We start from the raw sequence: 288,358 nt of genomic DNA on the forward strand, positions 1-288,358 counted from the left end.
GTGTTTGCCCATTTCCATGGTGTAAATACTCCCGCCGTGGCCGATTTAAGGATACCCACGTGAGGTCACTGAACACGGATCGGGAAGAGATGCACAAGAGGACTCCAGTCTGTAGCATTTTCACAACACAGATACAATGGACACAAAGAACCTCAACAGTATACGTAACAGTGAAACGGGACTAGGAAGTGATGAGTTTGAGTATTTATTACCTTTATTTTTAATGTAATTTATTTAATTGTAAGTTTATGTAATTTAACTTTTAATAATGGCTGTGTTTAACAAATGACTTGCAAGATTCCTATAAATTTCTCATAAGCCAGTACAGGATGACTCTGGCTCGCCACTGTCTGTAAGCCACCCAAACTAATTTGGGGTTTAAGTGGGGTATGAAGGATTAATAAAACAGCATACTTGTGGGAATTCCTCTTCTGATAGGATGATGGATTGCTCCTTCCTGAGAAGACCAGATCCTGGATTAATTGTGACACACACTATTTAAAGTACTGCTGAATTATTTACAACAGCCAAGACACAGAAATAACCTAAGTGTCCACTGGTGGTTGACTGGATAAATAAGACATGGAATATGTACACCGTGGAATACTATTCAGGCATAAAAAAGAAGGCGATCCTGCCATTTGCAACGACATGGATGGACCTCCAGGGCATTATGCTAAGTGAAATAAGTCAGACAGAGAAAGACAAATACTGTATGATCTCACTTATATGTGGAATCCAAAAAAACCCAAAGTAATAGAAACAGAGATTATATTTGTGGTTGCAAGAGGCAGGGGAATTGTTGGTCAAAAGGTACAAATTTCCAGTTATAAGACAAGTAAGTCCTGGGGATGTGACGTACAGTGTGATGACTACAGGTTATACGTCATTTACAGCAGCAAAATTTATAATAAATTTGTGTAATATATATGCTTTTTTTTTTCCCAAGAAAGTTGAGCTTAAAAGTTCTCATGACAAGGAAAAGTATCTTTGTACCTAGGTGAGGTGATCAATGTTAACTAAACTTACTGTGGTGGTCCTTTTGCACCACATACATATGTCAAACATTACGTTGTACACCTAAAACTAATACAATCTTATATGTCGATTATATCTCACATCTCGATAAAACTGGGAAGAAAGTTAAATTATTGCTGAGCTCAAATGAACATATGGGGAACCACTCAGGTTCAAGGGGCAAAACAATAGGAGCAGTGAGGTGCCAGTCCGTGGCATAGTGGTTAAGTTCAAGTGCTCCCATTTGGTGGCCCAGGGTTCGCATCCCTGGTGTGAACCTATGCACTTCTCATCAAGCCACGCTGTGGCGGTGTCCCGCCTACAAAAGAGAGGAAGACTGGCACAGATGTTCACGTAGGGCCAATCTTCCTCACCAAAAAAAAAAAAAAAAAAAAAGGAGCAGTGAGCTAAAACCAGGTCAATAAACAATAAATGGAAAACAAAACCAAAAATAACCCAAAAAACAAACAATGGTTGGCCCTGCAGGTCATGGTCACTGCTTCCACCAGCACGGGGACCGAGACAGAGCTGGACCGTGCAAAGAAAGGGAGCGAACCTCAGCCTCCAGCGGTGAGGACAGAAAAATGATTCACCCCCCAGCAGAGGAAGGCTCCCCAGAATTTGGATTATCTCCATCGTGACCCCAGGTGGAAAAGGTGGATAACAGTATGTTCATCTGGAAACATGCATCCACAGGCCTTATCTGACCCTGCTGTGGAGGTCACATTTACAGCCCTCGTGCAACCCAGCTTTAGCATAAAAATTCAAACATTCGCTGGGGGCAGCGGCCCGGGTCTCCAAGGCCGCAGGGACCCCCGGCCCTCGCCCCTCGTCCTGAGTAAGACCCAGAGCCAGGGACACACACGCCAAGGCCACCTGGAGACCAGGCCCAACCAGGCTCTGAGCTGCCGGTGGAGAAGACTGCTATCCCGGCAGGCTTCCTGGAGGAGGCATCCTGGAGGAGGGAGAAGGGAAGACGAAACCAGCACTCGCTCTGGGCAGAGCTTAGTACTATCATTGGCTCCTCTTTCTCCTTTCCACGGTGATTGTCTTCTGACCAATGTGTGTAGGACCCCCTTCCCCAATCCAGTGCCACTTGGGCTGCAACCCTCCTCTCCTCTAGAACAGCCTGTGGCTCCTAGCAGCCGGCACACTCACTGCCAAAGCCCTCGAGTCCCGCACTGGTGCCCTGCCACCTGTGCCTCTTTCACAGCCCTCCACGGCTGCTCAGGGTGACCTGCTCCCCGAACTAATTTGCAGCTCACAGCATCCTCCCTCCTTCTGAAAAACAGACCCAACTCAGCATGTAAGGTCTCCAGACTCCCTTCCTCATTTTCCCCTCTGCCCTTGCTCCCCAAGTGCCAACAGCCTGTGAGGGCACGGTGCTCACACGGGTAAATGCCCACCACCCAACTCTTACAGGGCAGAGGGACCCGCCCTAGTGCACCCGGTGTTCCGGAGAGACTGGTCTCCTCTCCGTCCTTATTCCCTCCCGCTCCCCCTTCAGATCTGTGAAAGTAAAAAAAAAGTAAAACGAAGTAGTGCCAGGTTGGCAGCAGCATGACACAATGCCCAAGAAAGCACAATTCTCTGGAGGAACAAATTAAGTTCAATCAAATATTATCCCTCCATTAAAAATTAACAAATAAAGAGGGAAATAAATGAACATGGGTGGAATCAGGAGAAACAACACACCACAGAATACATCCCGAAGGGCTCCAGCTACCGGAACCACTGGGGACAAAATGACCCCGTAAAAAATGTTTAAAGGAAAAGATGGAATTAGAAAAGGAGAAAGAAACACAGCACCAGGAAGATTTGAAAAATGACTCATATGAGAATCTTAGAATGGAAATATTATTAAAATTAAAAACAATATTATTAAATATTATTATTATTAAAATTAAAATATTATTAAATATTATTAAAATTAAAAACAATAAGCTGGCCAAACAGAAGATTAGATACATTGAGAAAAGAAGCCACAATCGGGGAGAAGACAGAGCCAAGGAAATTACCCGCCATTAAGCACATAGAGGCATGAAACAGAAAAAAATGAAAGCAAAGAGAGAGGGAAGATAGAATGAGACGGTCTAACATGTGTCCAATTCGAAAGGAAATAATAGAGAAAATGTAAGGACATAGCCGCTGAGATGCTGTAAAATTCATGAGACAATACACAGATAAGAAGCGCATAGATAAATGAAGAGAAATCTCCATCTAGACATACTGTAGTAAAACCACAAAACAAGAAAGACAGAGATGATCCCAAAAGCAGCCAGAGAAGAAGGACATCTTGGTTACAAGTCATGACGATTAGACCAATAGCCAACTTGCCTAGAACTACATAGGAAGCCAGGAGAGGGCTGGAAAATCTCTGCTGAGACAAAATAACCACCAGCCTAGAAGGACCTCACCAGTAAACTGTCAAGAAAACAGGAGAAATGACCAGACAGACGGAGATGACCACCAAAAGGACCTGCACTCGAGGAAGGACAACCTAAGAAGAAAAGATGAGTCTGGAAAGGCCTGTGAGTAAAGAAATTGGTAAACAGGGAAGTACGTATGAACACTAATTGTGTAAAATCATAACAATTTCTAATTTTTAGGGTAAAAAATGGCATTAAGACATTCAACAATAGCTTAGAAGTAAGGGTAGGGGGATCTGAGTTAAGGAGGTCCAATGTCCTCACATTGACAGGAAAGGAATTAAGATACGATTAAATTTGTACTTTGGTAAGTTAAGCATACATGTTAAAGTTTCAAGGACAAATACTAAAAAAAAGGTAGAAATTGAGGGTACAACTTCCCAGCCAGGAAAGAGGGGGAAATGGAATAAGAAAAGCAAGCAAGCAAGCAAAGAAAGACAACCCATTCAAAAAAAGGTAAGAAAGGAGAGAAAAAGGAGCTGTGTTTAAATGGTGAAATTAAGGAGTCACCAGGAGGACGGCGCTGACTGGGGCATCTGAAGCAGGGTGTCCCTTCCCTCCCGCACCTCGTGAGCACCCACCCTTCTGCCCACCCCCCCAGCCAGGCTGGCTCCAAGCTGAGCGCCCCCAGGCAGGTGAGAGCCAAGGGCGGGCAGCCAGGGGGCCTGGGCTCTAGACGCTGCTTCCCAGAGAGGAGGGAGCCTCTGCCCTTTGGCTTCCACATCGCCGCCTTTCAGGATCTCCTGAGCAGCTCTGGCTCAGTCCGATTCCCTCTGCCAGATGCCTTGCAAAGTCTTTGTCTGGTGGCCATGCAGTCAAGTGAAATGTATGTTCACAGCTGGGGCTCCCGCCCCACCTAAGGTTGGATGGAGTGGATGCGCCTGGAGAGAGCCAGCAGCCCCACGCTCATCCCTGTCCCGCCATTTGTTGCTGTGCAAACTCGGCCCCTGGGCATCATCTCTGCGTAATTGTCCTCATCTGTGCCAGTGAGGAGGATGGACCAGACAATCGTCCAGGTCCTCCATCGCTCTAATATCCCTTGGTTATGCTCTTCCTTAAATGCGCATCAGAGACATTCAGTTGTGAGCTTGACTTTCTAATAATATTGAACTCTCCTCTCTGTGCATAGCCCTCATAATCTGCTTACATAACATGTTCCTTTGCTCACAAAACACGACAGCAATAGTTCCTCTGACGGCCTTGTATTCAGTTACTGCCCTTCTTAATATCATTTTTCTAGGACCTCAAGTGAGGAGAGATTTAAAAAATTAAAAATTAAAAAAGTGTAAAACCCTCAGTGACTCGGTTTCACTTTGAAATGTCTCCTTTTGCCTTTTCTCCTGTGTTCAGGTGCATCAGGCCTGTCTAGTTGGCTCGGATCTTAAGTCCTCCACTCAGGGACCTAATGGACCTTTATCCACCTGGATTTAGAAGCCAGCCCCTCCTGACAGCGCACTAGTAAGCGTTCCAAATGACCTTTCAGTATCAAAATTAAATAGTCGTTGTCCACCACCATCCAGCTTGATTTACGTGATGCTTTTGACGTGATTAATCATAGCGTCGCTCCGCTAACCATCCTCATTAAACTTTCAAGGTTCCGGACTCCAGTCTCTGGCATGTTTCATCCTGTCCACACCTTCACCTCAGACAGGATGAGTGCCCGTCATGCTCAAGCAGAGGGCACCCCAAAGCCTAATGCTCCCAGTTATTCTCCTTGCTTGTTATCTCTCAGGCTCAAATCCGTCCACCTGTTTCACCAGAACAAGAGGGGAGCAATGGAGCAGCATCATCCTTGACTGAGCGCTCAGCTCCTTGCCCAGCCGTCCTCCTTGTGTGGGAGCATTGCACTCAGGTGGATGGTCCAGATGCATCCTGGGTTTCTCCTCCAAATCTGCAAGAGCATTCTCTCTCTAAAGGTCTTGGGGGTGTTCATGGAATTCTCACCACATTCTAACCACTGGCCTGTGTAATCTCAGTCAAACCACTCATGCTCTATGCACCCGGGACCATCCAGATAACCCTTGCCACTTGGCATTTCTGGTGATACTGCCAGGAGGGTTGGTATTCAGCTGGTTGGCACCAGTAAGTCCTAATGAGCGATTTACAATCTACGGCCATCCTCACTGTCCTGTGCCTATGACACACCAGCTGTGAAATGTATTACATATGACCTGGAGGTGGATGCCACTCAGTTTATAAATGAGGAGACCGAGGCTCTGAGTTGCGTGGGAAGAGGGGTAGGATGCAAGGTGTCCATTTTGCTGGTGCAGACCATGGCAGGGGTGGGTGGTCCTGGAGTCAGAGGGGAGCAGCAACTTCCTGGTCAGGTCAAGACAGCAGCTGCTGGCAGCCGTGTCCTAAAATGTGGTCTGGAGGGCTGTTCTGGAAGCCTGTAGACAACTTAGACAAAATGGACACGTTTCTAGAAAGACACAAACTACTGAAACTGACTCAAGAAGAAATAGAAAATCTGAATAGACCTAGAATAAGCAAAGAGATTGAACTTGTAGTTTTAAAACTATCTGTAAGAAAAGTCCTGATCTAGGTGGCTTCACTGGTGACTTCTACCTAACATTTAAAGAATGATTACTACCCATTCTTCACAAACTTTTCTGAAAAACACAAGAGGCAACAGTTCTCACCTTATTCTATGAGGCCACTATTACCCTGATACCATACCAGACAAAAACATCAAAAGAAAAGAAAGCTACAGATCAATGACTCCTGTATACATAGATGCAAAACTCCTCAACAAAATACTAGCAGATAGAATCCAACAATATAGAAAAAGTATCCACCGTGACTAAGTGAGATCTGTCCCAAGAATGCAAGATTGTTTCAACATCTGAAAAAAAGCCAATAAGTGTAATACACTATATCAAAAAACACATGATTATCCCAATAGACATAGAAAAACCACTTGACAAAATTCCACACTCTGTCATGATAAAAAAAAAACCTACATTTTTTAAAAGTCAGCAAACTAAGAACAGAAGGAAACACTTCAACCTATTAAAAGGGTATCTACGAAAAAAAACATAACTAGCATCTTATTAACAGTGAAAAACTGAATGCTTTCCCCCTAAGATCAAATGCAAAACAAAGATGTCTGCTTTTTTGATTCCAACATTGTATAAGAGGTTGTAGCTAGAGCAATTAGGCAAGAAAAAGAAAAAAAAAGGCATTCAGATCAGAAAAGAAGAAACAAAATATCTCTATTTGCAAATGGCATGACCTTGTATATAAGAGATCCTAAGAAATGCACTAAAAAACTATTATAACTGATAAACAAGTTCAGCAAGGTTATAAGATACAAGATAAATATGCAAAAATCAATTGTACATCTATACAGTAGTAATGAAAACACTAAAAGTGAAATTTAAAAAACAATCTCATTTATAATTCAAAAAGAATAACATATTTAGGTTAAATTTAACAAAAAAGTGCAAAGCTTACACTCTGAAAACTACAAAACTGTTGAAAGAAATTAAGACCTAAATAAATGGAAAGAAATACAATATTGTTAAGATGGCAACACTTCCCAAATTAATCTATAGATTCAACATGATCCCTATCAAAATCCCAGCTGGCTTCTTTGCAGAAATTGACAAGCTGATCCTAAAAATTTATTTGAAATTTTTTTCAAATAATTATTTCGAAAATTTTGTTGAATTTATATGAAAACTCAAGGGACCCAGAATAGCCAAAATTAGCTTGAAAGATACAAAGTTGGAAGACTCACACTTCTCAGTTTCAAAAATTACCACAGAGCTACAGTGATTAAGACACTGTAGTACTGGAATAACGGTAGACACGTAGAGACATGGGATAGAATTGAGAGTCCAGAAGCAGACCCTTTATGGTCAGTTGATTTTCGACAAGGGTGCCAGGGCAATTCAGTAGAGAAAGAATATCTTTTCAGCAAGTGGTACTGAGATAACTGGATATCCTCATGCAAAAGGAGGAGGTTGGACCCCTACCTCACACCATAGATAAAAATGAACTCAAAATAGATCAAGACCTAAATGTAAAAACTAAAACTATAAATCTCTTAGAAGAGAACACAGGCGTAAATCTTTGTGACTTTGGATTAGGCAATAGTTTCTTAGGTATAATACCAAAAGCACAGGCAACAAAAGAAGAAAAAAGATAAATTGGACATCACTGGATTATTAATGGGCAGGACTTTGCTGACCTTGATGAGAGCAATTTTGAGGAAAGGAAGGGGAGAGAGGTATGATGGGTTGTATATGGAAGTGGCAATGTGCACAGGGAGAATGTGAGAGATATGCAGGGGATGAATCAGAAAGACTTGATGAGAGGTAAGATCTTTTCTTGTGGTACAAAAAAGAATGAAAAGTCAAATATGGCATATATAGCTAATTAACAAAATTTCTTTGTCTTCCGAATTGGTTTGCCAAGTGTGCAACCTGTCTACTGCCATCGAAAGAGAGAAAAGCACTTCAGTAATCAGTGCATACTGTGAAAAATACATATATATCTCCCAGTTTGGTTTATGCACACACACACGTGCATGGAAATAAGACGGAAAGTACACAAAAAAATTTTACAAGGTTTCTTCCCGATTGGATGATAATATTCATGTTCTTTATATTTTCAATCAGGGAAAAGAAAAAACTTTAAAAGAAAATAAATTCAAAGGAGCATTGTTTAAATTTTGTAATATACAATGGGAATAGAAAAAGGTTAGCTTTTCTTCCCCTATCATCTTCGCTCACTCACCACCTGCCTAAGTGCTTCCTTGGCTGAGAATTTGCAGGTCAGTCAAATCTCCTTATACAAAGCCACTTGTATAGTCTTGGTTCAGGAAAATTTAACCCTCAGACACAAAGTAAGAAGGATGTTGGCCCACATGCTTCCCGGGGAGACAGGGTTGTGTGAGGGCTGAGAGCAAACCCAGACTTCTTGACCAGGCTCTGCCCCTTTGCTGTCCGTGGAACAGAACAGGCATAATCTTCCTAACTGCCGTTTCCTCGGGTGAAATGTGCTCGTTTTAGAGGGATCTTTTGATGATCAAACGAGCTACTGTCTGCAGATGGGTTTGCATAGTGCACACGTGGAAAGTTGGCTGCTATCACCATTTATTAGCGTTACCTGCATGAGATTAGGAGTCTGACAGCTTTCAAAGGCAGCAAAACCCTCTGGATGTTAGAATACGTACCCAGCGACAAAGTACCAGAATTTAGACTTTTAACAATATCCTGTGCCTGACCTTACCTGATCCGCAGAAGACTAATCGAGCTTTTGAATGTCACCTCCAGGCTGCCCTCCCCCGGACGTCCACATGCCTTTAATCTTCCAACGTAACGGGGGACTTGGTGATCAAAGTCACGAAGGAGGCTAGGGAGCTGAAATCCCAGGAGAATGACAGCCTCTAAGACGACTTAGGACTTTACACTTTGCTATTTAAAAAACTGCTCAACCTTAAAAAATTCAAGCAATCCAAAGAAACAGAAAAAGAAATGCGACTTTTAATATTCACAAGGCAGCTCATAAAACCGTGGCCTGTAGACCTGTAAACCCCATGCCGAATGAGATGGTGGGGGAGCTCCCCATCTAAATGACAAACGCAGGGTAGACTGAGGCGCGACCAGAAGATGTCTCAGGGAAAAGCAAGTCCAGCTCCCTCCTTTTTAGGAAAGGCCGGAGGCATCCTCAGCCCCTGACCCACACCCCTCTCTGCACCATGGCTTCTCTTCCATCCTTGGCCCACACTGATGAGCAGCAGTGGGTTTGTGGTGTGGTCAGACCTCAGCCACAAGGCTCTCCACACAGGAAGCCTGCCCTCAAGGATGCCTGGCTCCTCAGACTCCTAAAGGCGGCAATTTCCAGAAGACGTCAAGAGCGGGGAAGGTGGCAGGGGAGAAGCCCACAGCATGCCCTCCAGTTTTCCATCAGCCAGGCTCGTCAACTAAAAAGCAGAGAAGCGAGTCCCACAGCAAGGGTCAAGGACAGGAAAGAGACTCGGGCTTGCCTGCCCCAAACTTGCCCCAGAACAAAACTCTGCTCTCCGTTCAAGGGCCTCTACGGGGGGGCTGCAAGCTACTCTTCCCATCTTACTCCAAAGGAGTCTCCTCCTGAATGAATTTACTGGAAGTTCCCCCCAAAACTTAGCATCCCCATACTCCCCCCTGCCCCGAAGCGCCATTGCTGGAGGAGACTGTTAAGACCCCTCCTCAGCACCAAGCACAGAGAAGGGGCTTCCTAATGAACCAATGAATGGACGAAAGAACAAACAAAGGAAAACTCACCCCGTGTTCCACTTCCTCAGCTCAAGAGACCACCAACCCCTTCAAAAGAGAGACCTCTCCTCTTAATCACAGTTGTAGCCCAGGGGCAGCTCAGACAGTACACTGAGGCGCCAGGGAGAAGAGCTTCAAAAATGGGAGGCATGTGTGTCATCGACACTCAGTACAGCTGACTTGATTCCTTCTGTTTTTTCCCTTCCTTTTCAATAATGAAATAAACGCCAGTCCCAGCAAACGGCGAATCTCTAGTCTTAACAGGCGCTCAGATGTTACTAATTTACTTTGCTGATACCTAATCCAAAGGGGGATTTTATTCCAGTGGTTTAGTCGTGCCTTCCAGTTATTATTCCGTTTGGAAATGGCCCTTCACACATATGGGTGTAAAGCTCTACCAAAGGTATTTGGAGCCTGTGTATGTGTGTTTGACTTCATTATCTTAAGCCTGCAAAGTGGGAGAATCCATGTGGGTGACTGCTTTGTGGTGGTGTTCCATTTCTAGGACGATATGAACCCTAGTGAGGGCTGGTGGGGAGGATGAAGGGTGAAATGTTGAAATATCAGAATACAGGCTTATGGCTTCCCAGAAAAGATCTTGTTTGAGCCAAAAGTCTCTAATTGCAGAGAGAATAGCCCTATTCAGAGTTTAACAGACAGCTCATCTTCAGTACCAGAACCTATATTCGCCAGTGCCTGAATGAGCATGATTTTTTGAGAAAAGAAAGCCAGAAATCCGTCTTAGCCCAGCCCTGCGATGTAGGGCACACTCTATACCGTAGGGAAACTGCAACAAAAACCTCGGTGACTTCAGAGACGAGCACTGAACCCCCAAGAGGGGCCAGGCCAGGAAGAGAGCAGCCTCATCCATCATGACTTCCCAGGCTGCCTCCGGTCAAGTCAGTGTGACGATTGTGCCGTCACAGTTTCTTGAGCCTCTGTAGGAGCTGAGATAACCCACAGGGAGCGTAGATAAAACTTGGTTTTAAAAATAGTATTTAATTGCATGACCCGGGCATCAGGAAGGGTTTGTAGACAGAGGGGAGAAGGGATCAGAGAAAAGAGGCAGACTTATGGAGTGTGGACTGTCTACCAGGTAGCATGGCTCCCCATGGAGACCCTTCTAAGCCATCGGGAGACCTGACAAGGCCACTCCAGGTGTCCTCCCGTGCTGCCTTACCCAACGGCGCCCTCCCAGCCAGCTCTGTACTTACTTAGGCTCCTATCTCTGGCTTTCCAGAGCTCAGTACACACCTGCCCTTGATGGAGATCAGGGAGTCAGACTTGTTAATGGCAAACAGCAGGGAGTGGTGGCGACCCGAGGAGAGCCTTAATGAGAAGCAGGCTCTGAGAGGCAGCAGGAACACAAGGAGGCTACCTAGCAAGAGCACAACCAGACCGCGGTCCCAGCCCCCTGTGGCCAGAATGCGGCCATGGGCTGCCAGACGACGTGTTGGTTCAGGCCTACCTCGACTGCGGAGGCCACCTGAGAAAGCCTACCTCTCCCTGTGTCTTTGTGTCTGTGGCTCTGCTCAGGTAAGTCCTGGCACATGCTCGTGTCCTGGCTGCCCAGAAGTCTTCGCAGCATGTGGTTGACCCCTCTGCTGCACCTAATTTGGGGTTGTCCCCCAATAGGAAGGGGGTTTGGATACGGGGCAGCAAAAGAAACAATCTCAACACCCACTCCTCAAGGTCCGGGAACCTGATGTCTTATGTGCCAGCCTGAAGCTGTTACTGGCCACAAACATAGGTTCCCTACCCACCACACAAGACGGGCTGAATGAAAACTGGAGCGCCAGGCTTACGGCAAGGAAAGGGTTTTCATTTTGGATGATATCACCTGGGAGACCAGAGTGAGCCCTCAAATTCGCCTCATCTCCCCGAAAGATTGGAGGCAAGGGGTTTTTAAAGGTTGCAAGGAATGTGTCTGCTTGTGGGGGTGGCGACAGGGAGTCAGTGGCCTTGCTGGTCGGAGCTCTCCCACTAGCCTGTGTTTGGCCTTGGGAGGCTGCTCACAGGAAGGAGGAGGATGATAAGGGAATTTGCAGGTGGACGACCTTGGCTGTTTGTCTCCATGGCAGATAGTGGATTCTGGAGCCAGGAAGCCAGGGAGTAAGCAGAGAATGAATGCTTTAGTTTTAACCCCATATATGCTGGGTTTACTGTAGGGGAATGGGTACTATGGCTGGTGTCAAAGCCAGAAGTCCTTGGCACCATGGCACAGTCACACAGTCTTAATCTCAACAGTGATCTCTGGTTGAACTACAGTATCATTGACTGAAGGGGACATGGAGACCATCTAGTCCAACAGCCTGGACAAGGAAACTGAGGCTTCCAGGGATCAAGCCCCTACCTGCCACCTGACTCCTGAGAGGTAGGGTCCAAATTCACTGCATCTCAGGGGGAGTGTGCACCGTCTGGCTTCAACTTACACGGTCACTGGCTGTGAATCAGTCTGAATTTGAATGTGTTAAAACATGATGGTTTTACTCTCCTCAAAATAGAAACCCAGTTTCTCTCCTGACATTTTCCATCCACCATTTTCCTTACTGAGCTTTTTCTTACGCTTCTGCTAGGAAAGTCTCTTGCTGAAACAATTCTGCCTGTTCTACTCCCGAAGAATATGCCAAAACTGCCTGGGCTGAAATGATTATTATTAGCCTAAATCCAGAGCTATTCTGTGACTGGTTCTGAAAAAAGGAAAAGAAAGATCTGGTATTATTCCAACGATTTGTTAGGAACAAGTGTTCAAGAAGGTAGGAATAAGACAAAATGACATTTCCATTTACAAATCCTTTGAACATCATAAGACCCAGCCAGTGATGTCTGTCTTGATCTGCCTAGTGACAGAACCCTTATTTTATTTAATCAGTTCAAGAAACATGAATTAGCTGCATTTCATTAGTGCTTAAAATGCCATTAAGTCTAGGGCATTCAGCAGTGAATGGTTGTGTTTGTGTGGTATAAAATGGAACATCTATTTTAATTGTGATTAATGCTCTCAAACTAGTCAACTAATGTCTTTAAGTATCACTGGGAGGGGGCAGACACAAAGGACGTTACAATGAGCTCATCAGACACAGAGGGATATGCTGTCATTGATTGATTTCATGACTCACTATTTCACATTTAACATCTCTCAGTCAATGGCAGTGCTTTTTCTGTCTTAGTAATACACAGAATAATGATATACTTTACAATAGATGCCGTCTTAGACTCAATATAACTTTGTCTGGCAAGCTACTTGTCCATATGAAATTATTGGGTGATTTACAATTTGGGGGGAAAATGGAATGTAGCTATTTCCTTACACAGATCTTCCTCGACTTACAATGGGGTCACATCCCCATAAACCCATCAGAATTTGAAAATATCGTAAGCTGAAAATGCACTTAATACATCTAACCTACCAAACATCATAGCTTAGCTGAGCCTACCTTAAATGTGCTCAGAACACTTACATTAGCCTACGGTTGGGCAAAATCGTGTAACACAAAGCCTATTGTATAGTACAGTGTTGAATAGCTCCTGTAATTTATTGAATGCTGTACTGAAAGTGAAAAATAGAGTGGTTGGATGGGTACAGAGTGGTTGTAAGTGTATGGTTGTTCACCCTTGTGGTCACGTAAAACTGTGGCTCATGACACTGCCCAGCATCACGAGAGAGTATCATACTGCATATCGCTAGCCCAGGGAAAGATCAGTGCTGGCTGTGTCTCTTGAGAGTCACATGGCTTCTTAACTTTTGCTTTTACCGTTCTTCCTCCTTCTTCTCTCTGCTTAGGATCTTCTCGTCTTCGTACCCATGCCCTCTCCAGCACCAGCGTCGCCCACCTGCTAGGTTCAAGCATCCAACAGTAACCACTTCAGTACATTGAGATCAACTGTTCTCGGACTTTTTGGTCTCAGAACTCCTTCTTACTCTTAAAAATTGTTGGGGAACCCAAAGATCTTTTGTTGACATAGGTTATATCTACTGATATTTACCATGTTCAAAATTAAAACAGAAAAAAATTAAATATTTATTTATTCATTTAAAGGTAGTGATAATAAACCAATTACATGTTAACCTATATATTTTTTTTATTTTGTTGAGGTCATAATAGGTTATAACATTGTGAAATTTCAGTTGTACATTATTATTTGTTTGTCACTATATCTATGTGCCCCTTTACCCCTTTCGCCCACCACTCACCGTCTCTCCTCTGATAACCACTAATCTATTCTCTTTCTCCATATGTTTGTTTATCTTCCACATATGAGTGAAATCAAACAGTGTTTGTCTTTTCCTGTCTGGCTTACTTCATTTAACATAATACCCTCAGGGTCCATCCATGCTGTTGCAAATCGGACAATTTTGTCTTTTTTTATGGCTCAGCAGTATTCCATTGTGTATATATACCACATCTTCTTTATCAATCATCAGTTGATGGACACTTGGGTTGCTTCCATATCCTGGCTATTGGGAACAATGCAGCAATGAACCTAGGGGTGCATGAGTCTCTTTGAGTCGTTGATTTCAAGTTCTTTGGATAAACACCCAGTAGTGGGATAGCTGGGTTGTATGGTATTTCTATTTTTAGTTTTTGGAGAAATCTCCATACTCTTTCCCAAAGTGGCTGCACCAGTTTGCATTCCCACCAACAGTGGATGAGGGTTCCCCTTTCTGCACAATCTGTCCAATATTTGTTGTTTTTTATTTTGGTGATAATACCCATTCTAACAGGTGTAAGGTGATATCTCATTGTAGTTTTGATTTGCATTTCCCTGATAATTAGTGATGTTGAACAACTTTTCATGTGCCTGTTGGCCATCTGTATGTCTTCTTTGGAAAAATGTCTGTTCATATCCTCTGCCCATTTTTTGCTCAGGTTGTTCGGTGTTTTTTTGTGGTTGAGTTGTGGGAGTTCTTTGTATATTTTGCAGATTAGCCCCTTTTTAGATACATGATTTGCAAATATTTTCTTGCAGTTGGTGGGTTGTCTTTTCAATTTGTTGCTGGTTTCCTTTGCCTTGTGAAAGCTCTTTAGTCTGATGAAGACCCATTTGTTTAGTTTTTTCTTTTGTTTCCCTTGCCTGAGTAGACATGGTATTCTAAAAGATGTTTATAAAGACCAACGTCAAAGAGTGTACTGACTATATTTTCTTTGGGGGGTTTTATGGTTTCACATCTTACCTTCAAGTCTTTAATCCATTTTGAGTTAATTTTTGTGTGTGGTCTAAGATAATAGTCTAATTTCAATCTTTTGCACTAACACCATTTATTGAAGAGAATTTCCTTTCTCATTGTATGTTCTTATCTCCTTTGTCAAAGATTAGCTCTCTGTAGACGTACAGGTTTATTTCTGGGCTTTCAATTCTGTTCCATTGATCTGTGTGTCTGTTTTCATACCAGTACCATGCTGTTTTGATCACTATAGCTTTGTAGCATATTTTGAAGTCAGGGATGTGATGCCTTCAGCTTTCTTCTTTTTTCTTAGGATTGCCTTAATTATTCATGGTCTTTTGTTGCCCCCTATGAGTTTTAGGATTCTTTGTTTTATTTCAGTGAAGAATGTCATTGAGACTCTGACTGAGATTGTGTTGAGTCTGTAGACAGTGTTAAGTAGTCTGGACATTTTAACTGTATTTATTCTTCTAATCCATGTCCATGGAATATCTTTCCATTTCTTTATGTCATCATCGATTTCTTTCAGTAATGTCTTATAGTTTTCATTGTATAGGTCTTTCACCTCCTTGGTTAAATTTATTCCTGTATATTTTATTCTTTTTGTCAAGATTGTAAATAGGATTGTATGATTGACTTCTTATTCTGTTAGTTCATTATTAGAGTATGGAAATGCAACTGATTTTTGTAAGCTTATTTTGTACCCTGTGACTTCGTTGTAGTTGTTGATTATTTCTAGTAGTTTTCCGATGGATTCTTTAGGGTATTCTATATATAGGATCATGTCACCTCCAAACAGCAAAAATTTCACTTCTTCCTTCCCAATTTGGATACTTTTATCTCTTTCTCTTGCCTAATTGCTCTGGCCAAAACCTCCAGTGCTGTGTTGAATAAGAGTGGTGAGAGTGGGCATCCCTGTCTTGTTCCTGTTCTCAGAGGGATGGCTCTCAGTTTTTCACCCATTGAATATGATGTTGGCTCTGGGTTTGTCATATATGGCCTTTATTATGTTGAGGTACTTTCCTTCTATATCCACTTTACTGAGAGTTTTTTATCATAAATGGATGTTGCATATTGTCAAATGCTTATTCTGTATCGAGATGATTATGTGGTTTTAATTCCTCATTTTGTTAATGTGGTGTATCACCATGATTGATTTGCAGATGTGGAACCATCCCTGCATCCCTGGTATAATCCCATTTGATCATGCTGTATAATCTTTTTAATGTATTGCTGTATTCAGTTTGCAATATTTTGTTGAGGATTTTTGCATCCATGTTCATCAGCGATATTGGCCTGTAATTTCCCTTCTTTGTGTTGTCCTTGTCTGGCTTTGGGATCGGGGTAATCTTGGCCTCATAAAATGTGTTAGGGAGTATTATTCCTTCTTCTTCAATTTTTAGAAGAGTTCGAGAAAGATAGGTATTAAATCTTCTTTGAATGTTTGGTAGAATTCTCCAGAGAAGCCATCTGGCCCCAGACTTTTGTTTTTGGAAGGTTTTTGATTACCGTTTCAATCTCTTTACTTGTGATTGGTTTATTCAGATTCTCTGTTTCTTTTTTCTTCAGTTTTGGGAGGTTGTATGAGTTTAAGAATTTACCCATTTCTTCCGGATTGTCCAATTTGTTGGCATATAGTTTTCAATAGTATTTTCTTATATTCCTTTGTATTTCTGTGGTATCCGTTATTTCTCCTCTTTCATTTCTAATTTTATTTATTTGAGCCTTCTGTTTTTCTCAGTGAGTCTGGCTAAGGGTTTGTCAGTTTTGTTTATCTTCTGAAAGAAACAGCTCTTAGTTTCATTGATCCTTTCTACTGTTGTTTTGGTTTCAAATCCATTTATTTCTGCTCTAATTTTTATTATTTCCCTCCTTCTGCTGAATTTGGACTTTGTTTGCTCTTCTTTTTCTAATTCTGTTAGGTGAAGTTTAAGATAGCTTATTTGAGATTTCTCTTGTTTGTTAAGGTGGGCTTGTATTGCTATGAATTTCCCTCTTAGAACTGCTTTTGCTGCATCCCATATGAGTAGTATTTTCATTTTCATTTGTCTCCAGATGTTTTTTTATTTGTTTTTAAAATTTCTTCAATGATCCATTGGTTGTTTAGTAGCATGTTGTTTACTCTCCACATATCTGTCATTTTCCCAGCTTTTTTCTTGTAGTTGATTTCCAGTTTCACAGCATTATGGTCAGAAAAGATGCTTGAGATGATTTCAATCTTCTTAAATTTATTGAGGCTAGCCTTGTTTCCCAACATATGGTCTATCTTAGAAAATGTTCCATGTGCACTTGAGAAGAATGTGTACTCTACTGATCTTGGATGGAGTGGTCTCTATATATCTATTAAGTCCATCTTGTCTAGTTTTTCATTTAATTCTACTATTTCTTTGTTAACTTTCTGTCTGGATGATCTATCCATTGATGTAAGTGGTATGTTGAGGTCCCCTACTATTGTTGTGTTGCTGTTAATATCTCCTTTTAGGTCTGTTAATAGTTGCTTTATGTACATTGATGCTCTTGCGTTGTGTGCATATATATTTATCAGTGTTATATCCTCTTGGTGGAGTGTCCTTTTATCATTACATACTGCCCCTCTTTGTCTCTCATTGCATTTTTTATCTTGAAGTCTACTTTGTCTGATATAAGTATTGCAACACCTGCTTTCTTTTGTTTGCCATTTGCTTGGAGTATCATCTTCCATCCCTTCACTCTGAGCCTGTGTTTGTCTTTAGAACTGAGATGTGTTTCCTGGAGGCAGCATATTATTGGGTCTTGTTTTTTAATCTATCCAGCCACTCTGTCTTTTGATAGGAGAATTCAATCCATTTACATTTAGAGTGATTATTGATATATGAGGGCTTAATACTGCCATTTTATCACTTGTTTTCCAGTTGTTCTGTATTTCCCTTGTTTCTCATCCCATGTATTTCTTACTGCCAATTCGGTTTGGTGGTTCTCTCTGATGGTTTTCTCAGTTTTCTCTTTATTTATCATTTGTGTCTTTGTTCTGATTTTTTGTTTAGTGTTTACTATGAGGTTTGTTAAAAGATCTTGTAGATAGTCCGTTGTCTGATAGCCTCTTATTTTCTTAGTCTAAGCAGGTTCCATCCTTTTCCCCTTGTAAGTTACTGTTGTCACAACTTATTCTGTTTTGTGTTGTGAGTTTATGGTTAAAATGAAGTGATTATTATTATTTTTGATGTTTTCCCTTCACCTTATCTTTAATTTTACAATTAAGTATTTGCTAACCTGTTCTGATAGAGAGCTGCAATATTGTGACTGTGTCTGTTTACTTATCTCCTTGCTCATGGCTTTGTAAATCCTTTTTTTTTTTTTTCAGGTATGAGGGCCTTCTTGATCATTTATTATAGAGGTATTCTTGTGGCAATAAGCTCCTCAGCTTTTGTTTATCTGGGAAAGTTTTTATTTCTCCCTCATATCTGAAGGATTGCTTTGCTGGATAGAGTACTCCTGACTGAAAGTTTTGTCTTTCAGAATTTTGAATGTATCATTCCACTCTCTCCCAGCCTATAAGGTTTCTGCTGAGAAACCCACTGAAAACCTGATAGGGGTTCCTTTGTAGGTTATTTTCTTCTGCCTTGCTGCCCTTAATATTTTTTCTTTATCATTGACTTTTGTCAGTTTTACTAATATATGCCTTGAAAAATGTCTTTTTACATTGGTGTAATTAGGAGTTCCATTAACTTCTTTTATTTGTAATTGCAGTTCCTTCCCCAAGTTTTGGAAGTTCTCAGCTATTATTTCTTTGAACAAGCTCTCTGCTCCTTTCTCCCTCTGGATTATCTATGATCCTTATGTTGCATTTCCTAATTGAGTCAGATATTTCTCAGAGAATTTCTTCATTTCTTTTTAGACTCAGTTCTCTCTACTCCTCAGTCTGAAGCATTTCTATGTTTCTGTCCTCTAAATTGCTAATTCTGTCCTCCATAGTATCAGCTCTGTTATTTTAGGGATCCAAAATTCCTTTACCTCATTCATTGTGTTTTTCATCTCCACTATTGCTGATTGGTTTTTCTTCAATCTCTTCTGTGAAAAATTCTCTCTGTTCATTAATTTTATTCCTGATTTCATTGGACTGTCCTTCTGAGTTTTCCTGTAACTTGTTGAGTTTTTTTATGACTGCTATTTTGAATTCTCTGTCATTTAGATTGTAAATTTCTGTGCCTTCAGGATTGGTTTCTGGGTGCTTGTAATTTTCCTTCTGGTCTGGAGTATTAATATACCTTTTCATGCTGTTTGATGGGGTGGATTTCTGCCTTCGCGTGGTGGTAGTATCTTGTCACAGATTCCACCTGCTGCCACTGTGGTGAGGGGCAGAAGCTGTGTATTCTGAGCCCATCACAATCCCTGGCAGCTGTGTCTGTCCCTTTGGAAGCTATGCCAACAGAACTCGTCTGCATTTGCCCATTGGCCACCTCTGCTTTACAAACACTAAGTGAAGGCTGTCTGGTGGGGGTCCCTTGCTTGGCCAACCAGTCAAGCTGGCTCACCAGGCAGGGGGAGGGGCACCTTCTTTTGTGACCATCATCCAAGGTGCGCTTGCTATCTGCCCTCCTAGGCTGCCTGGCTTGGTGAACACGCCCTCACACTTGCTTACCCTCCTGAGTGTGGAGCTTCCCCACAGGCTGGGAGGCAACTCAGAGAGATACGGTATGCCCACAGAGGACTTCTCCCTCCCCCCTTCTCTCAGAGCCACATGTGGTCCCACACCCTAGGTCGCTGCCATTGTGGGAGGTACAAGAGAACCCCCTTACCTCCTTTCACTACCTCCTGGGGGGTCCAGCACCCCCACCTTCACATGTATGGCTGCGTGGATCTCTCAGACCTCTTTTGGGTTGTGTGAATGCCCTCTGATGGCTTATGAGTGTCCTCTTGTTGTATCTTAGGGTGGAGAGTCTAAGGGAAGTGTTCACTCCACCATGATGCTGATGCCACTCCTTAACCTAAATATTTTTATAAAAACTAACTATTTTCCAAAACAAACAAAAAATCATTTAAGGAGTAAAACAGTTTTAAATCTTTGCAAATCTCTTTACTATCTGGCTTCCTAAAAGATGGCTGGGATTTCTGCTTCCAAACAAGATGGAGTAATCAGAAATCAGACTTCTCCAGCTTGAAACATCTAAGAAACTGGAAAAAATATATAAAATAACAGTTCTCAAGACATTAGGCAACAAAGGTCAGTGATCTCTGAGAGACAGAAAACAAGTGAGATGAAACCCACAATTGCCCAAGCCTATTTCCTTGAGAGAGTTTTCAGGAAACAGTGCCAGGAGGGGAACCAGGTGAAATTCTGTGGTCTTCCTGAGTTGAGGAGATGGAGATGGAATGTGGGTAAGCCAACCTGGATAGAGTATGCATGGCAGAACACCAAAAATGAGAGAGCTTCAGAGAGCTCAGAATGCACCCTGCAAGCACTCAGGTAAGAACTGATCAGAGAATGCATATAAGGAAACTACCCTAAGTTAATGAAAGAGTCATCTGAAAAGAGTGGGAAGTGCACATGAGATTGATATTGTCTCTGTTCCCACCAGCCAGGATGGAAAATTTCATAATTCATGAGGCAATGTTCAAAAGAGTATGCTTCAGTTATGGGGAAAAATTAAGCTGAAACTAAACTTAAACACTGTTCTGGCCCTGCTTTTAAAAGCTTAAAAAGCAAGACCCATGCAAAAAATCAAACTCTTCCCAAGTAATTTAATCACTTCCCAGAACAAAGTTCAAAAATATTTATAGGACTACAAAAATATCCAGCACCCAATGAGGTAAACTTCACAGTGTCTGGCATCCAATAAATAATTACCAGGCATACGAAGGAGGAAAACATAACCTAAAATGAGAAGGAAAATCAATAATTAAAACTGAATCAGAAATGATACAGATAATAGAATTAGTAGAAAAGAAATTAAAACAGTTATTATAACTGTATTCCATATGTTCAAGGAACAAGGTGAAATATTAAACATGTTAATTAGAGACATGGATTTACAAAGAAGACCCAACTTGAAATTTTAGAGAAGAAAACTACAAGATCTCTGATGGAAAACACACTGGGGATTAATAGCAGATTAGACACTGAAGAAGAAAAGATTAGTAAACTTGAAGATATCACAATTGAAACCATACAAAATGAAACAGAGAGAGAGACAAAAGGCTGAAAAAAATGGACAGAGCATCAGTGATATGTGGGGAAGCTCTGAGCAGCCTAATATATGCATATTTGGATCCCTGAAGCAGATGAATGACAGGAAAAAAATTTTAAGAAATAATGGCCAAGATTTTAATGAAACCAAATTTGATGAAACCTATAAACCCATAGATCCAAGAATCTCAATGAATTCCAAGCACAGAAACTATGAAGAAAACTACACTAAGTCATTTCATAATCAAATTGCTTAAAACTAGTTGTAAAGAGAAAATCTTAAAAGCAGTCAGAAAACAGACACATCATACATAGAGGTAAAAAGATAAAGATGATGGTGAATTTCTTGTCATGAACAATGCAAGGCAAAAGACAAATGGAAGTGGACAAATGGAAGTGGTAGGTAGTACCAACCTACTGGTCTTTATTCCATGAAAATATCTTTCAAAAACTAAGGCAAGCAGCCAACCCAGTGGCATAGTGGTTAAGTTCACGTACTCTGCTTCAGCAGCCCAGGGTTCATGAGTTCGGATCCTGGTTGCAGACCTACACACTGCTCATCAAGGCATGCCATGGTGGTATCCCACATACAAAATAGAGGAAGATTGGCACAGATGTTAGCTCAGCAACAAGCTTCCTCAAGCAAAAAGAGGAAGATTGGCAACAGATGTTAGGTCAAGGCCAATCTTCCCCACCAAAAACAAAACAAAACAAAATGGCAAAATAAAGACTTTTTCAGATATACAAAAGCTGAAAGAATTTTAGTGTAGCAGCAGATCTATACTAAAAGAAATATTAAAGGAAGTCCTTCAAGCAAAAGGAAAAGGGCAATAGATAGAAATCTAGATCTACACAAAGGGATAAAGCAGACCAGACTGGTAATTATGTCAATTAATATAAAGATTTATTTTTATTGTTTAAATACCTTTAAAAGATAACCAACTACTAAAAGTAAAAACAATTACAGTGCATCGTGGGATTTATAACATATGTAGAAGCAAAACGTATGACAACAATGGCACAAATTCTCAGAGGGAAGAAATGGAAGTATGCTATTGTAAAGTTTTTTTTTTTACTATATGTGAAGTGATATAACATCAATTGAAAGTAGGATGTGGGAAGTTTAAGGCGTATACTACAAACCGAAAAGCAACCACTGAAACACACAAAGAAAACAAATAGCCATAGCTAATAAGCCAACAAAAATGATAAAAAGGAATCATTTAAAAAATGCTCAATCCAAAAGCAGGCAGAGAAAAGATAAAAGGGAACAAGGAACTGACGAGACAAATAGAAACCAAATAGCAACATGGTAGACTTCAACCCAGCCATATGAATAATCACATTTTATGTAAATGGTCTAAACATTCCAATTAAAAGACTGAGATTAGGAGACTGGATGAAGAAGCAAGACCCAACTATATCCTGCTACAAAAAACTCACTTTAAATAGGAAGACACAAGTTGGCTAAGAGCAAAACAAAGGAAAAATATATACCATAATAACACCAATCAAAAGAAAGCTGAAGGGGTTACATTAATAATAGACAAAGTAGATCTCAGAGCAGAGGAGATTACCAGAGATAAAGAAGGTCATTTCATCATGGCAAAAGGATCAACTTACCAAGAGTTAATAGCCAAACATTTAGGGAAGAAATCACACAATTCAACATAAGACTCCTCTAGGAAAAAATAAAGAGGAGGCAATACTTCCCAACCTGTTTTATGAGACCAGAATGCCAAAACCAGAAAAGAGATAATGAGAGAAGAAAACTATGATCCACAATCTCTCGGGAACATAGTTACGGAAATTTTTGGCAAAGTGTAAGCAAACTGGATCTATCAATACAAACAAAGGGATAACCAAGTGGAGTTTATCCCAAGAAGGCAAGCTTGGTTTTAACATTCAAAATTCGAACACCGTATTTCACCATATTAATGAACTAGGAAAGAACAGGTACATGATTATCTCAACAAATGCAGAAAAAATATTTGACAAAGTCCAACATCAATTCCTGATGAAAACTCAGCAAACAAGAAATAGATGGGAACTCCTCAGCCTGATAAAGCAGATCCATAAAATCTTACAGAGAGCATCATACTTTATGATTAAAAAAAAAAAAAAAACAATGCTTTCCCCCTAATGTCAGAAACAAAGAAGGAAGGCTTCTCTTACCACTTCTATTCGACATTCTACTGGAGCTTGTAACCAGCACAATAAGGCAATAAGAAGAAACAAAAGGCACACTGATCAAAAAGGAAGAGCTAAAATGGTCTTTATTCACAACATGATTGTGTCATGGAAAATCCGAAGGAATCAAAACAAAAAAAAAGCTTTTAGAACTTTTTAAAATTTTTTTTGAGGAAGATTAGCCCTGAGCTAACATCTACTGCCAATCCTCCTCTTTTTGCTGAGGAAGACTAGCCCTGAGCTAACATCCCATCTTCCTCTACTCTGTATGTGGGTTGCCTGCCACAGCATGGCTTGACAAGTGGTGCCATGTCTGCAACCAGGGTCTGAACTGGCAAACCCCAGGCCACTAAAGCAGAACGTGTGCACTTAACCACCGGGCCAGCCCCAGCTTTTAGAACTATTAAGCAAGTTTGGCCAAGTTGCAGAATACAAGACCAATATACAAAAATCAGTTGTATTTTTATGTATTAGCAACAAACAATCAGAAATTGAAAATTTTAAATACCATTTACAATAGCATCCAACAATGAAATACTTAAGGATAAGTCTAACAAAAAATATGCAAGGCCTGTACACTGAAAACTATAAAACATTGCTGAGAGAAATTCAAGGTGACCTGTTTAAATGGAGGGATATACTGTGTTCACGGATTGAACAACTCAACATTGTGCAGATGCCGATTCTCCCCAAATTGATCTACAGATTCAATGCAGTCCTACTCAAAATCCCAACAGGGTTTTTTGTAGAAATTGACAGGTTGATATTAAAATTTATATGGAAATGCAAAGGACTTAGCCAAAACAACTGTGGAAAAGAACAAATTTGGAGGACTTTCACCACCTCAGTTCAAGACTTATAACCTACAGTAATCGGGAGAGTACGGTATTGGCATTAAGACAAAGAGAGCAATGGAACAGAATACAGAGTACAGAACAAACTCACTCATATATGGATAACTAATTTCTGACAAAGGTGTAAAGGCAATTCAGTAGAGAAAGGGTAGTCTTTTCAAAAATAGTGCTGGAGTAAGATATTCATATTTAAAAAATGAACTGTGATCAATACCTTGCACTATATACAAAAAATAACTCAAAATGCACGATAGACCTAAATGTAAAACCCAAGACTAAACTATCTAGAAGAAAACACAGGACAAAATCCTTGTGACCTTGGGTTAGGCAAAGATTTCTTAGGTAGAAAACCACAAGTACAGTATACAAAAGAACAAAGAGATAATTTGAATTTCATTGGAATCAAGAACTTCTCTCCAAAAACTTTTTTTAAAAACTGTTAAGAGAATGAAAAGAAGCCCCAGACTGGGAGAAAATCTTTGCAAAGCATACACTCTGATAAAGGACTTGTGTCCAGAATATATAAAGAGGTCTCAAAACACAACGATAAGAAAACAACCCAATTTTTTAAATGGACAAAAGATTAAAACAGATGCTTCACCAAAGCAGGTATGTGAATGGCAAATAAGCACAAGAAAAGACATTCAAATTTTAAAAAGACAGACAATAAATACACGTCGGCGAGGACATGGAGAAAGTGAAATCCTTATACATTGTTGGTGGGAATGTAAAATGGTGCAGTTTAGCAGTTTCTCAAAATGAAAAACATAGAGTCACCATATGACCCAGCCATTCTCCTCCGATGTATATAGCAAAGAGAAATTAAAACATATATCTATACAAAAAAATTGAAACATATATCCGTAGAAAATAAGAAATATACAAATATTCATAGTAGCAATATTTACGACATTCAAATAATAGAAACAACCTAAATATCCATTAACTGATGAATAGATAAAGTGTACTATATCTATACATGGACTATTATTAGCAATAAAAAGTACTGATAAATACTACAACATGGATGAACTTTGGATACATTATGTTAAGCCAAAGAAGCCAGTCACCAAAAGACCACATACAGTATGATTCCATTTATGTGACATGCCCAAAATAGGAAAATTCATAGAGACAAAAAGTAGATTAGTAGTTGCGTGGGGCTGAGGTGGGGTTTAGGGAAGAAAGACTGAGGAATGATTGCTAATGTGCATGGGATTTCTTTTCTGGGATGTTGAAATGTTCTAAAATTAGTTTGTGGTAACACTTGCACAACTCTGAATACACTAAAATCCACTGAACTGTATCCTTTAAATGGATGAATTTTATGATGTGAAATATATCTCAGTAAAGCTATAAAAATATGAAAGAAAAAATGCTCAACATCATTAGTCATTAGGGAAATGAAAATCAAAACCACAATGAGATAAACCACACACCTGTTAAAACGTCAAAGATTAAAGGACCCGCCATTGAAAGCATTGGTGGGCGTGGAGAGCAGCTGGAACTCCCACACACTGCCAGTGGGAATATACAATGGTATAACTATTTTGGAAAACAGTTTGGCACTTCCCTAAAAAGTAAACATACACCTACCCTACTACCCAGTCATTTCACTCCTAAGTATTTATTGAGAGAAATGTATTTATCAAGTGTAATATGGACCAATGGATTTTAACGTCACAGGGTGGACTCTGAAACCATACCATATACATCTTATACTGTGACATTAAGATGCATTGGTCCGTATTACACTCTGACGGATCTCTGATCCATACATGATTTTAACCTTGCAGACCCTTGAAAGAGTCTTGGGGACCCCCAGAGGTCCCTGCACCACACTTTGACAACTGCTGACTTAGATTATTCAATTTTTAAAAAGAATTATCAACTGAGATGTAGGCAACTCTTGCGGCTGAGCTGACCATAAGGGATCCGTGACAAAGTGAGGAGGGCAGGCTGCCTGCTGATGTAAAGACTAGACTTGGCGGGTAGTTTGGATCAGGTCAATTTCTGCAACAACCTGCTTCTCCTTCCTCTTTAAATATCCTCTTGAAACAAAGTTTCTAAAAGACCTGCTGTGCCTGTGTATCAAGGAAAGAGCACTAAACAGTCAACTGACACATTCTGTCTGAGGCAGAAACAGCATTACTGTACTTAGAAGTGCTGTCAGCATGTAACAAGGGTCAACAGGGTCTCTGGTATGAGAAGTGTGCCAAAAAAAACCAAATAAATAAAAAATAGGAAACAGTGATACACTATTTAGGGCACAAAACTTTAAGAAGTCAACATAGCAGATACATTCATGCTAGCCTCTTTAATCGTGTTCCCACTGACAATGTCGTCATCATTGTCTAAATGTTTTTGATAATGTAGACCAATGTTTTAATAATGATAGTGCTGGCTCCCCAAGAATAACTTGGTGGGGGTGGGGGTTAAAAAAGTCCTCCTTCTCTCAGAATCTCTGGGGGTGGGACAAAGCTGTCAGTATTTGTGTGTATGTGTGTGTTCACATTACTCTAACAGGCAGCTAGAGTTGAGTCCATCATGAAGACATCACTCTCATCGTAAACCTTCTGGTCTCCCTCTGCTGCTGCCCTTTATGTCCCGTCAATGAGTACCTATGTTCAAACACCTACACTACAAGCATTGGGACGTATAAAAATGGTAAGACACAGACTTTGTTTTGAAGAGCATCTTATAAGCTATCTACACAGATGTCATGTACCATTACCGAGGCAGAACTACACTAGTTTACATTATATGCCTTCCTAACCTTTTAGTAAGATGCTTAAAGAGGATAGAAAAGTCAGTTGTAAACAGAAGGTCAAACTAAACAATGCACAAAGAGCCAAGTGCAGATTCTGTCACTACCTGGCAAATGGCATTCAGGGTCTAGTACCTGGTGAGGACTGGAGCATGGAGGGAAGAATAAAGCGGAAATCAGTCAAGGATCCCACCTCCCAATCCTGGGATTCATCTATTCAGAAGGAGGCGAGCCCAAAGAAAATAAGAGAGGAGTTGCCACCAAGAGCTACATCTTAGATACGGGTGGAAGATCAACGGGAGAAGAAACTTCCGTTCCCAGAGTTTTAAAATAAGGGCCTGCCAATGAGATGAGGTCTGATTAACTCCCTGGTCAGACGGTAAAATGACTGAATTAAGACAAATTGATTTCAAGGAAGTAGGAAAACCTGAAACTGATGAGGGTCTCGCCTTAACACCAAGGCTCTGTTTAAAGGTGTGATTGCTTAATCCCACCAACCTGAAACAAAGGAAAGCTCACTTGGGAACAGCAAAAAGCCTAGTTTGTTACAGAGATGGGCCGTGGCAAGAAGGAAAAGTGTCCGTTCTAAATTACCTGTCCCGCGGAAAACAGGTTCCCTCAAATTAGACCTCATTGAAATGCACTTCCGGTAGGATAACGGAGCAGCCTAATTTCTCCACAAGAAAACTTTTCCATTTCCTTTTAGAAACTAGAGGCTCGTAAATTAAATATTTACACTAGGAAATTACATCACAGTCTGCTCTCCGAGAATAAACGAATTCTGAATCCTACTGCTCATTAGCAGTACAGAAAGAAAACGTGAAGAAAACAAGTGTCAGAACGCTAGAGCTGAGTGGGAACAGAGCAGGTAGCTCCCATTCCATCCCGTCTTTATTCCTAGAGAGAGCTAAATGGCTACCACAGGTCACCTAGGAAATCGGTCTAAAGGCAAAGACACAGACCTACATTCCTGATGCTCAGAGCAGGACCTTCCTTCTATGCCATGTCTGTTTGATTGAGATAAAAAATACACCAATGTAGATGAGAAAATATTTTCAAGAGCACTCACTAAGTGACAAAAGCATACAAAGGCGCATACTGTTGAGGAGGACCCAACGCATGACCTCAGCCAGCACTTGTTCCCCAGCAGGTGAACCCCACAACCGCCTAACGCTTTTGTAGGGCTGGGGCAGCCACGACGTCTGTGAACATTCTGTGTTGAATAGACACTTGATGTGTGTGTGAGACTGGCCCAGATCTCATGATGCAATTCCAGCTACTCTCTGTCGCTTAAATCCTGGGCTTGATGAAGAACAGCTCATGAGGGTCTGTGCTGAAGCTGTCACATGCTTAGGGACAAACGGAAGCCTTCCATTTTCTTCATTTCCATATTGAGTAAGTAACGCAAGTGCTTTCTCCCAAAGCCTTATTTTTTTTCTTCCTTTAACAATTTAGATTTCTTTCTTTAGACAGCTTCAGTTTCTCCAGGTCATTTTCCAGTTGGATAGTTCCTTTAATTTACTGAGATCACTCTGAATCCTTGCCTGTCATCCAAAAGGGATGCTAATAAAAATAAGAATGCTGGTGGTTGATAGTTACTGTGAGATGACTACACGCCAGCCACTGAAGTCAGCACTTTCTCTAAGTGGCAGGATACCCTGGGATATTTGCTGCTGGAAGTGACTCACAAGAATGATCGATGTCTTTCCCACCACTATTCCAAGGAGAGCCACGCAGTCCTACTTTCACACAATTCTGATTCCTCCCCTCCATGGGTATTATTGCCTTTGAGCTTCTGGGCTGAAAACAGAAGTTGCCCAGTCCTGGGAGACACCTCCTCAGCCAGGCTTTGGCCTGGGAGTCTGGTGGATTGAGAGCAGCTGGTGAAAACTGAGCAGGCAGGAGTTGCTGGGAGACGGGCTCATGCCCCAGACAGGTTGAGGATGTGTCCAGCGGAGCATGGCTGTGTGGTCTGCGTGGAAGGAGATGAGCACTGAGATCTGAGGCTTTGAGGGAGCGGTGGGAATCTTGAGGCTGAGCCTGGGGTCACAGGACAGGACCTGTGCGGGAGCATCTCTGAGCTGGCTGGAGCATCCAAGGCCAACAGACACGGGAGGTGTGGGCCAGGCCACATGCCAGGATGGACGAATAGCTACCGCCAGAGCATAAGGACCAGACTGCGTCTGTGTTTCCCAGGCACTTTGCTGAAACCCCCGGGTTGTTGTGTCAATCCAGGGAGGAGAGGCTCCTCCAAACGTAACCGACTGAATTCTTGACAGCCTTTTGAGTCGGTGCTCAATCCCAGATTGAGTTTGATTGAGGGCAAACAAACTGATGCTTGGCTGCACAGGAGGGGTGTGGAGCAAGTCCTTACAGACACCTTCCCTAATTTCATGTTCACCAGAGCCACATGCGGCTCCAGTGTTAGCAGCTCTCCACCTCATCTAACAGATGAGGACCAGGGAGGTCAAGTAATTTGCACAACAAGGTCGCACACGTGGCAAAGAAGGCCGACTCTGCCTGATTCCAGAACCCATGGCGCTTGTCACAGTGAAGATGACTTAGGTGATTCTGTAATTAAAAAAACAGATTTCACTTTGGAAATAATTATAAATCAACTCCACCATCCAATCATGGAGAAAGAAACTGATGTCAATTTAATTATATATATTCTTGGATACAAATTTGCGCCATGTCAGGTTTTTCTAATTACATAAAAATTCTAGCATAGTGTCCTTAACATGTACAAAAAAATTTTTTTATTAAGATTATGATAGTTTCAGCCTTGTGAAATTTCAGTTGTACATTATTGTTAGTCGTGTTGTTGGTACACCACTTCACCCTTTGTGCTCTGCCCGCCCCCCCACCTTTCCCCTGGTAACCACCGATCAGTTCTCCTTGTCTATATGTTAACTTCCACCTATGAGTGGAGTCATATAGAGTTCGTCTTTCTCTGTCTGGCTTATTTCACTTAACATAACACCCTCAAGGTCCATCCATGTTGTTCTGAATGGGACGATTTTGTCCTTTTTTATGGCTGAGTAATATTCCATTGTGTATATATACCATATCTTCTTTATCCAATCATCAGTTGCTGGGCACTTAGGTTGGTTCCACATCTTGGCTATTGTAAATAATGCTGCAATGAACATAGGGGTGCATGGGATTCTTGGAATTGCTGATTTCAGGTTCTTAGGATAGATACCCAGTAGTGGGATGGCTGTGTCATAAGGTATTTCTATTTTTAACTTTTTGAGAAATCTCCATACTGTTTTCCATAGTGGCTGCACTAGTTTGCATTCCCACCAACAGTGTATGAGGGTTCCTTTTTCTCCACAACCTCTCCAACATTTGTCACTCTTGGTTTTGGATATTTTTGCCATTCCAATGGGTGTAAGGTGATATCTCAGTGTAGTTTTGATTTGCATTTCCCTGATGATTAGTGATGATGAGCATCTTTTCGTGTGTCTATTGGCCATACTTATATCTTCTTTGGAGAAATATCTGTTCATGTCCCCTGCCCATTTTTTGATCTGGTTGTTTGATTTTTTGTTGTTGAGCTGTGTGAGTTCTTTATGTATTATGGAGATTAACCCTTTGTTGGATAAGTAACTTGTAAATATTTTTTCCCAATTAGTGGGCTGTTTTTTTGTTTCAATCCTGTTTTCCCTTGCCTTGAAGAAGCTCTTTAGTCTGAGGAAGTCCCATTTGTTTATTCTTTCTATTGTTTCCCTCGTCTGAGGAGTTATGGTGTCCAAAAAGATTCTTTTGAAACTGATGTCAAAGAGTGTACTGCCTATATTCTCTTCTAGAAGACTTATTGTTTCAGGCCTAATCTTTAGGTCTTTGATCCATTTTGAGTTTATTTATGTGAATGGTGAAAAAGAATGGTCAGTTTTCATTCTTTTACATGTGGCTGTCCAGTTTTCCCAGCACCATTTGTTGAAGAGACTTTCCTTCCTCCATTGTAGGCCCTCAGCTCCTTTGTCGAAGATTAGCTGTCCATAGATGTGTGGTTTTATTTCTGGGCTTTCAATTCTGTTCCATTGATCTGTGGACCTGTTTTTGTACCATTACTATGCTGTTTTGATTACTGTAGCTTTGTAGTATGTTTTGAAGTCAGGGATTGTGATGCCTCCAGCTTTGTTCTTCTTACTCAGGATTGCTTTAGCAATTTTGGGACTTTTGTTGCCCCATATGAATTTTAGGATTCTCTGTTCAATTTTTGTAAAGAATGTCATTGGGATTCTGATTGGGATAGTGTTGAATCTGTAGATTGCTTTAGGTAGCATGGACATTTTAACTATGTTTATTCTTCTAATCCATGTGCATGAAATGTCTTTCCATCTCTTTACGTCATCATCAATTTCTTTCAAGAAAGCCTTGTAGTTTTCGTTGGTATAGATCTTTCACTTCCTTGGTTAAATTTATCCCAAGGTATTTTATTCTTTTCATTGCGATTGTGAATGGGATTTAGTTCTTGAGTTCTTTTTCTGTTAGTTCGTTGTTAGTGTATAGAAATGCTACTGATTAATGTATGTTGATTTTATACCCTGCAACTTTGCTGTAGCTGTTGATTGTTTCTAATAGTTTTCCTATGGATTCTTTGGGACTTTCTATATATAAGACATGTCGTCTGCAAACAGCGAGAGTTTTACTTCTTCATTGCCTATTTGGATTCCTTTTATTTCTTTTTCCTGCCAAATTGCTCTGGCCAAAACCTCCAGTTCTATGTTGAATAGGAGTGGTGAAAATGGGCACCCTTGTCTTGTTCCTGTTCTCAGAGGGATGGCTTTCAGTTTTTGTCCATTGAGTATGATGTTGGCTGTGGGTTTGTCATATATGGCCTTTATTATGTTGAGGTACTTTCCTTCTATACCCATTTTATTGAGGGTTTTTATCATAAATGGATGTTGGATCTTGTCGAATGCTTTCTCTGCATCTATTGGGATGATCATGTGGTTTTTGTTTCTCATTTTGTTAATGTAGCGTATCACGTTGATTGACTTGCGGATGTTGAACCATCCCTGTGTCCCTGGTATAAATCCCACTTGATCATGGTGTATAATCTTTTTGATGTATTGCTGTATTTGGTTTGCCAGAATTTTGTTGAGGATTTTTGCATCTATATTCATCAGTGATATTGGCCTGTAGTTTTCCTTCTTAGTGTTGTCCTTGTCAGGTTTGGGGATCAGAGTGATGTTGGCTTCATAGAATGTGTTAGGGAGTGCTCCATCGTCCTCAATTTTCAGGAATAGTTTGAGAAGGATAGGTATTAAATCTTCTTTGAATGTTTGGTAGAATTCTCCAGAGAAGCTGTCGGGTCCTGGACTCTTATTTTGGGGGAGGTTTTTGATTACTGTTTCTATTTCTTTACTTGTGATTGGTCTATTCAGATTCTCTATTTCTTCCCGATTCATTCTGGGGAGGTTGTAAGAGTCTAGGAATTTATCCATTTCTTCTAGGTTGTTCAATTTGTTGGCATATAGTTTTTCACAGTATTGTCTTATGATGCCTTGTATTTCTTTGGTATCTGTTGTGACTTCTCCTCTCTCATTCCTAATTTTATTTATTTGAGACTTCTCTCTTCTTTTCCTGGTGAGTCTGGCTAAGGGTTTGTCAGTTTTGTTAATTTTTTCGAAGAACCAACTCTTTGTTTCATTGATCCTTTCTACTGTCTTTTTTGTTTCAATATCGTTTATTTCTGCTCTAATTTTTATTATTTCCCTCCTTCTACCGACTTTGGGCTTTGTTTGTTCTTCTTTTTCTAATTCTGTTAGGTGTTGTTTGAGGTTGCTTATGTGAGATTTTTCTTGTTTATTGAGGTGAGCCTGTATTGCAATGAATTTCCCTCTTAGGACTGCTTTTGCTGTGTCCCAAATGAGTTGGTATGGCTTGTTTTCATTTTCATTTGTCTCCAGATAATATTTGATTTCTTCTTTAATTTCCTCAATAATCCATTGTTTGTTCAGTAGCATGTTGTTTAGTCTCCACGTTTTTGCCCCTTTCTCAGCTTTATTCTTGTAGTTGATTTCTAGTTTCATAGCATTATGATCAGAAAAGATGCTTGATATTATTTCAACCCTCTTGAATTTATTGATGCTTGCTTTCTGTCCCAAGATATGGTCTATCCTTGAGAATGTTCCATGCACACTTGAGAAGAATGCATAACCTGCTTTTTTGAATGAAGTGTTCTATATATATCTATTAAGTCCATCTAATCTAATTTTTCATTTAATTCTATAATTTCCTTGTTGATTTTCTGTCTGGATGATCTATCCATTGGTGTTAATGGTGTGTTGAGGTCCCCTACCATTATTGTATTGTTTTTGATGTCTCCTTTTTAGTGCTGTTAAGAGTTGCTTTACAAATTTTGGTGCTCCTGTGTTGGGTGCGTATATATTTATAAGTGTTATGTCATCTTGGTGGAGTGTCCCTTTTATCATTATATACCATCCCTCTTTGTCTTTCTTTATCTGTTTTGCTTTGAAGTCTACTTTGTCTGATATTGGTATAGCGACACCTGCTTTCTTTTGTTCATTATTAGCTTGGAGTATTGTCTTCCATCCCTTCACTCTGAGTCTGTGTTTGTCTTTGGGGCTGAGGTGTGTTTCCTGGAAGCAGCATATTGTTGGGTCTTGTTCTTTGATCCATCCTGCCACTCTGTGTCTTTTGATTGGAGAGTTCAACCATTTACATTTAGAGTGATTATTGAAATGTGGGGGCCTACTGCTGCCATTTTATCACTTATTTTCCAATTCTCTTGCATTTCCTTTGTTTCTCAACCCATGATTTTTGGATTACTACTTCAGGTATGTAAATTTCTGCATTGAGTTTCTTCTTATTTGTAATTTGTGTCTTTATTCTTGTTATTTGTTTAGTGGTTACTAGGTGGTTTGTATAAAACATCTCATAGATGAGATAGTCCATTTTCTGATAGCCTCTTATTTCCTTGAATTAAAATGTTCCATCCCTTTTCTCTTCCCCTTCTAGGTTGTTATTGTCAGATTTTTTTCCTCTTCTTTCTTGTGTTGTGAGCTTGTGGTTAAAATGACAGGGTTATATTTATTCTTGGTGTTTCTCTTCCTTTTATCTTTAATGTTTTATTTAGCTTTTGCTACCTGTTCTGATGGAGAGCTGCTACTTTCTGTTGTTGTCCTTCTACTTATCTCCTTTGCTCTTGGTTTTGTAACCCCTTTCCTTTTTTTGATTTTTCATGTATGAGGGTTTTCCTGAGCATTTCTTGAAGAGGAGGTTTTGTGGCAATGAACTCCCTTAACTTCTGTTTATCTGGGAAAGTTTTTATTTCTCCATCGTATGTGAAGGATATTTTTGCTGGGTAGAGTATTTCTTGGTTGCAGGTTTTTGTCCTTCAGAGTTTTTAATAGATCATTCCACTCTCTTCTAGCCTGTAAAGTTTATGCTGAGAAATCTGCTGATAGCCTTATGGGGGTTCCTTTGTAGGTTATTTTCTTCTGCCTGGCTGCCCTTAGTATTTTCTCTTTGTTGTTGGCTTTTGCTAGCTTCACTACTATATGCCTTGGGGTTGGTCTTCTTGCATTGATAAAGTTTGTAGATCTATTGGCTTCTGTCACATGAAGTTCCATCTCTCTCCCCAGGTTTGGGAAGTTCTCAGCCATTATTTCTTTGAACAGGCTTTCTGCCCCCTTCTCCTTCTCTTCTCCCTCTGGGATACCTATAATCCTTATGTTGCACCTCCTAATTGAGTCAGATAATTCTCAGAGAGTTTCTTCATTTCTTTTTAGTTTTATTTCTCTCTCCTCCTCTGCCTGCAGCATTTCTATATTCCTATCTTCCAAATTGCTAATTCTGTCCTCCATATTATCAGCCCTTCTGTTCAGAGAGTCCAGATTTTTCTTAATCTCCTCCATTGTGTTCTTCATTTCCAGTATTTCTGTTTGGTTCTTCTTTATAGTATCAAACTCTTTTGTGACATAGCTCCTGAACTCATTGAGGGTCTATCTGTATTCTCTTTTAACTCATTGAGTTTTTTAATAATGGCTGTTTTTGAAGTCATTGTCATTTAGGTTATATATTTCATTGTCTTTGGGATTGTTTTCTGGGTATTTGTCATTTCCCTTCTGTTCTGGAGATTTAATATATTTTTTCATACTGCTTGATGGTGTGGATTTGTGCCTCCGCATAGAGATAGAGTTTAGTCGCTGCTTCCACTTGTTTCTACTGCTGTGGCAGGGGAGCAGCTGTTTAGACTCCACCGACCAGGAACCCTATCAGCTTTCACTAACTGGACCTAGGCCCCTCCTCGTAGTCACAGTGGTCCTGTGGGGTCCCCCTTCAGCTGTGGGGGCAGTCGCAAAGGGGCTTCAGGCTGCTGGTGCCTCTGTTGCAGACCACCTAGACATGCTCCCTCCTTAGGGTCTGCAGCAGTGTTATGGGCTTTCCCAGTGGCCGGGAGCAGGATCACCTATATTTGCAGCTCTGTCACTGTCGGAGCCCACAAAATCTCACTTGTCCACTATAGGTCACAGCAGAGCTATGGGCATCTTCTGCATTATGTGGTTAGCTCACCTAGCTATGCTACTTTTGTCCCTGGGTCTTCCAGCCTTGTGATTGCTGGGCAGGGCCTCTCTACTGGTGCTGTGCAGAGGCTATTGCTGAGGCTGCTGTGAGGCTGTAGAGTTTCCCCCTGGGCTGCGGAGCCGGGCTGTTGGAACTCCATCCAGCCCCAGACCACTACCACAGGATCTCCGGGTGCCCCTTGCCCCATCTGGGGGACAGCTGGAGTCCGTGTGTCCGGCAGCAGCTGGCGGGCTGCTGCCCTGCCCGGAGTCCTCCTCTTCGGGACCCTCCTGGCATTCTGAATGCTGGGCTGGGCCTCTCCGCTAATGGCAAGTAGAGGCTTTCCCTGCTGCTGGTGCAGGACCCTGGAGTTTCCCCTGGGCCATGGAGCCAGGTCGCTGGAACTCCACCCAGCCCCAGTCCTCTCCCCCAGGATCTCTGGGAGCCCCTTGCCCTGTCTGGGGGACAGCTGGAGTCCGTGAGTCCTGTGGCAGCTGGCTGGCTGCTGCCCTGCCCGGGATTCTCCTCTTTGGGACCCTCCCAGCATTCTGAATGCTGAGTGGAGCCTCTCTGCTAATGGCAAGTTGAGGCTTTCCCTGCTGCCAGAGCAGGACCCTGGAGTTTCCCCCTGGGCCACGGAGCCGGCCGCTGGAACTCCACCCGGCCCCAGTCCTCTCCTAGGAGATCTCTGGGAGCCCCTTTCCCCATCTGGGCAACAGCTGGAGTTTGTGAGACCGGCGGCGGCAGCTGGCGGGCTGCTGCCCCATTCAGGATTCTCTTTGGGAGCCTCCCGGCGTTGTGGATCTGTGCGGGGCCTCTCTGCTAATGTTGAGTAGAGGCTTTCCCTGCTGCCACCAGTGTGGGACCCTGGAGTTTCCCCCTGGGCTTAGGTGTAATCATGGGGGGCTTAGGTAGGGCTGTAGTCACCTGTTTCCACCATCGCTCCTCTGGTGTGCACACACTCCTGCCCTTGGTGCGTGGCGATGTTACAGGGGAGTCCGCTGGAAGAAAGCCGCTTGCAGGTACTAGGCTGTTTGGGGCTCGGGGTCTGAGAGTTTTCACCTATCTCCACCTCCTCCCGGGGTGAAGTCCGTCCACCTTCCGATGTATAGCAGCACGGGTCTCTCAGGTGTCCTGAGATGCTATATGGATATCCTTTGTTAAGCGATGAATGTCCAATTAGTTTAGATTCGAGGGGGGAGAGACAAAGAAGACTACTCACACCGCCATCTTGGTGATGTCCCCATGTACAAAAATTTTAAGTTAAAAAATTAATTCTCGGGCCTGGCCTGGTGGCGCAGCAGTTAAGTTCACATGTTCTGCTTTGGTGGCCTGGGGTTTGCCCATTTTGGATCCTGGGTGCAGACCTACACACCGCTTATCAAGCCATGCTGTGGCAGGCATCCCACATATAAAGTAGAGGAAGATGGGCACAGATGTTACCTGAGGGACAATCTTCCTCAAAAAGAAATAATAATAATAATTCTCCGACTGGAGATGTTCACTAAGTGTCCTCGTGAAGAATGTGACATCTCAATTAAGTATTCGCCAAGCAACTACACCATGCCAGCGCTGGATGAGACAGTTGTAATCTTCAAGGATAAAATTCAAATTCTTTGGCTTCACAAAGTCCTCTCCCAGCATTATCTTCCACCCCTTGCCTCCACGCGTCATTTTCTCCCGCCATACGAGACTGCTTGCATGTGACACTTACACTGGCAAATCCTTGACAGCATGCAGCCTCCCCAAACTGTAATTTGTTTGCATGACTGCATCCCCTCCTAGCCTCCATGTTAAACGAAGGGAGGGACTATATTTTCATTTCTATATCGCGACACTTAGCTCAGTACCAAGTAATATTCAAAAACAATGTGTGGAATGGATGAGAGAAAAACTGAATAAAATCGAAATTTTAAAAGTACTCGGTTTGTTCCCCATACTTCCCAGACTAACCTCTTACCCTAACGCCCTCCCCCAGACAACAGAATTCACGTTAGGAGAAGCTTTCAACACCGCTCACCTGACCCCGCAGTGCTGGCTGAGACCAAGAGGAAGAGTATCAACGGAAGGCAGGAAAGCTGCCTGCTGGAAGCCTGCGTTTCCAGGCAACAAGAAGTCAATGCAGCTGCAAACACCGGGTTCATACCCCAAGGGATGCGAATGGGTCATAGCCTTTGTTGACAAGTTTACTTTGCCTTAAAGCACAACTCTTAGGACCAGGGTTGGAAAAGCCAGAAATTCCCATCTACAAATAATTGATCAAAACTTGTATGAGAATTTGACTAAGACCACACCAAACTCCTGAAAACCTGCCGAAGGAGATTGTTTGATGACAGATGAGTAAATTTAGCAGTAAGAGATGGATTTAGCTTTAAAAGACAAAAAAGAAAACAGGAACTAATTTAAATTTCAGATCACTGTTGAATACCCAGAATTGAGGAACGTCATAAAAAGGAGGGAACAAGCAAAACCCTTAGCACTGAGGTTGCTAACGATTTTGTACACACAGGAGGCCTAAAGATGCTGGAAGGGGAGACAGCAGAGATAGCCAGGTACTACGCTTAAATAGACACCAGTAGAAAGACACACGGGAGAGCCGATTGGAGAAGAAAACGGGCTTAATAAGATTAAACAGCCGGCCAAATGTGTGAGGTCAGTTCAGGTTGAGAGTCATCCTCTCGTTACTTCAGGTGAGAAGTTTACCATAGGGATGAATGGGGACATCCAGCCTCCCGATTCGGGACACAGATGAAGTTACCAGAAGCCTGAGTCCAGCTCTCAGGAACTAACAGCACGGCCTGACGAGCTCTCACTGTGTCTCTGCCTCTGCCAGTTTGGGGGAAGTTTCTGTTAGTTTCTTCTCCCTTCTCCACTATCACTGCCTCCTGTCTACTTTACGGCTTTGCTTATTTCATGGCTTCTTTTAGGTCTCTGCTTGTCTAGCGCCTCTCCGTGCTTACACGGGTCCTGCCTCACACCTGCAGTGACAGAGACCCTGACGGGGTCAGCAGGTCACCTTCCAGGATGGAGTGCCTCTACTGGGCGAGCTCCCGTGCCAGCTGGTCTCACAGGTCACTCACAGGCTCATAAAATGCCCGGCTGTTGTAGGGCGGGCCACCAATCACTGACCCATTCAGCTGTGGCCGAGAGAGAAAAGGATAGAGTCCAACAAAGCTTGAGGAACAGGAAGCAGCAACGGTCCGCTTTGCTCAGACAGACAAGGGCTGACAGTGCGGGCAGCCCTCACGGTGCCGTCAAGCATACCATGCTTCCATCCAGCCTACAAACCTTAAGTAGTGCTCTCAGACTAGATTCAAGGACCTCTCGTTGAAATTTAGATGGTTTATAACAAAAATCGGAGAAGGAGACGATTAAAGATGGCAGCAGGAGAAAACTGACGGCATATCCCATGTAGGAGGCAGGAACAGAATCCAGCTCCCCGAGGCGAGCTGGCCTCAGAGAGCAGAAGCTCCTCCACGGAGCTGAAGAAGGGCGAAGGGGACAGCATGCACACGTGAGTCTTGTCTTCTCAGTCAAGTTAGAGAAAAAATGCCACTGGTTATAGGACGAGAGGGATTAGGAGCCTGAGGATATAAAAGACGGTTGGGAGAGCCATTGTAGGGAATGAATAAATGGACAAGAGATTGATCAAAAAACAAAAACATTGCCAAACAGAGGACTCAGAGGTTCCAGTGGTATCTTGTTAAGTGCAATGTGTAGAAAGTCAAGATGTTCACCAACAACTCAAACCGTGGACAGTGGGCAGACAACTTAAGGTTGAGGGTTGAAACCAGGCAGAAGATTAAAAGACTCGAAGGTCTTATTAGTGAGGCAGCCACAGAGGAAAGAGACAGAGACCCAATACCGAAAAGGCACGAATGGAATATGCACCTGACAATTTAGCAAAATTGTTCATGATTGGATATAATACGTAGGCTTACAAAAGAATGAGAAAACTTCCCGTCACATTCTAGCATGGCTGCTTATGAAGAAAAGGAACTAAATGTCACCTCCTTGTAAAAATTCCTCATGGATGATAACTTATAGGAAGCATGATTCTTAATTACGTCTCTCATCCGGGAGGGATGCATATGACATCTTATGTAATACGAGTGGTTTAGCTTGGACATTTTTAACTGTCCTAGGCCATTACTTATTTGAAGGAGGTGGGGAACCGGTCTTTCTGCACAACCAGTAACCTGTCAGTTCCCGGGCCAGGTGTTTTACGTATGTTATCTCAGTAATCCTCCTAACAGCCCTGAAGATAGGCATCGCTGTCAGTAATACACAGCTGAGAAGACCAACGCTCACAGCGTTGGAGTGATTTGCCCCAGATTGTAAAACAAGTCTGACTCCAGAGCATATGTTATTGCCAACAGGCCACGCTGCCGAGCTGAGTAGGGAGATGTCAAATGGATTCTGACTTTCCTATTGCCAAGGCTTATTAGTTTACGTATGACCTCACGACAAATATGGACAGATAACTGATCAATATCTTTATCCTCTCCAGAATATTTTCCTATGATTAAGTATTTTGGTTAGTCAAGAGGTACGGAGACTATTACAGAACGTACCTTCAAAGGGAATAAAGGAGAGTGTGGGTTCTATCATTGACTAACGAGTTCTACAACCTTGGGCGAGCCTCTTTTGTTGCCTGTTTTTTTTTTATCTGGTAAAATGAAGACTTTGAACTAAGTGGTGTCAAAGGTCCTATTTGACTCTATCCATCCATCCATCCACTCATTCATTCATTCAGTAAATAGAGTGAGATTTCTCCATGTATCAGGCATCGACTTATGTGCTGGGAATACAGTGGTGAATGCAATTAAAGTCTCATGGAATTTACATTCTATAAAATTCCTGATCTTAAGACAGTAATTCTCAAGGTGGCGAGCAGTGACGAGTGGGACAAATTTTACAAATTGCTTGGGGCACGCTTTTTTTGAAAGTATACCCATACAACCTCCTAGACAGCAGGCTGCTCCCCAGGGAGTAAGCACTGTGGCAAGCCAGAGCTGACAAGCATTTATGGCATCCTGCATATAGGCTTGGCAGAAAAAAGGTTGAGAACTAGTGTTCTGGGTGAAGTGGCAAATTCAAGAGGTGCCAGTCATTATTGCTCTATTTTGAAATCTGAAGGGAGATTCATTCCAAAGGCCAATTCTAAGCTTAAAGTAACTTCAAAGTGTACTTAAATTAATAGTCACCGAGTAATTTAAGACATATGAACACTTGTACCAATCAGACGATAGAAATATTAGAATGCTTACCCATCTTATTGTTAACCATAATCTCGTGCTGAATTCATGTGGGAAAATCATTTGATTAAAACCACTGCTATCCCTCTGACAATGAGTCTTAATACCCCAGGCTAAAGCCAGTTATCTGTATTTAAATACAGACAAAGAAGCAAACAAATATTAATGATGTCATAGTATTTTGGTGATGAAAGACTTGTGTACATAGTATTATTCTTTAACGTTCTGAGAATCATAACAAATCTGAAATGTTAGGAAGGTTTTTTTTCAGTTTTTCTTTATTGTGGTCATAATAGTTTATAACATTGTGAAATTTCAGCTGTACGTTAGTATTTGTCAGACACCATATAAGTGCGCCCCTTCACCCCTTGTGTTCACCCTCCACACTCCTTCCCCCCGGTAACCACTAAATTGTTCTCTTTGCCCATAAGTTTGTTTATCTTCCACATGAGTGAAACCATACAGTGTTCGTCTTTTTCTGTCTGGCTTATCTCACTTAACATAATACCCTCAAGGTCCATCCATGTTGTTGCAAATGGGACGATTTTGTCTTTATGGCTGAGTAGTATTCCACTGAATGTCTATATGCCACATCTTCTTTATCCAATCATCAGGCGATGGGCACTTGGGTTGCTTCTGCATCTTGGCCATTGTGAATAATGCTGAAATGAACACGGGGTGCCTAAGTCTCTTTGAATTGTTGGTTTCAAGTTCTTTGAGTAAATATCCAGTAATGAGATAGCTGGGTCATATGGTATTTCTATTTTTAATTTTTTGAGAAATCTCCATACTGTTTTCCACAGTGGCTGCACTAGTTTGCATTCCCACCAGCAGTGTATGAGGGTTCCCTTCTCTCCACAACCTCTCCGACATTTGTTATTTTTTTGTCTTGGTGATTATAGCCATTCTAATGGGCATAAGGTGATATCTTTGAGTAGTTTTGATTTGCATTTCCCTCATGATCAGTAATGTTGATCATTTTTTCATATGCATATTGGCCATCTGTATATCTTCTTTGGAAAAATGTCTGTTCATATCCTCTGCCCACTTTTTAATTGGGTTGTTTTTTTTTGTAGTTCATTTGTGTGTGTTCTTCATATATTATGGAGATTAACCCCTTATCAGATACATGATTTGTAAATATTTTCTCTGATTTGGTGGGTTGTTTTTTCATTTTGATCTTGGTTTCTTTTGCCTTCCAGAAGCTCTTCAGTCTAATGGAGTCCCACTTGTTTATTTTTTGTTTCCCTTGTCTGAGTAGACATGGCATTCAAAAAGATCCTTTTATGTCTGATGTCAAAGAACGTACTGCCTATCTTTTCTTCCAGAAGGTTTATGGTTTCAGGTCTTATCTTTAAGTCTTTGGTCCATTTTGAGTCTATTTTTGTGTATGGAGAAAGATAATGATCTACTTTCATTCTTTTTCATGTGGCTGTCTAGGTTTCCCAGTAACATTTATTGAAGACGCTTTCTTTTCTCCATTATATGTCCTTGGCTCCTTTGTTGAAGATTAGCTGTCCGTAGATGTGTGGTTTTATTTCTGGGCTTTCAATTCTGTTCCTTTGATCTGTGTGCCTGTTTTTGTACCAATACCATGCTGCTTTGATTACTATAGATTTGTAATATATTTTGAAGTCAGAGATTGCAATGCCACCAGCTTTGTTCTTGTTCTCAGAATTGCTTTGGCTATTCAGGGTCTGTTGTGGCCCCATATGAATTTTAAGAATCTTTATTTTATTTCAGTGAAGAATGTCATTGGGATTCTGATTGGGAATGCATTGAATCTGTAGATTGCTTTTAGTAGTAGGGACATTTTAACTACGTTTGTTCTTCCAATCCATGTGCATGGAATATCTTTCCATATCTTTATGTCACTATTGATTTCTTTCAGTAATGTCTTACAGTTTTCCTTGTATAAGTCCTTCATCTCCTTGGTTAAATTTATTCCTAGATATTTTATTGTTTGTTATCTCCCCAAACACCCTGTACATAGCTGTATATCTTAGTTGCAGGTCCTTCTAGTTGTGGGATGTGGGATGCCGCCTCAATGTGGCCTGAAGAGTGGTGCCATGTCTGCGCCCAGGATCCGAACCCTGGGCTGCAGTGGAGTGAGTGAACTTAACTACTCAGTCATGGAGCCGGCCCCGGGATTGTATTCTTGAGTTCTTGTTCTGTTAGTTCGTTATGAGAGTATAGAAATGCCACTGAATTTTGTAAGTTGACTTTGTACCCTGAAACTTTGCTGTAGCTGTTGATTATTTGTAATTGTTTTCCAATGTGTTCTTTAGGGTTTTCTATATATAAAATCATGTTGTCTGCAAACAGTGAGAGTTTCACTTCTTCAGAACCTATTTGTATTTCTTTTATTTCTTTTTCTTGCCTAATTGCTCAGGCCAAAACTTCTAGTACTATGTTGAATAAGAGTGGTGAGAGCAGGCATCCTTGTCTTGTTCCTGTTCTCAGAGGGATGGCGTTCAGTTTTTCCCATTGAGCATGATGTTGGCTGTGGGTTTGTCATCTGTGGCCTTTATCACGTTGAGGTACTTTGTTTCTATACCCATTTTATTGAGAGTTTTTAGCATGAATGGATGTTGGATATTGTCAAATGCTTTCTCTGCATCTATGGAGATTATCAGGTGGTTTTTCCCCCTCATTTTGTTAATGTGGTGTATCATATTGATTGATTTGTGGATGTTGAACCATCCCTGGTATGAACACCCCTGGTATGAATCCCACTTGATCATGGTGTATGATTTTTTTTCCTAAAGATTTGCACCTGAGGTAACAACTGTTGCCAATCTTTTTTTTTTCCTGCTTTTTCTCCCCCAACCCCTCCAGTACCTAGTTGTATATTTTAGTTATGGGTCCTTCTAGTTGTGGCATGGGGACGCCACCTTAGCATGGCCTGATGAGTAGTGCCATGTCCGCGCCCAGGATCAAAGCCAGCAAAACCCTGGGCTACCAAAGCAGAGCACACGAACTTAACCACTCAGCTACGGGGCGAGCCCCTGATCTTTTTAATATGTTACTGTATTCGGTTTGCCAATATTTTGTTGAGGAATTTTGCATCCATGTTCATCATTGACACTGCTCTGTAATTTTCCTTCTTTGTGTTGTCCTTGTCTGGCTTTGGGATCAGGGTGATGTTGCCTTATAGAATTTCCGTCTTCCTCAATTTTTTGGAATAGTTTGAGAAGAATGGGTAATAAATCTTCTTTGAAGGTTTATTAGAATTCTCCTGAGATGACATTTGGGCCTGGACTTTTATTTGGGGGGAGGTTTTTGATAACTGTTTCTCTCTCTTTTCTTGTGATTCTTCTACTCAGACTCTCTATTTCTTTTTGATTCAGTTTTGGAAGGTTGTAAGAGTCTAAGAATTTATCCATTTCTTCTAAATTGTCCAGTTTGTTGGCATATAGTTTTTCATAATATTCTCTTATAATCTTTTGTATTTCTGTGGTATCTGTTATAGTTTCTCCTCTTTCATTTCTAATTTTATTTATTTGAGTCTTCTCTTTTTTCCTGAGTCTGGCTAAGGGTTTGTCAATTTCATTTATCTTCTCAAAGAACCAACTTCTTGTTTCATTGATCCTTTCTACACTATTTCAATTCCATTTATTTCTGCTCTAATTTTTATTATTTCCCTCCTTCTGCTGAATTTTGGCTTTGTTTGCTCTTCTTTTTCTAATTCTTTTGGGTGGTAGTTTAAGATTATTTATTTGAGCTTTTTCTTGTTTGTCAACTGGGCCTATCTTGCTATGAATTTCCCTCTTAGGCCCACTTTTGCTGTATCCCATATGAGTCGGTGTGGTGTGTCTTCATTCTCATTCGTCTCCAAATACTTTTTTATTTCTCCCTTTATTTCTTTGATGACCCATTGGTTGTTCAGTCTCCACATTTTTGTTCTGTTCCCAGCTTTTTTCCTGTAGTTGACTTCTAGTTTCACAAAATTATGGTCAGAAGAGATAGTAGATATGATTTCAATCTTCTTAAATTTATTGAGGTTTGCCTTGTTTCCCAATATATGGTCTATCCTTGAGAATGTGCCATGTGTGCTTGAGAAGAACATATATTCTGCTGTTTTTGGATGGAGTGCTCTCTATATATCTATTAAGTTCATGTAGTCTAGTTTTTCATTTAATTCCACTATCTCCTTGTTGAATTTTTGTCTGGATGATCTGTCCATTGAAGTAAGAGGGGTGTTGAGGTCTCCCACTATTATTGTGTTTTTGCTAATATCTCCTTTTAGGTTTGTTAATAGCTGCTTTATGTACTTTGGTGCTCCTGTGTTGAGTGCCTAGATATTATTAATAAGTGTTAATAAGTGTTGTGTCTTCTTGCTGGAGAGTCCCTTTTATCATTGTATACTGACCCTTTATGTCTCTCTTTACCTGTTTTATCTTGAAGTTTAGTTTGTCTGCTATAAGTATGGCAACACCTGCTTTCTTTTGTTTGCCATTAGCTTGGAGTATCACCGTCCATACCTTCACTCTGAGCCTATGTTTGTCTTTAGAGCTGAGATGTGTTTCCTGGAGGCAGCATATTGTTGGGTCTGGTTCTTTAATCCATCCAGCCACTCTGTGTCTTTTGATTGGAGAATTCAATCCATTTAGATTTAGAGTGATTATTGATATATGAGGGCTTAATACTGCCATCTTATCTCATGTTTTCTGGTTCTTCTGCATTTCCTTTGTTTCTTGTCCTGTGTATTTCAGACTATCAATTCAGTTAGGTAGTTTTCTATGTTGGTTTTCTTCATTTTCTCCTTGTTTATCATCTATGTCTCTGTTCTAATTATTTGTTTAGTGGTTACCGTTAGGTTTGTATAAAAAATCTTGTAGATGAGATAGCCCACTTTCCTCTTACCCTTCTAAGTTATTTTTGTCATATCTTATTCCATCTTGTATTGTGAGTTTGTGGCGAAGATGATGAGATTATTTTTATTTTGGTGTTTTCCTTTTCTTTATCCTTCACGTAAAAGTTAAATGTTTACCAACCTGACCTGAGAGAGAGTTGCCATTTTCTGATTACTGCCTCACTATTCATCTCCTTGCTCAGGGCTTTGTAGCCCCTTTCTTAATTTTTTTTTCTTCTCAGGTATGCAGGTCTTCTTGAGGATTTCGTGCGTGTGTGTATGGGGTGGGGGGCGTCTCATGGTGATGAACTCCCTTAGCTGCCATTTATCTGGGAAAGTTTTCATTTCTCCATCATATCTGAAGGGTATTTTCACTGGATAGAATATTCTTGGCTGAAAGTTTTTCTCTTTCAGGATTTTGAATACATCATTCCACTCTCTCCTAGCCTGTAAGGTTTCTGCTGAGAAATCCACTGAAAGCCTGATAGGGGTTCCTTTGTAAGTTTTCTTCTGCCTTGCTGCCCTTAATGTTTTTTCTTTGTCATTGACTTTTCCCAGTTTTTCTACTATATGCCTTGCTGTAGGTCTTTTTAAACGTTGACCTAGTTGGGAGTTCTGGTAGCTTCTTTCCTGTGGATTTCCACCTCCTTCCCCAGGTTTGGGAAGTGCTCTGCTAATATTTGTTTGAACAAGCTTTCTGCTCCATTCTCCTTCTCTTCCCCTCTGGAATACCTATAATCCTTATGTTGCATTTCCTAATTGAGTTGGATATTTCTCTGAGAGCATCTTCATTTCTTTTTAGTCTTAGTTCTCTCTTCTCCTCCCACTGAAGCATTTCTATAGTACTGGCCTCTAAATTGCTAATTCAGGCCTCCACACTGCCAGCTCTGTTGTTTACAGAATCTAGATTTTTAAAAACCTCATCCACTGTGCTTTTCATCTCCAACAATTGATTGGTTCTTCTTTATGGTTTCCATCTCCTTTGTGAAGAAACTCCTGAAATCGTTAATTTGTCTGTTTTCTTGTAACTTGTTTTTTTTTTTTTACAACAGCTATTTTGAATTCTTTGTCATTTAGGTTATGGATTTCTGTGTCTTCAAGGTTGGTTTCTGGGTCCTTGTCATTTTCCTTCTGGTCTGGAGATTTAATATACTTTCTCATACTGCTTAATGGTGTGGATTTTTGGCTCCGCATGGTGTTATCTGGTTGCTGCTGCCACGTGCCTACACTGGGTGGGGCTCAGGAGCTGTGAATTCCGGCCCAGCATGATCAGGGCCTCCCAAGCTCCGGCCAATGACTGCTTTTCTCAGGGTGAGATGCTCTGGCTGATGGCAGATCTGGAGCCTTGGGCAGGGGGAAGGCTGCTCTTCTCTCCCTGTGTTTCTCCCATCTCTGCTCCTCTCCCACCTCTGCTCCTCTCCCTGTGTGGAGCTCTGGGCTATCGCAGGACTGGAGCGAGAGGTGGGGGAAGGGGCACTTTCTTACAGCTGCGTGCCTCCCCCAACTGCTGCCTCTCTCCATGTGGACTTCCGGGTGCTCATGGGGCTCCACCAGCTGCCACCTCTCTCTCTGCGCCATGCCCTGGGCGATTGTGGGGCTGGAGCACTGGGTGGGGACGTGTTGGGAAGTTTTAAAAAAATTTATTTCCATTCCCCTCAAATCTAACAGTTACAACTAAAGTTTATGCTATAGTAAACAAAAAATTACCATGGAAATGTATACGACTTGAAAATTCTTAAAAAACACCTCCAGTTTAACACTGTCAGTCATAGAATGTTTTATTTTAAAATTGCTGTTCAAACTTTCAAATACAACACATGTGGCAAAGAAACCACAGTTAACACACCACATCTGCCACAATTCTACCTCTGTACTGCTGTTTCTATATTACGTCATATGTTACAATTCTTTCCACTTCTTACATTCATGGTACTCTTAAAGGCAGCAACGTCAATTTTTCTCCTTTGAAGACAATTCCATTTATGTTCTGAAACCGTTTAAAATGACCAGTTTTTCCTATTAGTATTCTGCTGCCCACATTAGTGACATAATTCAACATATTATTAATAAGGTGTTGAGAGGTACACTGTACTCAATAAATCAACTCCCAACTCTAAGTTAAAATGAACTTCAATCCAAAACAAGCATTTTCCTAAATCAGTATACTCAGCTACTTTTCTCAAAAATATTTCCATTCTGAATAAGTATTTTTGTGTGTGTGAGATACAATAATTTCTCTTTTATTCCTAACAGAACTCATGCTGTACTTTTTTCTCAAAATATATTTGATATATTCTGTGCAAAATGTTAAGTTCTGTATAGGTATGTACCTTATTTTGAAAAAGTTTATAAAATATAATTCTTAAAAACAACCTCAACATTAGACAATAGAGGAAGAAGAAACATCAGACAAAGCCTAATTTTTCACATGAGAAAATAAGTATGTTCTTAAAGCTCCAGTAATACATTCCTTGAAAAAACTCAGAATGCACTTTGGTCATTATGAAACATATTAGAACACAGGCAAACAAAACAAAATGCTTTTGCCGTTTTCTACAGAAAGAAAATACACTACACGATGAGTCTGAATGAGGATGGTCAAGAGGAATGGTGAGAGCAAAGCGGCACCAGGATGGGGCTCTGTTCTCTACACATTCCTGACCCGAAGATTATGACTCGGGGATTACAACTGCACCAGTCAAATAAATCATTTACGATTCATTATTTTAAATTCCCTAAAACACGGTAAAAAATGTGAGGATATTCAACATGGTATATCTTGCACCAAGAAAATTCTAGATTGTTTCAAATAAATTCTTTGTTTTAGAAACTAGACACCTGGTTAAAAAAAAAAAACTCCAAAAACATTTCATGTTTCATGTAATTCCTAAAATATTCTTGATTGTACAAATATAACAACTTAAAATCAAGGCCCAATGTAAGACACCATCATATTCGCCCTATTTACCTAATATGCCAACACGATAAGTTCTCATTTGGAGACTTGGCAAATTATTTCGGGGGAAGGGGGTTAACTTTCCAGATTAAAAGCATCTAAAATAGCCCTTCTATAATGGGGGGGGGGGGTGTGGATGGTACCAGGTTAAGCTTAGAGGACAAAATTTGCAAGCTGAAGCTGTCTTTCCTGAAAATTGGGATACTGTTTTATAACTAGCAATCAGAGGAGTCCTTTATCGGTTTGTAACCTTATTCTTAAGGTGTTCATCTGTGTGGTATGAACAGCATACACCAGAGTGTACCATGGGGAGAAGATTATTCCACTTGAGTAAACGTAACGTACTCTAGTAATGTCAATAGGCACTTCCCTTGTGAGAGGAGTGGAAACCTCACTCAGAAGGATACCGTATCATGCCCTAGCACACTAGAACATCGCCCATAGAAAGATACGCATTAAAAGTAACAGTTTTAAAAAGTGCACATTTTGAGCATGCACAGCTGGAGCTGTGCAAACAGCCCAGTGTTTCAAATAAATACAATTATTACTAGTTAATTTTTATCAAAATATCTTACAGTATGGGAACCATTTACAATTATTGCTCTACTAAGAGTTTCTCCATCCAAGAGCACTTGTTGACCTGTATGGGACACTCTCTACATTAATACTGAAGGGTGCCTCAACTGCAGCTTAATCAGTGTCGATCCTGGCATTGTTCCGAGACAACTCCAGAGAAACCCTGACTGAATCTTGATTCACCGAAGAAAACGCTCTGTGTGTTCAGCTGAGTCCAACGCAATATTCCAAAGTTAAAGGAGTTTTCCTCAAGTAAGGCAAGTTCACGGCATTGATGGAGAAACAGTGTTTAGCAATGGCTTCTATTGTCACGATTGGTTACTTTGTCGATGATTTATGAGCAATTACCAGGATCTCAAGTATCTTGATATCAGTTTTATCACCCTTTCAACAACTAAGTACATCAATGCTACGAATAAAATATAAAGACTAAAATAAATGTAAAAAACAGTGAACAAGTAAAATAAATATAAGGATTGCACAAGACAGTCTGATGTAAACACTTCCGCTTCCCGGCTGAGCTCCTGGAGCAGAGTGAGTGACGGCTCTCAGGCAGCGTGGCTGGTACTCTTGTTCCGGAAAAGATGCCACATCTTCTTTTCTCTGAGTTGTCATGATTTAATCTTCCACAGCTAGTGAAAAAGTAAGAGACGCAGTGACCATTAGGGCCAGTTTTTTATATCGCCACTTGCTAAATTTTGTCACATACTATTTTCATCTGAATTTCATTCATAAACGATTGTAGATTCTACCATTTCAAATTCCTTTATCCACTTATTTTTCAAGAATTCATCTTAAACAAATAAAAACGTGAAAATCAGATTTCTCTTACTTTCTTTTACTGGGAAGTGACAATATACATATACTACTTGTTTAATATGAATATTCTAGTATGTATTCACTAACAGCTGTGCATATGTTAGAGGATGTATGCCTTGCTATATAGATAATTAATATAACTTTTGGCAAAAAAAAGAAATAGGGATCTTCTTTTTCTCTCATCTAAATTAGCTTCAGATTATATGAGTAAAAATAGATGCCTCCATTTATCCCACACAAGAGAGTCCTATTTGTAATGAATCCTGTTCCAGGTTAGGAGTTCCATCAGAACTATAAACCAGGAATATTTATCACTCTTTGAAATTACATGTGAAGTTATTTTCACTACTTTTATACAATATAATCAAAATGACTCTGTTCCTGTGCATGTGAGGTCTGAAAAGAATGCTAGGGTAAAATGAAAGTCACAAAAATGCGATGGGACACCAAGGAATAAAAGCCACCTGCCAGTCCTTACCTTTAAATTGAAGCCAAGCAGGTCACTGATGACGCCGGACACGGCCGACAGGATGACGACCTGCGTGATGTTGTAGAGCAGGGGGTTCATCGTGAGCCCGTACAGTCTGAAGGGGCTGTCCAGCTCCTGGCAGGAGAGGGGACACGAGCTCAGACTCACCAGCAACGGTCAGCGACACTAACTCAGGGCAGTACATAATGAGCGGTTTTAAAAACACCTTCAAAAACGGTTACAAATTAGGCGTAGTTTTAGAAAGGATAAACTTGGTTAAACTTGAAATAAGTAATTATAGTTTTAATTTTTTTAGGAGAGAGTGACTTCCTTTAAAAGAACTCTGTAAGCTAAATTTGTAACTCCAACTTCTGTCCCAAATGAAAGACTAGTCAAGTGCTGGTCTAGTAGCTACAAGGAGGTTCGAGTAGACTGTTCAGTGTAAGAGAAGACACTAAAAGAGAACAGTATCTTTTTGCAGAAGAATTCGAAATGTAATTAGCCAAATTTTCTGCCAATATTAATACATATGTAAAAATTCCCCTTTGAGACAGTTTTCAAATACACGGATTAATTAATTGATTGATTCAAACATTTAAAGTTGTTATTATATGCCAGGCCTTGTGCTAGGCTCTGGGAAGTTACGATTCAGGCTGAAGGACCTTACAGTCTGATAGACATGCAAATAAAGAACCCACTATAAAAGGCAGCAGGCCACAGAGGAAGGTGCTCCTGAAACTCAGAGGGTGGGGAGAGCAGGTATTCCCTAAGACACACGAGAACATGGCACCTGTGAACCGCTACGGATCGCTCAGCATTGTTAGGACCCAAGCGCAAGGGAAGAAATGCTAGGAACTCACAAAACCAGCTGCTTAGGTAAGGGTCATTCCTCAGGCAGACTGCACTGGCAGACTGGCAGTGAGGGACGGAGTCAGGGGAGGGGCATGTGAGAAGGACCAGCGGGCCAGCCATGAGGAAGAGGGAGTGGAGAGCAGTGAGACTGGAAGCAGCGACGTATCAGAAGCTCAAGCGAGAGACAAGGAGGGTCTGACTCAGGGCGTACTGATAGGGAAGAGGGATGAACGGGAAGATAGCTGAGCGGTTGCATCAACGGGTTCGAGAATTTCCTGGCTGTGAAGAGTGAGAGAGAAGGAGCAATCTATCTTAAGTCCCAGGTTTCTGACAGGAGACTATGTGTGATGAGCAAGGATCACACTGTTGTGCTTTGTACTCTAGTTATTTCTGTATTTCTCTCTACTCTGCGACTGAAGCTGCTCGTCAGTCTCAGGGTTACTGCCTCGTCCTGTCCAGCACGGTGCCCACACTCTGAGGACACTCACCACACATGCATCGAGCAAATCCACCACCTCTTCCCAACCCTTTCACCGCCTGATACACAGTGAGGCGCAGTCTGTACCCATTTAATACTTTCTAGTTGACTGAAGAATTAACCACAACACTGAGACACAACTGACTTCATGCCATTCTCTGAAGACTTAGAAATGACTCTAAGAATTATACTCAATTTGCTATAGAAACTGAGATTTAAAAAAACATTTTCCTTTTAAGAAAGAAAAGCATTACTAAAACCGCAAAATAGTGGTAAAAATATTTTATTAAATTACCTCCAAAGGGTTATTATTATGAGATCCGATGAACTGAAATTATATTCTTTTCAACTGTTACCAAAAATGATTTAAGAATGTAAACGTTTGTTGGTGAGGTACATTTATTCCAATGATTACATATTGCCACTTTTTAAGTTACCTCAGGCCAAGCAGAAGACTGCTCTGAGAAATACAAAATGAAAAGATTTCCAAAGTAACATCAAATCTTTTTTGAAATCAATTTTAAGTTCTAGGAGGCAAAAATTTCCAATGATGCATCTAACCTCTGCAGTACTCTAAGATACTAAAATCTCAAAACTGAAATGATTTGGATTACTTTTATTAGCGTTGCAATGAGAAGTAAAGTGTAAACTGCGTGAACGTGCTCAAATATAATTTGGAAACAGTTCAGATAATTTAGAAAACCAAATACAAGATGGGCTCCACGAACAGAAGACTAAGATGCAGCGTGAGGACAGTGCGTTCTCCACCCGTCCGTTTCAATTCTGTTTTTACCTTTAGCAGTTTAGTAGCCAGTTTTAAAACATTATTCACTAGTGTCAGTTCCTCTTTCTTGTTGGGTTTCTTCTCCATTTTCAAGTAGAGGTTTATCTTTCATAAGAAAAAAATGGTAAATAATTAAAAATACTTAAAATTATAACAAACACTCATTTTTAAAAGGAATTGAAAGATAGTCTCTAAAATATTAATGGTTGTTCTCTGGTTATTGAGATTATAGGTGATATTAATATTCTTCTTTGTACTTTACTGTATATTCCAAATTTCCTGCCATAAGCTTCTAGAATTCAATAATAAAGAAAGTAATAACTGCTATTTAAGCTTTCCAGATGTAACTAAAAGCCGAAACAAGAAAGGAAACCGGAGGGCGTCACTGACAAGGTGAAGCGCTTCCGTCCCGGAGCCACACCGGCCGACAAGGCACCGTAGCAGAGAGGGGACCAGTTCGCTTGCCAGCCCCTCTCCCTTTCCCTGAGACTGAGCTCGTTTGACAGGGCTACTGATCTTCCAAAATCAAAATACTCAACAAGTTCACTGGCAATAAGTTTCTTCCAATAATTCCTAGGAAATGGCAAGGAAAATATTAAACAAATTCATACAAAATAACGTTAACCATCAAAATGACTACGCTTTATCCTTTCTAGTGAATACAAATTCATGCTTATTCAAATAGGGCTCAGCTACACTGCAAAGCAAGCACATCCCACTAATGGCCTAAAATCCAGCATTTCTATAAATGGAGCTTCCTTCTTCTCAAGTGAAGGTGGGACATAAAAACAGAAGATGAGAGTTCAAACCTGCATCAAGGCAGAAACACTGAAGGGAGGCTGCGTCCCACCAAATTATAAAACAAATGGTCTTAATCTAATAATATAGGGCCCTGAGGAACTTGAAGTAAACAAAAACGTTTAGTTTAATGTGTAGATTACAGACACTAATTTATAACATAATAAACATGCATGCTCACCTGTTCAGTGAGTAATATTGAGGTATTGCTATATTTTTTACTGGTTTCTGACCCGAGGGTAACAAATCTTAGGAGAAAAAGTGTTAACGAGATGCACCAGATGACCAGCTCCCAATTGTAGTGACAGTCAAGGAAGATCTCATGCACGTGAAGCAGCTAAAAGTGTACGAAAAGGGAACAAGAAGCAACGGGATTCGAACAACCTCTTTTTAAAAGAAAATAACACTCTACCTCATTCATTTGATCACGAATGTAGTATTACATTTAAAAAACATTCCACGTTACTATGAAACATGTCAAGCACATAAAAAGTACAGAGTTCAGTGTAACCAAAATCCATGGGGCCTCGACCCACTCTTGTCAGATCTTATTATCTGTAAGATTTCTTTCAGATTTTTGAAAAACAAAGGGTTACAGATTCAGATTAAACCCCTTTACGCTTTTCTTGACCACCATTCCCTTCTTCCCCACCCCCCTCCATAAGGGTAATGAATTTTCTGTTTATCTCCTCCATGCAGTTTTTATAATTTAGCTACATATGCATCCTTATACTGTTACTTATATATATTTCACAATTACATAAATGTTATCACACTGCCCGTATCATTCTTCAGTTTGCTTTTTATTCCACTGAACTTTGTTTTCCACCCTCAACCGTGTTGGTGCACTAAGCTCTGACCATCCATTCCACCTCCTACGAGGAATTACAGTAACGGACCCGACCACAGTGTGCCGGCCGACTCTCCCAACTCACGTTGGTTTTGTTGCCAACTTTCCTACTACAGACGACGCTGCAATAAACACCCTTTGATGTGTCTCCTTGTGCACATCCGGGACTCTCTCCAGGAGTTAGTATCTAGGAGTGAAATCGCTGGGTCCTTGGATGTTCTCATATTCAACCTTATTAGATATGACAACTTTCCCTCTAAAAACAGCTGTACCGATTTACACTCTCAGCAGTGTAGCCAAGTTCCCTTTGAGCTCTTTTTGTCCACACTTGGTAGTACCCACCTTCCGAGTTCCTGCAATATGGTGGGTGTAAACTGCTCTCTCGTTGTTTCACTTGCACTTTTCCTGACTACTTAGGGGGATGAACGCGCTTCATACGCTTGGTGCTCACTCACTTTCCTCTCCTGTAAATTACCTTCTCATATCCTATATGCACTTTCTTCTACGAGGCTGTCTGTTTTTCATACTGATCGTAGAAATTGTTTATATAGTCTGAGTAACAATGCTATTTAAGCCATTTATTTTGCCAATATCTTTTCCAAGACTCTGTTTTGTCATTTTTGGTGTCTCTTGTGGTACTTAAAATTTTAAAGGAGGGCCGGAGAAGAATATATGAGAGACTGCATGTGTCAGGCAAAAGTCTAAAATATTTACTATCCAGCTCTTTACAGAGGAAGTTCCCTGATCTCTGGCTTACAGAAATAAAATTGATGTTTTCTTGCTGAGGAACATTCGCCCTGAGCTAACATCTGTTGCCAATCTTCCTCTTTGTGTATGTGAGCCACTGCCCCAGCACAGCCACTGACAGACGAGTGGTGTAGGTCTGTGCCCAGAGCCAAATCCAGGCCGCCAAAGCAGAACACGCCAAACTTAACCACTAGGCCACTGGGGCTGGCCCCAAAATTAATTTTTTATTGTTGATTTTGTATCTATTTTTGTTGATCATGATCTTCTAAAAGACCTATCATATTTTTAATAATTTGTCTGTAAAGTCACTGGGGTGTTCTATGTGGATAATCACATAGTCTATGGTTTTGTTTTTTCCTTTCCAATCTTTAACCCATTTCTTTCTTTTTCCCCATCTTCACGGGTTAGTACCCGCCATCAAAATGCTGACTAGAAGCAGCAGAGAGGGCAGCCGTCTGACTCCTGACTTTGAAGCACACCCCCTAAGGTAACGCATGTCACACGGACGACGTGGGCTCTGACTTTCGACACACACAGTGCAGCAGACGGAGCACGGTGCTTCCCAGGCACCAGATCTCGACTCTCCGCTGAAATTTATGCCTTGTTTTCCGCATCTGTTGAGATGATCAGAGGTTTTCTCTTCCTTTAATCAACTGGAGGAGCTCAAACTAGATTAACGGGTTCTGTAAAGCTGAAGATGTGTGTGTTCCAGGGATAAATGACCTCAGTCGTGGAATACTTACTGTCATGCACCTGCTGGCTGCTTGTTCCTAGTGTTCTGCGTCTACGTTAATGAGGGAAATTAGCTCACAGCTTCCCATTTTCATGTGTCTCTGTGGCATTGCTATCAAGGTTACGTCAGCCACATAAAATGAACTGGGGGATATTCCCTCTTTTTCTATTCTTTAGATCTTTCGTGTAGGACGAGGATTTCCTGTTTACTTGAATATTTGGCAAAATTCACCTGTAAATGCACATGGGTCCCGAGGATTTTTGTCAGTGGCAGATTTTTAAACTATGAATCAATACCACTTTATGGTTACAGGTCTCCTCAGGTTTCAGTTAATTTTGAGTCAGTTTTAATAAATTATGCCTTTCTAGAAAATTGTCCACCTAAAGCTTTCAACTTTAATGACATAAAGTAATTTATACTAGTATTCTTAAAAAAAAATTCTCAACTGTACCAGCCCTTTACAGTTTAATACTATGCTTTTCCTTTTTACACATTTGCTATTTGTATGTTGTAAAATTTCCGACCGTGTGAGTTTTTTGCTGCTGTCATTGATTTCTGCATTACAGCCAGAGCAAGAGGTCTGTACGCTACCAGCTGAGAGCCACTCTGCGGCCTGGTCCACGGCAAAGCTTTATAAACTGTCCTTGTGCCTGAAAAGAATACATTCTCCAATCTCAGAACAAACTTTTAACTATCTTGTTTAGATACGTGTACTTACTATATATTCTTTTGTCTGCGTCATCTACCAATTACTGAAAGAAATGTGTTGAAATCTCCCAACGTGGTATTTTGTCAATTTCTCACTACAGTGCTATTGATTTTGGCCATATATTTGAAGTTATATGATTACTTTGGAATTGTTCTATCTTCTTGAAAAATTATTCTTTCAACTTTTGTCAGGCTTCTCCTTATCCCCAGCAATTCTTCTTGGATTACTATTTCATCTGATATTAATGGAAATTCACCAGCTTTCTGTTGGCTAGTATTTGCCTACAACATCTGTTTCTATCCTTTTACGTTCAAAAGCTTTCAATGTTACCCATGTTTCATGTGTCTTTTGTTGATAGCAATAGATAGATCTTATGTTCGTGAGAGAGACAACTACTGCAGGATGCACTTCAGCAACATTGAAATCAAACCCTAAGAAAAGACTGAGATGCAATAAGAAACTGTGAGTAAAAGAAAATCTGTCTTTTCCTTTTGGCTGCTTTTAAGATTTTTCTCTGTTTTTGGTGTGCTACAGTTTCTCTACAATGTGTCTAAGTGTGGATTTATTTTTATTGCTGCTTCTTGTTCTTGCCGTGCTTCCTAAATCTGAAGACTAATGTCTTTCATCAGTTCAGACAAACTCCTAGCCTCATCTCTCCAAATCCTGCTCTCCCTCTTCCTGCCGTCTGGAATTCCTATGAGCTACGTGTTGGGTCCCCCATCTGTCTCAACCTCCTTCCCACACTTCCATCTCTCTTTCTGTCCTATGTTCCGGATAATTTCTTCCATCTCCCAGTTCACTATCTTTGGCAGTCTTCAATCTGCTATTTGTTGTTTGTTGTGTTCTTAATGTCAATGACTATATTTTTCATTTCTTTGAAGTGCTGTTTGTGTTTTTCCCAAATCTATCTGTTCTTTTTTCAGTGTTACCCATGTCTTTAATCATTCTAAACAAGTTGTCTTACAGTCTCTCTCTGATCACTCTCTCATCTGCAGTAGCTGGAGACCTGGTCCTGCAGTTTGTCGATCTGCCGACTCGTTCATGTTGAGATATCTCCTCAAGTGTTTTGAAACCTGAAGTGGCTTCATCTGTGAAAATCCTGGGAGGCCTCGGCTGAAGTCAAATTCCACCAGAACAGTCTTGGTTTTGCTTCTGCCAGGTACCGGGAGCCTAAGATCACTTTTTATATTAACCCTTGACAGAAGGGGTACAGGACAAGGTCTGTAACGTACATTTGAACCCTGACCCTGTGATGAGGGCAGACCCACAGTCACACACCCTAGCAGAGTCCAGGCAGAGTCAGACACGCTTCCCTACGTCTTCCTGTGCTGGTGGGCAGACCGTCTTTCTTATTCCTCCGTTTCACTGAGACTGAAGGCCTTGGAGGGCCCCGGCCTTACAGTATACGCACGCATAAGGAGGGCTGCAGGCCAAGGCCCTGGGTCTCGGCTCACGTGGGCACAAAATCTCAAATCTCCAGGATACTAAGTCTGACAACGTCCGTCACGTGCTTATCCTGGGGCTGCCACGACATTAACACACACACTTAATTGCTCTGTTTTTCAGTTTTATCTTCATTTTTGGCCTCCTACTGTCTTATAAACTCAGATATGTATGTGATATGTATATAAAAATGTTCATATATATATATTAAAAAGTTGTTTTTTCTTTTTTGAGAGCATTGTATGGTATTTTAAAGCAGAAGAATTTTCAGGTAATCTAGTATGTCATATTGCTTGAAATAGAAGTTTAAGTTTTATAGTATAGAATATATTCTGAGATGCTTTTCCGCTTCCTAATTTTGGTCAATGAGAATTCTTTTTTCGAACATGAGGCAGTCAAGTCACAGTTACAACTCAGATATAAAATAGAATATTAAATATGCAAAGTATATGAATATTAAATATGAAAGCAGAAATTCATTGAAAACAGTCCGAAACAATTTCATAACTCTAGTCACTCATAAGTTTGTTTTTGGAAATAAAGATAACCAGGTGAATTGTAGACAAAAACTAATTAATAGACATCTGAGAATATGCTAGCCACTGTTTGTGGCATAGAGATGAATAAGATAATTTATTCTTCTGAAAGAAAATAAACTGCAAAAAGTCAGTTTCAAAACTTGTGTAACTAGGCTTACTTATATTATTACTTTGATTGTTTATTATTAGAAAGCATTCTGAAGCCGCATGTTTATAGATACGATTATCTAATTTCCACACAGAACAAGTGAGCTCACCTGGGCACAACAGATAAACACAACCGAGATGGTCAACAAGAAAGCAGATGACACTATGACGTCGACCGATCGCTGAGGACCTCGACGCTGGGGAAAAAGAGAAAACACTGTTAAATATCTTAGCAGCTAAGTCCACGCTTTCAATTAACGTGTTGATCCATCACTGCAGGTTGGTCATAGCTTACAATGTTGAAAATACACCTAATTTGTCAGATGAATTTTAATTATAAAGTATTACTATTTCCTCAGGATTTGCAACACAGTGAAAACGGTAAATACATAGCATAGAATTCCTAGCATAACTTCCAAATACTTCATTTTGTCAAACACTAATCACTTATTCAACAAACGTTTCTTGAGCACCGGCTCAGAGTGAGGCGCTGTGCTAGGTGCTGGAAATACCGCAGAGGGAAGAGCAGAGTGGTCCCTGCCTTCACAGGAACTCGTACGGGGTCAGACCTCAAGCTCTTGATCACAGACATATGCGATAAGCTGTGATGAGCGCCATGAAGCAAAGGTACAGGATGCTCTGAGAAGACTGGTAGGGAGTTTGGTGTAAAAGTCACTTCCTTAGGGAAATCTTCCTGGGTCCACACTCCTAACTCCCAAATACAGGATTGTGTAGGCCCGGGAAGATCTCCCTAAGGAAGTGATTTTCACACCAAACTAAGGTGCAGGGGGAGGAAGGCACAGGGCAGTGCTGTTGGCAGAAGGAAGAGAACGTGCAAGGGCATAAAGCAGCAACAACCACAGTGCATTCAGAGACCTGAAGGGGTCCAGTGTGGCTGGAATGTAGGGAGCAAAGGGTTTCAAAGTGAGACAAGAGATGCAGGCTGCCTGCAGGAGCCAGGTCACGAAGGGCATCCTAAGTCCTGATAAGATTCTGTTCTTTACACCAAGAGCAAGGGAGAACCTCCAAAAAGGTTTTAAGAATTATGTGGTCAAACTACATTTCTAAAAGATCTCTGGCGGCAGACTGAAGAAAGTACTGGAAGGCTAGTTAAGAGGCAACTGCAGTAGCCCAATGCATAAGACGACTGATGGTTCAATTAGGGCGGTGGAAATGGAAACCAAGAGAAGTAAATGGATTCAGGATCCATTTTGGAAGCAGAAAGGTGGGAAGTAGTGATAAACTGGATGTTGCCAACGCAAGAGAGGGAAGTAAACACCAAGGATAATTCTCAGGTCTGGGGTTACGTGTTCCCTCACTGACGTGTAAGTTGCCCAGGGCAGGAACTTTTATTTCATCAACAGCGGATGGCACATGGTCAACATTAAATAAATGTTTACCGAATAAAATAATCAATGTGCCAAAGATTGCAATACCTACTCCGGGTTGAGGATGAGGGGAAATTTGGAGTGGCTTCTGACTAAGACACACAACAAAGATCAGATCCCTCCCTCCACACTACAGAACGTCACAGTGAGAAAAAATAATCTACGCCAACCTGCAGCATTTCTCAATGGACACGAAGTTAGCTGAATTTAACAAGTTAAATAAATAAATAGAATAATGAATTTTTTAAACAAAAGGGTAGACAAACACAGTCATCGTCACTTAACAACGGGATACCCTCTGAGAAACGCGTTGTTAGGTGATTTCGTCGTTGTGCAAACGTCACCGAGCGTCCTTGTACACAAACCTAGACGGATGTCCCACTACACACCCGGGCTGTGTGGCACTAACCTCTGGGACCACCGTCGCACATTCGGTCTGTCATTGACTGAAATGTCGGTACGTGGCGGGTGACTAGTGCTAGCGTTTTTTCACTTCTTTCATTGTTACTTCAAAATAAAAAGCAGGAAAGACCTAGGTATGCCAGAGGGTGTTTGGGCTTTGGTCAACTCGACTGAGATGGGATGAGTCAGGATGTAACGGAGTTGAGGGCTACTTAATGCCACGAAGACAGAACCCGCAGATGAAGGCTCTTCCTAAAACTAAGTCAGATACTTCCCACTTCCCTCCTGAGTTTTTCATCTTACTTCCACAATTAGGAAAGTTACTTAAAAAGATTAAAAGAAAAGAAAGGCATGAAAAGAATGGCTCAGAATTACAAGCTAATATTTTTAAATAGTAGCAGGCCACCGCAGTGAGGCGACTCACTGATCAGATTACTTTTTAAATTCTTTTTGAAGCAGTGGGCTCCCTCTGCTGGCTTGTGAGAACCATCCTAGATAGAAATAAAACCTTTACTTTAGCTTTTGAATGAGCACAAGTTGGTGAGATTTATGAACAAAGGTCAATTTAAGACACTCTGATCTTCACTCTCCTACCTAAGATGCACTTAAGCCTTTTAGACTTCAGGGGTCTAGTGTAAAGGACCAGCTGGACACCTACGTTGCATTTCTGCAAATGGATCCAAAAGAACACAGCACGGTCGCAGTGCACCAGCACGTGAGTGCAGATGTGACTGTGCATCTAGACACACGTGCATTGACAAAGAAGCTGCAGCACGGGAGGGAGCAAGCGCAGGGAGAATGCCATCATCAGCGCCATTCTACCTTAAGATAGGACCGGAGCGACAGCCACATCTTTATGTTCTGTACTTTCTTCAGCCGGAAATGAGGAACCTCCGATTTTCGAGCCCTCCTTGCTGACGTTAAATGTCCAAAGAGTTTCGCAAAAAGTAATCGCTAAAAAAGATTAAGACAAGGATTAATTTCTGAGTAGATTACCACAGACAATCAAAAATCCACAGAATTTAGATGGTTGTGGTTTTACCTGGTTAAGTATTACAAAAACGAAACAGGAAAATAATTAGCAGGTCAAAACGATTTAATGAGATACTAAAATACTTCAGGAATACTTGGAATATTATGAAAAAGATAAAATATTCTCTATTCAGAAGTCTATCTTGTACCCACCTGTTTATAAGTTCTTTCTGCTACACAGAGCAAGAAAAAGAAAATCCACACAAGAGACACACGAACCACAAAACTTATGATGACCATAGAAAGAACTACGACGTCTTCATTAGAACCGAATGCAATCATGTAAAGCTCGGAAGCCGAATGAGCCGTGAGTTGTTCCAAGTCTGTAGCTTGGGAGAGTCGGAAAACAAACGGAGTTAAACCCAGGATGAGCGAGATTGCATTTCCAAAAATCTGGTATCCTATTCCTGGTACGTGGCTGTTCACCTTCATGGAGAGAGGGGAAAAGAACAAACTTACACAAATCGTATCTACAGTACAATGAGTTCCTATTAAGCATTATTTTATTTATAGCGATATGAAATTATTCTGTTAAAATATAGTTTTAATACATGAATAATAAAATTTAAATTTCCAGTTTGAGAGCCTGTTACGTGTAAAATACAAGTTATTATTTCTTCAGTTTTTAAAGACAGTTCGTCATCAGATCTCTAAGTCACTAAGCAGATGCAAAAGGAAAGTTATTTCAGTCTTACTCAGATCTTTTCAAAAGCAAAATATTCACAAATACTGCAATATTAAATCCACCTAAATCCAGTTCATTAAAGGAAAAATCTAGAATTATACTTACTTGATAAACTTGTAATTTGTGTTTTTCTTTAAAGAGCTCAGTATACAAACGGATGTCCCCTTAAACTCTAAAACCATTTTAGAAGAGAGAGTATGCTAAAGGGGATATAAAACTAAGCAAGAGAAGGGGGAAAAGGGTCAAGGAAGCATAAAAAAGGAAATTGGAGGGGCAGGCTCTGTGGCCTAGTGGTTAAGTTCAGTGCACTCCGCTTTGGTGACCTGGGTTTGCAAGTTCGGATCCTGGGTGTGGACCTACAGCACTTGTCAGCCAGGCTGTGGTGGTGTCACACAAACAAAATAGAGGAAGATTGGCACTGGCGTTAGCTCAGGGACAATCTTCTTCAAGCAAAAGGAGGAAGATTGGCAACAGATGTTGGTTCAGGGCAAATCTTCCTCACCAAAAAAAATTAATTAATTAAAAAAAGAAGGAGGGCTGGCCCAGTGGCGCAGCAGTTAAGTGCGCACGTTCTGCTTCTCAGTGGCCCGGGGTTTGCTGGTTCGGATCCAGGGTGTGGACATGGCACCGCTTGGCAAGCCACGCTGTGGTAGGCGTCCCACATATAAAGTAGAGGAAGATGGGCACGATTTTAGCTCAGGGCCAGTCTTCTTCAGAAAAAAAAATATTAAAAAAAGGAAATTGGAAATAATGTGAAAACATAAGATTAGTAGAACTGGGAGGGATCTCAAACATCATCTAGCTAACTTGCTAATGTCATATTGTACATCATGTAAACGGTCTGCTAGGTCACAGAAGTGAAGGCACAGCACACCAACCAGATCCGAGAACCCAGACACTCCTCGTCCACAGGTCCTCATTGCTCACACCGAGATATGCGATAGGAAGCAGATCATTTTCTGGATCCAGTTATTTTAGATCCTGTCTTACATAAAGTGTGCACAACAGTTCTGGCATAATAACGCACAAGCAATTTAGAACTACGAGTTAAATCGTGCCTCGGTGTCCAGAGGAATCAGGCAAAACTTAACAAGTAGTAATGATCTGATAAGAACAATTTAACACACACTGAAATTGAAATCCACAGCATTTGTGCCCTACTTCTTCAAACTACTCAAGATTTTACCACCGGCTGCATTACTTCCACATATTTCAGCGGGCAAGCAAGTATGAATGCAAAGTTTCTATTTTGTATTCAAACAAATGCTAGTTTGAATTTTTTAAAAGTTTCGGGTACTAGTAAATAAATGAACCAGGAGGACTGATGCAGAAAACAATGAGTCGTCACCAACACTTGTATGTGTCTAGCAGCTTCTCAATTCGGTCCACTGAAAGCAAAAGAAAGGATAACGTACCAAAGAAAACTTTAGATTCTAGCATGTGCTCTTGGTCAGAAGAGTCAAACACTAGCAAACGAGAGTGGGGTGGTCTGGAGACAGACCGCTGCTTACCTCACAGGCGGAGCCAAATACAAATAAGAATTTTTTCAGCTTGAAGAAATGAGCTAAGTTATAAATATAACATTCCTGTAATTATTTAATACATTACTAATCTTATCCTTGAACTAAAAGAATAAAATTTACACACTCACTCTGTTCATTATCATGCCACTGATTTCAAGGACAGACATGTCTGCTTTCTTGCAGTCGTTGCCTTCCCACACTATCGCACTTATTTTTTCTAATCCAGGGTGGGAACTGTGGAGCCAGGGCAAATGACTCTGAAAAATAAACAGAAATTGGTGAGTACATTTATCACATTTCATAAATAAAACATATTCATGTGTATATAAAATTGTGTGTGTACACATATCTCTACACACAATTTTTAACTACACTAGAAAATAGAAATTGGTGATGCACTTACCAAACATTTTATAAACAGAATATATATATCTACATCTATGCACAGCTATATCTGTATCTATACACAATTTCAGTGACACTAAAATTCTTAAAGTTAGTTAGCTTATATACTGAACAGATGGCATAAAAAATTATACAGCTATAAAAATGTGTAAGTTCAGAACTTTCTATAACAGACATTAGGCAACCTATTGCTCAAAAGTATCTAAAATGCATGAGCAAAAGCACTTAGTTGTCAATCTGTCTACACAGCTACTAATATATAATGTTCAGAGACGATGAGTATCACATCGCTCACAATGCTGATTGTCCATTCAACACACGAGAACACGACACTCAGATCCGGCCTGCTCTGAAAGACTGAACAGTGACACGACCTCATCCTGACGGACTCTTCCTCACACACCTGCCCTTAGTATGTGATTCAGTTACTTTTCTGATATTTCAATCTAGTATTTCTCCAAAGGATCAATTTAACTTGCTTTCCTCGGAGCAGATATTGCAAACGGAAGCACACAGGACTAGAAGTACTCTCCCAGCAGAATAAAGTCTCTCAGTGGAACAAGGAAGAGAAAAAGGTAAAAAGAAAAACTGAAAGCCTTAATACAAAGGATCAGATGCTTAAGTTTGTTTGGGTCTTTTAGTTTGTTTTAGATCTATAGTTAAAGAAATAAAACTTCAAAACAGGATAGCTGTGGGTTAAGATAGCAACAAAATTAATGAAACACTAAAGGTTAGACCCCGAATGGGATGAATACGCTCATTACATAAACATACAGAATAGGATGAATATTACAGTATTTCTAACATTTCTAAAACATATTTCATTAAAATAATTTCTAACAATGGACAAAAGAATATACTCCAGTTATATTTATTCTTTGGAGGACAAAAATGTGATTAAAATATGGTAAAGATGTTTCTGTAAACTTAAGGAATACAGAATTCTCCTCTAGGGGGAGTAAAGTTGCATTGATTCATTTTGATTAAAGGTATGAAATAGTTCAATGATATGTAAGAAAACAGATGGGAAATTATTATTCTGAGCTCATACATTAATTTTCTTTCTGTAAAGTTATATATGCCATGTTTACTATTAACAGAATAAAAACTGACAAACAATTATGGGCAAACCATAATGCCAACAGCCATGCTACTGCAAAGCTTTTTTCCATTTAGTTATTTGCCTATGAAGAGGTTTCCCCTAAAAACTTATCTTTTCCAAAAATATGGAATTGCAATGTACACTAACTGTCATGGTGTATATATCACTACTGGGGAGCCTCAGGAACTGGGAGGTATTAAGTATTAACCAGCCACTTAATTCTTCAAATGACGTTTCATAATTTATCCCCAAACTAAATATTCTAGTTTGGAACAGAAATAATTTGCACCAAAATATGTATCAAAGTTTCCCTGAAAATTTAATAATTATGAAACATAACGAGACTGAAAAGCCAGGAACAAGTGCAAGGAGCTGAATGGAAGAGTACCAAGCCTGAGGGGTGAAACAGAACCGCTGATTGCGAGGCTCCTTTTCTTTAACTCTCAGTCTGCAAGAGTGAGTGATAGGGCTTCTGGATCCCCACACACGTCAGGACCAGGAGGTCCATCCACAGACGGAAAAGCAACAAGTCCTTCACGCTCCTTCCAAAAGCACTCACTTTGCCCAGCTACCTAACTAGCATTTGGTACCATTTTCCCATTTCTAGAAAGCCAAAAGGCAAGAGAAGGGAGCAACTAGAAACTGGTCAATTTAAAAAGAAGTAACTAAAAGGATCATACCTGTGTATGTGTGTGTGTTTGGCAAACGTATTCTGAAAAACCGCCTTGTTGAAATGTGTGCCTACAGTGGCTGGGGAGCAGCGTCATAAGAACGAGTTTACAAGGGCTCAGGGAAACATCAGAGCAAAGAATCTGATTCTATAATTCTTTACATAGGTTCTTCTTAGTATGTTTTCCAAACTAAAATTTGGAACCCTGTTAATGATTGTTTTTTATCCTCATCCAAAATCTGAATTCCTTTGCTCCTTGTTTGTTCCAAAGTGCCTGAAAACCTTAACTGGCGGCATGTTTTATTTCAAATAAAGTCACCACGACAACCACTTTCCCGGAGTTTCCACCTGTGGGAACTGCAGCCATTAAAATCTGGCGTTACCTACTGAAAAATGAATTTCACTTGAATATGGCTTTATATTTTATTATATATTCAGCCATGACTAGAGGAGAAAAAATTTCTCCTGCAGAAATGATTCAGTTAGCGTTTATAAAGAAACTAAAACAAACAATAAAACAAAACCACGAATTTGGGAACATCCCAAGTGGAACACAGATTCAGTGCTCGAGAGGATAGATTTTCAGTCCTTATGTGCAGAAAAGGGTCCTCCAAACCTCATACAGACCTGAGTCAAACAAGAAAAAAACTCGTAGCTTTTCATTACAGGGAGCTAATTTCCATTACAGAGCTACTAGTAAAACCGAAAACATAGCTTATTTTTTAGAAGGCGGAGAATAAGCAATGTGTGTAAAATCAAGCCTTTGATCCCAAAGCAAAACCAACGTAAGCTAGGATACTAAATTTAGATATGCAGAGTAGAACATTAAAAAAATTTATCTTACCGAAAAAGGAGCAGACTGCTATATACACTCAGGGCCAATTTCTTCCGTATAGCATTCATTAAAAACATTTTTTTTAATCATTTAAGAAAGGCCTAATTGGCTTGTTTTGAAAAAATTTTATTTTGCTTCCTTCATTCACTCAGCTAATGTTGGTTCAACACCTACTATGTGCCAAGCACCCCGTGATACAACAACGGGCAAAAGAACACAGGGTCCCCTCCCACGCCGCTCTCGGTGTCACTGGGATGTTCCTAAACCTCAGGTCGGTTACCACCCTCGGTGACTCAGGGGGACACGCAGGTGAGTCACCCACACCCTGTTCTCATGGACTGCTCACTGTTTTCCACTTGTTAAATTCCAGGGACCTTCAGCTACACCCTGGACCTTGTCACCACCCTGAACTGCTCTACTTCTGAAACAAGCCTTGAACCACGACCTCCCATCTTCCCGGGCCTCTCAAGCCTTCAATTCCAAAAGGCTTGCTTCCCTGAGCACACCTCCTTCAACCTGTCGGCTCCTTCTTGCTTTCATTTACCACTCAGTCTAACACATCTAGACTCCTACCACATCCATCATCTCAATCAGCGCATCAGCCCCTCTTCTGCCCCTCACATAGCAGGTCTTAACTGAGCACCCATGCTGTGTGACTTTGGCTGCATTATTTGACTCCGAGCCTCAGTTTTCTCATCTATAAAAAACACTAAACAACACTGTCGTAGGCTGTGAGGGTTACATGAGAAAACGCACCTAGACTACTTGGCACAGTGCCTAGCATACAGCAAGTGCTTACTAAATGTCTGCTATTACTATGATTATTACAACTACATTCCAGAGACTATCACACAACGGTGTGGCAACTACGAATTCACGGTTTCAGATTCCAGCTAGAGGTGCGACAATATGGCAGTGCAACTCTTGATTCACTGGCTTGAATACACGCATACACACACTCTCTCTCCACCATCTCCATTTGTCACAAAGGCTAACTTCAACCTCCACTGTCATCCACAAGTCCCCTATGCCACCGCCTCACTCCTCACGGCAGAGCCCCCTGGCCTCCTGCTCTCCAGACTAGAGACCACCAGGCAGTGACTCTCCCGTCATCTTCACGCATTCTTCCTCCTCCTTCTATCTCAGCAGATGGCGTGTCCCTCTTCCTGTGGAAGGCTAGGCTTCCTGATTATGCTTCCCCTCCAGTATCCTAAGGAACCTCATCTGACAACTCTTTCTCCTGTACCTCTGCAATTCTTCCCTACTGGTTTTCTCCTTTGTACACAGGTGCTCAAATAGCTCACATCTTGTGGGGTGGGGACCAAAATACTCATTCGACTGCAGTTTCCACATCTAACTGATATTTCACTTTCTCCACACCTTCACGGCCATGATTCTTAAACCTCATTCCTCATTCTCACTCCTCATGGCCCTGGAGCAAAGCTTCCTTCCCGACACTTTTCCTGTAGTTGAAGCCAAAATTCATGGATACCTTTTTTAATTGAAACACTTCAATCAGATAGAGAATAAATAATACTCGGCTTTATCAGATTTTAACTTTCTCCTCTATTTGCTGCAGATATTTTAACAAAAAAATATTACAGGCAAAATTGAAACCCACTTTGTGCCCTTCCCTGCTCTTGTCCCCTTCTATTCCCCAGATCTATTATCCTAAATGTGGTGTTTATTATCACCTTGCATGTTTTTATACTCATGTTTTATATTCTTACTGTATATGCTTTTATCCATTCATAATACATAATATAGCCTTGCATGTTTTAAAACTTTACATAAATGGTATATTTTATATATAATTCTGCAAATTCTTTCATTCAAAATTACATTCACAAGATTATTCGTTTTGATATATGTAGCTCCGAGCTCCTTCAATTTCACTGCTGTATATTGTTTTCTCATATGCCATGATTCATTAATTCTGCTATTGTTGGCTATCACATTATTTTCACTATTACACACAATACAATGAACATTTTTAAATACGTCTCCTTGTGCCCACCTTCCCAAGTTTCCCTGGAGTGAGATGAGAGTCCTGGGTTAGGAGGACCTGCGATTTCACCACGTGATGACGCACTGCTCCCCAGAGGAGCTGCACGGGCTTCTGCTAACATCGGCACTGAGCAAGACCTCTTCCTTCTTCACACCCTCGCCAACACTGAAGGCTGTCAGATTTTTACATTTCTGACAATCTGGCCAATACGAAGTGCATCCCATTGCTCTAATGTACCTTTCCCTGATTACTAACGAGGCTGACCATTGTACCTGGACATTAGACATCTGGGTGAGTTGCCTGGTCACATCTTTTGTCCATTTTTCTACTGAGTCATTTGTCGTTTACTCATTCACCTGTACGAGTTCTTTATGGGCTCTGTATAGTCCTACTGTGATAGTTAACGTGCTGCAAATATCTTCTTCTGGTCCGTGGCTGGTCTTTTAACAATGTTTATGGCTTAACTTGTAGCGCAAAGTTTTAAATTTTAAGACATTCAAATTTATCAATCGCCTCATTTTCAATGTTTGTGCTTTTTGTATCTTGTTTAACAAATTCTTCTCTTACCTAAAGTAATGCAGATTTTTCTTCTATATTTTATTCTAAATATTTTAAAGTTTTGCTTCTTCACATTTAGGAACTATCTGGAATAAATTTTTGCATATAGATAATCGTTTGATCCACAACCAGATACTGAACAGCCCATCCTTTGCCCACTGACTTGTAATGCACTTAGGTCATACATTAGGGATGTATCTGTTTCTGGGTTTTGTACTCTGTCCCATTGGTCTACTTGTTTACACACTGCCTTAGTCTGTTTGGGCTGCTATGACAACATGCCAGACTGGATGGCTTGTGAACAACAGAAGTCTAGTTCTGACAGTTCTGCAGGCTGCGGAGTCCACAATCAAAGTGCTGGCATATCTGGTGTCTGGTGAGAGCCCAGGTCCCGGTCCTTGTTTTTGCTGTAACCTCTCATGGCAGAAGGGGCAAGGGAGCTCTCTGGGGCCTCTTTCCAGGGCACTAATCCTGCTCGTGAGGGCTCCCCCCTCACGACGTAATCACCTCCAAAAAGCCCCACCTCCAAATACCATCGCACTGAGGATGAGGTTTCAACACACAAATTGCGGGGAGCGGGTGGGGGGGGGGGGCACAAACGTTCGGTCTGTAGCATACCCCTACACTGCACTATCTTGATTATTACACCCTTACATTTTTATACCCAGAAGGGAAAGTCCTCCTGTCGTTCTTCAAGATTGTTTTTGCTATTCTTGACACTTTGCTCTTTAACGTGGACTTTTAAATCAGTCTAGTCCAACCCAAACCAGTCGAACAAACCAACAAACGTGCTGGTAAGATTCTGATAGAAAAAGCAGTGATAACGGGCATCTCTGTCTTGCTCCTGCCTTTAACAGAAATGCTCCTAAAACTTCCTCATGAAACATGACAGGTCTTTAGAAGGCTCTTTGATAGCCACCCTTCATCAGATTAAGAAAGTTCCCTTCTATCTCTAGCTTTCCCAGCGTTTACTTGTTGGTTTTATGATTAGGATTTGATAAGGAATAGGATAAGAGAGAGAAGGGGAGAAAGAGTGAGGATTTTAAACGGCCACCAGGTTCTGACTGGTGAATGGATGGATAGAGATGTCGTTCACCAGGTTTTGAATGCCATGAGAAAGCAGATTTATGACGGAAGATGGGGTGTTTGGTACATTTGAGGTACTGGTGGGATATTCAAATGAAAGTATTTATGGACTTGTGCTGTCCAATCTGGTGCTTTCTCACGTGTGGCTACTGAGCGCCTGAAACATGGCTAGTCCAAATGAGACATGCCGTAAGTGTTCACAGCAGATTTTGAAGACTTGGTATAAAAAATGTAAAATATTTCATTAGTATTTTTCATATTAGTTATATGTTAAAGTGATAATATTTTGGATACACTGGGTTAAATAAAACATACTGAAATTAATTTTACCTTTTTAAATGTTTTTAATGAGGCTCCTAGAAAATTTAAAATTACATATGTGACATTATATTCCCGCTAGACAGCATCACTATAGGCACTTGGAGATGCAAATCTGATATTCATGAGATGTAGATTTGTGAATTATAATCTTAGGTGGCGTTAAGGCCACAGGTGTAGATAATCTGACCATGAAGTATGCTGACTGAGAAAAGGACTAACGCATCCAAAACACAATTTGACCTTCAAAACTCCATTTACCAACAACTCCTCAGGAACATATGTTTGCAAGGTGAGAGACACAACCACAATATCAGTACTGAGATTCTGTGTCCCAAGGAAGCCAGACCACAGCTCACATAAAAAAAAAAATTACAGGAATATTATTTTAATTGAATGCAAGCTTTTTCTTCACCTCGGTAAAATGTGTACATACATTCGAAGGAGCTGGACTGACAGCCCCACATAACCCAACTCTGTAAACCAACCTGATGAAAAGGGTCGTCTCTATATTCTTTTTTCACACATGGATTAATCTGAGGATTTTCCACATCTGTCTCACTGGTACAAGATGATCGGCATTCTGCACAATGTAACAAGTCTTCCCATAAGACATCTTCCGTTTCAGATTCTGGCCTTGTGCTCTCAGAATCCTGTCTGGAACTTGAACAGCGAGAGCTGCAACTAGTACCCGATTTAGGGGCATCCTGAAATCAAGATATTCTTTGACATTAATACAATTTATGTACCCTTTCCAACTCAAAGGATTTTATCAGAACCATATATTGCTACTTTTTGCTTAAACAACAAAAACACTGTCAAATGACAGTGAAATAGATAACAAAACATTAAAAATACATACTAGTTTTTAGGGAGTAACAAAATTTCCTCATATCAAAATTTGATTTCACAGCTGAGCTCAAGTGCTATTTCGCATGCAAAGGGTGTGCCCATTTTCTCTTCAATTTTATACGAAGTCCAGAATCCAGGCGGAGACCAGCTTAAGTTCATATGGGCCACACAGGCAGGGAACATTAACTCATTTTAAGTGACATGTTTAATGGAGTTATTTTCTCACTCTAGTCTTTTTTAGCAACCAGAGAGTTCGTGTATATATTGTTTTTGTTTTGCAAACAGAAGTTCAATAAATTGACATAAAATTAACAAATAATCTATATCAGGAAGATAATAGCCAACTTATGTTTTTGAGACAATAAATTGTATAAAAGTGAAAAACTAAAAGGCCCAAGTTAAATAATTTCTAATCAATTTACTCTTTTCCTAGGAGTTTTTTAATGTACAAAATAAACACTTCTGAGCAAAATTTTGATTTAAATTAATTCAAACTAGCTTTTACTGAGTAAAGAATGATAAGAGCCAGCCTTATGGCCAAGTGTGCTGAGACTTTTGGACTTGTTTTTAGCTCTCCTCTGTCACTAAGATTTGTCAGTTCTACCTCTAAATGCTTTATATTTATCCCCTTCTCTTCCCCGCCCTATCCCCGAAGGTCAGACTTCAGCACTCAACCTTGTTCGCTTCAAGAGGCTCCAGCTGACCCCACCGGAACGGCCTCCCCTCTCTCCAGATCACCTTTCCTAAAGCGCAGCTGTGCTTTCGCTCCTCGACCAAACTCCCCTGCGGCTGCCCGCTGCCCTGCCGGGTGAAGTCCACTCGCCTCACACGTGCTGCTTTCGGACCTTGTTCTCCGTCTCCACACCACAGCCTCCTCCTCCAGACACCGGGCCACGCCCCTAGACGCGGCTGCTTCTCTGCCACTCCAGCCTGCTTGCGTCCCCGTGTCTCATTGTTAACCCTGCTCTCCCTTAAAGCCGACTCGACAGTGTCAGGGGCACCATCGCCGCCCCTCTCTAGCTGGCTTACCTTGTTGCTGGGCCTTACTTTAGTCGTCTACCAAAGGGGAATAAAACTACCCGCCTTAAAGAGATATTGAAAATTAAGTGAGCACTGTCCCTTTAATATAAACCCAGCACAAGGCGGGGGCTCGACAAACGTTAACGTCTTCTATTTTTAGAGCGATCACTCTGTCCCTGAAGTGAGTTATTCTATTTATATTCATTTGACAGTAACTTTGCACTGCCATTCAGCATCTATAATATTCTCTGTGTTAATTAAATGTTCAGGTGTTTCACATTCTCAAATACACTAAGTCCACAGAAGACAGAAATCAAATACTACTTTTTTTGTGCTATCTTCTTAGCACAGGTAACAAAATATCGTGAATGAAAGAGACATATTATCGATCATTAATTTATTGATGTTAGAATGGGGTACCACAAACGTATATTTAGTGTAGTTAGAGTATTTTTGGGAGGAGGGTTGTTTGTTTGAGGGAGAATTAAAGAGTTTTTGACAGAGTTGAGCAGGAAAATGAATAAAGAAATAAAAAGAGAAAAGAAATACGGAAAGAAATAAAGGTTAAAAATCAGTCCACTTCGGTTTATAAAAAGCACTCCACAAATATTTCAGATTTGCTAATGTCAACAGAACACGATGCACAAGCAGTTTTCATCACAACAGTTGTCATTAGATAGCAAGGCACAGAATTAAGCAATCAGTAATTGCTAATTTAAAATTTCTGATACAGCCAGCTTATTATCTACCACTAGTTTCTAATGCAGACTTGCCAATCAGATACAGAAATAAGTGACGGGATTAAAGGCTTGAAGACTGTTTCACTGAAACTAATGGGTGATTTCAGGGATAAGGAAACACCTATAACTCTTTATAAATGTGTTTTGCCAAATACTGATTAATAAATGGGATATTTTACAAATGTGATATCTAAAAATTATTGCCTGTAATTGCTTACATGTCAAACAGAATTTTACTTGCAATATTTAGGTGATTAATCGCCACTTCGAATTTACTAGGAATTGCTGAATAAAGCCTAAAGATAGGAAATTTTTGAATTGAAGAAAATAGCTCAAGTTAATATTGGTTTGCTGTGCTCGTTTCAAATCTTTAGACAGAGAGCTAAAACTAAGCATATAATCAAATTAAGAGAAGAAGGGTTATTTATTTGAAGGGAATAAGCATTTACAGCATAAACGCTTTGTTGCAGGCAGTTACGCATAATTTATTTAATCCTAACAATTGGAGGAGGCTGGTCAGCTTCTCTCCCCACTGTTCACATGTAGAAACTGAGACTCAGAGAAGTCAAATAATTCTTCCAAAGTCACTGAAGTAGTGTGACTCCAAGTCCACGGTTTCTTCATCACGCTCCCTATCAAATGCTGCCTTCATTAGCGGAAAAGCTAATCCACAATAGGGAATAAAAACTGAAAGGTCCTTGCAGAGTTAAACAAAGCAGGAGAGAGTGGGAACAAGACAAATGCTTAAAAGAAGCTCTCAACCCCCAGGCTACCCCCACAGGCCAGATAATCAAGTAATTCCACCACCACCTTCCCAACGGGAGAGGGGAAAAAGCCGACCAGACACAGTGACGAGCAGGCGAAGGAAGAACCCGGAGCGGGGGTGGGCTGAGGGGTGAGAGGCAGGGAGGTTACGAGAAAGTCTACACACTGAACGACAAGATCGCACCTCACCCCCACCCACCTCGGTAGCTGGCAGAACAGCTCCAGCCCCTCGCCACCAGAAGACGGGATGATGCTTCCTGAAAAACTACATGCCCCAAAAAGCATGTCTATCCATATTGACATCTGGGAGGCTGGTAACAAACGGCTGGGTCGCTGACCAGTGACCTTGCAGGGGAGCCCACCAGTGCCCCATGTACGGTGCTTCCCCAAACGATTTCTCTGTGCCTCACCCTTAAAGAAAAAGCACCAACAGTAATTCGAAGAGTAGGGTAATATATGCATAAAGATGCAAAACAACACTACAAACTTCCTGTCTCAATTTTACTTATTCAAAGGAGGTTTTGTTTTGCTTTTTTTTAAATACCTTTCAAAGTTGGGTTGAATTGAGAGTCAAAATTTTTTGGAACTGAAATGCAGTTTTTAAAATATCTTCTCACCTAAAGTTCCTCACTTTACAGATGAAGAATCTGAAGACTTGATTTTATTTTTATGTAATCTTTTACACCATTAAAAATGATTTAAAACAATCAATGCCTATTAGCTAATTATCAACCTTAGCTTGAAATCTTAGAAGATTTTAAGCAATACATCTATTTAAAAACCAAGATTAGTAGAATAATGTTTTGCCTCTCAAGAATCTCAGAAGTTCAAAATACAGGTGCAAATAAAGAAGAGTAAAGATTACAGGGTGAGAAAAGTACATCTAAAGCCAAATAACTTAAAATATAGGCGAGTGGAGACCTGCTACAGGAGGTCCCAAGTCCCTTCCAGGACCAGCTGACCTCTAAGTGCGTGAAGAGTACGACTGAACTTCACCAGCACGGTTAACTGGCTAGGAACAGGCGGCTGCGCATCAGATGATGTGGGCGAGGACATCACGAAGAGACACACTGCATTCACGTCTGCCTGACTGCAGCCACGGGGGGAAGAAACAGCCAGTCACCAGAAAGACCCACGGGGAGACACGATGACAGAGAAGAGGACAAGCAACAAGCAACTCTGATGATCTTACAGCCCTCAAGGTATTCACAGGGCAGCACAGCATAATATTTGACTTCTCAAAAGTGTAACCCTAAATCATCAAGAAAAAAAATTCTCACAGTCCAAAACAAGTAAAAGGTAATGCTTATCAAAAAGTGACATAAGGAGCAATTCATTCGCCTTGAAGCGAGATAATGAAATGTTCTGTCCTTAGAATAAAAACTGAAAATACAACAGAATGGAATTCTTTTTCTATTTACATAGTTTCAAGAGAGGTGATAAAGTTGGAAAGAGTTTAGAGAAAAACAAATTATTAAAGAAAACAGAGTCAAAGAAGAAAAAAGAATTGAATCTTACAGTATGGGCAACTTCACTGGTGACAGCAACATGAAAGATTTCACTTGGAATACTAACTTTGTTATAGTCAAGAGGTCATAAAGCCTTTCAAACTGTGGAAAAGACTAACACAAGAGCTCACAGACTGACTCTCCAGGACGGTCTTCTCTAGATGTAAACGGAATGTAAGAGTCTTTAGAGATAAGGCACAAAATGAGTACAAATGGAGAGCTATTTATCGTGGGCAACACACAAATCTAAAACTACTACTCTATGTAAGATATTAGTACTGATGGGAAATATCGTTATTTCCATAATTATATTCAGTTGTTGAAATAAGCTGTAAATTAGTAACATACAAAACAGTTATGCGTGTATAGATGTAAGGCCAAAGCATGTACCTCATTAGGGTGCTGTTTCTTATAATGGTGTGACTTTCTGTTCCGGAAAACACTCTCGGAAGGCCTGTCCACGTGGCGGCGTAGTGGGTATCCTGTGTCAGGACCTTCCTCACTGGAGACTTCATCAGAGACGTTTGCTATTGTCCTTTGGCTGTCCTAAGTTGGGATACACAAAGAGCAGTACTGGTAATTTCTGACTGACCTCGCAGCTTTAAAACCACAACATTTTAAGTTATACATACATGTATACACACACCTTCAAATACCTTCAAGAACCTTAACGTAACTGATTAGTACTACCTGACTTTTTGAAAAAATTGACTTAAATCAGTGACTATATTGTTATTTTAGTTTTAAGAGTAATTCAACAGCCATTTGTCAAATATCGTCCTATAATGTTTCTGTTCACAAAAGGATTTGAAATAGCTTACAAAATAAAGAAATAGAAAATAGGATAAAAGCAGAACAGAGACCATTTAGAAGAAGCTGAGAGACCTGAGATTAACTAATTGTACTATTTTCACAAACTGATAATACCGTCAATTCTAAGACCACTGCTGATTAACAATGGCTTATGAGGCTGGAGGCGAATGGTAGTTGATCGTGTGCAGACAGACAGCATTACGATGTATCAATTCGTAAGAGACATCCACATTTCAGAAACCCTGACACTGACAAGCTCCCGGGTACGAGTGTTACTGACACTTTCACGTTCCTCTCATGTCACTTTGGCAGGTGATACACACCTGAAATGTGACTGAAAGCCGTATTACTGAAAACTTACTTGTTGAGTGATGACAGTGATGTGAGGTCCACCTTACCAGACAGTTAAATGCTTTAAAAATCTAAAATCAGAGGACGTGACCGTATTTCATGCAGCCCATGCTACTTATTGTACAGCTACCGAAAATACACGTACTGTCATGTACTAACACATACTTCACTCAAAACTAGAGAATCCCCTTTTCTCTATCTTCCTCAACACAAATGTTGATGCTTACATTCCTAAACGTAAGACAGGTAACATCTTTTAATTTGACCATATTTTTTTACTGTAATAGCTTTTAAAGAATAAATTATTTAACCAAAGAAATTCAGTGAAACAAAGAGAGAGAAGATATGACATTAGGCTTTCTTACAATAAACCCAGGGTTTCTCTATTGTCCTGGAAAAGTAAGCAAACAATTGCTATCCATAACAAATATGTCCTCAACAAGAATTTTTTTCAAATTCAAAACAAATGTACTGACACCAAAGGTAACGAAGGTAGGAAAAACAAGGTAATATTTTCTTATAAAGAATGTGAACAGAAAACCAGGTTCCTAGTTCAGTTTCTAGAATAATTTAGATGTTGCATTTAAAACAAATTCTTACACACACGTGGAAAAGGGGGAAGGGAAGGGAAGGTTTAACAAACATCAACTACAGATTACAAAGTGCTTTAACATTCTGGAAAAATTGGAGCCAACCACCAATTCAGAAGATGCCAAGTTATACTGGTAATCAAGTTGACTGACATTCCTTTAGCTGACTGCCAGCTTCATTAGCGTGATCTGTAAAGGCTCACAGAATAAAGTCTGGAGAACATGCATGGTTCAAGGGCAACTACCATGTCTAAGTCACTTCCCATCAGCTAATGAGAAATCACACCAGCCAACGATGTAGGAGCTCACGCTTACCTTGCTGGGAGTGTTCCGCAGAGCCCCTGTGCTCCAGGCTGTCTCTTCTGGCCGAAGAGTTTCACACTGAGGCTCATGGCTCTGCACTCCATCCTCACCGCTTTTAACAGTCTTTTTCCCATCCAGGGATACATAGCCATTGTCAGTCTCAGTGGATTTATCAATTGAATTCTTCGCTTTCTTTGACCTATAAAGAAAATATGCAGAAGCATGTTATGTGGACTTAGCTTATGTTGGACAGGTCACTGACGGAATCTATCATCTGTTAATAATTAAATCTGGTAGTTATCTCTCGAAATTTTAATGGCCATCTTATTTTTACAATAAATAATTTAGAAATGTAATAGCTATCATATAAAATAAACATGTAAATCAATGTCCTAGTTCAGCTCATTTTGTGAGTTTTGAGGTCTTGCAAACAGCACTTCGAAGAGACATGCCCTAATTTACCATGCCATTCTTGGTCAAAATCACCTGGTCTTTGAGCAAAATCTAGGACCAAAATGTTGCCCATTTTATTATAGTTTAATAATATATTTTTAAAGCTTTATTTTAAAAAACTATCTCAGTACTTATCAGGTTAAGTTGTAATTAGTGGTTTAACTTAGTTTTAATATTTTCCTTTACCCAAATACTTTACTGTTAGTCTATATACATAAATATCTCTGGTAAATTCATTTTAATATACAATGGAGACATAGGACCTTTGGTAACATAAAAATACATGGAAAAAAGGGAAAACTTTATACAAGCTTCTAAACAATGGAAGAAGTAGAAAAGAAGAACACAAAGAAAATAAAGAAGTAACATCTTTCACCCACTGAAATACTCTGGAAAAAACATTAGCAATCATGTAGCTTATAAAGACCTAAAAGGCTACAATTGAGGTTCTTCATTTATAAGAATTAAATTTTTCTCAATACATAAAATGCAACATGGGAATAACAGACAAGACATTTGTGATTACTCAGCAAATGCCTGAGGAGTCTTCTTCAGAGACCACAGCGGGTGAGAGCACGGCTACGCAAAAGAAATGCTTAGTAGAAATAGGATGTAAGTCCCACACAAAATTAAAACATGCTCACAGCAGACTCAGTCTATCATAAAACATTATTAAAAGGCAATTATATTTAAATAAATCCCCTTGAATTTTCTCTAGAGTATCAGTTTTGCAAGGAAAAAAAAAGTTAAACTAGTATATTCCCTTCACGTAAGGTCAAAACACGGAAGTTTTAAAAAAATGCACAAAAAAGTTATCTTTAAAGTTACTTAGTTTTACTGAAATATTTTTAGAACCGCACAGGACCTTAAAGTCTCCTATTCTAAACGCTCACCTTGGAAACAAGGACTCAGAAACGTGAAGAGGTCTAAGTGACTTATTTCAGGTCACACAGCCGGGCACAGGCAAAGCTGGCACAAGAACACAGCCTGACTAGAGGTTAGTTATACTCCCCACAGTACCTCCCACTGCCCACTTCTTTGGGAAACTGCCTATTAGGATTTCTTCTTAACATACTCATCAAAGCCTGGAAAGTTTCTGTCTTACACAAACAGGCCTCTCTCCTTCCTGACCTTCTCCTGCAAGACTACGAAAGGGGAAAGACAGACCAGACTTCCCACGTGCGCTACAGAGCTCCAACGCCTTCTAGTCGTTCAGCTCACATCTCCACAGGGTCGCGGGGCTCAGAACCCCGTCTTCTGAGCCTTTTGTTTCTCTATGACCCTAAGAGGCATGGAGAGACAACGGAATGAGCTGCAGAACAAAGATCATTCAAGAATGCCAGAGGAAAGGAGGATAATGGATTACAGCAGAGGAGAAAGGGCACAAACAGAAAATAAAAGGCGCAGAGAAAACCTGTGACCTTCTCTGCTTGGGGAGGAAAGTGACAGAAACACCAGTAATTGATCATTCCCTTCACTCTCCCTCAACACTGTGCAACAGGCAGATGTAGGAAAAGACCAAGGGAGAAGAAGTCACTCGATATCCTGAAAATGTGAGACCCTCAAAGACAGAGGAGGAGTGTGCTGGAGAGACATTTCTGAAGGGTCACTGAAATTACACGGGGCTGGAAGGGGAGGGGAGAAAAAGAGGTGAATGAGGTGAAGGAAGACTGGAAAGTTGGCAGAACCATTAATCACACAGGACATGCAAGAGAGGAAATTTATTTGGGAAGAAACATGGAAACGTTGGACCTGAAGTGCCCAGGAACATCCTGGGAAAGACCAGTAGGCAGCTGAAAACACAGGCCTGGAGGCCAGGAGTCAAGTAGAAAAAGTGACTGAGAACCTGCAGAGTGAACCAGAACCCCTGCGGGGAGGAGATAAGGGCCTGGAGAGAAGGGCTCTGAGTCAGCAACAACGGCTGCTTTAAGGCGTTTTCTCAGGGGAACGTATTCTTTCCTCCCCAGGACAGGGTAAAGACTGTGTTCAGCAGGGCAGAGGGACTAGCAGGCCCACTCCACGTGATGCCCTTCAGCTATCTCCCACTTCCTCCCTTCCTTATCTCTGCCTCCTTCCCAGCTTCTCTGGGCTGTTTCCCTCCCCACTGTCTCCTGAGAGCACCTGTGACACCATCAGGAGACATGAACAGTAAGTTGCTAAGCTATAGTAGCTATCTGATGTTTCTCATCAACTAAATGCAGGTCAGCTGCAAACCAAGCTGAACCGACGAAGAAAATACTAAATGTAAGCACCACCCTCAGAGTTGACAAAGTAGCTCAAAATACAAACTGAGGCAGCTTGGCAGGGGCTGGTAATAACAGCAGTGGCAAGAGTGTTGCTGGAGTGGGACAGGAGGGGCAGCCCAGCGGCAGCCAAAAATGGCGGCCCATTCAAAGACAATTTTGGAGCAGGGTGCCAGGTGCAGCCCAGCAGGGTTGGGAGACAGGCGACATACAGAAGATTCATTGAATAAGTAAGTATATTTCAGTGATAGAGAAGGAAGATATAAATAGGGAGAGGAGAAAAGATAAATGAACTTTGTGGTATTGTATTTGAATTGGAGCTATCACTGCAAATCCATGGTTTATAATATATCTCAATTGATATAGAAATAAATACAAATGTAAAGAGATAAACACACATGCACATTTTCTAGCTCTGCCCATTGAGAACGCAGCGGGGGAGCAAAAGCCCAGCAGCAATTAGCACATCTAGCACTCAGATCTTGGTTTCTATACACCACACTCCTTGAAGAAATGGCTGAGGCCAGGGCTGAGGCAGAGAAGTACAAGTTGAACGTGAAACAGAAAGCAAGGAGGTGCTCCAAGAGTGACAGGGAACAAGACGTCACCAAGATTTTAGAACTCAGTTTAGATCTTCTAAAACTGACATTTTTCTTAAGATTTTTTTGCACCTAATATTGAAACAGTCTCATTCAGATGCTGGCAAAGCAGTCACAAAATGAGACAGTTGAAAACAGTGCGTCTTTAAAAACCTTAGATTATAGTTGTCACAATTAAAGGGAACAAATCCAAATGGATTTATCCATTATAATATCAATGACTGGTAGTTGGGTCATGCTACAGACCAAAAGGAGGAAAACTGAAGCCTGAATCTCACTTGATGACAGGCATGTTGTAGAATTCCAAAGGCGCCCACCTACTACCTTAGAGGGGTTCTAAATGCTACGTAACGCAGGATCAGCTCTGGACACCCAAACAACTCACTAACCCCCCAAAAGGAAAACGTATCCACTATGCTACTTACAACTGCTTATCAGAAAGCCTTGAGAAATGTCTAAGAAACTGACTTTGCAGTGATAAAACTACCACAACCTACTGTTAGAAAGGAGAGCTATTAAAAAGAAAAAAAGACTAACAGAGGGAGACAGAATCCAACCCAAGCTAAGAACCAAACCAAACCTCTACCTTCTCTGGAGGAGGAACAGGTAGCTGCAATAGTCAGGGAATCAACTCCATGCCATGTTACAGAAACTATTAAAACTTTGGAAAATGTCCCCCCCAAATTACAATCAATGCAAACACGCCCAGGATATAACTGCTTAATTGTATAACGCATGATAAACTTTATCAGAAGAGGACAAGCACAAACTGATGAAACAATGATATTAGTAGAGGATTTAACAAAAGTGACTGAAAACAGTAATTTGCAGTGTCATTAACTTAGCGCTTTCATCAGTTATACTCAGTACTTTGATGACAGCTTTTTAACTTTTTTCAAATTTATTAAATATATATGTAAACTGGTAACATAACCCTTAAATGTCTGAAAAACTATTCAAAATAATAGCACAAGATTAAGTTAGGTTTAATTATTTTTGAAGTTTTCTATAATTATATTTCCCTATTTGGTAAATCTTTATTGTGGTACAAGCTATAAAAAAAGCCCAATGTACAAAAATAAAATTTCATACCATAGTATACGTTTTATTTTTCTAAATAACAATGCCTTTATGTTTTTAGATAATTGAGGCAGGGATTAAAGAAAAAAAAGTGATACAACTCACGTGGGCTATTAATAAAGCCAATTTGACCTACAGTGCTGATAAAAACAAAATAAGCAATTTAACAGAAGTACGACAGTACTTGAGATATCACAAAAGAAACCAAAACCAAGAAATCCTAACTCAATATACTTGATGACATATATTCATTCTCATACAGATGTATTTACACATATCTCAAATGAACTTGATGGTCTATTTGTTCATTATCTACATAGTATTATAATTTATCAAAACAAAATCCGTAACAGGGCTGTCATATTTAAAGTCACTAATATTCAACACCTGAGCCGAAGCGCCAGAAAAGGGACAGTGCATCTCTGTGCCATATAAAGCCTTGAATAAATACAAACCCTGATAAAAAGAAAGCAGCGTGCCAGAGATCTCTGAAGACAGCGCCAACGCCGTAAGAGGTGTTTGTGCCGTGGCTCGGAACTGCTCCCTCCTGTGTGTTGTCGCTGGTACTAGAACCATCACCTTCTCTGTGCACTTCCAAATGGGCCGCTTTTCTTAACTTCCTTTGTGAGAAGAGATCAAGAGCGGAAGGTAGCTTTAAAATTTTAACGACCACTTTCTCGGTAGTATGTTCAAGATTTTGGTAAACATAAACACAGGAACTTTAATACATAATGAAATTCAGATTTACTGGATGAAAGTTAATCCAAATATCAAGGTACGCATTCCAGCCCATTTCTGTAAACATTAAAGTGCTGTTCCTTGCTCACACTGACAGGCAGTGGGCACTAGGCTGTAAGGATCGCACTGCACAGGCATTTACAAAAGCATTTCTTCCCTATGTGAATGCCACTTATCTGCAGACAAAGAAACAAGAAAATTTAGATCAGAGAGACTTAGAATCTAACTGACCAGCAACGCTATTTGTTTAATGTAGGTATTATCTTTTCAAAACAAAAAGGGCTTAAATCTCACCATTCCCCAAACTGCAAATGACACGATCTCTTACGAACGATATTCAAAAGAGGAAGTGCTCCAAAAGATGCTAAAAGCAGAACTTCAATGGGCTGAGTGGCCAGTGAGACTGGCCAGGCTTACTCAATCAAGGGGCAATATTAAACAGCTTCAGACAGCGTTTAATAAATACAATTTAGCTGAAATTTCTTCTTGGCTCTTGGTTTTGCCAAAGCATCTCATAAGTACAAGATTTTGTAAACAGCAGGAGTTATCAGCAACTCCAGCTAACCGATATTCTCTACATTGATATTAGGTACCTGAGAACCGAGCTTTAAGAAAGAAAACAAAGACAAATACAGACATGTGGTCTGAAAATGGTCTGGAAGCAAATACAGAAACGAAACCACTTGGTAGCTCTTGGTTCTGAGGCTCACTGCTTTATTTGAAAGAGCAACTTTACAAGATAACCTTTTATTCTAGTCAAGAACAATCACGGATTCAAATTACAGAAATCTATGAAGATATTCCCTTTAAACAGCGAGTACCTCCTTCTTTTACCCCCTGTACTCAGAGGGGGTTTGGGGGTTCTTGTGGAGACAATCTGGCAGTGCACAGTTCCCAGGAGCAGCATGAGCCATACGGGCCCGATCACTTCCGTCAGAGGGATGCTATGCGGGCTAGAAGCGGAACAGAATAACACTATTGCGGCAACTACAAAAAGGGAAAGAAAAGACGTTTAATTATAGACCTGACAGTCACTTCTTCAAAAACTTTTCTAACGTTGCTTCTTGCCAGATTATTTTTCTAAATTTAAAGGAGTTTAAAACGTTACCCTAGACAAGCTCTTTCAGACTATTTTATTGTTTGCTGTCAGCTAACTGGGCTATTCAGTAATAAACTCTTGGAACAAGATAACACCCAACATAGTCTCTAAAGTGCAGACCTTAACACTGCAAAGAAAACTAGACGCGTACGAATCCGAGGGCATTCCTGGAAAGATCACAATCGGAAGAAGGGCATTAACCTGAGGGCACTTAGTCTGTGTCATACAAACAGGGAAGTCTACAATAAGTGCATAATGAGGCTATGAAGAGCCAGGGTGGTGGTCTAGCGGTTAAGATTCGCCTCTCTCCACCACGGCCTGGGTTCGTTTCCTGGTCAGGAAACCACACCACCTGTCTGCTGGTTGTCATATGTGGCAGCTGCATGTGGGGCTGTGATGCTGAAAGCTCTGCCACCAGTATGTCAAATACCAGCACGGTCACCATGGTGCACAGGTGTCAGTGGAGCTGCCAGACTAAGACAGACTAGGAGGAAGCACCTGGCCACCCCCTTCCAAAACTATGAACAGCAGTGGAGCAGGTCTGATGCAGCACCAGAAGGTGAGAGGATGGCACAGAAAGACTAGGCAGGTGTACACTATCTGCTGCACACCGGGATGCTGGGAGTCGGAATCTGACTCGACGGCACTAACAACCAAAGGCTATAAAGGGCTTCTTTTCAACAGAGGTCGATCTCCTCAGAATGAAGAACATAAACCTCCTCGGGCATATCTTTAGGGAAACCACTCAACACCCATCAATGCTAAACCACATGAAGAAGAACTCTTGTTTTTGCCTGCTCAGCATCCTTCAGACTTTCTAGACATAAACCCTCTTTATCTTTTGCAGATCGGCCTCCTTTTCTGTCAATCAAATGGTCTTATTTCTCCCACGTCAGGGATGGACACGTAATGCAGGCTTGCCAGTCTTAATTCTTGGCACAGGAATTAACAAAAGATGGGTATATGAGCTCCACAAGGTCATCAGAATCTTTTTCAAGGACTAATACAGGTGCTTGAAGGTAGCCTTTCTCCTAGTTCATAAAAACTAAAGACTATAGAAATATGAAATTGCCAGGGGCCACCTCAGCCACCATGCAGAAAGAGCCTCCCTAAGAATGAGCCCAGAAAAAGGAGAGCGAGGCAACAGCATCAAAGTAAGGACACCGTCTGAGCCCCCAGGCCCAGCGACGCTTGAACCCAGGGCCCAGGAGGACCACGTTCTGTGTCGGAACAACTGGAGAACTGGAACGTCAGGAGATCTCTGTTCCTTTTGTTAGGTGTGATGATCGTAACAGGGCTGTGTAATGCGCATAGGTTGAAGAGACGCACATTGATGCATTCAGGGGTAAAATGTCATGATGCATGTAACTTCCTTTAACAAAACAGATTAAGTAAATATCCCCAAACATTGCGAATTATTTAATCTACGAGATGGGCATACTGGCGCTTGGGGTGACTGTGTAACTGACCATCTAAACCAGGACTCTCGAGAGTGAAGGGAGAGTGAATACAAGCACCTGGACAACACAAGGAAACCTGGACAGCGCGACAGTCCCCAGCCAACTGGAGCATATGGTCACCCTGATTATTGCACTAATAGATCTAGTTTCCTGTTTTTTTGAAAACTTTTATAGTAAGCAGTAAAAACAAAAAAAGAAAAGCCACTTTTTGCAAAAGCTAGTTTGCATTTGGTTTCCGCCACCTGCAACTGAAAGAATCCTGGCCCACCGTACCAAGACTGAAGCTTGAAACACCACTTTACCTCCTAAGATGTTTAAGTATCACAAAAACAAATTTCAGCGTCATATTCTCCTGAGTGATAAAATAAAGGTCTCAAAAAAACACCAATTTTTGCAAATGCCAATCATCTTTAGGAATTACCCTGGAGCTTAACTTCAATTCTCCAGTGGTTTTATTACAGAGTCTGGAATTTTGAAAAGTACAGAATTTCTGTTGTTTTTCTTATGAGCGCCAATGTGATCGTTATCAAGTTCCTTAACTTTCTGAGCCCTGGTGTACTCCTCTGAACCATAACCCAGTGTACAGGGACTGTAGGTTTTCAGGGAGGCAACACATGCGAGAACACTTTGAAAAGTGCCTCACATCCAGCAAACATGCACCTAACACTGGCAAATGGGGCTTTTACTTGCTATCATTAACTTAGCTATCCTCAAAAAGGAGGGGGATGCAAATGCTACGTAAGAGGTTCAAAGCGTCAGGCACACAGAAGAACACCTTCAAGAATTTTGGATTTAATATAACCTCTCACTGGCATTTATCTGTTCTCTTTCAGCCCTATGACCGCCATTCTCTGTAATGCTGGGGTTGGGAAGCTACGAACTGTTTTCTATCTTAACAGGAAGTTGTTATATTCTGTGAAAATTCTGCTGATGGAAAGCATCAGCAAAAGGGGGGAGCCACTTGATTCCTCTCGCTTTCCCTTCTTTCTCCCGGCTGGTCTCTCACAGTGGCCGTGCCCATTCCACGCCCCAGCTCCTGAGGCCGTGGTTCTGGTGTCCACGGTTCTGCTATCGTCTCGTCCCATGTTCCCCCTCGAGCAACTGGTTAGACGATACAAGGAGGAAACGTTCGCTTCTCTTACATAATGCTAAGTTCTACTTCTTGATCATTTAATGAAGTCCTGTAAACTCGACAGTACTGTTGGAGATTTCTGCTAGACGGTACTTCTAGAGATTTCTCTAAGAGATCAACTAAGATAAAACGTTCTTCATCGGGCACAAGCAGTCCCCAGGCAGGACTTCGTGTGCTGGCCAAGCAGAACTCTAGGGATAAGCATCAGAAACATAAAGCAGTAGAGGTGCACTTCTAGGTCTGCCCACCTTTCTTTCTTTCTTTTTTTCCCTTAGAACTTTGGTGCATGTCTTGTTTTCTTCTTCTTCTTCTTCTTCTTCTTCTCCCCAAAGCCCCCAAGTATGTAGTCGTATATTCTAGTTCTGAGTGCCTCTGGTTGTGCTATGTGGGATACTGCCTCAACGTGGCCTGATGAGCGGTGCCCTGTTCACGCTCAGGATCCAAACCGGCAAAACCCTGGGGCGCCGAAGCAGAATGTGCGCAAACTTAACCACTCGGCCACGGGGCTGGGCCCAGGTCTGTCCATCTTTAAGATTTAGTGGCAGGTGTTAGGCCTTGGGAGTAGAAAGACAAATAAGGCATGGTCTCTGCTCCCTGCCCTCCTCAGTTTAGAGGAAAAGGGGGACATATAGAAACAATTCAAACACCTGTAATGGACTGCACTGTGCCCTCAGGTCCACACAGCAAAGCCTAACAGCCAACGTGGCTCCATTTACAGACAGGCCCTCTGAGCATGTAATAAAGGCTGAATGAGGGAGTGGCTGGCCCTTATCTAACAGCACGTGTCTTATGAAAAGAAGAAGAGACACCAGAGATCTCTCTTGGCTCACACACAGGGGAAGGGCCACGTGAGAACACAGCGGGAAGGCGGCCACCTACAAGCCAGGAAGAGAAACCTCACCAGACACCAGCCCTGCCAGCACTTGCTCTCAGACTTCCAGCCTCCAGAGCCGGGAAAAGTCAAGTGCTGCTGTTTAAGCCCCGAGCCTGAGGGGTTTCGCTGCGGCAGCCCGAGCAGACTAACGGAACACCTCTGGTGGGGCTGTGACACGCGTGGGAAGATGGGGAACCACGGCGGGAGCTTGAGAGGATTCTCAACGAGCACGACGTCTGACGCCTCACCTAACTGAGACAACAAAGGGGAGGGGACCAGGCAGACAAAAGGGAGGAGGCCACCCAGGCAGAGACCGCGCGTGCAAAGGCACGGGCAAAAAAACACGAATGTCTATGAGACAGCACAGAGCCAACTCAGTCTGGTTAAAGCTGGGGAGAGAGTCAACAAGGCACCGACCGAAAACTTGGTTTTTATCCTAAAGGCAAAGATAACTCGGGAGAGATTTAGACCTTGAGTGGCTGGGTTGGATTTGTGATTTGAAAATGGACAGAAAGTAGAAGACGTAAGGGCTCTCGGCAGAAATCTGGGTGAGAAACAACACAAGCACGGAGCAGGGATGGAGCTGGGAATACACAGCTGACATACTGACAGGCATGCAATTGAAGTAAAAACCTGTATGGAGTTGTGTAAAACCAAACATGAGCGCACGTGAGTCTTTCTGCCTTTTGGGAGACGAGGTGGAACAGAGTGAGGACGTGACCCGGGGCACTGCCCGTCCTCTGCACGCGAGGAGACGGAGGCACAGGGCGTCTGAAGGCACCAGCAGACTGCCCAGGGCCATCAGGGTCAGACCATGCCCATCTGTGTGACTTGGAGCAGGTTAAGTCACTTCTTTAACTATGCTTTATCAGGAGAACGTTCGGTGCTCTTCACCTATGAACACCTGCAATGTTAAACTTTGCTTCTGAACCAGGAAATCTCTCTTTTCCACTCCTGAGCTAACCTGTGCTCCCTATTTAACTGAGGCAGCCAGTGAGTGAGTTTTAGACACAGTAAGTGAACTTCTAGTTACGCTGGAAACTTTGCCTTCAAATAGTGGAAAGCAACAACATTAAAAAACCACAGTGCACAGTGGTTACAATCAATGGTACTGATTAATTATTACTCTAATAAGCAGTTGCAATTTCAGACCACTTGAGAATAAAGCTTTCTCCTTTAGGTAAACTAGAAAGCATTAGAAGATAACCATACTTAGAGTCAGCCCTCTTATATCCTTTTAGGGGCAAAGCAAACACAAGAAAATAACTCAATAACAACTAGGATAACTATACCTAGAAAACAGTTAATAAAAAAAATACATGCAGAAGAACTATCATATAATGGCATTACTTAAAAACAACAATAAAGCTCAACTTCTTGACAGCAGTTATAAACTGCATATGAAAATCCCTGGAAACGTTATTACACTTAATTTCAGGCATTCTAGGAACTTAAAAGAAAATAACTCAATATGTCAGAAAAACTTCACAAACAAGTATGTTCACCTCAGCAGTAATTATAACAGCAAAAGACAGCAAAAAGCTTAAATGCCCAACATTGCTGTAGGCTAGAACAATTTCCAACAGTTTAAAATTATATTTATAAAGACTCTGATACTTGTTATAACACAAGGCAAAAAAAAGAATACAATTATTTACATAGAATAATCTCAACTATATAAAAATGTTACAAAGTAAAGTGAAAGGCAAGATTGTGGGTAGTTTTTTTTTTCTTAGTTTTTTCCTATATTTTCCAAATTTTCTGCAATGAACATATATCATTTCTTTAATCAGAAACACACACACGTTCTCTATTAACAACAATCACAAAATCTTCACAGTTCACAGCCTTTTATAAAATGTGCCCTAGCTTAAAAGAAACCACTTTACCTAAATAAAAGTCTGTAGTTTTTAGTATATATTACTTAAAAGATATTATCTTTTTACTTAGAGTTTAATGTAACATATTTAAATAATCATTCAGGATTATAATCCTGTTTCTAAAAAAGTAAGACACTAAAAACACGGACAGGGGACCAAACGAACTAGAGAATTGGAATGTTGCTCTATTAGCAGGATGCAGAGGGAGCACCTCCCCCCAGAGCCCGGCAATGTCGAGTGTCAAACACGCACACGTGCACTGCTGTCAGAACGCGGCTGCAAGGGCAGCCACAGTCGCCCAGCACGTGGCTCTGCAGCAGCCTGCTCAGAGCAGAACGGGGCTCTCCCGCGCCTGGGGACTTGTGAGTGAGCCGTCAAGCCCTTCAGGGCTGAGTCTGTAAGCTGGGCAGGACAACAGTCCCCCTACTCCACCGGGCTGTTGTCAGAATTAAACCAGACTCTGTGAAGAGCACTTAGAACAGGGCACAGTGGATAGGATTTCAAAACAGAACGAGGACAGTCTCAGATCACTGGAGAAAAAATCAACTGTGGCTTAGGCAGGAAACATGAACTTGTGGACGTGCTATTAGAAAAATGCTGGCGTGGTATGCATGTGTAGGGGGCGCATTTTGAAGGGACTTTCCAATTCTTAAAAATCCTCTCAATTTGTATTTTTCTTTAGCATCCACAGATTCAAATTTTCATAAAACTATATTGGAAAATAACTGTTTTGTTTTCTCAAACGTTTTTAATACCAAACTAGTTGTGTCTTTATGTGTCTTATTTCTAAATGAAACATCACAACAAATATATATTTTGATCCTCAACAGTACTTAGCATACATTTTAAAAAAGCCTTAGAACCCTAAAAATATAATATCTTGCAAGTTAAAAGCAAAATGCGTTTCTATCACTTAATTATACCTTGAAGAAGATAAAGGACAAGAAGCCAGAAAAAGATGACTTTTGACGTTACTTGTAACCACCACCGGAAGAAAAAGGGAAAAAACACAACTCGGACGATGCCCTTTCTGGTCAGAGAAGTCCAAGGACTTTCAGGTTTTGCCTTAGCAAACGCAGACCCTGAAAAAAGTAAAAGAGAGTGACAGAGGATATTCATTATTCTTTAATTTCCTTGGGAAAAAATGTCAACATTTGAAGAACAACAAAACACGTATAAATTTATTTTGTACTATGCTATGAGCAAGAAAGGTCCAATTTTTGGTAGGGGACACTTTCAAAACATTCTTCATGCTATCATAATAACTCAGGGACTTCGGAAAAAAACTATTTTTAACTGAAATTACGGTAGAATTTTTCCCACATATTTTATCAATATAAGACAATGTTCAAATGTCAGTTCCAGTTGGTAATTAAAAACTACCACTTTAACTTTTGTAATCGAGCCTTATGGTTTGCTGTGCAAACACAGGCTGCTCTTCTTCAATAGTTATCACTTCTTCGAATGATCATTAGTGGAAGAAAAGACTAGTCAATGGCATCTAAACGCTTCCGTTCTCTTTTCTTGTTCATAGTGTTACTGCCTTCATTTCTGCTCACACTGCTTTCATTTCTACAAAAATATATATCTAACCCATTTTGAATTCTGCTTCCTCGAGATCAATTTCTAATTGCATTAAGCATTTATTTACTCAAATCTCACCTCTTACGAGATCAACATCTATGAGGTCTGGTTTCACATGTGCTGTTTTCTTCGGTTTGTTCCGTAAACCCTAATAATATATTAAAAGTAGTACTGATAAGAGACCAGATCTTAAAAGTCCTCATCGCGAGAAAAAAACATTTGTAACAATGTATGGGGACAGACGCTAACTGGACTTAGAGCGGTGATCATTTCTCAATGTACACAAATACTGAATCATAATGTTGTATATCTGAAACTAACATGTCAATTGTATCTCAATAAAAAAGAGAAGTATTGAAATTCTCTATGTATATATTTTAATCCAGAATAGCAGAGAAGAATCAACTTCTAAAGATTTCAACTAAAAAAAAATTTTAAGTAATATACTGGACAAAGATGCAACACATTATATATTTGCTACAAACGGAACATAACTGTAGTATTGTAGTAAATTTTATTCCTCTCCAAAAGGACAAATTTAGGGATGTGTGTAACATGCGAGGCTTGTTCACTAACTTGTAAAGCAAAGACTATCGCTACCAGTCAGTTTGAACGTAGCGCCTAAGACGGCCCAGGAGACTGCGCGGCCAGACCGGCACAGGAGAGTGGAGGCTGCAGGAGGAGCAGAGCCTTGAGGGGCCCTCGGGCATGATGCTGGGGTGTGGCTGCAGGAAGCATGGGCACAGAGCTGAGGGCAGACAGGGATGCAGACTGCTCAGCAGAGGCCAGCACGGAAGGGGGTATCAGCTGAGATCCAGAGAGGACGATGCACACCTCAGGGCTACCACTATGCTCACACGCCAACCACTAACCAGACCCCAGTGCCACCTAGCCACCTCAGGAATCAGACGCCATGCCCAGGGGGAGGGAGGGGAAAGCAGGAATCGAGAATGGAGTTAGTTCACACCTGGAATTACTGACACTAAGACTAAGTTTCTGCCGTCAGTGTACAGAGTGGGAGCTGGGGTGGCGATCAAAATCACTGAAAAAAACTATGGAAAAATAAAGTACACTTTGTAACTTAAGACTAGGATGTAAAGGATTGGAAGAGCTCAGGCTAAACTCTTCGGGAGCCAAGTCCTGAGAGATGACAGTGTTTAGATGATTTGTTTATTATTCATTCAATTAACCGAGTAGCTGTGCAGTAAATCCTTCATTTGGTCCTATTCCAAGTAACAACGACCCCTTAAAGTAAAAGTTCGATCAAGCACTGTTTGCATCTAAAATGAAGAGGAGAGCATTTGAGCTCACAATTAACTGAGATGTTTAAACCCAAAATGTACCCTGAAATCAAATTGCAATTAAACTTTGAACCCTTCAAAGAGAATGTCCATCTGAAGCTGCAAACCGCCCAGAGATACAAAAACAAAAGAGAAAGAAAGGGTGAGGGTTGAGGATGCAGCCGGTCCGGCTGTTCAGAGTTTCTCTCGGTGTGCGAGAGCAGCTGGGCTTCTTCAGGAACACCCACCTCTGCTGGGGCCAACAGAAATAAAACCGACCTTTTCAGCCGTAGCTGCAATACAGTAACACAAGGGTTCGCACGGAGCGGCTGACAAAAGTGCCGAGACTAGGGGCTCGCAGGGACCCGAGTCGCTGTGTTCCCCTCAGAGCGACGGTCAGTGTGTGCTCATTCAGAGGGCATCCTAACATTTTTACCAAGATCGTCTTAAGGACTTAAAGGCTTTATAAGGCGGACGGTAAATCATCCTGATTTACGCAATTATGTTGTTTTTCAACATGCTCATTCTCCATGACCCTTTTTATATATGGTTCACTTTCTGTTTTATATTTCATTAAAACATTTGTTTCAAGCTCCATTATAGAGTCACAGAATAACTGCCAGTTTTGATAAAACTTTCCCTTCAACGTAGCCTGGTAGAATATTCAGAGGGTTTAAGAAAAAGAAAAATTTCACTGATAAATCTAACATTAATGATTTCATTCACAAAAATAAGAGATATTTAGCATCAAGCCGTAAGCATTCATAAAATCTGATTTTAATTAAGTAGGTATTTTAAGTTGGAAAACTGTAAATTTGGCTTACAGTAACCCACATTCACACAGAAAGCACAGCTTTCAGTGCTAATTATAATCACGGAACTTCAAAAAGCTTAAGTGAACAAAATATGGAAAATAAGTTAGTTTCTAAAAAAAGATTTTAAAAACTACTGATTTCACTAGAAAGTGGAAGCAGTCAAGTACTATGAATACAATTAATTTCCAAGAATCCAAATAATATATTCTTTACTGAATATACATTTCAACTCCTAAAGTACATTCCTAAAGTGGAAGGATACAAATGGTATGAAGTTTTGAATTTCTTTTAAGTCTCTAAATAGACAACGTTGAGCCGAAAAGCTTGAAAGGGCTGTTTAAATTCGGAAGGCATTTCTGTTCAAGGATCCAGACGTGCCGGGCACAGAACTACCAGAACACTGAGACTCCATCAAGGGTCGCAACCATCAGCTTCACTTTCTGAAAATCCTTTTAGTTTCCCCCATCCCGCTTTTCCTCTATCATGACTTTTTAAATATCATAGTTCTTTTTGTTGAAGCTTTAAATCTCTAGTAGGGTAAAATGGGGAAACTACCCTTTAACTTTTAAATTTGGGTCAAGGTGATCAGAAAATGAGTTTCCAGTTATAATTTCTAAAATGCTTAAGAAAAAATAATTTGCAACTTACAAAGGACTTTATGCTTTAGCAATATGGTCTTTAAAAAGTAAACACTTCCAAGAAATACAGTTTCATGGCTTCCTTTGATTTCTTTGGTTGCTGCTCACTGCTCTGACAGATAATGAGAGAACTGATTGCACACAATATATTTGGTCCGGTGTTCTCTAAATAAGAGGTACAGTGGTTTCGGTTTTTTAAATCAAATATTAACATTAATATGGCACATTATGCACTTCTCTACTCTCCTTAGAATAGACACAAAATTATTTTATACTATAAATAATTTGCCTCCACTAAAATATTCAGAAAAAATGGAACGTGCTTTTAAGCTTGTCAACAAACTGACTCTTTTAATTCAAAATAACAAAAGTAGTTTTAATACTGTTTTTAATTCTCTATTTACAATTACAAAGACAGACACAATTCAGAAACAAGTTATGGGTCTTAGCCTTCCGTGAGTTCATCCTGTCAGCTCACCAAAGAACATAATATAACCCTTCTTCCTTACTCTAACCTCCACTCTACTTTGGTGGCCCAGGGTTCACGGGTTCAGATCCTGGGTGCGGACCTACCCACCGCTCATCAAGCCACGCTGTGGGGGCGTCCCACATACAAACTAGAGGAAGCTCCACAGAGATCTTAGCTCAGCGACAACCTTCCTCATCAAAAAACATTTTTTTTTTTAAATTGAGGAAATTACATAAGTAATGTAGTTAATTTGTGATGAGTGGCTTAAAACTAAAAAATTATTCATATTTTTTTTTTTGTGGTTTTTAAATTTCAAAAAACATCCAAATGTGCCAACTGGTAACACAGCGTCTTGGGGTACTTACTATGCCCTGTCCGACAAGTTTAAGACTGTCAAAGAGAATGAAAGATCTTAAGGCGTCTTACTAGACCTCTCTGTTGCTCTCTATTCGCTTGACTATTCCAACCCTTCATGACACTCTCGCCAGACCACGGTCTAACGGCTCTCTTCTCTTTCCTCCCGCATTTTCATCTCTTCCTTGACCTATCCATTAAATGTTGACGTTGCCCAGTGTTCTGCTCTCAGCCTTCTTCTCTCATCGTTCAGTGTGAATCTTCTCACTCCTGCAGCTACACCTCCACAATGTGTATAACACATAATCTAGATCACACACATGTATACGTGTCTATATACACACTCTACACACTGAGGACTCCCAAATCTCTCTGCCAAGGACCGCCTGGGTGTCTCTAGATCAGAATCCCACATCTGCTCCTCTTCTAGCATCGCCCGTCTCACTTAGTGCTGTGTGAACGACTTGTTAAAACAGAAATTCAATCAGGTAACTTTTTCTGCTTAAAACCCTTCAGTGTCACCCCCACTGGTTTCCAAATTATGTCCAGACTCCTGGGGAAGGCAGCCAAGGCCCGTCACTATCTGACTTCCACTTTCCTTTCCAGTTTAACTCCTAACCACCCTAATCTCCTTCCTCCATCCAACCTACGACCAGCCAAGCTCCTAGAGGACGCCTGAGTCAGCCACCTGCCTTCCTTTCTGTATATTTCAGACGCTCTTCATTCTGCCAGCAATGTTTTCCTCATTCTCCCAGTGTCTCTCAGACTCAGCTCATGAGTCGCTTCCTCCCTGAAGTCTTTCCTAACCTCCCCAGGGCAGCGTCCCTCTGTGTTCCCCAAGGGAGACTGACACAGCTCTCTCTCAACTGAGTTTATCTCATCCGTAATTATGTACCTCATCTACAAAATTATAATCTATTTCATCTTTTTGTCTCCATGATTTAATCCTATATCTAACACATAGTACGTGCTTACTGCAACTTTGTTAACTATGTTAATTCTTCACGAAAATAGTTTAAAGATCAAAATGACAAGTGGCAAAGAATCTTGCTCTTTATTACAGATGACTGTCTAAACACTGAGGATTTTTTGACACATTTTTAAGTAACTAGACATTGGTTTTCCATCTAATAAAACAGAAAATGTCAAGCAACTAAAGTAACATTCTCTGGGCCCAGATTAAATTTAGCTCGTGCAGAAACACACTGATTAGTATTATCTATGCAAATGAAAAATAGAAATCTTATTACCAAAAGGGAGTGGTTGCTGAGACAGAACAAATTTAGTTAAAAAATAGTCTTCATGCTATCAAGGAAGCCTATGAGAATGTCTTATCAGCACAGGGGATCACATGTTCAAGAACAAACTACCCACTACAGAAACATTTTAATTAATGCTTTACTTCCTAAATTGTTTTTAAAAATGACCAACTTTTCAGCGACTCTGTTTGCGCCCATGTCATTCCGTTAGTGGCACCAGAAAGTGGATCCCCATTAGGCAGGGCAGGCACGGGACCACTTAAGCGGGAAAATCCTGAGACACTTACCAGTTTAAGAAACTGTACAGAGCAATGACAGCATCAAAAGGGAGGAAAAGCAAACTAGAAGTATAAGGCGACAAGTGAAAGGGGAAAAGAGCTGACAAAAAATAACCATTAGAAATTAAATTTTAAAAGAACAGAAAGATGCTAAAAAGCAAAAAGAAAAAAAAATCATCAGAGGTAAAGACAAATCACCATCATAAAAGAGTTTACCCCTTTATTTAGAAGTTTAGATAAAGTAATATTAACTTATACCTTAAAAGTATATGGAAAGATATTAAGTAAAATGTAGTTAATAACCAATTTACAGAATTACTGTTTCAGAATATACAAAATGAAATACACTTGTTACCTTGATTTCTCTTTGTTCAACAGATTTTTCCCATATTTGTTGATCATATGCTCCAATCTATAAAAATACATAAAAGACAATACTCCATTAAATGACCATTGTTGGTACCCGTCCAATAGGAATAACTCTGCTCACATTACAAGCAACTCAGAGTTCACTCAGCACAGATTCCATTCGGCTCCTTCTCAGACTCCTGTGATAATGCTGCACTGCGGTGGTTCTCGAAATGTGGCTTCAGCACCAGCAGTTTTAGCATCACCTGGGCTCTTGTTAGAAACGCAAACTCTCTGGCCTTGCCCCAGAGTTACCGAATCAGAAATGTGGGGGTGGCATCTAACAATCTGTGTTTTAAAAATCCTTCTAGGCGAGTCTGATACACTACTAAAGTTTGAAAACCAGTGGCCTAAGGAATCCTTATTTTAAATAAACACAATTGCTGCAGCTCTGGTATATTCAAGAAAAAACTCCTAAGTGATAAATCCTTTATGGAGTTATTTTTAAAGAAAAAAACCACGAATATTCTACAGAATTAAAAATTCATAAACGTGTAGACCACCATTACCATTGGATTAAGGCTTAAATTGAAAAATAAAGTCATGAAAGTGATTGAAGAGAAAGGGGAAGCATCAAGAGACAGAATTCCTTGTGGGCTCCACGCCCACTTCTCTTGATGCTGGAAAGCTCTCAGAGCTGTATCGTCACCCGGGCAGAAAAGCAAACCATCCTTCCTGTTCTCCCCCAAGTTCTTTGCTGTCACTTCCTGTTGTCTCCAGTTCCCACTTAATTCCCTATATCCAACAGGACACTGAAACGGCCAATAGCCTACAATTTCAACTGAGGATTTTCATTATTAGCACTAACTGAAAACTAAAATCCTGAGAAATTAAAATTACTCCAGATAATACAATTTCGAGACTAGAGGCAGATATTACAGGAAATTCAGGGAAAAGTATCTTCTGATTAACATCAGCCTATCCAAAAGTCTTTTATCTACATATTATTTTTAAGGTAATTAATTAATTAATTTAACCTGAAAAAAACGAGTTTACTTGGGAATAGACAGAGGACTTGCAATTTGGGATGTGCAGGCTATGGCGACGATAGGCAAATCTAGAGAAACGAAAGGAAGGTCTCGCTTTTATGGAGAAAAAGGGAGAGTAAGGAGAGGATATAATAAAAGAAGAGTCCACTGGAGGAGACTGGAGTCCAGAGTGCAAAGGTCTCTCGTTGGCTGCACTACTGAGGTCTCTCATTTGCTTGGCTGCTACGTCTCTGATGGGCTGGGCTGCTAAGGTCTCCCACTGGCTGGGCTGCTACGGTCTCTCGTTGGCTGGGTCACTACGATCTCTCATTGGCTGGGTCACTACGATCTCTCATTGGCTGGGTCGCTACGATCTCTCATTGGCTGGGTCGCTACGATCTCTCATTGGCTGGGTCGCTACGGTCTCTCATTGGCTGGGTCGCTACGGTCTCTCATTGGCTGGGTTGCTATGGTCTCTCGTTGGCTGGGCTGTTGCCTGTAGTAGGGCAGCAAACACCCTTCCTGTTGGACATGCAAGCATATGTCTCTTCCTATTTGGAGTAACTGACGCTATACAACACAGCCTGAGGGCTGCTCCTACAAGCCTTCCTGACTCCAATTTAGTAGAGGTTTCTTCTATTAATTTCACAATATATATTCCAAAATCTAGATTAGGTGTCCTTCCTTTATTTTTGAAATTGAACTCTAGTTGACATACAATATTTTATTAGTTTCGCCTGTACAACATAGTGATTCAACATTTATATACATTACAGAATGACCACCACAGCAAGTCTAGCAACCATCTGTCATTGTAGAAAGTTATTATGATATCACTGACTACACTCCCTATGCTGTACATTACATGCCCACGATTTATTAATTTTATAACTGGAAGCTTGTACCTCTTAATCCCCTTCACCTATTTTGCCCACCCCAACCCCTCTCCACTCTGGTAACCACCAGTTAGCTTCTTGTATCTATGAGTCTGTTTCGGCTTTGTTTGTCTTTTAGATTCCACATATAAGTGAAATCATACAGTATTTGTCCTTCTCCAACTTATTTCACCTAGCAATAATAACCTCTAGGTGCATCCATGTTGTTGCAAATGGCAAGATTTCATTCTTTGTTATGGCTAACATTCCATCATATATACATACCACGTCTTCTCGATACTGTCATCTATCGATGGACACACAGGGTGCTTCTGTGTCTTGGCTACTGTAAATAATGCTGCAATGAACATAGGAGTGCATATATCTTTTTCAATTAGTGTTTTTGTTTTCTTCAAAAACTACTCATAAGTGGAATTGCTAGATCATATGGTAATTGTATTTTTAATTTTCTGAAGAACCTCCATATTGTTTTCCGTACTGGCTGCACCATTTTACATTCCCACCAACAGTGTACGAGGGTTCCCTTTTCTCCACATGCTTGCCAACCTTGTTATTTGTTGTCTTTTTGATAATAGCCATTCTGGTAGGTGTGAGGTGATATCTCACTGTGGTTTTGATTTGCACTTCCCTGATTATTAGTGTCGAGCATCTTTTCATGTGTCTGTTGGCCATCTGTATGTCTTCTTTGGAAAGACGTTTATTCACGTCCTCTGCCAATTTTCTAATTAGATTTTTTGTTTTTGGAAATTGAGTTATATGAGTACTTTACATATTTTGGATATTAACCCCTTATTAGATATATCATTTACAAATATCTTCTCCCTTTCAGTAGGCTGCCTTTTCGTCTTGTTGATGGTTTTTCTTGCTGGGCAAAAGCTTTCTAGTTTGATGTAGTCCCATTTGTTTATTTTTGCTTTTGCTGCTTTTGCCTGAGGAGACAGACCCATAAAAACATTGCTAAGATGGATGTCAAGGAGCTGACTGCCTCTGTTTTCTTCTAGGAGTTTTATGGCGTCAGGTCTTAAGTCTTCAAAACATTTTGAGTTTATTTTTGTATATGGTATAAAAAAGTCATCTAGTTTAATTCTTTTGCATGTAGCTGTCTAGTTTTCCCAACATCACTTACTGAAGAGCCTATCTTTTCCCCATTGTATATTCTTGCCTTCTTTGCCACAGATTATTTGACCATAAAAGTCTGGGTTTATTTCTGGGCTCTCTATTCTGTTCCACTGATCGATGTGTTTATTTTTGTGCTAGTACCATACAGATTTGATTACTATTGCTTTGTAGTATAGTTTGATATTAAGGAGCACGATACTTCCCGCTTTGTTCTTTCTCAAGACTGCTCTGGCTGTTAGGGATCTTTTCTGGTTCCACACAAATTTCAGGATGAACTGTTCTAGTTCTGTGTAAAATGCCACTGGTATTTTGATAGGGATTGCTCTGAATCCGTAGACTGCTTTGGGTAGTGTGGACATTTTAACAATATTAATTCTTCTAATCCATGAATATGGTATATTTCTTCATTTGCATCATCTTCAATTTCTTTCATCAGTGTCTTACGGTTTTCAGAGTACATGTCTTTTACCTCCTTGGTTAAATTTATTCCTAGGTATCTTATTCTTTTTGATGCAATTGTAAATGAGGTTGTTTTCTTAATTTCTCTTTCTGATTTTTATTAGTGTACAGAAACAACAGATTTCTGTATATTGATTTTGTATCCTGCAACTTTACTGAATTCATTTATTAGTTCTAATATTTTTCTTTCTATTTTTCGGAGTCTTTAGGGTTTTCTATATATAGTATCATGTTGCCTGTGAATAGTTACAGTTTTACTCCTTTCTTTCTAATTTGGCTGCGTTTTCTCCTTCTCCTGTCTGAGTGCTGTGGCTAGGACTTCCAATACTAGGCTGAATAAAAGTGGCGAGAGTAGGCATCCCTGTCTTATTCCTGATCTTACAGGAAATGCCTTCAGCTTTTCACCATTGAGTATGATGTTAGCTGTGTGTTTGTCATATATGGCCTTTATAATGTTGAGGTATGTTCCCTCTATACCCACTTTGTTAGAGTTTGTATCATGAATGGATGCTGAATTTTGTTGAATGCTTTTTCTACATCTATTGAAATATCATGACTTTTACCCTTCGTTTTTGTCAATGTGGTGTATCATGTTGATTGACTTGTGGATACTGAACCATCCTTGCATCCCTGTGATGAATCCCACTTAATCATGGTGTTTGATCCTTTTAATGTATTGTTGAATTCAGTTTGCCTGTATTTCGTTGAGGATTTTTGTGCAACAGGGACACTGGCCTGGAATTTCCTTTTTTTGTAGTGTCTCTATCTGGTTTTGGTGTCAGAGTAATGCTGGTCTTGTGGAATGAGTTTAGAAGCATTCCTTCCTCTTCAACTTTTTGGAATAGTTTGAGAACGACAGGTATTAACTCTTCTTTAAATGTTTGGTATAATTCACCAGTGAAGCTGTCTGGTCCTGTACTTTTGTTTGTTGGGAGTTTTTTGATTACTGATTCAATTTCATTACTAGCAATTAGTCCGTTCAGATTTCCTATTTCTTCCTGATTCAGTCTTGGATGATTGTATGTTTCTAGGAATGTATTCACGTCTTCCAGGTTGTCCAATTTTTTGGCATATAATTGTTCATAGTAATCTCTTATGATCCTTTGTATTTCTGTGGTATTGGTTATAACATCTCTCTCCTCTTTCATTTCTAATTTTATTTGGGCCCTCTCCTCTTTTTTTGATGAGTCTGGCTAAAAGTTTATCAATTTTTTTTTATCTCTTCAGAGAACCACTCTTAGTTTGAATGATCTTTTCTATTGTTTTTTCAGTCTCTATTTCATTTATTTCCACTCTGATCTTCATTATTCCCTTCCTTCTACTAACTTTGCAGTTTGTTTGTTCTTCTTTTTCTAGTTCTTTTAGATGTAAGGTTAGATTGTTTGAGATTTTTCTTGTTTCCTGAGGTAGGCGCATTTCACCATGAATTTCCCCTTACAACTGCTTTTGCTGCATCCCATAGATTTTGGAACACTGTGTTTCCATTTTCATTTGTCTCAAGGTATTTTTTGATTTCATCTTTGATTTCTTCATTGACTCACTGGTTGCTGAGTAGCATGTTGTTTAGCCTGCGTGTATTGTGTTTTTTCCAGTTTTCTTCTTGTAATAAGCTTCTAGTTTCATAATGTTGTGGCCAGAAAAGATGCTTGATATGATTTCAGTCTTCTTAAATTTATTGAGACATGTTTTGTGGCCTAACGTGACCTATCGTAGCAGATGTTCCATGTGCACTTGAAAAGAATGTGCAGTCTGCTGTTTTTGGAGGGAGTGTTCTATATATATCTATTAAGTCCACCTGATCTAATCTGTCAGTTAAGGCCTGTTTCCCTGTTCATCTTCTGTCTGGATGATCTATCCACTGATGTAAGTGGGATGTTAAAGTTCCCTACTCTTACTGTACTACTGTCAATTCATCCCTTTATGTCTGTTTGTATTTGCTTTATGTGTTTGGCTGCTCCTATGCTGGATGCATAGATATTTACAAGTGTTGCATCCTCTTCTTGGACTGATCCTTTTATTATTAGGTATGTCCTTCTTTGCCTCTTATTACAGTCTTTGTTTTAAAGTGTATCTTGCCTGATACAGGTATTAGTACTCCAGCTTTCTCTTTGTTTCCATTCGCATGGAATGTCTTTTGCCATCCCTTCACTTTCAGTCTGTGTGTGTCTTTAGATATAAAGTGAGTCTCTCGTAGGCAGCTTTTATAGGGGCCTTGTTGTTTTAATCCACTTGGTCACCCGATGTCTTCTGATTGGAGCATTTAGTCCATTTAAAGTACCCACTGACAGGCACGTACCTACTGCCGTTGTGTTAACTTTTGCTTTCGCAGTTCTTCTCTGTTCCTTTCTTCTCGTGCTCTCTTCCCTTGTGATTTGCTGACCCTCTCTGGTGTCATGTTTGAACTGTGCTCTCTATACTTTTTGTGTGTCTATACAGGCGTTTGGTTTGTGGTTACCGTGAGGTTCATACACAACTACTTATGCATTCAGCAGTCTATCTTAAGTTGATGGTCACTTAAGTTTGCGTGTGTTCTAAAAGCACTATACTTTTACTCCCCCTCCCCAACGTTTTGTTTTAGATGTCATATTTTACATCTTTTTAAAAATTTTGTGCAACCCCATATTTTACATCTTTTTTTTATTTTGTGTATCCTTTAACAAATTATTGTAGATACAGATGATTTTACTACTCTTGTCTTTTAACCTTCAGACTTGCTCTATAGATGACTGATCCACTATCTTTACTGTATGGTTTTGCTATTACCAGTGAGACTTTTTCTTTCATAATTCTTATTCCTCGTTTTGGCCTTTCTTTTTCCATTTAACATTTCATGTAAGGCTGGTTTAGCGGCAGTGAACGCCTTTAGCTTTTGCTTGTCTGGAAAACTCTCTCTCTTCCTCAATTCCGAATGATACCCTTGCTGCGTAGAGTATTCTTAGTTGGAAGTTTTTTCCTTTTGGCACGTTGAATATATCACACCAGTCCCCCCTGGGCTATAAAGTTTCTGCTGAAAATTCAGGTGACAGTCCTATGGGGGTTAACCTGTTTGTAACAGGCTGTTTTTCTCTTGCTGCTTTTAAGATTCTCTCTTCAATTTTTGACATTTTAATTATAACACGTCTTGGTGTGAGTGTCTTTGAGTCCATTTTATGTGAGACTCTCTGTGCTTCCTGGACCTGAATCTATTTCCTTCACCAGGTTAGGTAAATTTTCAGCCATTATTTCTTCAAATAGGTTTCCTGTCCCTTTCTCTCTCTCCTCTCTTTCTGGGGCCCCTATGATGCAAATGCTAGTACACCTGATGTTGTCCCAGGGGTCCCTTAATCTATCCTTGGTTTATAAAAATTTTTTCTTACTGCTGTCCTGATTGGGTGATTTCTGCTACCCTGTCTTCCAGATCACTGATCCATTCTTCTGCATCACCTAACCTACTGTTGATTCCTTTTGGTGTATTTTTCATTTCAGTTATTGTATTCTTCATCTCTGATTGCTTCTTTTTTCTCTTTTCTCTCTCTCTCTTGAAGTTCTTACTGTGTTCATCCATTCTTCTCCCGAGCTTGGTGAGCATCCTTATGATCATTACTTTGAACTCTTTATCTGGTAGACTGCTTATCTCTGTTTCGTTTAGTTCTTTTTTCTGAGGTTTTGTCTTCTTTTGCATGGAACATATTCTTGTCTCCTCATTTTGCATGACTTTCTGTACCTGTTTCTATGTATTAAGTAGATGAGCTACCTCTCCTGGCCTCGAAGAAGTGGCCTTGTGTAGAAGGTGTCCAGTGGGGCTTAGGAGCGCAATCCCCCTGGTCACCAGAGCCAGGTGCTTCAGGCATGTCCCCTGTGTTGTCCGCATGTGCTCTCCTGTTGCATCTAGGCTGCGATTGCTGCAGGTGCACTGGTGTGCGGGGGTTGGTCCCCCAGGGCAGGAGCTGACTTAGAGGGTGGTCAGCTCGGGTGGGTCCACAGGGGAACACTGGGGCAGGGTGAGCTATGTGCTCTGAGTGCTAGCAAGGCAGATGGAGAGTTTTAGGAATGGCACCCACCAAGGCCAGGCCAGCTAGGTAGAGGACAGTAAAAAACAAAAAAAGAAAAAGAAAAATAGCACACAACGGCACTTGCGTCCCCAGAGAAAGTTCCAACAGATGCCAGCCCCTTGGGCACACACTCTAAAATCAGTCAATGACTCTCCCTCACCATAACACAGGCACTTTTCAAACTGCCCTCTCTGCGCTAGGACTCGGAGCAAGTGAGTTTGTGCACGCATCTTTAAGAGTGGAATCTCGAGTTCCTCCAGCCCTCTGGCTCTCCTGGATGTAAGCCCTGCTGGTTTTCAAAACCAGATGTTATGAGGGCTCATCTTTCCAGTGCAGGGTCCTGGGCTGGGGAGCCTCACTCGCCTGGGAAGACCTCTGCAGTTGAGACATCCCTCCCCATTGTGGGTCACTGCCCAGGGGGAGTGTGTGTAGGTGTAGGTGTAAGGGTGTGTGTGTGAGTGAGTCCTGAGCAGCCCTCATCTCCGCCCTCCTACGCATCTCAGTGTGCTTTTCTTTCCATCCTCAGTTGTGGAGAATGTGCTCCGCTAGTCTTCAGGTCGTTCTCAGGGACAGACGTTCTACGTGTCGTTGTAGGTTGGGCGTGTCTGTGGCAGGAGGTGAGCCAAGGCTCCCCCTTCTCCGCTGTCTTGATCCAGTCTCCCACACGTTATTTTTCTAAATCTCATTTCAAGAAATGAGACATTGAGACTACAAGGATGGTTCTAAGATAGACATGAAGGAGGCAGAATAAAATGGTGATTAAACTACTCCATATTTAAATGATTCCACAAGAGCTCTTCATTTCTGTTATTCTCTCTTACACATTATCTCACTCATGCTAATTTCTCTGGTCCTTTGAATCCTGTTCTCTTTTTCATCACTTTCCTGTGATTCCTTTCTCATTTTTAAAATCACTTTACAATATAATATACCCCGCAAGTTAAAATCTTCTAACCTCTGGACCAAGCCACATAGATTGAATAACTCACTTATATGTAACCCAAATTGCCACAGTCTGTATAAAGCAGGGTTAAGAAGCACTAGATGAGCAATAAGCGACTGATTAGACCTCATGGGAGAGCTGACCCACAGTGACTGGCCAACCCTGGCCCTCTTTAAATTCTGAATTCCATCTATCGTCTTCCTTAAAATCAGAAAAGGGAAGCATGGAAGCACAGATTTCACAGGGGTAATTCTGCTCTAACTTGGTAATTCAGGATGACTAAGCTTAATTCAGTCAAAATTAATTTTTAAAATGTGTAACTCTTTCAGCACACTTCATACTTTTTAGTGAAAAAAATTAACCAAAATTAATAAAGAATAGGTAGTAATATGTTTTAATGACTATTTTGGCAGTATTTTATTTCATGTACAAAAAAATGCACAAAACTTGCTTTAAAGTCCTTGGCATAACCAGGTTCAGTGCAACCCCAGCATGGTACTCAATAGTTCCAAGTTTAAAATGGCACAGAAAGTCTAATAAACCTTGCAGCAAAACAGTGGCTAAAAGTAGAAAAGCTTTTCAAAGGCTCAGGTACCTGTAAATAGCAGAATGCAACTCTAAAAAAAGGGCGGGGGGGGCACAGAATATTCCTATAAAAGGATAAAGATGGCTTGTTTTACGGGAGAACCAATTTTTTTCAAAGATTTCATGGGTGAGGGAAGAACACCTTTTACTGTAATAGAATACCTTGTGAGATCTACTTTTCTTAACTAGATAAGTGTCATTCTCAATCACAAGCAATTAAATGTCTCCACAAGTGAAGAGATCAGCTCTCCTTTGCAGCAGACTTTCTTTGTTTTGAAAATACTACCAAAACGGACCCTTTAGTCACATACATAAATAGACTACTTTCTTGAAGGAGACTCTGAAGGTACACAGGTGCTTCAGGAGCAGCTCAGGGGTCTGCTTAGTGTTGTATGTGCCATTAACAAATTATTCCTAAATATGAATTCAGACTGAGTCGTCTCTGAAAAGTGTCTGATGGCATATGTGTGGAATAAGCATCATGAAATCAGAGCAGGGGCAGGATGCCAGAAGGAACAAGGAAGCAATTCTCAAGACCCTTCTGACCTAAAGTCTCACTTTATTCCACAGTGAAATCTGGCAAGATAGATCAGAACACCTGTGGCTGGGGTCGAGCTTTTCCCCTAAAAGAAACATAATCCTATGGTCAATCACCAGAGAGCAAGGAAAAAAGTAAAAGACTGAAGAAGGGAAGAGCCATCTTCTCAAGACTCAGGGTCACGGATCAAGGACAATCTGCATAGCTGTGCTAACAAAATTAAAAACAAACAAATAATTTCAACAAGTTTTCCAAAGGTTCTAGCCTACGTCTGACACACAACTACTTGGCAGACCTGACTAAGTCATCTAAACTTCATAGCCATTTCTTTTTCTGTATTTCTTCTCCATAAAATTAAATCACAGGGCAATTTCCAACTATAGTTCTCTATGAAAAATCAAGAAGAAATAACTACCTCATTTTTTAAATGCTACCCAAAGATTAAAGAAAGCTCAGTAGTAATATTTGTCTAACAAAACAGGAATTTTGATCATATTCTTCAATTGAGAAAAAAAAATGATGTAATATTGGCTACTTCCACATTTTAGCTGCATCCCGACCGCTCTCCCCTGCCCTCACAAGGCCTCCAGTGTTTGGGTGTTTAGAAAAGTGCCCAACATTCTACAGGAACAAAAGGATATATATGCAAATAATACTTTGTTGGTAGAAAGACTTAGAAATATCAAGGTAATTAAAGATTGAGTAGTGCTACGGCTTTTCAACCACATTCTTCATAAGTGATGACCTGTTCCAAGGAGGGAAAAATACTGTTCCCATTGTATTACAAGAGAAGACTCTGAATTCTGATTTACCTTTGATTTGCAGCCAACAGCTTTGTACCTGTTAAGAAAGTGGAGTTCACTCTCTGGTGCGATTTTATCAAGGCTCTGGTTATTGCTCCACAGATGCCCTGAATGCCTGAAGCCTCTGGTATACTCTCGCCCAACCAGAGCCGACCTACTGTCAGCTTTTTCTACCTGGTCCCAGGAGACTAGACACTTTGCCCTCTAGAGATCCGTCCTGTATCTTCAAAACAGGTTTCATCTATAGGCAATCCTATATTGACCTCTTACAATACTCCCCGTAATAACAGCAAGGAGAATCTAAGTTTTCTTCACACAAGCTTTAATTCCTAACTACTGTGAATATCACCAATCCTGGCAGAACATCTAGCCAATTACTTCAACTATTAAGATTGAAGCCATAGATGCAAATGTTTTCATTTTCTGTCTTCTCCATCTATAGTATCTGTTTTCTCACCTAATTTATTTTCTTTCCTCCTATCCTTATAAATTAACTTTGACCCATTACAGAGGTTAAGATGGATAAAAACAAACCAAAAAATAACTGAGGGAGCAGCATCCTGAAAGTGGCAAAAAAAAAAAAAAAAAAAAAAAAAAATTTAAAAGAAAAAAAGTGAGAAGAAATTGAGATACTGTAATTTAGTAATATCAAGTGGACTAAAATTGAACTAAATGAATACTCTAGATGCTTTCTGACCTACTGAAGACTGTTAAAAAAGGAAAATGTACAAGCTATAAATTTGAAATTAATGTAGCTAATACGCTATATTAAATATGTATATAAATATATATAGCAAACATCTAGATGGATGCACAAAACCGTTAATAGTGATTATCTCTGAGAAGCACAGAGAGAAGAGCACTTTTACTTCTGCTTTATATTCACTGATACTGTATCACTTTCTTCCCCCACAATGGCTATGCAGTGCTTTCATAAAGCAAGGTTCTAACCCAGGTCTGGTGAAGTGCAAAGCAATCTGAACGAGTAATCTGAGAAATTAATACGTTTCTGTCACTGAATAGTATCTTTACAGGAAATCACCTACCTCCACCCATCATCATTCTACTTTTTATCTTCCTATACACTGAGACAAACAAAATGGGGAAGGGGAAAGAGAGACGAGGACAGGCAGAGGGAGAGGAAGGAGGGGAAGTCAGGGATGCAGAGGCATGACGGAGGGCAGGGCTGGGAGGGAGATAAAGAGACTGTCTCTCTAGGGATCTGCCTGAGTCAGCTCCGGCTTCTAAGAAAACATTTATAATGAATACGATGGTATCAAGAATATAGATGTTAAAACCTAGATAACTAGACAGCGAAAAATGGGAACATGTATCACTTAAGAATTCTAGAAAAGAAGTGTCTTTGGAAAACAATTTGAGAAGCTACTCTTAGGTCATGTGATGCCCCCCTGGGTCCTCACTTTCAGAACAGCAGTGGCTCAGACATCAGGAGATGAAGAGAAGAGAAGCTGTCTTGCTTTGAAAAGGTAGTCCCAATAGTTTAATTAGATAAGCGCTTAGAGAAAAGCTTTAGAGTTCACAAATAAATATAAGCAGGGCAAATGGAGGCCCAGATTTGCACACTTAGCTTCAGCATCTAATTTCCTTAACTAACCAACAGTCATACCATAATACTGTACGTCAAAAGTTCTAATTTTTCCTACTACTACCATGCTCAGTTTCGTTTTTTGCAATCTCATTTCAGAAAAGCAAGCTATTAATTGTCACAAACACCAAATTTAATTCAAAAAGTTGACACAGAGCCTCAATCCCTTCCTAGCTTGGCCCACTCAACAAACATCAGAGGCCAATCATTTGCCAGGATAAATGTAATTTACCTTTGTCAGCAAAAGTGTACCTATTAAAAGCGTGACAAGAACACCCCCAAGGCAAGAGGTCAGATTAGAGAATCTCTTGAGACAATTTCTCCTTAAAAAGAAGAAAAAAAAGGTAAAAGAGATGCTTGTGTTCTTGATGATCTTTTCCATCTCTAAATTGACAGTAAATATATTCTATTTTTTCTGTGTATCAACAACTCTAAGACACTAATGGGCACAGATCATGTTGCTTTTATACCTAAGACAAGTCCCATATTTCAATAGTGGTGTAATAGCTGTACAACCAAAGACAATTATTTTTTGAGTCTTTTTATAAAAATAAAAGTTACCAATCAGAAAATACCCTTTGTTGTATTTTAAGTGCTGGTTTTTAACCCTTGGTTTTCCCCACTGCCTCAGTCCATCAGCTCTGAATGTCTGCTGACAGGAGGAGAAAAGACCCTGCACTGTGCTAGAGATGTGGGTTTTCATCCTGCCTCCACCATGCCTAGTCCTCTGGTCCTGGGCAAGTTTCTTGACCCCTGAGTCTCTGTAAAATGGGGACAACAAAACGTACTTCAAGAACTTGGATGTAAAAAGATAGCTGGTGCTCTGTAAGGATTAGTGCTTTCCTTTCTTGGCAAATCTCAATTTCTCTAGGCCTCAAATACCTCATTTTTAAATTCATTAAGTTGAACTACATTTAAATTAACTTACGACAATATTTATTCTCACTAATGATGATTTGGATGGCCACAGACAATTTTTTTATGGACCAGTATAGGAAGAGAAAAGATTCAACGCTACTATGAAAAAAGGTAGACCCAATAAGGGTAGTGAGAAACGTCTGGGCAGAAGGTACCAAGAAGTAGCAAAAACAAGGGTGTGGAGATAAATGTCCTTTCCTTAATTAATAACCAATGTAATATTTTTTTGGAATTGTTTACAGTTCATAAATGAAAACAGAGCTGTCAACTCCCAAAATCTCATTTGCCCAGACACTAAACTATATGGCTTTTGTTTTCACAACGATTCATCTAGAAGGTAAAAAGAGAAATTGAGGAGGTGAGCAATACAACAAAGTTAAAGTTACTGAACAAAATAGTGGATCTGAGAATAAAATACTAACCACCAATGAAAGAAAATTTATATCTGTAATCCCCAAAGTTATGTTGTTATGGTGAACATCCCAAAACGACACCCAACCCTTCCAGTCATACTGCTAAAACGTACTGAAGAAACTCCTAGGGCCACTAAAACCATCAGGATAAGTGATCAGCCTTCAGATAAATCTCCATGCAGAGAAGCAGAAACTAAGTCTTTCGACATTTTTTTACTTTTAATTCCAAAGTAAAGTTCTCAATGCTTTGAATATCAAACAGGTTTTCACTGGTTTTTGCTCACAACTACTGGCTGCCAAACGACTTCGTCTACCGAATGCCCAGGAACATCTCTGAGTCCTTATAACAGCCCCTAAAAAGCCATGTTTCTAACCCTACTGTCTTGCCTAGCAATTCCCATTACCTCTTCATTCATATCCTGTCCTATTCTATTCTCTTGTTGTTTCACAATGTCCTATTTTACTCAACAAGTTGTCCAATGCTTCCGACTGCCCATTACACACGCGCACACACACACTCCTATACAAGTCACTCAGGTGACTTTAACGATGAGGATCAAATGAGATGTTGAATCATTTCATTACACAATATACACTATGAATGGTGATGACGTCAGACAAACAGATGTGGTGTGAGGACACATTAAGAGCTAGTGACTCTTCTGAATGTGGAACAACTACCAAATTACTTTATCAAATCTTTAACTCTTTCTGAATCAATCTTTTCTTAGCACTAAAAAACAGATGAGAAGGGGCTGGCCCCGTGGCCGAGTGGTTGGGTTTGCGTGCTCTGCTTCAGCAGCCCAGGGTTTCGCTGGATCGGATCCTGGGTGCGGACATGGCACTGCTCATCAGGCCATGCTGAAGCGGCGTCCCACATGCCACAGCTGGAAGGACCCACAACTAAAAATACACAACTATGTGCCAGGGGGCTTTGGGGAGAAAAAGGAAAAATAAAATCTTAAAAAAAAAAAAGATGAGAAGCCAAACCACAGAAGCCTTTTAATCCACTCATCAAAAGATTCCCTATAACTCTGGTCTTATTTGGGGGAGGGGAGGACCTGAAATGGGTAAGCATTCCAAGTTAAGATATCCTAATTGGGGAAAGAAGTCTAAATCATGGAATAAATATGCTTTGCTTATAAATAGTTGTAAGCAAAGAAGGTTCTTTACAACCTCTTTGCTTCAACTGTCATTATTTGTTTCTTCTGCCGTCAATAATTAGCAGAATCATATAGTAACAAAAGTGTTACTAGACAAAAGTCAAGCTGCTTGACGAGAAGGCAAATAAAAAAATAAAACTTTTTAAAAAGATTAAAATCTTTTTGGGGAGAATATAACTTTTCAAGGAAGAAAATAGATTTATAGAATTCACTCAATTTTAAAATACACATCAAGCTTAGCCTGTGACATTTGGAGCAAAACATCAAAGTCTGGGAATGTGCTCTCACCTGCAGATACTAAAATCTAGCTAATTAGCAAAGATTCCATTCAGTATAAGTAATAACAGCTAAAGCCACCTAACATCTGACCACATATTGTCCGGTTATGCATCACCTAAAACCACACACCCTTCTACGCATTAACCCTAAGAATAGTGTGACACAGGCCACACACACACAAGCAAGTCACGAGTCATGACTGAGTTCCTACTGCTTAGGGAAAGCCCGTTAATGATATAGTAAAACACTGACTCAAGTTTAGAAAAGTCTTGAAGAAAGTTATTTTTTCAATTGAGGTCTAATTGACACATAACATTACATGGCTTTCAGGCGTGCAAGGCAATGATCCAATATTTGCATATGCTGTGAAATGACCACCAGAGTAAGTACCACCCACCACCACACAAAGTTACAAAAACAATTCTTTTTCTTGTGACGAAAACTTTTAAGATTTACTCTCTTGGCAACTTTCAAATATGCACTTTGATATTGCTGACTATAGTCACCGTGCTGTGCATTACGTCCCATGACTGACTTACTGACAAGCGTTTTTCAGTTCAACAGAGAGAAGATTATGGGAGACTCTGACTCTAAGAAGTTACAAATCCAAAGAAAAAGCCTTCAGGGAGTTAGTTATAATTCAAAGCAGAATGAAGTAAGCACTACTGCACTACATGTCAGTGAGATCGTCCAAAAGAGAGCAACACCTGTGAGGTAAAATGTACAGGAACAGGAAACTCCCCGGATACGGAGCACCAGAGACAGAGAAAGACAATTTCTGGCGTGAGGACCTGGGACAGCACTGGTATCATTCACCATGACATGGAATAAAAACAGGTCTGAAAAAGGGCGTTGGACCTATCAGACAGCTAGGAATTACGGCTAGAGTGCAAGCTGGGAAGGTATGAAATTCGGAACTCAGCAGCAAAACTGTTTCTGTGGTCAATTTGATAATCTAAGGAGAGAGAATAGCTTAAAGAGATCAGGAACAAAATATTAGGATGAATATTAGACTGGAGGAGAGAAGCATCAAAGTCAGGTAAGGAGACTGAGAAAAACCAGTCACGCAGGCAGGAAGAGAACTGGGACAACAAACTATAACAAAAGCCAAACGAGGAAAGAGTCTCAAGAAAGAAGGAAAATAAGGGGAGCTGAAAATACTGGAACAGTTTGAGTGGTGAGGTAGTTAAACATGTTCATGTCAAATAACCCGGATTTCACTGAAACAGCAGGCAAAGTCATTAACTGAGATATGGAAGCTGGGGCGTCTGGGCCCTGTGGACAATAAAGAAGAGAAGAAAGCACCACTGGCGGACATGACAGAACAGTGTCAGCTAACGTCGGATGAGGACACCAGGAAGAGCGGATGCAGCTGAGCCGGTATGAGAGGCGGGTGGCTGGGCTACGTCTGCATGTTTCCTTTCAGCATCAAGGCTCAACCATCCGGGATCAGGAGGGGAAGAATTCAACACGCGCCCTGCCAAATACCCACAATGTGCCAGGCGGGGCGCTGGGCGCTTGGCAGGGCCCCTCAGCGAGCCTGCTGCACAGTCTTCTTTCTCCTCCTGCTTCTGCTGAGCACCTCCCTGCTGAAGCCTAGACTACATGTGGCAGAGCCATGGGGCCCAAAGCAGGGTGTCAGGGGGTCTGAGACACGAGCGCGGCCAGGCATGGGGGTCAGCCCAACTGGGGTGGAAAGGTGGACCTTGTGAGGTAAAGGGAGTCTGAGGCAGAGCAGGATGAGGAGGGGACCACGTGTGAGGGTGAAACCAGCACAGAGTGCTGACGCCCAAGGACATCCACTAGGAGGATGTCCTCATGTGGGGTGTCGGAACCCAGGAAAGATGAAGAAGTCTAGAATAAAGAGCTGGAATGAGATGAAGACGGCATCCAAGTACAGGATGGGATGGCAGCTGAGATGGGAGACTGGCTACACATGCGGGGGCTGATGTCTCAAAAGCCTCAAAAGCTGGGATCAGACCCTGGGCGTGGACCTACAACACCACTCGTTGTCAAGCCATGCTGTGGCAGCATCCCACATACAAAATGGAGGAAGACTGGCACAGATACTAGCTCAGCAACAATCTTCCTCAAGCAAAAAGAGGAAGACTGACAACAGATGTTAGCTCATGGTGAATCTTCCTTACCAGAAAAAAAAAAAAAAAACGAAAGAAAGAAAGAAAATCAAGAGGAAATGGAAGCTAGTATCATCTGAGTAGCATCAAGTGCGAGGCACTGGGCTAGGTGCTTTTGAATACATTTCCTCATGGAAGGTACCGTGAGTAGAAAGGCAATATGTTAAGAAAGCAACTGCCACTGCTCAAAATCAACTTCATCAAGTCTCATTATGAAAATAAATAAGGCTTCTCCTATGAGTTATATAATAGAAATTTTCAGCTAAGAAGTTATATCTTAATAAAAAACTGCCAGAAATTCTAGTACTATAAAAGGGCAGATAGATACCTACATCCTAGGATAACAGGAGGAAAAAATGAGTTAAAGAACCAAAATGCTAAAATACACCAAGAGCCCAAGAAGACAACCACAATCCGTAAGGGACTAGGACTCCTGCGGCTGGGGAAACTTAAACTGCATTAGGAGGTGATGGAAGGAGTTCAACTGGCTCACACAGGAAAGGGAGGGAATGGAAGGAGGGGAGCCTGGAAACAGCTCCGTGGGAGAACTCCAAGTTCTGGAAGAAGCCAGGGGGAGAAGGCCATCACCACCAGCTCTCTTGGCCTCTGTAGCAACCAGCAAGGGCTGACCAGAGGAGGGAAAGCAGCAGCCATGGACCATCTCATCCAACGCCTCTCCTCAGTTCCCCTTCAGTCCTCAACAGACTAAAAAGACTAACCCTCAGCTAGTCTGATTGACCAGATACAGCGTGTTTCCAGGGGTCCCGCAATCACCCTCAAATGCCGAGCCCCCATCTTCAAAAAGAAACTAAATCTTTAAAGACTAACAAGAAAATATCTAGCTAATTCAAAACCTGTCTCTCATTTACACTTACGTAAAATGATTACATGGCTAAGCATAAAGGACTGAAGGCCTGCTATCCTCTGAGGGGGACACCCAAGGACCAGTCTGTGTTATCTGATCCTGCACATGCCGGTGCCCCCACAGGGATCCGAAGCTAGACAGCCGACTCAAGCTGAGCCAGTCAGATTCTCTCTCCATTCCCAAAGTCACACGACCAGGAGAAACAGAGGGACACAAGTAACACTAGCAAGAGTCCTACAGAGAAGTTTCCAGAAATTCTGTTACTGAGGGGCTCAAAATGGCCCTGATTTGGCCTTCCTTGCCAGGCCGTGGCTGTTTGCTGGTGGCGCAGTGGACATGTGTTAAGGAAAAGGAGAGGCAGAACACAGCGGTGTTTTTTCCTGGCCCAGCTTTAACGAGAACGTTGCTGTTAATGCAAACCAACACCACTCTGCATAATTTATGAAGACTGTTTCTTCTCCAACTTGCTGGTACACGGCAGTACGTTCTCAGCGGATTTATTAATCAAGGTACCGCCCGATTAATAACCTTTCCCAAGAAGTCATCTTGGCAAAGATAATCTAACTTCTGCTTTTCTACTTGACCTAATCTTGCATCAGAAATTGTGAACACCCTGCTAGTGAGGGAAAAAAGATCATTAGTTGCTTTTACTAATCATATGAAAACAATTCAAATATGCCTTACAAATCAGAGGGTCAAAAACACGTTATCAAGGGTAATAGTAAAATTCTATTTAACAAACCTATAACACTAACTCCCAAGTTAGCTTTTATAGCCAAACCCATAAAATTAAACATTACTTAATTAATAATTATTTGGATTTTTTAATAAATGTTATTTCAAGAGAGTGGAAATTATTTAAAGATAGTTAAAATAAATTATTAAATTGTACAAAATAGCTTTTGAAAAGCCATTACTTAAAAAGTTTAGTTAAAAAAAACTAAGGGTTCACTTCTTTAGCTTCTAAATCATCAAAACACAGTGAAAGACCAAATAGAAACTTGGTCTTCATTTTACCACTGACAGGACTGCTGATATTTTATATATCAAACTTAAAGGGAAAAAACCTCCAAAAAACGTGAAATCCATCTTCCCACCTAGTTCAAGAAAAAGTATTCATCCACAACACAGGTCATGATTCTCTCAGCCAAACATGCATTTATAAAAATTAATTCACGCAGTGAAAAAACAGGGACCAAAACCAGGCTAGTCAATACACGGACAAGACTTCAACAGACTAGGCAAATATGTTGCTAAACGAAGCTAGCTGTGTGAATAAACCATAGCTGCTGCCCCATCTATTGAGCATCTGCTGTCCGAGCAGGGGACAGGACACGTTCGATGCCACCACCCATGACTAGCTGAGAGCCCACAGCCAAGCGGGCAGAGCGGTAGAAGACAGGGCCCCCCTGGGTGTGAAGTGGGGGGTGGAGTCACTACAGGTCAGAGTGCAGACTCTACCCGTTCCAACGGGCCTAAATTCTGGCTCTATCATGCACTCTCTATGTGACCATGAGGAAACCACCAGACTTCTCTGAATCTTAGTTTCCTAAGTTATAAAGTCAGGATAATGGCAGGAATGCCTCTTTTATAGCGTTGTCAGAATGACTAATGCACATAAAGTACTTAGGACAGTGTGTAGCACATAGTAAGTGTTCAATAAATGTCACCTGTTGTTATTATTCAACTAGTACAACCACCACGACAGAGGAAGCTCTGGGCCAATTACCTTACACAATGTCGTTTAATCCTCATAACAGTCCTTGAAGTCGATAGCGTTATTTCAATCTTAAAGAAAACTGAACAGACACACAGAAGTTCAATAACTTGCCCAAAGTCACAAGACAGCAAATGACAGAACCAGATTCAAACACAGGACGTCTGACCCCCAGTGCCTTGTTTTTTGTGGGTTTTCTTTTCCTGCTTGATTTTAAGTTATTAAGACTCATAGAGTAGCTGTGTGTGGTAATTCAAATCGTGCCACAATAAAAAGAAATGTTTATTTTAAAAGCTCTCAGATACTGTGCTAGAACTTTCTCAAAAACCATTCAAAAGTCAACATTTTCACTCCCATCTTAAAGATGAGGAAACTGAGTCTCAAAGAGATGGAAATAGGTTTGCCCGTGGTCAGACGGCTTTCAAGAATCTGGATCCTATCCACAGGCAGAGATGCCCACAGGCCGGCTTCCCATTATCCAGTGCCACCTTCCTAAGATAAATTTTAATTGTCTTTTCTCAGAATAATACTATCTGTGGGAACTTCTATGTCTTAGGAACAGGAACCACTTCAAACTATTTGTTTAGATAAGATGTAAGTAAACACACCACCCATTTCAGTCACATCCACTCTGTGACTTGCCAAGATTTGTTTTTAGTCACATGCCCAAGAACAGCTATCACTTTTTCCTTGTACTCATGACTGTAATTAAAAGTCCAATTTTATTACTTCTTTTGCATTAAGAGGCTAAATGCCATCCTGGCAGAGTGGGAAAGTTCATACCAAGGCACTTCATGTAGGGTGAGGAGAAAAAAGGAAAGTTTTCTTAACATGAATGTGTACATTTATGACCCCCTCTCAACTGTACTGTTCCACTATATGAGGTATTCGGCACGATTTATGCCCCAAAACGCAACCTGTTTTAAAGTTTGGCCAACCTTGTAAATTCCTTGAACAGGGTTTCGTCAGTCTAGAAAAACCGAAAGAGCGCACGCACAGGAAAATTCCACAGATGTTTCACTGCATCAAACTGTAGATTAAATATTTACTTTACCACACCCTTTATCACACAATCTAAAATGATGAAAAAATGAAAACTCTCACATATTTCCTCCTAACTGACATCTATTATTTGAAAAAATTTTTTTCTTGGATATATCAGAAAGAAGGGAAGAAAAATCAGATGAATGCTTCTTCAATTATCATCACACTTTCAGGAAACTGGAATAATATTTAAATATAATAGTTAAGATCAAGACCAAAAAAAAACACCCTACAACTCAACTAGCCAATTAGCAGAGCTAAAGTAGGAAATGATCAGTAACACGCCAACCAATTAGGATTGATTATTGTTCTTGTGACTAGTAAATAAAAAACAATCTCTTTTCCTTTTGATTTTACCTGAAAAGATCTAACTTTAAATCAGAATTCAAAGACTTTATTTCTCAGACCTCAGAGGATGGAGTCAGAATCTTTTGGGAAATCAATGTACTTTGGGTGGCAAAGATCACGCCAGTTTAAAAGTCTCTTCCGGAATTTCCAACGGTATAGTAATTTCAAACTAAAATTATAATATGCAAAATAAAGAGTCAGTTAAAAGAAGTAACTATGCAAATTAAACCACAGAGAGATACCACTTCACACCCACTAGAATGGCTATAATCAAAAAGACAGGGAATGACAGGTGTTGGCAAGGATGTGGAGACACTAACACCCTCACGCGCCGCCTGCTCGCGGGAACGTAAATGGAGCAGTCACTGTGGACAACAGTCTGGCAGTTCTGACCCGGTAATGCCACTCCAAGTTACCCACCTAACTGAGAGAAATGAAAGCACACAGACATACAAGGATTTGTGCACGAACGTGTAACAGTTAAAAAGTGAAAACAACCCAAATGACCACCAATTATGAATGGATAAGCAAAACGTCGTACATCTATAGAATGGGATCTATTCAGCAACAAAAAGGAATGAGGTACCCCTAGAGGCCACACCATGGGTGAAACCCGGAAACATCACGTTAAGAAGCCAGAGACAAAAGATCACGTATTATTCCATTTACATGAAATGTACAGAAAAGGCAAACCTATAGAGATAAAAAGTAGATTAGCGGCTGCTTGGTGGTGGGGTGGGAATGAGAAATGAAGATAAACAAGCAAGAAGTTTCTTTTGGGGACGATGGAAATGTTCTGAAATTAGACTGTGGTGATGGTTACACCATTCCATAAATTAAGTAAGAATTCCTGAATTGTACACTTAAGTGGATTTTATAGCATGTAAGTTATACATCAATAAATCTGTTTTGTAAAAAAGAAGGCCTTGGATCCTTGGGGAACTTAGAATAAAAAAATTTTTCCATCCAGTTTTGACTCCTAGCAGGCTTTCCATCTCTATGTCCAGAAGACTGCTTCTGCTCCTTGTGTGTGTGTGTGTGTGTGTGTGTGTGTGTGCGTGCATGCTCGATTATTATGAATTAATGTTACTACTGGCCTAACAGTAACCCGCATATGTATAGGATCTACATCCCAAAGGACGTGAGATATTTAAACATTACGTACTGCAAATTATAGTTTACTGCAACTGAAAGAATAAATGTTAATATAAACAAATTGTGTACACTGTATAAACAGTTGCTAAATTTGCATTATTTGGAATTTTAGGACTTATTTGAAAATATGTATATATAACATCTGAAATTATTAAATAGATAATTTTTGCTTGGATGACTAGCTACTTGCTACAACAGTAAATAACGATGAGATTTTTTTTTTTGGTGAGGAAGATTCGCCCTGAGCTAACATCTTTTGCCAATCCTCTTTTTTTGCTTGAGGAAGACCAGCCCTGAGCTAACATCTGTGCCAGTGTTCCTCTACTTTGCATGTGGGATGCCTCCACAGCATGGCTGATGAGTAGAGCAGGTCCACACTGGCGATTCGAACTCATGAACCCCAGGCCCCCAAAGCAGAGCACATGGAACTTTAACCACTTGGCCACGGGCTGCCCGAGATTTTCGTTTTTAATGGGAAGGGCTTTAAAGACAGAAGATCTGGGCAGGCCAAGGTTCTGCCATTTACTCAGTGACCAGAGCACTTTAAACAAAACAAAACAGACAAAGCTCCGAGCCCATTTCCTCAGTGATGTTTGGGGAACTGGACAGCGACTGTAAATCATTTAGCCCAGCACCTGGTATGCAGCAGGCATTTAAGTTTTGTTTTGAACCTCAGCTATGCCTAGCATTACACACAAACATCATCATATACAATGGAAGAAAATCTGTGTAACGAGACTTCATCACAACGATCTCTGTTGAATCTTCGGGTCAATACAAATAAAGTGTAAGTTCTTGATTCCATGACATAGTATTTCAAATACAATGGAAAGCTGAGTGAATTTCTCACTTTTAGATAAATTGAACTATGATATGAACTGGTAAATAGAGATGACAAGTAATGAAATATCCATATTAAGAACAGTTTCAGCTATGAAGGAATTTAATGCTCCTACTAAATTATTAGACATAAGGCAATTCCTGAACTGAAGTATTTATTGGAAAACCTAGCTCTCTCGGCCTTCAAATTTTGATTTGGTCAAGAAATCAAAACATATCAGAGCATTTCTCCAAGCATCACAGGAACAAAATCAATTTCAGTTCAGGAAACTTCTAAAAGAGCAAAGCGTCCAGAGACAGACTCCACAAACTGAGAAACAGCGTCACTCTGAGTAAGTGGACCTGACCACTCGTCCTGTCCTCTCGGAGGTCCTCAATCCCTGTCTCCATGGGGCCTGCCTTTCTGTGCAGCCACTCCTGCTTCAGGACAAAGGAGGATTTTCCTCATTCACAGAAACTTCCAATACACACAAGTGAATGAAAAGAGTCTTACGCTAATTTGCACCTTAGACATTAACCTAGGATACTGCACATATCAGACAATATTTAACTCCATTTTGATTTGATTTCTAAAATCCAACAATATTGGACCATAGTTTGCTGACACCAGTGTCTATTTACTCTGTCCCCAGTCTGCTCGCAGGAAAAGCATCCTACTGTACTTAGAAATGGAAGCAACTTTTAAAATGGAACCGAGTCCTCTTATATGATCCGCTTAAAACATCACCCTGTTTACAAAGAGGAATTAAATCAGAAAATCTATATTCACTCTAAAATAATGTATCGTTTGTCTTTTCAAAGCAGGGAACTAAGCAGAGGAAGACACAGAACTAAACTCCTGGATTCAAACGCAGCCTCACCACCTACTAACCCCATGACTTCAGCCAAACTCCTTTGACCTCTCTGGGTTTTCTAATTTATTGTAGGAGAGAGAGATTTCTGAAGAAATTTCCCATTTTTTACAAATTTCTCCCCCAATCCTTCCACTCAGGAAATCATGTAATAACAACGTCTATATCGGGAGTTTTGTTTGAGAAATAAGAAGTATAAAAATTATGGGTAACTTGAAAGTAAAAGTAAACAAAGTGTTGGTATTGGGTAATCGTTAAAAAACACACACACACACAACAACTTTTACGTCACTCAAGATGGCAATAAGAGGTTGTCCATCTCTGAAATTACCACCTCAACACTGCAGCATGGACTGACTGGGGCCCCAGCTTGGATGCAAAGGCCCCTGCCTGGTTACTGAAAGATATTAGGGTCTCTGGTTTCTACTCCTTTGCCAGTTGAGGCAGTTAACGTTGTTAATAATAATAATAACAATAGTTAGCATTTATTATTTATCAAGTACCAGGCACACTTTCCACGTACTGTCATTTAATCCTCACAACTCTATGAAGTGGATACTACTGCTGTCCGTATTTTATCGTTTCAGAAACTGAAGTCGTCCACAGTTAAACATGAGTAGCAGAGCACAGGAATTCCAATGCAGGCGGACCAGCTCCACAGCTGAGCCCTGACCCACCGGTGATTCCACTCACACCCTTACACAGAAACCACCCATGTCCTCGTGCCTCGGCTCTGATCACCAAGAGGGGGGCGTTCAACCCCTGAGATGTCGATACCTCACCTCCACTGACTCTCCGTGGCTGCCTTGCCAGCAGGGAAGCAAAAGGCTCTGTTAAGAAAGCAAGTGAGAACATACAAAACTCTTCACGAGGTGCAACGGAGCCTAAGAAATATGTAGAATAGTTAATATTACGAGTCCTCACAGGGTCACTATAAGGACTAAATGTGCTAACGTGTCCCGAGCTACCAACAGTCTCAGACACACAACAGCTCAATACATGTCCACTATTACGCCATTTTGATGAATCACCTAATGCTTCCTTTTCCTTCATACGCAGCATGAGACGAGGAAGAAATGCACAGGCATTATTTGCATTCTTTAGTATTTATCATAGGATATACTCTGGATTATTATTCTAAAACAAAACCCTGACTAAACCATGTATACATTATAGGAATCAAGAATACAGCACCTTCCTTGTTTACAGAGTTCTAATAGACTACTATAAATAGCATGAAACGCTGTCTCATATTTTTAAAGCAATTTAAATGCCAAGAGTATTACCATATCTTACATATCTTGGTTATCTAAATACCTTTGTATTATAGAAACTACCTAACATGTTATTGCTGTTCATTCAATCATCTGAAATAAAAAATGAGACCACGAAACAGATCTAAATTACCAAAATTAAACACATTACCTTGTTTGGCTTCCTTCTACTTACATAAGTAGGGCAAAACTAAAAAGGAGAGAAAGTTAAGATAAATTGCTCCTGGATACTTAGTCCAGATTCCCCAGAATTAGAATCTAAGGGACCTGGACAACTGTCATCATTGGTCACGAAAAGCTTTGCTGTAATTGCAAAAATCCAGGTGACTACAAAATTGCTACTAAGAATGACTACAGGTATGCCTACATAAGTTATACCTTTAATCTTCACTATGTAGGGCTAGGAAAGACTGTGTGGGGAACAAATAAAATATTCACTTACAGAATTTGTTAAATTTATTATGAACTATTTATCTAGATAATAAGACTGTGCTGAAGTATTAATCTTTGTCAAGTGCTTCATAAAGGATTTGCAGTCTTGTGATGTACAGACCAGCATTAACTTCTTGTACTGATGAGACAACTGCAGCTTTAAGGTGTCAGAAGTTTCCACACCCAGTATTTGGGGCAGAAACCCAAGTTCTGACTTACAATTCCATGCCCTTTCCACTGCACCACACTTTTTTATGTAACTTGGCCAGCATTTTCCTAAGTATGTTCCATGGATACTAAGGGGAAAAAAATGAAGTCAAACAAATTGAGAAAGGACATCTTCTCTATGTGCCTCCTGGGCAGTCAGTTACACTGTACGCTATTCACACTATAAAACCCTGTAATCATAAAACTTCTTTACCTTTGTCTAACTCAGTAGTTCCCAAACGTATTTAACCAAAAATCCCTCTATTCTACTAACACCTATTAACGTCACGCAGAACACACTTTGGGAAATATTACTACAGGCTAAAGTATTATGTTGAGTACTCAGTGTCATAGATATTCAGCCTACGGAGACTATTCCACATCCCACTGCTACATAAATTAAATCAGCCCACTGGAGATAAGCACCCAGCTTAGTGCATGGCACATCGCAGGCACTCGATGGAATAACGCAGAACTACATGAACTAAAAGGTTTACGGAGGGGCTGGCCCCGTGGCCGAGTGGTTAAGTTCGCGCGCTCCGCTGCAGGCGGCCCAGTGTTTCGTTGGTTCGAATCCTGGGCGTGGACATGGCACTGCTCATCGAACCACGCTGAGGCAGCGTCCCACATGCCACAACTAGAAGGACCCACAACGAAGAATATACAACTATGTACCGGGGGGCTTTGGGGAGAAAAAGGATCTAAAGGATTTTAAAAAAAAAAAAAGGTTTACGGAAGTCCTGTCTCCTGACAGCACTGTTATCAAGGCGGGAACACTCACCAAGGACCAACTGTAAAGCATGGCGCTGAGATAAATAATGGAGCTACAAGGTAATGATTCCTACCCTTGTCGATCAGCAGGTGGGGATTAACTATCTTGCAAGTCAACCTGTGGTGAGTGCTAGAATAAACAAAATACCACTGAAACACAGAGGCAGAAGAATAACTGGATTTACAACAGAGCTTCTCCTGTGACTGCTGTCAGACGAGGCAGGATGAATTCAGTTTACAACTACACTATGCACAGCTCAGAATGTCTATCTCTAGGACGGGAAAAAGGATCACGATCTCTCTGCAGCCTTCCCTATCCCTCTGCAGAAAGGACTGCTCCCATTAGGAATGCAGTCAAATACTACGAGAGTCACGGCAAGGAGACTCAGGAGCCAGCCTGAACGAGCCTCATTGGCCAAAAGAACAAGTTGAGCGTCTATAACAGCAACCGGCTGAGACACATCAAGTGTCTCGAAAGCCAAGAGTTCACAATGATAATTAAACACAAACAACAGTGCTGACCTTCGGGGGATGCTGGACGACGGCCACATTACTGCGTCAACTTGTAGAAACAGAAAGAATCAAGAAGAATAAAGCATGACGCTACTGGCACGAACAGAGCACACGCCACTTTCCTATAGGAGCCCTGGCAGGGGGAACCTATTCTAGCCTCCACGGGATCAGGAAAGGTGTCCCTGAGGGCAAGAGATGAGCTTTGAGTTTTAAGGACCGACTTGAATTAGTTTAAAAAAAAAAAAAAAAAGAGCAGAAGTGGGCATCCCAAGCAGTAAGGTGAAAGACGGCATGGGGAGACTTCAAAACATTGTATTTGTTGGAGGAATGGAGTTGGTGAGAGAAAGTTGAAGGCTAGATGAGGCTAGAAAGTTAACTGAAATTAGGTCAGAAAAATCCTTCAAGGTCTTGTGAAGAAACTTGGAGCTTATATCATATGCGAGAGGAAGTCTTTGAAGAGTGTCATTAAATAGGTAAGTGACAAGGTCAAATCTTTCTTTAAGATAAATCACTCTGGTGGCTGTGAAGAGAAAATATTTAACTAGAACAAGAATGAAGAAACACCGATGGGAGATCAGAGCAAATGCGAGAAATATTTAGGAGATAAAAGTAGCAACAGAATGGTGCCTAGAAGAACAAATTTAGAACTTTATGTGAGTTCCCACAGAGCTTTAAAGAGAATTCTACTGCAGCACTTATAGTATAATAGTTATATTTTTGCATCGAGGTCCCTCCATGATGCAGAGTTCTTTTAAGATAAGTACTCAGTGCCTGATACATAGTACGTCCATCATAAATGTTATTTAAATGTAGATGGGCATAAATTCTACCACGATATTATTTTTTGTACAGAGAGAGTCTTGGTAATAAAAGTCTTTAATCTTAAAAGTTAAACTATCCTGGTAAAACTAAATGTACTGAATTTTGCCTATATGAAGTCAATGGAATGAGGCTTTACCTAGCAATTTTCCCTAGTTTTCTACCAGTAAATAAATATAAACCACATAACCAAGTGCTACAGTGGCCATAAAGCAGTAATTAAAAATATATCCTGCTGTCTACCATTATAAGGTCGGAGAAATAAGACTTCATCCTCTGATTCCCCAAAGCTCTAAAAGAGTTAAATTTTAGTAAGACCACCTTACTTTCTCTTTAAATCCTGTCTTCTACCTGTTTAGAGCTGTGTACCAACGCAGTCCTCCACAAATCAGGTAAACCAGAACTCTTTACCTGTAACCTTAATCCCATCACAAAGGGTGGGGGGGAAGACATCAAAAACAGAAAGCAAACTAAAGCAAGACTCCACTTCAAATGACCAGCTATAACATATCCTAATAAGGATATTGATTTTGGACAAAAATTCGAATGGGAAATTTTTAGTTTGTATACCTTCTCCAGCATTTCATTCTTGTGACTCAATCCTTGGTACTGAATTAGCTTTTATGTGAATAAACTCTAGGGGCCATTTGGCAAAGAGCAATTTAGCTTCTAAGTTGCTCTGTTAAACACATTTATAAATATCATTCTTTGTGGAACGATAAACATACAGCAGGTTAACCCCAGGTTCAGACCCTCTCTGGCCTTTTCAAAGCTGGTACATTTGCCTAATTTTAGGCTGCCAATGGCGACCTACCAACTTATTTCACCACTATGTCTGTTACCATGGCTAAGGATGGACTGACCTCAAGATATTTGGAATAGAACTGGCAAACACTGTATCCTTGACTGACATTTCTATTTTCAATCTACTCATTGGAAAACGAAAAAGGTTAGAGCCTAGTTTTCCAGCATGTCATAAAATATTTTTCTCCCCAGCTCCCAACAGGTATAAGAAGTGTTACTCACTAAGGAACTTCACCTCCATTCAAAGGACATTGTTCTTTGGATCTCCTCGCACCTACGTAAACAACTACTTTAATTTTTAGGCGCTGTACCTGGCAACTGCGGTAGGCAAATGAATGCTCCTTTTAATGGAACAACTATTCCATTTAACCAAAAAAAGAAGAAAAAAGTCATAAGCAAATAAGTAAGGAAACTGCAGCATTTCAAAGAAGTGTACTATGTGGAAATTCCTAATTCTGACGTACCACAGTATTCACAAAATAAAAACAAAAACCTTCTGTTACCAAATATTCAACTTGTAAAGAGGACAAGTATAAGACAGATACTAAGCATTTGGGTGTTAATGTATGCACATGTCTGAACACGGTGAATAGATGCCTCAAACACTTTAAAAATACAGAATTTTCTACTGGTAGTGTTTCTGTGAACCCAGTACCCTTATACTCAGGAGTACTGAATACAGGCCCCCTTGGAGCCTGTCAACATCACTGTGTAGCAGCCCAGAAGGATACTGCTGGGGCACAGTGCAAGGTATTTTTTTCTATTTTGCATTTTCTTTACCCATGGTAGTGGAATCTGTTATCTCAATTAAGTACAGATACTTCTCATTCAAAAGTGAAATTCTATAACTCATGGTACAGTTGATAAGATCTCTAGACTACATTAAAAAAAACCCAAAAAACAAAAAATAAGACCTTGCTGAGTTCCCTTATCTGTCAGTGTCTCAGTTTCCTCATCTGTAAAATAAAGATACTAGAAAGGTTAATTTCTCAGGTAGCTTTCCTGCTCTCCATTTCTGATTCCTAAAAGATGGTAGATTGCAGCACAAGGCAGCCTCCAACAGTGATGGCTTCAGGCAGAGAGAGAAAGAGACAGAGAAAGAGAGAGAGACCGAGAGAGATACAGAGAGCAGAGAGAGAGAGAGAGAGAGAGAGAGAGAGAGAGAGAGAGAGAGAGACCAGAGACAGAGAGAGAGAGAAATAGAGAAAGAAAGAAAAGGGCTTCTGGAGCACTGAAAGAGCTGTGGTAACACCAGTTCATCGGGGTCCTCGACTTTTTCCCAGGGAGAAACCCCTCTGAGCCACCCCTCTGGTTTTGCTTTGGAGCAATGTAATTAATCTACCTACAATTCTACTAACTGATTAAACAATAAATGGAGATAAGGCCACAGAAGTGAAAATTCACAGCAAAGGAGGACAGATAAATCACGTGTCATAGATGAAAGTCATAATTAATAGACAATAACCACCATGGATCAGGAAAACATCAGAAAACAGTCATTTCTATTCCATTTGCAGTTAAAGAACTTTTGGAAGGAATCAAAATTAAAAGAGAGTTTGGTCATTTAAAGAAAAATACCCAGAAAATTCACCAAACAGTATAGTGCATTCTGCAAAATTACCATGTAAAATTAGGTGGTGTTAAACTTAAGAAACTATATCTGTCCTTCTATTTATTTATTCTATTCACTTTTTACTGCATCATTTGTTTTGTTCCTTTCTAAAACACCTCTCCTACCAAGAAAAAAAGTACTTCAAATGATCCCAGATAAGGAATGACATACGCTGAGGAAAATACTCTTCGTGCTAGAAATTAAAGCAAAGGAAAAGGGAGACAGCAATTAAATGCAAGTATAGAATTCTCAAAAATACAGAAGAAACTTGACCACTTCTAATGGTGTTTTTCTATTTTAACAGATACACAGATATTCAATTTAAAAGAACTACTAACTAAAACCTTTAATTATCCAAATATATTATTAATAACAACACTTCATATTTAGCAAAAGAGAACAGAAGAAAAAGCAGAGGAACTGCTCTTTAGCAGTATTTATTGAACACCGACTGCACACTAACAAGGCACTAGTGTTTACATATGTTCTCTCATTTAATCGTCATGGCAACCGTCAAAGGATTCTCATCCCAATACTGTAGATAAACTGAGGAAAGTTAAGAAACTCACTCAAGCTTAGTAAATAAAAACAGTCAGCTAACCTAAGACCATTCAGGAAAGTTAAATATGTCCTCCAATACATAATCAGCATTGCACATAATTAGCCCCAAATACAAAATCCTATAGCATCAAAGAGATGAATGGTTGTTCAATATCCTGTAGCAATTATAGAAAAAATACATTCTCATACATTTGATTCAATAAGAGTTTGAATTTTTAGACCTTCACACTTCAACTCACGTGCTAAAATTTTATGACTTACTTTCGTATGCAATATTGTTTGGTCCTAATAGAAACAATTGGTATTTTTAGATACAGTCAAGAATTTATCAAAAAGTAGGTATGACAACCCTCCACACCTAGAACATTGAGAAATGTACATTGTGGTTTAACGTACATGAACTTTTTTAAAGGGAAAGAATGTTATTATTATCTATAATAATTAAGACACTAAACCTCATAACAGCTTAAAGAACCCAAATATCTATGTAGTATTTAATAGGAACTGGAAGCGGAAAATTGTGCTTAATTCTGCACAAACTTATTCCTTAACATTTCATATAGGAGAAGCTATGAGATCAACAATGTAAACTTCTAAGAACATGAAGACAACATTAAGGACCCCCATCTTCTTGTACTCAGTTCAATACTGATGGTGTAGAATACAGCTACACAGAAGGAAAGAGCTACACATCTCCACGCGGAATCCACCAAAACCAACGAGATGTTTAATTATGCTTCTGCAGAGAAAACAGTGTCCCACAAATATTCATGCCTGCCCAGAACCTTGGAATGTTACCTCATTTGGAAATGCATCTTTGCAGATGTAGTCAGTTAAGAATCTCAAGATGAGATCATCTGGGATTTAGGGTGGAACCTAAACCCAGCGGCTGGTGTCCTCACGCGAACAGGAGAGAACAGAGAACCAGAGTGCAGGGGCCCACGTGAAGACGGAGCAGAGACTGGAATATCTACAAGCCAAGGCCCAAGGCGAGCGCCCGGGCGGTTTCTCCCTCAGGGCCTCCCCACAGAAGGAAGCAAGCCCGCCGGCTCTCTGACTTGGGACTCCCGGCCTCCTAAACTGGGGACAAAAAATTTCCGTCGTTCTAAGCCGCCCAGTTTGCGGTCGTTTGTTACGAAAGCCCTAGGAAATGATACAACTTCTCACGTCTGGATACAACCGCTGAGTTAATCCATTTCACTATCACAGTAAAGCAAACCACAACAATACACATGCAAGCACTCTGAAAAATAAATGCTGTTTAAATGTGTGGTGGCACTGTAACAACATCATCATCATCATCATCGCTACTGTGTTAAATCAACACATTATATATAATACTAATCACATTTTTTTTAAAGGTGTATACCTCCCCCAATACTCTCACATCAGGAGTCATCTTACAAAAAAACAACTCTCAACTTACACAAATGAATTTTATAAAAGTTTCTCCAGTCCGTTTTTCAAAGCAACTTGAGTACAGAAGCCAGAGCGGCCTGCGATCAGCAGCCCCGAGCCTTGGCTGGACCACCAGCTCGAGGCTCCGATCCAGCCACGGGATCCACAGCATCAGCTTTCCCATCCACAAAGCACAAGCCCAGCAGGACTGACCATCTCTCGAGTCAACTGTCTGGACTACTGCACACACGGTGTCCTTCTTCCTCGTAAATAAAACTAAAACTCAAATTATTTACGCTGGAGATACCCAAACTGCAGAGAGGGTGAGGGTGGAAAATTAAAAATTTCATGACCAAAACGGGGGAGAAAAAATTAAGTGAAAAGGTAAATATTTCAGCAACTAAACTAACCAATCGATTTCTACCAGCAGAAGTCTTTTTGGCAGATAAGCAACATGAAAAGGAAGGGGCGGAAAACATGACCAGTGACTGAAGCAGCAAGCTGAGCTTTACAAATTACACTTAGTCATGACTTGGCTGCACGAGTGTCAGGAGACAAACAGCAACCAGCACTCGCTGTTCCAAGAGCGGATGTTAGAGTCTGAGGCTTTAGGTTTCTCCCTAACAAGTAAGAACGTTTTCAGCCTCAGGGGAATTTGCAGAATCCATGAAACAAAGCACTGTGATAAGTGTGAGGGGCAATTCCTCTGACAAGTGTGGGGAATACGAAGTAACAATAATAGAAATAACTCTCACTGAAGGTTCCCCCTGTGTGAAGCCCTTCGCGAACACTTTACATATATCATCCACTAACCTTCAAACACATACAAAAGACAGTCTTCATATACACGAAGAAAGGGAAATTCAGAGCAGGTAAGCAACTTGTCCAAAATCACACAGGATTTCAAGAACAAGCCTTCAAATCCCTGCTTTCTACTCCGAAACCTGTGTCCTCGCTCCCCGCTCACACAGCCCGCCTCGAGAGGCAGCGGCTGGGACTGCACGGGGGCAGGAAGGCCTGCAGGGCTGGCCACCCTCTCCTCAGCCTGAGGCCCGTTCTACCAGCAGACCACGAACAGCACTGAGCACAAGCAGGCGCTCAGTTTGCAGAAACTCATCAAGCTGAACGCTCGTAACCTGAGTGGCTGTCTGAGTACGTGTTACACCTCAGTAGGATCAATGCACACACATGCAGACAGGGCCTCTCGGCAGGAGGCAGGACTCTCGGACACACTAACCAACTCAAAGGTCGGGGGGAAGCGACTCCAAGGGCCAGGGCCCCATGCCGGTCGGTGGCTGTCTCTTTTTCCCCGTTCCTGACATACTTCGGTGCTGTCTCACTCTCTTCTTCGCCCACAACTTTCTCCGCGTTGTGGTAACACACCTAGAGGCTGCTCCAGACTTTCATCCTCTAGCTCCTTGAAGAAAGAAGCAAGAGAGTCTTTCCTATCGGCTCCAGTTAAAAAAAAAAAGTTTGTAGAAAGACAATTGGATTGTCAGATAAACCTGGACCAATCACGGTGGCCAAGGCAATGAGGTGCCATCCGCCTCCTCGGCCAGACGGCAGGAGGAGCATGTGCAGCAGAGCCGCAGACACGGAAGAAACTGCTGAGCACCAAAGGCACTCTAACTTCTCATCTATTGGACTCCACGTTATACGATACATTACGATTATTATTCTGAGCGAAACTTCCTATTTATTGAACAATTCATAAACCACTTTAAAAAAGCTCTTTAAAAACCATATTTAAAGTTGATTTACTTCCACAAAACCCTGTGAGGCACACAGGGGAAGCATCACCATCCTGTTTACAGAAGAAGGAACAGGCTCAGAGAGACGAAGTAATGCGTTCAACAATACAAGTTGGTAAACGTCACAAAATCAGACACAAGCGTGCTTTCAACCACACCTTACTCTAAGGCACAGTAGTTCAAAATTACAGGAAAGATTAAGCGGTACGTATGAGAGCACGGTTCAAGAAAAAAAAAAACTTAAAAGAGAAAATGGAATAAGCCCCTTTGTGGGGCTCAGTATTTCTATTTTGGTAGATCTTAATCTTCTTTCTACTACTGGAACCATCCAGAGCAAACAGGACTGTCTGGGAAACCACACCCCAGCAGAAGGCACTTCTTGTGTATCACTTAGAATGCTCGCAGCTGCAAGGAAACAAAACTCAACTTCAAGTGACTGAAAGAATAAAGGGGTTTATTATCTCCTACAGTAAGAAGTTCCAAAGTAGGACATTTCCAGAACTAATTAATTCCATAACTCACAAAGTCCCGAAAAACTCAGGTTCTTCCCATCTTTCAGCTGTGCCATCCTCCACCTGCTGGGAACCTCCCCTCCGGGAGCAAGTTCACAAGAGCTTCAGGCGTCAGGGCCGCTCCCACCAACAGCCAGAGACAGGAAAGGGACCCTCCACCTTATTTCATTCATTCACCTACATTACGTTACTTAATATATGGAAAGCCCTTACAAAATGCCTGGCACATAATAAATGTCATATAACTTTTGTTATTATTATTACCATTTTTAAATCATTAAACATTTATTTGTAAAGATTTTCTTCTATTTTAACAGATGCGTTTTTTAATTAATTTTTTATTGGGGTGACTTTGGTTTATAACATTACATGAATTTCAGGTGTACCTCATTATAGTTTGATTTCTGTATAGATTAGATTACGTTCACCACCCAAAATCTAATTGCCATCCATCACTGTACACATGCGGCCTTTTACTCCTTCTCCCCTCACCTTTCCACAGCCCTGCCTCCGCCCGCCCAGGCTTCCCCTCTGGTAACCACCAATCTATTCTGTGTCTATGCGTTTGTTTGTTGTTGTTGTTTTTATCTTCCATGAGTGAAATCATACTCTCCCTCTGACTTATTTTGCTTAGCATTAACACCCTCAAGGTCCATCCATTTTGTCCCAAATGGCAAGGTTTCATCTTTTTTTGGCTGAGTAGTATTCCCTTGTGTATACCATATCTTCTTTGTCCATTCATCCACTGATGAGCACCTGGGTTGCTTCCACGTCTTGCCTACTGTGAATAATGCTGTAATGAACGTAGGGGTGCATATATCTTTTTGAATCAGTGTTTTCATTCTTTGGATAAATATACAGAAGTGAAATAGTTAGGTCACACAGTAGTTCCAGTCCTAATTTTTTGAGAAATCTCCATACTGTTTACCTTAGTGGCTGAACCAGTTTGCATTCCCACCAGCAGTGTACGACAGGTTTCCTTTTCTCCACATCCTCTCCAACACTTGTAATTTCTTGTCTTTTTAATAATAGCCATGCTGACAGGTGCGAGGTGATGTCTCATTACAGTTCTGTTTGGCATTTCTCCAATAGTTAGTGATGGTGAGCATCTTTTCATGTGCCCGTTGCCCATCTGTACATCTTCTTCGGAAAAACGTCTGGTCAGATCTGCTGCTCATTTTTTAACTGGGTTGTTTTGTTGTTCTCGAGTTGCCTGAGTTCTATTGTTATTGTTGGGTCTCTTTTTAAGAGATGGAAGACTTTCCAGAAACCTTCATGCCTCATCAGCCAGAAGTGGAACACATGCCCCTTTCTAAGCCAACTGCCAGCAAGGGAAACAGAATTCCCCAACCGCCTGAGACTAATCAGGATTCACCCCTCTGAGACTTTAAATACATGCTCCCTGGAGGATAACGAACTCCCCGACAATGTAGAGGTTCCTCCACAGTTCTGGGTAGGAAACCCACTGTGCTCCATCCTCCGGACATCCCTTATCCCCACAGCACTAAAAGGACCGTAGTTTGGAGGTGGCTCAGGGTGTGCTCCACCACACAGAGAAAGTATTCTGCGGAAAAATAAGCAACTCTAGGAAAGGGGGGAAGGAAAAAGGCAGACAGACACATCTGACAGTGCTCTGGTCTTGGGATTCAGTCAACTCTGAGGTAAGCTCCACCCATTTGCATGGTTTAGCTTGAAAGCCAATAAATGTCCCCTGTTTTGCTACAGGCAGTCTGAGTTGGATTTGTATTACCTGCAAAAGAATCCTGCCTGATAAGGGTATAAAATCAATTTGCATAAATCAGTAGCATTTCTATATTCTAATAACGAACTAACAGAAAAAGAACTCAAGAACACAATACCATTCACAATCACAACAAAAATAATAAAATACCTCGGGATAAATTTAACTAAGGAAGTGAAGGACCTATATAATGAAAATTACAAGGCCTTTCTGAGAGAATTGGATGACGACATAAGGAGACGGAAAGACATTCCATGTACATGGATTGGAAGAATAAACATAGTTAAAATGTCCGTTCTACCTAAAGCAATCTACAGATTCAACGCTATCCCAATCAGAATCCCAATGGCATTCTTTACAGAATTAGAACAAAGAATCCTAAAATTTATATGGGGCAACAAAAGACCCCGAATTGCTAAAGCAATCCTGAGAAAAAAGAACAAAACGGGAGGCATCACAATCCCTGACTTCAAAACATACTACAAAGCTACAGTAATCAAAACAGCATGGTACTGGTACCAAAAAAGGTGCATACATCAATGGAACAGAATTGAAAGCCCAGAAATAAAACCATACATCTATGGACAGCTAATCTTCGACAAAGGAGCTGAGGGCCTACAATGGAGAAAAGAAAGTCTTTTCAACAAATGGTGCTGGGAAAACTGGAAAGCCATATGTAAAAGAATGAAAATTGACCATTCTTTTTCACCATTCACCAAAATAAACTCAAAATGGATCAAAGACCTAAAGGTGAGACCTGAAACCATAAGGCTTCTAGAAGAAAACGTAGGCGGTACACTCTCTGACATCAGTATTAAAAGGATCTTTTCGGACACCATGTCTTCTCAGACAAGGGAAACAATAGAAAGAATAAACAAATGGGACTTCATCAGACTAAAGAGCTTCTTCAAGGCAAATGAAAACAGGATTGAAACAAAAAAACAACCCACTAACTGGGAATAAATATTTGCAAGTAATACATCCATCAAAGGCTTAATATCCATAACATATGAGGAACTCTCACAACTCAACAACAAAAAATCAAACAACCTGATCAAAAAATGGGCTGGAGACATGAACAGACATTTCTCCAAAGAAGATATACAGATGGCCAATAGGCACATGAAAAGATGCTCATCATCGCTGATCATCAGGGAAATGCAAATCAAAACTACACTAAGATATCACCTTACACCCGTTAGAATGACAAAAATATCTAAAACTAATAGCAACAAATGTTGGAGAGGTTGTGGAGAAAAAGGAACCCTCATACACTGCTGGTGGGAATGCAAACTAGTGCAGCCACTATGGAAAACAGTATGCAGATTCCTCAAAAAATTAAAAATAGAACTACCATACGACCCAGCCATCCCACTACTGGGTATGTATCCAAAGAGCTTGAAGTCAGCAATTCCAAAAGTCCTGTGCACCCCAATGTTCATTGCAGCATTATTTACAATAGCCAAGACATGGAAGCAACCTAAGTGCCCATCAATAGACGAATGGATAAAGAAGATGTGGTACATATATACAATGGAATACTACTCAGCTGCAAAACAGAACAAAATCATCCCATTTGCAACAACATGGACGGACCTTGAGGGAATTACGTTAAGTGAAATAAGCCAATTAGAGAAGGACAATCTCTGTATCACTCCACTCATATGAGGAATTTAAAAATGTGGACAAAGAGGACAGATTAGTGGCTACCAGGGGAAAGGTGGGGTGGGGGGTGGGCACAAAGGGTGAAGTGGTGCACCTACAACACAAATGACAAACATTAATGTACAACTGAAATCACACAAGATTGTAACCTATCATTAACTCAATTAAAAAAAAAAAGAATCTTGCCTGATACACAAAGGAAAATCTTAAACGTGACTAACAGCACAGGTTGTTGGAGTTGAAAGGAGAAACTTCATACTTAACCATCTGTGCAACCTTGGGCAAGTTACCACTCTGGAATGCCGTACATATGTACTTAGTAACACACGCACAACCTTGGGCAAGTTACCACTCTGGAATGCCGTACACATGTACTTAGTACACACACACACACACACACACACACACGCACAACCTTGGGCAAGCTACCACTCTGGAATGCCGTATATACGTACTTAGTAACACACACACACACACGCACAAATGAATTTTACTAAAAAGGTAGAGAATTTAAAGTTCCCAACTTAAGAGCTGACAGCAGTTATCCATCAAGTTCATGCTACTCAGGCTAGTGTCTCATTTAAATTACTAAATGAATCCCACTGTTGGCTCATATTTAGAAGCCATTAAACACACTCATTCAAGTTTTCTTGCTGGATATTGACTCCATAAAGACGAGGACCAAGGTCTTGATCTATATCCTCGTTTTATAAGCTAAGTCCACTATTTTAACTCTTTCCATACAGGGTTGCTAGTGCCTCTCTTCCCTTTAAAATTTGAGGGTTATCTCTGGGCCACCCTTCTCTTACAGATTCATCTCCTGAAAATACAACCTCCTTCTCTCATAACTTGACCTGCATATTTGTAACAGAATCGTATGGGTCATTATCATTTTTTGAAAGAATACTTAGTGTGTCACTTAACTTTGAACCCATATAACTTCAGGGCCCTATTTAGGATGCCTTCCAAAAGATATACGATCCCCTTTCCTCAGGAACAAGAAACTAGAAGTAGGAAAGCAGAGTACCGTACTATAAAAAAACATTCAACAGCTCAATATTAACCAGAAATTGTTCTGGTTTCTCCCTTTACCATTCTTGAGGAATTAATTGTTCTTCAGAATTAATGACTGAAAATTACTTTGTTTCAATAGGAACTTTCAAATTATTCATGACTACGGATGGCTAAAATAGTACAAAATAAAATTTAAAATTAGATATTAAAGGACTTTAAAAATCCCAAAATAAACCATGAAGAGAATAATTTATTAAAAGGTACGTGGTATTTAATTAGGCCTTCTACACATATTTTAATACTTTAAAACAATGTGTTTTATTTATTTTCTTCCGGAAATTTAACATCTGATATTAGAGGTCACGTTCATAATAGTCCACAAATCAAGTAATCGTCTTCGGGGCTAGCGAGTACTCAATACTCAAAACAAAAATATGAAAATATCAACATTTTTAGTAGGAAGGGTGAATCTAAAGTGAGTTACCGAAGGTGAATGTTTCTTGCTTTTTATTTATAGTGACACCTCCTAGTATAAGATGGATACTACTGAATAATGGTCACAAAACCAAAGAATGTTAAAATATTAAAGTTTTTAAGTCATCTAATTCAGGAAGACTTCACCCGGGGTTCAAATCAGATGTGAAGTTTTGTGTGTTTGCACATTATATGCACTTTTCTGGAACTAAGATCCTAGAAATTTGGAAATTTCACTACAGTTTCAAAGGGATGCATGATTAAAGAGACTGAGAACCATTATCTAGTTAATGTAGAGCAGTGACGAGACTCAAAGAAATGAAATTATTTGCCCGTGGCCAAATAATCAGCAAGTATCAGCTTCAGAACTCAAGCTTTCTTTTCGCTGAAACACAAACACCTCTAAAAAGACTTTTTCAATAAACATACTTAAGAAAAAACAAATATGTATGAGCCAAGAGCAGCGAAGGGAACCCTCAGGCTGACGATAAAAGAAAACACCAAGATGGCAGCAGATGAGAGCGCGAGCTGAGAACAACCCACGCAGGATGGAGCAGAAGACAGAGTTCTAGGAGGGTCGTTCCCAAGAAAGAAAACAGCAACGGACAGAAAACCTGACGGTGCCTGACTACAGCAAAAGGAGTTGTACAGTTCTGTGAGAGGCTTCGGAGAATGAGAAAACCAAGCAAAAGGGAAAAGGCAAGCTGCACAGACAGAACAATTACCACAGTGCGTTACATGACGCAGCTCTAAAGAGCGCACACACAAACATAAACTCTGAACGCTGGTTTACCCAAAATTTGCAGTCACTGGGAGGATGGGGGAGGAGCCCAGGGGGAGCTCATTAAAAAGCTAACTTGTTCTCATAGAGTCAGAAATCAACAAGTAACATCTACAATAAAATAGTCAAAAAAAGGAAAGGTAGGTATGTTTAAAAACATAAAGTAAATGCCACAAAAATACCAAACAGTGTTATTCATCAGGGCACTGCTGCATTCTGAGCAGGCCAAGTCTTTGCTGAACGGACTGTCTTGGAGCATAGGTCAGCAAACTGAGGCTTCTGGACCAGATGGAGCCTATTGCCTATTTCAGTAAATCAAGTTTCACTGGAACACGCCATGCCCATTCATCTCTCCCTGACGCACTGTCTGCGGCCACTCTTGCGTTCTCACAGCCGAGTGCAGCGGCTGCCAGAGACCTCACGGTCGCCAGTCTGAAATATTTACTAACCGTCCTTTACACAGAAAGTTTGCCAACCTAGTCTAGCGTATTGCATGACATTTAGTATCTCTGATTCCTACCCACAAATGTCAGTACTCCCCCAAAAGTAATTATGAAAACCAAACCTTCACACCCCGCATTTGCAACCCACCCTCCCCAACTCCCTACCAGGCACGAGGAGGAGACGAACTCTGGCTTGAGAAGCACTGAACTATAAAGAATTTAAAATAATTGCCTCTGGGGAGCAGAACACAGAGGTAACGACAGGGCAAGGCAGTCCCAGGGGCTGCTATTTTTTTCTCAGTAAGCCTATTGAAACACTAATTAATATTTCAAAATATTCACATGGATTTCTTCAAGAAAATTAGATTTAAAAACGAAAAGAAAAAACAGAGGAAGTCAAATCTGGTTAATGGTTCTGGCGACTCTCTAACGTAAAATGTGTGACTGCATGTTCTGGGTATAATTTGTGGCATCCGGAGAATTTTGGGGTTGCACATATCCAAAGCCGCTCCGTGAACGGCCCTCAGATAAGAAGGGGGCCACTGTGCTAACTGAACGTGAGCACAACATTTCAAACCTTCCGACCCCGAGAAAGGAGTACAGTCCACAAATGGCCTTCAGAGAAGTTTGAAACGTTTAACCTAAAAAGCCAAATAAACAGAATGTTTAATAAACATTACTCTTATAAGTAGAAATTCAGAAAAAAGCTTTCAAAAGATCTGCGTAGGAAATATAAAAAAAAATTGTTTTAGTTTTTTTTAATTCAGTTTCCTTTTAAGTTGATCGGAAGCTTAAAAGTAAAGATGATACTGACATAGAACCACAAAAGACTGAACTAATAGTGATCAGTATCAATACTTCCAATTCAGTACCTTCTGTGAGAAGGGTGATATTGTGTATCCGTGGTATGTTCTCCCCAGAAAGGAAATAACACATCCAAAGACAGGCAGCATTCTTAGGTTTGTCTAATCTTTAAAGTGTTCTAATTACCACTTATTTCCAATTCAACTAAATTTAAAAATTGTCTAGTTTTCTCTTAAATAGGAAAAGCTTTAAATATATATTTTGTTAATAGGGACCTGAAGAATAAGGCATCAAAAATGTTTTAAAATGTGAAAACAAACATAATTCACTACATATACTAAAAATCTAAGATACTACATATAACAACATACATTTTAAAGAGAGTATAAACAACACTCTTTAGGAGTAAACAGTTTACTGTATTTTCAAAAAAGCATTTATTCTCTTCCATTTTATAAAGAAAACATTACATTGATAAAGCTTATTTTGAAATGTATAAGATGACACAGCTGGTTAAGTAGTCATGTCAACTAAAGCTAAAACATCAAAACAAACATTTTAATATTTCAGTTTAGAAAATATAGTCCCCAAAGAATTATTTTACTGAAAAGATTCAGCTGTTGAATTGTAACTTACTAGAATCAGATTAAAACTGTAGTTTCTCTTGATATAAAATAGTTATAAAATTATAAAAGGCTCTGCTAACCTAGCTTTCCTTTAAAAGGAATTAATGCAAGAAAATTTTTAATGCTTTTATAAAATGTTAATTATATTCATAATCCTGGAAATTTGGTTTATATTATAACTAAATATAATTAATCTAGCTACTTTGATAACGTGGAGTAAAAAGTGGAGAAAAAATAATTACAAGCATCAGCTTTCTGATTTATTTAGAGGCAAAATCAGCACAAGGAAAACCAAAATACTCTTCTCCTTCCACTCAAAAGATCCTGAAATCCACTTTGTCATTATTTCAGGTAAAATTTGACATAAACCCATAGCACAAAAAAGAAAAAGAAAGGAAAAGCATGCATTTTTAAAATAAAAACATCTAAAAGGTTAAAAGCTTTGACTGTCGACTTACCTTCTTTTGATACCAGACTATGGCATCTGTGACTCTGGACGCCATTTATTCCACTGAAATCACACATTTGTCATTTTAGGCTGTGCAAGAGAGAAAAACATAGAAACCACTTTACTTCCACGTTCCAACAGGAGACTGAACAACACGCACACATAACTCTCTGGTTACTTGCAGAGCAAGGGGTGTATGACTAGACTTAGATTACACTCTTCCTCATGACTATTTTAGCAACACGCTCCCTTAAGTAAACAAAAATCAGCTGCCATGAAAAAAAGGATTTTTCCACGTGAATCTAACACTTGAATTTTCTTACAAGATAGCTAAATTTTTTTAAACAAGCCTTTTAAATAAATTTGAGAACTTCCCAGGTTATACTGGAAATGTTTCCTTTATAAATTCATGTATGACAGGAATCCATTCATTCACTTAGTTACAGATCAGTTTTGCTGTGGTTTCTATCTAGGGACCAGTGTCACTTACTGTCACTAAAGGACGGCTTGATAGACATGCCAAAATTTATAATCATACATATTTAATTTTCCCTGATGCTCAGTAGACATAAAGTTGAACCAAATAACTGAAGAAACCTAAAGAATTTATGATAAATACTAAGCCAGTATCACACTTAATTACACAAGAGTAAGTAACATTAAGGACCTCCCAGATACCCCAGTTTGCTAATATTTAGAAATTTACCACAGACCATTTCACAGGCATCTTTTTTGTGTTTGTCTAAAAGTTTAACTTAACGATTCCTTGGCTCTGGAGAGATTTAATTCCAGACGGATTCCAGTTAACTCTGGAATACTTTCCTACTCGTGAGCAGGCTGGCATGGAGGGCACCCCTGGGTATGGTGTTAAGAATGAACCTACACAGGTTCTAACACAGATACGTGCCCCAGAACTCATTACACACAGGCCAGGAGCATCCGGGCCACACCGGCTGTCAGGGAGCCCCTGTGAGGACAGGAGGCTGCTGAGCTGATCCTGGCACAGGCAGGTCTGCAACCGCACACGTGCTCCCACTACACAGCGTGCCCCAAACAAACACCACAGCTTATACATCATTCTTGGAAGCATATGAGGATTCAAATATAAGGAAAATTATTACTGGCAAGTTCAAATGTTCAGATGATCAACCTCTAAAATTTAAGGCAGAATTTACTTAATGCCTGCATTTTTGACAGTGTTACATACCAGATTATTTTATTACCTTTCCCAAGATGCTGATTCCATCTTTAAATGATCAAATTCAAGCAAACTATGTTCTGAAATTCCTGACAAATGCCCTGGCATATAGTTGAAAGACCTGGATTCAGGTAGCGTCTTCCACTCTCTCAGTGAAGAAGTCTCTTAATCTCCCTGACCGAGTTTCTATCACTGTATGATAGGAATAACTATACCTATCTATCCCTTATAGGGTTTTTGTGAGTGGCAAGTAATATAATATACATAAGACGCCCACCACACTCCGGTGCATACAGTAGATGTTCAATTATAATTAATTATTAAATTTTTATGTGAAAAAGTTCTGCAGTACAGGAACTGGGAAGTATTTATATTTCCTTGTCTAAACATGGCAAACAGTTTAGAGAAGAAATACACGTCATCAGTTTTGGTTGACATTTAAAATAAAAATAGCTACCTGATTATCATAAAATCGCACAGTCAATTCAGCCCCACACAGGTGGATTATCCAGAGACCTCGAAGTTCGCCTCCACTAAAGTTTCTCGTCACGGTGCCCACCTTCATCTCTCCCACAAGGGTTTTCGCGGACACGCTCCCTCACTGACTCACAATCTCCCATTTTGGTCTTTCCATCCTGGAGGCCTCTGGGGCTGATTCGTCAGCTTGAACCATGTTTCTTCCCAGAGGTTTTCTCCCCTGCATCTGCCAGGGGACCACTGCCGGCAACACTACGCCTTCACTCTGTCTGTCTGTCAAGACAACTGTGTGTGTTTCCCAAACTGGTGAGAACTCTCCTTCTCCCCACTCCTGCTCAGCCCTCGCCAAAGGTAAACTACAACAGACGGTACAGAAGGAGGAGAATATCATCTTTTCCTTTTACCCTCCTTTCACTTCACCCAATCTTTACTGACAAAAATTCCAGATTATCTATCAGATGAAGATCCTCTCTCTTACTCCTCCAGGAGTGTAACTAATATACATTTCACATACAAAATGTAAAAGAACCTTTTATTCACCCAATCTATTAAATGTATGAAATATTTAACATAATTGGGGAATATTTAAATGGTCACATATAAATAGTAAGAATTTAAAAAATAATCTTAAATGGAAGTGAGGAAAACGTTGCCTGCTTCAAATAAAATGATCTGAAAGATAACTTTTTATATACTTGGTTTATACCAAGCTACACTTAGAAATAAATTTCAAAAATCATCTCTAATAGTACACTAGGTACAAAATATTCTAAATATTTTAATTGTAGTTATTTAGATCTACAGAAATAAAAATTCAACCAATTAAAAAGATCTGTCTTCAGTAATGGCAGGTTCGCTCCGCAAATTCATTTAATAGTTTTTCCATTGTGTCAACCACCTTTCAGAGACACCGAGTGGCTCATACCTATTTTTAAAACAGGTTTTACAGCGTCCTGAGATAGATTTCTGAATCAGACACGTGACAAAGCGCCAAGACACCCAAATTTCACACGAGTATAAACAAGAATTAATAAATCAACAAACGATTTCGTGAATAATAAAGATTATTTCTAAAGCCTTTTCAATGTCTTTGATTCCGATAGTCCAGGAACATGGGTTTATAGTCTCTATTATCATGATGGCTCATGATATATAAGTGTTTTAATGCTAAATTATGACACTAAAGTTAATTTACCAAAAAAAAGTAGCATAGGAGGTTTATTGGGTACTTTAAAAAGAGAATCTTAATCTTTTTCGATCAACTGATCTGACAGAAGGAGGGGTACTAAGATATGGAAATAATCCAATTACAAAACCACAGAACCAACTGTCAGCATAACATTCAAATCTTGCTGTAGAGGTTCTCTGAGCTAATTCTCTCCTTGATGTGCTTTAATTATCACACCTTGTCAATGTATCTGAAATTATTCTTTACCATGTCATGGTCCACACAAAATGCATGTATGATGCCAAAGACCAGGCTGCAGGGAAAAGATGACCACGGAGAGAGAGTATGTTAAGGCAGCTTTTACAGAACCTCACTGTCGAGTGTAGTACTGCCCAGGAGTATTCTTTGTGCAGAGGCGGCCAGAGAAATCCCCAGGACTTTCACCGTTGCCTAAGTTAGAAAGCATCAGCCTATACAATACATAACGTCACAAGGTACTTCTCTCTTTATTCTGAAACAAATTCCTCTGTTCCAGGGACTCTCCCTATGCTCAGAAAACACTCTACGCCCACCCTGAGGCTCGCTCGTGCTGTTCCTCCCATTCCTCTTCTCCACCCCTCCATCCGTCCAGTCAGTTCAAACGCTACTTCCTCTAAGGTGAAGCTTCCGACAAGCGTCCATCTAGACTGAAACGCTGAAGCCTGAGGTCTCTTGCAGCACTGATCTGTACCCAGAGATGTGGCAGTCAACTGAAAATGCAAAGCTGTCCAGCCACACACGTCACTCGATCATATGTAAACTCTTAAGGAAAAAAAGAGGCATTTTCCTTCCTTTGTGTCTCCCTAAGTACCCAGGACATTATAACAAACAGTGGAGGAAAGAGAGCAGAGCAAAGCAGTGACTAAGCCCCAGGAGCACCGCGTTCTACACCCAAGTTGTGACACTAAGAGCTGTCTGCTTGAGAATACGCTGCTGAGTTCTCGGGCCTCCGTTCTCACCAGGGCCAGTCAGCCAACCGCTCCACAACCGAGCAAAGGTCAAAAGAGAGGATTCCAATAGTGTACAGAGGTCCTCTGCATTCCATTACTAACACACCAAAAACATTACCTTTAGTTAAATCGGTGTTACAAATAGGGAATTCAACATAGTAGAAACTGTTAGACAAAATGGGAATCATGCTATTTTTAAAAAGTAGTTTATGTAAATCCCCTCAGACCCCGATCTCGTCATCATCCTATTCAATAACCATGTATCACACTCTCCTGCCCTTGGAACTGTATTTACACCCCGACCCTGTAGAACTGTATTCAGACCCCGACCCTGTAGAACGGTATTCAGACCCCGACCCTGTAGAACTGTATTCAGACCCAGACCCTGTACAACTGTAATCGGACCCCGACCCTGTAGAACTGTATTCAGAGCCCTATCCTTGGACTGTATTCAGACCCCTATCCTGTGGACTGTATTCAGACCCCCTATCCTGTGGACTGTATTCAGAGCCCTATCCTGTGGACTGTATTCAGACCCCTATCCTGTGGACTGTATTCAGACCCCCTATCCTGTGGACTGTATTCAGACCCCTATCCTGTGGACTGTATTCAGACCCCTATCCTGTGGACTGTATTCAGAGCCCTATCCTGTGGACTGTATTCAGACCCCTATCCTGTGGACTGTATTCAGACCCCCTATCCTGTGGACTGTATTCAGAGCCCTATCCTGTGGACTGTATTCAGACCCCTATCCTGTGGACTGTATTCAGACCCCCTATCCTGTGGACTGTATTCAGACCCCCTATCCTGTGGACTGTATTCAGACCCCTATCCTGTGGACTGTATTCAGACCCCTATCCTGTGGACTGTATTCAGACCCCTATCCTGTGGACTGTATTCAGACCCCTATCCTGTGGACTGTATTCAGATCCCCTATCCTGTGGACTGTATTCAGAGCCCTATCCTGTGGACTGTATTCAGACCCCTATCCTGTGGACTGTATTCAGACCCCCTATCCTGTGGACTGTATTCAGACCCCCTATCCTGTGGACTGTATTCAGACCCCTATCCTGTGGACTGTATTCAGACCCCTATCCTGTGGACTGTATTCAGAGCCCTATCCTTGGACTGTATTCAGACCCCTATCCTGTGGACTGTATTCAGACCCCCTATCCTGTGGACTGTATTCAGAGCCCTATCCTGTGGACTGTATTCAGACCCCCTATCCTGTGGACTGTATTCAGAGCCCTATCCTGTGGACTGTATTCAGAGCCCTATCCTGTGGACTGTATTCAGAGCCCTATCCTGTGGACTGTATTCAGAGCCCTATCCTGTGGACTGTATTCAGACCCCTATCCTGTGGACTGTATTCAGACCCCTATCCTGTGGACTGTATTCAGAGCCCTATCCTGTGGACTGTATTCAGACCCCTATCCTGTGGACTGTATTCAGCCCCCTATCCTGTAGAACTGAATTTAGAGCCTCTAAATCCTCACGCTACCCTACTCAACGAACAGTACTGCTCAGCATCAACTCATATTTCCTACGTTTCACCCACATTACATCTCCTACACTTCTGTACCTCTGTGTCAAAATTAGCACTTCTCTCTCCAAAACAAGGGGGATTTCAAGGCCTCCTACGTTCCACTTTCTCTACTAGTTTCTCCCAAACTCCTGCACTAATTCTGTCGTGTGTCCCATTACACTTAATATACTGCGTTGTACGGACTTTCGTGTACTTGTCTGTCAGTGCCCCCTTCCTATCTGTACGTTCTTTGAGAGCGGTCCCATGTCTTTACTATCTCTGAATTCCCCTTAGCTTCTTGTATAATTAAACACGATGTTGACAGATCAAATTTAAAAGTTGCCTACCAAAGCACCATCACAAATGAATGAATTAAAGGACCAGTGTTGAGAATGCTTCCGTCCAACCCTGCACGACCCCAACACGCGCAGAAACACAGAAACACACTCATTCCTAACAAGAAAAGGTCAAAAACATTGTGAAGTAGAATAAACATGGCTGGTTTATTTACTGACATGTCACTCAACCAACAGATAAACTATTTGCCGACCTAAAAAGTACAATGAAAAAGAGTTAAGCCACACCTGCCAAGTGTGGTCTAACCCCATTCCTAAATACTAAAGTTAAAAACAACTCAGCTGCCTCCTCCACAGCTTTTCCAGACTTCAGACACTGGGGACAAAGCTGTTCTGCCCTTAGAAACGTAACAAATGTTAAGGTTCAAAACGAATTCTTCATACTGACGTTGAAGTTAGGAAAAAAGTATGACTCTGCAGAGGCAACTGGTATGGGCAGAAGAAACCCTTCGAATCGTGATCTATAAATGGCGACAATTTCTTGGAAAGTTTTTAATTCTTCCTCTGGAATGAGGGTGTTATTTCATGGAAATGTCGTGAAGAATAAATAGCACACGCTATATGTTCAAAGTTGTTTTCAATCTTAGGATAGAAAAATGAAACGCAAAATGAGGTCCAATAAACAGAGGTACCCACTTTGTATTACACCAGTTCAAAAAAGGAATATTTATAATTTTTATTTTCCTTCATGAAACCAAGGCAGAGACTGCGTATTTTAGGCTCAAGGATAACACCTAACCTAAGAGAAGAAAAATTATAGGCAAGCAACTTCTCTCTAAACCTGTATCTATAAAAACATTTTGGGCCATCATGAAATCTAAAAGCATCCCTGGAGTTATAATCCTAACACTACCCACGGAGCCCTCTGCAGCACCTCCCATGGGTACAACCAGCACACCCCGTACGTCCTTTAAAGCAGCTTTTCAAATTTCAGGGTTTCTAAACTTCAGCACATATCTACAAAATCGTGACCAGTCCTTGAGCATTCTTTTGGGCTTTTTAAAAAAATATTTAAAAGGTCCTTTAAATACCTAATTGACAGTGTATTGGGCAAATGCTTCCTGTTTTATTTGTTGTGCTGCCTGGGAAAACCAACAATGAAACACGATTCATTTAAATGGCTTAACTTCATCATTTACTCTCAAGTATTTTTTACCATCAACCAATCCGGTTCCACTCAAATATGGATATGCTATTACCGGCCTCTGGTAGAAACATTCACTAAGTAAGCGTTCCAGGTACTCCCCACCAAAATAATAACGCACCAAGTGATATTTCAATGGATTAAAGGTTTAACAGATGTTCAAAATGATTTTACTTACAGATTAAAAACTGCTAACTAAGCCTCATCCAAATACTATGAGTAAAATTTGAAAAACATTACTTCAGAGATGTTTCAGCCAGTATCTGATTATTTAAGAAAATATTTATTTATAGAACACTTACTAATATTGCAGTATTCCAGGCAGTGAGGATACAACAGGGAACAAGAAACAAGGTCCCAGGGCTGCCCCGTGGCCGAGTGGTCAAGTTCGCACACTCCTCTTCGGCAGCCTGGGGCTCACCGGTTTGGATCCCAGGCATGGATCTAGGCACTGTTCATCAGGCCATGCTGTGGCGGCATCCCACACAGAAGAACTAGAATGACTTACAACTAAGATGTACGACTATGTACTGGGGCTTTGGGGAGAAAAAAAAAGAGGAAGACTGGCAACAGATGTTAGCTCAGGGTCAATCTTCAACTGAAGAAAAAAACCCAAAAAACAAGATGCCTGCTTTGATGAAACTTACACTGCAAACAGAAAAGATAGAAAATGCACAACAAACAAGGTAAGTTTGTGTCGAGGAAGTGCCATGAAAGAAATAAACAGGGAGACGTCACTGGGACGGGGTGGGGTGCTTTGGGACAGAATGGCCAAAGAGGACCCCTCCAAGATGACATGTGATTCGAGAGCTGAAGGATGAGAAGGGCCAGCTACAACAAGAAGTGAGGGGGGCTGAGCAGAGGGAGCAGTAGACGCAAAGACCTGGAGGCGGGAAGGAGCTTAGCATCTTTAAGAAACAGAAAGGAAGCTAGTGTGACGGACACAGGTGACAGTGATTAACATAAAGTATGAAAGGGAGGCAGGGCCATAGGGCCCATAGGAAATAACTTTACTAAAAAGGCAGGAAGTCACTGAAGTGATTCCAGCAGAGCAGTGATGCAAAGGCCACTCTGAGAGCTGTGTAGAGAATGGACAGACGCAGGAGCTCAGAGTGGAAGCAGTGAGGTGAATTAAGAAAGACTTGGGCCAGCCCTGGTGACCTAGTGGTTAAGTTCAGCGCACTCCACTGCAGCAGCCCCAGGATTCACAGGTTCGGATCCTGGGTGCAGACCTAGCACCACTCATCAAGCCATGCTATGGCAGCATCCCACATAAAATAGAGGAAGATGAGCACAGGTGTTAGCTCAGGGCCAATCTTCCTCACAAAAAAAGAAAGGAAGTCTTAGTCTTATGCAGAAAATGACAGCACATCAGGTTCAGGTGTAAGCAGCAGAGATGGCAATAAGTGGGCAGTTTTGAGTTGTATTTACAGGTAAAACCAACAAGATCTGAGAATGGGCTAGCATGGGGCAGGTGAGGGGAGGGATTAAGGAAGGGAATCCAGGTTTTTGGCTTGAACCATTTTCTGAGATGGACCCACATTAAAAAAAAAGATTTATGAGAGTAAATACAAAAATAGACCTGTTAAGGTGAGAATATGTACTAGACAGAGAAATAAAGAAGTCAAACAGGTCGTTAGACACATGAGACTGAAGCTCAAGATGCAGATGCGGGATGCAGACACGAGTCTGGGAGCCAGACACACAGTCCATATTTAAAATCAGAGGGGGGTTATGCAGGTCTATGCATTTGTCAAAACTGACCCAATGCATGCGTAATTAAGATGTGAGCCTCTCATAGATCACCTCAATAAAATCAAGTGACTGAGCTATATCACCTAAGAGGAGTACAACTAGACAAGACAAGGGCCCAACCCTCTGCTACTATTCAAAGGAAGTGGAATTAGAGAGGCCAGAAGAGAAAACGAGGAGAAAGACAGCAGGTGAGTGTGATGTCACAGAATCCAAGAGAGGAGGGTCTCACGAAAGACTGAGTGGGCTGCTAAGAGATCACTGGATTTAACCAAACACAGGTTAGAAATGACCTTGGGAGGAGCCATTTCAAAGGAGTGGAGGAGACGGAAGTCAGAGCAGAACGAGAAGAAGAAATGGTTGATAAAGAAGAGAATACGAGGGGCTGGCCGCATGGCCTAGTGGTTAAGTTCAGCACATTCTGCTTCGGTGGCCCGGCATTTGGTCCCCGCGTGCAGACCCACACCACTTGCTGGCAGCCACGCTGTGGCAGGCATCCCACGTATAAAACAGAGGAAAAATGGCAACAGATGTTAGCTTAGGGCAAATCTCCCTCAGCAAAAAAAAAAAAAAAAAAAAAAAAGTAGAGGAGGAGATGTTACTAGAGATTGCTAATTGATTCTCATTATTCCACCGTCCTTTTCCTTTTGCAAAAATTTTGCTGGGCATGCTGTTGCCCAAAACAAAGGTGTTTCCTAACCCTTCTTGCAGCTGGTGTAGCTGGACCATGTTCTGGTCCAGACACAAACACAAGTGTTGTGGGGAACTTACAGTTGGGCCCTTTTGAAGAATCGGACAGTTGGAGAAAGCCCTTTTGTGCTTCCCCCTTCCCATCTCCTGCCCCCTGGTGTGCTGTTACAATGGCTGGAGCTCCAGCAGCCACCATGGATGCTGGTCCTGAGAACAGAAGCCAGGCGTACTCGTAGACAGGGAGGAACCTGGGTTGACTGGTGAAGCCACCATACCAGCTCTGGACCGCCTGCCTCCACACTTCTTGTACCCAAGACTATAAATCCTTACAGTTTTAGCCACTGTTAGCAGCAGCCAAACCAAATCTAACTGATACTGCTGGGGATAAAACTTTCGGTTCACACTTTTTTCCCACCAAAACTTTGTAAGCAGTGTTCTACTGTCTTTTGGAACTGACTGGAACTGAGAAGTTCACAGCCAGCGAGACTTTTCCCCCTTACGTAAGTCATGTTCTCTTTTTGGCCGGGATGCCAAGATAATTCTCTCCTTTCTGAAGTTAGGACTACTAGGGTACAGTCAATTTTAATCATTTCATAAATTTTTCCCTGGTGTTTAGTGCCTTCAACCTGCAAATGTACTTTTTATTCAGAACTTCTCGTCTGCATTATATCTCTCAATGCTTTTTCTGCTCCATTTGTTGGAGCCTCTGTTCCAAGGATGCAAGTTATCCTCACGTAGTGTGGTCGCTTCACGGTCTTTTCTTTCCTGTATTCTTCTCCTGTGGCATAGCTGTAGAGTTGCCATGCCTTTTGTTTTTAAATCTTGATCTTGGTTAGCACGGGGGTGCTGTGCTGAGCTCCCACCTACTGTGCTACCCAGTGGGTTCTCCTCGACAGGAGCAACACCCTTCTCACCTCAGGTGGGACCATTTTTATTTCCTTGCACACATGTGCAAGCAACACGCACAAACTTCAGTTTGAGAACTGGATACTGCTTTTCATCTATTTCTCTATAACCTGAAGATCTGGGAAATGGGGAAAGTGAGAGCTAAGTTTGGACTGAGAAGAGCCACTCCGGAAATGTCACTAAGAGTCCTGCCCCAGGATCCATGCCCCGGTCAGAGGGCTATCCTGCCTTCTGGGCTTTGGCTCCTGCCCTTAATCAGAGTATGGTTCAAAGGGCAATGCTCCCTGCCTCTGGGAGGCTCAGCACTAGGATGGAGGGGCTTCTCAAGGATTCCTCCTTGACTGCTTGCTACTCAGCACTCAGATCTCCCCTGGAGAGTGTTGGCGAGAATGCTTACGGTCTTGGAGGCCTCGCCCGCCCCTAGTCTGGCTTCTGGGAGACGGGGCTGGAACTACAAGCCTTGTCCTACGTGCCCGCTATCCTCTCATTCTTCCCTTGGCCTCCACTTTTTGAAGTATCCAGCACAAGGATGCACACACCTCTTCTTTGGCCCTCTCCTTCCCTCACTCACTTTTCCCTTCTTTCATTTGGTTTTAGTCAAGAAAAATTCTGTGATCTTCATTTTCACTCATAAATCCCTAGATTTACTTTTTTTTAACATTTATTTTTTATGTACTAAACACAATCTTTTAAGTTACTGACTCAACTGAAAAGTAAAATCTAAATATTCTAAGACAGCAGTCTAAACTAACGACAGCTGCACTTCTCCTTCTGTTATTTCTAACAGAAGGAAGTAAAGAGAAGACACCCAGTTTCAGTTCTTTTTATAAGTTCCAAATACTAAGCAGAAAATACAGGGCCACAGATGAAGCTCTTCCGTGGACCCGTTACAACTACCTCCAACAAGACAAAAACTAAAACGCATTTTCCTCCCTCAAATCTACTCCTCTTTTACTCTCTACTCAATGTGCTACTCGAGCTAGGAGTCCTAGCATCGCTGTCTCTTTCCCATTTCCATTCCCACTAACGCCAATTCTATGCCCGGCACCCAGAAGCCACTCAATAAAGAGGAAGGGATGAAGTAACAGTCTATTTGTCACACTCCAAACATCTCTCACATAACCCTCCCCCCGCCCCACGCTCACAGACCTGGCACAAGCCCACGTCATCCACCACCAGACCTACTCCAACAGTCTCTCATCATTTCTTCACTTTCACCATTCTGACCTCATCAAGTTTCTTTCCCACTTAAAAATCTCTAATAAATCCCCACTGCCTAAGAAAAGAGTTCACTTAGCACAGCATACGGAAGACCCTCCGTTTACAACCTGATCACAGATTTACCGCCTCCACAACCAGCAGCGTCCACAATCTCCACCTTCTTCCACACACCAGCTCTTACCTGCGCCTCCCCAACCTGCCACCCATACACGTATCCCACAGTCTAACCATGTGGCTTCCCAAATTTCCCACACACCTTCCTCCTGGCCTTCTAGACACGGTAATATTTCCTCTGTCTAAGATAACCGTCTCCTTGTTCTGACCTATTTGACAAGTTACTCTGTCTTCTTCTAGACCCAGACTATCAAAGGAAATTGAACTGTGAGAACGCATAAGCAATGGTGTTCAAATGACTTAATTACTTACAGGGCAGTTTAAGATTTAAATATTTCAAACTACCAGAAAAAAACGGTAGACTAAACACAGGCCTTACCATACGTAACTGAAACTCCAGCAAAGGCACACACGAGGACGGGAGAACAGAGAGAAAGCCAACAAAATGAAGCTGGAGAGAAGACAGGCGACTAGAAACTGGCCTAGCAGATCTGAGAAAGCAGAGGATAACAGCGGAGAGAGGAGAATATCGACCTAACTTACAGTAGAAAAGTCAACAGAAGGTTCAAGGACTGTGACTCAGGCAGCCTTGGAAGTTGGAGTCGAGGTGGGACTAGACTAAACTTTCAGTCCCATCCCCGCCCCCCAACTTCCTGAAGGAAAGAGGGGCTGGAGACTGAGTTCAGGCTCCCACGGCCATGATTTAAGCAATCGTGCCCATGTAAGGAAGCCTCCCTCAAAAGCCACGAGGATGGAGTTGGCAGGCTTCCGGGCTGGTGCACGAGTGGGGCTGTGGGGAGAGCAGCTCAGACAGCTTGGAGCTCCAGGCCCCGTCCCACACACCTGGTCCCCTGCATCGCTTCCATCTGGCTCTTCCTGAGTTACATCCTTTATAACAAACAGGTGGTCTAGTAAAGGAGCTGTTTCTCTGCTTCTGTGAGCCGCGCCAGCACACTAATCAAGCCCAAGGAGGGGGACGTGGGGACCTCCCACCTACAGGTCAGTCAGCAGCACAGGTGCCGATCCGGGACTCGTGAAGAGCACGTGAGCGGGTGGTGGGCAGTCTTGTGGGACCCAGCCTTTAACCTGCGGGACGCGATGCTATGTCCAGGAAGACAGCGTCAGAACTGAGTTACATCGTAGGACACCCAGCTGGTGTTGGCGAATTGCTCGGCAGTGTGGAAAAAACACCTATTGGAATTAGTACCAGAACTGTACTCTTAAAATATGTATCGGTCGAACTTTGATAAAAATTACAACTTGGGGGCTGGCCCCATGGCCAAGTTCACACGCTTCACTTTGGCAGCCCAGGGTTTCGTCAGTTCGGATCCCAGGCGTGGACACGGCACCGCTCGTCAGGCCACGCTGAGGCGGCATCCCACAAAGCACAACCAGAAGGACCCACAACTAGAATACACAACTATGTACTGGGGGGCTTTGGGGAGAAGAAGGAGGAAAAAAAAAAAAGAAGATTGGCAACAGATGTTAGCTCAGGCGGCAATCTTTTAAAAAAAAATACAACTTGAACCAAGTTTTAAATTTCAATTTCCAGTTATACCATCAGTACACTGGAATCCTAATATTCATAAGTATGATTCAGTTATGTAAATCTACTCAAAAACATTCATTTAACATTGGGCAGCCGCCTCTTACCTAATGCTTTAGAGTCGATACTCATTATTTGCAGGTTCTGTTATTTGCAAGTTTGCCTGCTGGCTAAAATTTATTTAAGCTCAAAATCAATACTCACAGTACTTTCTTGGTCATTTGCAGACATGCAGAGAGTAGCAAGAAATGTGAGTTGCCTGATGTGCACGTTTCCAGCTGAGGTTGAACGAAGTGATGCTCTGTGTTCTTAAGACAGCTCCCACACTGTAAACAAGTGCCCTGTGTGTGGTCTATTTAGTGCCACTTTTTGCCTTTTTTGCTTTTTGTTGTTGATTTCTTTGTTTAAAATGGCCCACAAAAGTAGTGCTGAAGTGCTGTCTGATGTCCCTAACTATAAGACAAGGCTGCAATGTGCCTTATGGAGAAAATGTGTGTTCGATAACTTTTGTTCACATATGAGCTATAAGCCTGTTGGCCATAAGTTCAATGTTAATAAATCAACAATAAATAAAAAATGAAGTGCCTTTAAACAGAAAAACGTATAAAACATACGTATTGATCGGTTTATGAAAACGTGACGAGTGGCTCCCAGGAGGTGAGCCCGGGAGCTCGGCTTCAGCGTTCACTAATTCAGCATTTGCCGCCCCCTTATCAGACACCACGTCCAGGACTAACGGGAATCAGCTGTAACTGGGCCTGCAGCCTGGGCTGGGAGTGAGTTCTAAGAAGGTAGACGGAGGGTTAACGGTAAAGCAGAAATGAAAACCACATTGTGGGCCCCGGATCGTCTTCTCCTAGGGTCACGCGGCCAACTTAAATTAGGACATACGGCTTTAAATGCACTAGAATAATTCCTAGGGGACAAGCGCACAAGTGGAAACTAAGTCATGTTTTAAATGATGGACTTAGGACTGGTCACCAAATCTCCCCAGGTTATGTAACACCACTATCAGTATGTCCAGATCATGAATTCAGGGTCAATAAAAACGAATTCTGGGGGCTTGGCTCCATATTACTACTGACTGCCAACCCAACTGGCCCAAACTGCGGAGAAATTCAGGAACGCAACACAATTTAACAGGCACGACGCTTACACCAGTCTGCTAATCTGAGGGAATTTTCCACAAATAGGAAGCCAATACTGCGATTTCTAGCCCATTCAAATCCAGAGCACAGAGACACGTACTTTACAAACATGCTACACCTGCCACTTAAGACAGGCACGAGCTCAGCGACGCGCGGCTCACTCCTTCCACTGCCGCCCAACCTCTCCAACAACGTGGGACACAGAGCAGGCGCTCAACAAAAGCAAGCACTGCATTTCTCCTCTCCCCTCCACAGCAGAACTGTGCTCCCTCCCCCAGCTCCTCCACCTCCTCTCTTCAATGCAGTCACCTTTACCGCCCACCCTCCCCCGGAAGCTCTCTTTAAGGACCCCAATGATTCCAGCTGCAGAACCCAATGGTCAGGTCTCGGCTGCTCAACTTACTCACCCTTCCAGCAGTACACGACACAGCTGACTGTGTTCCCTCTTCCTCCAACTCTGCTCCCTCAGCTTCCAGGAAACCACTCTCTCAGGTTTGCTCCTAACTTGCTGGCTACTCCTCCTCAGTGTGGTTGCTGGTTCTCCTCTTCCCCCTGAGTTCAGTCCTTGGACCTCTTCTCTAACTTCGCTCCGCCCCTCAGTGATCCCTTCACACATCTCGGTTTAAACGTCATGACATGTAGACGACTACTCTACACGTAGACTGCGTCTGCGGCCTAACCCACACCCTAAACTACCTCAGAAAACGTCCAAGAAGCTTCCCTACTGGAGGGCTTCCCGGAGCCCTTAATATGTTTCTGTGCCTCATAAATATCCAAGAGGAGACTATCAACACATTATTTCTTACACTTATTTAGAAGAGAACCCAATCCTCATGAGGCATCTTGTGAGACAATCAACCGAGCCACTAAACAAAGCACTCAGACATCTTCCAAGTAGTTCCAACTTCCCACGGCACAAATTAATCACATAAAAATAGTCAAACTCTCCCTCTGAGTGAAGAGAAGTAATAACTGAGTTTGAGGTTTTCAAGGTAGCTCATCCCATTAGCAGGGAGCTGGCCTCCAAATTCTCCTCCTGCAGAGACAACTTTATGTCTCCTAAGTTCCACTCACCTGTATTTGTCACCTACTCCAAAGGAGCGCAGAATAAATTCACCGTATCCTCTGCCTTCAAATTAAATAGTAAGTATATGCTGTTGTTAATCCTTCTTTTTCCAGACTAAACGTCCCTAGCTCCTTCAACTGTTCTTCACGTAACATGATTTGCGGGCCTCTCATCATCCAGGTTAAGATAAGATCTAAATAATTCACAGAATCTAGTTGGTCAGGAAAATAATCTATTTGTCTGAAATGCAAAACACAATGGACTTATAACCTTTACTAAGAGGAACATGATCACTTGGTCACGTAGCCTAAGAATATATTCACTCTTTTATCTTTGGCAGCTGTGACGATAGTTAACTCCATAGTTTTTCTGAAAATAAAGGTGTATCTCACACACATACACACACCCCCATACGTACACAATACACTTAGCTACGTCCACTGCGACGGCCTAGAAGCAATAATTCCCCAGTAGCAATAAGCACATCTAGCAACCCAACCTCTAAAGATCATTCTATAGTAAAAGAAACAAAAGCTTCTTGCAGAAATGGCTGGTCCCAGGGCTGGCACAGACGCAGCACAAGGTGATCCCGGAACATCTTTTCGGGTCAGAAATCAAGAAAGTGCTTAAAGAATGATATGGACATTGACAAAAGGATAAAATAAGATCAAAGGGTCTATACTGATATGAATGCATGAATGAATGAATAAGAGAAAGATGGTTTTCTTTATGGCAGGAAGCCAGCTAATAAACATAGAAGAAAATAGAGAATTGGAAAAAAAAAAAAATCACCATTTGGCAACTATCTTTTTGCCCCTGTTCTACTGGGATATAACTGACATACAACATCAGTAAGTTCCAATTGTACAAAATAATGCTTTGATATATGTATATATTGCAAAATACCACAATAAGTTAACATCCATCACTTCATACGGTTAGAGCTTTTCTTGTGATGGGAACTTTTAAGCAACCACCTTGATAACTGATCTGTGCAAGAATCATCAATAGATATTAAAGTTAATGGGTAAGTCTGAGAGTGATCAGATATTCACATAATCAAAGTCTCTGTCCACAACGTACTTAGTAGTTATGAAGAGGAAGACGGTGACTTTACCGTGGAGAAAGCTGCCAGATGCCACCTTAACTAAATGATCAAAGTCACCACCACCAGCAACAGGAGACATCGCAGCATTTGCTTCTTGAGAAAACGCACTGGAAAGAACACAACATTATGTCTGTGGTATACAACTTGAATCTAATTTTGAGGGGAAAAAATCAACCAAACTAACACTGAAGAAACATTCCACAGAATAACTGGCCTCAACACTTAAAAAAAAGTCAGCGTCATGAACTAGACACAGGCTCAAGAACTGTTCCAGCTTAAAGGAAACTGGAGACACGGCCACTAATCTCAGTACGCGACCCGGGGTTTCCTATCGCTATGATGGACAGCAGTGCGACAAGTGGTAAAATGTGAATAATATCTGCAGACTAGATAACAGCATTGTATCAGTGTACATCTCCTGATTTTGATCATTGTGCCTATGGAGGAGAATGACTGTTTTTAGGAAACAAAACTGAGGTATGAAGAGGTAAAAGAGTATCATGACTCAAACGAGTCAGGAAAAAAGTAATGTATATCAATTCGTTTGTAGACAAAAATAAGCATAAAGCAAATGCAGTAAAACGTTAACATCTGGTTAATCTTGGTGAAGTTATATTGAAATTCTTTATACTGTTCTTGCAACTTTGCTTTGAAGACTGAAATTACGTCAAAAGAAAGAAGAAAATAACTGTAATAAGCTTTAGATCGGTTTTAAAATACCTCCTTTCTCATGTTAATTTCCTAGACACAAATTACCAACCTAATATACATAAAGTCTTCCTCTTATAATTGAGTTTATTTTCTCCTTTAGTGTGGCTGCCGTGGAAGAGATGCCCAGGGCAAGCACAAGAAAACTAGCCGTAGGTTCTGATTTTACCAATTCACAGAATCCACCTCCATCAAAAGGAAAAGGCCGTTCCAGTCGCCTATGATCAATGGGAAGACAGGTTTTTAGGCTACTCTTCCAACATCTTAAGCCCATTCCTTAAAACCTATTACTTCCAAGGTTAAGTTAAACTGACCACTCAAAATATAAAAGGCATTTTTGGATCATAGCAGTATTTTTAGTCACGGTTGCAAATATTTTCCAACGATGATAAAAACTAAACTATTACACTAAAACTAAATTATTAGAGAAACAAACACTTCCCATGAATTTCCTTTAGTAAAAATCTAGTCATGTTTTCCATACTCACACATTTTTTGTCAATGAGAATTTGGTTTCTAAAAAAAGGAAATGCAATTAGTTTTTGCCTTTTAACTCATCATATATTCCTTACATTTGTTTCAGGTGAAACAGGAATGTGAGGAAGATGAACACAGACACATTCATCCAGTGAAAACACATGGTACACTTTGTTTCTGGCTATGCAAAACTAACACGTTCTAAAATCATGGGATTTGATTAAAACAATACTAAAAATGGTACTTTATGTATTTCCACTTATATTATTTCTTTAAAACCTAAAATACAGGGGGCTCAACTTCCAGCCATGGTGGAATATTATGGACCAGATTAATCCTCCCACCTTAAAAACTAAAAAAAATGGACAAAATACGTGAAACATTTTCAGACACTGGGCAGCAGGCAGCACAGGACAGCCACCCCTGAAAGAGGGAGCAAGTGAGCCCATGGTGTCCGGAGCGCACCGCCTGCAGAGCGTCCCGGACTCAGCGTGAGGAGAGCAACCAGGCCCGACAGTCTCCCCCCCCGAGCTGAGGAGGCAGACTTGAGTTCAGGGACACCACTGCGCCTGGAGTTCCCAGGGCAAAGCACCAGAGAGGACAGAGAGGCACAGAGCGCTCTGGAGCGCGGCAGAGCATCCCCGTGTGCAGGGAAACCACCTGAAGCCAGGGACAGAACCGCCAGAAAGCGGCAGGCAGCACAATTACCCAAGCTCACAGCCAGAGTGGAGAAACCCTGGAATAATGGCAACAGCCAGAATATTCAGAAGGGTACTGCCCCACTAGTGGGTTCAATCAGCCTTGAACTAAGGGATGCTTGGCTCTCACCTAACAAAGCTTAAAACGCAGGCCTTGAAAGACTAAACTGTTTCCAACTAACTTAACCGTGTTCCAGAACAAAGCCCAAAATATTTAAAAGAATGCAAAGAAAAGCCAGCTCCCAACAACAAAATTCACAATGCCTGGCACCATGCATTCAAACTCATGCAAAGAAACACGACCCACAGTGAGGAGAAAAATGAGCTACTAGAAATGGACCCAGAGATGACAAAGCTGTTAGGATTAGTGAGCAAGAATATTAAAATAGCTATTATACACAAAACACTGCTGAACGAAATTAATGGAGACAAATACAAATGGAAAGAAATCCTGTGTTCATGGCCTAGAAAATTCAATATTACTAAGATGTCCACACTACTCAAAGCTACCTACAGATTCACCGTGCTCTCTATCAAAATGCCAATGGTACTTTTTGTAGAAATAGGAAAATCCAACTGGGAATTCATATGGAATCTTGAGGGACCCCAAATAGCCAAAATAATTTTGAAAAAGAAGAACAAAGTTGAAAGACTCACATTTTCTGATTTTAAAATATATTATAATAAATACTATCACATAAAGCTATAGTCATCAAAACAGTGTAGTACTGGCATAAAGACAAATAGACCAATGGAGTAGAAGAGTCCAGAAATAAACTCTCACATATATGGTCAAATAATCTTTGACAAGAATGCCGAACTCTCTCAATGGGGAAAAGACAGCCTCTTCAACAAATGGTGGTGGGAAAGCTGGACGGCCACATGCAGAAGAATGAAAGTAGACCATTATCTTTCACCACACACGAAAGTTAACTCAACACGGGTTAAAGATTTGAAGGTAAGATGTGAAACCATAAAACTCCTAGAAGAAAATATAGGCAGTACACACTTCAACATCAGTTTTAAACGGATCTTTTCAAATATCATGTCTACACAGGCAAGAGAAACAAAAGTAAAAATAAGCAAGTAGGACCACATCAAACTAAAGGGCTTCAGCAAGGCAAAGGAAACCAAGAACAAAATGAAAAGACAATCCACCAAATGGGAGGAAATATGTGCAAACCATCTATCTGACAAGGGGTTAATCTCCAAAAACAAAAAGGACTCGTACAACTCAACAACAAAAAAACAAACAACTGGATCAAACAATGGGCAGAGGATATGAACAGACATTTTTCCGAGGAAGATATACAGATGGCCAATAGGCACATGAATCATTGGGGAAATGCAAATCAAAACTACAATGATTTATCACCTTACACCAGTGAGAATGGCTATAATTACCAAGACAAAAAGTAACAAATGTTGGAGAGGGTGTGGAGAAAAAGGGAACGCTCATACACCGCTAGTGGGAATGCAAACTGGTACAGCCACTATGGAAAATAATATGGAAGTTTCTCAAAAAATTAAAAATAGAAATACCATTATGACCCAGCTATCCCACTAGTGCGTATTTATCCAAAGAACTTGAAACCAACAATTCAAAGAGACTTATGCACCCCTGTGTTCACTGCAGCATTATTCACAATAGCCAAGACATGGAAGCAACCCAAGTGCCCACTGACTGATGAATGGATAAAGAAGTTGTAGTATATATATACAATGGAGTACTACTCAGTCATAAAAAAGGACATTATCGTCCCATTTGCAACAACACAGATGGACCCTGAGAGTATTATGTTAAGGAAAACAAGCCAGAGACAGAAAGACAAACACTGCAGGATTTCACTCATATGTGGAAGATAAACAGACAGACAAAGAGAACAGATTAGTGGTTATCAGGGGGAAACGGGCTGGGGGGTGGGCATAGGGGAAAAGGGGCACAGATATATGGTGACTTACAAATAAAGTACAACTGAAATTTCACAATGTTATAAAGTATTACAAGCTCAAAAAAGAAAACTTAACCTGAGAAAAAAGATACTGTGGGTATAAAAAATAAGGATAACAGGTGCCAGCCCAGTGGTGCAGTGGTTAACTTCACGTGCTCTGCTTCGGCAGCCCAGGGTTTGCAGATTCAGATGCTGGGTGTGGACCTACACACTGCTCTTCAAGCCATAGTGTGGTGGAGTCCCACATACAAAAAACAGAGAAGGATTGGCACAGATGTTAGCTCAGGGACAATCTTCCTCAAGAAAAGAGAGGAAGACTGGCAACAGATGTTTGCTCAGGGCTAATCTTCCTCACCAAACAAACAAACAAACAAAGAAGAATAACCATAGATTTCATGCTGGGAAAATGCAGATGAGAAGACAGTGGAGAAATGTCATTAAAGTTCTGAAAGAAAAAGACTGTCAATCTAGAATTCTATACCCAACAAAAATATATTTCAAAAATAACATGAAAAAACAATTTTTTCAGATATGCAAAAGGTGAAAGAAATCCTCAGCAGCAGCCCAGCACTACAATAAATGCTAAAGGAAGTCCTCAGGCAGAGAGAAAATGGTATCAGATGGAAAAGGAATTCCAAAGGAATGGAGAGCCTTGAAAATGGCAAACGTGGGTAAATTTAAGAGCCTTCTGTTCTAAAAATAATTTTCAAATCCCTTTAAAAGAGAACTGACCATTGACCACTGACCAGGGGGTGACAGGGCACAGTGTACAGTGTTGGAAGGTAATTAGTCATTTGGTGGTGAACATGATGTAGTCTACAGAGAAATCAAAACAATGATGTACACCTGAAATTTAGATAATGTTATAAACTTCTCTTACCTCAACAAAGAAAAAGAAAGAACGTTGGGGGAAAAAAGAGAACTCACCATTTAAAACTAAAAAGCTAAAAATACACTGTGTGATTTATAACATAATTAGAATGAAAAATGTATGAGAACAGCCCAAAGGCTGAGAGGGGTAAATGGAAGCATACTGTTACAAGGTTCTTACTGATATGTGAAGTGGTGTTTTACTCAAAAGCAGGCTGCGATAAGTTACAGATGTACATAGCCACTACAAACAAACCAAAGAAAAGAAAAAAGAGCTATGGATAATAAACAACCCTGTAAAAGACATAATAGAGCCACAAAAAATACTCAAATAATACAAAAGAAGGCAAAAAGCAAAAAGGAACAAAGAACAGACGGGACAAATAAAAAACAAATAGCAAGATGGGAGATTTAAATCCAACAATATCAACAATCACATTAAATATAAATGGCCTAAATTAAACAGCAGAGATTAGAAAACTGGATTAAAAAAAGCAAGACTCAACTATATGCTACTACCAGAAATTCACTTTAAAAATAAACACACAAACAGGTAAAAAGTAAAAGGACAGGAAAAGATATACCACGCTAATACTATCAAGAGACGGCTGGTGTGGCAATACTGAGGAAGCAGATTTCAGAGCAAAGCATATTCCCAGATATAAAGAGGGCCATTTCACAATAGCACAGCATATTCCAGATATAAAGAGGGCCATTTCACAATAGCACAGCATATTCCAGATATAAAGAGGGCCATTTCACAATAGCACAGCATATTCCAGATATAAAGACGGCCATTTCACAATAGCAAAGGGATGCAGCTCATCAGACCATAACCATCCCACATACACATGCATCCAGTACAGAACTTCAAAATACATGAAGCCAAATTGACAGATCTGCAAAGAGAAACTGGCGAGTCCACAACCACAGTCAGAGATTTCAACACCCTTCTCTCAAAAACTGATAGAACGAGTAGACATAAAATCAGTAAGGACAAAGACGACTTGAGCAATTCCATCCATCGACTTGATCTGACTGACATTTACAGAACACTCCACCCAACACCCTTCTCAAGGACAATGAATCATTTACCAAGACAGGCCATATTCTGGGACATAAAACAAGTCCCAACAAATTTTAAATGACTACAATCACACAATGTATGCTCTCTGACCACAGGGAAATTAACCCAGAGATCAGTATCTGAAAAGCCCCCAAATATTTGGAAATTCATGTACATACTTCTAAGTAACCAATGGGGTCAAAGAAGAAATCACAAATCATCAAGGGTTTTTGAACTGAATAAAAATGAAAACACAACATATCAAAATTTGTGGGATGCAGCCAAAGCAGTACTGAGGGGAATTTTGTATCATTAAACATTTATATGAGAAGACAATAAATTAATGAGTTAAATTTCCATTTCAAGATTCTAGCAAATCAAGAGCAAATAACATGCAAAGTAAACAGCAGAAAGGAAAAAACAAAGAATAGAAATCAACAAAACTGAGAACAGAAAACCAACAAAGAAAACCAAAAGCTGGTTCTTTGATAACATCAATAAAACAGACAAAGCTCTAGCCAGATTGAACAGGAAAAAATGAGAAAATACACAAATTAACAGCTAAGAATGAGAGGGGACATCACTACAGATCTTATAGACATTAAAAACATAACAAGAGAATATTGTGAACAATTTTATGCCAATGAATTTAACAACTTGGATTAAATCAACAAATTCCTTAAAAAATACAAACTATCAACGCTAACTTGAAAGAAAGAAACCAACTAGCTCTTTACCTATTAAAGAAATTTAATTCGTAGTTAGAATCTTTCCCACAAAGAAAATTCAGGCATAGCTATGCAAGTTATTTAGTACTGTCTTAAGTTTAAGAAATATGGACGGATCAAACGTTCATCAACCATCCCATGCGGGTACTACGGATAAGATTACATTAGTGTTTCAGCACAATAATTCCGAAAGGAAGCTGTGTGGAGAACTGACTAGTATGAGACTAAAGTAACAGTAAGGAGATGAACGACAATAATCCAGGAAAGAAATGACAAGGGTCTGAAATAAGTCAGTGGCAAGGAATTTTTTTTAATCAGGGGTGAGTGTTGGGACAGGGCATGACTAAAACACAGACAACCAGTAGAGAGAATGACCAGATGTAGTGACCGACAACATAAAAGGTTTGGGGAGTAGAAGAGTAAGGATGCTCCACGATTCCTGACTTGAACACTGGAAGAACCATCCATTAGGATAGGGAATACAAGAGAAGAAACAGGTTTGGGAACGAGAAGATATGCTTATTTCTCAACATATGCTACATGTAGACGTTCAGTGACCAAAACATATATAGCAGGTAATGGGATACACGGAATCAGCACTTGGGAAATCTGTGTAGTTAAATTAAACGGCTCTATCTCCCAGGATTACTTGCAATTAAAGCCTTCTGTCCAACTGTACACTTAACAGCTTTTCACTGTTAAAAACGTTTTAGGGATAAGTAAGAAGGTGGTTAAGAGATTTGAGAAAATAAGTTCCCTTCCTTGATATACTTAAATCACAGTACAAGAGACCCAGTTTCAGTGGTCTCTTTATTGTCGCTGAGAATAGTAAAACCCCATTTATTTACTCTATCTGGTTTAATGAGTTCGACCTAGTTTCCTCAGGAAAAAATGTGAGAATGTGAGGCTCTCTCCCCATCTTTTCCCTTCTTTTGTATGTGGTTGCAGTGATTCGATTCTTTAGTCAACTGTGCCTGTTACCTATATAACATGCTACTGCCTCCTTTTAAGGTTTTATTGGTTTGCCGTTTTCTGGCTTTCTTACTCTATTTGAGCATTGTATTTTGAAAAAATACACCTGTTCAACTTAGTCAAATAATTGCTGCAACCATTTTTTGAGCAAGTCCAATGAGCCAGGCAATGTGTCAAGTGCTTTACCTACATTAGCCCATTTAATTTTCAAAATCTTTCAAAATAGAGCTCTTCATTTTATGATTAAGTAAAACTGCACCTCAAAAAGATTACGTAATGAGCCCAAAGATGCACCACCGGTGGACTACAGAAGTCAGACATGAACCCAGGTCTACAGAGGACCAACAGTTGTGCCACAGAACGTTCCTAAGCTTTTGCTCTCTGTGGCAGACCTTTCTCTGCTCAGTGTCTTACTAAGTGCTTTTCGTCTTGCAACAAGTAAGAGGGCCCCCTACACGTCTTCAAGATTTCCGTAGATACACTTTGAACGGCCTTTCCCCTACTGTTTCTGAAATTGTAAAGCTGCACACAGTGCACTTTTATTCCCTTTACTTCCTCTCATTAAATGTCAAATTTAATCATGTTATGATTATTATCAGGCAGAGGTTCAGCCACAGCCACTTCCTGCCCCAGTTCCTGTGCACTACTGAGAATCCAGTCCAGCATATTTTCTTTCCTGGTGCTCTAAACCCACCTGTTCTAGGAAGCAGTCGGTTTTTTCTCATCTGAAAACTCACCTCTCCATTTTGTGTCATTTTAGCAATTTACATGAGGCTAACAAGTCGGACGTAAAATGCAGCTTTCCCAAATGTCTTTTACTATTTTCAACTCAGCGATGACTCTGGACATCAAAGGATCCACATTTATAAACCCAATGTGAGTATTTACGGTCCTGTGCTAATCCAAGGGGAAGATGTAAGCATGGGACTTTTTCTTGGATTTTCAAGAACAGTCTCAGCTCAAAACACTCTGGCCAACTGTCACGTCTGAAGTTTTGGTTCAGAAAAGACAGTCATCACATATGCAAAGGGTGGTGTGCAATCCTGACGCTATGTGGCTACAGGCTAGGTAAAAGGGTTAAAGGAAGGCAACAGTCACCTCAAGATCCTTATTTTTTAATTAATCCCAAAATACAGCCCACGAATCAAGTGCAACTGGCCCTAGCAGTGCTAGTCTCCTTCCACACCCTTGAATGAAATATTTCAATGAGACACTGAATGCTTGCTTTTCGCTGGACACGTTCGGAAATGAAGTTTTTGTTTTTGCTGTTTTTTTTTTAAAGATTGGCACCTGAGCTAACAACTGTTGCCAATCATTTTTTTTTTTAATTGTTTTTTTCTCCCCAAGTCCCCCCAGTACATAGTTGCATATTCTAGTTGTGGGTCCTTCTAGTTGTGGCACTGGGACTCTGTCTCAGCATGGCCTGATGAGCGGTGCCATGGTGGCACCCCGGATACCGAACCAGCGAAACCCTGGGCCCCCGAAGTGGCCCACAAGAACTTAACCACTCGGCCTCGGCCCGGCCCCCTGGAAATGAAGTTTTAATTGACACTGGGGAAATTAAGTATTAAAAGGTAAATATTAAATAAAAATGTAACAATGCACAAACTGTTGAGGTTTTCTTATAATTTTAGTACTAAGTACCTAATTTCCAAGCACCAAAATAGGTACTCACTTTGCCCAGCCACATTTATATACAATTACCATTTAAATTTGACCTTCCCAAATACTTTTGGGGGGAGGGCAAGGATTGGCCCTGAGCTAACATCTGTTGCCAATCTTCCTCTTTTTGCTTGAGGAAGATTGTTGCTGAGCTAACATCTGTGCCAACCTTCCTCTATTTTATGGGACGCCACCACAGCATGACTTGAAGAGTGGCCAAGGTCCACACCCAGGATTCGAACCTGTGAACCCCAGGCAGCCAAGGCGGAGTGTGCGAACTTAATCACTACGCCACTGGGCTGGCCTGAACAAATACATTTTAAAAAATATTTGATTGAGGTCACCTTGGTTTATAACATTCTATAAATTTCAGGTGTACATCATCATATTTCAACTTCTGCATCGTTTCCACCACCAAAAGTGCAGCTGCCACCCATCGCCATACACACGTTTCCTTTTGCCCTCCCTTACCCACTTCCCCTTTGGTCATCACCAATCTATTCCCATCTATGTGAGTTTGTTTATCTTCCACATACGAGTAAAATCATACGGTGTTTGTCTTTCTCTGACTTATTTCCACAAATACTTTTTATACCAAGCCAAAATTATTTGCCATTCCTTCAACAATCCAGACACCTGTTCTGAGACCCTGCCTCCTGTTCTCTGTGTGCAATGCCTTCCCCTCCCTGCCAATAAAAACCACCACTCACCCTTTCAGGCTCCAGGGACAGCTCCCTGCAAAACCTCCAACCCCTTCTCTACCCTGTCTCTTAAAACTACTCATTCTTTCTTCTTTACTCAGGGCTTACCAGTGGGCGACTACTTTACATATTTGGTTTAATGCTTAATACTCTCTTTGAAGTATTATCCTCTCCACTTAACAAACAAGGAAACTGAAGCTGAAAAAGGTTTGGTATCATAATCAAGGTCACAAAGCCAAAGAGGAATTCAAATGCTGGTCTGTCTAAACTTTAATTGAATTCTCTTTCCACAAAACCACAGACTCCACGGCACTCTCTTACAGCATATATTGTATGGTGTTATCATTATTCATTCAAATATCTCTCTCTCCCACGACAGGAATGTTCCTCCAAGACAGGGAGGGTGAGTCCATCCTCACATCCTCGGCAACACTCACCAGAGTCTATTATACAATGATCTCAAAGTGTTACTGAATATGGACAATACTCTTATTCAGTTTATGGTTTCCCAGCATCATTTTCCACTGATGAGCATCCTTCTACCATGCCTCTAAGAAGCCACTTTTACTGTGGCGTTAAAGCATAAGGGCTTGGATCAGACTGCTTGGATGTGAATCCTACCTGCCCCCAACTTACAAGCTGAGAAATCTTGAACAAATAAGTTAACCGAAGCTTTGGTTAACCAACCTATAAAAGAGGGCGGACAGTAATCACGGTAGCTACCTCACAGGATTGTAAGGATTAAATGAGATAATATATAAGCAATCCAACTATTTTTTGATCCTCAGTTTTTCCACATGCCACCCTAAATTTTCTTTGGCTCAGCCCAGTAAAGCCTTTTTCATTACAAATTCCTTACGGTCTTGCAATAAATGAACTAGCCAAAAAGGTTCAGGTTTAAAAACCGCTCAGGCTACCAACTTGATTTTTAGGACCAAGTGTTCGGAGCCAGTTGGGACTCAAACAAAGTCTACTCTTAGAGACTTGACTACACAAGAGTGCCCCCACTGTACGCTATACTTGATTTGCTTACCATATTTTCACACCCTACGAGAAAGTGGTGACACTCCCTACCTTACTAACAGCTAACAATACCAACCAATGCACGCAGACAACCAACCTGTGTGAGGAGCAGGCTATTTCCCCAGCAAGAAATTTTCCTGGAACCACCTTTTTCTGGTCTCAGGCGTGGCCCATTCTCCCCAGACCTCAAGATCCCTTGCATCCAGAACCTGAACCATGGCAACTGACACGGAGCATGTCTTTCCTTCTCCTACACTTCGCAACCTTTACTCCAAAAAGTGAGGATTTCCAATTGTTATGCTGTTTTAAGGCTCTTTAGGCTAAAGTGCATAATGTCCCAATTCTCAGAATTCCCCCTTCCAACTTTAAAGACGTTATGAAAAAGTTCAGTTTTGGAGAAAACAAATTTTGAAAAAATAGTCTCCCAAAACAAGAGCAAATACAAAGGCTATAGCCAAAGTCTCAGACGGCAAAAAAAAAAAAAAAAACAGAAAAACCTCAAAATGTCCAGCTGGTTAAAGCAAACCAAAAAGTAGAAAAATCAAACTACCACAAACAACAAAATAATTTCTAGCCAAGCAGGATCTACCATTAACAAAGAGAGCAAGCGTACATCACAAAGCATTGAATACATTCACCGCGAATTTAAAAGTTACTCGGTAGGCAGATACTGAGATTGATAAATTGCTCCAGATTCTGCACTTTCCTAGTCAGTATATGCTGATATAAAGCAGTTCCTTTTTTTTTTTTTTTTCCTTTTTGGCCAGGCTAAAAATAAAAAGGGTGATAGATGAGTGACCGAATGAGCCCCAAAGTTAAACAGGGTGGGTGTCGAGTCAGAAAGCCAGGAGTCCGAGGGACAATGCCAGGCTCGGGCTGTCACTCCGGGTGGATGAGACGGGAGGCGGTGGGCGCCCCGGGCGGGCGGCATTGTCCCCAGACGGGACCCCGCGAGGCCCGCTCGGCGGCCGCGGACGGCGCCCCCCGCAGCCCCCTCCTCGCCGCCCGAGCCCGCCCCTCCGGCCGCCCGCTGACCCCCTCGCCGGCCCCCGCGCGCCCTCCCGGACCGACGCCCCCCCAGCGCGGCGCCAGGGGAGGCGGCGCAGGAAGGGGCGGCGGCGGCGGCGGGCTCCGGAGCCCGGCCCCATCCCGGCGCGGGGACCGCCGGCCGGAGGATGGCAGGTGCCGGGGAAGGCACCGTCCGCGCCGGGCCCGCGCCTCCATCCCGCCCGCCGGCTCCTCCCTGGTCCTGCCGCATCCTCGGGATGCCGGCCGAAGCCGGCGACCGCACGCGGCTCTTACCGCAGGGCGCGCGCCACGCGCGGGGAGGCGGCCCGAGGGCGCGCGAGCCACGCCGGAGCCCGGGAGCCACGCCGAGCGGCCGCGAGCTCTCCTGCGGGGCCCACGCCCGGCCCCTCTCCGGCCCGAGTTTGCGCCGGAGCCGCAGTCTCCGCGCGGCGGGCGGGCGGGCGGCCGCGGGGGGCGGGGCGCGGGGGCGCGGCCTGACTGATTGGCAGCCGTGCGCCCAATGGGCGGCGGCCGCTCCGGGCTGAGCTTAGACTGACTTTCCGCCTGGCCTATAGCCGCTGGGAGGCGGGCCCAGGGGCGGTCTTTATCGCCGCACTTTGACAAACCCGAGCCCGAGCCAAGGTCGGTTGGTTTGCACCGCCGACCGAATGGCCCAATCACCGCAGGGAACGGGGCGTCGGAGCCCAGATTGGCGTCCGCTCCGCCTATGGGGCAGCCCTGAGGGCGGGAGGCCCTGCCCCGGATGTGGGCGCGGCCGGAGGGGAACCGGGGGGCTCTGCTCGGCCGTTCGGAGAGGCGGGACCGGGCGCGTCTTGGGGATCATGTGACGGCCTCTGGGTTTGATGGGTGAGAAGCGCGGAGGAGGCCGAGGCCCCGGACCGGCGGATGCCCTGATCGCCGCGCCCGCCGCTCCCCGGCCGGCGGCGCTGCAGGTGAGTCGGGCCCGGCGCCCCCGAGCGCCCCGCGCAGCCGCGCACGGTCGGCCCGGGGCGCACGGCTGCTCCCGGCCCCGCTCCTGTGCGCACGGGGGGCCGGGCCGTGCCCGCCTCGCGTCCTGGGGCCGCGGCGCCGGAGGGCGAAGGGGAGGACCGCTCGGGGACGTCCTGAAGTTGTAGGGACGAGCAGGCCCGCGAGCTGGGGACGCTGCCCGCGGGACGCCGGTCCTTCGAAGGATGCCCAGTTGGCCGAGCCGGTGCGGAGGCGCCTTGGGAAGGTGGCTGGCTCTCTAGAGGGGCTCGGTGCTGCGGGTGAGGGGACTGCACGCGCAGGTCCTGGCGGGAGCGGGAGAGGGGACATGGGGGTGGCCTGGGGAGCCCCAGGGACAGGTGCATGAGCCCGCACACGGCCGGTGCCGGGACGCTGGCGCTGGGGGGCAGGACCCTTAGATTTCCACCTGGGGACACCGCAGAAGGTTGTGATGGATGGGCTAGGAAGCGTATGAACTAATGTCTGTCTGTCATCCAGGTACCAGAAATAACCACCTCGAATGGCAAACGTTTTAGCTGAGCAGATTTCTGCTTTGCAGACTGCAAACCCCTCCCTTGAGGGGGAAGGAAGAGTAGCAGTAGGAGACGAATACGATTGCTTCAGTTAGCTGAGGTTTATTAAGAAATTGATAAAATTGGGGTCGTCTGTCATCATTGTAGCCTGGCATCCGCAGTCCTTCAAGTGTCATTTCGATACCAGAAGAGTGCTTCCTGGTGGAGAGCATTCTAGAACAGGCGCATACAGACAGTGTTGCGTCCCACGTGATAAAACTTGTAACCACAGACTGTGTTCTTTGCACCCTTTCCACCTGCAGTCCTAAAGTGCCTGTGTTGAGTGCAGCTGCCTTTCCTATGACCAGTTGCTACTCAGTCCCCTGTGAGAAAAAATGAAGCTTGACATCCAACGGCTGGTGGCAAAGTTACGTATAAGCGAATGTATTATCGTAAACTTTATTTAAAGGTTCACCACTATGACCAGATTGGAGATGGGGATTGAGCAAACTTAATTTATATGAGGAAATCCATCCGTAGTGATTAATCAGCACAAACCCCTCACTTCTTCCAAAGTCAGTCCTACATCCCGCTATGGCGGCTTCTGGCCCAGAAAGGAGACCAGCGCAGGAAACGCTTTCCTGGGAGCAAAAGCATTTGCTTTTCCGGCTGCGGTAGGAAGCACCTGCCAGCTAGGTAACCCATTGCGTGTGCAAGCAGATAGGAATAAGGGGAAAGACCGGAGTTAGAAGACTCCTCCATCACTCTTGCTGTAGAAGAGGTATTTACTCTTGCACCATGATAGCCACCCACTGTGGAAAGTAGTAGAGACATACCAGAGAACATCAAGGTTAGTTCTAAAATATGATTAAACACGCTAGTCTGGGCCATTTGATTCATCCAGCCAGTTTCTGTACCACGTCCTTAATCTTACCTTCCTGCGTTTTTGCTCTGCCATCCCTGCTTTTGTCACCATCCACATCACCTTCTGATCTTCTCCTGCTCTCAAGTGTCCTCTCTCGTCTTCAGTCTGTCGTTCTCCAGTGGCTTATTTCCCTCAGTTTATAATCATACTTAGATTCCTCCTTCACTGAAAATTTCTTCTTGACCCTTTCTCAGTCCCATTGTATATGTTATCTTTCGTCTTCTCCAGATGTTTCAAGGGAATAAAATGTTGTCAGCTGTTTAGATTTATTATCGTCTATTAACTCCTCATTCAACTCCATACAGTCTGGCTTCCACTTTCCCATTCTGCTTACCCTTTTTCAAATGGTCACAAGGTTGATACAAAAAACTTGGATGAGTATAGCACATACTGTAAACTTATTGTGAAGATTAAATAAATGCTTATACCTGAGTATAATTAATGCACTCCGAATCCAAATCCTAAGTTTTTTTTTTTAAGATTTTTAAAATTTTTCCTTTTTCTCCCCAAAGTGCCCCAGTACATAGTTGTGTATTTTTAGTTGTGGGCCCTTCTAGTTGTGGCATGTGGGACACTGCCTCAGCGTGGCCTGATGAGCAGTGCCGTGTTGGCACCCAGGATCGGAACCGCGAAACCCTGGGCCTCGGAAGCCGAGCACGGGAACCTAACCACTTGGCCCCGGGGCCGGCCCCAAAATTCCACGTTTTCAAGAATTAGAGATTTTAGGGGCCAGCCTGGTGGCGCAGCGGTTAAGTGCGCATGTTCTGCTTTGGTGGCCCAGGATCCTGGGTGTGGACATGGCACTGCTTGGCAAGCCATGCTATGGTAGGCGTCCCACATGTAAAGTAGAGGAAGATGGGCATGGATGTTAGCTCAGGGCCAGTCTTCCTCAGCAAAAAAAGGAGGATTGGCAGCAGATGTTAGCTCAGGGCTAATCTTCCTCAAAAAAAAAAAAAAAGTGATTTTAGCATTGAAAAAATGAAAGTGGAAAATATTATGGAAAAGAAAACAGTGGGTAGGTACTAGGCCTTGCAGATATGAGAACATATCCAGTAATAGTCATATAGTACTAATGCAAAACAGAAATATAGATCAGTAAGACAGAATAGGGATATAAGAAATAACCCAATTATTGACTAATTTGGCATCTAATAATGACAAAACATCAAAAGTTTATTAAGTGGTCTTGATTATTGGATACCAAGCAGTAAAAAAATCAAGATGTATACCACAAACCAAAAAAATATGAGTATTACTAATAAGAAAAAAATCTTAGACTAAGAAAACAGGTATTCATTAGAATTTTTATGAGAAAATTTAAAAATAAAAGACCCATAGATTAAACTATGTGAAAATCTAGTGTTATCAATGTGTTCTGTATCATTTAGCCCAATGATATCTTTACAAACTTAATTATACTTAATTTTGTTTTTAGATTCACACCTGAGCTAACATCTGTTGCCAATCTCCTTTTTTTCTTCTTCTTTTCCCCAAAGCCCCCCATTATATAGTTGTATATTCTAGTTGTAGTATTCTGGTTGTGCTGTGTGGGATGCCGTCTCAGCATGGCTTGATGAGCAGTGTTAGGTCTGCGCCCAGGATCTGAACCAGCAAAACTGTGGGCCACCAAAGCACAGCGAGGGAATGTAACCACTGGGCCACAGGGCAAGCCCCTACTTAATGTCTTAGCCATTTTTACTAACCATTCCCTCTTTATTGAAACTCTCCTCTCTTGGCTTAATACCACCTCCTCCTTTTTCACCACTTTGAATTTGAATGCTTTTTCTCAGTACTCCTTGAAATTGAATGAAAATTTATAGATGTGCAAATGTTCAGAAGAGGTCAAGAACATCTCTGAGGTGCAGGAATAAAGTCACGAGTGCCTGGACCTGAATTATGGCAATGAGGAGGAACCCCGTTCTTAGCCATTCCGAATAGAGCTAGACCCAGAGGATATACTAACAGTTTTACTTGTTTTGTCATGGGCTGTAAGGAATGATGGATATAACGTTGTCAAAGATGGCTACACATTTAAAGGTTTTGGCAGAATGGTAGAATGTTTTCAAAATTAGGAAATCTGTGAGTGGGAAAGAGCCAGCTTTGTTCACCAGGAATGGAAGTGATAATTTTTTTTTTCTGGTATCAAAACAATCTTGACTTTTTTTCCTTCTCTTAGGGTCTATTTCCCTTTTTTCGACTCTGCAGCAGCCTCTCTAAACTGTTTAAATGAGAATGTCCTTGGCTCAGAGAGTCCTGCTCACCTGGCTTTTCACATTGCTCTTCTTGATCATGCTGGTGTTGAAGCTGGATGAGAAGGCGCCCTGGAACTGGTTCCTCATATTTATCCCAGTCTGGATATTTGACACGATACTGCTTGTCATGCTGATTGTGAAGATGGCTGGGCGATGTAAGTCTGGCTTTGACCCTCGACATGGATCACACAATATTAAAAAAAAAGCCTGGTACCTCATTGCGATGTTACTGAAATTAGCCTTCTGCCTCGCACTCTGTGCTAAACTGGAGCAGTTTACTACCATGAACCTTTCCTATGTCTTCATTCCTCTCTGGGCCTTACTGGCTGGGGCCTTGATAGAGCTTGGCTATAATGTCTTTTTTGTGAGAGACTGACTTCTAAGGACATTGTCGCATTTTATTGCTGTTCAACAAGCTATCGTTAAAGTGTTCCAAATCTTTGCAAGCTTGAAGAATACCAGAGAATTAAGAAAAATACCAAATGGAGTTTTATACTGCTGCCGTAACACAGTCTCGGTCAATCACGGACTTCTAGTCAACCCAAAGCTTAATTATTCAATATTTGAGTTATTAGTATCTTTGTTATCCCTATATAAATAAAGTTTGTTTCAGATCTTATTTTTCTACTTGATTCTTGAATAATCTGTTGTAAATAATGTGGCCAATATTTAAAGTAAGTACGAAGCCTTTAATCTACATGTTTGGGTAGAAATTTGACATATCATGGCCCCATTACGAGCAAAGTAAATGATCATTTGTGCTTCTAAATTATGAAGGAAAAACCCTAGTTACTGAAATATTTAGGGGTGCCATTTCACGTTTACATCCAGAAAGAATCTGAGAGTTTGACAGATTTTTATCTAGGCTGAGTTCATTGTTGCTTCTGTCTCCTGTTTGTGACAAATGAACTAGAAGTGTCAGCATAGAGCAGAAGTTTGCCTCTTCCTAAAGTGAGGGGAACCCTACATCCTGGTGAGGTCAGGACAGGCCCAGTTCATGCCCGTTGTCCTAGGGTCTCAGGCAGTCAATGTCCCTTTCACTCCTGGCAGCGTCCTGGCTTGAGAAATTACAGATCACCCTACGAAGGTACTTGCCCACTTCCAGTGAAGCACAGATGGTGCGACGTAGGAGAATCCCAAGGAGACTTAGGTGTCTCACAACCCAAAAACAGAGTGACCGTCCTCGCCCTATACGGCTCCAACAGCTTTGGGAGGAACATAAAGTGGTATTTGTTTGTTTTAAAAATATCTAACAAACAAGAAAGAGATTCCTGGCTGCTAACACTTGAGAGGATTGCTGGAGTATAGCATTTCGGTCTAGTTCTCCATTGTAAAGATAAATATGATAAAGTTTCAGCCACACCACCACCAGTTAATCCAGCATTTACTCCTTGTTTGAAACTGCAGAGCTAGGGTAAATAAATAAAAATTGGTCAATTACAAATGTTTTCCTGTCTTTTAATTGGTATATATTAGTATTTTGGGTATCTAAAAATAGGATTGAGAAGGACAGTTACCATGGGGAACATAATGTCCCAGACTTAATCAGATATTCTTAATTTGATTGAGACTATGTGGTCTCTGGAATCTGTCATTAAATAGATTCAAAGTAAAGGAAAGCTTTCATCTCTATGGGGAACCAGGCGGGAGGATTTTGTGGTTCGGGAATGCAAGTATTATCTAAGTATAATCTCTCACAGGGAAAAGGAAAAGGGACGGCACCACGTGCAAACTATCCGCTAGGCTAGGAGTCAGCAGAATTTTTCGGTAAAAGGCTATACAGCAAATATTTTAAGCTGTGTGGGCCATATGGTTTCTGTCACAACTACTCAGCTCACTTTGTGTGGCTAGAAAACAGCCATAGGTGAGGGCAATGTTCCAATAAAACTATTTATGGACCATGAAATTTAGATTTCATATAATTTCCATATACCACAAAATGTCATTCTTTTGATTTTTGTTTCAACCATTTAAAACTATTAAAAACCATTCTTGCCTCACAGGCCACACAACAAACAGGCCGCGGTCTCCATATGCCCCGTGGGCAGCAGTTTGCTGACCCCTGAGCTAGGCCATAAAATGCGCAAGAGCAGAATTTCTGTGGGAGATTGCTAAGAGGAGAGGTGGGACAGGTCTCCAAGGAAAGGAGAGAGAAATTGGGTAGGAACTCTATGTAAAAGGCCACAGTAAGCAAGCTGTTTCTACATGAGGATCAATCAGTTGTAATAGTATCTGAAAGTTTCCCAGAAAGTAGAATTCTGACTCAATTTGGGGTCCTGCCACGCTAAGTAAACAACTTGAAACAGCACAGTAAGTTATTAGCCTGTGCCTCCCCAGCTCTGCTACTAATTCAGATGTGGGGTTTTTCCGTCACACCACCAAAGAATTCACTCAGTTCTGACACTCATTACCTGGAGATAGCACCAGATCCCACAGGTCGAGTTCAGTCCCAGAAGACTGCCCCCAGCTCAACTTCAGACACCAATCGAAGAGCCAGACGATCACCTGTGCTTCTGACCAACCGGCTATAGATGGGAGGTCCCCGCAGCCCCGTCTTGGGTGTGATTAATTTACTAGAGCAGCTCACAGAACACAGAAACATTTTACTTACTAGATTACAGGTTCATTATAAAAGGACGGAACCCAGGAACATCCAGAGGGGAGAAATGCCCAGGGCGAGGTATGGGGAAGGGGTGCGGAGCTTCCACGCTCTCTGGGCACACCGCTCTTCCCCCGTCCCTTTGGTCCTCACCCTGGAAGCTCTAAGAACCGTGTCCTTTGGGATCTTATGGAGGCTTGATTACTTAGGCATGATTAACTAAATCACTGGCCACGGGTGACTGAACTCAGTCCCCAGCCCCTCTCCTCTGGGGACGGGTGGGGAGGTGCTGAAAGCACCAACCCTTTAATCATGTGGTTGCCTCCTCTGGTTACCTAGGAGCTTTCCAAAAGTCATCTCATTAACATAGACCCTAAAGATAGCTTTATCACACTTACCACTTAGGAAATTCCAAGGGTGTTAAGTTCCTGTGCCAGGAACAGGACGAAGACCAGGTATGTATTTCTTATTATAAATCACAGTATCACAGCCTCAGTAGTTGGGATACATTTAAAACATTAAGTAATGAAGGACAGAAAAGACAGAAATCGTGCTCACAGCTGGAAAAAGCAAAACTAATGGAACAATGCATAAACAATGAGTGTGGCAGTAATGTACCTTCCTAGGTTTGTTTTTAGTTATAGGATACTTCCTTTATAATACAGAGATGTTTACTAATGGTGCTTACAAAAAGAACTAATAGACTCTGTCTTAATAAAAAAACTTAAAACATGAACAGTTCTTAGTGAAGCCACTATTTTCCAGGTCAGCATGAACAAGAAGTAACTTAATCTGGTCTGAGCAAAGGATTTATCAAAAACTCTGAATAAAAGCAACTTGTGAACAAAATAACTTTTATAAGACTTGCAAATGTGAAAAGTAGAAAATAGAAATTCAAAGGATCCACGACTTCATCAGCAACATTTCATGAACATGGAGGCCTGATACGGCAGCACCATCCATCCACCACATGAAACATGAACACAAATCCACCACCAGAAAGCTTTCAAGCACCAAGAAAAATAGTTGCACAGAGCTTCAAGAAGTAGAGATCCATCCTTGGGCTAAAGCTTACTGTAATTTTAAAAGTTATCAACCTTATATATTTGGTCATCTGGTTTCCACTTTGTGTGTGTGTGTGTGTGTGTAAGATTAGCCTTGAACTAACATCCACTGCCAATCCTCCTCTTTTTTTGTTGAGGAAGACTGGCCCTGAGCTAACATCCACTGCCAATCCTCCTCTTTTTTTGTTGGGGAAGACTGGCCCTGAGCTAACATCTGTGCCCATCTTCCTCTACTGTACATGTGGGATACCTGCCACAGCATGGCTTGATGAACGGTGCTAGGTCCACGCCCAGGATCTGAACCAGTGAATTCTGGGCTGCTAAAACAAGTGCGTGAACTTAACTGCTACGCCACTGGGCCGACCCCTCCACTTTGCTTTTTGACAGTGCCACAAATAAGTAAAGAAACTGATGTTAACTAATGAACAGAAGTGATGGCCAAAAAAGGAGAGGAAACCATAGAACCATTTTCCTATAGGGGCAGGCATTTTACTATGCACCTGCATCACCATGAAAAGTGTAGTTATTTCTCTTTATTGAGATGAAAATTATCAGTCTTTTAAGCATTAAGAAACAAGCCACAAACCACTAAAGGAGTTTCCTTTAATCTTAACTGTCATGTTTGCACATAAACATCACTCCTCAATTATCAGTGTCCTTATAACTCATGACATAGATAGTGAGGGTACACAGCAATCACAGAATCTTAGACCCAGGAGAAAACAAGGAACAAAAAAACTCATAGTGATGGAGAGACTAAAGCTCAGACAAATGAAATGAAATGAGGGCTTGGTCTTTGATAAATGGAGAAGTTTAACTCCAAATACTATTTCTACAAACAGCTTTTATATCGAAGAAAAAACAAAAATAGAAAGCATCAGTGGAAGCTACCAGTTATCAAAGGCTAAATAAAGTCAGCACTGGGTTAAAGCTTTTTTGAAGGATCTCTCTTGCACTTTAAGGTTTCTCTCATTTGGCTTGCCCTGTCTTCAAGTCAGCCAAACACACGTAGTCATCCTGGTAATCTCGGACCACAAAGCAAGTTTACGTCCACTCTCATCTATACACTATAAACACAAATTTCTAATTCGCTTCTATCAGGAAAAGGCTGTCTGTGACAAGACGTGATTTTGAATTGCCAGCCTTGGGCAAAATAGTGAACCAGGAGGAAGTTTGTTTTTGATGTCCACCTTCTCCACCATACCTCCCCTTGGCCGCTGGAGGACACGGACACTTCTTCCTCATCCCAGATGCCTATCCTCTGCCCCAAATTAGACAGAGGAACACAGGAGAGAGAGGAAGATGGAAAGTGCTCAGGGTGACCCAGCACAGAGCTCTTCTAACTATTCTTTTTGCTGTTAATTCCAGGATCAGAAGCTAACATTTGTGGTGTCTACGATAAACCAAGTAATGTGCTAAGTGAGCATTTGGCATGTTCTGCCATTTAATTTTCACCACTAATTAACAGAATAAGTATTACTGCCCATTTTACAGATGAGAAATAGGTGAAGCAATTTCTCACCGTTATACAAGTATATTATCCCCCTTAATGACCCACAGCTGTGCTGCCACAAGTGCTCTCAGCATAACCCACTGGAGTGGCTTTCCAGAAGGATGTCTGAAAATGTGCCTTCCTTGTCCCACTCCTGCAACAAAATGGACGTAGACTAAAAAACTAGTGCGTTATCATCTTGCTTCAATATTTTCAACTTTTGAATGTTTGTTTATAATATGAATAGGGAAAACCACACAAGCTTAAGCTGAATGCCTCTCTGATAACCAGATAACCACTTCATCTTGCTACGTAAGACTTAGAAATAGTTAAATTCTGCTTCAGACTATGGGATATTTAAGGTCCTTCTTATAGAGTTGCCATTTTAATCATTTGAAAAACAGTTAAAATTTAACCTTAATCTGTAATAATTTTCAGTGTATCTCTAGTGGAAGGAAAAAAAGTTGGGCAAGTTTTACAGGTTTAATTAGCTTCACAATACGTAGCTCTCCACATTGCCCAATGGGCCTAAATATCTAATAGGCAGCTTCTTAAACTTTATCCATAGGCCGCAGTAAGTACAAAATAGAAACTCGGTCTCTTGATAGTGCCTGCTGATCTCATTTCCTCCACTTTTCTTTCTGTTGCAACTTTAGAATTACATTATGAATTAAAGTCAAAGATAGACTTTTATTATAGAAACTTACATAATTTGTTTTTCCCGCCCCCAATAAAGCGTCAACTTTTCTTCCTTCAAATATTTATTGAATACCAAGTGTACTATAAATTAGGTGTTAGGAATACAAAGGGATAAAGAAAATTCATGGGGCTGGCCCCGTGGCCAAGTGGTTAAGTCCACGCACTCCGCTGCAGGTGGCCCAGTGTTTCGTTGGTTCGAATCCTGGGCGCGGACATGGCACTGCTCACATACCACGCTGAGGCAGCGTCCAACATGCCACAACTAGAAGGACCCACAACGAAGAATATACAACTATGTACCGGAGGGGCTTTGGGGAGAAAAAGGAAAAAATAAAATCTTTAAAAAAGAAAAAGAAAGAAAATCCCTAACTTTTAGCTCATGGTTTAGCTATAGCCCAAGAAGTACTTAACTAATATATATATATGTTAAATGATGCGAACAAAGGGACAGAAGAAACAGAAGGAAGAATTGTTTTTACACTAGCTGCAGGGTAGGGAGACAGCTGGAGCAGATGAGATCACTAAAAGATACACAGAAGTGATGAGCTTTTTTTTTTTTTTGAGGAAGATTAGCCCTGAGCTAACATCTGCTGCCAATCCTTTTTTTTTTTGCTGAGGAAGACTGGCCCTGAGATAACATCTGTGCCCATCTTCCTCTACTTTATATGAGTGATGCCACCACAGCATGGCTTGACAAGTGGTGCATAGGTCCACACCCAGGATCTGAACCAGTGAACCCCAGGCTGCTGAAGCAGAGCGTGCAAACTTAATCTCTGTGCCACTAGGTCGGCCCTGAGATGATGTTTAACTGGAGTTTTGAAGAGAAGTAAGATTTCACTATATTGTATTCCAGGCAGAGACTTCCCCAGAAAAGGCAAAGAATTTTAAAAGTACACAAAGGAAACGGCAAGTACTGCCATCTGGTAAGCTGAAAATTTGGCACATGAAACGGAAGAGATTGTGGTAGATGAGACTGCAATGGAAGGGCCATGTCATGAAGGCTCTGAGCATTTGGCTTTTATTCTTTAGGATGGAGCCACAGACTATTTCTAAACAGAATAGTAACAATCGTATCTGTCTTGGAGAGGTTAATCCAGTGGTCACATAGAGAACGGGTCGGAATGGGGGTAGAGGCAGAGGACCGCAGGCAGCCTAGAACATTTTAGGCTCCTGAAGAGTCCAGGGAGATGAACATCTGCTATGACAAGAGCAGCAGACACATCATCATTTCTGGGGTCGATTCCAGAAAATCACATGACACACTGTATACACAGGGGAAAAGACAGAGCAATCAGATTACCATGAGATGATGGGGACAGTCGTGCCAATAAGCAAATTAGGAGGGAAAGGAACAGTTAACGTTTGCGGGCAAGGAAGAAGAGAACAACTCAGATTTGATTACATGGATCATTAGAGGTTAAATGAGAAAACAAGGATGACTGAAGTCATGGGGTCATGAAGATAGTTCAGGGACACTCTGTAGAGACCTAAAGAAAAGAGCCATGGAGACTGTCTCAAATAGTGGGGAAGAGGCAAAAGCAGCCATCCAAAGAACAGAAAGACAACAAAAACCAACAGGTGGGTCATGTAATTATGCTAAGTGCTGCAAGGGTTAAACAGAAGTATGAAGAAACGTAGCCATGGGGTTTGGCAGTCAAAAGGTGACCTCTGAGAGAACCAGTTCAGCTGAGTGATTAAGTTTGAGGATTAAAATGAAATTGTAGTGACATGAGGAAGTGAAGGCAGATGGAGATTTCCAAGAACTTAGGAAGAAAGACGGAACAAGACGATGAACAAAAGCCAGACTCAAGGGTTTTTTCAAAAGAAGACACACGAGATTTTTCACATAAAAATCTGGCTCGGTTGGAAAAACAAAGTTTCAAGAAAAGGAGAAACTTGGGGCAGAGGAGATCTAACTGTCCAAATAAAATTTTAAACACTGTATTATGCAAAAAATTTGCAACTATATTGACTTGCCGCTGAGTTTGCACACTTAATAGTCTTTAGTTATACAACAATGAACTTTATAGGAAAGTGTAAAGATTTAACATTTTTAAAACACACATGCATAAATTCTAAATTTCAAAATGTGTACAAGGATCCAGAGTTCTCATATTTTTAATAGTGCAGTTCTTGGAAGGCAGATAATAGTACTAAAGTCATACAATTAGTAAACTGTACTTTAAATTTTTAGTTAACATAAATTCTGTTTGCCCACCTTTTGTTCTCAGCTCATTCACACTCCCTGTTTGGGTCTCAAGTCCTGGAAGGGAAGATAAGCTGAAATGCAAGGGGTCCCCCTCTCCACCCCCGTGCTCTCCAGTAGAGATACGATATACAACGTCAGTAAACTGAGAAAGTAAAGACATCTCTGCTTTTCGGTTCTTGTGCTTGACATTCTAAAGAGCGATCATTTCCATCTGCAATATGCTGTGGAACAGAAGAGCCAGGACAGAGACAAAGGGATTCAGACCTCTCCTGAGTTGTCCTCGTCACAATCTTACCTGAGGTACACTGTCAGTGCCAAACATACCAAACCTAACTCCTCCATGAAACAGACAACGCATTCTAAAACTAGCAACACTCTGTTTACATAGCAAAGTGGTTACATCAGGTGGGAGAAAGATTAAGCAAGAGCTATTCTATGACCCTGAAGACCTAAAACACATCATGTCATTTTTTACCAGCTTAAAAGTATTTTGAAAACAGTAGCACCTTTGTCCTCCCCTTCGGGGACAGAAATAGTCAAGTCTAGAGGGAAAGGAGGTGATTTACCAGGCTATCCCAGCACCCACAACTAACTAGCTTAGCAACCTTAAGGTAATCTTCAATATTCTGTTGGCATAAATCAACTTTTGATAATTAGTTTTTAAGAGGAAAAAAAGATTCTCAGATTGGAATCATTTTCAAGATCTTATGGTTTCTGTTGAAGACAGAGAAATATGAACTTTTAAAGATGACGAGATGAAAATAAAATCACTGTAAGAAAATAATTACAAAACAAAGGTAAAAAGATTATGGTTATCAACTTTAGTATTTATTGAAAGGTGGAAGACAAGGAAAATGCCTCTCAAACTCCAAAAACAAATCTTGCACCTTTGCTAAATGTTAAAATGAATTTTGAGATATTTGCTTTACATGACAATGAACTTGTCCAAAAAATAACTGAATGCAAATTTACCAAAACAGTGCTAATCTATTATTTACAAAAATGATCTTACCTGCCGTATGCATTTGGGAAAAAACTCTTTTACAGTCAGGAACACTAATGAAATCCCTTGAACCCTAACTCAAGAAATAAAATCTTTCCTACCCTCCATGACCCCCCCCCCCAAAGTCACAGAATGGATTAAAAATGAATATATATGGAAATAAACATATTTCCAATAATCGTACACACATGCACACACACACACACACACACACGGAGTGTTGTACTAGATCAACCTAATCTTTATTTAAGGTCAACAGCCTTAGTGACAAGGAAGATAATGAATATGGCTTTAGTAAAATTTTCAACTAAATATCACAAATGCTTAATTCCTTTGCTAGCTACCAGCTAACCTGAGTATGGAATATATATTACTTAGATAGCAAAACGGGTATGAAGAAAAGTAACTAAAAAAAAAAAAAAAAAGCACTATAGCAGACACCACCGAGGTACCTTAGTTTTTCTGTAAAGGTCTGTGTATCAATTTAATAATTTACATAAGAACTGTTTAGTCTATAAGATCATACAGAAACTATATATTAAGTGCTTTATTGTTCTGGTCCAATAAATTGGAAATAACAGCAAAAACCGTGTTCAGATAAAGAACTGGAATGCACTACTAGGAAACCATTAATATAATGCAATATTGAAATAGAAATTATCCGTGTGTAACAAAGGTAGTCAGCAAGTTCTCAGATTGCATCTGAAGATTTTAAAATGATAACCCGTAAGACAACATATGCATTATTCAAGGTGACAAGGCTGTATCTTGAAATTGGAGCCCACTGATTTATATTTCACCTGCATGGAGATGGATGCATTTTACAAAACAGTCAAATTTTCAAAATATGGAGAAGTCTGACTATAGGTTATATAGTAAACGATACCTAAAAGCAACCACCATGGTTGTTTTAGATAGGTCTTTAAGTTAAAAGTTTAAGGCTCATATATTTTGAAGGGATACCCTAAAGACATTTACAATATGATCTCATGCATCTACGTGTATGCTACTGGAAAACTGGAACTAAAACAAACCTTGTTAAATACTTCACCCTTCAACTAAAAAAAGAAAAACAGAACATTTTAACCACATCCCCTCCTATTTCTCAATACTGGTTTGTTATGAACTTTCATCTCCCAAAAAGAAAGGTGCAAATATATAAATTTAGCTTAAAAGAGAAGACTAAAGTGGTGAGAGACAGGATAAAACTGTAACATATAAAACAAAATCCCTATTTACATTATCATGATTTATATCTTCCTCATCCCATGAAAATTCCTATGTTGCAAATACATATATTGATTTCCTACAAACCATCGAAATTTCCTACAATATTTAACTGTCCTTTTAAACCGGGGTCCAGAAATGACATCACTGCTGCAGTTTACTTTTTCTGATGAAATGCCTCTTTCTAAGTGGCTTCTCCCTAACCAGAAAGATAAACAGTTTTATGGGTACCATAAATGAGGCTGGGTCAGAAACCAATGAAATGGGAATAGCAACACCAGCCTAAAAGGTAGCACAAAGAACCCCTGCTGAAAGTCATCAACCAAAATATTAGCCCAGAAAAATACCAAAAACAAATAAAATAGATTTGCAATGAGCAGAGTTCCTCACATCAAAGCTTTCATTAAAGACATCTGTTTGACTTTTAATGACAGCAGTGGAAGCAGTCCATCATTGCAGAGATGTGTCTGAATCGTCTTCAGCGAGGCACCGGCAATCCTGTTTCCTCCTCCGATTGCCCCTCTAGAGCTTCTTTTGAAGAAGGGCTCTAAGTTGTTTACCTTGCCAGGGCAGAGAGAGGGATCCTTAGAAAGACGAGGTAACACATCTTATTGTGTTAGTTATCTCTCTGTATATGGCAGCTGAGTCATTGCCCTTATTTTAAGATTTTGTATTTGCCATATTTTCCTCCTGTTCCACAAGAAAATTGTAAAAGAGGATTATAACTGCTCACAATTAAACTTTCTGTAACTAAAGATATTTACTCAGCTAGTACTAAGTATAGTATAGGTGCTTTACAGTAAGAAAATCTCCTCCACTTCTTACTCCATACATTACAAAGAAAATTTGTTAGGGCTATGTAATCTGGCCACACAACTTGATTAGTTAGAAGGAATAGATAGCACTAACAGACCTTGTTTCTCCCAACTTTATAAAATTGTTTCTCTTACCTAAACTGCTTTCTTAATGTTGAATATAAATATTTTAAAATGTTTTCCAGGGAGTAGGGCTAGAAAGTTTCACATACTCATCTTATTCAGCAATTTAAGAAGTTATGCAAAATATGATATACATATATATATTCCCATACATACACACATATATAAATATGTTTTCATAACTGAATCTTGGTTTTACAAAATGCTTGCACAGTGTGGGGAATTTAAATATTCACTAGATTTGAACACAGACATTTGCACTCCATTACCACTTGAAATGGATATACCAGCAGAAACATAATAGATCAAATAAATGATTTAACTGAATTGTCAGTTTGTCTTTTTGCAGACCCAACAGAAAACATATTTATTACTATGAACCTTTATTAAGTGGCTCACATTTCAGTATAAATCACACTAAAAAGATTTTTTAAAAGCTATTTACACTACAGTGCTGACACATTTAAAATGAAAAAAAAAATCGGTATAAATAAGCTCTATGGAAAAGCCTTAAATTGTCGAAAAAGAATTCTGGCTCATATTACAAAAAATATATATATATGTTAATGTCAGCTCTATTCTAAAACCTACAACTCCATCAAATGACGTTTCAAAGCCGCCTTCTGCTTACGCCTGCAGGTTTACAGTGCGTCTGGCCCTACGCGCTTCAATGCTTCACAGTTGAGGACAGGCACTGAGGAATGTTACAAAGCTACAGGAACTAGATTTCGTAACAGACTTAGGGGCAAGTCCTTGGCTTGCTTTCAGAATTCATGAATCTTTATTACATTATTAAGTTTAAAAAAAAAAAAGAATAGTAAATGGTATGTACAAACTTAGCACAAAACATCGTCCTCTTTCCTCTCCTGCTCTGAGCGTGCGGAGCTGTGCTGCCTGGCATCAACCAGACTTAGGAGGCTTCCCGGGCACAAGCCTTCCTGCAAATCTTTGTTGCTATTTTCAAATTGAGAGTCCACGTCAATCTTCAATTCTGTAAATTGAACATGATCCAATTTTGCTTTAACATTCCTGCCATCCATGTTACTCGGTGCTCTAGTCTTTTCAGGAATATACACATTCACAGGTTCTTCCTTGATTCTTACAGATGCAAGAGGTTCATGTTTAATCTGCTGTAATCCATATTTAGAATGAAGTTTGTCTGAAAAAACAGAATCCAAGGAGGTTCTGCTTACAGCACAAATCACATTGTCAGCGTGAGGTCCAAGAACTGATGATGTGGAACCTGGTGATGTGCCTGTTTCATGAGTCGCTGTATTCTGAGCAGGGTCCTCCTCTGAGTGATACAGCTTGAGCCGAACGTGCCATGCTAAACTGCACACAGCTGAAACTGTCTTGAATTGATGAACAACATTTCTTGGGATAAAATAAATGTCATTATCATACAGCTGAATCCTGGCATAGCGAATGCCTTCCCTCCTCAGTTGATTAAGTTTTGCATCATCAACCCACTGGACACACTAAAAGAAGAAAACAAGGAACATCAATAAGTCTTTTCCACAATACAAATGAAACTGAAGACCATCATGGTTTAAAATATACCTGAGACAGTGGAGGTTCATGTAAATCTAACTGCATTCGTTGAACTACTTCTAAGAAATCTTCAGCATGAAAACAAATCACATCTTTGGTTATTCGGGGTTGATCAGGCCTAAAAAAGAATATGAGATAATAAAGAATCTGCCATTACTGTTTCACTCTGTTAATCCTTATTAAAGTCAAAGCAAAATTGGCTTAAGGTCAAAACCCAAGTACTGTCTTAGAAATAAAGTTAAATTATTAGAATACCACTTTACATATTTCAACAAAGGGGTTTCAACCTAAACACAGATAAAAACAACGAATTTCATTTTATTATAGCTATGTGTAACTATATTTTGAAAAATTAAAATGATTTGAATAGGTTATGCAAATCAAAGAAATGAGTGTTTTGTCTTAAAGTTAAGATCAATACTTCAATAAATTAAGTATTAAAATTGAAAATACCACCTAAAACTTAGAGGTAACTATGAGGGAAAGGGAATACTTTCTTCAATAGACACACACATAACCGCAACGGTACCTAACCCCCTAAATAACTCTTAATAAGTTAAGAGGCATTCATTAGAAAAGTAGTAATAAAAACTGTTACTGCTCTTTCTGCTGGAGTTAACAGTGTCTTTAAATAGAATTCTAAAAAATTCCCAATTTCTTCAATTAATTAGGAATACACAAATACATTTTTACAGAAGATGCTCAAAAATGGATTTTGGAATGAAATTCCAAGCAACGTAAATACCAAAAAGAAAATTATACCAAGGCAAATCATAACCAGATTTTTACGAACAGTGATAAAGAGAAAATCTAAAACTCACGCATTACGTAAATACTCAGGGAAAGAAGAATAAGAATGACTGCGGGCTTCTCATCAGAGACAATGCAAGCAGAAGAGAACAGACCATCTTTAAAGCATTGAAAGAAAACTCCAATCTAGAATTCTATATCCACCAAAAATATCCTTCAAAAATGTGAAATAAAACATTTTCAGACAAACAAAAGCTGAGAGAAACTGTCACCAGATGACCAGCACAACAAAGAATGTTACAGGAACTTCTTCAGGCTGAAGGAAGACGATACTTAAGATGAAAATGTAGATCTCTTTAAAAGGAAAGTAGAGCACAAGTAACAGTAAATATCAAAGATATTTTATTGTCATTTTTTAAATCTCGTTAGAAATAACTCCTTAAAGTCAAAGTAAGTAACATATCAGGCAGTTTATAGCATATGTAAAATAAAATGAATGATGATAATTAACACAAAGGCCAGAAACAGGGGTGGGGTGGAGGTGGATAAATGGCAGTATACTATTAAAAGGTTCTTACACTTTACATGAAGAGGTCTAATCCTTGAAGGTAGACTGATAACTTTAAAGCAACTACTAGTAAGCAAAAAGTGGAGGTATAATGGAACACTAAAAAAGACAAGAAAGAAAAGGGGGAAAAAGTAATGAAGGATAGAAGAGGCAAATGGGAAAATGATGATAAATTTAAATCCAAATTTACTCATATTATATGTAAATGGTCTAAATACTCCAATTAAAAGACAGAGATTATCATCAGATTAAAAAAAAGAGCAAGACTCAACTATATGATGTCTACATGAAACAGTAATATAGACACACAGGTTAAAAGACAAAGAATGGAAAAAATAAAACATGCAAACACTAATCACAAGAAAGCTAGAGTGGCAATACTGACATAAGACAAAGTAGATCTCAGGACAAGGAACATTACCAAGGATAAAAAGGGCATTTCATAATGATAAACAGGTCAATTCATCGAGAAGGAATAATTCTAAATGTGTAGCCACCTTAACAGAACTTCAAAATACATAACACTAAGAACATTATGCTAAATGAAAAAGCTAATCGCAGAAAACCACATATTCTATGATGCACTTATACGAAACATCTAACAGACAGAAAGAGAGAAAGTAGATTAGTGGCTGCATATAGCTGGAGAGGAGGCAGGAATGGGGAGTAATAGTTAAGGAGCACAGGGTTTCTTTTTGAGGTGATGAAAATATTCTATAATTGTGGTGATGGTTGCACAACTCTATGAATATACTAAAAACTACCGAATTACACAGTTTAAATTAATGAATTGCGTGGTATGTGAATTATATCTCAATAAAGCTATTACAAAATAAAAAATACACGGAGAAAAACTAGCAAAACTGAAAGGAGAAACAGTCAAATCCAATGTTACAGATGGAGATTACCAAGGAGACAAAAATTAGTAAGGATGTAGAGGACACGAAGCACTCTCTCAACAAAGCTGACCTAACTGACATTTACAGAGCGGGGTCCTCCCAACAAAAGCAAAACAGAGGGCCGGCCCCTGGCTGAGTGCTTCTGTTTGCGCGCTCCGCTGCGGAGGCCCAGGGTTTCCCCGGTTCGGATCCTGGGCGTGGACACGGCACCGCTCATCAGGCCACATTGAGGCGGCATTCCACATGCCACAACTAGAAGGACCTACAACTAAGATATACAACTACGTACCAGGGGGATTTGAGGAGAAAAAGCAGGGGGAAAAAAAAGGCAAAATAGACCTTCTTTTAAGTGTACATATAACATTCATCAAGATCGTCCACAGAACAAACCCCAGGAAATTAAGAAAGACTGAAGTTATACAGACTATGTTCTCTGACCACAAGGGAATTACACTGGAAATCAAACCACGCCCCAAAGAAGTCTGGAAAAAATCCTCAAATATTGGAAAGTAAACAATACTCTTCTTCTCAATAATCCATGGGTTAAAAAAAGACACCAAATGGGAAATTAGAAAAATTCTGAACTGTATAATAATAAAAACACAGTATCAAAATTTGTGAAATATAGCTAAAATAGTGCTTAGAAATTTAGTTTTAAATACTTATACTGGCACACCTCATTTTATTGTGATTCGTATATACTGCATTTTTTTTTTTTTCACAAATTGAAGGCTTGTGGCAACCCTGTAACAAATGTCTATCGATGCCATTTTTCCAAGAACACTTGCTCACCTCGTGTGTCTGTGTCACATTTTGGTAATTCTCACAATATTTCAAACTTTTTCATTATTATTATCTTGTTATGGTGATCTTTGACGTTACTACTGTAATTGTTTGGGGCACCATGAACCACACCCATATAAGACAGTGAACTTAATAGATAAATGTTGTGTGTGCTGACTCCTCCACTGACTGGCCATTTCCCCATCTCTCTCCCTCTCCTCTGCCCTCCCTATTCCCTGAGACACAACAATATTGAAATTAGGCCAATTAACAATCCTACAATGGCCTCTAAGTGTTCAAGTAACAGGAAGAGTCACACGTCTCTCACTTTAAATCAAAAGCTGGAAATGATTAAGTTTAGTGAGGAAGGCATGTGGAAAACTGTTAGGCCTCTTGGGCCAAATAGTTAGGCAAACTGTGAACGCAAAGGAAAAGTTCTTGAAGGAAATTAAAAGTGCTACTCCCATGAACACACGAATGATAAGAAAGTGAAACAGCCTTACTGCTGATGTGGAGAAAGTTTTAGTGGTCCACACAGAAGATCAAAGCAGTCACATTTCCAGAAGCCAAAGCCTAGTCCAGAGCAAGGCCCTAACTTCAATTCTGTGAAGGCTGAGGGGGTGTGGAAACTGCAGAAGGAAAGTGTGAGGCTAGGAGAGGTTGGTTCCTGAGGTTTAAAGTCGTCTCCATAACATAAAAGTGCAAGGTGAAGCAGCAGGTGCTGATGTAGAAGCTGCAGGAAGTTCTCCAGAAGATCTAGCTGAGATAATGAAGGAAGCTACAGTAAACAACAGACTTTCATGTAGATTGATTTTTCCTTCCTTACGTTGGAAGAAGATGCCATCTAGGACTAGCCATCATAGCTAAAGAGAAGTCAATGCCCGGCTTCAAAGCTTCAAAGGACAGCCTGACTCTCGTTAGGGGCTAATACAGCTGGTGACTTTAAGTTGAAGCCACTGCTCATTTACCATTCTGAAAACCCTAGGGCCCTTAAGAATTATGCTAAACTACTCTACCTGTGCTTAATAAATGGAACAACGAAGCCTGGATAACAGCACATCTCTTTACAACACGGTTTTCTGAATATTTTAAGCCCACTATTGAGACCTACTGCTGAGAAAAACAGATTCCTTTCAAAATATTACTGCTCAATGATAATGCACCTGGTCACCCAAGAGCTCTGATGGAGATGTACAAGGAAATTAATAATGTTTTCATGACTGCTAACACACATTCATTCTGCAGCCCATGGATCAAGGAATAATTTTGATTTTCAAGTCTTATTACGAAACATATTTTGTAAAGTTATAGCTGCTATAGATAGTGATTCCTTTAATGGATCTGGGCAAAGTAAACTGAAAGTCTTCTTGAAAGGATTCACCATTCCAAATGCCATTAAGAACATTCATAATTCATGAGAAGAGGTCAAAATATCAAGATTAACAGGAGTCTGGAAGAAGTTCATTGCAACCCTCATGGATGACTTTGAGGGGTTCAAAACTTCAGTGGAGGAAGTCACTGCTGATGTGGTGGGAAAACCATGAGAATCAGAATTAGAAATGGAGCCTGAAGATGTGACATGATTGCTGCAATCTCATGATAAAACTTTAATGGGTGAGGGGTTGCTTCTTATATAGATGAACAAGGAAAGAGGTTTCTTGAGATGAAATCCACTGGAGAACACACTGTGAAGATTACTGAAAAGACAACAAAAGATTTAAAATATTACCTAAACTTAGTTGGCAAGGCAGTATTAGAGTTTGAGAGGACTGACTCCAATTCTGAAAGAAGTTCTACTGTGGGTAAAATGCTATTAAATAGCATCGCATGCCTCAGAGAAATCATCTGTGAAAGGAAGAGTCAACTGATGCTGCAGACAGCATCCGTGTACTATTTTAAGAAACTGCCACAGCCACGCCAACCTTCAGCTACCACCACCCTCATCAGCCAGCAGCCATCAACATCGAGACAAGACCCTCCACCAACAAAGATTACAACTTGCTGAAGGCTCAGATGATGGTTAGTATTTTTTAGCAATATTTTTCAATTAAGATACGTGCATTGTTTTTTTAGACATAATGCTATTGCACACTTAATACACTATAGTATAGTGCACACCTAACTTTTATATGCACTGAGAAACCAAAAAATTCATGTGATTCGCTTTATTGTGGTGGTCTGGAACCCAACCCACAATAACTCCCAGGTATGCCTCTATTAGAAAAGAAGAGAGGTTTCAAATCAATCATCTATGCTTCTAACTTAAGCTGGAAAAAGAATAGTAAATTCTTCCTTAAAAGAAAAAAAAGAAGAGCAGAGACAATGAAATAGAAAACAGAAAAACAATAGAAAAGAAATCAATGAAATAAATGGCTGATTCACTGAAAAGATCAATAAAATAAATTCTGCCAATATATTAATATAAACACAAAAATTATTAACAATATTAGCAAATTGAATCCAGCACTATTTAATGTATCATAAATATTATCAAATGTGTTATATCATATATATGTCATATAATCATGTATATATCAGATATATACACATAAACAAACATTTCTGTATAATACAGAATAACCAAGAGAAGTTCTTAATCCCAAGAACAGAAATGAAATCTTGGAACTACAGGACCTTAGGGTAAATCTATGTTTAATTTTATAAGAAACTGCCAAACTTCTACAGTTCCCAGAGAAGTGTATGAAAGTTCTGGTTAATCCACATCCTCACTAGCTTTTGGCACTTTCTGTTTTTTTTTTTCCTTTTAGCAATTTTAGTGGGTGTGTAGTGTTATCTCCTTGTGGTTTTAACTTGCACTTCCCTTACGGTACAATTATATAGAACAACTTTTAATGTGCTTATTGGCCATTTGTGTACCTTTTATAAAATGTCTGTTCTAATCTTTTGCCCAGTTTTAACTGGGTTGTTTGTTTTCTTATTCTTGAATTGTGAGAGTTCTTTATATATGTGGACACAAGTCATACATACATGCACACACCTCAGACATTTTCTCCCAGCCTGTACCTGCCTTTCCATTAGCTTAATGTATCGTTTTCTTTTATGGTTCATCAACTCTTTGCCTACTGCAAAATTTTCTCTCATGTTTTCTTCTAGAAGTTTTATAGTTTTAAGGGTTACATTTAGTTCTATATCCTATCAATTTTTTTGTATGGTGTGAGAGAAGAGTCAAGGTTTTTTGGGGTTTTTTTTCCTGCCTTTTTCTCCCCAAATCTCCCCAGTATATAGTTGTATATTTTAGTTGTGGGTCCTTCTAGTTGTGGCATATGGGATGCCACCTCAGCATGGCCTGATGAGCAGTGCCAGGTCCACACCCAGGATCTGAACCAGCAAAAACCCTGGGCCACTGAAGCGGAGTGCGCAAACTTAACCACTTGGCCACGGGGCGGGCCCTTAAGGTTTGTTTTTAATTTTTCTTTTGGGATATGGTTACCCTGTTGTTCCAGCAGTGTTTCTTTAAAGACTCCCCACTGAATTATCTTGGTATCTTCATTGAAAATCAATGATAGGTCTATTTCTAGACACTGTTCTGTTCCATTGATCTTCACGTCTATCTTCATACCAATACCCCACTCTGTTAATGACTATAGCTTCATAGTAAGTTTTAAAATGACAGGTAGTGTAGTGTAAATCCTCCAACACTGTTCTTTCTTTTTCAAGACTCTTTTGCCTATACTAGGTTCTTTGTGTTTCTATAAGAAAACCTAGTGGGATTTTCATTAGGACTGAGATGATTTCTAGATCATTTGGCAAAGAACTGACACATTAATAATCTTGAGTCTTCCACTCCATAAACAAGGTATATCTCTACATTTACGTAAATTTTGTTTAGTATTTCACAGTTTTTTAATGCTAATCTAAGTGGCATTATTTTTTTATTTTTCAGTTTCCAAATGTTTATTGCCAACATACAGAAACACAATTGACTTTTCAATACTGTCTTATCCTGTGACTTTGATAAGTTTGCTTATTTATTCTAGTACTTCTTTTGTAGACTTAGAATTTTCTCTGTACACAACTATTTTGCCTTACTCTAAGACCCTGTAATTCCATTTCTACGTATTTACTGAAATGAAGTGAAATTATATGTGCACACAAAGGCTTGAAAGTGAATGCTCATGACAGCTTTATTCATAAAAACCCAAAACTGGAAACAAGTCAAATGTCTATCATCAGGTGAATGGATAAATCAGTTGCAATATATCCATACGATACACCAACTCAGCAACAAGAAGGAATGAACTACTAATACACGTAACAACATAGATGAATCTCAATAATATTACACTAAGTGAAGTAAGTCAGGCAACATATATGATTCTATTCACAAGAGATCCTGTACTAGGCACGGTTAACCTACAAAGACAGAAAACAGATTAATAGATGTCTAGAACTTGGCTAAGGATGGGGAAGATTATCTGCCAGGGGATATGAAGGAAACAAAATGTTCTCTGTTTGAGTTGTGGTAGTACTAACAGAGCTGTAGACATTTGTCAGAATACAGCAAACTGTACACGTATAATGAGTGTTGTGTTATTAGATGTAAACTATACTTCAGTAGTTGATTTTTTTTACAAACTAGACTCAAAGAAGGAACCTCAAATACATAAATCTATGTGAATCCTTTCTTTATAATACCTAGAGTGCTATAATTTGATCAATACTTCACAAGCCTATCTAGCTGAAGATTTCTTTGTAGTCTAAATCAATCCCAGTCTTTTATTTCAAATTGGTGTTAAACCCGGCTCTACGATAAAGTCAAGAATCTAATATTCTAATACCAAATGTCTTCTTGAGAAAAAGAGAACTCAAAACACCAAGATAAGTAAAAAGAGAAAGCACTAACTTTTAGTATTGCTTAATTTAACAGCAAGGAATAATAATAAAAGGATCACAGACTGCATCAGAGCCATGAAGCCCTCTTATAGCACTAACAAAATTATTTTCTTGCCATCTTTAGTTGTAAGAGATTAAAGCAGCATTGCTATAGGACCCAAATTGTATTTCACAATAGTGAGAAAACTCATAGCTAGCAATATCTCATTCCAAATCTTTCACAAACATATTCTTAAATCTGGCCAGCTAATATATTAGTAGTTTGACGACAGTCTTTTTTACTGTGAAATTCCTAGCCACAAAGGTGCTTTTCTATTCAATAAATATTTACTGGGAACTGTGGTGGGCCTGCGAAGGCCAGGACACAATCTCTGACCTCAAATCACATATAAAGGGGAGGAGAGCACATACACCAACAGTAAGTTAAAGCACCTAGGGGAGATTTATACCAAGTGCTCAGGCCATGAAGCAGAAACATTTATTTCCGAAAGAAAGCATAAATATGTGGCTAACTTTACTGAATACTATCTAGAAATCAGATTTCACCTTAAGTAAATCTTGATGCCACTCTTAAATCCTTTATAACTAACATTAAAAAAAAAATCTCATCAATTTGAAACAGGAGTTTATAAAGCTTTCCACAGAGATAAATTTGCCTTTACTCTTTGACAAAATTAATATTTTAAACCAGATTATAGGAAGAGCACAGAAACTACATGAGAACTAGAGATATTTGAAAATTACCATTTAACTTACAAAATTAATATTTTAAACCAGATTATAGGAAGAGCACAGAAACTACATGAGAACTAGAGATATTTGAAAATTACCATTTAACTTACAATTCAATTATAAAGCATTACTGAATTACAGACTCCTAATACAGTTTTGCTAAGGACCTCTCAGGGTTAGTTCAGCGGCACTGGCTGCTCTGTATACCTGAAACTGACAGCGCTCCATTTACGTTAAGAAAGGAGGTCAGTTTACACTGGCCTTCCCACTCAGTATTAATTTATAAAATATTACTATAAATTTTCTCTTCTGAACAAAGGGTCAATCCTTTATCAGTAGCCCTTGAAAATAAAATTCCCTCATGTAGAAAATACAGATTATATTTGTCATAAAGTCTTAGACAAATTTTGCAATACTGACTTTTATTTTCAGAATTAAACATTTTTTTACTTAGAAAAATTTCTTACATATTTAGTATCTAATTCAACTGCTTTAATAAGCAAAATAGCATATTCCAACTTAAATTCCATACCCAACTACAAAATTTGAAAACAAAAACCTAACTGAGCAAATTTATCTTACAGTATAAATATAGCTTTGCTATGTGTGGTTTTTCAATAAATGGAAAGTTTCTTAATATATGAGATGACACCTTAAGTATATTAAAGAATTACCCATTTTTTTAATCTATCAAAAGACTCAAAGTGAGACTTGCAAGCAAAGTCAGGAAAAATTAATACAGTAAGTAAACAGATCCTTAGTAGACTCAGAAAGGGAGCAGCCAGGTAGAACAGCATAAAGAGAAACAGAGGAGTGGGGAGTCAGACAGACCTGAGATCAGATCAGCTCCACCACTTATTAAGGGGACGACTATGAGAACATTATTTGACAGCACTGAGCCTCAGGGTCTTTGTGTAATGAACACGAGCTTAAAAGTAGTTGAGCGAATTAAATGAACATGTGCAAATGGGCATAGAGTAAGTACCAACCAAACTTTAGTTTTTCTTTTACCTCGGATAAGACAATTATTTTCACCTCTAGTCACTTAGAAAATGAAATTATTTCAGTCAAACCCAAAAGACTAAATCTAGGTTCTAGCAACGGAAAATCATTTTCAGTGCAATTATATAATTAGGATATCCAAACACAGGGAGAAATGAAACTTTTTTCCCCCCACAGTAAGAATTACTGAGAAACTTCCCCAGAAAAACTTTAGAAGCCAAGAAAATTTTTCATTAAAATAGCAGTAGTTAATATATACCACTCTCCACAGTGCACAGCCTTCAACACTCCAACAGCAGCTGTAGTCTGTCGTTCAAAACCTTGTCCTATGTGATCTGCATGGGCTCTTGTCCTGTCTTCAAAGAGCATCTCACGGGGCTCACTAGTTCGAGGTAGGTACTGCAAGTTTTTTATTTCATTGGTAGTCCTGTTAAAAAAAAATACACACACACACACACACACACACATATATATATATATGTGTGCCAGAGGGAGGGAGGGAGACAGGGATGGACAGGCTTATGTATTACGGCTTAAATGCCTTCAAACACTTGTATTGATGTACTGAGGCTTAACTGCCATCAAGCATTTATTAACCGCATAACTCAGACAAAAGGTAATTTTAAATCACCTGCACCCAAATCAAGTTCTATTTTTAAAATGAACAAGTACAAACAAAACACATATAATCCTCTCCTTTTTCTAAAACATACTTCCCAAAAGCGGCAGTTGTAAGGCAATACGTACTTGGATCAAAAACTAAATTACAGATGATGTGGTTTACCCAGGTTTCCCTGTACCCAAAATCTTTACCTTCAGATGTGGGGCTAATCGGTGGAACCATGCCCTAACTCAGGTCACATGGCTAACACAAGGTATATATCCAGAACAAAAAGGTAACTTTTTAAAATGCTTCAATTTAATATTTATAGAACACCTACTATATGCCAGATACTATCAAGGCATTGGAGCTAGTGAATAAGACAGGCAAGTTCCCTACTCTCATGAGAGTTTATACTCTAGGGAGAGAAAGACAAAAAAATAAATAGCAAGAAAACACTAGGCAATAAGTGCTTCCAGAAAACATGCATGGTTTACGGGAGGTAAAAGGAAAACCTCAGCCCCACCCTGGAGGACAGCCATCTCCCCTGGCTCTCCCCCACTGCTCCCCTTCTAGAACCATACGCATAGAGAAGCTGCTGACTACTTAGCCTCACTCATTGCAGAAACCCTCTCCAACTTTGCTGCAGAAGGGGAAAAGGTGGTCATTTCCATGGGAGTCGTCATCTTAGGAAGATAAATACACGGTTTTCGCATTGCTTCCAGAGATAAACTGGGATCGCCCTCACAGTTTTCTCCTCTCGTCCCAGTCTATCCTCTAGGGTCACTCTTCCTATGAGTGTCTCCCACCCTCAATCTCCTCTACTTACTGCTCTTTGTGCACTCCCATGTCACAGTCTGAGTACACACTTACACACACACAGATGATGCTATCACACACTCTTTCACGCTTTGTGATTAATGTTCCACACGTTAAGGTTCCACAGAAAGTTAGACACTGCTGCTGCTTCCTGTGGAAAGCTAACAGGCTTTCAAGCCCACAAGTCTGGTTGAATTAACACCACATTCTACGAATTAAGACTTCATTTAGCACAGTGCCTGGCGCAGTGCTGTTATCAGTTGGTCAGACTATAATGAGATGTGAAATCACCCCAGAGACCATGGGTCGTCATCCCTGAGGTGCAGGCAAGTTCCTCAAGGGGCTGGTGCACTCTCTCAAATTACGAGAACAAGTTTGTGCATGGTTCTCGGGAGAGGCTTTCAGAGTCTCAAAATGATTTATAAACCCAAGTTAAGAGCCACTGAGAAACACACCAATTTTACCATTTACTACTAATAAATTAGCTTGTAAAGACGTCATTCAACTAATAACTATTTACTAAGGACCAGGCACTCTGTTTAGGTGCTAGAGACACATTCGCAACAAGAACACAGAGTCCCTGCCCTCACGCAACCTATAGTTTACTCAACGACCATTTTTTCCCGGTCTTTTTCTCTTTTTTAATTAATAATCACTATAATGAGTGAAAGCATCTTTAGGTATCTAAAAAAAAAACCACATTATCTCCCCTAGCATCACCCACTCCATTCCCACCAATGTTAACCTAGCGTGCATTCTTCCACACTCTTTTGGGCTCACAGAATGTGTTATCATTTATACATGTGTATTTCTTTTCATAATAATAGAATCATCCTGGACACATTACTCTATGTTTTGTTCTTTTTAAGTGTCATGGATATCTTCCAGATCAACAGACATAAATAATTCATTTATTTTAACTATTTCACCATATTCTTTAATAGAAATGTACCAAAATGTATTCAACCATTCCCGTTTATGTGCATTCAGACCATTTAAAATCTTTTTCTCACTACAAATAATGCTGCAGTTAACATTCTTATATTTTTTAATAAACATTGATGATATAGCGGTTTATTTTTTTGTTTACTTGGTAAGGAAGATTGGCCCTAGCTAACATCTGTTGCCAATCTTCCTCCTTTTGCTTGAGGAAGAGTGGCCCAAGCTAACATCTGTGCCAATCCACCTCTATTCTGTATAGGGGTCACTGCCTCAGCATGGCTTGCTGAGTGGTGTAGGTCCACGCCCAGGATCTGAACCCTCAAACCCGGGCCACTGAAGCAGAGCGTGCCAAACTTAACCACTACGTCACCAGGTCAGCCCACAATTAACATTCTTATACATTTACTTTTAATATTTTTATTTCTTGGGACAGATTTCCAAAAGCAGAGGTGCTGGATCAAAGAACAAATATATGTTGAAATTTATGAGCTATTGTAGATTACTTTCACAAAATGATTATAGCAGCAATATACAAACGACCCTGTTTCCTCACATACCTACCAGCCTGTAATATTACTGCTCTATTAATAATTTTTGCCAATGTAATGGGTACAAATAATATCTCACAATTCTTTTAATATACACGTGACTGCCTGAGGTCTATTTTTCTATTGGGTTGTTTTACATTTTCCTTGTCAATTAGGGAATGCTATTTGACATTAACTTTGTCAAATGTTACAAATGTTTCAGTCCAATCTATCATAGTTTTGAACTGTGTTGTTGGTCTTTTCTCTCACAAATAATATTGCCATTATATTTTTTTATCTTGCTTACTAGGAAGGTCACTCCTAGGCTTAAAATTTGTATTCTGACATTTTTATCTTTTGTCTCTTATGTTTAAATCTATAACTTACTTCTTGTATGAAACAGGTGCTATGGCTTTCTCTTCTTTCAGATGGACTGTGGATTATGCCCGCAGTGTTCACGGAATAACTCTTCTTTGTCCCACCTATCTCCAATATTAAGTTCCCAATATACTTAGATCTACTTGTGCACTCTATCCTATCCCAAAGGACTTCTTGAGCTCTACAGTCATTTTTAGTATCTAGTAACACAGGTCCCCCTCACTTACCTTCTCCTTCACAGTTCTCCCGGCTATTTGCTGACTTTATTTTTCTTCCTTGTGAACTTGAAAATCATTTTATCTGGTGCTGGAAGTTTAAGTCTAATAGGAATGCTAAAAATTTCAAAAGACTATCATTTTTTCCAATCCAGAACATAGTAGGGCTTTCCTATTTGTTTAGATCTTATTTTATATCTTCCATAAAATGTTTTAGTTTTCTTAATATGCGTTCTTAATATTTCTTACTAAACTGATTTCAAAATAGTTTACAATGTCTGTTGTGAACGACATTTTTTCCATTCCTAATTACAATCTATTGTCATTTGCCTACATATTCTCATCTTATTTATATTTGATATTTTATAAAAAATTATATCAGCATACGTAGCCATTTTTGAATTTATATTCCAATTATGCTCTAAACTTTCCTTTCCTTCTTCCTCTAATTTTCAACACACACACACACACACACACACACACACACACACACACACACACACCTCAAGATACAAACACCTATTCCCGGCAACAAAAATGTGTATCCAACATACCTTTTCCTTTTGAAAGGTGACTTTGGCATATCAGCCACAGGGATCATTTGTTCTCCTGGGCGTACCCACATGATGGGACCATCATCACTATCTTTTCGACTCTCTAATTTTAGACTAGATAGTGTCCCCCATGGCAGTGTACACTAGAGGCAAATAATTACACAGAAATCAATTATTTTCAAAATGTAACTTCAAATATACATTAAAGAATACTGCCCCCTAGACAAAATTTCATATATACCTTTATACTTATACATTTGAAATATCTATCTATATTGAACATATTCCTATATATTAATATATTTTCCTTCAAAAAATTCTATTTCAAATACAACAAGAGATTAATTATTCTTGGATGGCTCCCTCCTGCAACCCTGCCAGAGATATGATTCACTGTATTCATCATTTGTTATTCTTCCTTCTACCAAATGTATGAGTCATATGATGTTAATAAGTTGGCCAAATAAGCAAGTGTTCTCCACGAGAATCTATAAAAATGAACAATTAATTGAGTTAAAAAAATGGATACCTCAAAAAAAATGGATATCACTTTGATTAGCTATAATCAAAACCTAACAAAACAAAAAGGTAAACCAAAGCAAAATCAAAATTTGTTTAGTAGTTTCTTGAAAAGGCTGGTAGTCTCAAAGCAGAGACTAAAATCTTTGAAAAGAAAAGAGAAAGAAATAAATTTTTAAAAAAGAGAAAGATTCTCCATTTTCCAAAAGGGAAGGATTGTCAAACTAAAATTCTCCAGAAAGAATGCATTTAACTCATTTCCTTTTAAAATTAAAATATGCAACCAAATTCCATGATGTCACTGGGAGAAACAGAAAAGGAAGAAAAGGTTTAAAAGGAATAAAAAAGGAAATGAGGGGCCGGCCCCAGGGCGCAGTGGTTAAGTTTGTGCGCTCTGCTTCAGTGGCCCAGGGTTTTGCTGGTTCGGATCCTGGGCACAGACATGGCACTGCTCATCAAGCCGTGCTGAGGCGGCGTCCCACATGCCACCACTAGAGGCACACACAACTAGAATATATGACTACATACTGGGGGGCTTTGAGGAGAAGAAGGGAAAAAAAAAAAGACTGGCAACAGATGTCAGCTCAGGTGCCAACCCTTAAAAAAAAGAAAAAGGAAAGGAAAGGAGAATGGAATGGGGTAAAAAAAAAAAAAAAAAGGGGGGAAGAAAAAGATATATATACACAGAGATTAGAAAACTGAGCAAGCAGAAGTGAAAAAACAGATTATGTGGCAAATACTGGAGATAAACTGATATTATCAGATTCTGACCTTTAAATTATTGATTAAATAGTTAATCTAATTACATAGCTCACAGATTTCTCTCTCAATAGGACAGACTCAGCGGCCGACAGGAAGAAATATTTTCTGGAATGCAGAGACTGTTGGGGAAAAAATGAATCTGGCTAGAGACCATGTAAAGAATTTAAAGGGGCCTTAAAGCTACACAGTCTAAATGCCTTATTTTATGGATGAGGAAACTAAAGCCCAGCAAGTTTAAATGGCTTGCCCAACACAGCTAGTGTAGCCATGACTGAAATACAGCTGGACAGTTTCCCATGCCAGTTTTCCACAATGCCAAAGTGCCATTCCTTTGTCATAAACACTTTAATTTAGTAAGCATTCTTCCTGTACTTTTTTTTTTTAAAGATTGGCACCTGAGCTACCATCTGTTGCCAATCTTTTTTTTTTCTTTTTCCTTCTTCTTCTTCTCCCCCAAGCTCCCCCATACATAGCTGTATATTCTAGTAGTGAGTGCCTCTGGTTGTGCCCTGGACTTCTTAAACCTTCTAGTACTCAGTTTATAAAAAGCTGACAAACAGATGTAACAATTTCCTAAAGAGGCAGCAACGGGCAAGTGTTATTTTCTGGTCCACCACTTAGCTTTGTCCTTATAACTAGCACCTGAGGAGTCACACACACACACACACACACACACTACACAAGAATTACTTTTAGTTTCTCATCTCTTCCTTTCCTTCCCTCCAATTCAAATGAAATCAAAATTTTTATAATGCAGAAAGAGCCATGATTTGTATCATCTGTAGTGTGAAAGTAAGACCCACAATTTAGATGCTGGATACTGTTTTCTCTTACTTTTAAAAATGGTGAATCTTCCAACATGTCAAGGAACTCAGGGAAGTAATCTCCCACTTCTTCATCAACTGCTCCCACCAAGCTGATCTGTCGCATTGGGCCAGCTCTGTAAGTACCGTGAGAATACGTTCTTTTTACCTAAAGGATATGGATTTAATTAAAAGTTATATATAAGATAACGCTTACTACCATTGCATAACACTAAATTATATTGTCTAAGAATGTCAGAACATAACATGAGGCAAGCAAAACAAAACAAAAAAGCCTTTACTAACAATAAAAAAACAAGGCATTAAAAAAACAACCATCTGCCTTAAATCAAGCTATTTTACCTTCTCTAGCTATTCCTACATACTACTCATGCAAACAGAGTTGAAATAAACAGCATAATTTTAGACACTGACTATGACTTCTAATAATACAGGTGTTCATTATTTAATGTATAATGCCACTGAAATTATATTCAAAAGTTCGTATAACTACATTTTCCTAAATGATTCATACCTTTTCATCAGAATTTTGAAAGCAGACCCTCTAAAAATATTACATTTAACCATCACCAGTGGTTTGTATGTCTAAAAGGCCAGCAGGAATGATCTTCCCTTCTAGATCTTGCCATATTAATGAAGATCTACTTTACATTTCTATGATTAATTCTGATGAAAAACTACTAGAGATTGAGAGCCAGGAGTCCTAGGTCCCAAATCTACCTTTGGTATCTACCAGCTATGTGACCTCCAGAAATCACTTAAATTCCTTGAGTTTTAGTCTCCTTAACTGGAATAATTTACCACAGATTGCTGAAGAAAACTTAATAGTTATATAAAGCCACCTGCATAGTGGTAGCAAATGGGTATCACTCAAATGTCAACCAAAATAAAACAGCCTACACCTCAAGAACCATTGGTACCAGAATTTTCATAAGTACATTCAAATCCTTCAAAGAAACCTATGCCTTTTCATACACTAACACTAGTAAACAAGAGTCTTTTTTAAGCAAAACAACTTCCTCATAAACAAACTTTAAAACAAATCCTAATTATATCTGCTGATTAGCCTATGTGGCCACTAAATTTCGGCAGATCACATTATCACAGTTTGCCTGGGTCTATTTTAAAATTGAAAGTCCTGTATTAAAATTGAAAGTCCTGTATCCCAGACAAACCCAGATGGTTAAAAGTATTCACATCACAAGCTGAATCCCCACGATCACAGCTGGCGGAGAGTATCATGTACCAAAGTACCTAAGCCCTCACCCATATAGTTCCAAAAACATGACTATAAAATTCTATCATAATAGAATAATTTGACTAAGACATTAGAGAATTTTATTATCAAAATCAGCAAAGCAGTATAACAATGATCCATTAATTCTTTAATAAGTTTATTGACCAAAATTCCAAGCTTAACTTTTCATGAACTGTCAGAAATTTACTTCTTAGAACCATAAACATTCCTCCAATCTCCAAGTTACAAAAAAAAATTGAGGTTCTGTGTCCCCATTTTCTACTCATGGTCTCATTTTTTTTTTCCTCTCTCAAAAGTTCCTAACACCTCCTATACCGAGAGAACTAAAAGTTAAAACCTGACTGGACAAGTCTTTAGTAAGCTCAAGTTTAGATGAACTAACAGCACCATGATAGGAAAATTAGCCCTAAGTATGCATTTCTGTAACGCATTCTAACAAAGATAAGGGTATCAACTTGAAATTTAGCAAATTTACCAGAACTGATATAACACCTCGATTCTGTTAGGTGATTCTGAGTTTGTGGCCTCAGTTTGGATCTGCAAATGAGCATATGAGTTTTGAGAGACCTCATGGCCATTCAGTGAAATCAAATAACTTACATTGTAAAACACACCAATTTTCCAAGTGCTCTGAAATATTTCATTAGACTTTTAAAAGTCACATTTGGAAGGTAATATTTCCATTTCACACACATAAATAAATTTTCTGTGCCTCAAATTTCCTTATCTTGTTTAATTCATCTAAAGCGTCTAAATCATTAACTAGGTCTAGCAAAGCCAAAATCAAATAAGTCCTTACCACTCAGCTGGTTCATTCTACTACATTACAGTATCAACAATGATCAACTGAATAATTCAGGTAGTGACTCAATGGTCAACAAAATAATTTGGGCAGAGAGGAATATTCAGTGAGAGAAATCTTCTAAAACACTAAGCACAACCCAATTCATGAGTGCTCTCAAAGAAATGGGAACTTTGAACATACTTATAAAGCGAAAGTCAAATGGATAGATGGTCCACTGGCCTTTTTTCCAAGAGAGTATACTCAAAAATTAAATACATGCATACAACAGATACACCAATAAAGAATGCTCTTTGATGTGAGTGTTAGGAGACATTTAGGAGTCAGAGATAATCTTCCATGAGGAAATATAAGTCTGAAATTTTAACAGTGAATTTATCTAGTAGGTAAAAACAAGTCATACTATACACGTAATAATTCATTTCTCAAATAATTGAAATAGTTTTTGAATTCTACCTAGCAGTGGCCAAGCAATCAACCACTTCCATTCTACAAAAATGATCCAAAACCCTACTATAACACTATTAAGCTATAGAGAAGAAAGGATAAACACAACTAATAATCAGAAAACCAAAACTAATTGTTAACAAATTTAACATTCAGCTCTCTTAGAGTAAAATTTCTTTGTTTAAATGTTAAGTAAAACATGTAGCATTTAGTAACAGAAGAAAATGGGTCGAGCTTCTTGGGTGGTAATATTAAAGACAAACGATGTTTTACATTATAACTTAAGTGCTTTACTAACTTTGATTTAACCGGATGTTGCTATCTTAGCTTAGAATGATCATTTCATTGATTGAAGAGGACATTACTGACCAAGCCATCTTATTTCATTCAAATTACACCTTTACATTAATTTCCAAGTTTACAAATGTAGTTCTCTGTTTAAAAATAAAATAAAATGAAATATGTCTAAATTAGTACAGACCTAAATATTAAAAATTTTAACATAACAGATTAAATTAAACCAAACTTGATTTTCTTTCCCTCTCCAATGTCTCTTCTGAGGCTACCTAAAAAGAAGCTGTATCTTTTTTTTTCTTTTCTTTTTTGGAAAGGATGACTGTCCCTGAGCTAAATTCTGTACCTATTTTGTATACGTGACGCTGCCATAGCATGGCTTGATGAGTGTTGTATAGGTCCACGCCCAGGATCCAAACCCACGAAGCCCAGACCGCTGAAGCGAAACATGTGAACTTAACACTACACCACCAGGCTGGCCCCAAGAAGCTATATCTTTTGATGATTTTTTTTAAAGTATGGTCCTACTAAAACTCATAAATATTTCACAGAATATTTAGAAGAAACTGAATTTTAAAAACTAATGTAATAGACTTTACTTGTTGGATTATAATCTTAAACATTGCATTTGAATCTTCATAGTTCTTGTCTCCTCATGGCAAAATACATATATATTACATGTAAAATTCACTGACACACATAATTTACTATAATAAAAGTACAATTCTCTCTCCCTCTTCACCAAAATGTGCTGAAACTGCAAAGTACATCCTGTTTCTCTACTATTAAAACCACCAGTAAATTCTACTAGAAAGTATGGTCTTTATAAAAACTATACATACTTAGCTATCATGTTTAAAATGAAACAGAAATTTTCTTCAAAAACATTTATTCTCCAAATATTAAAGATAATACTATGATAATCCAAGAGGATGGATACAAATATATTTAAATTTAAAATTAAATTTTAAAAAGTAAATTGAAGTCATCAAAATATCTTAGGTTGTGAAAGTAATTTGAATTTTAAAATACATTGTGATATAACTCAATTATACACCATTTGATACAACTTTCTAGTGTAATAACTCAATACTTCAAATATACACTAAATCAGTTGCATCCATTAATTTAATGTTTTAAACATGGTAAATTACACATAACAATGTATTCAGATTCAAAAAGTATATACCTCGATGAAATATATAGATAGCACTTAAGCTGTTAAAACAAAATACAAGAATATAATCCACACACTTTTCACAAAAAAGTAAATACTTCTTGATTGAGGTGACACCCGTTTTACTGCAAGCACTACATAGCAAATATCCAGTTTTCCCGATTACATGGAATAAAAGTAAAACTACAGTATCATTTTTAAAAAAGCCTCAATTCTCTTAAAATCATCTATCCAACAATCACAACTCAATGACAGTGGGGTGGGGGGAGGAAACAGGTGAGGGTTGAAGGAATCTCTAAATAGCCAAATAAACGCCACAAAGACCGCGATTCATAAAAGGGCACTCTCCTTATATATATTTTCTACATTAGGTCTAATTCTAACTAATCTCTAAACCATAAAGGATAAGAAACCACATATGGAAGGGGGAGGAGGGGCAAGAGGCAAGCACAAGTGTGGCTCCCCCAGGACATCAGCATTACAACAGCATAATGACAAACCTACACAGAAAAAAGGAGCTAAATTATGCTGCATATGCTCAGTAAAAAGTGCATCTTCATCAAAATCTCAGTACTTAAAACTACATGCTTCCATTATAGAGAAAAATCATCTATCAGGAAAAGCTCACATCCTGACAACACTGGACACGAGATCACTGTATCTGCTTCTATTCAGTTCCGTAAACATCAATCAAACCATCAGTTTCCTAATGCAGTTAAAAAATTAACCCGAAAATATCAAAACATGTCACTCCTTTAAAACGTATCTTATATGATTCCTAAAAGAAATGCAGAGCCACAAAGAGTACACATATCGTTCCTTCCCATTAGGTATCGCTCTCTCAAAAAACACCACAATAAAAGATGGAAATACCTTTTTATATATTTGCAAAAGCTTATATTTAAATACTAAGTTTATATTTAAATAGCGCCTTTTAGAACAGACGTAACATTTTAAACCTAAATCTCCTCCCTACAGTCCCTCTACCCCACAAAAAAACCTATCACCAACATTGGTCAAAAGTGACTGCATTTTCTCTTTTCCCCTCTCATATTCCCTATAAACTTTACAAAGGGAAAGAAAAAAGCAAGAAATAGGTGACTTCTTGTATTCACTGCCAGTAAATTGTCAAGAACAAAATCTCAGAAGTTTTGGTTAATGGGAAATGAATTGTTTAAACTAAAATTCTGTTCATTCTTCGTGTAAAGTAATCTTTAAAAACATACAAACAAAAAACCTTATGATCCTGAGGTCAGCTGGCTACAAAAAGAAAAAAAGTAGCCTTCCTGACAGGAAATACACTGCCAAAAATAAATCCATAAGATTTATCTTAATCTATAATCTTAATACTGCTTTCTCTTATTTTACTTATAAAAACTGCTGCAACAAGGGAAGAAGCAAGGATGGTAATACGCAAGTCAAAAACCATGAAGCATTTGAAACAACCTGCTGGTTCCCACAATGCGCCCCCTGCTCTGTCAGTCCCTGCAGAGGAGACTGCAGCCCACTGAGCCTGGAAAACTCTTCCTGCTGGGGAGGCTCACCACACACTGGCTGTTATAGTTTCTGATAAGTGCACAGTAAACAAATAACTTATTTGGCCAGCATTACACAAACTATTTTGACTTCAAAACCTGTTTTTCTTGCAACTCCTCAGTTGAGGGAAACAATAGAAAGAATAAACAAATGGGACTTCATCAGACTAAAGAGCTTCTTCAAGGCAAGGGAAAACAGAATTGAAACAAAAAAACAGCTCACTAATTGGGAAAAAATATTTACAAGCCACTTATCCGACAAAGGGTTAATCTCCATAATATACAAAGAACTCACACTGCTTAACAACAAAAAAACAAACAACCCGATCAAAAAATGGGCAGAGGACATGAACAGACATTTCTCAAAAGAAGATATGAATATGGCCAATAGACACATGAAAAGATGTTCATCATCGCTAATCATCAGGGAAATGCAAATCAAAACTACACTAAGATATCACCTTACCCCCTTTAGATTGGCAAAAACATCCAAAACCAAGAACGACAAATGTTGGAGAGGTTGTGGAGAAAGAGGAACCCTCATACACTGTTGGTGGGAATGCAAACTGGTACAGCCACTATGGAAAACAGTATGGAGATTTCTCAAAAAGTTAAAAATAGAAATACCCTATGACCCAGCCATCCCATTACTGGGTATCTATCCTAAGAACCTGATAACAGATATCTCAAGAGTCCGTTGCACCCCTATGTTCATCGCAGCATTATTTACAATAGCCAAGACGTGGAACCAGCCTACATGCCCAGAAACTGATGACTGGATAAAGAAGATGTGGTATATATACACAATGGAATACTACTCAGCCATAAAAAAAGACGAAATTGGCCCATTCACAACAACGTGGATGGACCTCGAGGGCATTATGTTAAGTGAAATAAGTCAGTCAGAGAAAGACGATCTCTATATGACTCCACTCATAGGTGGAAATTAGTATATTGAGAAGGAGATCTGATCGGTGGTTACCAGGGAAAAGGGGGGGTGGGGGGAGGGTACGGAGGGGGAAGTGGTGTACCCACAACATGACTAACAAAAATGTACAACTGAAATCTCACAAGCTTGTAATCTATCATAACATTAATAAAAAATGTACAACTGAAATCTACAAGCTTGAATCTATATAAATAAAAAAAATAAAAAATAAAAAAAAAATAAAATAAAAAAAAACCTGTTTTTCTTATTAGTATACCTATCAACATCCCAAGATAATAAAAGTTCCACAAAATACTTTAATAGTGATCCATAATAAATAGAGAAGATATTATAAATGTTTCTAGCTAAGTATCAGCATCAATGTCAAGAAAATACAAAAACAGGATAGTTATTAGAGCCAAAAATTGAGGAGGTGAGGGGAGAAGAGGCTGTTGGTTCAATTCTGCTGGTTTGCGGAGGGAGTGGAAGAGGAAAGAGGAGAGTCTCGAATTTTAAAAAATAAGGCCAGCTCATCATCTTCCGACAGAGGCAATCTAAACATCACACATAAATAAACGTGCCACACGGGGGAGCCATACCCCATCACATCTGGCATATCCTTTCAAATCAAAATAATGACATTGTTAATCAACATTTTATTTAAAAAATATCCATATAACTTCAACTAAAATAAGAACGAAAGTGTTATTCATTTTAAAATTACTACAATAAAGAAAAAAGGCTCCATTCTCAATTAGAGCATCTGGTACCTGCCATAATAATATCTTGTATATATTAGTTTATAAGCATTCAAGGAAGATGTGACAGGTACAATTGGTCAAAATGAAAATTTAGTACAAAGGCAGGCAATGGTTCAAAGATGACATATCAAATCGTCTTTATTGACCTAGCACAGTGAATGACCCCAGCATGAACTCAACAAATGTTAGTTTTCTCCCCTCATTCTGCAGACGCAAGGCTAACAAATCAGATTGTTTCACTATTAATATATTAGCCATTTAATCATAAATTAACACCTGACATAGGTTTTTTGGTTTTTTTGTGTGTGAGGAAGATTGTTGCTGAGCCAACATCTGTGCCAATGTTCCTCTATTTTATGTGGGACACCGCCACAGCCCAGCCTGAAGAGTGGTGCCAGGTTTTCACCTGGGATCTGAACCCACAAACCCAACCACTAAGCCACCAGGCCAGCCCCCTGACACAGGTTATTTGATACAAACAACTCAGAACCAGAATAAAATAAAAAAACAAGATTTAGGGTCTGGGGATGGGGAACGAGTGATTAGAAGACAGTTGCTCCAGTTTTCATATTCTCAGAGCTCTTACTACAGGGTTCAGAGTGCGTGCTAATTAAATACTGAGTGACAAGATAGAACTCTCATTTATTCCTTGACAGAAATATTTACTCTAAGACAGAAATGTCATTTATTCCTGTCTTACTCGCCTTTTTGCTTCCCTAACATCAAAGACACAGGAGAACAATAAATGTCCAGATGACTATTTGAACAAAACATAGATGGCAGAAAAACTAGGACAGATGTGAAAGACTGGCAAAAATTCTTCCAAACATGTATGCTCACTTTGAACAAGTGACTGTGCCACTCCTATTGTCAACAAGTGAATCTGGGTTTGGTCACGTGACGTGCTTTGGCCAACGGGACATTAGCAAACACAACACAGGCAGAGGCTTGTGCACTGGGGACTGCCCTCTTTCTGCTCGATGGAATCCTGCAACTCTCGCTATGCCTATCAGCCCAGGCTAACCTGCCAGATGATGAGACAAATATGAGCATCACCCCACCGACCCTGCACCACCTGCCAGACATATAAGCAAAGCCTGCTAAGACCACCTGACATGTCCACCACCAGAAATGGGAATTAGGCCATCCAGCTCCAGCCAAGCTGACAGAAACCAAAAGAACTGTCCAGAGAGCCCAAAAGAACTAGAAGAAACAACTTTAAGCCACTAAGTTTTGAGGGTGTGTGTTTGTTTACCGCAGCAAAAGAAATGATATAGATGAGTTACAAACTTTCAACAAAAATCCGTGTATATGTTTCCATTCTCAAATAGACCCATATCACACAGTTTGATTGTTATTATACCACTAACCTCAGAGCCACATCATCAGAGAAATGACATGACCTATTAAAACAACATATAATTCCACATGATCTTCAACATTTTCAGACAACCTGCAAGGATACAGATGAAGATGGAAAACAGAACTATACAAGTAAAAAGAATTCCAAAACCAAAGACCAAACAATAGCACGTCTTGATCCTTTGTCAGTGTCGTGTATGTGTATGTGTATATGTGTGTGTGTGTGTCTGTGTTTACACACACATATATATACACATACACTCAAAGAAATCTCAAATTAACATGTTCCAAGGAGAAAGGCTGAACAGGTGCAAAAAGGAGTTTCTGTGAAAACTGCAGAGCAGTATCACAGATACAAACACTATCACTATATAAAGACCATAGAAATGGCCACATTAATTTGTCAGCTTTTAGTTTCTACAGAACTTAGGGCAAATTACTTTGATTGCTCTGATTTTAATTTAAAAAAAAAAAAAAAAGAAAACTAGTTTCATGAGGATGAACACAGAGCATGGACTTGGTTTGGGTTCCACAAGCCACGGGCAGTCGGAGCCATGAGGTGGCACGATATGGGGTCACCATTCACACTATTGTAATCACTGCAGCAACAAGTGACGGTATTAGCGGCCCTGCTGGTATTGCTTCTTTGAGTCAGACCTAAACTTGGACATATGAGCACCTGTCTTAAAATTCAAACCAATGGGTTTTTATTTACAAGATTCTAAGCTTCACTATTTGCACAGGTTACAATAACATAATACAAGAAAACACAAAATACATATTTTAACATTATTATATATTCTATTTTATCCACTAAAAAACAGTACTAATTAATTACATAGACACTCATTATCACTATCATGAATTTCTTTAATGCTGCTAAACGTATTCTCCAAAGTAAGATCAAACAAAAAGAGTAAAGGTCAGATCCGCATCCTTCTTTTTCAACTCACTCTATTATCTCTTATGTTTCTGGATCTTTTGGATACTGCTTTTTTTAACTGGTTTTGACTGGATTAAAGGTTTTCAGAATATAAAAAGTAGAAAAGGGAATTAAAGAATAGTTACTGCATTACAAAATTTTGAAACTTTTCTTTACAAGTCTGCTCTCCTCCGCTCTGTAAAAAGCACTACCTCACACCTAAACAGGTTCTACTGAATCTAACCTACTGAACTGAGTTAATCAGAAGCCATCAGGACCAAATTATCAAATATTATTCCTGAGCAACCGCCAGAATGTGAATTTGGCTTTACTACCCACAACTTGTCTTTGTTATGGTTGATATTAAGTGAAACCACATTCCAATATGGATACCTCCCTTCCTTTCCCTGGAATACTAACAGGCATTAGCTCAATTAATATTATCATCTCAACTAATTCTTTTGGTGAAGACAAATTCACACAGTAGTCTGTAGGCTAATTCATTTGAATCAGCCACCAAATATATAGAGCTTCACTATGTCTCTCCTAACAAGCATGCATGGTAATGCCATAGATAAGGGGAAGGCAGATGCTGCAAGAGAAATGAGGTACATGATCCATTTTCAATTTCTCAAGACAAGTGTTAATGTCATACTCTAACAGGTGCCCAGAGTGTCCAAGTTCCCAAAGGAGTGATGAACAAAACGAAGTCCTCAAATACCTAGAAATAAATCTAACAAAAAATGTGTTAAGATCTGTAGGCTAAAAACTAAAAAAACATTATTGGGAGAAAATAAAATGACAAATGAAGGGAAATACCATGATCACAGACTGGAAGATTCAATATTGTAAAGACATCAATTCTACTGCCTACAGACTCAATGTAATCCCAATCAATACCCCAGCAGATTTTTCTGTAGAATCTGATAAGCTAACTATAAAGTTTATGTGGAAATATAAAGAGCCAGGGAAATCTTAAAGAACACAAAATAGATAAACTTATTCCACTAGATATCAAGATTTATTAGAAAGCCATAGCAATTAAGACAAATAGAATAATAGAATTAAAGAGAGCCCAGAAACCCACATATATGATCAACTGATTTATGACTACGGCAACACTCCAATGTAACAGGGAAATGGGTGTCTTTTCAATAAATGACTGTGTCCGCTGAATGCCTATAGGAAAAATGTGAACCTTGATCTTTATCTCATACCATATATACAAATCAATTCCAGAAGAACTATAGATTTAAATGTGAAAGATGAAACAATAAAAGTTTCCAGAAGAAAACTTCAGAGAATGTATTAATGATCTTTGGGGTAGATGAAGATTTCATAAAGAGGACACAAAAAGCAGTATCCGTAAGTAGGGGAAAAAACCTTATAAGTCAGATTACATTAAACTTAAGAACTTCTAGCCATCAAAGACACTCAATAATGAAAAGGCAAGCCACTGAGTGAAAGAAAGTATTTGCAATACTTATAGCTAACAAGATTCTTATCTACAATATACAAAGAACTCCAACAAATCAATTAGAAACAAAGTCCAACAGGGCAAGAGTAGACCAGGTACTTTTACAAAAGAGGATATACAACTGGACAATAATTATATTAAAAGGTGCTTGACCTCCTTAGTCATCAGAGAAATGCAATTTAAACCCACTAATTGATACAGTAATACAGCCACCAGAATGGCTAAAATGGAAAAGAGAGACACTATTAAGTGTGCCCAAGAACATGGAACACTGCTGGTGGGAATGTAAATTGGGACAATAACTTTGGAAAAACTGCAGTATCTAGTGAAGCTAACATTTGCATACCTTTTGATCCTGAAATTCCAATCCTATGTATAGTATATAGCCAACAGAAACAAATACATATGCTCACCAAAACACATGCACAAAAATATTCATAGCATCTCTGTTGTAACAGCCCCAAAGTGGAAACAACTCAAATATCCATCAATAGTAAACAGAATAAATAAATTGTGGTATATTCATACAATAGAGTAAGATACAGCAATGAGAAAACAAACTTACTAAACACAAGATGGATGAATCTGACAAACACAATGCTAAAGGAAAGAAGCCACACATACCAATGTACATACTATTTGATTCCATTATATAAAAGTTCAAAAACAGGTAAAATTTATCTGTGGTGTTCGAAGTCAGGAGAGTAGTTACCTAGGTGTTTGTGTATGTATGGGGGGTCAGGGTACTGAGAAAGAGAGGCTTGGGGAGGGCTCTGGCTACTAGTAATATTAGTTTTAAAATCATGGGTTTGTTCACTTGGTAAAGATTCATCAAGCTACACATTTATAATATGTGCATTCTGTGTACATATTATACTTCGGTAAAAAGCTTAATTTTAAAAATCAGTTTTAAAAAAGCTTTAAAAAAGTTTATCTTTAAAAAATTTAAAAATTAAAATAGAACTAACATATGGTCCAGTATGTCCACTTTTGGGTATTTATCCAAAGGAAACGAAATCGCTCTCGAAAAGATATCCGCACGCTACGTTCACTGCATTATTTACAATAGCCAAGACATAGAGACGGAAAAACTGAAGTGCTCCTTAATGGATGAATGGATAAAAGAACTGTGGTGTGTGTCTGAGGAATACTATTCAGCCACAAAAAAGGAAGGAAATCCTATCATTTGAGACATCAGGGATGGACCCTGAGGGTATTAGCTAAGTGAAATAAATCACACAAATACTGTATGCCTCACTTGCACGTGGAATCTTAAAAACAAACAAACAAAACCTGAATTCATAGATACAGAGAACAGACTGGTGGTTGTTGGGGGCAGGAGGGATGGGGGGCAAAATGGGTGAAGGTGGTCAAAAAGTACAAACTTCCAGTTAATAGGGTAAATGAGTCTTTGGGATGTAATGTACGTCACAGTGACTACAGTTAATTCTGGATTTGTATATTTGAAATTTGCTCAGGGTAGAGCTTAAAAGTTCTCATCACAAGAAAAAAACTGTACTGTGTGCAGTGATGGATGTTAACTAAACTTATTGTGGAAATCATTTCACAATATATACATATATCAAAGCATTATGTGCACATCAAAACTAATACAATGTCATGTCAATTATCTCAATAAAAAAACATTAGTTAAAAAAAAAAGAAAGGAAATCCCATACCCATTAAGCAGTTACTCCCCATTTTCCTCTTCCTCCAGTCCCTGGCAGCCACCAATCTACTTTCTATTTCTATGCATTTACCCACTCTGGATATTTACTATACATGGAATCACACAACATGTGACCTTTTGTGACTGGCTCCTTCCACCCAGCAGAACGTTTTCAGGTTCATTCACACTGCAGCACACATCAGTACTGTACTCCTTTTCATTGCTGGATAATACTCCATTGTGTGCATATACCACAATTTAGTCAACTCCTGGTCCATACGCAAAGCAGCTGCAGTGATTTCTGATCTTCCGTCCTTGCTGAACTCCCTACCATCAATTAACACACTCTTAAGAGGCCTCACTCAGAAGGCAGGCAGCGCTGGTCAACAAATGGAAAGCTGTTGTAAGACTGCACTAAGTCGGTATAACAATTATCTCTGTATAACCTGTTATATTCTATGAAGCATCTCTAACAACCCTGTGAATAGAGTACTATTATTATCTTTATTTTGTAGGTGAGGGCACTGAGACATAAAGAGCCTAAGTAGGGGCCAGCCCCGTGGCCAAGTGGTTAAGTTCGTGCACTCTGCTTCAGTGACCCAGGGTTTTGCTGTTATGGATCCCGGGCGTGGATACGGCACTGCTCATCAAGCCATGCTGAGGCGGCGTCCCACACAGCAGAACAAGGACCTACAACTAGAATACACTACTATGTACTGGGGGGCTTTGGGCAGGAGAAGAAGAAGAAGAAGACTGGCAACAGATCTTAGCTCAGGCGCCAATCTTAAAAAAAAAGAGCTTACACAGCCATCCAGTGTCACTGGTGAACAGGAGGAGGAGGATCTGACCCCTTCCCTTTCCACTCGCCCCATATCAGAGGTCATCCAGCCACGCTCAGTAAGCCAGCCACAACCCACTACCTTAAAATACTACTATCAAATATTTCTACAAATTAAATTTGGAAGACTGGTTCTCACATTCAGGACAATAAAAGTCTCGAGGTTTAGCTCTAAATATATGTTTGTAAGTCAGTCCCTGTGTAATTCATAAAGCATTTTCCCAAATAAAAAGCCGTATAAACGGTTTTAAAAGATCATTTCCTGAAGGGATACCACCAGTTAGGTTGAGAGAGCTTTTACTGGGGAAAGTCAAGAAATTAGAAATAAAACTAAGCTACAGTAAGCATGCTCATTTTTCTTCTACCACTCTCTCTGGTATCCCATGCGGGTTCATGAAGCCAGCACGTAAGGACCAACCCAAGGCTCCCTTCCACTCTGCAGAAAACAACTCCTCAGTCTCCTAGGCTCTTAAATACACAAGCAGCGTAAGAATCCAGTGTGGAGGACATACCAAATGAGCAGCTCAGGGCAGCGTTTTACCAGCTATCCTTCCCCACACCACAGAACGAGTGGGTCTGGAGGATCCTAGGTTAAAGGAACACAGACCCTGCACGGGTATCTTCCTGCTATTAACTCTACAGCGAAAGAGGTAAAAGCAGTCCTTGCAGCTGACAGATCACATAGATGGGGCCAGAACGACAGCTGCTAACAAAGATGATGCATCTGCCTAGAGCCTCCACTGTGCCATACAGATTACCCAAGAACCCTGAGCAGGTGGTGGCAACCAGGGTAGGCGGCTCTTCAAGGACTTGAGACCCACAACCTAGTCACACAGTGGCATGATTAACAAGTCCCAGCATTTCATTTTATTTAATAACAAAAGCACAGTATTCATGTTATACTTATTACATAGTTAAGATGAAAATTATTATTTAATAAAATATTAATAATTCCTAACCTTAAAAGCTATTTGAAAAGCAAGTGTTAAGTATTATGACATTTAAAAAATTACTGAAATAAACTTGCATAGTATGGCAGTAAGAAAGTTTGTGATATGTAGAAATAAAAGGTATTGGAAGTCAAGAGGCCTAGCATAAAACCTGGCATGTAGTAGATAGATAATAAACGACAAACAAATGATCTAGTACTGAAGGACTTTAGGTAAGTAATTTCTTCTACACTGTAATGTTTCCTTGTTGCTAAAATACATTTTAATGAGGATTAAAAGAGTTATTACATATAAAGAGCTTAGAGCAGCTCTTGGCACAGTTGGTACTCAATAAGTAGCAGACACTATTACTACATACCAGTCTGGTTCTATCACTAAACTCGTGTAATCTCAGACAAGTTACAACCATTCTGGAATTCTATAAAATGACAGGGCTAGTAATGGATTGCTGTCCAGCTCCCTTTCAGCTCTGAAAACTATTTAAATTCCGATTCTCAAACATGTTACTTTAGGGAATAATTCCACACACATTAAAACTTTAAATACTACCTTATTTTCCAGACTACACTATATTACAGAATATACACCAAACATACTGTGGGGGCAGGGGATTGGTACGTGTAGTTGTGACTGGACGTCCAGATATCACTTCAGGTGGAGACTATAAGTTGAATACACAGCAAAAAGGTGTACTCAGAATAAGGAAAAGAGTCCTGGAAGAGGATTAAAGAGATTTCATTCTACGCCTGGCACTGCTGCCAACCTTAAATGTATTTACCAGCCAACACTTATTCAGCACCTCCTATGCGATGCAATCACAGTCAAGCCCTTTTAAGGCATTATCACATAAAGCAAGAAGACAATTTTAGGTGATTTTCAGTAAGAGAACTGTTGTAAGGACTGGAAAATACATGGTTAAATTCATTTCATTCGTTTCATTTCCAAGATAAATCTGTGCAAAAAAGGATAACAAAATCTTAATTATTTCATTAATTATCTCTAAGAACAAACAGCTAAGTAGAAACTGAAATTTAAACTGATGTTCACATAAAGAAAGTAATTTATTCTTAATATTCCCGAGAGATTTAACTATATTCTTACCTTTTTATTCAAACCTATAGCAAAATGAAAAGAAAAAAACACAGAAACTTGTCTAAAACATAATTAAAGGTTTTTTAGAAAATATAAAAAATCTCTTACCTGAGCATGAAAATTGGACATAGTCGTTGTCTCTATATCCTTCTTTCCCAATATCTCCATTTTCACTGGCGAATTGGGAAAATTAAATGAAAAGTAGTCTAAAAAGTCAGGTAAGTAAGTAGCTGCCCCATGAACAATACCCATTACATAGAAAGCTGCAGAGTTTTCATTTTCACTGAACACCAGACCCACAAACTCTTCCGCGAACCTCTCCATCTCCACAGGAGACAGGTGGGAGAGCTCGCCACTGTAGGCGTGGATAACAGACGCGCCCCCGTTGGGCTGGTGCTCAATGTGAATGAGCTGCTTGAACTCCAGAGTGTCCAACCTTCTCAGGTTGTTCTGAACCCGTGGCTCCTTTAATGAGACAAAGGGAAACTCACTGTTCTCTGGAATCTTGGAATCATAGTTCTTGGTGTCCCAATTCTTTCCACTGTAATCCTTTATGTTATCACTTAGGATGCCTTTGGCTTCTTGACCTTCAACATCGGAGAGCAATCCTGAGCAAATGGTTTGAATAGATTTGCTATACATTTTTGGACGCTTCCGTTTTTCATTCTCTTTGTGTTTCTTTTTCTTTTTCTTCTTTACCTTTTTAATTTGTAAGTCTTCTACATTTGTTTTTGGTTTCTCCTTCCCACCTGTTGGGAAAAGTTATTTTTTTGAAACTCCATATTTTAGTTACTTAAAAATCATGCTTTAGGAACTATCTTATAACAAATAAGCAAAGTTTATACTCAGAATTAGGTTTCTACTTGGGACTCGTTTCACACAGTACTGATAATCATAATTTAGTCAGTCTCTTTCCCTCTCTCCACACACACAAAAATGCACACAGGAAAGCTTACAGCAAAGTTACATCTATAGTGCACAGCGCCATTCTGACATGGAGCAGATGCTCAGTGTTTACTAAAGCAACAAAAGGAATGAATGTCTGAGAAAGCATAATCTTCAAGCTTTAAATGTATAACATAAAAAATGGGAAGTTGAACAAAGGTGAACACGAACAATGTGCTCTAGGTGTTTCCCACTGATTTATATCATCAGTTTTACTTTATCTAAGTTCTTAAAAATTGCAAATAGGTGTTCAAGTTTATAAACCACAAAGGGAGAAAAATACTTGTATAGCATAATAGGATTATAGTAATATATAATAGTAATTCCTTAGCTTTTTACCATATTTCCTCCTTTAGATGCAGACTACTCTTGCATCTAAAATGGGCTATTTTTGGTCCACCAGAGTTCACAAAGTTCCCCATAAAGATCCAATAAGGTACAATAAGGGAGTGACACAATTAGAATCATTTCTCATATCCTAAGCACAAATGATACCCATATACTGGTAAAAAGATAAATAAAAAAGTATAAGTAAAAGACATGGGGTATCAGGAAGCTTACATATTAATGAGCTTCTGTAACCAAAGGCAAGTAGACTCTGGGCAGAAATTTATAACTCCAAAGAATAAACCATTAGGGGGCCGGCCCTGTGGCCAAGTGGTTAAGTTCACGCACTCTGCTTCAGTGGCCCAGGGTTTCGCCAGTTCGAATCCTGGGCGCAGACATGGCACTGCTCATCAGGCCATGGTGAGACGGCATCCCACATGCCACAACTAGAAGGACCCACAACTAAAAATACACAACTATGTACCAGGGGGTTTTGGGAGGAAAAAAAAAAGAATAAACCATTAATCCACTATAGAATCTAAGTGTACATATAAATGCTTAACAATATCAGTGTACATTTATTTCTACACAAGAAAAACAGGAAAAAGTAAACATCCTAAGAAAATATTATACCTCCTAAGATAATACGAAAAAGCCATTAAGCTAACAGTTGAGAAAAGAAGGCCTTCACTGTTTCCACCTGTTATTTCACATTTACAGATAACCTGTCATGAATTAAATCTTCCCAACCCGCTTCTTTACCTAAAATTTTCCGTTTTCACATATCTCTTTTATTCCTTTCTGTCTCCGGTAAGTAAGATGTCCTCCTACTTTCCAAAAATAAGTCCCTCTCACCAACTCCAAAAACTCTGGCTCAAAAGTTCTCTCTCCTCTTCTTTCGACAATCAAAGTTCTTGTGAAGAACCATCTACCCCCAGTGCTCTCCCTGTATTACCTTACTATTCTTATTCCTTAAATTCTGGCTCTGCTTCCAGTCTACTCAAATTTACTTTCCCAGAAAAGTCAAATATCAAATCCAATGATATTCTCTCAAATCATTTTTCTTGATTTCTCCAAGGTTTGACAGAATTATCCAGCTCACCCTTGATTATTTTTCACTTCCACAACACTACTGCCTTAATTTTTGGTCTAACAGCCTCATGACTGCCTTTCATCCTGAATGCTGGAGCCATATTACTCTTTCTCTAAGTTTATATACTGTTTGGATCATATTCACCCCTTGACTCAACTGCTTCCAAGGGTTCTCAATGCGTACCAAATAAAATATAAACTCCTCAGTCTGGAATCAGTACTTCATGCTCTGGTCACTGTGCACCATTACAATTTCTTAAAAAACATACCTAGTCCTACCTTATTTTACTACTACTGGCAAAGGCATTTCCTCTCCCTAAAATACCCTTGCCCTGCCTAGTACTTACTACTGAACTCTTGTTTACCCATCCTTTAAAGATAATTCTTACGTCATTTCCTTCATTTTCCTTCCCCTCTTCTCTCTAGTTGGAACTGAAATCACTCAAAATTCATATAAAGTTATTATATATATGATATAGTCATATAAAGTTATTATTTTTCCACTCATGGATCCCTATATATCATATGTCCTTCAGGACACTTGTATGAGTGAAACAAATAACTTTTATATGCATTGAGGTGAAATGATACTTTTTGTGTCCCAATCATTGTATCCCTCATGAAATCTAGTACACTGTTACAGGTGAACAGTTAATGAATCTATGAATGAAAAGACTTCTCTCACCAACAGACTACCAGAAGTTTACAGGTTTTTCCCTTCTCTTCCTTTCAGTCACAGGTAAAGTGTATTCCTAACATTTAAACCAAACCGAAGCATTAGCATTCACTAGATAGATTTTTAAAGTTTTATATAATCTCTCCCTCATTTCCTGTCTTGGAATGACACATGAAATGCAGTAGATGTATACATAAGAAATTTTAAAATGCCTTAAGGAAATAAGACCATTTTGAATATTAATGCTCTTTCTTATACTAAAAAGTATTTCAAGTGCACATTACTCTAAATCTATGATTCTTCAGAGACCAATAAATCAGACCTGTAGTTTTTTTAAAGGATCCTGATAAGTACCCAAAACAGAAAGAATAGAATTGCTGTCAAAGTTATTTGGACCCTCAAAGAGTATAAGTGTCTAAGGTTGACGGGAAACCCTCACCCCACAGATCCACAGACACAGACACACACACACACACACACAGAGCCAGAGAGAATCAGACACAGAAAAAGATGCAGACACTCACAGAGAGAAAAACACACACAAAAACAGATACAAAAACAGCATATGCTGTTAATGGCTAATTATATTTTAAAAAACACTTTAAAAATCACAAATTTGCTGGCATTAATTTCCACCACTAACCTTTATGTATATACTTTTAGTATTAATAAAGGAAAAAATAAAGGTTGCCCAGCAAAATTGGATCTGATTTAATATCTAATACAGAAATTAATATATATAACTCCAGTATTATACACAGAAAAAAGTAGTAATTAGCTTAGTTATTTTCAACCTTTGGTCTTTGAGGAGTGATGCTGCTTTTGTCACACGGCAATATTTTCACTCTTCCTGCCATGCATTACCTGTCTTTGACGTTTAGTGGACTACCAATACTACCAATAATCTTGGACACTGGCTTCCTTTAACCCCCATTCCACCTACTTATCAGTAAGCTTCTTTGACATGCTATGATAAAATTTAGTTTCAAAAATAGTATAATCATAACATCTATGTTCTTACAACTTATCAATAAACACACAAAAATGGCCGGAACATTTAAGTGTGTTCAGAAAAACTTGGTAGACATTAGCTATAAAAGGATGAGGTAAATAAGCTTATGTTTCAAATTTATTTGTTCCCTTAATGTATTTATAATAAAGCAAACAATCCTATTTTATCAGTGAAAAACATTTACAAGATTTCTGCATTAATAAAAACTTTTTAGCAAGTATATAATTGTGGATATATCTCTATTATATTCAACTTGACACAGTGCTTAATGAAAACCTGGAGGCAATGAGACTGGTGTGAAGTAAGAGTTAGCATCTATCATCAAACAATCAAGGCCCAAGTGAGTGCCAAAGCTCGCAACATTAGCATTATCAGGAGAAAACTGCAAGGAGAGAATAGAAGGTGAAGGCCATAAAGAAAAAACGGGCACAGAGCAGTAATTAATAGTATACTCTCCCCAACAAATTGATTCTGTTGTTGCTCCAAGACACCAATAACAATGGATGCCCTTCCCTGATCACAGGCTCACCTGGGAAATGGCCACACAAGCACAGCAAATTGTTTTTGCTGGATAATACCAATAGTTAACACTTAGTACTACAAAGGGACAGGCACTGTTTCCCAAATGACTCTCATGTTTTTATTCATTTAATTATCTATATACTACCCATTGAGGAAAGGAGATAGATTTGTTGTTTTTTAATCACAAGAATTAACCTTTCCTACATGTTTACAGGAAAGATTCATATCCGCTTACTGAATACCTGTGGACCAGTCACTGTACGTGGCACTTCACCCATAATTTACCTCCTTTAATTTTCACAACCTTGTCAGGCAGTAATTAAATTATTATTTACCTCTATTAGGCAGTAAATACATTTTCCATGGTCATCCCAGAGGTCACCAATTCATTTCCAAATCTATCTCATTTTTTTCCCTTTATCATTACTAGATTTCAGTTTAGCTCAGTTGAAATTTTTCATTTACTTCAAAGTCAAGGTTACTATTGCATATTACTAGAAAATATTTATTTATTAGGCTATTTTAAATTTTGTTTGCATAATCTCTAGATTCACATATTTCACATTAAGGGCATGTTAGAAATGCAACATTCAACCAAGTGACAGGAATTTACATTATTGTTCAATCAAATGGATAAGAAAACGACTATCTAACGAAACCATTAAAAAATAACTATTTGACTAAACCAATTGGGTTAAGCTAAGCAAACATTTCAAACATTAATCACTAGCTGCTGTACAGCACTAGTGTGTTAGATTTGATTCCTGCCTCAAAAGGCTTACAATCTAATTAGACAACACAGATAAAACACACTAGCAAAAGAAACAGAACCAAAGGACCACGAGCATTAACTAAGTAAGCATCAACTTAAGCTCTGACATGTTTCTTCAAGGTCAAAAGAATTTCATGGAAAATAAACTTCTGACAAGTAGAAAATACAGCTTACATAAAGTACTCCCAAAGAACATCTGGAAACATGACAATGAATGAAATGAAAATACACAATCTAGTGCTGTTTATCTTAAATAATATAAATTAACCTCTTAGTTCGTTGCACACGCAGTGCTATGGCCTCTTCTCCCTTATGCAGACATAAAGGCTTACCATCACATAAATGCAACATGAAATTAACTGAAGTCAACGCGCTCTCATCTGTAAACTGTCAACTTGACAGGGCAGCTAATGATTCGCTATCCGTCTAACAAACAAATGCCACTGATTCTTCCTATCTTGCTATCTGACTGAATTTAAGACTGTCCATATTTCTATTCTACCACAAATTTTCTCTGACAAAGTTCAGGTTTATTGATAGGATTTGTCTTATTACCCAACTACCCAGCCCCATGCATAAACAGCAACTGAAAACAATCGTAACAATAGAGAAAAAGGATATAAAAAGAGGATATTCTTAAGCATGCAAGAAACACAGAGTAAAATAGTACATGTTCTAATTTAGCTCACAGTAAAATGTTCCCTCTAAATCCAGAATATGATACGGTAATTACTGTCAAATATTTATAAGATCACTTCCTCCACCATTCCTATCATGCTAAAAATTGCTCTAGCTTTTTATTTTAGATTATCTAAATATGGATAAAGACTAATAATGCAAAGATAGAATTAGATAACATATTTTAAAATAACTTAAGGAGCTTAATAGTTTAATGAAACTTAACTTTTACTACTTTTTCATGACTCATTAAATAAATATACTAAAGACATGACATTTTTTGTATTCTGACCATTTAATGTTTATTCTCAGCAAAATTCAGCACCAAATAACATTTCTTACTTTCGTCACTAAGCCAATAAGTATACTAAGCAATATAATACAATTAAAATCACTGAATATAAACTTACTTTTCAGCAAAATCTTTACTTCTCCATTTTCTTTCTTGATCTCATTCATTACTTTATGCTTCTTTTTTTCTCTCTCTTTTTCTTTCTCTCTCTCTCTAATTTTGTCTTTGATTTTATCTGAAAGACAAAGTAAAGGAAATATTTAAAACTACTTACCATTTTATTTTTTTCCATGAACTACAGTGCAATTTCTAGCATTACAATACACCAAGAAATCAAAATGAAAAACAAACATGCAGTTTTTTCTTCCACTCAGGTTCTGGAAAATATTTCTAAATTTCCTTTCATATATTGAACGTGGAATACATAATACACACATCATAAACTCAAAATTTATCATCATACATTTCACTCTAAAGATTATTCTTCACTTATTTCACGTCAACCACAACAGTAGACTAACTTCAAATAACTTAATTGGCTAACTTTAATTGAGACGGTAAAATACAGTGGAAAAAGTGCTAAGTTTGAAGTTGGGTATATCTGAATTAGTAAAATAATATTAGAAAAATTACTCATCTCAGTTTCCTAATCTGTAAAATGGTGGTTGATATCTTTCTCATAGGTTACTATAAAGACTAAATGAAGAAACATAAAATGACTACCCAGAGCCTGTACATATAAGACTAGATGTTAGTTCCCTTACCCTTGTACCTTTTACAAAGGATCTAGCTAGTGATATTATATTAAAATAAATGGTATAAGAACTCTAGGAATCATTGATCTGCATTCTAAAAATTGAATTTATAAAATTATGTGATGTCATGTTCTTATTTGTTCAATCAAGCTTCTATGCACCCAGCAAAAGACAAAATGTAGAGGAGAATTTAAAAGTAGTGACACAGTCCTTGCCCTCAAAAAGCTTACTGGTGATTACAAAGCCATGAGGCAAGCACACAAAACTGTAAAATACCCCATAATGTAACAAAGATTATAAAGTGTATATGCATACTGCATACTTTCTTAAAATCCCTTATTTTCCTTTCTATAAATACTACCCTAATTCAGGTCCTAATCTCTTAATGATTAGATTACTGTCTCAATGAGCACTGTCCCATAAAAACATAGTGCTTACCATATATGTAAATTTAAATTTTCTAGTAGTCACATTAGAAACAAAAGGAAAGAGTGAAATTAATTTTATAATATATTTTATCTAACCAATATATCTAAAACATCATTTCAAAATGAAACCAATACTAAACAATTATTAGAGATATTTTATATTTTTTTCATAATAAGATTTCAAAATCCAGTGTATATTTTACACTTACAGCATATCTTAACTCAAAGTAGCTCCATTTTAACTGTTGACAGCCAGATGAGACTACTGGCCACCATACTGAACTCAGGTCTAGACTACTTCAATAGCCAATTCTCAAAGAATTAAATCCATGTACTTATTAAACATCTAAAAACTTACACTCACTAATAAATACAAATTCAAACAAGATATTTTCACCTATCAAGCTGACAAAAGTGCTTTTCTTAAAAGTGCTAATACCCAAAGCGAATGAGAGAACAGTTGATGGTAGAGCAAAGCAAAACAGGGGTTCACTGACTTGACACATACGCACCGCTGAGTACAAGCAAAAGGTTAGGGACACAGAGGTGAAGAAGGTGGATACGGTCCTCATCTGCTCACATATGGCTGAAATTCTAGACTAGAAAAGCTGCTCTCACTCTTCACATTAGTTTGGTACTCTTACTTTTTGAGGTTTAAAGTCCTTGAATCCTGTCATAGACTGTCACTGAGGCATAAAACGTTACTCCAAATAGCTAGAGCTTAACATATATGTAAGTTAATATTTCCTAATAACCACACATTTTATAAAATGAACTATTTACATATCATTTAAAATAACAACTGAAGAACAGTCATCTGAAATGTCTCCACATTTCTTTTTTCTAATTATCCTATTAATCTTACTAACCTCAAAGTGCTGTTTCAGTAACTATTTTTTCAAAAGATTTTTATTTCCTTTTTCTCCCCAAAGCCCCCTAGTACATAGTTGTATATTCTTAGTTATGGGTCCTTCTAGTTGTGGCATGTGGGATGCCGCCTCAGCGTGGCCTCATGAGCAGTGCCATGTCCGCACCCAGGATCCAACCTGGCGAAACCCTGGGCCGTGGAGGCAGAGCGCACCAACTTAACCACTTGGCCACAGGGCCAGCCCCACAATAACTACTAAACATTTTAAAGTTTATTAAAGTATAATATACATACGGGAAAAAGCATGTACATATACAACTAAATTTTCACAAAAATAAACAGCACCTCACAACCCCTCCTGCGTTCCCTTCCAGTCTTTATGCAGCACCCCAAAGGATAACCACAATCCTGACTTCTAACCACAGAGATTAAAATATCTATACAATTTTGAGGTCAGCCCCATGGCCAAGTGGTTAAGTTCACACGCTCTGCTTCAGCGGCCCAGGGTTTTGCTGATCTGGATCCTGGGCACAGACCTAGCACCACTCATCAAGCCATGCTGAGGCGGCATCCCACATAGCACAACCAGAAAGACCTACAACCAGAATATACAACTACGTACTGGGGGACTTTGGGGAGGAGGACGAGAAGAAGGAGGAAAAAAATAACTATAGAATTTTAATGGCATATATAAAGAATATGATATACTATAAACCTACCACAGTCACAAATATAACTTTTTCAGAATAAAATTAAACCAGCTTCTCAGGAAATAAAACTATAATAGAGTATGACCCAATTTTTTATAGATTTCATTTAAAAATATATTTATTTATTGACTTTACTTTTTAGAGCAGTTTTAGGTTGACAGCAAAATTGAACAGAAGGCAGAGAGATTTCCCATCTACACCTCCTGCCCCTACACATCCCCATCTTAAAAAAACTATAAGTAATATACACACACATTACCCCCAAAACGGTAAAAGAGTACATTTGTATGCTGACAAATGGCAATTAGACTTTGGTGGTGAACACAATGTAGTCTACACAGAAGTCAAAATATAATGATGTACACCTGAAATTTACATAATGTTATAAACCAATGTTATCTCAATAAAAAAATTAATCAGACAAAAAAATATATACATACAGACATTCAGAAAACAGACAAAGACAACAGTGCAAAAAACGGTCTTGGAACATGCCTTCAAGTATGATACTAAACGGTTCAGGTGAAGATTAGTTGAAAGTGTGAAGTCACTATAGGAAAAATATCTATAGAAACAAAGCCAAGACAGGAAGAGTGACTGACAACATAACTTCAGTTACCTCCTCCCACACCCAAAACCTTCTATGCGAACCAGCAAACACAAATCAGTCTAGACACACCTAGGAGAAAAGCGTAATTTTGTGGCACAACTGCTGTCCCAACCTACACACCTGTCTCAGCCTTTCAACTTTCCTTTCATCCTTCCTAGAATTTTTTGCGTCTTGTCAGAGCACATTCTTTTTCAAAATCCAACGTTAAATGCCTCCATTAAATTTTCTGTAATCATATTACAGATAACATAAAGATGTTATTTACATGTCACAGGTAAACAGGTTACTGCTAAGAGAAAGTGGGAAGCCTACAAGCTCAGAAGACCGAGGTTCAAGTTTAAGCTCTGCAACCTTGATCTTGGGGCCAGCCTCGTGGCCGAGTGGTTACGTTTGCACGCTCCGCTTTGGCGGCCCAGGGTTTCGCTGGTTCAAATCCTGGGCGCAGACATGACACCGCTCATCAGGCCACGCTGAGGTGGTGTCGCACCGCCACAACTAGAAGCACCTACAACTAAAATACACAACTATGTACCAGGTGGCTTTGGGGAGAAAAAGGAAAAATAAAATCTTTAAAAAAAAATTTTTTTAATTACATTTTAAGCTCCACAACCTTGATCTAACAAACTGCCAGATCTTAAGTTTCAGCTGTAAAATGGAGTTTATGTAAAAATTTAATAGGAAATACATACAAAAGTATTTTATAAAGATATAAGGCTTATGAATGTAGAATATTATCATCTGTCTATCTATCTGTTCATAATACTGGGCCATGATAAACATTTTTGGCTGTAACAATTCAGAACGCCACTGTCTATAAAATCTGCTACCACACTGTAATGTTTTCATATTTATAAAAGACACTTCTAAATCTTTTCACAAGGGAAACGGCTCCCTGGCAGCGTATTTACTGTAATACATTGTTCTTTAAAAAATTGTCATTCTTCATTCTTTACAGAATTAGAACAAAGAATCCTAAAATTCATATGGGGCAACAAAAGACCCCAAATTGGTAAAGCAATCCTGAGAAAAAAGAACAAAACGGGAGGCATCACAATCCCTGACTTCAAAACATACTACAAAGCTACAGTAATCAAAACAGCATGGTACTGGTACAAAAACAGGTGCACAGATCAATGGAACAAAATTGAAAGCCCAGAAATAAAACCACACATCTATGGACAGCTTATCTTCGACAAAGGAGCTGAGGGCATACAATGGAGAAAAGAAAGTCTTTTCAACAAATGGTGCTGGGAAAACTGGAAAGCCACATGTAAAAGAATGAAAATTGACCATTCTTTTCCACCATTCACCAAAATAAACTCAAAATGGATTAAAGACCTAAAGGTGAGACCTGAAACCATAAGGCTTCTGGAAGAAAACGTAGGCAGTACACTCTTTGACATCAGTATTAAAAGGATCTTTTCGGACACCATGCCTTCTCAGAGAAGGGAAACAATAGAAAGAATAAACAAATGGGACTTCATCAGATTAAAGAGCTTTTTCAAGGCAAATGAAAACAGGATTGAAACAAAAAAACAACCCACTAACTGGGAATAAATATTTGCAAGTCATATATCTGACAAAGGCTTAATATCCTTAATATATAAAGAACTCTCGCAACTCAATCACAAAACATCAAACAACCCAATCAAAAAATGGGCTGGAGACATGAACAGACATTTCTCCAAAGAAGCTATACGGATGGCCAATAGGCACATGAAAAGATGCTCATCATTGCTGATCATCAGGGAAATGCAAATCAAAACTACACTAAGATATCACCTTACACCCGTTAGAATGACAAAAATATCTAAAACTAATAGCAACAAATGTTGGAGAGGTTGCGGAGAAAAAGGAACCCTCATACACTGTTGGTGGGAATGCAAACTGGTGCAGCCACTATGGAAAACAGTATGGAGATTCCTCAAAAAACTAAAAATAGAACTACCATACGATCCAGCCATCCCACTACTGGGTATTGATCCAAAGAGCCTGACGTCAGCAATCCCAAAAGTCCTGTGCACCCCAATGTTTATTGCAGCACTGTTTACAATCGCCAAGATGTGGAAGCAACCTAAGTGCCCATCAACAGACGAATGGATAAAGAAGATGTGGTATGGTACATATATACAATGGAATACTACTCAGCTGCAAAACAGAACAAAATCATTCCATTTGCAATAACATGGATGGACCTTGAGAGAATTATGTTAAGTGAAATAAGCCAGCAAGAGAAAGATAATCTGTGTATGACTCCATTCATATGAGTAATTTAAAACTATGGACCAAGAACAGTTTAGTGGATACCAGGGGAAAGGTGGGGTGGGGGGTGGGGGGTGGGCACAAAGGGTGAAGTGGTGCACCTACAACATGACTGACAAACATTAATGTACAAGTGAAATTTCACAAGATTGTAACCTATCAATAACTCAATAAAAAAAATGCAATAAAAAAAATTGTCATTCTTAGTTTTTATTCATTTCTTTTCATGACCAAGCCTTCAAATAGTTTTATCCTTCATGGTCTAATCTAAGGCTTGGAAAGAATTTCCAGCTCACCTTCCCATCACAATTCTTAGAATAAAAGTAAGAATTACTGCACCATAAGATTTTATTTTTTCCTTTTTCTCCCCAAAGCCCCCCGGTACATAGTTGTATATTCTTCATTGTGGGTTCTTCTAGTTGTGGCATGTGGGACGCTGCCTCAGCGTGGTTTGATGAGCAGTGCCATGTCCGCGCCCAGGATTCGAACCAACGAAACACTGGGCCACCTGCAGCAGAGCGTGCAAACTTAACCACTTGGCCACGGGGCCAGCCCCCATTGCACCATAAGAACAAGAAAATTTCTGTTTTGAAAAATCCAACTTAACAATAAGGACAAGTTTTATTTAAAAACAAAAAGGAGGAAAAGGGGAGTAGGAGATAGAAGGAAACAGATGCAAAGAGACCCATGATATAGTTTAAACCTAAAGAGGCAAAAGGAATATAAGAACAGAGGAAAGGAGAAGGAATAAAGGACTAAGTCATTATCAACCCAGAACATACTACAAATTACATATGTGAAAAAATACACAGGGGCTAAAGACATACTTTATAAATAAAAGTTAAGATATAATATAGAAAGCTGATTAAAATAATTTCAAATAAAATACAAATGGGATTTTCAAACATGCAGTCAACTTACGATTCAGCAGTATATGCCACATACACCTCAGGGTAACATATATTTCATTTACCTGATATATTTCTATTGAGCAAATTAATAATAGTGTTGCACTAAAGAATCTTACAATCGACAAGATATCAGTTGATTCTTCCTGTAAGTACCACTTTGGAAAACCAGTTCCTAAATGACAAAATCATTTTTTTTTATTTGGTTATAATAAAATTCACTAGTCTCCACCAGCATTAATGTCATTATAATAATGTATGGATAAAAATACACACATACACACACACACACACACACACAAGTATTAATCACTCCAATAAGAAGAAAATAAAACTTAAGAAAAACTTTGTTAGAGAATACTTTTAAGAGATTTATTAAATAATATATCAACAATCCATTTATTTGGAATCTTCAGAATTAATTCATAGATTTCCAGACAACAGAAGGTTGCCATTTATTTTTTAATCATTCTAATAATTTTCAAAAGTGTACTACATACTTCTCTGCTTTCACAAATACAAGAAATATAATTTAGTCTTTTCATTATGACAAAAATTTTAACTCTCATTATTATACTCATATTGATGACCTCAAAAACAGAAAAAGAAAATTAACTGCTCAAAACTAAAAAGCAGCAGTTGAGTATCATTTTATTTTTACTGTCTCAGCTGTCATTTGTCACTCCAGGTAAGAGAGGCGACAGCTCTAACTTCCAGCAGCCACCAAAAGGCTCTCATCTGTCCTGGACTAAGAAACTAGACCAGTCCATTTGTACTACACTGTCCAAAACAAGAAGCAGGTTCCCTATCTCCAGCTCTATTACAGCAATTTCCACAGTGCATTCTAGTTAGTTACAAACATATCTTTGTCTTATCAACATTCCTGCCCCCATCACTGTACACTCCTTGAGGGAAGAAAAAGCTCTCCCTCAATAAGCACTTGTTCAATGCATCAACAGGTCCTGGGATAAAGTGAGAAATTATTGTGTTATTTTCCACAGTACTTCATGACTTTCTCTCCTATAAGGTGCTCTAGGTTGATCTTTATTCATCCTTCCTTCCTTTTCCTCTGCCACGCCACAGCAAGGAAAGGAATTTTTAGTCCTTAAAGCCTCCAGTAGTTCCTCAAATTTACTGCTCTTTTCTATTAGTTTATTAATTCTATTAATCTATTATTCACATTAAAAGAAGAATAACCGGTGCTGATGAAGGTAAGTGAAATAGGCACTTCTTTACAATGATAATGAGTATGAACTGAGAGTCTTACTAGAGGGCGATTTAACAATGTGTTGAAAAGGCATTAAACCTGATCATTCCTTTGATCCCACAAACCCACTGCTGGGATTAATAAAAAGGAAATAACCAAGCCTGCACAAACACACATGTACAGGGGTCCTCATTCCATATTATCTATGATAGTGAAAAACTGTAAGTAACTTAAATGCTTAATAATGGAGATTGGGTAAATAAATTTGGGTATATTCATAAATGGAAAATTATGAAGCCACTAAAAACCATGTCTGGGTAATAGTTAACATCATGGGGAAAATGTTCACAATGTATTAGAAGAAAACAGCAAGTTGATATATATAAATTTCAATCTATAAAAGGATCCCAAGTCTGTCATATCTATGTGTGTGTATTTAAACCTAGGTGTATACATGCAAACGTACAGACATATAAACACACATATTTATGTGCACACATCTGTGTCTATATAGAGATCTATATTAATTAAAAGTCTGGAGGATAAAGTTGAGATAACCTGCCAAAATCAGAGCAACAAGACAAAAGTGGAAATAGAAAAAAAAAGTGACCCAAGGATCTGTTCAGGAGATCAATAGCAAATTAACTGAAATTTCAAAAAAGAAAACAATTTTAAAGGGAAGAAAAATATCAAAAAAAAAAAACCACAATGGAAGAAATTTTCCCAGAAAAGATCAGTCTCCAAAATGAGATTCCATCAAGGGATGAGTACACAGAACAGAATTCACTACTGCAGCCCCTTCCCACACACACGGCTCACCATCGTGAAATTTCAGTACACCAGGTATAAAGATCCTAAAAGCCTCCAGAGGAGAAAAACCACATGGCATAGAAAAGATCAGTTAACAGTGTGGAACTGGACTCTTCAACACACCACCAGATGCTAGAAAGCAACGTAGCAGTGCCTTTAAACTTCTGAATGAAAACAATTTTTAGGGGCTGGCCCCGTGGCCTAGTGGTTAAGTTCAGCACACTCCACTTTAGGCCAACAGGTTCACGGGTTCGGTTGCTGGGCATGGACCTACACCACTCTGGAGCCATGCTGTGGCAATGACCCACATACAAAATAGAGGAAGACTGGCAACAGATGTTAGCTTAGGGCAAATATTCCTCAGCCAAAAAAAAAAAAAAAGAATTTTTAACCTAGAATTCTAGAATCTGCCAAACTATCAAGTATGAAGAAAGAAGACATCTTCAGACAAGCAAAAGTTCAAACATTTCTACTGCACACACATCCCTTCTTAGGAAGTTATGTGAGAGTGTGCCCAAGTAAATTAAGGAGCTAAACAAAGAAGGAAGAAGAGATGTGATCCAGGAAACAGGGGACCCAGCACAGGAGAGCACACAAGAACTTATCAGCATGAAAGCTGTGCACCTGGCTCAAAGGGCAACCAGTTCAGGTCGAAGTACCAGAATGCAGAACTGCAGAAGCAAGACCTCCGGGAATAAAAGAGAATTGCCAGATTATTTCTCATTACAAAACACAGAGCACAGGGCTAAAAATGAAGCAATTGGCATATACGTAAATGAAAAAGAAGGGAAATTTTTAACTACGTGAACACCAAGAAAGCCATACAGAAAAGGATCTCTGACTTGCATTGAACAGTATTTGCAGTCATAGTAAGCAGTGATTATTGCTTTAACTAAGGTTTATGAAACATTAGAGAGGAAAGAAGCTCACTTATAAAAGTACTAAACTCTTAACAAGAATGCAACATATGTTTAAAACTGATCAATCAAAAAATAGAAGGTGGGGGGGGGGTGTGGGGAGGGCACAAAGGGTGAAATGGTGTGCCCACAACATTACTAACAATAATGTACAACTGAAATCTCACAAGGTTGTAATCTATCATAATCTTAAAAAAAAAAAACAATATGTATATGTATCAAGTAGACCTACTATAATCTAAAAAAAAAAAAATAGAAGGTAGTATGATCATTTCCCTCAGAACTTTGGAATAAAAAGAAGATGAGAACAGAAAGAGTTACAGCTGGGGGTGGGTAGGGAATGGAGAGAGTCAGGGCCATTTCTCATAATAAATCTTTCAGTATTGCTTGATTTTTTAAATTAAATTTTATTTTTAAAATTCGCAAAGTCATGCTCTTCCTCCCAAAAACCCGTAACCTCAGTCTAATCACGAGAAAAACATCAGACAAATTCCAGTTGAGGGACATTTGACGTTTTACAAAATACCTGACTAGTACGCCTCAAACTGCTGAGGTCATCAAAAGCAAGAAAAGTATGAGAAAGCACCACAGCCATGAAGTCTCCGTAGACAATCATTAAATGTAATGTGGTATCCTAGATGGGATCCTTGAATTAAGAAAGGACAACACGTAAAAACCAAGGAAACCTGAATAAAGTATGGACTTTACTTAACGATAATGTAGCAATACTGGTTCATTAATTGTAATAAACATACTATACAAATATAAGATTTTAATTATATGAGAAAGTGAGTATAGAGTATATGGGAATTCTGTACTATCTCTGTAACTTTCCTGTAAATCTAAAACTACTCTAAAATTAATAAAGGCTTACTAAAATTTATATGCATACAAATTTATAAAGGCAAAACTTAGAAAAAAACACATATACACGGGTTGTATATGTGTGTGTATAAATTTAACACTACGTAATGGTCAGAGCTCCAAGACACACTGTAAAGTAAAAAGAACAAGTTATAGAAAAACGCATTTAGTATACTCAGGTTTTGTAAAACAAGCTACATATTCTTTTCTGTGAGTGTGTGTGTATACATACGTATACATATGAATGCACAGAAAGTGGTCCAGAAGGACGAACACAAACACCTAACAGAATTTACTCCAGGGAAAGAACAAAGAGAACTCTTGGTTTTTATTTCACGTACTTCTAAATTATCTGAAATTTATACAACAGAAAGGGATTCACATTTATGTATTACTTGTGTAATTAAGTTGTTAGCCTAAATCTCCTTCCTGACAGAATTGATAATTATGTTCAAATATTTTTTTTTAAAAAAAAGATTTAGAATCACTTAAGATATTGGTAGGCAATGAGGTATAGTGCCTAATGCGGGGAGAAAGAGAAAAAAACACTTCAAAACAAAACACTGAATTAATATATAAGCTAATACACACACACAAAATAATCGTACTTTTTTCAAAGTCCTTCCTTCATTAAGACTGTTCAAATGTATTTCTACCTCAAAAGAACAAAAGAAAAGGAGAAAATATTATACAATTATTTATGTATTCTGAATATGTATACATAATTTGTTAGATTTAATAGCTTTTAAGAAAAAGACAGAAATCCCATGCTACATTATGACTCATTAAACCACAGATTTTGGTATAAAGAAGGATCTTCACATAGGTTCATCGGATTATTTTTTTAAATAGAAGTATCATAAAAATCTGGCGGTTCTTAAGATATGTTGGTAGAATTTAATGCTCAAGCTTTCAGCCACAACACATTCTTGTAGCACAAACCTCAAACAGGCTTGATGCTATCAGTCGCCTGCTTCAGATTCGTGCTGTAAGTTTTAAGGTGACAGTGCACTCCATGAAACTGGTTAGCTGAGCAACGACACTGATCTCCTCCCCCAGCCAGGAATAAGTGTGGCTGGAAATAGATCTGACAACAAGCAGGAAGCAGGAGAAAAAGAAACAATACAGAATTTAAGTAGGGAGGCAGAAGAAAAAGTAACATTACAAAAATGGTCAGAACATAAACAGAAAGAAAAAGATGAAGGATCCAGTAAAAAGAAGATAAAGGACTGCACATATAGTGACTAGGGACAGAAGACTCCCAGCCCTCCCCAAAGCAGCTACTCCAGGGCCTTCTAGTCCTCACTGCAACAGACGCTAGTGCCCTCCACTTCACGCTCCTCCCTGAGTTTCAGTGAAACTGCACCATCCTAGCCAACTACCGCACAGCTCAGGATCCTATCACCCAGACCCGCACTCCCCCAGGATCTACCCCAGGCATGCCTCTCTCCTTTCTCTCTACTTCCTCTAAAAACACACTCCTATGATTTAAACTACAACCGTTAGGCAAATGAACCCCCAAACTAATCTCCCAACCCAACCTCTCTGCCAAGCTCCACATCCTCACTTCCACCAAAATTATCATCCTTCTCGTATATAAGTAAGATTCGAGCTCTCCTTCCAATTCCTTATTTATGTGAATGGCACAACATCCTCCAACAGCCAAACTCAAAAAATTCTCAGTAACCTTTATAATACTTCCTTCTTCAGTTTCCCCCTGACATTAAATCACTTGCTCAGTTCAGTCTATTTCTCCATTGAAATAGGTCCATCTGTCTCCCTTTCCCTTTCCGTAGCCACTGTCATGAACGATTCATTACCTTTTCAAAGTGGTCTTCCCATAGTTTCTTTCCTTTCCACCAATACACTAAGCACAGAGTGACCAAAAAATATTCCTTGAAAGCACAGTTTATCATGTCATTTTCTTCTGCTTTAAACAATGAATAAACAAACCCTATCTAAAAAAAGAAAATTCCCACAGTATGCCATTTGAGAATCTTCAAAGTCAAGACTCACCTTGCCTTTTAAATCATTTTTTCTACTACTCAACCACATGTGTATATACACAAGATTCCAGGTTCTTTGATTCATTAATTACTCAAATGTCTTACTCCAATATTTTTGCTAATACCACTTAGCTAGAATGCTCTCGTCCATCCCAACTCTGCCAACCCAAATCCTATACAACCTGCAAGATCTAGCTGAAATTCAGCTTTTTTCATCAAGCACGCTTTGAGCCCTGCAACTGAAAATGATCACTGTCTCCTCCTCTCTCTCTTATAATTTGAAATCTGATTCTTTGTGTAGCTGCTCTATTTGCACGACGGGATTATAAACTCTTTTGCAGTTATCGTATCTTCCTCATCTTTGTTATATTCTATAGAATCTAGAATAGTGTTTTGCATATAATTGATGCTCAATATGAATGAAGTTTCCAGGGGTAAGAAGAAGAAAAGGGTTAGAGTAAATAGAAACAAATTACTAGTGATAAGCATCTGAAGGGTCAGCAGTCACAGAAGACAAAAAAAAAGCAATATACAGGAAAAAATAAGAGAGGATGAGTAACAATACGGAGTGTCTCTTACATTGCAGGTAACTGTCTCTCCAATTAAATTATAAATTCTCTAAAGGCAAGAAACATAGATAGCTTTCCTCTTGCATTCCTCCCATAGCGCCAAACACACAGCAGGCAGTAAATAAATGTTTGCTGAATCCACATAAGAAAGAAGCAGAGGACAAATTAGAGAAATCGTGATGTAATATAAAAAAGTAAATGCTTTTATAAGACTCTAGAAATAACCAGGATATAATGGAGGTATGGGAAGAAAAGAACAGACAAGAATGTGTTTAGTGGGGCAGTTGCCAGAAAAGTTTCCACAGCATTAGTTTCTCATAGGACTAACAGAGATCTCTCTACTCTCCTCATTTTACAGAGGAAAAACTTGGGGCACAGAGCATTTAAAAGATTTCCCCAGGGACAGAGACTGAGCAAGTGGCAGAACTATGGCAACTCCTAACCAGGTTTCCTAGTTTCTAGTTAAAAGCTCTTATACGTGCTTTAGGGGAAAAAAAATCAACAAATAGAATGAGAATTATTTGGATCACAAACGTTTTATGGTATTTAGTTAATAACAGATAGTTTCTAAATTATAACCCACACACACAAGCCATACTTGTAGCTCTTCTGCTCCAAGTCTTCCCCAGCAGATACAGTGACATAACAAGGGAAGGGATAATGTAGAAATGGGTTCCAGAAACTTGGAAGGAAAAGAAGAAACCGTTCCTTCCTAATCAAGGGACGGCTGACAGCTGACAGGATGAGCAGATGGTATTTAAAACACCTGACTCCTCCTCCTCTACAGCTGTTTGCCCATACATATCAGGGAAAATGCTAAAAGGGTGAATGGTCCTTATGGACATAACTGTAAAAACTGATACATGTTAAGAACCCTGAGATTTGAAAGACTTGTACTGATCCATTAAGGACTTGTGACCTGCTGAATTGAGGGAGAGTTGTGGAGCTTCTTATAAAATCAGGGGCTTATACTAACTGATCTCTGAAGACCCCTTCTTTTCTGGTTTTCTGGATTCTATGTTGCTTTTTTTTTTTTTTTTTTTTTTGCTTGAGGAAGATTAGCCCTGAGCTAACATCTGTGCCAATCTCGCTCCACTGTATACACAGGTCACCACCACAGCATGGCTGATGAGTGGTATGGGTCTGCACCTGGGATCCAAACCTGCGAACCTGGGCGGCCAAAGTGGAGTGCACCGAACTTAACCACTATGCCACGGGGCCAGCCCCTCTATTTTTTTTTATAAAGGGGAAAAATTTAGTACAATAACTCATACAGTAACAACATCCTACATCTTGCAAAAAATGTTTCTGCCTGAAGATACTATGAGCAAGTTCAAATTGTACAATACTTATCTCTTTTACTATTCAGGAATAGGCAGGTTGCTTTGGCTAACACATTCAAGACCAAAACATACCAAAAAAGGAACAGGATGTTGAAAGTGGGACAGTTTAAGACAGCTGGAGATTAAGAAAGCCCAAATACATTCTAATACAGTGGAAACAACTCAGGCTTTGTAGCCAGACATATTTAAGTTCGAATTCCAGCTCTGCCACTAGCTGACCAACTGACACAATACAAGTCATTTAACTGTTAAGCCTCAGTATTCTCATCTGTCAAAGATAATAGCACTGATCTTTCAGATTTTTTTATGAGGATTAAAGGCAACACATGCATTATTTCCAACATTATGGCCAGTATATTATAGGCACTTGACAAATGTAGCTATTACTATTAAATACAAATAGAATTTTTACTAGGAAAGCATCTAGTAACATGCGTAGAATGACAAAACAGTATAGCAATGGTAGTCACAAGAACACACAAAGAAGAGTAACAGGAAAACAAAAAATAAATACACATATACCTACATGAGAGCCAGCCCAGGCATAACATGAACAACTGGTCTGGGCTCCCCCTCCTGCCGTAACAAAAAACTTCAGGTTAGTTGTCCTCACTGATCTACCAGGAAAGATTTGCTTCCAAAACAGAAGTACACTTACTTCTTGTCTTCTCAACATATTGTAAAACCAAGATATGAAGTAGTGAGACATGATACTTGGTATCTAGGTTACAGAATTAAATCACTCTAGTCACTGAATCTTACACTACAGCTGTCATAAAATGTGACACACACAACCCGAGGCATTCTAGAACACTAAGTCAACATTATACAATTATATTATTTAGTTAAAATTATACTCGACAATGCAAACAGTAAATCATACAGTTCTTTCTGGTTAACGACAACACATGTGGGAACCCATGCTTTTGTAATATATTCCTAATTATTTTTTTCATACAACCAATTAAAGTTCTAAATAAAAAAAAGTTACGTATTTAGCTAATATCACTAAACAACTCTCCTACAGGTGCTTTATTTTAGCTTAATTTAGAATGTGCTCTATATGAAATTTCAAAAATTGAATATATCTGTTCAGACTCTAATATGTATACAGGGAGGAACTGGTTCAGACTTCCAAAGCTAGGCTATAAGAAGCCGTGCTGTTTCCACTCTTGGAGTCCTGAGCTGCCCTGTGAGAAATCCAACTATCCTGATGAGGAGATCATGTGCAAAGGCCCCAAGACACCATGGAGAGAGGAGCTCAGCTCACCATCTAGTCATCCCCGACAAGGCAATAGGCATGTAACTGAAGTCACCCTGGACCCAAGAGACAAGACCAGCCACCAACTGAACACCACGGAGCAACCCCAGCCAACTCCACATGAAGCACAATCACCTAGCCAATCCTGCTGGCATTTCTGACACACAAAATCATCAGATAGAAGAAAATGGTTGCTGTTTTAAGCTACCAAGTTTTAGGTTAGTTTGTTACACAGCAATAAATAATGCAGCCTTTACAAAGTCTTCTTACAGTCAATGAAAAAATTATTTTGGGTAAATTATGTATGTATGAGACATGCACTGACTTCAGAGAAACATTAAAATAGAATTCGTCTTATAAAACACACTGATATTTTAAACTCTAAGAGTGAATGGCTAGAATAAAGATGCTTAGCAATATATAATGTCAGAGTTATAAAGAAAATCAAACACCTCAAAATTATTTCCTCCCTTAGCTTCTGTGATACTGCATAGCTCAGTTTTCCTTTCTAATTCCCATGAATGCTACACTTCAAACAATGCTCTCTCCCCAGAACTCTTTTATCTCTTTATTGAAATCCTACTACACTGATCTTCAAAGTTGCTCTCAAACATCCCCTCCTCTCTCCTGCAACCTTTCTTTCTTTCTTTTTTTTTTAGTGAGGAAGATTGGCCCGGAACTAACATCTATCGCTAATCCTCCTCTTTTTGCTGAGGAAGATTGTCCCTGAGCTAATGTCTGTGCCCATCTTCCTCTATTTTCTATGTGGGACGCCACCACAGCATGGCTTGATGAGCAGTACATAAGTCCACACCTGGGATCCAAACCCATGAGCCGTGGGCCACAGAAGCAGAGCACATGAACTTACCCACTACACTACCAGGCCAGCCCTTTTCTCCCTTAATATCTGCCTGCCTCCACTACCACTAGTACCACCACTACTCTCTATTTGTCTTGTGGCATTTAACTTACTGCACTAAATATTATAATTACTTTTTCTAATATCCTGATTGTTTAAGTTACTTGAAGACAAAATACTGTATATTATTGATTCTGTCACTTTTAACACCTACCACAGCATCAAAGTATTAAAAATGTTTGTCAAGGTCAGCCCCAAGGCATAGTGGTTAAGTTTGGCATGCTCTGCTTCAGCATCCTGCATTCACAGATTAGGATCCCAGGCGCAAATCTACACCACTTGTCAGCCATGCTGTGGCAGCAACCCACATACAAAGTACAGGAAAATTGGCACAGATGTTACCTCAGGGCTAAACTTCCTCAGAAAAAATAAAAGTAAAAATATTTGTTGAGTTGAATAGTTATACTTTGCTAATAGAGATCCTGGATTTCAAAGAAAAACAGTGCTTGAAGTACCACACAGAAATCACTTCCTGAATATTACAAAGTATCTTACTGTAATTCAGTCTGTTCCTGATTACAAGTAATTGATAACCTTTCACTGCTATAAAGTTATATACCCAATTATCAAGTATATGTAGAAAAACAAAAAGCTTTCTTATATACCAGTAACAATCAGGAAAAAAAACTCCCCCAAATAAAACAAACACCAGAGGAAAACTCATAAGCTGTATTAAATATCAATAAATTTTATGGAGACAGAATATAAGAATAGGTAAAGATACACATGCAGCTTTTAAGTATAAAGATAACTGTAATGATTAGAATTTGCTCCTAAGTTAACCAATAAATTTAATGACAATCCCTAGGGGATTGTGGAGGGTGAGGGAACTTTACAAAATAATTCTCAAGTTAATCAAAAAGGAAAACTAAGGGGCTGGCCCCGTGGCCAAGTGGTTAAGTCTGTGTGCTCCACTTTGGTGGCCCAGGGTTTCGCCAGTTCGAATCCTGGGTGCAGACATGGCACCGCTCATCAAGCCATGCTGAGGCGGCATCCCACATGCCACAACTAGAAGGACCCCCAACTAAAAATATACAACTATGTACCAGGGGGCTTTGGGGAGAAAAAGGAAAAATAAAAAAATCTTTTAAAAAACAAAAGGAAAAATAAGAGTAAGGAAACTCTGATCCAAAGCTTATAAACCAAAATTTTCAAAATGTACCATAAACCTAAATGTAAAACCTAAAACCATAAAGTTTCTAAAAGAAAACCTGTGTGACCTTATGTGACAAAGCTCTCTTATTTAAGACACAAAAAGTACGAACCATAAATGAAAGAAATTATACAGTGGACTTCATCAAAATTAAATTTTTCTGCTGTGAAAAAGCATAAAGGACAACATTCAGAGAATGTAAAGCCACCGAATGGGGGAATACACTTGCAAAATACTTATCTGATAAAGAATCTGTACACAGAATATGTGAAGAACTTGTACATACAATATGTAAAGAACTTTCACAATTTAATAATAAGAAAACACCCAGTAAGAGACAATCTGAACAGAAACTTCACCAAAGAAGAGATAGGGATGAAAAACTAGCACATAAAAAGATACTCAACATCACTAGTCATTAGAGAATTGCAAATAAAAACTACAATGAAATACTACTACTTATCCACTAGGATGGCTCAAATTTTGTAAACTGACAATATCAAGGGCTGATGGGAATGCAAAACAGTACAGCCACTTTAGAAAAGTGTGTCAGTTTCTTATGAAGTCAAACATACACTTACCATACAACCCAGCAATTCCACTTCTAGGTATTTACTCAAGAGAAATGAAAACACACATGCACCCCGAGATGTGTATGTGAATGCAGCAGGAGTGTTCATAATCATCAAAACTAGAAACAATGCAAACTCCCACCAACTAGCAAGTGGAAAACAAACTGCGGTGTCTCCATACGACGAGCTACTCAGAGATAAAAGCAACGAGCTGATGAATGCAAACACTGACAAATCTCAAAAGCAACGTGTTAAGTCAAAGAAGCCAAACACCAAACAGTTAGACGTTGTATGATTCAACTCATATGACAGTTTGGAAAAGACAAAACTCTCGGAACAGAAACAGATCACCCCTGGGACCAGAGGCAGTGGGACAGCACTGAGTGGCAGGTGACAGCAATCTGCATCAAGACTGTGCTAGTGGTTACTACGTACACTTACCAAAACTCATAGGACTGTATACCCAAAAAGAGCAAATTTTATGTAAATTATACCTCAATAAGCCTGATATTTTAAAAAGCCAGGAAAATTCTGAAAACAAATATGGATGCAGGGGAGCCTTCCCCTCGAGATACCAAAATCTCCTCTAAAGATACAGCAATGACAAGAGTGTTACTTGAGCAGAAATGACCTGAGACAGATAAATGTAAAGAACTGAGAATCTAAAAACAGGCCCAAGCACACGTGATTTTTGGTATATGATAAAAGCTGGTGTTCTACATCTGTATGGAAAGAAGAACTATTCAATAAATAGTGTGAAAAACTATCAAGGGGCCGGCCCCGTGGCCGAGTGGTTAAGTTTGCACACTCTGCTTCGGTGGCCGAGGGTTTCGCCGATTTGAATCCTGGGCGAGGACATGGCACCACTCATCGGGCCATGCTGAGGCAGCATCCCACATACCACAACTAGAAGGACCCGCAACTAAAAAATACACGACTATGTACCAGGGGTCTTTGGGGAGAAAAAGGAAAAATAAAATCTTTAAAAAAAAAAAAAAACCTATCTAACTATTGGAACAAAATTAATTTGGATAGGGGCCAGACCGGTGGCTAGTGGTTAAGTTCACACACTCTGCTTCGGTGGCCGAGGTTTGCAGGTTTGGATCCCAGGCACACATCTATACATCACTCATCAAGCCAAGCTGAGGTGGCATCCCACATACAAGATAGAGGAAGACTGACATAGATGTTAGTTCAGGGCCAATCTTCCTCACCAAAAAAAATTTAAAAAAAATTTAATTTGGATTTCTACCTAATTTTAAGTCTAAATAAATGCCAAATAGAGCAAAGATTTCCATTTACAGTGCCATTACAGATTCTGTAAACAAACTTGGATTAAAAACATAATGTACTGATAAGCTTCCTCAAAAAAGCTTATAACCTCAAAAAACAAACCTTATTGATAACCTCAAAAAAATGAGGTTAGAGTATACAAAATGGCAATTCTGATAACTCAGTGTTAGTGAAACACAGTTCAATTAGTATTACCCACACAGTTCACCTGCCTCTTGCGCTCACTTGACAACATGCCCAATGTCTGCAAGCTGCTGGTCAACTTCTCCTCCCATTATCACCTTTCTGGTGTTCTCACTTTGAAATACCTGCCAACATTTTCTTGAGTGACACCAGACCTCTCTTCTGAGCAGGCAAAAAGGGCTGGAATATAGTGCAACTCATTCATTTCCCAAACAGTTATCGAGTACCCAGAGGCTGAGGGCCTCACCGGAAACAAGATCATCACAGGCCCAGATTCCACAGAGCTTACAGTCTAGTGAAGAAGATGACAAACAAGTGATTCAAATGAAGTGAAGAGGGGCCGGCCTGGTGACACAGCGGTTAAGTGCGCACGTTCTGCTTCGGCAGCCCAGGGTTCACCAGTATGGATCCCGGGTGCAGACATGGCACCTCTTGCCAAGCTATGGTGTGGTAGGCGTCCCACATAGAAAGCAGAGGAAGATGGGCACGGATGTTAGCTCAGGGCCAGGCTTCCTCAGCAAAAAGAGAAGGATTGGCAGCAGTTAGCTCAGGGCTAATCTTCCCCAAAAAAAAAAAAAAAAGTGAAGAAAGTCAGGACAGAAGTGCAAAGGGATGTGGGAAGAGACAGCAAGCAGACCTCACCTGCTCCAGGGAGTGGCAGAGGCCTCCCTTCAAGCTGAGTCTTCACGGATGCTAGCTGTGAGCAGGGTGGAGTAGAAGCGTGGAACTAGGCAGGAAAGGATAATGGGTGCAGCAAGCGCCAGGCAGCAGGAGCACTGAGAAGCCCAAGCGCTAACCAAGGATAGGCCCAGCCAGAGCCTGGGAGGGCATTTTAAGGAATGTGAATATCATTTCATAATCAAATGGGACATGATCAAATATGCACTTAGATCCCTAGTTAGCACTTAGGCTGAAGCATGAAGAATGAGTTGAAAGATCACAGATCTGGAAGGAGGGAGCCCAATAACGAGGCAGTTATACAGTAATCCAGGCTAGAGATAAAAGTAATTCGAACTAAGACTAGTGGAAAGGACAGAGTGAAAGCAGAGAGATATGAAAGACAGTGGCTACAAGTGATAAGACTTGGCTACAGGCTGGATGAAGGTCAAGTGTAGAATCCAGTTTTCAAGCTTGAGCCTCCAGACATATGATGGCACTGAGATACGGAACATATACAGCAAGACAAATTTGGGTAAGGAAAACTATGAGTTTTGAACACAATAATTTTACAGTTCTATGGGACATCTAATAGTGGTTACAGTCAAAGGAGGCAGTTGAATATATGGATCTAAAACTCTGGACTGAGCAAAGATTTGGGGAATGCTAACAACAGACACTAGAAAACTAAGAGTGAATAGCAAAGCTGGAAAGAAGAGTAACGTAAAAGGGTCCAAAACTAAACCAAAAGCTAAAATAGCAGCAGCAGAGATAAGGAAAATGGCGGGGAGGCCAGAAGTGGGAGGACAAATGGAAAGTAACTTGTTAAACCAGAGTAAAGGTTAACAGACCTGCCTAATCTTGGTTTTTTAGACGCCTTTTAAAGGTTGTGAACAGCTGGTTACCTAAGAACTAAGAGAGGACCTGAGATTATCTGCAACTCACAGAAAAAGCAACTGTTGCAGTCTGCCACTGTAAAGAGACTTTTAAAAGGGTCCCCTCCACACACATATACTGCAGCACACACACTAAATGAACAGAATCGCCCATATATAGTACAACATTTTTAAAGATTTTATTTTTTCCTTTTTCTCCCCAAAGCCCCCTGGTACACAGTTGAACACTTTTAGTTGTGGATTCTTCTAGCTGTGGCACGTGGGATGCTGCCCCAGCATGGCCTGATGAGCGGTGCCATGTCCGCGCCCAGGATCCAAACCAGTGAAACCCTGGGCCACCGCAGTGGAACATGTGCACTTAACCACTCGGCCGGCCCCTAGAACAACATTTTTAAATCTTACCCACTGACTCACCACTGAGTGGAGTTGCATCTGATAACAGAACTCTAGTATAAGGTACTTGCCTACATCTCACACACACATCCATCTTTTCAAACCAGTTCTCCTACATGCCTACCCACATTTTTCAATGATATGCTTATTCTCTCCATCTGAAACCATAAAATTATATATAAATCTCCCTTTCTTGCAACATATTTGATAATCATGATGCCATAATATATATTCCCTCCCAAAATCTTTTCCTTTCCGTGTCCAGGAGTACCAATGGTTTCATCACTATTTGCCTACCATATTTCTATATCCATCCAATATCCCTGTCTCTAACACTTCTCTCAACCAATCCATCCTACACAATGCCAGCAAATTAGTCTGAACTCCTTATCCTGGCAAATAGAGGGCAGACTGCGGCAGACTTTCAACTGCCATGCCGTCCTATCTCCCAACTTTGCACAAAATCACCAAGCCCAGCCAAATGGTTCTGTTCACAGACCAGTGAAGGTGCCAGGCATACTCCTGTCTCTACAACCTTGTTCACACCATTCCCCCTGCCTAAGAAGCCTGTCTCCATCACCTCCATTTACCTAAGTCCTACTCTTCCATGAAAGCCCAGTTCCTTTATTTGGGAAACTCTCACAACGCAAGGTACAATTCTAGAGGAAGGCAATCTAAAACATTAACACAGTCAGCACAGTGGTTTAGAGCCGGAGCTCTGAAGTCAAACCATCTAAAGATCTAAAACCCAGATTTACTACTCATTTTATATCCTTGCATCTGCTTTCCAGAATATTGCTCCACGTCAAACCAGTCAAAGTGGCTCTGAATTAGTTAATATCTGAAGAAAATGTATACCCTCTCTATAAAAAAGCTAAAAAGAGGAGATACTTAAATTTGCAATGCCAAGAGGATAAATAAAATTAATTTCTTAATAAAAAAGCAGTATTTTTCACTTCAAACCAATCACTGAGTGCCAGGCAAGATCATAAAATGATGCCTGCACTGAAGGAACTGATATAATCTAGTAGAATGGGAATTCATATAGGTATACAGTTAATTTATATTAACCAATAGAGAACGTTATGGAATAGAGATGATAATTTTGAAATATATATAGTATTTAACACACTATACTCATGTATACAGTTGGCCCTCCATATCCACAGTTCACGTCCATGAATCAAGAGGCCTAGGATGGTTGCGTCTGTACTGAAGTGTGTGTACAGATTTTTTTTTGTCATGATTCCCTAAACAATATGACAACTATTTACATAGCACTTATATGGTATTAGGTATTACAAATAATCTAGAGATGATTTAAAGTGTATGGGAGGATGTGCACAGGTTATATGCAAACACTACACCATTTTATATAAGGGACTTGAGCATCTGCAGATTTTGGTACGGGGGGGGGGTAGGATCCTGGAACCAACCCCCCCCAGGTACCAAGGGGGATACCAAAAAAATCTACAAGATAACAGGTATGTTGAACTGGTATTTTCAAAAAGTTAATGTCATATGAAAAAAAAAGTGAGGACAGTTCTAGATTAAAATAGACCAAACAGATGTAGTGTGTTTGGGGCACAATGGGGGAACTGGGAGTAACCAGAAGAATTTTTACACGGACTGGCTATATGATTATTTTAAGTGTTTTAATGTTATTGTGATTATGTAGTTACCTTTAGGAAATGAAGCTGAAATATTTAAGAATGAAGTATCATGATGTCCAAAATTTACTTTCAAATGATTGAGTGCACATATATGATAAAATATTAACAGATGTTGAATCTACGAGGAAAATCTACAAGAGCTCATTGTGTTGTTCTTTCAAGTTTTCTATATGCTTAAATTTTTTATAATAAAGTTACGAAAAAAGAAATAACTTGGAAAATTTTTTAAAGTTCCTCTCTACTTTCTACTTTCCTATTGACTGCAGTCTAAAAGGAAAAAATTTAATTAACTGTCACGCTGTGTAGTTAGGCTCAGACCCTGGCAGGGACGGGGTTGATTCAAATTCTTTACACATTAGCTATGCAACTCTGAGCACGCTAGGAAAAACTCTGGGCTTTAATCTAAAAATACTGAGATAATACCATGGCATATGGCACTCAATAAAGGCCTTTTCTTTCCCCTACGAAACCCCAATACTTTACTTCCTATGCTTAAGTGGCTGATGAACACTGACTTCACAAGTATCTGCTTCAATTAGTTATCATGGGGGAGTTTGCTTACTCAGATTACTTACTTTTCTGATACTAAAGAGTTAACCTAACCCTTAGGCACTACTGGTGGGAATGCAAAATGGTGGAACCACTATGGAAAATAGTCATGGAAAACAGTTCCTCAAAAAAATTAAAAATAGAATTACCATATGATCCAGCAATTCTACTTCTGGGTATATACCCAAATGAATTGAAAGCAGGGACTCAAACAGGTATCTGTAAACCTATGTTCATAGCAGCATTATTCACAATAGCCAAAAGGTAGAAGAACACAAGTGTCCATCAGGGGATGGATGGATAAACAAAATGCGGTATATACCTAAAACAGAATATTATTCAGCCTCAAAGAGGAAATTCTGACACGTGCTGCAACACGGATGAACCTTGAAGACACTATATTAAATGAAATAAACCTGTCACAAAGGACAAATACTTTATGATTCCACTCATATGAAGTACTCAGAGTAGTCAAATTCATAGAGACAGTAGAATGGTGGTTGCCAGGGGCTGGGGGAGAGGAGGAAGAGAAAAAGGGGGTTATTCTTTAATGGGAATGGACTTTGAGAAGATGCAAAAGGTTCTGGAGATGGATGGTGGTGATGGTTGCACAACAATGTGAATGCGCTTAATGCCACTAAACTACACGCTTTAAAAATAGCTATAATGGCATATTTTATGTTATGTGTATTTTACCATAATTTTAAAAAATAATTTTTTTTTAAAGTTAACCTAAAAAATACATAAGTAGGGCCAGCCCAGTGGTGTAGCAGTTAAGTTCTTGCATCCTGCTTTGGCAGCTTAGGGTTCATGTGTTCAGATTCCAGAACGGACGTAGCACTGCTTGTCAAGCCACAATGTGGCAGCATCCACATTAAATAGAAGATGATTGGCACAGATGTTAGCTCAGCAACAATCTTCCTCACACACACAAAAATTTATACACACACACACACACACATATAAGCATATCTATTCCAGAAGAAGATATATTAAATTGTTAATGATAGCTTGAGAGTGGGGGAGAATTTCAATCCTTAAAATATACACATGCATTGTTGAAATTTCATAAGCATTATTAGTTCAGTAATGGAAAAAATTTCAATCCTAGTTATTTTTGTGGTGAAATGATATATGTTGGGAATATGCTTTAAAATGGTAGAGCAAAAAATATAAAACTAAGTGGAGGAGTGGAAATGAAACATGAATTGTAAAATGTTGATAGTTGAAGTAGGGTGATGGGTAGACCCAGAATTCATACTACTATTCTGGTTTCTTTTGTATTAATTAAAATTTTTCATGATAAAAAGCTAAATATTTTCAATCTACAATCCAAAAAAAATAATATGTACAATGTAACGTTTAATGTACCTTCAAAAATGAAAATGAAGTCATAAAAATATTAGTTTAGTTGGTAAGAATGCACTTTTATTACTGATTCTCCTTAATCACACAAATGCAGAAAGATTTTATGTAAGCCACAATATTTCATCATAATTCTTTTTACTCTAACACAAATTAAGTATCATTATTTTTTCAATATCCTAAAGTAGTTTACCAGAGGTTCAAGTCCTGGGCACAGACCTACACCACTCATCAGCCATGCTGTGGTGGCAACCCACATATAAAGTGGAGGATGACTGGCACAGATGTTAGCTCTGGGTTAATCTTTCTCAGCTAAAAAACACAAAACGTATGCTTCATACTAATACACACCACAAATTCCTAGAAACAAAGATACCAATGGAAAAACTGTACAAGTTATACCTATCCATGAATTCAGTGAAAATAAATGTCTTCAATGTATTGGGTAGGAAAGAAGGGTTAGGAACTAATATCCCTTACAAATGCCTACAATATGCTAGGTTCATATAATTCTAATAACCATGGCATGAAAAGGTATCCTTATATAATAGCTAAGTAAGGGCTCAAAAAGATTAAGCGGCTTGACCAATGTCACCCAAAGAGGAACAAATCAAAAAAGGCTAAAATTTAAGATCTCTTCTTGAAAAATATAACTAAGCAACAGGAAGAAAAAGAAATGGAAACATAAATTCCATCCTTGATGTAACTAGGAGATATATATAGTAACTGAAACCTGAAATACAATGTATCAAGATAGAAAGCTCATGGTGGAACAGTAAATGACTTAGCATAAGAGAAGACAGTTAATCCAAGTCCCTACAGAAAGAGATAATGACAATCCTATTCACTCTGTAGTATCCCAGAAAGGCTTAGAAATTAGAGACACTGGAAGAGGCAAGAGGGCAGAACCAACCTCCTCCTCCCCACCCCACCCCCCACATTCCTAAGGGAATCAGAAGTATGGTCTCCATCCAAACTAAATCAGAGTGGCTCCAGGCTCAGGGGTGTCCCTCACAGAAAAAAGAAGTGAAATGCTGATACGAAAACAGGGAGAATAAGTGAAAATTTATAAACTGAATGGTGAGACTTGCAAGCTTTCTCTCCCCGCTCAGTACTAGAACCTTGCCATCTAAACTCACTACCTCTGCCAATCCCCTCCCCTTTCTCCATTATTCCACTGAGACAGACAGACAAATGAAGGACCTTTATCTGAAGAAGCTGAAAGTCTTCTTACCACGATCCAGAGAAAAGAAATAAAGATGAACATGTGAGAGTTCATGAGTCACTAAGCCATGCTCATGCACGCCCAGGGAGCTTTCAATCAGTTGTGGAATTTTCTCCTGAATATGAAGGAACTGCTAAGGATCACACAGATCTGAAGAAAGCCTCCAACGAAAAGAAAGAGACCAAAACAAACAGGAAAAAAGTTAGAGGAACCAAAACAGCGCAAGAAACAGAAGAACATGTCAAAGAAATTATAATTAATATCCTTGAAGAGATAACAGAAGATGCCGTACCCATGAAAAAGGAACAAGATGCTGTAATACAGGAACAAAGAACAGGAGCTCATAAAACATTTTTTCAGGGGATAGCTGAAATTTTAAAATTCAGTGAAAGGGTTGAAATCTCGCAGATAGTAGAACAAAAGACAACATTTGGAGGTCAAATTTTTCAACATCAACATTGGAAGGCAGGCAGCAAGGGAACACCTCCAAACTTTTGAGCGAAAATGAGTTCCAATATAGCGATCTCTCAACAGCTAGTCAAGTCTGAGGATAAAAATAAAATCCCCCAAAACTGATTTCCCATGCACTCTTTCAGAGTAATATTAGGGGAAATCAAAATGAAGGAATAAACCAAAAGGAAGGCATGGGATCCAGAAAAAGGAACTCAACAAAAGTGAAAGAAATTCCCAGAACAAGAGCTGAGGGCAGTCCCAAGATGACAGCTCTGCAACAGGCCTGGAGAGAGAACAATCCAGACAAAAGCAGGAAGGCTGGCAGCTACGGAAGGGACGACTGCAGGGGCCATGGACGCCTAAGTTTATCGGACAGACCTGACCACGCGGAAAACTGCACTGAGAAGCATTTTATGGAGCTGCTGGAGGGTATAAAAGACTTTGCCGGACAAAACTAAGCAAATGAAAAACGGAGGCACGAAAAACACAAGGTTACACAAGAAAATGAAATCACTATAAACGACAAGCTCAGTAGTGACAAATATTTGTTCATAATGGTAAAAATAATATCAATTTAACCTAAAGTTGTGGAATAATATTAGAAAGATGGGGGAAAGTCTAGTTTGAAAAATCTTCGAACATCTATCCCTTTAAAATCACTGACATCTACATACCTCAAATTATTCAGTTCTAAGAAAAGCCTCTATTTTCATTAGAGTTAAATTCTGTAACTAGACTTTCAAGGCAAAAATTCAGTGACATGCTCTGGCTTCGTCTTGGGATACTTCACAGGGTCATTCTAAGGGAAAAACGTTGAATGCAAAGCAAAAACACTAACAAAAATCAGAAGATCTACACAATTTATTGGTTACTGGCATCAGTTAAGGCACTGTCATCTAATAATAACACGTCTGTTCTGCTGTTTACTATATAACCCTAATGCTGGACGCCTTCAGTACATGTCACCTTCACCTTCCACGTTTACTAACTCATCAATTTCTTCAGTCTTACAAGAAAATGGGCTGTGAACCCTTCAGTTGATTACATAAGCACCAAAACCTAGTTATTTTCTAGTTTTAAAAATCTAAAATGTTCTGCACTTTTTCTTTTTCTAAGAAATAAATGTAACTTTTATTTGATGACTCAGGCTATAATGGAAGTCAGCCACAGCACTCTGCCCAGACGGCCCCAGAGTTTTCAGTGTGTAAGACATCAGCCCCTGTGTTAAACCAGCCTAGACTGGTACGCTTCTATAATTCTCCTGTTCATCACTTTTAACTTTCCAATCTACTGTCAATGATCTTCCCTCTATCTGGACTGACCCACCCTTGGGTTGACACTGAAAAGCAACCCTTCTCTTTGATTTTTCGTTTTCCTTCAATAAAATATCAGCATTTCCATCAGAAAAATGTCAATTTTACAATAGTGTTAATACGGAGTCACTACTCAAAGAAACCTACATAGGTCACGGAAAAACACCTTTCTCGAATCTTAATGTAAAAGCTATCACTGCTTATATTCAGTCTTAATAATAAGCTGTAGTCTTCAAAAAGAGGATTCTAAATGTAACCGAAAAGACTAGAAAAATCTCTCTTTAACAGCCAACTCATTTTAGGGGCTATGTATGTGCTCCATATTTTATGTTACAATTGTTAAAGAAAGCTTACTTATCTTCGGCCATTCCAACACACCGACAATGTGAGACCCATATTCACTGACGCGCTCAAAGAACTTAGAAGAGCGAATACACTGTTTACACATCACAAAGAAAGCTGATACCGAGCTACAAATGCACAGACGCTCGGGCATTTACAACTTTTAAATGTAACCATTAAAACTAAACAGCTTTAAAATACTGACCACCTAGAATTCCAAGCGAAAAGTCACACAAATTCCATCCTCAACACCCCTTTCCTAGAAGCCACGGCCTCCCGAGCTGAGGTCTCCACCTCGTGCAGCAGTCCCTGACGGCCACGCTTCGATGTCAAGCTGTGCTGCAGGCAAACATCCGGGAACAGGTAACACTGTTGCCACAGACTCTTGCGCAGCGTTTGCAAAAACTGTGAACACAGCCACTCTGATTCCGACAGACAGGAATGTTTCACGATTTTATCTACCATTCGATTAGCAAGGCTAAACCTGCTTGACATCTCATTTTTCCTAAAAAGCAGAAAAAATACTTTGTACTGTGGGTCAGTGTACATTTATGATCAAGATCATCGGGGGCTTTAAGCTTTGGATCAGAGATCGAGTTTGCAGCCGGTCTCTATGCTGAACCACTGTCAGATCACTGTGTACCAGTTCTTAAATAGGCAGGACCATCTACTGCAAACAAACACTTGCAGACAATCAACACGACCAGCCTACGTTTTCAAAGAACACTGTCTGGCCGCGTCTGAAAAGGACGTTTAAGGCTTTGCCTTCTCGTGATGCTAAAACACCTCGCAGCCACTAGACCTGGCCCCAAACACGTCAACGCTCCTGCCTCCATCATTTGCTGCAGGAAAAAAAAAAGAATATGGCTGAAAACCGCTTCCGAAGAGCGGCGTCTCGCCCGGGACCACTGCGAACACACGGACGCGGGGCGGTCCCGCACAGCCCGCGTTCCCTAATAGGGACGGGAAGCCGCGTCCCCGGCAGCTCCGGGGCTCTCCACACCCCTTTTCGGACAGCGTCTCCCAGCGCGGGAGCCGGGGGCACGGGAGCGCATTCGCGATCGCACCTCCGCGGTCCACCGCTCCCCTGAGCATCGCCCGCCGCCAGGCCGGACCCTCCCACGCCCCGGGCCCGGCCCCGCAGGGCGCGCGCGCGAGCAGGAACCGCGCGCAAAGCAAGAGGCGCGGCCATGGCCCCCGCGGCGACCGCGACGACAAGCTCCATTTCCTGTCCCCACGGGGGCACCCCGGAGCCGCCGAGCCCCGCCCCCCGCGCCCCCTCCCCGCGGCGCCCGACCCACCTCGCGGCGGCGGCGGCCCCTCGCCGTTCTCCTCGCGGGCGGCGCCGCGCTCGCCCGGGCCGTGCCGCCGGCGCTCGCGCTCGCGCCGCTCCTTGGGTCTGCGCGGCCTGGCGCGCGCGGCGGCGGCGGCGGCGGCGGCGGCCGGCAGCAGCAGGCGGGGCGGCGGCGCGGGCGGCAGCGCGGGGGGCCCCGGCGGCTTGCGCGGCGGCGGCGCCGAGGCCGCGGAGGCCGCGCCAGCGGGGAAGGCGCAGCCGCTCCGCGCGGGGGCCGGGGCCGAGGCGGCCGGCAGCGCGGCGAGGCTCCAGGGCGCCGGGCCGCCGCAGCCCTGAGGCGAGGGCGCCGCGGGCGGCTGCCGGCCGTGCCCGCCGCTGCCGCCCTCGCCGTTCAGCCTGCGCGGCGCCTTCTTCTCCTCAGCGCGGCCCTTCTTGGCGGACACAGGGCCCGGCGCGTCCCGGGAGGCGGGCTGCAGCTTGCCGCACGGCTCCCTCTCCGCGGCCGCGGCGGCGGCGCCGTGCGCGGGGCCCGGCGGCTCCGCCATCTTGCGCTCCCGTTGTATTTACTCGCTCGGCTCCGGGCGCGGGCCGGGGCGGGGCGCGGTGGGGCGGGGCGGGGCGTCGTCCGGCCTCCGCGGGCCGCCGCGCTGAGGGACCCTTCCAGCAGCCAATCGGAGCGCGCGTCTCAAGCCCAGGGGGCGGGGCTGCCCGGCGCCCCCGCGCTGGAGGTCACGGCGCGGCGGGGCGCGGCCATGGCCCGGCGCGCCGCGGGGGAGGGTCTCCGCGTGTCGCCCGAGAGGCTCGGGAAGATCTCCCCCGACGCCCCGCGGCCGGCCCCAGAGGCGGCCCCGGCCCGGGAGGCGCTCATCTCCGCCTGGACCGCTTCGTCCTGCATCCCTTTCTCTTCCTGTCTCCCTGGGGTCCCCTGGGTCCCTGCCTGCCTCTTCGCGCTCCGAAAAGCCGAGTTTCGCAGATACTCAGCTCGGAGGAGGACGTTTTGCCGGGAAGTAGGTGCTTTCTTGTTAAGCGGCGGTCGATCGATGGGAGGGGCCAGAAGTCGCTAGGTGTCCGGACAAGATTGTCACTGTCGCTGAGATCGTCAGCTCTAGTGCTTGGAGGCGGGTGACCTCCTGCAAGCCTAGAACTTTGGGATTACTTCCGAGCTTGAAGGTAAGCCTCTCCCTGGAGAATTCTTAACTTTGGGGATTGGACCCTTAAAGGTTTTCATTTTGTTATAATTATAACTCAGACTCGCCGAGAAAAATCCATCAGCGATATTTCTAGATGTTTGAAAAGCAGGGATTTTATTTTTTTAAGTGTCAGTATTGTAGCACCCTGGAAATGTGCGCTTTGATTTGTGGCTGAGAAGGTAAGGAATTTGGGGAGATGGGTCACGGTAATACGGTTGCAACCAAAGTAAGGAGCTCGGTTTTAATTTAGCTCTGAGGTCCTCCCGTGAGACCGAAAAAGTCAAATGAGTAGATGTAAAAATTACAGTAGTCAAATCAGGAGAGGACTAGTCGGAGCATATTTTGAGTCCTAAAAGGAGCCCTAAATTGTCCGTCACTTTCTGGAAAACAGTTAAAAGTAACTTTCCAGGATTACCAATTCTTGTAACCTCGTGAAGTTGGATTTCTTTATTTCGTTCCCTCCCCATTCTTTTGGTTTTTTTTTTTTTTTAAGAATATTTTGGAGTCAAAATTTAACATTGGTTTTATAAACTTGTTTTTTTTTTAATACCTCAAATTTGTAAAGTAATCAAAGTATTTACATTCTATTAATACATGACAGTGAACGCTTTGTGGTTGGAATTGACTGGCAGCAGATATCTTCATGAAAGGTGGCACTGGGGGAAGAGTGGACAGAGAGGAAGGGACTGAAAATCATCTGCTACTGACTGGCTCTGACCTCGTCAGCGTGCTCCATCTGTCAGAACGCTGTGTTATTTGAGTACATTTGATTACATGATCACTAAGCTCCCTTCCCAGCTCTGATTTCTACCGGATTCAGGAAGCTTTTTAAAATCACAGTGAAACCGTTGCAATTGAAATAGCTTCTTAATTGTTGGCCCTGCAGATATAGGAAAGTGTCTCTTGTATACATTACTGTAGTGCCTGGAAACTTGCAGCACTTATTCCCTCATCTCCCACACACAAGTCTGGAAAATCTGACTTTGTAAGGGCCCCACGGAAGTGTGCCCTCACTTGGGTTAATTGGTCACTCCTTGCACTATACTCTTTTGTACTGTTATTTGCAGAGCCTGGGCAAGAGTTGGGCTATGGAGGCTCACATACCATGCATCTAAGTATTTAAGTTATAAATCAAGATAGCAAACTATCATAAAAAAATGTATTCTTCTCTACTACCTTGACAAATTTACTTACATAATGATCTGGAAGGCCAGGTTTAAACTTAGAATTCTCAGACTTCTGGAGTCCTCAGCATGACCCCGTTCTCTTCCCATTCCCAGCTTCCTCAGCCGTGACACCGAAAGGGACCATGCATTTGTGCACCCAACGTGTCCAAGCTTATGTCCACATCTCTCACCCCTGCAAATCGTGATGTGTAGTCAGCAGTTCTGTCTGCCCTCAGATCTAGCCATTGTAAACGAGGAGGACAGGCTCTGGGCAGGCACGGCCCCTTCACCTCATGGCCTCCTTGCAGCAGGAGGAGGGTCCTTAGCCAGGTCTAAGGGCAGTACTGTTATCAAAAATGCTCAATTATCTGTTTTCTCTCCCGTGAAATCAGCCATTCCCTTTCAGCTAGATCCTTCCTAACCACACTGAACTAGGAGAGAATTCCTGCCACTGTCACCAGTTCCTATCTGATCGTGTCACTGTCCTTGCTTCAGAACTGTCAGTGGCTTCCATTGCTCTTAGGATAAAGAACAGAATCTTTAATCTGGCCTACAAGACCGTGATGCTCTAGCCCCTTCCTCTTCTGTAGCAAGGTAAAAGGTCTTTAATACCCAGAATGCACCATGCTGTCTTTCAACATGGGATTGTTACATAGGTTGTCCCCCTTGCCTGGATGCTTTCTGCCTGATGCTTAGGTGATAGTTTGGATAATGGGCATAACGGAGGCAGGTGTCACGAATGCCTCCTATGTTTCTAACCTGCATGACTTGATGGGCAGTGGTACCATCACTGAGTTAGGAAACACTGAAGAGTGACAAGTTTGGGATGCTCTTTGACCTTAGACCTGGTGAACATGAGGTGCCTGTGAGACATCGAACCCTTTGGATCTCAGCTCAAGCCAAGCCTCACTTCCCTGGAGAGCCTGCCTTCTCTGCCCTGTCAAGATGAGATTCTTTCCTTGTTTGTTGGTTTTCTTCTCATCTCCATTTCTTTTTGCTTTTGTTGTTGTTGTTGCTGACTCACTGATAATGTCTCCCACCCGCTTCCATTCCCTCCTCTGTAACGGCAGCTCTGTTGAAAACGTACTGCCCTCTACCCTGCTTCTCCACCTTCTCGTCTGAAACCTGGCTGCCCTCTGAGGACGCAGTCTGTACTTTTGAAAGTTGCACATTCTCTCTGAGCTGGGGATCACCTCCCCAGTTCTGTATCACACAGTTTCAGGTTATTATTACTCTTTCCATGTCATGCAAAAAGTCCTTCCTCCCATGGGATTTTGTGGCATGGCTATACCATCCTTCACTGACTTCCCGGTCATCTTACCACAGTTACTGAAGACTTTGATCCTTGCTCATGTTCATCCCTTCTACCTTCCAGCCATCATTTTAACTGACCCCAGTGTCCGTGCTAATGACCTCTCTAGGATTCTTGCCTCAGTATTTCTTCATGGTCCCCAATTTTCATTCTGTTTCAGCCACAAACTCCAGTGGGCCCCTCCTTAATCCTTTTCGTCCCCCTTCCGTCTCTGAAATCTTCAGCTATGGCTTTCTCACTCCTCTACACTAGGCCCCTGCCATTTGACCTCAGGAGAACTCCCAGACTCTAGATCTTCCTTTTTCACATGATTAAGATTCCCAGTGGATCTGGCAACCCTGCACTGATCCATCCTTTCTATACGTTCTTCCCCGTCCAACCCAGAGCCTGTGGTGTATAGTCTGTCCCTAACACTTGCCAGCACCTCAGTTCCTTGCACCCTTAGTCTCTCCTCTCTTCTGCTGACTCCCAGCCTCAGGTCGTCACCTCCACCGCTCTTCTGCGTCCAGGCTGCTGAGCATTCCGCCCTCTCCCGTTGGCGTGTTGGGGATTCTTGGGCATATGTCGTCAGTCTCTGTCTCACGCTGCACACTTCTATGTGATATTATACCTCACGCCGTCTCCTGATGGATCATAAATGCTGACAGTTCCCAAGTCTTCCTCTCCTGCCTCGACCTTCCATCTGATTCCTGATTCTGTCCAGATGCCAAGTGGATGTCTCCACCTGTGTAGCCACAGACGCCTCAGACTTCATACCGCCCTTACCCATCCCATGGCTCATTCTCCTGCATTCCTTATCCACCTGTCATTCAGGCTACAAACCTGGAGTCTTCTTTGACTTCTTTTGTTCCCTCACCCTCCACGTTCAGTCAGTCACTATCTCTAGTCAGTTTCTCTTGTCTGTTCCCACTGATGCTCCTTGCCTTCGGGCCTCGAGTCGGCTTGGACTTTGTCAATGAGTTCCACCCTAACTGGGCTCTCAGCCTCCAGTCTCCCATCTTCTAAACTATCCATGCTGCTATCAAAATTACATTTCTGCAATTCAAACCTGATTATGCTTCAGCCCCTCCAGTAATTCCCTTTTGTATGTGGAGTAAAAGTCACACTTTTTCATGTAGATAGAAGCCATTCTTTTTGTGTGTGTGAGGAAGATTTGTCCTGAGCTCACAGTCCTGTGCCAGTCGTCCCCCATCTTCTATGTGGGACACCACCACAGCGTGGCCTGATGAGCGATGTGCAGGTCTGTGCCTGGGATCCAAACCTCCACTTCCCAGGCCACTGAAGCAGAGTCCACCGAGCTGGCTCGAGCCATTCTTTTTTTTTTTTTTTGAGGAAGATTAGCCCTGAGCTAACATCTGCCGCCAATCCTCCTCTTTTTTGCTGAGGAATACTGGCCCTGAGCTAACATTCGTGCCCGTGTTCCTCTAATTTATATGTGAGACGCCTGCCATGGCATGGCTTGCCAAGCAGTGCCGTGTCCGCACCCGGGATCCAAACCTACGAACCCCAGCCCGCCAAAGCAGAATGTGCGAGCTTAACTGCTGTGCCACTAGGCCAGCCCCCCAAGCCATTCTTGTTATAACCCCAGCACTCCTCTCTTGGCCTCCTGTAGCTTCCCTCTACTTCATCTATTTGGCACCATGTGTAATTGTCAAAAGAGTTGCACTCCCTGCCCTCTGTGCATTCTGTTTCCTCTGCCCGTAATACCCTAGCAGAGCTCTCCTTATCCTTCAAAGTTTGGTTCAGGCATCTCCCTAGTACCGTGCTTCCTGACCTGCCAGATCAGTTGATTGTTCCTTTGCGCCATCATTCCTTCTACTTGGGGCCATTGAACCCATAGGTCTCTGCTTCTGGCCTGTGAACTCCCCAAAGACGTTGTTTACATTCGTATTTACACGAGTTATTTACATTTGTATGCGTGGTGTCTGGGACATGGTCAGTGCTCAATAAACATAGAGGAAAAGAAGTAAATAAAATGCAGGTTTGTGATCTTTATGGTAAGATGAGGACCTGGGGTTGCAAACTTAAATGCCAAATGGTCTTGGTAGGTTGAGAAATCATAAGGCAGGTTGAATGTAATGTAACAGGAAGTGGTGAGGACTGTGCCTTATCTACGAGATACTTTGTTTCTTGGCTCTAACTGGTTGTTCCCATATCGAAATGAAGTGGGCCTACTTGCTAAATATCTGGATTTTTTAATGTGAAGGTTCCTGAGAAACTGTGCAAGCCGAACAAAACATATCTGTGGGTCAAATAACCCAGTCTGAGTTCTGATCTAGAGAAGAGTGGCTTTGTTTGGTTAAGGTAGCTGTTATTTTTGATGAGGAAGATTGGCCCTGAGCTAACATCTGTACCAGTCTTCCTCTGTTTTTTGTATGCCGAATGCTGCCACAGTGTGACTTGATGAACAACGTGTCGGTCTGCACCCAGGATCCAAACCTGCAAACCCTGGGCCACCGAAGCAGAGTGCACAAACTTAACCACTATGCCACTGGGCTGGCCCCCAAGGTAGCTCTTGAGAGTTTTGTTTGTTTGTTTGTTAATCAGTAGCTCTTCCTTTGTCAGTTGCTGGAATACATGCTAAGCAAATATTCTCAAACTTCCAGGTGTAATGAAGATGTGTTAGCGGTTCCTAGAGTGTCCTCTGTCCCTCTTAGAGTCTGGTTTCTCTGTCCGTGATGTCTCCCAGTGCTCCTTAGCCACACTGCATTTTCTCTCTGCAGGTGTATACTCTCCTCTAGCCTCGTTGAGGTTCCTGACCCCCCAGGATGAAGGCCCTTGTGCTTTATGAAACCCTGTATTAACCTTAAAGACCTCTCTCTCACCCTTCTGGAATGGACATCTCAGAGTCCTGCCTCTGCCACGTTGATCTGCTCATCTTTATGTGTCTTTCTCATTTGAATCATCACTGGCTGGTTGTGAAGGGTGGTTCTGTGCTTCAGGAAACCTGACCTTTTCAGCTTTCGTGTTGTCACTTCTAATTTAGGACACATATAATACAGGGGCCAGCAAACTTGTTCTGTAAAGAGCTAGGTAGTAAATAATTTAGGCTTTGCAGACCACATGGTCTCTGTGGCAACTTCTGCTTGTAGCACGAAAGCAGCCGCAGCCAATATGTAAGTGAATGGGCGTGGCTGCGTTCCAGCAGAACCACAAAGATAGGAGGCAGGATAGATTTGGCCCGCACGACACAGTCTGCTGACTCTTGCTTAGGATTTTGGTTTCTACCTTTATAAGATGGGAAAAGGTAGTTGAACACCTCATGCCGCACTTCTCTTTGCTCATGCTGCATCAGCCACACTAGCTTTCCCTGTGTTCCTTGATCATGCCATTCCTGCCTCAGACCCTCTGCCCAGGCTGTTTCCCCTGCCTGGATGCTTGCCCTCTCCCACCCCCAACTCTCTTTTTTCAGATGTCATCAAGGGCCATCCTTGACCGTTCGGTTTAAGGTGGCACTCTTTTCCTTATTCTCTATCACAGCATTCTTTCTTTCAGAGCACCTATCACAGTTTATAATAATTTTACAATTGTTTCTTTTCTTGTAATCATGCCTTCCTCAGTAAACAACTCCATGGGGACAGGGACCATATCTTATTCACTCTTATTCACCAATGTTTCTTGATAATCTAGCAAAATGCCTTGTACACGTTAAAAACATTCACCAAATGTTTATTGAATGGATAAATCAATCAATCTGACTCAGCCTGAATTCTGATTAACCAATTTAATTGTTTTCACCAGAAACTGACAGAATAGTTCTATAGTAGTCCAAAGATACATCTACCAAAAAAGTCAAAATTTTAGCTTTCTGATGAATCAAGTTATACCCACATATGCATTTCAGTTGTAGTGACTTTTTTGAATTTATTAGTTTTCCTCTTTCTTAATGTATTAGTACCCTGATACACTGAAAATTCATACAACTCGGAATGCCTTTCTGTAATTCTTTTCCAAAGGTGCAGAATAGCTCTAGCTGCAGATCCGAACAGGTGAAACACCACCAGGTTTATAGCATGAAAGTTTATGTGGTATTATGCCTCATATAGGGCTGGTCAGGGCTATCAGAAAAACACTGACAGACCTGTCCTTTAGGAAGAAAGGTGTATTGGATGATAGATAAAGTGGCAGGAGCAAGAGGGTCAATTTTGTTTCTTCAGTAGCTGTCTTCAGAAACTTGGAATTAAGAAACTCTCAATAAACTTCAAAAAGAACTCTGTTAAACCAGAACAAAACACAGTATCCAAGGCTAATCTCTATTCGTCTGAACCTTCTGTTGTGCTCTTACTGCGTCCCGCCACACCTAAGCTGTTAAAGGAGCTGTTGGAATTAACCACAGAAAAGGAAACTTAGGAAGCTGCATAACGTTACGTTATGGCCCTTTCTATTGACAAGTAGGACTCCTGTCGAGTTGAAAGTCCGCGTATGCGTGTCTGACAAGAGAACCCACTGAGCTATAGATTCATCCTTCTTTTCTCTGGCATCAGCCAACGCTGGGCTCTGTAAGGATTATGTAAATGATTTCTCTCACTCTCATTGTAATCATTATTAAATTTAGGAAGAAGGAGGGAACCTATTGGAGATCCCAGGGTTGAGACATACTGTGTGTTGTAAATGGAGGTGTTGCATACCGAAGTAATTAAAGCAACTCTGGTTAAAAAAATAAAAGGCAATTAATTTTTATGAGATTGAGTTACAAGAAAAAAATTATCTAAATAGCATTGGTTTAGCCTTGTAGTATCCAAAAATAATGTCTTTTTAATAAATAAAAGATGGATGTGGGGACGCTGGAAGAGACTTCTCTGTTGAATTCATTTGCCACAGTCAGTTCACTTGGCTATCTCAGAAACATTTCAGACTCAGCTTCTCGCGGTATTTTAAAGGCTCCTCCTCTTCTCAGACATTATTAAATGGTGGAGGTCCTCAAGTTTCAATTCAAGGGCCTTTTTGCCCTCGCATTATTCTCTTTTCTGGCCAGTCTCTAAAATGCCTATAATTTCAGTAAATTGTTTTAGTAGTGACAGCTAAAGCTGACCACCGCTCTGTGTCTGTGACCTGGCCGCGCAGTGTCTTCCACAACGTGTCAGAAGCACCTAAAATGCAAATGTGTGTGGCAGAGATGCTGGTGTCTGTTTTCCCCCTTCTTCTTTACGACCCAAACCTTTATTCCACGCAGGTTGCAATGTGCCTAGCTAAAAATAAAAACTGAGTGGCCTGCCCGCCCTCCCTTCCTGTAGGCATCGCAGTGATGTCATGGAAGTCCTTGGGGGGCTTTCAGGACAGCTCCTGTAAGGGGTCAGGGGGCACTTGGCCCTTTGTCCCTCCCCCTTCCTCTCCTGCCTGTAACTTGGATGAGGGGAAAGAAAGGGCAGTAGCCATCAAGATTGAAAGCCTTCAGCCTGTATTCTTATTCAACGTTTCAGGTGAGTTGAAGTCTTGCCTCTTAACTAGCAATATCGTTTTACAAGTCAGGCCTGACGACTTGCTTAGCCACAGTCTTTCCAGCGAGTGTACACTCAGCTTTAGGGGAAGGAGAGCAGAGTAGGGGAAAGTGAAGTTGACAGTAGGAGGTGAGGGAGCGCCTGCTGTTCGAGGCTTCATGGAGAGCAGTAGCAACCACAAAGCAGGAAGAAGGTAAAAAGAGCAAAAGGGGCCAGATAGAGAAAATAAATGCCATCCATAAATCTCTCTTCTGGGGTTAATTTGGCTGCCAGAATTTCTTTTTCTTTTTTGCTGAGGAATATTTTCCCTGAGCTAACACCTGTACCAGGCTTCCTCTATTTTGTGTGTGCATCACTGGCACAACATGGCTGCCAACAAGGGGTGTAGGTCTGCTCCCGGGAACCGAACCCCAGCTGCTGAAGTGGAGCACGTTGAACTCAACCACTAGGCCACGGGGCTGACCCCAGAATTTGTATATGGAAGGACGTGAGATCATTTGATACTTATCTTAAGGAAGGGATAGGAAGCCTGTAAAATGTGTGACAGGAGACTTATTTAGTGTTGTAAATCTCTAAAAAGAAAAGCATACAGTTTGTAGTTCTAGTCAGTTCTCTGGGAAGAGGGAACTATTTTAGCTAAGAACTGGTGGGCGGAGGGTAAAGTATGTTATAACTTCAAAATCTAGGTGTGGCAAAGAGGTGTAAAGGAAAATGATAAATGCATAGAATGTCTGGGTTGAAAACCCAACCCTGTACTCAATTTGCGAGTTTCTTTACCACACACCCTTCACTATTTTCTCAAACAGGAAAACTTCACCTCCAGAATAGGTGTTCTCTGTTTCATAGTTCCAGCTGCACTCTCAGACCATCACTGTGGGCAGGAGGATCATGTTTACTGGGTGCCTTGGATAAGCCTCCTGTTCGTGGATGGTTGACTCTGCCCCATGCTTTGAAAAATCTTCCAAAGCATTTTTCAAAACTGAGCTAGAATTCCCTGTTCATTCTGACTCTAGCCCAGTTTCCTTTCTAATGCGTCCTGTCTTGCAGGGGGAAGCAGAAGTCCAAAGCATCAAAATGTTAAATCCAAGCATTGCTCAGGCCTTCTTAGAAGTTTTAGTCAATTAAATTATGTTCAGAAAATACACATTCAGAAAAGATGCACTGTTCCTTAGGGCTGGAAGACACGAGTGCTTTTATCTCATGGGAAGAGTAGGCCTGGAGTGTGAAGGAGTGGGAGTGGGGAAGGGTGGGGACAGACAGACCTGTGCACAGTGGCTTCGCCTCCCAGAGGCACTGTCATCGGCTGCCAGAGAGAGTCTGCGACCTGAGCATCCCGAAGCACTCTAGCAGCTCCTTGGGGGCATTTGTGCAAACACTGCACGTGTCAGTAGAGCCAGGAAATGGCAGAGCTGTGACTGTCACAATAATTATTTCATCATTTTAGGTTCGTAGATTCTCCTTTGAAAAGTTTGTATAATTTATGTGCATTGCCGTGAAGTAACGTGTATCTTGCCTCCAGTTCAAGCACCAGCTTTTCTTGATCCCCCTCAGATGACTTAACTGCTTTTCTACCATTGGGTTGAAAAACAGATGTGTGATTAAAACAGCTTAACTAAAGAACCATCAAATAAAGAACCACTTTTTGAGTTAACTTTTAAATCTAACCCAAGCTATGATTAAATCAGTTTACATCGTAATTCCTATTCTTAGGATTTTAATCCTAGTCTTTTTCCCTATTTATTCTCTACATTTGATTTCAGTGAGTGGAAAATACTAAGTTCTAGAATAATGTCACTGGGCATTTTACATCTTTTAGTGAAAGAGGACAGAAAAATTAGGTGTAAATCAGGTACCTGGAAAGTTGAACACCAGGGCGTGAGATGCAGGGTCAGGTTTGTCACATCCAAGCTTGCCAGCCTGGATGGGCAAGTCCAAGTGCCAAGCAAAGAGAATAAGCTTTCTGTTTGTGAAGTTCTTGTGACTTTGGGTGGAATTTGTCCTGAAGTATTAATCTTACCATCTGAGTTTACAGAGACTGCCAGGGACCCTTGTCCATCACCTTGATCTGGGTCAAAAGGGTGAGCAGTGTGGACATTCAGTCTCCACTGTCTTCACAGTGAGCGGTCAGTACCTAGGCAGAGGTGTTAGAGGCACCCGGGTCCTCTCAAATATGGTTTGATGCTCCTGCCAAGTGAAGTGCTGCAGTGACGATCACAGGAAAACACGCCTAAAACAGTGCAGCACCAGTCTACACTGCCGTCTGCAGTCGCAGCGTGCTGTGCTTGTAAGTGAGTAAATCACTCAGTTTGGGGATTAAGTACCACTTCTGATGCCCCAGTTAGAGGCATTAAACAGAAAAACACAAATACATAAGTGGCAAATGATAGAGACTTTTTTGCAGGTGTGAAGACATCGTTATTTATATTTCTGTCAGCAGACTAAAGGCTGTGGCCACTCTATGACTAATCGAAAGCACAAATCGTATTTACATCACCTTATATTGCCTCTTCCCCCCTCAAGTAATCCTTCATGTTTATTATATGTTTAGTAATTTTTAAAAGTTTTTGCTAATCAATGATGATATTTTCTACAGTTTCTTTATTCTTTGATATACTACCACTTATGCTAGATTTGCTTCTCTTACTACCTATTTATGGATTCCTTTCTTCATTTTATCTTCAAGTAACTATTAGATAGTCTGCTTTTTCTTCTTTTCCATGTACAGGAAGTATTTAGTTAGTAAAGACTTACTAACACCCACATGGCTCCAGGCAGTAGGCTGAGTGCTAGGAACGCAGCAATAGACAAGGCAGACGTGGCCCCTGGCCTCCTGGAGCAGGCCTTACTCCACAGGCACGATTTCTGTCTGCAAACAAGCTTTCATTGGTGCTTGGTTGTGCAAGACTGTTATCTCATTTCTTACTCATTTATTCATATGACAAACGGTGTTGAATATCTGTAGTGCCCCTAGCACTGTGTGATGCTGTAATTGAGAAGATGGACATCAAGAAATAAATTACAGCACTGTGGTTGAAATAGTGGTATGGTGGCATAAACTGTGTACAATGAAAACACAAAAGGCAGATCAACAGCTCTAGCTAGAGACATGAGGAAAAGCATCTGAGACGATGATATTTGAGCTGAGTTTTTAAAGATTAGTAGGCAAAGAAGATGGAGAAGGACTTTGAAGGCTCAGGGGAGAGCGTTTGGAAAAATGTTCTTCTCTGTGAGAAGTTCATCGTAGTTCAAGTGTAAAGGACACAACATGCTTTGATAGGAGAGAAGTCTTTCACGTGGCCCAGCGCCACATTGTGGAGGGGGTTGCTCGTGAGTGCCCTGGCGCACTCAAGAACCAGTGAACACATGCTGTTCACTGAAGGGCTTTCAGGAGGGAGAGCGAAAGATGTTCCCATGACCATATTTCACTTCCTGCTCATGGCTCCAGGCTTCACCAGGTGTTGCTTCCCAGCTTCAGCAGAATACTTCTGCACGCCACGCCTGTTTGCCTTTGAACTATCCATGTAATACCTGACCACGATTTCAGTTATCACAGCTCTTCCACAAACAATAAATAGGAAAACTTGAAATTCTGAAATTAGGTTTACCTTTGCTCTGACTAAAAGATTATTGGAATTTAAAATGTCTTATTCATTTTACACAAATGATCTCTTTGTTTAGCTCTCCTATTTATAATTACTTTTTATTTGAAAGCATTAAAATATTTTGAAAGTAAAAATAAAATTGTGAAATATTTTTATATTAGTTAAACACTACTTATGTAGCTTCTTCCTGCTTTTTCTCTATTTTTTTATTTTATTTTATTTTTTTCGAGGAAGGTTAGCCCTGAGCTAACATCTGCTCCCAATCCTCCTCTTTTTGCTGAGGAAGACTGGCCCTGAGCTAACATCCGTGCCCATCTTCCTCTACTTTATATGTGGGACGTCTACCACAGCATGGCTTGCCAGGTGGTGCCATGTCTGCACCCGGGATCCGAACCGGCGAACCCCAGGCTGCCAAAGGGGAATGTGCACACTTAACTGCTGCGCCACCGGGCCGGCCCCTATTTTTAAAAATTGAGTGTCTTTTGAAAAGATTTTACCACACGTAAAGATGCAAAAGCAAGGAAAAGTAGTTTAAAATACTGTTGAACTAAGTAAAGCCAGGGGAGCTTAAGCCAGTGGTTGTTCTCACAGGAGCGATCAAGTCCACACTTAGCCCATTCTTGAGAAGGGAAATCCGAAAGTGGAAGATTGGCACAAGCCTTACCTTAGTTTCAAGAAGCATACATTAAGGACTTACGTTATGCCAAACTCCATTTTAGTCACTGGAAATACAAAAATGAATGAAACACAGCCCCTGCTCTTAATGGACTTGCTGTCTAGTGAAGTATTAAGTTGAACCACTTGAAATTGCATCTTTTTTGGGGTCAAAAATGGTCAACTATCAATTCAGCCTAAATATACATGTAAACAGAAATTTGCAGTAACAGAGATATGAACAAGGTGCTCCGTGACCTAAGACAGGGCCTCGTGCTGCCCAGAGCAGTCCATGAAGGCCTTCCAGACGGGGCGATGCTGGAACTGAGTCTCAGAGGATGATCAGGAGCTCACCATGTGTTTACAGTAAGCAGAGAGAACGAGGACGTTCCAGAAATAGGAAACAGCGTGTGCAGAGTCGTGGAACCAACAAAGAGCCCAGCACATGTCAGCAACCGCAGATAGTTCATTGGAATGGCAGACGGGCTGAGGGTGACAGGAGACAAGGCAGTGAAGCAAGCAGAGGGCAGGCCATGGAAGGTCGGATGCACCAAGCCAAAGAGCTTGATTTTACCCTTGAAAGTGGGGAGGTGTGCATGATCCAGGGAGTGTGCAAGGCAATCTTTCGGGATACAGAAAGAAAATAGTACTTCTGTGTATATTTGCCTTTTCTTCTCTTCTTAAAATTTCTAATTGTGTAGGGGTTACAGTGTATATAGTTCTTATTGCAGTACTGGATGTTAATAATTTATTAATAAATAAATAGACATGTATTATGGTGTGTTTGGGGTTGAATTGTGTTCCTCAAAATTCATGTTGAAGTCCTAACCCCTAGTATCTCAAAATGTGACCTTATTTGGAAATACGGTCATTGCAGATATAGTTAGTTAAGATGAGGTCGGAGCCAGCCCTGATGGCGTAGTGGTTAAAGTTCAGCTCTCACCACTTTGGCAGCCTGGGTTCGGTTCCCAGTTGCAGAACCACACCATCTGTCTGTCAGTAGCCATGCTGTGGCGGTGGCTCACAGAGAAGAACTAGAAGGACTTACGACTAGGATATACAACCATGCACTGGGGCTTTGGGGAGGAAAATTAAATAAATAAATAAATTAGAGATGAGGTCATGCTGGAGTCGAGTGGGCTCCAGTCCAGCGTGACTGGTGTCCTTGTAAAGAGGGGAACCCCGTGTGAAGATGAAGGCAGAGGTTGAGGCAATGCCTCTACAAGCCGAGGAGCTCTGAGATTGCCAGGGTGCCCGCAGAAGCCGGGGCGAGGCATGGAACAGATCCCTCCCTCACAGCCCTCGGAAGGAACCAACCCTGCACATGCCTTGATCTCAGACGCATAGTCTCCAAAACTGAAATAGAGTCTTAAGCCACAGGTTTGTGGTCCTTGTGACAGCAGCCCGGGGCACTAACGCATGTGCACGGTCAGAAAGTTGGGGAGGCATGGGAGGGTTGGTTTGTGTTTGACTCCAAATTATTTTTGTCCTGTCTTTATTCAGTCTCCATATTCAATAATTTGCTTTAACTGGAAGTGATTTCTTGACTTCTCAGTACTTTACTTCTTAAAGCCATTCTAGTGGGAAACAATTTGTTCCCATTTGTGTTTGGTATAGCTTATGTTACAGGAAGAAGGAATTAGGAAATATTTGACCTTTAGCTCAAAACAGACAGGTGACAGTATGCAGCAGTCTTAGGGAAAATATTTACGTTCAAGAAAAAAAGGGACATTTAACCCCATTAGGCAGAAGTGGAGGCAAAATCAGAAACAGGATCCTGGCGACAGAAGTCCCAGCTGTGAGGAGTTTATAGTGTATCGTCAGCACGGGAAGGACTGTAGGCAAAGCGCGCATCATTCTAGCTACGTAAGCCTCAAGCTACGTACGTTCAGGATGTCTAGTTCTGTTTATACAAGTCGGACGTTAGTCATCTGCCTGAGCTTCCGAAACGGAGTGGTTGACAGAGTTTCCAAGGCCGGGACAACACCCTGAACTCACATCTACCTGTTTGGAGCCTGTTTGTAGGTCAGCAAAATCCAGGCGTCAGCAATACAGTAATTAATATATTAAAACCAAAAATATTTTTGTGTATTTGAGGCATTTTCGATCTTTGTGGGCCTTTGAATATTTGGGAATTTTTGGCCTTATTTATGCAAGCCAACTAACTACTACTTTATGCAAGCCAACTAAAGCATTTTGAAATACTACTTGTAAAATAAAAAAGCCTGTATGTATTTTTAATATTCTGCCATCCTTTAGTCAAGTAGTTTTCAGACGTTTTAGGGTGATAGAGCCCTTTCTTCCCCTGAATTGTTATCTGGAAGCCCGGTGTGCATCAGCTGTGCTAGGTGGTGTGCCCCGTCTCAGAGCGCTGTGTCCTGGAGGGTTTAAATCTTCGTTCTTTATGTCTAGTCTGCAAGTTCCGTACTTTGTGAGTATGTATTCTGTATTCATTATGTAATCTGTTAGCAGGACGAAAAGGAATTTACATGGATGGGATAATGTGCTACTGACCTATGATCGTAGGGCCTGTGCTTGAAGTCGCTGTCCGCCCACTGTCTCTAGGTTGGTTCCCTTTGTGACCAGCGCGGCAGTCTGACCTGCAGCTGCTTGGTCAAGAATGTGATGTCTGCCGCTCCACAGAAACACGTTTGTCTTGGAGGGACCTCCGTTTCTCTGCTTTCACCACTGTTCTTTTAGAAGTTTTTGTTTTCACCCTATTCATTTAACTACACTTTTGTCACCTTTGGACTCTCATAAACTCAGAAACCTGTTTGCCCAGTTTAGTACATGGTTATTTTTTCCTTCGCCCTTGACTTGTAATCATATTGCTGTGAGCTGATAAATACTTGGAACTATATGTACTTTTTACATGCTTAAATTGTTACAGAAAGTAGCACCATACAGAGAGGTTGGGGTGGCAGTGCAGCCTGTCAGAGCTTTTGGGTTCATGGTGTGTTGATACATATCATGGTAGGTTGATACATACCTGATCGTGGCTCATTTGTCTAAGATCAAGACAGGTCAGGTGGCCAATCTGACAGGCCATAAATTACAATTCAGAAACTTTTCTACCATCTTCTGAAGTGCACATATAAAAGGATATAAATAACAGACTATTAAGATAATTTGGTCATCAGTGAATCTTTTTAGTAAAAATATACCCAGAGTCTGTATCCTTTTAGCAAATGTTTACTGAGCCCTTACCATGTGCTAACAGTCATAATGCTAAGTTTTAAGTATACAGTGGCAATCTAAATGAACATGATCCCGGCCTCATGGAATAGATTATATTACATTCTCTGTCTCTCCCTCTCTCTCTCTCTATATATATATTCAGTCTCTGATATGAGTTATGAAGGAAATAAAGAGCTCTACAGCAGAAGTGGAAGCAGCTACTTTAAATAGAATAGTCAGAAAAGGAATGAGAAGTGAAAAGAAAAGCATTCTAGCCAGAATAGCTTGTGCAAAGGCCCTGAGGCAGGAAAGAGCCACGCTTATTCAAGGAATAAGAAGGACATCAAGTTCCTTGAGGAAAAGATTGTTCTGTTTTGTCTAGAACAATGTGTGTTATGTAATAGGCACTACAGAAGTATTTGCATATGGCTGGATGAATGTATACCTAGGATTTATTTAGCAAGTACAAGTTGAGGTTGGAGAAGTAGGCAAGGACTGGACCATGCCACGCTGTGTTAAAAACGAGGGGATCTAATTACGTTTTATAAAGATCACTCACAACAGTGTGGGGAATTGTTTAGTGAGGAGCAAAAACAGAAGGAGGAAAACCCAGGTACGTGGCGCAGTGGAGGTGGAGAAAAGTGGACCAAAGAAATCCCTAAATAACTGCATGTTAGAGCCGAGGCCAGTGGGTTTAACTTCTTGCCCGTTTCACCTCTTAGCAGCTCAGCAAAGTGACTGTCCCACTTATCTTCCTACCCCTAGGACTGGCGCAGCCCCGCCCCCAGACCAAGCCTGGAAGGAAGTTCGCCTTTGGCTAAGAATGCAGTCAAGCCCTTGAAGACAGTGATTTCCGAGTTCCTCATGGGTCTTACTGTAATTAAGGGAGTGGCCATCTTAAATGGAGTCACAGGGAGAGGAAGAGTGTGGGATCTTCTACCAGAGAAATGACTTGGTCTTGAAAGGAAGTCCATGCGGTGGGGACAGTCAAGGCAGAGACCTTCTGGCATGCGCAGCAGTGTGCCTGCCGCCTGAGACTTGCCCACACGCAGAAGCAAAAGCAAGGGCAACTCGTGCACAAGGCATGTGAAGCCGACTGAAGCTGCGAAGCTTGAACTCTGGTTCTTGTGGCAGGCCTGCCCCTGCACCTGCCACCTGCTCGGGCGTGGGTGGGGACAGCTGCTTCCTGGAGCTGCCGTGCCCTACGGGATGGAGCTGGGCCAGGAGCTGAGAAGCCACGCGCAGGGGTCAGTCAGGGACGCCGGGACCGAGCTCTCTCTAGCGTGTACCAGAAATCCGCTTAGCGGAGCCCAGGCTGCCCGTGTCTACACAGTGAGGAACCCAGGCTCCGCGCAGGGGCGCTACTCCCCCTCAGGGCAGCCCGCGCCCTGTTTGTGCTGCCCTGGCTGTGACCAGGTTCTTTCTTTCGCTGAGCCGCACATTTTCCTCTCTTACCTGGCCCGTTCGTCCTACGTCCTCTTACTCTAGAATCTCAGAAATAAGGCTAATCCCTTTTGTTGGGATTTTAAAGTTTAATTTACTTGGGAATGGCTGCCTGGGTTACTTCTAATCTTTTAAGCTGTTGCAAGAAAGCATGAAGCAGTGGCAAGAGATCCACTTAGTAGATGCAGTGGACAGAGTGCCCGCTGTGGAGGCAAGTTTTGTCTTAAGATTTGCGGGTCCCTGCGGCCTGCCAGTGAGGCAGCTCGGCCTGCGCCTGCAGAACGACCACCGTTACTCTCTCGGGTCTTAAAGGAAGCCGGGCCTCCAGGTGGGCAGGCGTCTGCTGTAATAACAACAACCACCAGAATAATGAAAAGCCAGCTCGCTGCCCTGCTCCCTGCACCTCCCCACTCCGGAGCGTTTACCTGACTGGTGGAATGGGACCAGGACCTGCCTTTGAGGTCTCGGGTGTGACCTGGTGCTTCCAGCCCCGAGATGCGCCGCTGGGTCCGCAGAAGGGAGTGGCTGTCCCCGCGGCCACACTGTCCCTCCGCGTGCTCCATCCTGCGCGGCCCCTGCCCGTGTTCTTCAGCAGCCGTGCCTCCCCCGGTTTTCCCTCTTCCTGCAATGTCATCCCTCAGCCATGGGTGGCCGCTCCACCATTCTCTTCATGTTTTTACAGCTTTCTAAAACATGCCTTTATTATCATTGTAATGGGGTCTCTTGGGGAGAAAGAGAGAAATAGGCACTGTCAGCCAGCCAACTCGAACCAGAAACAGTACATAACGTGTATAGTCAGTTGTACAAACTTAAAGAAATTTGAAAAACAGAGAACAATAAAAATCTGTAATTGTATTACACTCACAGAAATCTGTGCCTCCATTTATTTATACATTCATTCCAGTCACCAGATATTAACTAAATATCTGTTATGCTCTAATCACCATGCCTTCTAGGGAATTGAAGTGTAGTAAGGGAATCGTGGCCAGGTAGAATAACCACTAATAATATTTTGGTATATTTTCATTGAAGCCTAATGTTATAGTATTTTTTTTTTTGATATATTGCAGTTATACTGTTTATTCCGTCTGATGTCCTTTCTTTTTCTTTTTTTAACTTACAGCACAGTGGGTGTGACAGGAGAGGGCAGAGCTGTTTATTCCGGGCTCCTGCCCGTCAGGAGTAAGGTTCTGTCTAGCCTGAGTCTGGAGTGTACGCTGTTCCATAGTTCACGTAGAGGCCGTTCCCTTTCCGCGTCACAGAGCCTGCCTCTGGCTCACCTGTCCCACCTGACAGCTGGCCATCGGTGCAGTGCAGGTGGGGGTACCACTCCCCGCCCAGCAGGCCTCAGGAAGGTGCTGGTGGAGCTCGCTCTCACCAGGACGGAGGCCAGGCAGGACGGGTGTCAGTGGGGAGAGGATTCGCTCTGCCCTGGTCTGGAGCCTGCACAGTGCACAACAGAGGGCTCATGACCAGGGCCACGGGAGAGTCCCCTGTGGGTGTTTTCTCACCTCCTAGCTCTTCCTCCTGCGTTGTCCACGGTCCTCTTCTTCTACCCCTTCTCCTCCCAGAGTCCTGATTTTCACAGAAGACGGCTTGTTTTTTTCTGGAACGCCACCTCTCCCTACAGAAAGAGAGGAGGCCTGGTGCGCTTGGTCCCTCTGTGTCTGCCGATTCTGTAGGCTCAGACAGCCGTTCGGGGTCTAGCTGTAGCCCTCGCCTGGTTCCTGCTCTCCTTGTAGGTATAATCATATTTTCATATAACTAAACTATGCGCCAGTAATTTTTTTACTGCAGTGGTTTTTAGTGTATTCACGAAGTTCTACAACCATCACCACAATCTAATTTTAGAACGTTTCATCACCCCAGAAAGAAACCACATACCCACCAGCAGTCACTCCCTATTTCCCCTCTCCGCTCCAGCCCCCGGCAGCCCCTCAGCCGCTTTCTGTCTCTGTAGAGGGGGCAGGTGCCACGGGGAGGAAGGCGAGCCCCAGGCGGGAGCTGAGCTGCTGCTTCTGATCTCTGCGTGTCTGCCTTCCCCAGAGTTGGAAGTTACAACTCCTTGCCCCTTTGAAGATTGATTTTCTTCCAAAAATTCCCTTCAGCTCTCCAAAAGATATTCACATGGAGTATCTATAAACTTACATATACAGCTAAGTTTGATCTTATTTTGTACCTTTAAGCTTACTTCTTGTGAGGAAGTAACCATAGTGCCCAGACGTGCACACACGCGCACACACACCCACCGTGCCCTGAGATGTTTCAGAGCCTTGTTGTCTGAACTGACGATGAAGGACACCATACCTCAAACACTGTCTCCTAATTCCCCGATTCCTAGGATTTTCAGATCAGGCTGCCAAACCTGTGTCTTGCTGCTTTTAGGTAAGATATACAAAATCCTAGGTAGCAGTGACGAGTGGGAGACAGCAGAATGAACCGTGGGGAATGGCGTGGAGGAGACACCCCTCTCTGCCGTGTGCACAGCCAGAACTGAACACCGGGGGACGAGGTGGGTGGCAGCTCAGTGTGGGAGGCTCTTACCAGGGACTTTTTCCAACCAGAGCGTCTTGGCCTCCCCAGCATCCCACCCCTCAGGAGTGGTCCTTTGTGATGGCCGAGCGCCCCTTAGCCACCAGTGGCTGTGGGGACTGCCCTGCTGACCAGACAAAGCTGGAGGGGTGTGACTCCTCGTTGTCCTGGGGAGGTATATACACGGAGGACAGGACTCCCAAGGTAGACAGTTGAGAGGCTTCAGCATGGCAAAAGTGCCCGACAAGTCGTGGGAGCCACAAACCACAAGCACCAAGTGGTGGGGAAAGAGGACTGCCTCTCACCACAGATCCAGAGGAGTAGCAAGGTCAGATGACCCTACCCACGCTCCTCTCCTTCCCATGTATGTCTCTACCCGGCCCCGCCCCCCACCCCTCAGGATAATCCTGCCTCTCCTGGTGCGGACCTCCTCCTCAGCTCCCCGCTTCCACTCAGCCGCCATCCTCTTCTCCCGACCCAGGGCCCTCTGGGCTCACCTTGTTGCCTTGCCAGGTGCTGAAGTTACACAGGAAGGTAACAAGACGACTTCACACGAGTTCAAGAAAAAAATGCTCTCCTAAAGTTACAGCTCCTTCCAGAAGGCGAAAGAGCAAAAAGGGCCAGCAAGTTTGAGCCATTGCTGTAGACTGAGCCAAAAGCAGCAGGCCAGGCCCAGCGAAGCCACAGAACGACACCACTCCAAGATAAGAGCCACGCCAACAGTACCAGCCAAGCAAGCGTCACACCTCCACAGCCCGTTGCACCCGGAGTCCTGGCTGCCGAGAAGGCGCCAGCATGGGGACTGACTCGGACGCTAACGTGGAACATGGGACACAAACGGTGGTTATGAAAATAAAATCAGCACAATGCGAGAAGTCCCTCCGAAAAGTGAAATAAAATTAGGCACTCTGCACAGAAACGAATTGGTGTATTATTGTTTGAGATGGTCCCTCAAAAGGAGAGAGTGAAATGATAGAGAGAAGCTCTGCATCTTTGCGGCAAAGAAGTCCCCGGTCCCCCCACATCCACCTGAGAAGAAAATGTAGACACAGCTTACCGAGGGTGGATAAGTATCCTTGCCTCCGGATTCCCCAGCCATGGCAGACCAAGGTAACAGCTTTTTTGCTTGGTAGTGAGCACTCATTTTAAACGTGAGAGAAATCAGCAGAGCACAGCAATGCCCGTGTACACTCTGATAGGCTTAGAGGCAATGGGGAAGGGAAAGGAAGAGAGAAAAAGGAGACCACAAAGTTGTCCCCAGGACGCTCTGACTTTCTCTGTCATGATGCAGACTGAGCTGCTCTCTCACTTGGGAATAATGAAGTTGGAAGCTGAAGGCCCCTGAGCTTCATGGCTCCCTCATCCTCTCTTGGCCTCATTCTGAGTTGTAACAAGGACAGAGCAGCGCCAGGCCCAGCCGCCAGGAGAGGGTAGTCATGTGGCCACATCAAGCAGAGGCCTCCCCGGGTGCTCCTCTCTGGTCTGGTTCTACCTGGGTCCCCAGTGTCACCCTCCCCATCAATTGTTCTCCCCTTTACAGCCCATAATGGAGCCCGCAGTCTCCCACAGAGGTGGAAATGGCTGGAACTCCAACCTCTATAGGTTAGAACAGTGATGCTCGAAAAATGAGTTTTGTGTCTTGAAGAGAATTTGAAAAATTATGCACCTCCTTACACAATTTTAAGTTGACATCCAAAATTTTTCATCATGAGCTTCAGTATTTACTGAGGATATAATTTCTAATTTATTATGAACATTGATATTTAAGATAAAACTATTGCATCAGTCTTTCTTTTTTAATTTACAGTCTGATGTATCTTTTTGTCCAGATAAATTCCACTCCACTTTGCTATGAGATGAGAGGGGTGCCACCAGACAGGGGTACCATTTGACCTGTATTTTTCTTGCGAAGCTTTGAATCTGCTCAAGTATTTAACAAGCACGTGGTTGAGTTTCAGTTCTTTGCTGTGTGAGTGAGATTTCTGTATACTTTTAAAGGCTGTTAATTATCTGACAGTGGCCTGAACCATCATGACAAATGCCCATCTGACCCGTGTGGCCTTTATGCCTGTGGGACGGCTTCTCTGTGCACCGCACCCCAGCAGCGGAGCGAACAAACTGACATCATGCTGTCGCTTCACAGTGTTCACTTTGAAGACCGCACGTCCAGTGTTGTATGGCATCTTTTGTGAACAGGAATGTCCTGACCATGTCTTGCTAGCGAAAAATACGACTCAGGTGTATTTATAGAGATTTGCTGAAATTTAAAATCCTTGTGGCGTAACACTGAAAACAGTCTCTCCTGTGTTACTTTTGGGGTCCTTCCATGTCTTTTTGCTAAATTTAAAACAAGTCCCTTTGTCACTGGAAAGATGGATACACAGGAAACTGATGGCATTAGTTGCTTCTGGTAAGAGGAACTGAGTGGCTGGGACAGGTGCAGGAGAGAAACTTCTGTTGTCTATCCTCTGCTATCGAATTTTAAGCCATGTGAATGCACTGCTTATTCAAATTTAAAATGTAATTTAAAAGACAGCATTAACTAGTTAATTATGTAATAACTTTAAAAAAGACTCTGCTTGCCGGAATTGTAATAAGATGTATTTATTTTGGTTTTCGATCATTAAAATGTCTCTGTAGTTCTTGAAGCTTTGTCTAATTTATCCAACAAGCATACACAGTAAAAACATAATGACAACAAGAAAATTAGCAACAAGAAGACATCAAAACGATGCAATGAAGCCAGATTAGCAAAAACGGGCCCAAACAACAATCTAAGACTCAGAATATCCCAACTTTTTATGTTAGAAAACCAGAAGATTGGTACAGTGAACACCCATATTGACACTTCACCCAGATTTCACCAGTTGTCAAATGTGACAAGTACCAAATTCGCTTGATCACTCATCTGTATTGGTCTTCAGCAGGCTGTCTGGGACTTTGTTCGATCCTGTTCACAGCTTCATCAGAATGTCCTGTGAGCGCTTTGCCCTGTGAAACCCTGGAGCATATTATCCTCCTCTCCCACAGCTGCCAGGGTGGTACCCTCACAGATACTGCAGACCCTAGGCAGCTCCCCACTTTTACAGCTTTTCCTGGCCCTTTTATGGGGTGTGAAATCAGGATAACTCAGCATTGACTGGATTGATCATTAACTTTGTCAGGTGTGTTGTAAGGAGGTGCTATGGAACTGGCACACGGAAAGGAAAGCGTTAGGGCTCCTCGGAGGAGTTATATCCATTTATAATAAAATCATAACCTAGTAAGTAAAATGTTTCTCCAAGTTCTGTGAACCCCTCTAGCAAATTAATTTCACCCAAGGAGGGGTTGTGGGAACCTTCAGTTTTTAGCCAGTCAGTCAGAAGCACAGGTGACAACCTGGACCTGTGACTGGGTCTGAAGGGGATGCCCTTTGTCAGGACTGAGCCCTTCACTTGTGGGATCTGATGCCATCTCCAAGAAGGCAGTGTCAGAATGGACTTAAATTGTAGGACACCCCGCTGGTGTCTGAGAATTGCTTGGTGTGGGGAGAAAACTTACACGTTATAATTGGTGTCAGAATTGCAATAAACAAGCAAATGGATGCAAGTTTCAGGCGCCAAACGTAAAGAGGAAACTAGAACACTTAGATGAGATTACTGTTAGAATATCTACATCTAAGTTAAAAACAAATTATCATCAGGCTGATGGAACAGCTTTAAAGTAACAAAGTGGTGCGAACTTTGTGATTTCATCTCCTTCTGCATTTAAGTAAAGAGTATAAACTGGAGAATGAATATTTATCTGCGTGCTTTGCCCAAAAAGATTTCCAAAAAGAAGAAAATACTTGAGAGAGGGAACTATTTCCACTCGACAAAGGGAAAGAATAATTAACAGTTCAGGACCGTTCTGGAGAGAATCATGTATTTTATGGTGGGGATTCCTGATGAACCCCAAGAGGCCAGAAAAGCTGCTCGCCACACCGCCTCGCCCCAAACACACGGGAATTACACTTATTTAGGAGCTCAAAGACTTAACATCAGAGCTCCTTTCTGTTCCCACTAGCCTGGGTCCCGAAGAAGGCCCCCAAATACACCATTTTTTCTTAAAAACATTCTTCATACTTGATCTGATGATTTTTACTTTTTAAATCCAATCTATCAAAGGCTTTTTCTACTTGTTATTTCCTATAATCACTTGTATTTAACTAAGTACAGAATTGAATTTAATTGTTTTGATAATCATATATGCAGAATTCCAAATTACAGATAGCTCCGTTCATCAGTGTCTTAAAAGCTTTTTAGCTTAAGGTTTTCCCAGTATTTAGTTTCCACTCCTATTGTTCTCTTTTTTTAATTTCGTGTTCTTAATCCCATGATTTAACTTTCTGTTTAACCTGAACGTCTCAGACTTGAACCCTCTCTTCACATACTTGTAGTTAATCATCCATCCTGCCTGAACGTCTCGCATTTGACTGAACATGCCCAGTTCTTTTAACAATTTCTCATAGGTCTAATTTCACAAACCTTTAGTCAGTTGCTGTTCTCGTCTGAACACTCTCCAAGTTTCTTCTCTTTATCCAGCATGGCATGTGGAATTAAATATAGTTTGTTCCAACTGAAGCCTGCCCAATGCCAAATAAAGCAGAAATAATTGCTTCTCTCCTTTTTCACACGTGACTCAATGCAATCCTGTAAGGATTTGTCTCTTATTTCAACATGGACAGGACTCGTCCAGCTTAAACCAGCCATAATTGTTGCCTCTCACCTGGCTGTGTTTCATCTATGACTGTCTCGCCAGTATTTCCACATTTGTTGCAATTCAGTAGCTTATTAAAAGTTGAATGGTAAATCCGTGGAAGGATTTCCTCCACATATTTTTCCTTCAAAGATTGTTCTGTGAACACTTGGTATACATGCGAATTTAGTGTTTGGGGTCTCAAGAAGGAGGACTCGGAGGTCTCCGGGCACAGTGTTTCCTGATAGGAACCAGAAGGATTCAGATGGCTGGGCACCAGGGGAGACTGCAGGAGCGGGCTGCTTTGTTCTCTCCTGCCAGAGAGTGGTTGTAAGCAACAGAGACCAACTTCAGCTAACCGAAGCGAAGGGGAATTTTTGGAAAGATACCAGAGGATTTTCGGTAGGCTGGAGAAGCATGCTTAGGAACTAGCAAACGCCGAGAATGCTCCAGGAAGCAGGGATCTCAGCCGTGGCCTGAAGAAGAGTGTGAACATTAGCATCCCTGGTGGGACCGCTGTCGGGTTCTTCCAGTCATGCAGAGATCTAGAACCTGGGCACTGATCTGGGGAACTGTGGGAATCCTAAAGCGCTGATACAACCAGTGGGCTTAGGACATCGCAGTCCAGGAGGGAGAGAAGCGTACACAAGTAAGGAAATAGTAAACCGAGTGCTGATTATGCTGGAAGTAAAATGTGCCGAAGCTGACTTCCCAGTTGTCTCCTATTTACAGAGAAAATAGAGAAAATTCTTAATAGCTCTCAGTATAAATATGGTTGCTAGTAAAGTGCGTTTAGCCCATCCTTCACAGCTTCTCATTTGTCTTCTCGCTCTGCCTCTCCTCCACCCCGATTCCATGATATTTCCCATCTGGTAAATGACGAAATGAAAACACCAATCCTTAAAGACGCAATGCAGCTTTATAAACCCTTTGGGCTTTATAAAAGTGCTCGTGTTCTGGGGCCAGCAGTGGTTGAGTGCACACCTTCCGCTTCTTGGTGGCCTGGGTTTCGCCAGTTCAGTTCCCAGGTGTGGACTTGGCACCATTTGGCAAGCCATGGTGTGGTAGGCGTCCCACATATAAACTAGAGGAAGATGGGCACAGATGTTTAGATCAGGGCCAGTCTTCCTCAGCAAAAAGAGGAGGATTGGCAGCAAATGTTAGCTCAGGGCTGATCTTCCTCAAAAAACAAAAAAAGTTCTAGTGTTTTCTCCTCGCTCTAGGAAATGCTCACTTTCAGGGAAGAAGTCATCCACCTCATGTTGTTGGCCGTCTTCTCGTGCAGCACTGGGAACCCCCATGAAGGCACACCTTCGTGTGTCACATTCTGGTAGGAGGTGACCACAAACAACTTACTTACAATAAGGTACCAAAGTTTTGAATTACTTATGCATGTACCTGTATGTGTACACACACACACATTTGTGAGAGATTTAAAAATCTTTCTCAGTTGCATTCCCATACGATTTCCTGAGAGAGAAAGGGTCAAATTACAGCTGGCATGCAGGGAGTTATTTATACATAACCGCAGCTCATCTTTGTGGCCACTTGGAATTATTTTCATATTTTCTAGTTCGCTTTTTAAAATTTTGCCCATGACCAAAAATAGACAAGAACATTACGAGTGAGTGCATCAGCATCTACATTACACAAATACAAGATGTCTGTGCGCGGTCTCATCAGTGGAGACCTAACGGTTACGACAGCCAGATGGAGGTTCTCAAAGTCATGTGCAGTGTTCCTTACGCTGGTAACACAGGGAGGGAAAACCTACCAATTTTATGTTTCTATTTTAGCCATAACATAAATCTGCCTTTTTCAATAGTGTGAACTTGTTTTAATAATGTTCCTAGTGGAGTAGAGGTCAGGGGAAAAATTAGGACATTTTAAAAAACAGGTGAGCTGTATTTTGGTGACTCTTACATGACCAATTTCATTATTCTGGAATTCATAACATTACTAGATGAACATTTAACGAAATATTTTTGTAATGCTCTTTTCTTCATTTACATGCAAAATTGCTTTGAGTTTTTCCCCTTTTTTTGAAATCTGGGTACATCCATGGAAGTGTGTCAGAGGTAAACATCATCCACCCTTTGTGTGGAATAACGATTAAGAAATGGTGCCCCTTAATACTCAGGGTCTTTGGAAATAGTTCAGAAATCACTGAATGTTGATGGAACTTTATCATTTAAAATTTCTTAGGAACGTCAAACCCAGGGCAATGTTGGAATACACAGCATCCACGGTACCTCATTGTGGTCACTGGGAGGCGTCTTCCATCCTCCTCCTCTTCTGGGCAGGCTGCTGTGGTCATGTTTGTGTGACACGGCACTGCCTCTCTTGGTGCCAGTCAAACCCATCAGCTCTGCCAGAGAAACTGGTACCCGTGCCAGTGGTTCCTTGCACTCTCGATGACTCGACGAGATTTCAGTGGAACAGTCTCTTTCATCGCAGCCCCTTGCATTAGAACCCTGGCATGAATCTCTGGGAACTGGGGTGAGGGAGAGGTCACCGTCACGGATGTTCAGAGGTACCCTCTGCCCCAGACACCAGCCCAGCTCCCTGTCTGGAGACAGTTCTGCATGGATTTTGCGTTTCTGCACATCTGGTGGGTGAGGCACTGACTGTTCTTCGTTCTGGGCTATCTCTTCAAGGATGTTTGTATAGCAAACAACCTTAGAAGATAGAAGTAGTGTCTGCTGGAGCGAAGAGCAAGCAAGCACATGGTCCGCTGTAAAAGATTCAGGGTCCCCAAGCTGAAGGTCCCTTCTGTAATGCAACCCAGCCTCCTCTGTGTCTCCCTGTGGGAACTGGGACTCTGCACACCAGTGCCAAAAACAAAAAAAGCGCTGATCCTCTGGCCACTGCTGTTCTCTGACTCAGGGGTCTCATATCTTCTACCAGCATCCATGTGGCAGGCTAACTTTTTAGCTTGCAAGTCGGGTAAAAATCTCAGCTTGTTCACAGTTCCTGGCATCGCCTTAAACCAAATGCATGAGCTTTGACTCCAGAAAGGCTTTTTAGTCCCTCGTGTAAATACATCCTCCTGTGGGTTGGCTCCGTCCGTGCTCCAGATATGTCTGTCTGTGACTGAATCCTGGAGTGCACAGCGCTTAGACTCCGTACAGGACCCTCACTCAACTGTACAGATGTACACTGTTACCGTCAGTCAGGCTTTGTCCTTTTCACTCTGCACATTATTATGCTCCTGTCATAACTCAGAAGGGCTCCTCCTTGCAATACGCTTCTGCCTTTATTCTCACACTTTGTGTTCCGTGTCTTGCGCGCAGCTGTCTCCGAGTACCCCAGCTGTGCTAAGCCTTTTCCAGTCGCATGCAACAGAAACTCAGCTCCTAATTAAAGATTAAGCATTGGTCAAGGACCAGCAGCTAAAGCAATGAGCACGTTCATTACCTGGTCTGCTTATATTCTCAAAGCTAACTTCCTTGATCCAAAAATAATGAATACATAAAAGTGCTGACTGAGTTTATTTCCTGTCTTGAAGTGGAAGCTTATGAAGTGCAGGCGCAAATGTAAAATGAAAGCACCTATTTACTTATAACCCTAATGGCATTCTTATTGTTAGGATTCTAAAGAACTTCAGCCCATAGCAGAAGGAACCTAAGAAAGCATTTACATTTCTGAGGCAGTGCCTAAACAATTCACCTGAGGGCCGTTGGACCCCTTCCTATTTCCTCTCCACCCTTTATCTTAGAAACGACTCAGGATCTTTGCTCTTACACATTCCTGGGCGTTTTCCTCGCCCTTCTTTTTCCAAAAGATCGTTTCCCCCTTCTCTAACCCCATGTTATGGACTCAATTGTTTCCCCTCAGGAATTCACATGTTCAAGTTCTAATCTCCAGAATCTGTCTGTGGGGTCTTCAGAGAGGTAACTAAGTTAAAATAAGGTCATTAGGATGGGCCCTGATCCAACATGACTGGTGTCCTGGTCAGCGAGGAAGTTCAGACAGACACGCATAGCGGGAGGACGCCAAGTGAACGTGAAGATGGCCATCTCTGAGCCACAGAGAGGCTCACGAGAAATACACCTGCCAGCGCCCTGGTCTCGCACCTGCGGCCCCAGAACTGTGGGAGAACAGGTTTCTGTCGTTTAAGCACACCAGTCAATGGCGTTTTGTTAGGGCGGCCCTAGCAAAGTGATAGCCCCACTAGCTATGCCCTCTGTCTTGCTGCCCACTCCCCACCCGCTCTGGGACTTCTGCTCCCTCTGAGCCCCCATTTCAGCATTCAGTTCAGCAGAACCTTTAAATTACAAAACAGTTCTCGAGGGCTGCAGGCGAAGCAGTTTTCTCGCCGATTCCGTCTGCAGCAGATTACCGTCATGCCACTTAAAGTTGGTCACCAGCCAAATCTTGAGATTGATCTTGTTTTCCTGGTTACAAAGATCCGTAACACTATTTCACTTTTCCTCATCCTGCTGTTCTCTTGTGTAATTTCAGTCCCAGAGATCTGCAGGATAAACAGGCAAAGCACAAACAGGTAGTTCTGAGGCTCAGGGATGGCCTCCTACAGCCCTGGGCCGGGTTCCTGCTGGAGCAGGAGCTCCCGGACTCCCCGTTCACTCGGTCAGTTACAGGAGGGCGTCAAGCAGGCGGCTGCACAGCCAGGACCCTTAGAAGAGGCCGGAGGGTCAGAGGGCAGGGAGACCCTCGCAAATGGGAGGGCGTGAGCTTTGCGGGACCAGATGGGAACTGCGCCGCAGTCAGCCAGCGGCATAGCGGGCGCCAGAGAGTCAGGAGTGCACCGTGTTGTCTGTCCCCTTTCTTGGGGACAAACGTGAGTACAAGTGAGTTTCTCTGCGCTTTGTCGTGAAAGAAACTCTATATCCTTTAATGGTGATTATTGGCATCTTTCTGCCCACCATGTTATCATTCCATTGTGACACTCGTGAGGTGAAGAAATTACTGAATATTATATACAACTGAAAATAAGAAACTCGGGATGAAAAGTCCTTTTGACTTCCATCGGATTGCTTTCTGTAAGCCCACCCCACTGTCACATCGCCTCATCTCAAAGTCACATAGGTTAGGCGAGTTTTTCAGCATCACTGGGGGCCAGTTGGATCCCTTTGTAATCAGTTGTTTTTGCTTGTCCCATGTCTGCTAAATATCCACCTGACCAGAGCCAGCTTCTAGAGGGTGTGGGTCAGCCCACGTCCAGCATTTCTACCAGGAAGGAAGAAACTCCCAGCGCACCCTTCATGTCATCATCAACAGCAGCACTAAAAAAAGGACAGCACAAAATCATGATATAATTGGGTCTCTGGAAAAAATTAACATTTAATATTTTTGCAGCAACTACGATGGGGCAACCTTGCCATTCCTTTTTTTTATTATTTATTTATTTTTAAAATTCACTTTTTTTTTTTTTTTTTTTTTTGCTGAGGAAGATTGGCCCTGAGCTAACATCTGTTACCAATCTTCCCCTTTTTTTCTTTCTTTTTAAAAATTTTTCTCCCCAAAGCCCCAGCACATAGTTGTATGTCCTACTGGTAGGTCCTTCTAGTTCTGCTATTTTGGATGCCTCCACAGCATGGCCTCATGAGCGGTGTGTAGGTCCACGCCCAGGATCTGAACCAGCCAACCCTGGGCACCGAGGTGGAGTGTGTGAACTTAACCACTCAACCAGCGGGCCAGGCTACCATTCCTTTTAAATAAAGTAAAAGGCAAATGCCATTTATAGATATGTAACTGGATGAGATTTCAATGATGTGAAAAAGGCTTTTATGTGGGTGTGTTTTTGTTTTTCATCTATCAGTAAAGGTAGAATGGCAGAGCCATTGGCCCCATTATTTACATTAAGACACTTTCTTCAAAATGATATAAATTGTCAATTCCTATTTTGGGGGAAAAGTTTTTGTTTCCAAACAACCTTTGTTTCCACTGATTTGAAAAATAATAATGGGAGGAGGGGGAATTGGAGGAAGAGGTCAAAGATACAAATTTCCAGTGATAATATAAGTAAGCATTAAGGATGTGATAACTATAGTTAATTCTGATGTACGGTATACGGGAAAGTTCTTAAGAGAGTAGATCCTAAGAGTTCTCATCACAAGATTTTTTTTTTCTTTTCATTGTATCTATATGACATGATGGGTGTTAACTAACCCTATTGTGGGAATCATTTTACAATATCTGTAACTCAAACCATCATGCTGTACACCTTACATTTAGACAGTGATGTCTATCAATTATTTCTCATTAAAACTGGAAAACAGTAAAAAAAATAAAATAAGAGGACAGAGTGAAATAAATAATAATAAATTTTTACTTTATATGAAGAGTGTATTCTAACACCAACTGGTTGTCCGGCAGTCCAGTTCTGGCACTGACCACACTGACCGCACAGAGCTTGCACAGAGCCTGCAAGTTAAGGGCTCAGCCTCCACAAGGCCACCCTTGCTGCAGGTGCAGCCACAGTGTTACAAGTTTGGGGACTCCTATGACCCTCCTGGGTTCAGTAATTCATTAGAACAACTCACAACTCAGGGAAGTGCTGTACTTGCAACTGTAGTTTTATTAGAAAGAATCTGGATCAGGACCAGTCAGATGAAGAGACGCACAGGGCGAGGTGTGGGAGGGTCCCCACAGGGAGCCTCCATGCCCGCCACCTGTGGAGTCAGGGTGTGCACCCTCCCAGCACATCCGTGTGTCCACCAGCCGGGAAACTCCACCGCACCTCGGTCTCCAGAGTGTTTCCTGGGGTTTCGTTACATGGAACAGGGACCACAGACTCCACTCCATCTCCAGCCCCCACAGAAGTCCTGCTGGCTCCAAGCCCAGCCCTCTGATCACAGGGTTGGCCTTTCTGGTAACCAGGCCCATCCTGAGCCATCACATTAGCATAAACTCAGGCGTGAGCCAAGGAACTCATGAATAGCAAGATACTCCTGTCATTCAGAAAATGCCCAGGGTTTTGAGAGGCCAGGTGCCAGGAACCCAGAACAAAGACCAGAGAAACTCTTTATTTTACAACAGAGTAGAATGAGAAAACTAAGAGATTTTTTTATAATGAGTTAGCCAGTGACAGGTTAAATAACAATGATGTGGGCTCTCACTTAATCCCCAAGGAGTTATGTAATGGTCAAGTTACTTTCCCTTTGAACTTCCTGCTGTCGCTCTGCCCCTTGTGATAATTGATAATTACATCTGGATGAACTCCTGCCTCCCTCTGCAGACGTGGGGAATTGAATGCTCTCTTGCGCATTTAGCTGCGTATTGCTTTCCACAACAACGTAGAACTGTGTGAGATTCCTTTTCTCACACTAGGACTGTTTCAACATTTTTAGGACACTGCTTCATCCATCCTTTAGCTCCTGCCATTCTTCCAAAAAAGAGAATTTGGGGTAATGTACACATTTGGCACCATATGAATACATATTCTAAAAATCGCATTCTTAACATTTTTCCAAAACCTGTTTTTTTCCTTTTCCCCCTTTCCATGGTCCCCTCTATCCAACTTCAGTATTCCAGAAATCAGAGTCTAGTATGAGAATTCTCTTTGGAAGTTAAGATTGATCTGTGTCAATTAAGATGCTTTCAGCTTCAAGTAAAATGAATAAAGAAACATGCCAATGGGCTTAAACCATCAGGAATTGTAATGGCTCATGTAACTGAAAATGCAGACATAGGGTGAGTTCCAGGCAGCCGGGAGTCTGGCACAGTTTCTTAATAATCCTTCTCAGCTTTACCACAGAAATGAGGGCAGTGTGCTTCCTGGTTTGTGTCTAGCAAGAGAGACTGGTTTTCTGTCACTGTCTTTAAAAATAAGGAGAATCTTTTCCAGAAGTCTCTAGCAGCCGTCCCCTGGAATTGAACTGACCAAGATTGCATTATCTGCCTCTTCCTAGCTGGAGAGATGGGATTAATGTTAGTCTGTTTAGAGCCCATCCCTGGAACTGGGAATCCGGTATCATCTGTGAGTCTCATCGGCTGCAAGGGTGAGGGGTGGGTATCTCATCAGAAGATCTGTTAGGAGGGTGGGAGGAGGAAAATGGACATCGAGTGGGCAACCACGGTTGTTCACTGTACCTGGAAAAGTGACCTGGCAGGTTGATGATGACAAAACAACATTTATCCAGCACTTACTGTATTCTAGGTGCTGCGTGTGCGTTTTCTCCTAACAGCCCTTTCAGGCAGGTACCGCTCTTCTTCTCGTTCTACGAATGATGACACCGAGAGAGATTAAGGGACTTGCATTGATGCTGCACAAAGACGGATCACTGACGTGCCACCGTGATTTGATTACACAGTCCACGTGTTGAGAGGTGGTGAGATGTGAAACTCAGAGTCACTCCCTGTTTGATTTTGTAGCTTGCATACAAGATCCTCCTAAAAGTAATAAATTATAATTTAAAAAGTAACTCAAGTAATTTAATTCTATTAAGGATATGTAATGTGACCATAAGCAAAAGATGGAGACAACCCAAATTTCCATTGACAGGTGAATGGATTAGACAAAGTGTGGTCTACCCAGACAGTGGGATCTAAGCAGCCTTATAAAGGGGTGCAGTCCTGACACCTGCCGCAACACGGGTAAAGCCTGAAGACTTCATTCCAAGTGAAACGAAGGGCCAGTATTTTATGACTTCACTTAAATGAGGTACGTGGAGTAGTCAAGTCCATAGAGACAAAGAGTAGCATGGTGGTTGCCAGGGCTGGGGGAGGGGGAATGTGGTTATTGTTTAATGGGTGCAGAGCTTCAGTGTGGGATGATGGAAAGTTCTGGAGATGGATGGTGGTGATGGTTGCACAGCAATGTGAATACTTAATGTCACTGCTTGAAATGGTAAATTTTGTGTTACAGAAATTTTATCACAATAAAGAAAGTATGTAATGTGGCATAGACTCTTGTGATCTCTGAGTGTCCACTCTTCCTTTTCCCCTTTGAATAGTAGACCCCTCTCCACTCTGAGCCGTGGGTGGGCGCAGCTGGAGACCTTTCCCAGCTTCCCTTGCAGCCATGTGGCCATGGAAGCCAGGTCTGGACTGATAAAATATGAGTAGAAGTCATCAGGGTAATTTCTGCTTCAATGTCCTTAAAAAGGAAATGGCTTACTCCGTAAACTCTCCTTCCTCGTGGGCTGGAATGGGGACACGCTCCTGGCGAGCTGCCTCACCCTGCGCAGATCGCCAAAGCAGGGGCCTTGTGCTCAGATATGGGATCCACGTGCTGAGGCTGGTAGAGACTCATTGCCAGCTGCGTCCCTGCATGGACTCGTGGAGCAGTCTGCCGTCTTTGCCAATTGTTACAAGAGGGAGAAATAAACTTCTGTCTTGTTTACAACAGTGTATTTTGGAGTCTTTTGTTACGGCAGCTTAGCCTAAACGTCTATGCAGCTAACAGTCAACTTGCACTTAGGTGTCAGGCAGTGTATAAACTCCTTATGTGCATTACCTGATTTAATCCTCACAACAACCCTGTGAGCTGGATCTATTGTTGTTTCCTTCTTCTCCGCAAAGCACCCCAGTACATAATTGTATATTTTAGTTGTGGGTCCCTCTAGCTGTGGCATGTGAGACGCCGCCCTGGCATGGCTTGACGAGTGGTGCCAGGTTGGCGCCCAGGATCCAAACTGGTGAAACCCTGGGCCAGCAAAGCACACGAACTTAACCACTCAGCCACGGGGCCAGCCCCTCTAGATACTATTATTGTCTGCATTCTATGACTAAGGAAATTGAGGCACAGAATGGGTTAAGTAATTTGACCAAGATAATGCAGCTAGTAAATGGTAGAGCTAGGAATTCAACTTAGGCAGTTGACTTCAGAAGCTGTCTTTTATCAGTTAATTTTATTACATCCCTTGAGAGATTCTGAGATGCTTCCTGGGGGCTGAAAATGGGGAATTTCTGTTCTGCCAGTGGATAGTTTTTGATTTCTTAGTTTCCTGTCTAATATCTGTATAGGAAATTGAATTATTTTATTTATTTTTTGCATTATAGAATCTTAATTTGGGAGACACATTTTAGACTTTGCAGGCATTGTACTTTTATATGCACTAACATTCCCCAGAATTATTTTGGAGACTCACGTGGAGTGTTTTACTTTTATTTTTGCCAAGGTGAGTACAGTGAAAAAAAGAAACAACCTATCATTCCTCACCGCTATTCACAAAAAGGACATCTTAACACCAAAATAAATAGGAAAGTCACAAAGAAAGAAAAAAAGGAAATTTCATTAAACTGGATACATTTGCCTTTATGAAAATGTCGCTCACTGCATGTTTCTCCTTTTTCTGAATGTGCCAGTGACTGGCAGAGACCTTGACAGAGACAGCAGATGTTCTGAGAAAGAACAAATGGGTTTGTGGCCTCAGCCCTCACCTTCCACTGACATTCACGCCTGGCTGGCGTCACGTTCCACCCGGGACGGGGCCTTGCTGGCTCACCTGGAGGAGCGAGTTTCCTCCCGGGGCTTTGACAGCAGGCGTGGTGGCCATCTGACCCTCCTGGGGGCCTACAGACCGTGCATCTCCTCAGAGAGAAGGCAGCGTTCACTGTAGCACAAGATTGCTTTGCACAGGACCTTTTATAGCTGATGTCATAAATTTCTCCAAACACCAATTTTGCATATAAAATGCAAGGTGATTTTATGGTTTTTAAATGTCTCTACTCTCCCTGTCTCTTGAGTCCCTCCCAGGTAGGCTGCCATACGATCTCTAACAGGAAAACAGGTGGATTTGAAATTGTTGTCTACGTTGCTCTCCATGTGAGCACCATCAAATCATTTGTCTCTCATTCTATAGAGACAAAAGTATGTATTTTTAAAATCTCACAGTAGTTCTTGTGGTGTGTGCTCGCTTGATGAACTTGTGCTGAATACGAAAATGCCCTTCCAGGCCAGAGAAGTATCAAAGGAAAGTATCACCTTAAAAAGGTAATTTAAAAATGGCACCGTGCTTGAATTTCCGCAGGTAGTGCCGGTCTGCAGGTACAAAATGGGAGTAACCTTAGCAGGAATGATTCACATGCCGCTGACTCTCGCCCAGACCGATGCACAGAGGACATCAAGTCAGCCCCACTGCAAAGCCTCATGCTATGCTCTTATTTTTTTTATTTTTTATTTTTTTGAGGAAGATTAGCCCTGAGCTAACTACTGCCCGTCCTCCTCTTTTTGCTGAGGAAGACTGGCCCTGAGCTAACATCCGTGCCCATCTTCCTCTACTTTATATGTGGGATGCCTACCACAGCATGGCGTGCCAAGTGGTGCCATATCCGCAACTGGGATCTGAACAGGCAAACCCCGGGCCACCAAAGCGGAACATGTGCACTTAACCGCTGTACCACCGGGCCAGCCCCTATGCTCTTATTTTTATGTTAAGGCTTACTTTTGCTTTTTGTTTTTTGTTTTTTTAAAAAAAGAAACCTTCTTTGATTAGTAGTGACATTAAATGTGTGAAGATTGTATTTGGAACCAAGCCCATGAATTTCCTCCAGCAAATCCTTCCTGAGCACGTGTGCGCCAGGCAGCGCTCCACACTCGGGGACACGAGGAAGCCTGGAGCCCCGCCCTTGGGGAGAGCGACAGTGACAAATTCACATCCAGCCTAGACACTGGCTCGTTTCTGCAAATTCGACATCGGGGTTTCCACCAAGCTTGGTGGAACTCTGGTCTAAAGAAGTGCCGTCTTCAACAGCACAAACCATTTTCGAGGAAGAGGGGCCGGTTATGCATTTTCTCTTTTAGAACTG

At 40.7% G+C, this 288,358-nt stretch overlaps 3 protein-coding genes and 1 long non-coding RNA gene across 16 annotated transcripts; 2 read left to right on the top strand and 2 right to left on the bottom strand.

Moving 5' to 3' along the window:
* Positions 1–47,256: 47,256 nt before the first annotated feature.
* On the bottom strand, positions 47,257–167,079 carry PHTF2 (putative homeodomain transcription factor 2). Of its 9 annotated transcripts, none has more exons than XM_070617005.1 (18): positions 166,895–167,079; positions 138,338–138,417; positions 95,949–96,005; positions 90,579–90,648; positions 89,840–89,998; positions 83,293–83,458; positions 82,189–82,353; positions 77,371–77,557; positions 75,692–75,847; positions 70,905–71,123; positions 63,563–63,691; positions 61,380–61,652; positions 61,017–61,148; positions 58,515–58,601; positions 53,418–53,573; positions 52,448–52,543; positions 50,334–50,459; positions 47,257–49,668 (listed from the first exon to the last, which is right to left on the bottom strand). In XM_070617005.1, the coding sequence occupies exons 2-18, from the start codon at positions 138,380–138,382 to the stop codon at positions 49,648–49,650; spliced, it is 2,244 nt and encodes a 747-aa protein (XP_070473106.1). In that variant the 5' UTR covers positions 138,383–138,417; positions 166,895–167,079; the 3' UTR covers positions 47,257–49,647. The 9 variants fall into 9 exon arrangements, with proteins under 9 accessions (XP_070473106.1, XP_070473111.1, XP_008520527.1 ...); XM_070617010.1 differs by having other exon boundaries at positions 83,293–83,424; positions 166,895–167,067; XM_008522305.2 differs by lacking the exon at positions 166,895–167,079 and adding an exon at positions 152,969–153,141.
* Positions 167,080–167,415: 336 nt separating this feature from the next.
* On the top strand, positions 167,416–171,895 carry TMEM60 (transmembrane protein 60). 4 transcript variants are annotated; one of them, XM_008522299.2, is made up of 3 exons: positions 167,819–167,834; positions 168,423–168,526; positions 171,201–171,895. In XM_008522299.2, exon 3 carries the CDS (start codon positions 171,251–171,253, stop codon positions 171,650–171,652), a length of 402 nt encoding a protein of 133 aa, XP_008520521.1. In that variant the 5' UTR covers positions 167,819–167,834; positions 168,423–168,526; positions 171,201–171,250; the 3' UTR covers positions 171,653–171,895. The 4 variants fall into 4 exon arrangements, with proteins under 4 accessions (XP_070473116.1, XP_008520521.1, XP_070473117.1 ...); XM_070617016.1 differs by lacking the exon at positions 167,819–167,834 and adding an exon at positions 167,854–167,868; XM_070617015.1 differs by lacking the exons at positions 167,819–167,834; positions 168,423–168,526 and adding an exon at positions 167,416–167,553.
* Positions 171,896–180,145: 8,250 nt separating this feature from the next.
* On the bottom strand, positions 180,146–252,009 carry RSBN1L (round spermatid basic protein 1 like). 2 transcript variants are annotated; one of them, XM_070617013.1, is made up of 9 exons: positions 251,421–252,009; positions 221,734–221,850; positions 215,791–216,048; positions 215,408–215,472; positions 199,798–199,935; positions 197,683–197,825; positions 193,906–194,073; positions 184,068–184,176; positions 180,146–183,985 (listed from the first exon to the last, which is right to left on the bottom strand). In XM_070617013.1, exons 1-9 carry the CDS (start codon positions 251,956–251,958, stop codon positions 183,344–183,346), a joined length of 2,178 nt encoding a protein of 725 aa, XP_070473114.1. In that variant the 5' UTR covers positions 251,959–252,009; the 3' UTR covers positions 180,146–183,343. The 2 variants fall into 2 exon arrangements, with proteins under 2 accessions (XP_070473114.1, XP_070473113.1); XM_070617012.1 differs by having other exon boundaries at positions 215,408–216,048; positions 251,421–252,008.
* A 100-nt stretch (positions 252,010–252,109) lies between these two features.
* Positions 252,110–270,265, top strand: LOC103552361 (uncharacterized). Its single transcript, XR_545236.2, has 2 exons — positions 252,110–252,583; positions 268,718–270,265. It is a non-coding gene; the product is annotated as an uncharacterized lncRNA (long non-coding RNA).
* The last annotated feature ends 18,093 nt before the right edge of the window (positions 270,266–288,358 follow it).

The sequence above is a fragment of the Equus przewalskii genome, chromosome 4 (genome assembly GCF_037783145.1).
Source record: "Equus przewalskii isolate Varuska chromosome 4, EquPr2, whole genome shotgun sequence".
Lineage (NCBI taxonomy): Eukaryota > Metazoa > Chordata > Mammalia > Perissodactyla > Equidae > Equus > Equus przewalskii.

What these genes read in the sequence shown, in the direction of transcription:
- RSBN1L (XM_070617012.1), bottom strand. Translation starts at nt 251,958, where the DNA reads ATGGCGGAGCCGCCGGGCCCCGCGCACGGCGCCGCCGCCGCGGCCGCG. An exon ending in AAGATTCACCATTTTTAAAA is followed by an intron (nt 197,826 to 199,797) that starts GTAAGAGAAAAC and finishes ATTTGCCTCTAG; the next exon opens with TGTACACTGCCATGGGGGAC. An exon ending in GCTGTGCACTGTGGAGAGTG is followed by an intron (nt 184,177 to 193,905) that starts GTATATATTAAC and finishes ATTCTTTTTTAG; the next exon opens with GCCTGATCAACCCCGAATAA.
- TMEM60 (XM_070617015.1), top strand. Translation starts at nt 171,251, where the DNA reads ATGAGAATGTCCTTGGCTCAGAGAGTCCTGCTCACCTGGCTTTTCACA.
- PHTF2 (XM_008522301.2), bottom strand. Translation starts at nt 128,252, where the DNA reads ATGGGAAAGCTGATGCTGTGGATCCCGTGGCTGGATCGGAGCCTCGAG. An exon ending in AGATGTTGATCTCGTAAGAG is followed by an intron (nt 89,999 to 90,578) that starts GTGAGATTTGAG and finishes TACTTTTTTCAG; the next exon opens with GGTCTGCGTTTGCTAAGGCA. An exon ending in CGCTCCGGTCCTATCTTAAG is followed by an intron (nt 58,602 to 61,016) that starts GTAGAATGGCGC and finishes CTTTTTCCCCAG; the next exon opens with CGTCGAGGTCCTCAGCGATC.